Source organism: Panthera leo, chromosome B2 (assembly GCF_018350215.1).
Source record: "Panthera leo isolate Ple1 chromosome B2, P.leo_Ple1_pat1.1, whole genome shotgun sequence".
Classification (NCBI taxonomy): domain Eukaryota; kingdom Metazoa; phylum Chordata; class Mammalia; order Carnivora; family Felidae; genus Panthera; species Panthera leo.
This window is the reverse complement of record NC_056683.1, coordinates 138,446,610-138,734,967: the sequence shown is the minus strand read 5'-3', so window position 1 is coordinate 138,734,967 and position 288,358 is coordinate 138,446,610. Positions and strand designations below refer to the sequence as shown.

The 288,358-nt window shown below is 40.6% G+C and overlaps 1 protein-coding gene and 1 pseudogene across 1 annotated transcript; one reads left to right on the top strand and one right to left on the bottom strand.

The window, feature by feature from the left end:
* Positions 1-63,321: 63,321 nt before the first annotated feature.
* On the bottom strand, positions 63,322-222,239 carry SCAF8 (SR-related CTD associated factor 8). The gene is given in 25 exon segments (XM_042940135.1): positions 63,322-64,449; positions 83,118-83,312; positions 132,088-133,555; positions 134,553-134,771; positions 138,057-138,125; positions 140,740-140,884; positions 142,463-142,596; positions 144,934-145,090; positions 146,744-146,857; positions 149,380-149,480; positions 152,820-153,013; positions 154,455-154,567; positions 154,838-154,969; positions 161,908-162,025; positions 163,777-163,856; positions 164,938-165,114; positions 167,952-168,082; positions 169,146-169,299; positions 170,344-170,505; positions 183,186-183,230; positions 187,090-187,173; positions 215,378-215,407; positions 215,409-215,441; positions 221,638-221,721; positions 222,065-222,239. Coding segments are annotated over 23 exon segments (4,011 nt in total). The 5' UTR covers positions 222,146-222,239; the 3' UTR covers positions 63,322-64,449; positions 83,118-83,312; positions 132,088-132,101.
* On the top strand, positions 202,805-203,251 carry LOC122220520 (annotated as a pseudogene).
* Positions 222,240-288,358: the final 66,119 nt, after the last annotated feature.

Genomic DNA, 288,358 nt, shown 5'->3' with positions numbered 1-288,358 from the left:
GCTTTCCCTTGTGTAATTCCCTAATAAAAACAGGCAGCCTGTTTTAAACAAGCAGCCCTGAGAACCGGAGACGAAGCAAGAGCCCAGCCCGGGAGGCTGCTCTGCTTTTTTCCTCCCACCTCACCGCCTGGCTTTCTCCATCATCTGCAGACACGTACCCTTGCCAGCAAGGCCACAAGCGAATCTCTAAAGCCCTCCCGGTTCCTTTTGACTAGGCGGACCCGACGGGTCCCAGGTTTCAGAAAATGTCTTTGGAAAAGCACCGTTTTTGACAACAAGAGGATATTAGTCGTGTGCCTGGAGGCCTAACTCGACCTGCCCTGTGACGGAGAAATGCACCCACCTCGGGGACTGTTAGGAGCCGGCAGGGCTCCGGTTGCTGCCCGCTCACGCAGAAACCCGAGGGCATCCCGGGTTTACCCACTGGAGGAGGAAGTGGCTGAGAAATCCAGCTTCTTGTCCCGGGGATGCGGTACTAGAAACGAGCCGTCCCGAGACAAAGCCTCTGCTGTGTCACCGGCACCATCCCGGCGGCGAGCTGAGCAGCGGGGTGATGACCACAGAGGGGGGACCATTAGCCCAAACGCTACCAGCTCCGCCAAGAGTAAACGAGCGAGCAGGCGGTGTGTCCGAGGGCCACCCGAGCGGTCCACGGCCCCCGGGACCACCATCCCCATCTCTTCCCCCCGGAAAAGGTACATTTTGCTTCCATTTCCTTCCAGCCCAACACAGCTTCAGCAGTGCGAGGGCTGACTCGTGGAGGAAGACAGAAAACGAAGTGCGAGAGAACGAGTCCTTGCCACCTAACTCCCACCCCACCGAGGGCCGGCCCGTGCACACCCACCTTGCCCGTCCCCCCTCTTCCCTGCTCTTCCTCCCGCCTCGTGCCTCGGTCAGAGCATCCCTGTTTCCCACACTGCTGGGAGCCGCCCTGCACCTCTCCTGACCTCCACTCCCACAGCCACTGGGTCTCCAGCCTTCTTGTTACCCCTCCTGGTCTCCACCGTTCCTACCAGTTCTGCCCAGACACGCACCCCAAGTTCCTGGCAACCCTCTGACGCTTCGGGACCGGCGAAGTGGCCTGAGTCTGTGAACACCTCCCAGGGTTTGTCTGGGGGGGACCAACTCTGTACTTCTGCCGCATTATGACTATTCATTCCCTAACTGGAGAGTGGACCCGAGGGTGGGAGCACACCCTCATCGGTGAAATGGGACGACAATGTGACCCATCTCGCTAGGGGGTTACAAAATGCAAATGAAATAACTTATCTGAGGCACAGAGCTCAGGGCTTGGCACAGGATAAACATTCGATATGTGTTAGGTTGTCACCAGCCTGTGAATTTCCTCCCCCTAGGTTAGTATACAGCGAGGGTGTTGCTGTTCCTGGACCAGGACTCAGAACATCACAGCCCCTTCAGGGCTGCTCCCCACACGAGTGGGCAGTTTCCTCCGCGGAGCCGTGTCCCTCTCCTGCTGGGCACGTACATTTTGCAAAGCCCTGCTCAGTGATGGGGCTCAGGGCTTTGCCCCCCGCGGGGCAGGAGTCTCTTCCGTCTTTCCCTCTGTCACATTAGCTTCCTCCATTCGTTAACATAACGAGGTTCTGAAAAATCGCCTTCTCCCCTTTTCGCCTTTCTTCTGGGAGCTGCTCACGGATAACTCTTGCGGCCTCGTGTTCACCTTTATCTGAGGGAGGAGATAAGGAATATTGATAGAGCTCTTTAGAGATGGCACCTCTCACCTGGCCCTCTCTGCTTTCCAGAAGCCACATGGGTAGCAGAGGCTCCCCTTTATTAAAATTCCATGGCCTCTCCTTTCCTAGCCATACCATGCTGCATCAAGCCAGATGTGATTACACTAGGAAATGTCTATAAGGCACCAACCGTCATACATTTTCAAGGAAGGCGAATATCATCGACATACCTGTGTGTGTGCACATGTATGTATGTGTGTGTGTGTGTGTGTGTGTGTTCATTCATGCTCACAGCTTGGTGTAACACCTAACAGGCCCTACTGGAGACAGAATGTCTGGTTTAAATCCTGGCTCTAGTTCTTATACTAGTTCTGTGACCTTAGGAAATGACTTATCCCTCCAAACCTCAGTTTCCCCATGTGTAAATGGGGATAATGATAGCATGTACCAGATGGAATCCTATGGGGATTAAACGAGCTCATATCTGTAAAGCACACAGTAAGCACCATTTAAGTGTTATACAAGCTAAAAGCAATGACAGAATCCTCTTATCCTGATGCTTTCTTTTCAACATTTTTTCAAACATGAAAAATAAGTACTATGTGGCACAGTGTGGGCTGTGTCCAATGGAGGAGGTCTATACTGCTCTTTGATGGACGGATATCTGAATTCACATTAACAACACAGCCCTGTATCACTCTGTGGAACATAGATGATTTCAGCACAAAACCCGCACTGCATAAAGAAACTCAACTATATGCTACTCTAGGGGGAGAAAATTCGCAGACTGGTGATACACCTAACGTTTATTGAGCGTTCACTCTACGCCAAGCGCTGAGCTCAATGCTTTAAACAATTTATTTCATTTGCATCTTGTAACCGCCTATTGCAATAGGCAATATTATTGTCCCATTTCACAGATGAGGAGTAACCTGGGTCACTATAAGGATAAGCAACCTGCCCGTGGTTATAGACCTACTCACCAGCTGACCCCGAGTAGGTGGGGCTGATCACCAATTGTATGGGGGAAAGCTGGACTCTTCATTTTATTAATGAACTCCTTTCCATTTTGGAAATACGGTTCCAGATTTCCAAGGTAATTATCATCATTACCACATGGATGTTTATTGAATATTGGCTGAGCATTGTAATGACCGAGCCCTACCCTAGGTTGTGGCCTTCCGTGTTCCTTCCCCAATATCTCCTCTAGGTCCTGGGATGGAAGTGACACCATACACAACCCTGGCTGCTGCTAAGGGCTTAAGCTATGAACTTTCTCAAGGGACATCTGTGCTTTAATTGAAACACTGACGATGCCTTTGAGAAACCAAGGAATGATCATACACGATGCAATCTCGGACATTCCTATAAGCAACGAGGACAACTTAATTGAGGAGGACTCTCCCGAGCCCTTCCGTCGCTCCGACAGATCTTCCCTGAGAGTCCACATTTATATGAGAAAATATCACAACTGCACTGAGTCATTTAGATACTTCCCTTCCTGGCGGGACCTTGGCCTGAGTTCTTCCTTGCTGCAAAGTACACATGGTTGTAAACTGTACCTATTTCCTCAATCAGTGTCAGTTCTGACAAGCCAATTTAGACCAGCTTAGCGAAACAAGAGCCAGAAAAGCAAAGCCCCGGACCCTTGCCATATTGATACAGTTAAGGCAGTTGATAACAGGGTAGATAGAAACTCGGGAACTCCTATGCGGGGAGAGGCAGATCTGAACACTGTGGACACAGGGCCGCCTGGATCACCCTTGTAAGGAAAATAGAGGCTCAAATCCCGAGTTTAATATAAAATGTGAGGACCAATACAGAAATCCAATGGTCTTTCCTTCCCCATTATTGAACTCAGGTCGGTTCACCAGCCCACCCATTTCCAGTCAGTAGTTGCGTGAGTTTGTCAGGCTGCTGTAACAAGCGACCACAAACTGGGTGGCTTTAGACAACAGAAGGGTGTTCTCTTCCAGTTCTGGAGACGGGAAGTCTGAAATCAAGGTGTCAGCAGAGGCACCATCCCTGGTGAGGCTGTAGGGGAGAACCTGTCCCATGCCTTCCTCTGCCCTTCTGGTCGCTGCCTCCAACCGTGTTCCTTGGGTGGCAGACACCTCGCTGTGATCTCTGCCTCTCCCTTCCCATGGTGTTCTCCCTCTGGGTCTCTGTCTCTTTTCTTCTTCTTCTTTTTTAAGTTTTTTTAACGTTTTATTTATTTTTGGGAGCCAGAGACACGGAGCACAAACTGGAGAGGGGTGGAGAGAGAGGGAGACACAGAACCTGAAGCAGGCTCCAGGCTCCGAGCCGTCAGCACAGAGCCCGACGCGGGGCTCGAACCCACAAACCGTGAGATTGTGACCTGAGCTGAAGTCGGGCACTTAACCAACTGAGCCACCAAGGCACCCCCCTGACACTGCTGACCCCAGCAACACTGCTCTGGGATCTCCAAACCTTCTCTAGGTTATTTTATCCCCGTCCCCAGGGACAAGGGCACAACCCAGCACAGCCACCAGCTAAACTCTCTGACCCTCTCTGTACCCCGACTCCCCCTACCCTGTGCCTGAGCCCAGCACAAGTGTTTTTCCCCAGTCTCAGAGTAATAGGTGGTGGGGGTGGGGGTGGGGGCACTGCCCTTAGGATATCACACATGCTCCTCTGTTCTACAGTTTTCCTTTGAAGTGCCCCAAATGAACAACCTGGTTCCTAACTTTATGCTTCTAGAGATGGAAGAAGAGATTCTATTAGACCAACCCTTCTGAAGTGAAAAACTAGCAGTAAATCCAGATAAACTATTAAGCACACACAGTCATGTTTGGAGCCATTAAAGAACTTCCCAGACACTGAGGTCTAGGACCAAAATCTCTGAAAAAACGGAATTTTGGAGACAGGAGCTCAATTTTAGGCTTCTCTTGCTCCTGTAGGCATTTGCCAATCGCTAAGCTGCCAAGGCAGCCAGACGGAAGGTATCTGCAAGAATTGGGACCCATAAAAGTCTGGCATCCAGAAGACATATAGAACTCAGGCAAATCAATTAATAAAAAAAAAAAAAATCAGTCATTGCAATTAAAAAATGGGCAAAAGATTGGAACAGTTACTACACAAAAGAAGATACCCAAATAGCTCATAAACATGCAAAAAGATGCTATCCTTCAGTCATCAGGAAACTAAAAACTGAGACAACAAAGAAACCCCACAACATACCATCCAAATGGCTAAAACGAAAAAAGACGATAATCTCAAGTGTCGGCAAAGATGTGTATATGTCTCATACACTGCTGGTGGGAGTATAAATTCATACAATCACCTTGGAAAAGCTTTTAAGAAAATGGCTACAAAAATGAAGCAGATGTAGAATCTCTGACCCCATAATTCTGCCCCCTTGCATACATCGACAGAAATGCACTTAACTGTGCTCAGTGTAGGGATAAGAATGTTTCTAGCATCATTACTTGCATGTAATAGTCCAAAAAACACACAACCCACATGTCCCTCAACAGTAGAATGGATCAAGTGTCATATATTCCTATTATGGAATACTATATAGCATGGTAAATGAATCAACTTTTGTATGAAACTTACAACATAATGTTGAGAGAAAAAAAGCCAGACATACATTAATTGGTACCAGGTAGTTCCAGTTCTAGAAAGTTAAAAACAGGTGAAACTAATCTGTGGTGTAGGTGCAGGATAGTGGTTACCTCTGGGGACTGTGGAGGGAAGGGAGGTGTTCTAGAAGGGTCCTATTTGTCGAGCGGGACTGGGGCTACACAGGTGTGTTCATTTGGGCAAATCCACAAAGCTGTATGTTACAATCAGTGCATTTTTCTGCATAATATGTAATTTCAATAGAAATGTTAGTAAGACAAACATTTATCACACAGACTCTTGACACTGGAAGACGCTGAAAGTCTTGACACTATAGTTTTTAGTGCACGTGGTCTTTGTGTAAAATAGGATATAAACATCAAGACTGGAATTGCTTTTTGGATCTCATCACTGGACCTGTTCAGATCTGCCTGTTGGCAAGGCCTGTTCGTGGTCCTCACCTCCCAATGGAAGGTCTTGAGGTGAAATTCATAGATCACTCCACCTTCGTGAGCTTACCTCCAGATTTTGCCTGTTTTAATTTGGTATGAATTTTCTTTCATTCCTGCCAGAGTCAATCAACCAAGGACTCGTTCTACCCTGAAAAGCAAACTTGCTGTCACAGTGTTCTTCTGTCCAGCATGGAGGACACAAAGACACCAAGCTCTTTGCCAAGATCCCTCTGAATCCTTGAGACCAGGGGCCACTGCTCCCAGATCTGACCTCTGCAGCCACCCTGACCTTTCCTTATTTCCCTTTGTGCCACTCTGTTACCACGGAAAACTTCCCTGGTGTCCTCAGCTGCCTTTTAACACTGTACCCTGTCTTGGTGACAGGGACCGTAGACTGTGCCTTACACTCCTATTTATTTATTTATTTATTTATTTATTTATTTATAATATGAAATTTATTGTCAAATTGGTTTCCATACAACACCCAGTGCTCATCCCAACAGGTGCCCTCCTCCATACCCATCACCCACCCTCTCCTCCGTCCCACCTGCCATCAACCCTCAGTTTGTTCTCAGTTTTTAAGAGTCTCTTATGTTTTGGCTCCCTCCCTCGCTAACCTTTTTTTTTTTTCTTCCCCTCGCCCATGGTCTTCCGTCAAGTTTCTCAGGATCCACATAAGAGTGAAAACGTATGGTATCTGTCTTTCTCTGTATGGTTTATTTCACTTAGCATCACACTCTCCAGTTCCATCCACGTTGCTACAAAAGGCCATATCTCATTTTTTCTCATTGCCACGTAGTATTCCACTGTGTATATAAACCACAATTTCTTTATCCATGCGTCAGTTGATGGACATTTAGGCTCTTTCCATAATTTGGCTATTGTTGAGAGTGCCGCTATAAACATTAGGGTACAAGTGCCCCTATGCATCAGCACTCCCGTATCCCTTGGGTAAATTCCTAGCAGTGCTACTGCTGGGTCATAGGGTAGATCTAGTTTTAATTTTTTGAGGAACCTCCACACTGTCTTCCAGAGCGGCTGCACCACACTCCTTTTTAAATGCCACAGCCTTGGCATGGTCTCTTGAGCAAAGCTGTTGCTCAGAAGTATTTGCTATCAGATGGATAATAACGCTTTTTTCCATGCTGGCCTCCTGAGGGGCGAAGTTCAGGAAGGAAGAATAGGAACGTCCTGAGCTTAGTCTAATCCCTTTAATACACAAACCTGCCACACTCACGTGACTCAAGGATTCATTATACAAACCTGTCTGCGTGTCACACGTGGAGAAGTGGCAGAATGGGTGACGTTTTGGCCAAGCCGTAGTCCCGAAGCAGAAGGGGCACTGGGAGAAGGGCCTTGGGCTTCCAGAGCTCCTGCAACGGTGGGCCGAGAGCAGACACGCAGAATTCCTCCCTGATGAGGAAAGATCCTGGGTCAATTCTTGGTTCTACCCACGAGTCTCATTATTAATGACAAATGGTATTCATCGGTTGCCATAGCGTGCCAGGTATCATGCTATCTTTCTTTTTAAGTTTATTTATTTACAGGCACCTGGGTGGCTCAGTCGGTTGAGCGTCTAACTCGGCTCGGGTCACGATCTCACCGTCTGTGTGTTCGAGCCCCACATTGGGCTCTGTGCTGACAGCTCAGAGCCTGGAGCCTATTTCAGACTCTGTGCCTCCCTCTCTCTCTGCCTCTCTCTCTCTCTGAAAAATAAACATTAAAAAAAAATAAGTTTATTTATTTATTTTTGAGAGAGGGAGGGAGGGAGAGAGAGAATCCCAAGCAGGCTCCGCGCTGTCAGCACAGAGCCTGACTCGGGGCTGAAACCCACAAACCCATGAAATCAAGACCTGAGCCGAAATGAAGAGTCAGACGCTTAACCGAGCGAGCCGCTCAGGCGCCCCCGGCATCATGCTACCTTATTTAATCTTCAAATCAACACGAGGAGGTAGAAATTGTTACTTTGCTAAAGCCGAAACGGGAGAAATAAGTTGTCTGGGTTTTCATGGCTAGTAGAAGCAGGAAAGCCAGGATTCAAATCCAAGTTCCCTGTCCTCCAAAGCAAGGGCTGAGGAAAACACGAACACAGAGAACGAGTCAGTCGTGAAAGCAGCCTAGGATGTGACACGAGGTGCATATAAACAACTGTCTCACCAGACAGATTCTAAGTGCCACAGGAAGAGAACCCGCAAATGCAAGGATCATTTCTGGCTGTGGGAGGCTCCGTCAGGGGTCCTAAGGTGGGCGGGGAAATGTCATCTCCATGTTACAATATGATGAAAGACTGAATTCTCAAAGTGGTGGCCTTTCCTATAATCAGCTGGTGGGGCTGAGCCGAGCGCACATTTTCAGAATTCCTCCTTGAAGAGGAGGGATCTTGGATGTAGACATCCGTGGAATAGAATTGAAAAGCTAGAGCTGTGCCTCTAGGATGTCCCCTCCTGGCCACGCCTCCACCGGCTCTCTCGGCACCACGTGGAAGACCCTGAAAAGACCGCGGTGGGGGGCGCAGGGGCGGGGGGTGGGGGGGGGGCTGTAATAGGACGTGCCTGCTCTCCAAATGCCTCTCAGACCTTGGTATGTTCACGGCTTTTTATTGCAATAGGGACACCAGCTTATCTGTTTGCATTAGAAGCAAATTGAGAAAGACTGGTTTCATAAATGTTTGTGGGGTATATTAGTATCTGGAGAAAATAGTAACTTTCTTTTGAAACAAATAAATGACTTCACTGTCATTGTCATATGTTTGCTGTGATACAGCATTTGTGGAAGTTGCTACAAGTTACCGCCCAAAACTTCAGTGTTTACATTCAGCCTTTTGTATTTATATTTAGGCACTGTGGTTTACTTCCTTCGGCATACACCCCAGCACAGCTCTAGGTTGGGGCCCCGCATTTTAAAGCACGGGCTACAGATTCAGGGCTTCCTGAAGTCCCAAAATGGGGTAAATGGGGAAGGCGTGAGAAAGACTCCGAGTCAAGCCATGTTTTCCACTTATTGTGCAGAGCACTTTTTCTTGGAGATCTTCTAAGTTTCCAGTTCTTTCACTGAGGCTTTATTTGAAAGGCTGCCCCACGGGCTCCCAACTTGTGGGCTGAAACATTCTTCCACGGGAACACTGTCACAAAAATGGTGTGATATTAAGAGGCAGAAGCCATTCATCTCCCATTTGCTCAAAGAGTGTACATGTATTTATTCCTTCTTCATCAGCTAAGAAGCGTGTACTCTGTGCCTGCCAGGCACAGCCCAAGCCCCTGAAAATATGAAGACGTGGCTCCCACCTTAGAGGAAGTTCCAGACCATGATGAGTTAGGCTTATCCCACTTGAGGACATTTGGGGGCCAAGGAAGAAGGGGCAGCCAAACCTACTACTTAGCATGCCATCCTACAAGAGGAGAGTGAACAAGCCCAGCCTGGGGGATCGGAGTCACCTGTCCATCATCAGCCTGGTGGCTTTCTGACGGCCACAGTCTTAGCTCGATGCCCAAAGTGACACATCTCTATCTGAAGGCCTGTTTGAGTTGCCATCCGAAAGGACATGGGCATACTTTGTAAAACGTCAAAGCCTTCCGTCAGAGCCTGGATCAAAGGGAAAATACAAAACTGCGTTGCATTTCAGAGCTCAATCCTGCAATACAATCTCCAAGGCAATGTGGTCTTCGTGTTTTCGTACTTCATGCAGTTTGATCTTCTGGGTACTCCCACAAATATGTAGACATAATTTAAATGAGAGGGACAGATGTGGCTATTGATTCGGTGGCTGTGAAAGATGGTGACAAGGAAATTAGACATAAGGAGTAGAAAATAGTCCAGATAAAGGGCATGAACAAACAGCCTGCGTAGCTTCTCTGCTTGTGCCCCTGCTAAGGAAAAGTGGGAGCACGGCATGGGAGGCCATAGAAGTGCTGCTCAAAATAAATACACGGGGTCTATATGGGAAAGCTTCCCTCGCGTGTCCTCAGAGTCAACTATTAACTAAAGTAGATGCTTGTGTCATCAAGGTGAGGCAACACTGCAGACATTAAGATCACGAGCTGTGGAGGATTGTCTGCGTGGCTCAGTCAGTTAAGCGTTCGACTCTTGATTTCGGCTCAGGTCATGATCTCATCGTGAGATCGAGCCCCACGTCAGGCTTCTCGCTGAGCGTGAGCCTGCTTGGGATTCTCTCTCCCTCTTCCTCTCCCCCAAATAAATAAACATTAAAAAAAAAAAAAGATGATGCACTTTGGAGCAAATGGAGCTGACAGGAATGTTACTTCCATTACTTTCTAGCTGTTTGACCTAAGACAAATTCCTACAATTTCCTCTGGCTTCCTCAGTTTCTTCATGTGTAACGTGGGGACCATCTGGGGGACCAACGTGGGTGTTCAGTGCATTGGCCTGCCTGTGACTGGTGTATACATATATATGTATAATATATATAATTATATATATTATATACATAATATATATTTTTATATATTTAAAAATATATATTTATGTATATGTATATAAATATGTATACATAAATATATATAATATACATAAAATATATACTATATATAAATATATAATATATACATAAAATATGTGTTATATATAAATATGGAATATATACATAAAATATATATTATATAGGGGCGCCTGGGTGGCTCAGTCGGTTGAGCGTCCGACTTCAGCTCAGGTCACGATCTCACGGTCCGTGAGTTCGAGCCCCGCGTCGGGCTCTGGGCTGATGGCTCAGAGCCTGGAGCCTGCTTCTGATTCTGTGTCTCCCTCTCTCTCTGCCCCTCCCCCGTTCATGCTCTGTCTCTCTCTGTCTCAAAAATAAATAAACGTTAAAAAAAAAATTAAAAAAAATATATATATATATTATATATACATATAGAATATATACATAAAATATATATTATATATAAATATGGAATATATACATAAAATATATATTATATATAAATAGAATATATACATAAAATATATATTATATATATACATATAAAATGTTAAACATTAGTATTTAAATATCAGAATTTCCAAAAATATAATTGGTATTATATGTAATTTGTTTTATATATATGGAATTTTGAGAATCCCCAAAGGTTTTGGAGGAGGTGACTTTTCAGTATAAAAATGTAAAAAGCTGGCCCAAGCCAGCTTTTAAAAACTGCACTTCCTGGGGCCGCCTGTTGGAGGTGCTGCGTGTGTCCAGGGAAGTGCGAAGTGTTCATAAAAAGCAGATGCAGCCAGGCCTTAAATACTGGTCCCCCTCCCACACGACACATGTTTTTACACTTTCTCCAGCAGTGAGTGTAGTTTTAGTCTTTGGAAAAAGCTTCCTCAATTATATGAAATTAGTCATTTAGCACGTAGGAAGAATGCACCAGGAAAGAGCATTCAGGATTTCCATTTCACGAGACATTTCGGGAGAGGGCTGAAATCCGAGACGGGAAGGCTGTGTCACAAGGAGCGTGGAGGTGCCCCATCAGCAGGCCCTCCTGCTGTGTGCACCGTGGGTCCAGGCCTGGGAGCGGAGGGCCGTGTCGCATTCCAGCAGGGGCGTTCCTTCCCCACAGACACTGCGGGTTGCCTCGTGAAGCAAGTGTTGGTTCACATTTCTGCCAGCTTCTGGGGAAAATGCTTCTAGCTGCCCCAGGACAGGACACTCCCCCCCGCCCCCCACCACCTCATAGTTGCATGTGGGGGTCAGCTCACCATTGAACTCGTACTGCAGAACCCTGGGTCTTACTTTACGCACAAACAAGGAAGTAGAAACAATTTTTTCCTGAGTTGTTTTAACTCCGTAACCATGACAGAGGCGGCTCTCCGTGACGGGGAGATGTACGTGGGAGCGCAGAGGAATCTTTTTAAACTGAGGAAGAGGAAGGGCACAGAATGTCTGTCTCACAGCTGAGGGTGGGGAGCAAGCCTTCTAACGCTCATTCATGGGCCCTTCCTACAAAACAAGGGCAAGGTCTGTACATGTTTTTTTCTGTGGGGGGAAGAAAAAGTTTGCATAATTTACATGGTGACTCACCTGTAAACCTTAATTAAAAATCTGTTCAGGGGCACCTGGGTGGCTCAGTCGGTTAAGCATCGGTCTTCCGCTCAGGTCATGATCTCATGGTTCATGAGTTCGAGCCCGGAGTCGGGCTCTGTGCTGACAGTGTGGAGACTGTTTGGGATTCTCTGTCTCCCTCTCTCTCTCTGTCCCTTCCCTGCTTATACTCTCTCTCTCTCAAAATAAATAAAAATAAAACATAAAAAAAAAATCTGTTCAAATTGTGTGGAATTTACAATAGTTGAGTAAAACGACTTCATGGTAGAGTTCTCCGCTGAATATAAAATTGATCATAAATTGAAGATAAATCCAAATCTTTCCCCCCACTTATAAATCCAAGATATACAGAGAAGCTCATAAATTCAGGTAACCCCTTAGTTTAAAACATTTAAGTCATATCAACCGAGCAAGAATTTTGAAACACGCTAACCCTTTCATGAGTTTTTGTCATTAAAAACACTGCAATATAATTAGGAGGAAATTAATTTGAAATATCATTTTTGTTTTTTTATTTTTTTAAGTTTATTTATTTATTTGGAGAGAGAGAAAAAGAGGGAGAGTGGGGGAGGGGCAGACAGCGAGGGAGAGAGAGAGAGAGAGAGAATCCCAAGCAGGCTCTGCACTATCAGGTTAGAGCCCCATGCAGGGCTCAAACTCATGAACTGTGAGATCATGATCCCATCCAAAATCGGACGCTTAACCAACTGAGCCACTCAGAAGCCCCTGAAATACGATTTTTTTTCTTTTAATGTTCATTTATATTTGAGAGACAGAGAGTGTGTGTGTGTTGTGTGTGTGTGTGTATGTGAGGGGGGGGGGGGGGGCAGAGAGACGGAGACAGAATCCAAAGCAGGCTCCAGGCTGAGTTGTCAGCACAGAGCCTGATGCAGGGCTCGAACCTAAGAGCAGCGAAATCATGACCTGAGTCGAAATCGGTCACCCAATCAACTGAGCCACCCAGGTGCCCCTCTGCTGCAACATATTATTTTTAAAGGAGGTCTTATAGTCAAAATAGGTGAAGGGGATTAAAAGGTACAAACTTTCTGGGCACCTGGCTGGCTCAGTCAGTGGAGCATGGGACTCTTGATCTCGGGGTCATGAGTTAGAGGCCCCCTTTGGGTGTACTGTCAGCCTCTAAAAGTTATTTAGAAAAGCAGGAAATGAATCCATATAGACTTACTATCTGGAATATAGTAGGTGTTATAAAATAAACATAAGCATCTCTGTGGCAAGAAAGTCAAAAACTTTAAAAATTCTACCTGCCTTACTTTGTTCCCAGGGAATGTGATTATATGAGTGATGGGAAGGGCTAAAACATATGATACAGCTGTGGGTTTTGTCCGTTCACTCATGTGGATGACAGTGATATGTGACTGGGTCGGAATTGTCTTTCAAAAATTTAGGTTTGCAATTTAAGAAACTAGTCTTTTTTTTTTTTTCGTCTTAATGTTTTTAAAAATATTTCCTACATCATTCTTTCAGGAAGAAGAGCCTAGAATTGAAAATGGACTACTTTGGCCAAACTGTACCAATTTCAGTAGGGGGAAGGTCCTTTGAAGTCAAAATGTTTGTGCACTTTCATATCCTTAACACATGGCCCTGTCCTAGAACATACCAGACACTCCTAAGTGTTCAGTAAATGAATTAATACAAGAACGAATCTTAAAACGGTGAACTCAGTCACTAACAGAACAAAGAACATTATTCCACAGAAAGAAAAAGACAAGAGGAAATAATTAGAAATAAGTCTGAAGGCATAATTTCCCTAAGACTTGTTTCTGTTGTGCTAATCATCTATCTTCTTCCTCTCTGCCTTAATCTCCTGGCGGCCAATGTTCACGTAGAATGTAGGAAGGTCACGTGGACAGGAAGGGATAAAAGTATTGGCCACCACTGCACGTACCTGCTTAGTGTGTTCATGTTAACAAAAAAGGTGCCTAAAGATCCTTAGGTCTAAGCCCTCACTCTGCAAAGGAAGAAAGTGAGAAATCAGATGACGTGACAAAGGTCCTTGGCCCAACAAGCTGAACATAAGCAATATCATATCATGATTTATTGCTTTGGGCGGGGGATGGAAACTTATCACAGACCTGTCTGATATCAGCTCCCCACCCCAAACACTGGATTGGGTTTGTTTGGTTTGACCAATTGACTGCTTTTGCACTGGTTTTAATGAGAAAAGCTAGAAACTAATACTCTTAAATTTTACTCTGAACAAAAATGACTGGGGGAGTCCTTGCTGAAAATGCATATGTCTGATCCCAACTCCTGAGATTCTCATTCTGTTGGACCTGCAGGGAGGCTTAAAAAAATGGGAATTTTTACAAACACATGCAGTTGACTCAGATCCAAAACTGTGTGTCAGGCCACTGTCCCAAAGTGCCTTCTCCCAGCCAACAACTAAAGCAACGCGGTGGGCATCTCCACCAACTGATTTACGGAGCTATTGAAATGATGGATGATGTGTGGGAGTAACGTGTGTATCATGCTTTGAAGAATACTGCTATATCATCACCATTAGAGAGATATATTCAATTATATGTAATTATATGCTGGTGACGAGTGCGGCATTCAAAACTGGGAGAATCCCCAACAGGCTCCTCGGCGGTAGCTCAGAGCCCGATGCGGGGCTTGATCTCGCGAAACGTGAGATTATAACCTGAGCCAAAATCAAGACTCGGACACGTGACCGACTGAGCCACCCAGATACCCCCCAAAACCACTTATTTTTTCTTAAGTATTTGACACTTTGTGAAAGTCAAGCTCACTTAACACGATGGAGAGACCAAGAGGCACCACAAAGACTTCAGAAGATCCGTGAGGAAAGGAGCCAAGCCAGCCTAGTTCTTACCATGCCGTCCCTCGCACCCCACATTTGCTCTACACATAGTAGGTGCTCGATAAATACATGTTTATAGGGACGCCTGCGGGGGTCAGTCACTTAAGTGTCCGACCCTTGGTTTCGGCTCGGGTCATGATCTTAAGGTTTCGAGAGTTCGAGCCCCGCATCTGCCTCTGCCCTGGCAGCATGGAGCCGGCTTGGGATTCTCTCTCTCTCTCTCTCTCTCTCTCTCTCTCTCTCTGCCCCTCTCCTGTTAGCGCTGTCTCTGTCTCTCTCAAAATAAATAAATAAACTTTAGGATTTATATAGATGTTTATAAGTTAATCCAATACAAAGGAATATGAAATAGTATGAACACTTGGGTAACGCTTCCGTATATGCAAATACCACATACTTGAAATAAAATTAATTGATCCTCTTTTAGAAAACTGACTGCTGTTTTTAAGAAGGAGTAAATGGCACATCTGGGAGGAGATGGAAGGCAAGAAATCCAGTGCTTGAGGGGAAATTTAACCTTTCTTCCCAGGATCAGTCTGTGTTCCTGATTCCCTAAACTTTTCCATTACTCTAAGCCACAAGCTTCTGCGAGGCTCAGTGTATTTTAATTAAATCCCAGTGATGAACACAGACTTGCCAGACTTCAAGCCGGTTTTGTGCTTCAAAGCAGGAGTTAGAGAAAACAGTGAGGAGGGGAGAACATTTGCCCGTTGTTAGAGGTTCGCCATCACGCTCACGCAAAACAGAATCACAGAACAACGGGGTTAAGAATTCTCCTGAGTGCACCTAATGGCACTTCACGATAATCCTCACCCCCGCCTGCCAGGATTGGGGTGATTGTTCGTGATTTGCCTGTTTTGTGTTCACAAAGTAAAGCTCCGTCTGGGTGACTCAGGCTATGAAAATGCTTCGCTTGGCAGCCAGCGAGGGTATTCCCCACTCAGGCCTCAGCACCAGCCCGGGAGAAAGAAGGAGGCCAGCACAGTCAGCCACCCCCCACCCCCGGTGCTGTCTGTAATGGTCCCAGTGGCCCGTGCCAACAGCCACAGTGGAAGGTGGAGGCTGGACGAGAAAGTGTGACCTGAGCTAAACTCTTCTCAGAGGAGCAGCGTTTTAAAACTGGGTGGGCTTGACTGCGAGACCGTCTCTCCTTTTCCTTCCTTCTCTTTTTCTTTCTTTTCTTGTCTTTCCTTCCTTTCTCCCTTCCTCCCTTTCTTTCCTTTATTCCTTCCTTCCTCTTCTTTCTTTCTTGTTCTTTCTTGTTCTTTCTTTCTTTTCCTTTCTTTCTTTCTTTCTTTCTTGTTCTTTCTTTCTTTTTCTTTCTTTCTTTCTCTGTCTTCCTCCCTCCCTCCTTCCTCCCTCACTCCCCCCCTCCCTCCCTTCCTTCCTTTCATTCTTTTTCCATTCTTTTCTTTTTCCTTTGATCCCTCCCCTCTCCCAGCCCCCTTCTCTCTGTGGGTCCTGTCTTTCTCTGTGGGTTTCTCATGAAAAGAAAAGGATCAAAAGTCTCAAAGAAATATTCTGTGAACAGCTGTCGCGAACAGCACCGGCCCTTCCCCAAACCTGTCACTCTCACCAAATCAGCCCTCTGCTGTCAACGTGAGAGACCCAGGTGGCTACGATGAAAACGTATGAAAAAACACAGAGGAAATTCAGTAACTGATCCTTATAGGAGAGCGGCACGAACACTCTAATCTGCAAAATATCCCCTGCTGGGAGCCTGCATGGTCTGTGCAAGTCATGTGTGACACCCCAGTGCCACTGCATGATACCCAAAGGGGTTGGCAGGATACTCTTGGCTCAGGACATTGAACCATATTATACCTGAAATACACACTGCGAAATGATTTTTGGACTCCGAACACGATTATGACATTCACCCACTCTGCCAAGTTCATCAGGCAAATAAGGAAAGAAAATAGGTAGCTTAAATATTAACCAGTTCAGTTTTTTGGACAATCACCTCCTAAAACAGACCCAGAAACTAATTTTCAGCCTGTACACATTCACCTCACAAAGCAGGGTGGGTTTCAGCTAACAGATCTCGGAGGCCATCCATCCCAGCACTGACGGTCCCCGGGCACGCATTGGAAACTGGCTGGCTACGTTGCCAGCCAGAGGGCCGTAAAGCGAAAGTCCAGGAGGTAAGCTGATACCTTCATTTTAGTCCAGGTCAGCATATGCTGATGAGTTTTAAAGGGGGAATTCAAGAAGATTTGGAGATAGCTCCAGGCTTGCTTTTCAATGTTTCAAAGTCATTTTGCTCCTTGAGTGGCCATCATCTCAAATCATCCTCAGTGTCCCGGTGCTGCCATCTGTGAACAGGTGCACTGATTCGTGATAGGTAAATGCCAAGTGCTCAGCCCAGAAAATTGTCATCTGAATGATTTACGTGCGCGTCTTGAGCCCCATCAGGCACTAAAGAGACGGATGCTGTGCTAATACATCTCGCATTTGTCAACATTAATTTAAGGCACTCCGAGTTGGCAGCCAAAAGCATACTTCTCAACAAGCAGCCAACTTTTCTTCTATTAAATCTTTAGGAGAATACATTACCAACTTCTGGGAAATACCATTTGCAAGAAGCTGAGCTGGAGTAAATTGAGGAATGTAGTAGTGTTAAGTTGCCTGCCCCAAACACGTTCAGTCCACGGTACACATGTGACCAGCAAGTCAGATGGTGTCCTTGCCTCCAAGGCCTCCAAGATTGTCTCTGCCCAAGAACACCCACTGAGAAGGCTCAGGCTGCCCTGTGGATTTGCCGTTCTGGAAGGAGGACCAAGAAGCACTGCAGTGACAGAGGACAAGTTCAGAGTCTGTGTCCAGAGAAGAGAAGGACAGGAGATGGAGAAGAAACTCTGGGACCATGAGCTCTGGGAGCTCATGATCCAGCTGAAAAATACGATGGCACCCATGAAAGTACGACGAACACTGTTGAGCAGCAAATGTACCAAGAGACGAGACAGAGCTTTGGGGAGGGAGGGAGAACATTTTGGAGGGAGCAGGCAAGGTTGTGCAGAAACAAGCTAGAGGCCCAGGACCCGCAGAGGAGGAGAAAGGGGCCCAAGCGAGCCATCAGGAAGAATTATGGCTTGAAGCAAAAGTCATGGTGGGACATGTGGTGCCGTGAAGGTCAAGCTGGCATTTGGCCTGTCCTCTGGGCAACCCAGAGCACCAAAGTTTTCAGAGGAAGGGAGAAGAAACCAGTGTTTTATATAGGTTAATGCAGAGGCTGTATCAGAAGGCAGAGCAGAAGCCTGGTAGCGGACAGAGCCTTTAGGACATTGCGATCATCACCGTCCGTGGTTTCGAATGACCAATGTGTACTTCCAGGTATGCTTAAGGTAATCCACAAAGATGTTGGGAAGAAAATATTGGAATTTTTATGTGTATTTACTTTCAAAGTGCCCATATTTTTTAGCGTATATTTTACATATTTTAAATAGTTTAATAGAAAATGTGTGTGTTACCAACAAGACACGCATCCCTACCAAATTCACGTGCTGAGGCTCTAACCCCTAACATAACTGTATTTGAAGATAGGGCCTTCCGGAGGTAACTAAGGCTAAACAAGCTCATAAGGGTCGGGCCGTATTTAAATAGGACTAGCATCCTAATAGAAAGAGGAAGAGGCACCAGATCTTTCTCTCCTGTCTCCCTCTGCACCCCCAGCCCCCACCCCTCTCCTATGCATGCATGGAGAAGAGTCCCTGTGAGGACACAGTGAGAAGGTAGCGGCCTATAAGCCAGGAAGAGAGCTCTTGCCAGAAATCAAACCTCATGGCTCTTTGATCTTAGACTTCTGGCCTCGAAAACTGTGCAAAAATAAATTTCTGTTCGTTAAGCCACCTAGTCTGTGGCAATATCAGAAGACTAATACAGTGTATAATACATACGCAACCTAAAACCAGAAGTGTGAATTATATCTCAATCATTAAAAAAAAAAAAAAAAAAAAAAAACACTTTTAAAATCTGAGGTCGATATATGAACATGTTTTGTTAATGTGCACGATCAAAAGAGTTTGGGGGAAACGCCCTAGGTTTGGGGCCTGAGTTGAGGTGGCCATGAATGTTAAGAGCTACTTCAGAAGGAAAACAAAAACTCAGTGAGCCCCTTGGTGTAGAAAATGAAAAGAAGTGAAGTATGGATATAACCTTGCAGCTGTTCAGTCTGGGAGACAGGGAGAGCTACCCCATTCCTGTCAGAGACGGGGAGGCAAGACTTGATCCCACGAGGAGGGTCAGAGATGAGCCAGGACCACAAAGGCTGGTGGGATTCCTTGTGAAATGCCCTCAGAAGGAGGGAGAGAAATCGTCAGAGGGGCGAAAGGAAAATGGGAATTTCAGGGCCACAGAGGTCAAAGAAAGAAAGACTTTCGAGGAGGCGGATAGTTCTGGCAATAGCATCAGGGAGGTCAGGTGGAATGGCCTGAGAAGTGCCTTTTGGAATTGTCGGAAGTCATTGAAGACTTTTAGAAAGTGAATTCATTGGAGGAGAGAGAGTAGACCCTGGATGGTAGGGGTTTAAGGAGGGACAAATGCAGGGGCGCCTGGGTGGCTCAGTCGGTTAAGCGTCCAACTTCAGCTCAGGTCACAATCTCACAGTCCGTGGGTTCGAGCCCCGTGTCGGGCTCTGGGCTGATGGCTCAGAGCCTGAGCCTGCTTCCGATTCTGTGTCTCCCTCTCTCTCTGCCCCTCCCCCGTTCATGCTCTGTCTCTCTCTGTCTCAAAAATAAATAAACGTTAAAAAAAAAATTTAAAAAAAAAAAAAGGAGGGACAAATGCAGAGGAAATTAAGGCAGCAGGTAGTGTTTGGATTTCAACTAGGAAAATGTCAGTGCCAGAGTCAGAACCGTGGGGTAGGAGTTGGGGGGAGCCTCTAATGTGCAAGCTTTTCCCTTCACCTTGGACCTTGGAGGAATTCCCTATGACTAGTTAAACAGGGTTAAATGGTTAACAGGCTTGGGAAGTAGGACAGGGGGTGGGGTGGAGACACAACAATAAAGTGTTCGATCCTGTCCCAGAAGCTTCCAGAACCTTCCAGACGGCTCTGGTTCTGTGTTTCAGTTTATGCGTGTGACAGGCTATAAAGCAGCTCCAATTTTGTAAAGCCAGAAGGGATACACAGTTCTCAAATCTACACACTGATTAGAAGTCTGGAAATTTCTCCCCAATTCCACATGTTATTTGATAGTTTAACGTCGAAACAAAGATCTGACGTAAGTGGTGGGACCAAACGGTGAGAAGAGGTTGGAGTTCATTTGGGCATCAGTACCAAGGTCTCATCCACAAGCAGTCGGACACCCAGGAGACCGTCCATCTCAGTATTCTGGCTTTGCCTGGGTGGAAAAGTGTTCACTAGCCACACTTCACAGGTGTGCAAATAATTTCAAAGTCGCGCTTGAGAACTAACTGATGCTTATAAAAGTCTTTAAGATCCACAGATGAAAGTCGCTGTGTAAGTATAGAGTATTATCAGCTCATGAGGGAGCACCCTGAACAAATCAGAATCTTGCAGAAAATAAACTATACCCTGGGAATCAATTCGGTAATTTTGGAAGCCACATTAAACATTTTGGGTGAAAAGCAATAATCACTAATGACGTTTCAGTAGCCAATCTTTCCGCCTCTAGAGTTACCTTCCTAGTTCACATCCGTGGATGTGTGTGGACCTCATATGGAACACGGACATCTGTCTGGGAGAATCACTGATTCCCAGGGCTAGAGGGATCCCTTAGCCCAGCCTCCCCTTTGCTCATTAAGTCCCCTCTGTGATCCCCATTCCCACTTTCTTCTGTCTAAAGATAGTTTAAAAGCCCTTTTAACCACCCTTTGCATCTTTGCAAGCCCAGGCTCATTTTAGGCTTCTGCTGTTCTAAACATCTTCTCATGTCCATCACTGCTTACTCACCCTTCTCTTTCTGTATTTTTGCACATCCTTTTAAAATCAAATCCCACCGCTGAGGCCCCAGATTGTCTGCAATAATGACTGAAAACTATTCGTGCAAAAGTGTATACACCCACCCAGTGGTTTTTGGCACAGTGACTTGCCCAAACTTGACAAATGAAAGCTGACATGCCATAGGGTGGTGTGGCTCATAGGTTTCCTCAGAGGGTGGTGCAACTGGCCACTGAGTGTTAGGGGATGAGGGTCCTATTTAGATCCGTGAGCTCTGATATCACAGTATCAGTACCTGGCTTCGGCCATTGCTGAACTACTGGTACCAGAGCTCTACTGGTTTGAACAAGCTAATGATGGGACTCAGGGCTGGCTCCCCGTCCTGGGCTTAGCTCTCTCTTGTCCAGGTGGTCTAACGGACTTGCCAATGTCTTTGGTTCTAAAAGGAAGGGGCAGAGTGGGGAAGGCTCGGAATAACCTCTGGAAAAACAGATCCCAGTAGCATCTACATGAGGGATACCTCAGGCTGGAGCTCTGCCAGGGAGAGAAGACAGTGACAGAAGGAAAGCCAGGAGCCGTGAGGAATAAGGTCTCATGGAAATCTGTTTTGCCTAAGAGGAAGGGTGAAAGGGTACAGTGCAAAGACAAAAGAGAGAAACATTCAGAGATTACCTCTAGACAGTCTCTTCCCATCCTTGGGCTCTCTGTGCAAACATCCGGTGCATGTTTGAAGAGAGCTTTTATAAAGCCTTCAGTATGTATGTGCATGTTTGGGGGCAGAGGGTTGCAGGCAGGTATGTATACGTGTGCTTGTATGTGTGCGGGAACGTGTGTGTGTTTGTAAGGTAGGGCTGCCCATAGGACAGGGTGGGGTGGCACCTGTCTGTTTATTCTCCACTGGCTCAGATGTTCAGGTGAGGGGAAAAGTAGAGGTGGGGCTGGGGCGGGATGCAAAGACAGGGATCCTCCCCGAGGTGCACACTCTTGAAATCTCATTCAGGGTTCAAAGAGGTAGCAAAACGTGTGTGTGTCCCCTGTAATTTGACACACATGAAAATATATGCCCAACTGTTTACCTTCTAGAATTTTACAGTGCAACTTAGGAGGCTGAGCCTAATAACGCAGCAACAGAACATCGAATGTTTAAACTACAGTCTCTCAGGCATGGGAAGGTGGTTTATCTTGGATCCATGGGCAGCCATTAATGCAATGAGGAAGTAATAGAAGGAGGAGCCATCCAAAACAAAAGTTTCAAGGTCACAGAGAATTCTTCTTCTCATCCAAACACAACAGAGTCTCATGAATGCCAGACCATGAGTGTAGGCTGGGAAATTCCACAGAAATGAATTCTCTTGATGTGAGATCTTCTTACCGGAGCTTCAGGTCAGAGTTTTCACCCCAGATTTATCTGTGAGGGTCACACAGGAAGCAGCTGAGGGGTGCTCTTAAAATTAGAGCTTTTCACAAAAAAAGAGTGCAGAATTGACTATCAGTCTCACCTTCCCTGAAATCCATCCTTATTTATGCATTTGACAAAAGAGCTAATCTCTGAGAAGACCATTTTCATTTTAGCCCAGTATTGGATGTTGACATTCATATAAAAATTCAATAGAGGATTTACCAATAGCAATACGTTTTAAAAGAGCTCTTTCAAAAATAGAAATTCAGGCAAAGTGTAGCCCTCCCCCACCCCCCGAATAGTGACAAGAAAGCACACCCTTCCAATCTACCTCAAAAATCAACCTATTTCGGGGTAAAGTACTTACACTTTTCTATTAAAAAATGTTGAATAGTCTGGTTTCCCAAGAATCGTTTGGATCTGTTGCTAACAAAATGGCTCATGAAACTGATATGTTTACGGGTGCCTGGATGTCTCAGTCGGTTGATTGGCTGACTCTTGATTTTGGTTCAGTTCATGACCTCACGGTCGTGGGATGGAGCCCCGCATCAGGCTCCACGCTGGATGTGCAGCCTGCTTAAGATTCTCTTCCTCTATTTCTGCCCCTCTCCTTGGCTTGTGTGTGTGCACACATGCACTCTCTCTCTCTCTTTCCCCGCCTCTCTCAAATAAATAAATAAATAGATAAATAAATAAAAGTAAAAAAGAAACATCAATATGTTTCAAGTTGACAGAAAGTGACTATCTAAGTTATAGCATAGGATGCATCTATACTGATAACTCTTTTCTCTGGGTCCTCCTGGCACTTACTCTGCTTTGGACAATGCACCTATGTTATAATTAGAATTTTTGTGCCTGGCAACACTCTCTACCTCCAACCTCCCACCTCACTGTGAAGGTCTTGGAGGAGGGGGCCTACCTCCTTCATCCTTTGATCCCACTAGGGACCTAGGAGAGTGCCTGGAAGAAAGCAGGTATTCCGCAAACGTCTGGAGAAGGTTCTAGAAATACGTTCGATGCGGTAGGTTGGGATCAGGTTACATGGCGCTTTGGAATCCAGGCAGAAGGACCTGGACTTGGCTCTTGATTAGTCAGAAGGAGCCACTTAAGGTTTCTGAGCAGATAGGAAAATTGTACGTCAGTCCTGCAGTGGGGCACCAGAGCGGGAGTCTTGAGCAGAAGCTGTTGCCAGAGGTGACAAACATGGAGAATAGATGCAAATCTAAACTGTTGTGAGAGAGGAGCAGCGCTTGGTGACACTTTCAAGGGGCTGAAGGACACGAACATGTCAATGATGGCTGTAGTTACAAGACGAGATGGCTGTAAGAGATCTCTCCTGACAGACCCTGGGTGCAGGTGTGGGGGAAACCAAGTTGGTTGGTCACACTGAAACTGAAGAGACACCCCCCCCTGCCCCCCGCCAGCTGAAATGGCCAGAGAGCAATTTTAACTCAAAAGAGGAGTCAGGGCTAGAGATTCAAATCTGGAAATCACCCTTGTAGTGACTTCTCTGAGGAGAAATATATCACTAGAAGAACAGGAGGGAGTGACTGGGCAGGCCCCCAACCCAGCTGCTGGGGGCAGTAGAGAGGGTCCAGGCAAGGGAGAGGGTCCTGCCCAGGAGCCAAGGAAAGCAGGCAAGGCTGTTCGGGTGAGCGGAGGAAGAGCTTCCTGAAGAAGCAGGGGTGAGGGGTGGGGTAGTGGGACATCAACAGCAACAGCCTTGGAAGAAAGGAAAAGGAGAATGAGGCATGAGGAAAGACATGGCATTTTTTTTTTTTAAAGGAGGTCACTCATGGCGGGTTCAACACCAGCAGAGTAGTGGGAGCAGACGTCTTCACGTGTCACGGATATTGTGACGGTGCAGGGGTGGGAGGTGCTTTTATCTGGACATTTGTGTCCCCCCCACCACCAATTCATATGTTGAAATCCCACCCTCAAGGGGTATCTGGGTGGCTCAGTTGGTTAAGTGTGTAACTTCAGCTCAGATCATGATCTTGTGGTTCTTGAGTTCGAGCCCCACATTGGCATCTGTGCTGACAGCTCGGAGCCTGGAGCCTGCTTCGGATTCTGTGTCTCCCTCTCTCTCTGCCTCTCCCCCACTTGTGAGCACTCTCTCTCTCTCTCAAAAATAAAACATTTAAAAAAAGAAAGAAAGAAAGAAATCCTACCCTGAAGGCATTAGGAAGGAAGGCCACTGTGAGGCAATTGGGTCATAAGGGTGGAGCCCCCAGGACTAGGGTTAGTGCCCTTACAAGGGAGGCCCTGGAGAGCTAGGAGGCAGCTGTGTAGGGAACACTGAGAAGGCAACAGTGTGAGGAAGTGTGCTCTCACCAGACATGGAATCCGTGGTGCCATGAGCTTGGACTGAGCCTCTAGAACTGTGAGAAATAAAAGTGGGTTATTTACAAGCCTTTGAGTTTTTGGCATTTTTGTTACAGCAGCCCAAACGATGACAGGCTTTAAAGGAACCTAAAATAGGCTTAAGAGACTTTTAAGAGGCTCATACACTTAGAAGCATCTGGAATCAAAGCAGCAGTGATGGCTTCCCAGGCTGGTGATTCAGCTATGTAATGAGGAATAAGTGAAGAAACCCCTAAGATTTCATAAAATATATTTCTTTTTAAAATTATTATTTTAAAATTTTTATTTTAGAGAGAGAGAGAGAGAGAGAGCACAAGCCGGGAGAGAGAGAGAAAGAAATAGGGAGAGAGAATCTCAAGCAGGCTCCATGCTCAGTGAGGAACCCAATGCGGGGCTCGATCCCACGACCCTGGGATCATGACCTGAGCCAAAATCAAGAGTCAGACGCTCAACTGACTGAGCCACCCAGGCGCCCCTATTTTCATTCAGCTTCCTTCAGCCAAATGTTCTAAAATTCCCAGAAAATATGCATTGCCTACAAATCATTGCTGCAATTTTCATGGCACTCGTCTTCAAGGGGAAAATGCGCTGTTTCGCGGAACTTAGTCTTTAGCGTGGTGGACACTAACAAGGGACAACGCTTCCGTAGCTCTCACCAGGTCCTGCCACGGTCTCGAGTACTTCATATGCGCTGTTGCATCTAACACACCCACAAAGCCTGCAGTGTAGGGGTTTTTATGGCCCCCATTTGATAGAGAAGAGAAGTAGGGCAGGAGATGGAGTCTAACACAGTCAGTAGATGACAAAACCGGGTTTAGACCCTGGGGAGTGAGGCTCCGGGCACCGTGCCCTTCATTGCTGCACTATGCTGCCTCGACAGTGAGGGAGCCCTTGAAGGGCGCCCGTCTAGCAGGAGGAAGAGAAAAGGAAAAGTGTAATCGGGATGTGACGGGGTGAGTACAGGGCGGAGGTGTGTGCAGCAGCCGGGTACAGTGGGTCCCAGAAAGGCTGCCCTGAGGGGCTGACCCATGAGGGAGTCTTGCAAGGCAGGCAGGGGAAGAAGGGGCTAGAGATCACACCAGATAAAGGACAAGAGCCAAGGGTGAGGACGGGGTGTTAGAGACGAGGCTGGCAAGGGGATTGGGTCACAGAGCCCTTGAAAGCCAGGCTCAAAGGCTGGGTTTAATCCTGCAGGAGATGGGACCCATGCAGGGGCATTCTCAGGGGAGGGACGCGGCTGGACAAGCACCTTATCTTACAGGGAAGGAAGAGTAGGACACGGAGGTCAACACAATGGGCAAGACGAGCTAAGAGAAGACCACTGCCTGACATGAGCTTCTTGTTCCCTGTCCACGAGCATCCACGGCACAGCTCCTGAATTGTATGGAAGCTGAAGGCGTGTTCCTTTGAAAACAACAAAGGTAAGGGAGTCCCTTTTGACATTGGGTGGGGGGCGGGGGAGGGGGGAGCTTAGCTTTCAAGGTGAACCACTTATTATCTGATTTTCTTCTCCATCAGAACCTCCGTAGAGGGCAATGCCTAGAAAGAGCACATGCGAAGCTTCCGTATTATGGAGCTGGTGGCAGAGAACCGCCCTGATAACCTCTCCACACCGAGCATTTTATTTTTCCTAGATGTCTGAAAAATTCGTGAATTTAATGCCAAGGCAGTTACAGGGGTCCGACGCAGGTCAGGCGGTCCCAATCACCCCCTCTAACTTCAGGACCGCCTGCTCGTTAAGAACTTGTAAAGAAGCACAGGTACCAGCCGGTAGGAGATGGAATTCACTTACTGGCCTTCGTAAATTGAATCCAGACAGCCGAAGGCGAAAGACTTCGTATTCCGCTAGACTTTGAAACTCCGTTATCCTCTGAGCCATTCTGACCTAGAAGAAAGCAGCAAGTGGGTTGGTTAAATTACCCAGATGCGAATGATCAGTTCACACCGCATTAAACAAAAAGCTCACATTTCATGGACAAGCACAATTCGAAACAAACGACGGCGCTGATTCATGCAAGAGCTTGGTGTCGGAGGCTTAATTTCTACAGATAACAACCTGCCTCTTTGGCTCTCAGCTCAGTAAGACACCAGTTAGTGCTGCTACATGAGAGCAGCAAGAAAACTGTTAACAGACAGAAGAGGTTTCAGGCATCGTATTTGATTCAGACTTTGCCACCGAGATGTGTGTTTTCATTGGAATGTTATCTCCTCGATGGTTAATACATTCCAGCAAATGTAAAATGAAGGACTCCCAAGTTCATGGTTGAGGTCACAGAATTTTGAGGATGTGTGAGATTCTCCTTTCTGCGGATGAAGAAATGGTATCTCCCGAGCCCCACCACCAGTTTCTGGTGGAATCAAAAGTCACCACCTTTCTGTGACATCAGACTTAATTTAGGTGTTGTGGCTCTGAAATGTTGAGCCCTCATGGAGACTTTCAATTCACAAAACACTCTATAGTTCATGTTAAGTTTAAACTTACTATATAATCTTTTAAAACGTGGAAGCCATTTTCATTTTAGAAGTTCTAATGAGCTCATGTCTCTACTTTTCATGGAGAAATGAGTCCCAGGCCAGGGTACGACCAAAAGAACTCTCCCCCAAGACCTTCCTGTACTTTTAGACTGTTCTGGAAGAGCAATTTGGCCCTGACTCTATGGCAACTCAGAAAATTATAAAGCCCTTGGGCTGACTGAGACCTTAGGCTAATGGAGTTCAAACCCTCATTACACTTAAAAAACAAAATAAAACAAAAAACAAAAGCTGCAGTGCAATCAGATGGTGAACTGGAGGGAGAGCTAGTCTAGAAAACCACAAAGAAACGTATGTTCATTGAGCATCTGTTGGTGCAAAGCCCTGTGTTCTCGCCCTAAATACATGATCTCACTCAGTTCTTACAAATGCCCTGCAAGGTAGATAAGCATGGGCAGAAACACTCAGGCTGAGTTCTTCCCTCAACAAGTATTTACCTGAGCATCTGCTAGTGAAGGGCACCAAAGTATACCAAGTATACAAGAAGAAATAGACACTTTTTCTTTCCTGCGCCCAGTGAGGTCACAGTGTCTCAGAAATGGGGGAGAGGGAGTCAGATGCATTAATTAACCCAGTGTTGTTCAAACCCCAGCTCGTGACTCCTTAGACAACCATGAAAATTAATTTTGAATCTTGATGAGCATTAAAAATAAATGAATAAACAAATAAATAGAACAGAACAGAATGGAAAATATCAGCATGCATGAAGCGAAGGTGAGGAAACTCACATGGATAGATGTCTGCAGACCTGTATCAATCATACACATGTCTTTATGTATTGCGATGTCTAATATATTTTCTTTCGTGGGTCGTGGTGAAAAAGAGCGTGAAAGCTCTCGAGTTATCGAAAAAAGTGACAAGTTCACACGAAATGGTGACGGCAGAGGAGAGTCAGCAAGTTGTCTGCTGCAGATTAGCACCTGTCCCCAGAAGGAGCTGGGGACAATCTTGGTTTCTCTCCAAGCAGAAGTCTTATAAGGGTGGGATGCCCCAACTTAATAATGCTCAGCACTAGGACAAGCTTGGCAAGGACTGGTATGAAGTTTCAGGGACCAGAGAGGAAAACTAAGCAGGGGTCCCTTCTCCCACAATGTGGGGAAGAGGGTGGGTACCTCTGAAGCGGAGAGAAGGCACAATGATACTAGTTCTGTGTTTGCATGATGATGAAGCCAAGCTTGGGAAGAGGGAATTAAACCTCAAGAACGTGGAACCCACATCAAGCCCTGATTGCGAGACGTGTGGGAGCTTCTGGAAGGTCCACAAGCGCCAGCCAGATCTGGAATGAATTCCCACCATCCCACCGTCCAGAGAGGACAGAAGAGCCTCTAGAATCTGTGAGCTCAGGAGATGGGAATCCAGAGGAGGGGGTCCTTGTAGGTGACCTTACTCTCAAGATCAGTGCCCCCTTTGGGATGGCAGGTTACCTCCGTTATCAGGATATGACAGTTATTAAATTTTTTCTTCTTTTAATAAAGCTTCCTGCAGACATAATCTAAATACCACATTTATAATTTGAGGACTCGTGGCAATACGCTACAGGGCCACGTGGAGATACCTTCTCCACTTCATGCGTGAGGATTCAGGGCAAGAGAAATAAGGCTCTTCCTGCAGAAAAAGGTGAGTCTTTCATGTTGCAAGCCTCTCTGGTGGGGGTGGGGGGTGGGGTGGGTAGGTGGCCACGCAGCAAGACGTAGCTCAGGGGGGCAAACTCATTACGTTAGTCTGGTGACTTGGTTATTGCGTATTTATCTTTTTAACAAGCGATGATATGAGATGATGTCGAGCTTAATTATCATGTCTGCTATTTAACCCATATTTTTTCCTTGTACAGACATGATAATAATGACAAGAACTCAGTCCTATACAAAATAAACAGCCCCCCCAATATACAGACAATTAACAACTTAAATATTTTTGATTTGTCTTTCTCCACCCACCATGTGTGACAGCACCTTACAAAACACAGAGTCTTTCATAAGCTCCCCTTTGCTATAGGTGATGGCTAAGGAAAGAAAACTAGCATATGTTGAGAGCAGGAGAAATAGAGTATGAATGTTTTTAATGTTTACTTATTTATCTTAAGAGAGTAAGAGCGGGAGAGGGGCTGAGAGAGAGGGAGAGAGAGAGTCCCAAGCAGGCTCTACGTTCAGTGCAGAACCCCATGCGGAGCTCGATCTCAAGACCATGAGATCATGACCTGAGCGGGTAGCGAGAGTCGGACACTTAACCAACTGAGCCACCCAGGTGCCCCTAGGGTATGAGTTTTTATTCCATTAAGAAAAAGATAGTTCTCCCTCTCCGTCTCTGCCCCTCCCCCACTCACACTCTGTCTCTCTCTCTCTCTCAAAAATAAGTAAACATTAAAAAAATTTTTTTTTTAAAAGAGGGGGGCACCTGGGTGGCTCAGTTAAGCATTCAACTTCGGCTCAAGTCATGATCTCATGGCCCATGAGTTTGAGCCCCACGTCAGGCTCTGTGCTGACAGCTCAGAGCCCCGGAGCCTGCTTTGGGTTGTGTGCCTCCCTCTCTTTCTCTGCACCTCCCCCACTCATGCTCTGTCTGTCTCTCTCTCTCTCTTTCTCTCTCTCTCAAAAAGAAACACTAAAAACTTAAAAAAAATTCAATAGCTCATGTAAAAGTGCTTCATGAACTATATGGTATTCTGCAAGGATTGACCATTTTTTAATCATCATCCATGCTAATAAATTATTATCAAGTAAAAAATTAAAAGTATTAGTGGCCACAAGTCAACACAATTGTATTCGATGCTTCCTGAGTATGTTGTTTTTCACACATTTTTAATTGTAAACCAAGGTCTCGGATTTTGCTAACATTTTCAAGGGTCAACATTAATAATAAGGCCGAACGTTTAAGAAGTAATTGTTCTTCACAACAGAAGTACAGATTGACTTTGATTAGTAAACATTACCTTCACTGTACAGATAGAGAAACAGAGTGAATTATCTGCCAACAGAGCCCTTGCATTTTCACTTCTAACCTTGCTCCTAATCTGTATTATTTTAGGTATTTTTTTAATGTTTATTCACCTTTTGAGAGACAGAGACAGAGCGTGAGCAGGGGAGGGGCAGAGAGAGACGGAGACACAGAATCCGAAGCAGCTCCAGGCTCTGAGCTATCAGCACAAGAGCTGGATGCGGGACTGGAACCCATGAACCCCAAGATCATGACCTGAGCCGAAGTTGGACGCTCAACCGACTGAGCCACCCAGGCACCCTACCTTGCTACTGATCTTGTTTGTTGGTTTGCTGTTTCACACAGAGCCATAAGCTGGTTTCTAGTTCTTTTGTCCAGAACATAGATGATTGTACGTAATATAATGATTATATATAATAATCACATATATCACAGGGGCGCCCAAGTGGCCCAGTCGGTTAAGTGTCCAACTTCAACTCAGGTCACGATCTCACGGTTTGTGAGTTCCATCCCTGCTTCAGGCTCTGTGCTGAAACCTTGGAGCCTGGAGCCTGCTTCAGATTCTGTCTCCTCTCTTGGCCCCACCCCATTCACGCTCAGTGTGTGTGTGTGTGTGTGTGTGTGTGTGTGTTCCTCAAAAATAAAATACACATTAAAAAAAAGTCTTTTAATTGGGAACTAACAATACAATGATCAATTGCTTGTTATTTTCAGGTCTAGTAGGACAAAGAGAACAAAAATGAAAGCCCACGTTCCCGTTAGGTTTTAATCAAGCTCAGAGCAGCTCAGAATTTCCTCTCCTGATCAGAATAGTCCAGATAGACCCCAGGCAAATTCTACTCAAAAACCAGGGCCAGGAGTCCTGTTTACAGCAGAATTACCGGGGTCTGGGCTCCCAGCCAGCATGGCCAAGGCCTCAGCCTCTGCCCTACCTCCTGGCCTGGCCCCGTGGAGGAGAAAAGAAAGCACACAGCAGGGGACACAAGCCATGGTCACACGATTCCGTTCTCTGGAGTCTAACTTTGCTCCTGTTTCTGTAGCTGAATAAAATACTCTGCCCTTTTCCGTTTATTTGCACGGAGGGCTGTTTAACATAGGGCCACAAAGGGTGCGGGGGCGGGGAGCCACAACCATGTGGGCTGGAATGATTTCCAATCACAACAAACACGCCCAAAGAGGGAGGAAGATGGTAAGTGATAGATTTCCTTTCTAAAATTCTTTAAAATAAATGCATGGCCCTGGCGGAGGCAGCCTGACATGTTTCCACTAGATGAATAACCGTGGAGAAACACAAAGCTTTGCACACTACCTGCACTGTGCCCGGGGCCCCATTCCAGACCCCAGTTTGGCAACTGGGTCCCAAGGGCCCGAGTATCCGGAGACAGTCTACAATGCGAAGTGGCCCAGGGCGGGTTGGAAATTAACAAGGCTCCTTTCTCTTCCCTTGGCCCTTGGCCGTTTGACATCCAGCAACATGCTCCTCTCTGACACATTCTGCAAAGCCCCCTGCATCCTCCAGTGAGGTCTCGGGCCACGGAGAAATGCTGCGATGGTTTAGAAACGCAAGCCACAACAGGCCACAGCTGAGAGCGAGCCAAACCTACATTCTGGTCCATAGTCACATTTTGAAACTATTTCCCCTGAAGCATGTGAGCAAAATCCACACCAACTTTAAAGCCACATCTGATTGTTATGAAGGAACAGAAGGGATTGTATTTCCTTCGTCCGCTTCTGTGAATTCATCCCTTCTAATGGCGAGGTCCACGTGTCATCCCACATTGCCTGCTTTGAACAAGATGCAGAAACACTGAGCACAGTGGCACAGGACAGTCATACACCACGAAGCCTTAAAACATAACCACCAACAAAAAACTGAATTTTCCCGTTGCTGTCAGAATGGAGTACAAGAGCATAATCTCTCAAGTCCTTTAAAGGGAGAAAGACGTCTCTCATTTTCAACATGAAAAAATACCATCACCATCCCACCCACCCACCACACATCGGACACTAATGACCTGGCCACAGAAGGGCTCCCATCCAACGATTAAACTTTGCAATTCCATCAAATTCCTATCCTAGGCAGTTTATGTGTTCTTTAAAGCCAACAGTCTAGGAATATGTTGTGCTGAAACACAAGGGAGATATACAATAGCTTTACAGGGTGACCTATTGCTATTATTACTGTTGCCCCCTAGACTTCTGCAGTGCACAACCTGTGAGACCACACGTAGCTGCCCTGATTATACTTACAACATCTGAATATACTCTTTACTTGTATATTTGCATATTTTGTACATTATAAAAGTAATATTTATGTTACATACTCTATATAAATCTGTTCTATCACATATCCATGTAAATCCTATTGGTTAGGCAATTCTTATTCACTAAATTTTGTTATTCTAAACCAACATCAAGAAGCTAATTATGTTTAGTGCCTGAGTGTTAGATTCTTTCTCTTTTTAATCTTTGAGTAGAAATCTATTTGAAAGCCAAGCTTAGTTTCATTTGAGTCAACTGTGATCACTGATTTTCCCTCCTTCCCATTCCATTGGTCACGAAAATTGGAGCTGGATTCTAATTCTACCTTGTAAATCTCTCTCAGGTCACTACTCACTCAAGCCTTCTGATATCTTCTCCAGACCATTACGGTAGTTTTCTAACTGCCCTTCCAACTTCCAGCCTCTCACAAACGAGACAATCTGTCACATTATAGTGAGAACTACTTCCTCAAACACAGATGTTTAGATCACTCCTCTGTTTTAGAATACTTTATGGCTCTATATTCCCCAAGAGATGAAGTCCAAAGAAATCTCTGTAGTATATGACTAGGGTACAGTCTAATCAGCTCATTAGTCTGGGTTAAAATGACTTCCAATACCAACCAACATTCATTCATGCATTCATCCAATGAAAATCTTTTGGGTATTCTTAAAACACAGTGGGATGGAGGTGTTGTCTAATGCTATGGCAGTAATCATTTTGTACTATATTAACGTAGCAAATCAATACACCTTAAACTTACACATGTCGTATGTCAATTCGATCTCAATAAAGTTGGAAAAAATAAAGTTACAAATAAAGATGCCTTAAACAACACACACATGCCCACAGGGGAACTCAGAAGGACTGAGAGAAGCAGTGAGACCCATTCCCAGTCCTTGAGGGAGATGCCAACGTGGAAATTATAATTGACCACGGTGAGCGCAATTTTGCCCCAATCTGCTGTACCAACCTCGTACCCAGTGAACTCTCTCTCATCCATGTTTCCCGTATTCTAACCACGCTGAATTTTTTTTTTTTTTTTTTTTTTTTTGCTATTGAGAAATGTGCCAGGTTCTCTGATACCTACACGTCTTAATCTCTTTACTGTTTACTCTTCTTTATTTGGAACACCTTCCTGGAATCTCTGCCCTATGACTCTATTCACCCTTCCAGACTGCGTGCAGTATCCCCACCTCTGTAAGGCCTCCCTCCATACTCCTTGGCATAATTATTTAATGCTTCCGCACTAGGGCTGCCTATTGTTGATTTATCCCCCTCCCGTAACAAAGTCTCACATGGTGCTACATTCGTTTGTTTACGTGTCTGTGCTCTCTGCTACGCTGAGGGCAGCCCCTCTGTTTCAAGGAGCTGTGACTTTGCAAGCCCCTCTCCTACCACTCAGCACACGACGCAGAAGGCGGATGTTCTGCCAGGGAAAACCGGGCCCCCAGGGCCAGGCGCTGAAGCAGTCACCCCTCCTGTGCTGCCCCAGCCCCTGCTTTACTCGGTAAGCCTGTTTCCTCCCCGGCGTGGGGGCAAGGTGGTCTGCGTGAGGCTGAGGCCACCGCAGGTCCCAGAAGGCTGGAGGCTGGGGAGAAGCACGGGGAGAGGGTCCCCGCACTAGTAACAAAGTTGGCTCACTGGGCCACCCTGCACAGCCCAAGCCCCCTTGCGGCTAACTCCAGTCTCTTCCTTCTCTCGCGTTCCGTTCCGTAAACCAAGAATCTGGGTGCCTTGCATGTGGCTTCTGGAAGTGGTTTCCTTTGCCTGAAACCAACATGTTAAGGCTCCTGGGATAAATATGACAGAAGAAACGAGGACCTGTACCTGAAGTTGAGTACAAATGACTTCCTTCCTTCCTTCCTAAATGTAGAGAAACGAACTTGTCTGACGGTAGGTGTCATTTTTATCTCTCTAAATATGGTATTCCACAGTCCATTAAAAAAATCCATTTCAACTAAGTGAAATTAATGGGTCATTCATTTAGGCTTGATTTGTCCACAAAAGAGGGTAAGATGTGGAAGCTGTCCTCAAGAAGTTTCATAACGTCGTGGTGACATTTAGCTCATTGGTCGTTCTGCCATTTCCCCCAGACCAAGACATTTCAGTCCATGGACATTTATTTTGGAGGGGAACATAACTCCCTCTAGGCTAAAATTGGTGACTTTCCCAAGAAAAATTCTCAGGCCAGAGCCCAAGCAATAGAAAGACTAGAATGTGTGTGTCTGTAGGGTAGGGCATGTACATGAGTATTTTCACAAATACTCATAAAGAGAGGCAGGTGAACGTGGAGGGAGACGTTGGCCATTCAGATCAGCCGAGGGGCAGGGGTGGACGTTGCCTGCCTCGGCCAAAGGTAGCAGCAGTGGGGGCTGTGGCTTCCTCCCCAGTGACTGGGATTCCCCCAGCTCGTCGCCCTGTGACTGTGAAAGTTCCCAGCTTTCTCTGCTTCCTTTCCACAGAAAGGGGGGTGAAGAACCCTACCTGCCTGATCTAGCCCTCTGCCTGCTTCTTTTGCCCTTGACTTCCCAGTACCAGTACCCAGTACCACTGGCGAAGGCACAGGCCATGAGCCTGCCCCTTCTTTGAAAGGAGCTGCTGTGGGGGCGCCTGGGTGGCTCAGTCGGTTAAGCGTCCAACTTCAGCTCACGTCATGATCTTATGGTCCGTGGGTTCGAGCCCCACGTCGGGCTCTGTGCTGACAGCTCAGAGCCTGGAGGCTGCTTCTAATTCTGTGTCTCCCTCTCTCTCTGTTCCTCCCCCGCTCATGCTCTGTCTCTCTCTCTCCTTCAAAAATAAATAAAAACATAAAAAGAAAGAAAGAAAGAAAGAAAGAAAAAAAGAAAGAAAGAAGCTGCTGTGATCCTAAGACAGGCTTCAGAGACCCAGGTCATTCTACCCCTCAACACACGGGCTCTGGCTCTGCTCCCTCAGGGGCTCAAAGCAGGGCCCCTAGGGGCTCTGTTTAAAGGGCCTGTGATGTGGGCCAGGTTTTGTGTCCTGAAACCTCCAGGTAAACCTCAGGGAAGTGAGCTCAGCAAGCCAGCAGCCACCCTCATCTCCCGAAAGAGAAAGCTGGGATTCAGAGTGGCTTCCCCAAAAGACGTCCAGTAAGTGAAAGCCATAATAGTAAGTTATAGAGAAAACCAAAGACACGCGGTGAAGTTTGAGAAAAGCACATTCCAGAGCAGCGGTTTCCTCTCTGCCCGGCCCAGGCCAATCTGAGGCAAAACTGGCCTCCCTTTTCGTTTCTTTTCCCGAGTGAACTACACAGCATCATTATGCAGTTTGAATTCATCTTAATCCGTTATGTAAAATGAACTCCAGAGAAACAAGGAGCACAGACGAATAAAGTCCAGTTGGGAGGAAAAGGTTTCAAATCTACCGATCTGCTGTATGGAAAAACCCACAGCCTTGCAAAAAAACCAAAGGCAGTGTTTGCCCAGAGAGCAATTTCATCTTGCAGAGACGACCCTGTAGCTGGGCAGGAAGCCTGTGAGGAACAAGGTACAAGCATCAGCATAAATTTCAACTTCAAAAGGAGAATAATCCCCGTTCCTGTACATGCTCCCCTTCTAGATAAACAACTGGGTGCCCAGATTGAAGATGAGTCATGCCCATCCTCCCCGCCCCCCAAAACACACATTCCTCTCCTGTCCTCCGCAGGCATCTGCATGCATCCTAACCTAAACCAGGGCCACTTATAAAAGGGCTTGTGTTTAACTTTATTCTATTTAATTCCAGTGCTTTCTTCCAGCTACCCAATCTGTACATAATTAAAATCATATGGCAGCAAACGTTGACTGGTAAGAAAAGTTTTACCATATGTATACAATTGACTAGCTGTAGAATTTGGCGTGTCTGCAGTGATCCCATTAAGAGGGGCGGGCCCGGCTTACTTTGGAGTATACATTATATGCTTTGGATCAGTTCTGTTTTTCACTTCTCCTAATGCTGTCCGTGATGCTTAACCCTTTGTCAACAGCCCCTGGCTGGTGTTCTCGCGTCTCCACAGTGAGGATCACTGCCCCCTCCCAAGCTGTGTGCCTCATGGAGGAAGGCTCCTTTGAAAATTTTCCATTTTCAGAACCAAAATTAGCTTTCTCCGTCTTGACAGACAAAAGCTGAGCAGATACCATCAAAGCCTCCAGGATCAAGAGGAACGGAACAGAGAAATTGCAGATGGAATCGTGCCTCCAAATCCTGAAGGCGCTCTCCTCGAAACTTGAAAGAAGTAATTCGAGGACAAAAAGAGGAAGTGCTGTATGACTGCAGATAATAAAAACGTAAAACTTACATCCCAAGGGGTAGCAGATAGGATACACAAGGATTCAAGGAGGAGTTAGCACAGGTCAGGCTGACAGATCCACCTTTGAGGAACATTCCTCACATTCTGAGACTGACACAAAAGAGGGAAAACATAGCTTTCCACCTTATCACACTCCCTACGCCATCCACCTTCCCAGCCCAACAAAACAGCCCGGAGGCCTTTGTCAGAGGAAGAATTCTAGGTTGGGTGGGCCTCCATTTGACTTCCTAGGTCACTCTACTCAGACTTGCTATAATGCAGAGCTAATAGAGCTATAAAGTTGCAATTCTGCTTTAAGACATTCTCCAAGAGAGATTTCAGAATGAGTTGAAGTCTCCTTTAACCCTGTGACATGAAGAGACACATGGTCTTAATCTGTGGGTTTAAAATTGCTTTAGAGTTGCATCAATGAGACACATCCTCAAAAGAAGAATCGGGTCACTAACCCTCAAAAGTGAAAGGATGAGAGTCACGTAGAATAGGGGCTCCCAGGTTGGTGACCACGTGGGGGTGCGGGGAGAGCACGGGGCATGGCGTGGAACCTCGGGAATCCTTGCCCTCTCCCCACGCCTTGCCTTACGTATGTCTTCCTCCCGCTACGGATCCTGCCTGAAAAAATGAAGCCTGTACTACGGAGACCACTCCTGCTGTGAGAACCTGACCAGATGGAATGGAAGTCCGCAAATCTGAGTGACCTCTCCCCGGGAGACATTTTCATGAGACACGATAATGGGCTGGCTAGTTATTAATGATGGAATGAGCTTCTAGTCATGTGCCAGGATCTTTTGACTGTCGTGACTGTTTTTGCTATAAGGGATCCATGTTTGAAGTCCAGGGGGTGGACCGTGATATTGTGATTTGTAAGTGTTAGAAAAGAAGACCACAGGGAGAGGCGCCTGGGTGGCTCAGCATGATCTCACGGTTTGGGAGTTCGAGCCCCACTTTGGGGGCTGTCGGCACAGTGCGGAGCCTGCCTGGGAATCTCTGTCTCTCTCTCTCAAATAAATAAACTTTAAAAGGAAGGAAGGAAGGAAGGAAGGAAGGAAGGAAGGAAGGAAGGAAGGAAGGAAGGAAGGAAGAAAGGAAGGAAGGAAGAAAACCAGAGGCTAACATGGTGTCACTTAAGTCACGTCCACCAAACTGGGGCTTCCTGTCTGGCTCAATTGCAGTTTCAGCCTCCCCTAGAAATGTAGAATGAACTGGACAGTCAGGAATTTTCTGGTCCATACCAGTGAGGTAATCTGTCACATGGGCCCTCTTTATCCCTCAAAGGAAGATGAGGTCATCTGCACTATAAGACGCCCCCTGCTCTCCCCACTAAGGGAAGGTGACCTTGCCTAAAACAACCTTTTCTTTTGCTAATAACTTCTTTGCCCCACCCTCCTTCCCATAAAAAAAGCTTCCATTTTAAACAGCTCCTAGGAGGTCTTCTTTAGTTGCTAGATGAAATGCTGCCTAATTCGTGAATCATTTAATAAACCCAATTCGATCTTCAAATTAAAAAAAAAAAAAAAAAAGCAATGTAGGATAAAACTTCTTTCTAGCTGAATGCTTTACAACAAATCAGTTGTTAAACTTCTTTCAAAAAGGGCGCCTGGGCGGCTCAGTCGGTTGAGAGCCTGACCCTTGATTTCGGTTGGGGTCATGATCCCAGGGTTGTGGGCTCGAGACCTGAGCCTGGCTCTGTGCTAAGCCTGGAGCCTGCTTTGGATTCTCTCTCTCCCTCTCTCCCCATCCCTTCCCCCTGCTTGTACTCTCTTTCTCTCTCTCAAAATAAATTGAAATAAACTTAAAAAAAAAAAAAAAAACCAACCTTCTTTAAAAAGGGGCTTTCATCTGGGGCTAAAAGAAAAAAAGAAAAGAAAAAAAAAGGAACTTTGGGAAACAGCAGGTATTAGTTTGTCCTGGAGGCAGGAGTCAGCTGCTCTGAGGCTAAAGCCAAGGCAGGGGGACCCAGCAACCCCAGGAAAGGGAGTCAGAGAAAGAAATGTCCTTAATTCTTTCATCAAGTCAAGTTCCCAAACCAGATCTCAAATCCTGGTTCTCAGCACGGAATACCAAGCTATGGACCCTGAAGATTAGAAAAATGATCCTGAAGAATTCATCCCTTAAAACAGGAAGGTATTGAGAGGTGTTTAAAGACAGTCCTGAAGACAAAAATTTCAAATGTGCAGTTTGGGCACATGATAAATAATGGAAAACCTGATAGTTGACCAGTCAAGCGAAAGAGCAAATAAAAAAAAGAAAAGTAGGGGGTGGGGGGGCTCCCAGGTGACTCATCAGTAAGCGTCCAACTCTTGAGTTCAGTTCAGGTCATGATCTCACAGTGATGAGATCGAGCCCCGAGTTGGGCTCCTACTGGGCGTGGAGCCTGCTTACAATTCTCTCTCCCTCTGTTATGCTGAGTGAAATAAGTCAGGCAGAGAAAGACAGGTATCATGTGTTTTCACTCCTATGTGGAACTTGAGAAACTTAACAGAAGACCACGGGGGAAGGCAGGGGAAAAATAGCTTCAAACAGAGAGAGAGGCAAACCATAAGAGACTCTTGAATACAGAGAACAACTGCGGGTTGATGGGGAACGTGGGGGAGAGGGGAAAGTGGGTGATGGGCATCGAGGAAGGCACCTGTTGGGATGAGCACTGGGGGTTGTATGGAAGCAGTGAATCATGGGAATTTACTCCTGGAGTCAAGAGCATCCTGTATATACTGTATGTTAGCTAACTTGACAATAAATTATATCAAAAAAAAAAAAAAAGATTCTCTCTCTCCCTCTTCTTCTGACCCTCCCCTCCTTGCATGTACATTCTCTCTTGAAAAGAAAATGAAAAGGGGGAAGATGTTACAGTGGGAATAATAGCCTGAACTTAGGGAAAGGAAAAAACGGGTAACGAGAAGGCATAACTAGGTGCAGAGAAGGGCTCCAGATTGTAGCAAAGATTGCTAACTATCTGACATCTATGCTGCGGCCACCGAGCCCCTCGTCTGCGTGCTCCTCTCACCTGTAGCGTGTCCCCCTCACACACCTTCCAGAGGCAGAGAGGAAAGGACTAAACTTTTCAGTCTAGAGAGGAGGATACTGAGGCTCAGAAGAGACCCAGGGTCACAAAATTAGTAAGTGACCTCTCTGACTTGAGTTCTGTACTATATTTCCAATAAAGTGCCATGATTCTTGACTCATTAAACAATTTGAAGGAAAAAGATAAAAAAGAAAAGAAAAAAGAGGCTTTTCACCCATTTTCTACTTTCTTACGTCTATTAACAGAAAAATAAATGGGCTCCAAATGTCTGTTTCTTCTTTGGACGATGTAATTAAATCATTAGAAGAGAAACAACTCGTTTAGGTGATCAGATTATTTCTGAAATGATACCATAATTTCCCCCCTCTTCATTATCTAGGTGTTACGAAAAGTTTGGGGGAAACAGTAGGGCCTTTCAGGAGGCTAGAGTGAAAAGTCCTTCTGTTATGTTCTACTCCTTTCACTCAAGGCAAAATGGGAAAATGCCATATTCCACCTGGGGGACCAGCAAGGATTTAAGGGGCACACAAAGGCTTTCTTTGGCATCAGGTAGCGTTACGAACCTATCTGAGGAAACCAGAGGGAAAGAACAATAGATGCCAAATGTGTACAAAAGAAACAAATACTGCATTTATCACAATCTTGATTCTAAAACTAAAGAATTAGCTTGGGCACCCGAGTGTCTCAGGGCAAGGTAGGTTGAATGATGCCATAGATTAGCCTGAGTACTTAGTCTTATCTCTTTTCCATGAATTCGTCTCTAATGTTTTTCTGACTTTCTCTTGTTCTGGGTGAAATTTTACGTAATGTGTGTTAGTGGTCTACAGATAAAAGCCCACTGTGACTCACTCCCTGTTTGTTCAATACATTTTAAGACTTCTTCCCCTTGCCTGACAAAATATAATACTTTTTTTAATGTCTTATTTATTTTTTGAGAGAGAGCAATTGAAGCGGGGGAGGGACAGAGAGACTGGGGGACAGAGGATCTGAAGCAGGCTCCGCACTGACAGCAGTGAGCCCGATGTGGGGCTCGAACTCACGAACCGTGAGATCATGGCCTGAAGTCAGACACTCAACTGACTGAGCCACCCAGGTGCCCCTCTAATATTTTAATCTTGGATAGTTCCTCCCAAATCACCAAATATGCACAATTTCTTTAATTGGCTTCTTGGTTCAATGTAAACTTGTATGTCCTTATTTCCATCTATTTTGTAGAGCTGAATAATAGGAGATCTTCTACTTTCCAGCTCTAAGGGAATAAGGCTTAAATTGAACTAAGAAAACATTAACTCAGAAATAAGAATTACTTCCAGGCCAGTCCCGAGGGTCCAGTCTCCATAACCGCATGCACCTGAACTGATACAGAAGCGTAAGATGCTGTAATCTAAATAACTACTCTGTACTATCCTGATAGAGTATCCACAATTTTTTGAATCCATAATTTCTGCAGGCTGGGAAAACTGTTCAGCTGATCACTACAGGAAATTGAAAAATTCTCCTCTCAGGAGATGGCTAAGCTGAGAATTGGTAAGTGATGGGGGAGAAAGGGGACTGCCTAAAGCTGGGAGCAGAAGGCCACTCTTTGTGTGCAATAATCCCATTAAGCAGCTCTTCCAAAAACAGTCTGGTCTGGAAGTGAGTGGCTGTAAGACAATGGGTCTGTGATTTCAAGTGCCACTTAACTACACAGGTAAAAATCCAGTCTAAACTCAAGGGCTCATCGGCATAATCAAACACTGAACATGGAGGGTCCTCCAAGGACCCCCACTTCCCTGACAGCCTGGGTTCTAGTCGTTACAAAATCCTCCTTGGAGAAAGGGGCCTTGCCTTATTTGGGCAGAAGCAATTTACTCTGTTCACTAGAAACTCATCCTGTCTAGACTACGGGGTTGATCTCAAGTGTGGGAATGAAGAGGAAATCCTCTGCAATAAGTGAACTTAGGTTCACTCTCACAGCAATGATAATCAATCTGAAGACAACCTTTGTGTAACAGACGATGCTGAGACAGCTGCTTCTTCATTAGTCAAGAAAATTAAATAGAAACCTATCGTGAGTCGAGCATCCATTGGCTGACACGAATGGAAACGCTTTTTTGTCCAGCTGTTCTATCAGTTACTGACAGAAAGATGTTGCAATCCCCAATTACAATTGTGGGTTTATCACTCTCTTAAATTCTGTCAATGTTTTCTTCGTGTATTTTAAGCTCTATTACTAGGTATATACAGACTTATGATTCTGATATGTTCCTGGAAAATTGTCCCTTTTATCTCTGGTAAGATGTATCATTTTGAAGTCTATTATCTAGTATTAATATGGGCACTCCAGTTTTCTAAAGCACACTGTTCATAGGGCATACTTACTCCCTCTTTTTACCTTCAACCTACCTGTATTTATATTTATTTATTTTTTTTTAACGTTTATTTATTTTTGAGACAGCGAGAGACAGAGCATGAACAGGGGAGGGGCAGAGAGAGAGGGAGACACAGAATCTGAAACAGGCTCCAGGCTCTGAGCTGTCAGCACAGAGCCCGACGCGGGGCTCGAACTCACGGACCGTGAGATCACGACCTGAGCCGAAGTCGGACGCTTAACCGACTGAGCCACGCAGGCGCCCCACCTGTATTTATATTTAAAGACAGCGTATCATTGGCTCTTTCTTTTATTCCAGTATAACAATCTCTGCCTTTAAATTGGAGTATTTAGTCCATTTACATTTAATGTTAATTATTGATGTGGTTGGATTTAAATCTGCTACTCTGGTTTGTTTTCTATTTATCCCAACTGTTTGTTTTGTTTTTTTAATTCCTCTGTTCCTCCTGTCATACCTTTTACTGGAATAATTAAATATATATATTTTTAGAATTGCATTCTCATTTCCCTTCTGCCTTTTTAGCTGTGTCTCTGCATTTTCTTCAGAACAGCTAACATGATTTTTGTAAAGGTTAAAAACAAATGCCCTCACACCCCCTGCCTTGGGACACCAAATCAATCCATTAAATTATGTATTTGGATACTGAGCAGAACTGAGAATCCTGCCTCCCACCTCCTTTCTGTGTCCTCCCCAAAGTACTTAACAATAGAGAAGAGAAATTCTCCCTGCCTTCCTTTGAGCCGGTCTAGTACTGTGATTCTACATACTAAAAGAATTATACGAGCTTTTTCTTCAAGTTTTCCTTATAGTAATTTTTATAGACTCTAAGTCCCTGAATCTTCATGGCCTCCATCCAAAGAATTCAAATTCCTGCACTTCTATTTTGTTTCCTCATGCCTCTTCCACGAACTTCCTATAGGAATGCAATCCACTCTCTGAAAAAACAATATTTTTTATTGAGGTATAATTGACATACACTATTCTGTTTCATGTGTATAACATAATGATTCGATATTTATATACACCGTGAACTGATCTCCACAATAAGTCTAGTTACCATCTGTCACCATACAAAGTTAATACAGTATTACTGACTGTATTCCCCATTTGTACATTACGCCCTCGTGACTTATTTATTTTATAATTGGAAGCTTATACCTCTTGATCCTTTTCACCCCCTTTGGCGCCCCTCAATCCACCACTCTGTTCCCTGTGCCTCAGTCTGAAAATACGTTTAAAACCAAGTTCCAGGCCTGAGAGAACCAAATAAATCTAAGGCTTGCAAGGAGCTCCCTCTTGAGGTAGTTTTATCAACATGTTGAAAACCGTGTCTTCGTAAGGACTTGGTGGTGGCAGCTTTCAGAACTAATAAAATGAATCCAGAAGATACACTGGCTAAATTATCGATGCAAATACCTCCTTATCCAACTCCAATAATTCCAACGCCTAAGAGACGGGATAACCTCTAGCAGAAAAATAAACACAGTGCCTCACGAAATGCATTCCCTAGATATAAAATAACAGAAAGCTGGAAACACACTAAAAACCCCAAAGATAAATGTGATTCCAGAGTTCTGGTGCCCTGGTTAGTTTTAGATATTGTTCCTTATCGAGAAGAAAAGCAAGCTTTCTCCGAGAAAGAAGTGGTGGGTGTGGATTTGGGTGTGTCGAATGCTGGAGCTTCTGAGTCAGAGGGACCGGGGTTTGGACACGGACTCTGCTACTTTGAAGCAAAATGACTTTGGGGAAGTTTTTAAGTCCCCTTGAGCCATCTGTAAAATGGGGGAGATAGGGATTTACTCCAGAGGGAGTAAAGAGTACTAAGTCTGGGACGGGCCTACAGTACAGAGCCTAATGCACAGGAAGTGGGTGCGAATGCCACGTGATCCTACTACTACCTACATTTACAAGACTCTCAGACCATGTTTTGAAAAAGAAAAAAAATCACCAGGACGCTTCTTACATCCCTGATGACTGCACATTTTCTACTTTAGCTAAGATTTTTTTCCCTACATTTTTCACCATCATTTGGGACACACACCATTTGCCAAATGAAAACATTAGCGACCACAAGCTTCTTTAAGGTGCTGTGGCCTACGATGCTTGAACAAACTCACTTTGGGGGGAAGGGGCCGTTAAATCACGGGTATCGTGCTGGGTCTCCAGGGTAAGCTGTGGGGACGCTGGCTTCCTGACGGGACCGACACTGGAAGTGCGGAAGGAACATTCTCTATCTGGGATTCGTGCTGTTGCTCTAAATCACCTCTGACCTCAGCCTGGCATGGAGAGGTGACGTCTACTCTACTATAAACGCAGCCACCAGTGGGATATCGCTGGGAACTTCTTCGTCAGCTGCCAGTGCCCTCTTGGTGTGTGTGTGCTTGTTGACTTTTAGGTCTCCACCTCTGCCCACGCGTTCGAACAGCAAACAAAGCTGGGGAACTGGCAGGGAAGTCTGCACGATCTGAACGGTCCAGGAGACACAAGAAGGAAAAAGAGGCAGGGAGGTAATGATCTCGGTTTCCCACAGATGAAACAGTGGGAGCTGGGCGAACACCCAGGCAGGAGAGTGGAGATAATGATACAATGGTGACGGTGGAGGAAGACGGACGGGAAAAGCAAGAGTGAGGGGTGTCTGGAAGGCACAGGAGGACAGTGTGGAGACCGCTCTGCAAGCTGCTGGGGCCCTTCTGCAGGAGGCCCCATGGCCAGAGAGGGCTCGGGGCACCACTCGCCTGTGCAAACCGGGACACGGGGGCACATGGAGCCTTTCTGCCGGAACATTCTCCTAGAGCCCACATTCATTTAGAGACAGAGAAGAGGGGTGCCTGGTGGCTCAGTCGGTTAAGTGTCCGACTCTTGGTTTCGGCTCAGGTCACGATCTCCCGGTTCATGGGATTGAGCCCTGCGTCGGGCTCTGTGCTGACAGCACAGAGCCTGCTTGGGATTCTCTCTCTCCCTCGCTTTCTGCCCCTCCCGCCCCTCAAAATAAATAAATAAACTTAAAAAATAAAGACAGAGAGGAGCTGCAGAGTTAAGTGCTTTGATACAGCTATACCATGACTAGTCTATTAAAACAAACCTATATGTCAGACTAGAATGCAAAGGTCGCACACGTTTTATCATCACACAGGAAGGAGTCTTGTGATAAGACATTTCAGTGCTTGTGACCGACAACTGTTGTGCCCTCAGCCCCTGGAGGACGGGAGGGTGCATGGATGGGAACCGGTGAGACGTGCTGTCCTAAGGACATCAGGAGAATGCCCCCCACCCCGTATGGTTTTGAGAAACTTCTCTCAGCCTCGCCCTGTTGGCCATTCAAAGTGCCTCTGACACACAAGTCTTTATTTGGGGAACAGGTGTGTGCAGAGGATGTGCAGAACCTTCAGGAAGATTCCAGATACTGCCCCACGCAGGGGATCGTGACTCTCCTGATGCCCCTCGCTGTGGCAAGCCACCCACCCTCCTGCCTAACCTGGAACCCAGGCTTTAAAGGTGAAAGAATTCAGGGCAGGGAACCAGCTAGGGTGGGCCAGCGGACCCAGGGACAGGATGGACTTTCTTGGTAAGGACGAGCCGCGAGAAGGGACAACCTGTGTCCTTTCCCACCTTCCTCTTGGGGCCTAGGAAGGCCTGGGAAGGTCCCAAATGTGAAACAAAAGCCACGCATCATATTTCCCAGTGGCTTCACCCTGACATCTTTTCAGATCTTGATACGCCTTAGATGAAAAACTTAAAAGGGGAGAGTGATAAGCGGGAAGATTTTAAAATCAGGAACACATTACTTACAGCTTGCAACACTGGCCTTTGTGGCTGTGATATCTCAGCCAGCGTGAGCCACTTTCATTAGGATTGCTAGTGAACCTTGTGGAAATATGTGTGGTCTCATAAGAAGGGCTGATGGTGTGCATATGCAGGGGTGTGTGTGTGTGTGTGTGTGTGTGTGTGTGTGTGTTAAAAGGGGTAAATAGTCTGTAGTTAAAAAGCACCCACAGGGAAAACTCAAGTTCTGTTGTTTAAAAACAGTAATTTAAAATCAGTAATCACAGCTCACATCCCATGACATGGGTAAATGTGATTATCTCCATTTCTCTGGTGAGAAGACAGGTGCGAACTGGTTCCTGATGATGACGGTGACTCCAGGGAACTTATTCAGGTCAGATACCTGTTTAAAGTCGGTGGAAATCTACTTTGAGAGTAAAGATTTCAAGTGAAGTTCCACTTTCCAATTAGAAGTTTTAAAAAGCAAATATTTTATTTACTTTTTAAAATGGTATTTATTTATCTTGAGGGAGAGGGAGAGGGAGAGAGAATCCCAAGTAGGCTCTGTACCATCAGTGTGGAGCCCGATGTAGGGCTTGAACTCATGGAACCGTGAGCTCATGACCTGAGCCTGTCAAAACCAAGAGTCGGACGCTTAACCGACTCAGCCACTCACGGGCCCCTGAAAAGCAAGTGTTTTAAACTGAGTGTATATTTTGGTAGAGAAGGAATTTGGGATCGAAGAAAAACGTCTGGGCCCCAGCTCTCATTTGCTTATTAACTCAATGGCGTGTCCTCAGCACGTTGTGTCTGAGTGGCCCGACTGGCCCGGGCAATGCAGACGGGTTGGGGTGGAGGGGAGAGGGAGGGACCAGACAGAACAGCGAACAGAACAGCAGAAGCCTCCAGGAGCGGGCGGACTCCTCTCCTCCGGGGGACAGAGAACAGACAGTGCAGGGTGAAGGCAACCGCTTGCTGGCTTGCTGATGCCAGCGGTCACGGGCCTGAGGGCATCAGGACCCAGGCTGGGCACCGTGTTCAAATGCTGCCGGAGCCGTTGTGGTCAAGACTCAGAGATCTAGAAGCTTCCAGCCCGTGCCTTGAGCCTGGAGGACACACGAACCTTCCAGGGCTGACCAACCACCGTCTATGTCTCTCACCTGCAGGTTTTCAAGGATGGAAACCCACTCCATTCTTACAGAGATTTCTGGCTTTCCCTTGGTGACCCTGAGAGTGACCTGCAGGCCCCACTCCCATCCTCTCCTGTTCTGTCGGTTCTCTCCTGGCTTTTACAAGACATCTGGCCAGTTCCTAGTGAAACAACAGCTCCCATTTACTGAGTCATCGAGATGGCTCCAGCACTATGCCAATGGCTTTATCTAACAGACTCATTTGATTACTCCTTTACAAGAACTCCCATCTCTGCTCTTCCCCCCCCCACCTCCCCACCACCCCTGACCTGTGCACCTGCCTGCCAGTGTTCCTCATTCTCTCTTCCGCGGGCTCTTCACGACCCCGTACAACCACCACAGGGCCCATTTGCTCTGGTGACTACTTTCTCCGTCTAGGAAACGTCTGTCCCATTAGAAATCCCAGAGTGGTCGTTCACTGCCCCTCCCACCTTCTCATACCCCCACCCCAGTCCTGCTAAGGCTCTCTTCGAGAACATACACCCTCTTCTCTCATTTCTACTTCTCTCAACTTTCTGTAGCTCCCCCGACCAGGAGGGAGAGCCTCTGCTTCCATGCACCCACCCACGGTCCCCTCTTTTCTCTGCATGGTGCTCGGCGGCAGACGTGATGTAATTAGAATGATAACATTCTCCTACTTCACACCGGGCGGGAGCCACCCATCACACCTACAAGCAACACAGACTTCAGTCTCAGCTGGAATGTCTCTAGGGAGAGTTTTTCCTTGGCCACACTTTCTACTCTCTCTCACCACCGCCACCCCCAAATTCTCTTCTTCAGACTCTTGCTCTCATGGTTACATCTATTACAACTGAAAGTACGTCAGCCATTTCTTCGTGGCTTTCTCAGAACATACAGGGCATGCAGGTGGCTCACGCGTCAGAACGTATGTCCTGTGTGGGAAGGTGCTTGTATCCCCGCACTGCAGAAAGTACCGGTTGAAGGTTGAATAACAGACCCATCTGGTACTCGGACTTTCTTCCTGCCCCTTCATTCCACCCCACCTACCTGACTCAGGCTCTCAACTTTTCAGCTCTCTTCGTTTTAGTGGCACATTCCCACCAATAGCTTGCCTGCCAGTAGAATAAGACCACACATCCCACTGGAGACTTCAGTTCCTGGTTCCTTCCTCCAAGAACTGTAGCATCTAAAGCCTGAGGTGGAATTCACGGGCCACGTTTCTGTCTAGCCAAATCACCTTCAAGACGCAAGGCAAGTGATCAGCCATCTTGAAGCTGGAGGCCCCAGAATGATAAAGGGCTTCCAATGATTCATTGGGTTTGAACATTTTTTTTAAACCCACATCACATTCATGATTTCCTTTACCAGGCTGCCAAAATATATGGCACATCAGGAAGGAAAGGGGAGTTAGTCCTGGCTGGGCACTTGCCCCAAAACATGAACCTGCCCTGCTCCCTTTCACCCAGCTCCCAGCCTAGTCTGGCTCTGGGCAGGGGACCTAATACCTGCATGTGTTTACCTGTCCTTCTCTTAGTCTCTGTCTGGGTGACGCTGGTAGGTGGGTAGGAGGGTAGGTAGGTTGGACAGATATCGGGTTCAGCTTCATTGCGACCACTTAAACTAGCCATGATGTTGGGAGAGTTACCCTATCTTTCTAAATCCCATCACACAGATGAGAAAGAACACTTGTAGATCTATTGCGAAGATTGCAAAAATGTATTTAAAGTGCCTGCTGTGGTGTCCTGCATCTAGAAAGTACCCCCACAAATAAGGTGTGTTCCTTGTGTGTGTGTCACTAGCTGGGTGTGTGTGAGGGGCAGAGGAGGAGGGTACGTCCTTTCGTAGGAAAAGCCCCAATAGTGGTGACCTCCATCCTTGAGTCCTACTTCCGCAAGAGGCTGGTCTCTACTGAGTCCTTTTACCCTCAGTGGTCCCACGACCTCTTCCGGCTGGCAACGCGCTCTGTTTTCTCCCTCGGGGTGGTGGTGGGAGAATGATTTCAAAGTCACCAACCAGCCGGCATTTGGCCCAAGGAATTTTCATTCTGGTTTTCTGGGAACGTTATATAACCTTGTTGAGGCCATATAGATTTTTACCAGGGTCTTGAGAAGGATCAGCGTTCTCACGGAGTCAGGGTCCCCGGGAACTGGATGAGCACACCTCACCTGCCCTCTCCAGAGGTCACGGGAAAAATAGGGAAACGGAAATGAACAAAGCCAGGTTTGATTAGGGTGACCTCTCCAGAGCAGTTTGGCTCCTTAAAAATAATAGCATTAAATTGACGCGTGTATTTGTGCTCTGGAAATAGCACCCATCTTCCTCACACAGGTGTGCTGGTTATTTCGAGGGAAAGCATGCAGGAGAGGCAGAGAGAGAGAGAGAGAGAGAGAGAGAGAGAGAGAGAGAGAGAGAGAATCCCAAGCATGCTCCGCAATGTCAGTGTGGAGCCCGACACGGGGCTCAATCCCACGAACCAAGAGATCATGACCTGAGCTGAAATCAAGAGCCAAATGCGTAACTGCCTGAGCCACCCAGGCCCCCCAAGATGGTGGAACTTCTCACTTAAAGTTGTCAGGGGGCCGACACGTGGCCTGTGAATCAAGACAAGGTTGCAGTCCAGCGGCTGCTTACGTGGCCGACCCCGATGACGCCGACAGCTATGACGGACCGCCATTTATACCCCCTCTCCTCCCATTTCCAGGTCTCCCAACACCTCTGCATACCAGGATGGCTAGACACAAAAAGCAAATGTGCAACGAAAGCCAGCATTTTTTCTTGACATTGACTGAAAGCAAGGTTTTCAACCTTCTCGAAGGATTAGAAATAGCCGTGTTCTTCCTCAGTCCCCAACACGCTATCAGGCTTTGTTGAGTGAAAGAGGAGGGACTCTGCCTGTCCTGGGTCAGAGTCGTGGCTGCTCAGGTGCAGGATGTGGACGCTCCCGTCCTAAGTGACGTGTGGAAAATGGAATCACGCTGCGGGAATGATGGTGAGATAGAGAGAGATGCTGCCTTTGCTCAGCATTTTGTATAAACATCCTGGTCACTGGTTTATAGATGAGCAGCGGTTCTCTCCCCGTGCGTCAGAGCCTCGTCACAGTCTTGGTGACATACAGCTGTGGTCAACCTGGCTTGGATGCAAAGATCACGAGGGCCTTGTGGCTGGTGAGATACTAAGATATTCAGACACTGGCTTGAAGCAGCCACTCTGATTCTCTCAAGGCTGTCCTCAAGAGGCGGTCGGACCTGGCGTGTCGGGCAGTCAGGTCCCCCTCCCACCCTGGTCCTTGTACCACTAGGCAACATCGGTCTCCGTATGGCTGATGCCCGAGTTGGGCTCTGGGGCTTTTAATGTTTATTCATTTTTGAGAGAGAGAGAGAGACAGAGACAGAGACAGAGACAGAGCACGAGCAGGGGAGGGGAGAGAGAAAGAGAAGGAGACACAGAATCCGAAGCAGGCTCCAGGCTCTGAGCTGGCAGCACAGAGCCTGATGTGGGGCTCAGACCCACGAACTGTGAGATCCTGACCTGAGCTCAAGTTGGACGCTTACCTGACTGAGCCACCCAGACACCCTGGGGCTTTTAAAATCCTAACAATAAGGTACCCTGAGCTCCCACTCCACCCTTAATCTAAAGTCTCAAAAAGTTGCTTGTATGAAAGGGGAAATTTTAAATCCCTCAAAGGTGAGATTCATGTTGATGGTTCTGCCTCAAAGATTCCCAATCAGGCCAGTGGCCAGGGTGGAGGGACTGAAGGCTGTCACTCACCCCCCACCTCTGCCACACTATGTATTTTCATGAAATATGCCAGACCCTCCATGAGGGGCACATTTTACTATTGAAACCCAGAGCTACTCTTAAAAAAAAAAATTGTCCTTGATCATTTTAATGCTACTCTAATGATAACAAAAATGGGATTCGAAAGCAGCAATGAAGAATTTAGCGAAACAGAGTTGATAGAAAGAAATTCATTTCCTGAGATTTTGCTACGATATTTTCCTCTCCTGGAAAACTTGCTTCACTGGAGCCCTTTCCAGGTGAATTTCCGTCAGTGATTCATGTCTCCATCCGATCGATAGGTATTTAGCCCTCACTGGGGAGGGCATACAAGGATGGGGCTCCTAGTCTGACCTTGTGAGCACTTCAGGCTGTGCCGGGAAAGAGGCCCCAGACCGCCGGGGGGGGAATGAGCAACGCTGGGCCACGGACACCACCAGGACCGTGCACCCTCTGGGCACTGTCCTCACTACACCATCACTGCTGCACAATCCTGGCCACACTCGCTGGACGCCTTGTTTATCGGAGGCGCTGTGCCGACGGCTTCATATGCACCCACCTTCCTGATCTCCAATTTAGCCGTGTGAAAATGGGCTCAAGAAGGTTAAATCACGGGGCGCCTGGGTGGCTCAGTCGGTTAAGCATCCGACTTTGGCTCAGAGCACGATCTCAGGGTTCATGAGTTCGAGCCCCACTTCAGGCTCCAAGCTGATGGTGTGGAGCCTGTGTGAGATTCTCTCTCTCTCTCTCTCTCTCTCTCTCTGCCCCTCGCTCACTTGCACCCTCTGTGAAAAATTAAACTAAAAAAGAAGAAGCAGCCTAAACCACATGTTTGCGTCCCAGAGCTGGTCAGCGGTGGAGACAGAACAAAGCCCATCGGATGACTCGGTCAGGACTCCAACACACTTACGGACACACACACACAGGAGAGTCACAGCCCCCCCAAAAGTGCACGCCAATCACAATGAGGCCGCTCTGTCCAGCTCAGCCGAGCCTCCTGGCAAAGCAAAACTCTAAGCGATGCATTTAAGACGTCCCCGGGGCCCTGGGAAAGAACACCCACACCCCGTAAACCACGGAAACTCACGCGATGGTGTCACCCAACATGGGACTCAAGCCCACAACCTGGAGATCAAGAGTCCCATGCTCCACTGACTGAACCAGCCAGGCACCCCTCTCCTTTTTCTTTTTTTTCCTAATAGAGTGTGCACACATGTGTGTGCAAGCGAGGGGGGTCGGGGGGAGGGGAGGCAGAGAGGGAGAGAATCTTAAGCAGGCTCCACACTCTGCACAGAGCCCTTCTGATCTCTAATCGAGCTGATGTCACCTCGTCATCCGGGAGGTCTTCCCGGCCCTCCACGCACAAAGTACTGGCCGTGGCCTCCCCTGCCCCTTTCCCATTCCTCCCTTACCCTTCTCCCTTCTCTCTGTAGCACCTGTACCCACCCAGCGGATCACATCAACGCGCCTCTTCCCGCTAGATTAGAAGCCCTGCGAAATCAGGGACTTGGCTTTGTACACCATTACGTTTCGGGTACCAGATGGGGCCTGCCCTATAGGACATGCGATCTTGTAACTGAATCGGTAACATTTGTGGAACTCTTGAAATGAACAAAACGCCGCCCTCCAGGTGGGCGGCGGAGACAGAGGTAGAGGGCTCAGGCCACGAGTCCTACCACCCCCTGCGCGCACGCTGCCCCCTCGCCTGGGGCTCCGAGCTGCTCCCCGCTACGCGGCTCCCCGCCTCCCTGCCTTTGCTCTGGCGTTTCCTGCCCCCGAAATCCCAGACCACCCCTCTCCGTGGTCAAAGCACAGCTTGAACGGCAGCTCTTCGCGAATCCGGTTCCATCGCTCTCCCCCACCTTCAAGATCCTGACTCTTCCCCCCGCAGCACAGCCCTTTCTGGTTCCTCTAGTAAACCGTGACCTCGTCTTCCCTTGTAGAAGTGTTACGATGGCCCTCCCGACCATCTCCGGGGCAGGGCCTCTGTGCCTCCTTACCTAACCAAGTCACTTTTAAGTCTTGCCTTTTTTCTAGAAATAGCCAAGTTGTCAATTTGGCCTACGATTGAACAATATTTCTGTGGGCGGTTAGAGTCCAGACGCCAAGTCAAAAGCCAAATGGGCACTCCAAGGCTCCTGGCATTTACTTGAGCAACAGAGACCCTGACCTGCCAGGTGACATGAGTCATGGGCATATTTGGGACTAAATACCAGGCACTCTGTCACTAAACCAATATTCCCATGATCTCAGTACGCGCTGCCTGACAGGTAGGAGACCTGAAAACAATATGCTGTCCTCAAGATCTGAAGAGAAACAAAACAAAACAAAAAAACACCCGGCAAAGTCGAAATTAGTGTTTAATAAAATGCAAACAAAACATCTCGTCACCTTTTTTTTGGTTAGAATATGGCAGCCACAATCTTATCTGTCTGATAGGATATGAGCCGAGAGCCTTCAGAATAAAACTACGGGCTTCCAAAGTCTCGAAACAGCCACGAGGGCAGGAGCACACAGTGTGGCTGGAGTTCTGAAAGCCAGGGGTTGTATGGAAAGGAAGGCTGGAGAGCTCACCACAGGCCCGTGTGGGTCCAGCTCAGGGATCTGGGCTTTATTCTCAAGAGCAATGGGAACAGGGGTGTGGGTGTCTCCGTGCATGATGTGTATTTGCACAATGAGATTTTGCACGTTCTGGAAGGTTCCTTTGAGGTCTGGAAAGGAAACTGAAGGAGGCCTGAGAGGAAGGTATTGTAATAATTCAGGGGAGAGGGGACGGTCATTTGGATTAGCAAACACAATGAAAATAAGGAGGAGAGCACAGATTTAAAGATCTTTTGGTCTTTCCTAGGTACACTCCTTGGGCCTGAGCTTGGACCCTTACACGGAATTCTGTTTCACAGTCGACAGTGTCCTCGCACTGTTCAAGCGATACTCCAGAATATTTCATGTTCCCCTCGGGGCTGGAATGAAAACACTGGCAGACCCCAAGGGCAAAAGAGAAAATTCCATTAGGACATATTCAGGCTTGGGATTATAGTATGCAGTGGCTTGGATGGTGGCCCCCAATATACGTTCATGTCCTAACCTCTGAAACCTGTGAACGTGACCTTATTCTGGAAAAAGGCTCTTTGCAGATGTGCTTGCAGATTTCTAGACAGAATCACCCCGGGTTGTCTGGGTGGGCTCGAAGTCTAGTGACAAGTGTCCTTATGTGAGAAAGAAGGAAAAGAGACGCAGAGAAGAGGGGTGGCAGGGGAGGACAGCGGCAGCCCTGGGAAACTGCCACATGGAACAAGACAAGGACAGGATGCTCTGGGAGGTGCCCCAAACTCCCTTCCTCATCTGCGCTTATCCCTCACATACCAGAGGCCCCCCAGCATGAGGCTGGGCACCCGTGACCTGAGACCTGCTGTTCCCCTGTGCCAGGCTCCGCATGACCCTCTTCCTACCCATGGAGAGCTCGCTCTGTGGCCCTTTGAAGCAAAGCGGTTAGGGGAGGGAGCGCAGGGCCTTTGAATGGAGGAAGGGACCAGATCCTGTCTTGGGGAAGAGTTTGAGAGAAGGGCAGAAGGGGATTGGAGAGGTCAAGAGCACCCACAAAGCCCTAGATAAGCTTGAAGGAGATGCTTTCCAGGATCTGAAAAGGAATGTCCTTAACCTGTCCATCTCCCCAGTACCTTCTCCACCATCTCACCATGCTTCTAAAACCTGGGCATAAGGGATGGCCCCTCGATATTATCCTTGTTCTTGCTGGCTGGGGTGGGATGGTCTGTACTGGGGCTGCTGAGCGTGTTGTACAAGTTGCATACTGCACAAATGCACCTGTGAGGGGGTGAGCAGGAGCTGAACTCCAGCTGTGCTCCTCTTGCCATGCTGTGTGCCTTAGGAGCACAGAGGCTCCCTTCTGCAATATGCAGAGAGGCACAGGGTGTGCCAGCAGCAGCCCCTCCCTCTCTGGAGTCAGCCTGACCTTGGTCCCCAGCGCCAGACCCTCAATGGTCTCCTGTTGGTCTCCCGCAAGAGTAGCACCAAATTCTCTGCCCTCATGATGAAACTCTGTCCCCCAGAACAGTCTGTATCTCCTGCCTCCTTCCCGCCACGTCCTTTCCTGCCAAAGTCAGCCTCTTGTGCCCAACGCTGCCAGAGCAGCTGGGACAGTTTCTGATGGAGGAAACGCCCCAGTCCTGTCGAAATACTATTTCCCCTATTTCCCGGGTGCGGAAATTCCTCACACCCTCGGCACAAGAAAGCTGTGATATCATGCCAGGTCAATAGGCACGTAAAGCAACCAAATGCATATCAAAGACATTTTCTAGGCTTGCCACATGGGGGGGGGGGGGCTCTGCCAGAGCAGTTTCCCTAGAAAGTGTATTCTTAGCCATTTCGGAAAAACGCAGACTAGTCAGTCACCTTTACTCTATAAATGTCTGTACTTGTTAGAATCATGTATAATAAAAATGTGTTCTTTCTTTACTCGGGTCATTAAAAAACAAACCAAGAAAAGTTTGAGGTCCTACGACCCAGCAGCCGATGTGAAAGGAAAACAAAAGGCAGTCATTCAAGATCTCGTATTTTCATCTGAGACTTAGGACTTGAACGGTCAGGCGTGATTCCCTCCTTCCTAACAACACGAACTGTAATTTAAAGTCACACGATTTCACAGTGCAGAATGCCTTCAACCCAACAGGTGGGGTCTGTAAGACACGGAAGCTGCTTTCAAGCCTTCTGTCCCTTCTTCCTCAAAACTAGCCCACTAAGCAGGCACAGCTGTCCCTGTCTTACAGCTGGGACACTAAGGCTCAAGGAGGTGAAGGTTGAAGGCCAGTGTGCAGCAGAGCTGAGGCGTTCACTCCAGGTACGTTGGTTGACTCTGTAGCCTGAGCCGCTCAGCACCAGACCGTACCCTCTGCTGGGGAGAGCGGGGGTCCCTCCAAGCCTCTCCCATAAAGTGCTCTCCGTGCATCCCGCAAAGTCCTGCCGCTTACAGCTCAGCCACAAGGGAGCCTTGTGTCGTAACGTTTTCTCTTTCATTGTTAAGGGGCTGCTGGCGTGGTGAGGATTTAATAGGGACGGCTGTCGAATTCCTGTATCCCGCCCCGCCTCTGTTTGGCCAATGAGCCCACGCGAAAGCTAAATTACATAAAAGAAAACACAAACCACCCTTCTTCCTTTAGGTCTTTGCCTAATGGTCTAGACGATATTTGTGTGTCTCCACCCTCCCCCCACCCCCCCACCCCACGATTCATAAATTCAAAATCTCATCCCCAGTGTGATGCTATGTGGAAGCTTTTGGGAGGTGGTTAGCTTGTGAGGGCAGAGCCCTCACGAACGAGGTTAGCACCTTTATAAAAAGGGACTCCAGAGAGCTACCTGCCTGTCCCTTCCCCCCAGGGAGGAGGACGCAGGGGGAAGATGGTCCTTACCAGACCCCAAATCGGCCAGAGCCTTGATCTTGGAGTTCCCAGACTCCAGAGCTGGGAGAAAGACATGTCTGTGGTTTATTAGCCTCCCAGTTGATGGCGTTCTGTTATGGCAGGCTGAACTAAGACACCTACGTTCCACAACGAGTGGCCTGAATTCTTTTAGACCTGCCCACATTCCTGTTAGGAACCTGAGCCAGACTGATTCTTCCCTGCAAGTTAAAACGACGTGAATTTTCAGCAGCTACAGCAGTCTACCTCATTCCCAGCGCCTTCAGGGCACATGGAGTCCTCCGCTCAAGGGAAATGGGACCTGTGTCCTGCGTCCCGTCAGCACTGTCTGACTTGGGCTGGGATCCAGACTGGATTAGTTGAACCCAGGCTTAAACAGCCCCGACCCACCCTTGCTGCCTGAGACATGCAATGAAGCTGGGGGCCGGGGGCCGCAGCACGGAGTGGCCGCCTGAGCTCTATTCCGTTGTGCTCCTCACCGCCCTGCCCGGGGTGGGGGTGGGGGGGGGGGGCTTTCAAGCTTCCTTCCTCTGAGTTTCCTTAATAAAATTGGTTCTTAAGTATTGGAGGATTACCAAGCTCTTTGCAAATCTGATGCAAAGCTATGGCCCTTGCCAAAGAAACATTCCAATACGCCTAAGATCTTGCATAAAGTTCAGCGTGTGCACAGCTAGGAACCCCTGGGGTTCAGGTGCCATTCAGCTCTGACGCTCCGCCTTTCCAGGGTTCTGTCATGAGGGAAGGCACACCGTTAACCTCCGCTCTCCTCCCCCACGGAAGACACTTCCCCAGGGTCACAATAGGCAGAATGAGATAGACTTTCTCTCCTCCCCCAAGGTGTCTGCATGCAGGAATCACCTTCATCCCCAAAGGCATCGTGTTTGTGTTTTGTTTGTTTGTTTTGAGACAGAGAGCGAGTACAAGCGGGTGAGGGGCAGAGGGAGAGGAGAGGGAGACTCTTAAGCAGGGGCTCCTTCTCACACCCTTGGGATCATGACCTGAGCCGAAATCAAGAGTCAGACGCTCAACGGAGCCACGCGGGCACCCCAGTTCTTTTTTTAAATGAAGTTAGTTTTCACTTATTTCAGATGAATGCAAGGCAATAAAGAACAACTAGAGAAGAGAGACTCGTTAGACTAAAAATACAACCAGGTGTCAGACGCTAATGGGCAACGACCTAGGATAGGTAAGGAGTGGGAAGCCCGCGCGACAGCCCCACCTCTGTCCTTACGGATGTGCCTGGGGCCGTGGCCAGGAGCCATCAGCAAAAGTGCCATCAACTCACAGAGTCAAGCTGGCCTTTCAAAAGTGTCAACTTCCCAGATTTCCTCAGATTGATCTGCCAGGCAAATCCTGTTCCCAGAGCCCCGGGCAGACTCCCCCCATCCTGGGAAAACAGACGGACACAAAAGCCTTATCTCTGAGTATAAGGTTGTATCATTCTTTCCAACAGGCTAGCAATTGATGAACAATTCAGTTGTCGGGAGGGGAGAGCCTCCCGTGTGGCAGTGAGCCTGGCTGCCACTCCACTCCTCGTCACTTTCATTAAGCTGACGTCACTTGATCACCCGCAGTGTGTGTCCCAGTCTTGGGAATGATTAAACTTGATTCTACCCTGGGGATAAATAATGCCAGCCACCATTTCCTGTGCCAAGTGCATTCCATGCTCTGTCACGAATCAGTTAATGTACACGGTATTTTCACGACGCGGACCAGAAAGCTGTGGGCGTGATTATCTCTACTCTACAGATGAGGAAACCAGGGCTCATGGAGGTTAAAAAACTCACCCCCCTCACACAACGAACAGGAGGCAGAGCTAGGATTCAGGCATAGGCTTACCAAATCCTTCTTTCCTTTCCTCCAGCCCAGCAGCTCCCAGACTCAGTCTGCACATTAGGATCCTTCCACTTCGTCCCCCAGGGACCTTTTCACACTCCCAACGCCCAGGACATACCCAGAAATTGCAATCTTTAGGGAAGGGACACGGGCATCGGTATTGTTTTGAAGGTAGCCACGTGATTCCAATGTGCAAGCCAACTGGGGAACCAATGCGAAGGGTTTGGAAGCGTCTTCAGCTGCAAACGCTTCCCAAATAACCCAAGTGCAAATCAGGAGAAAGGAATGAAAAGGAAGCAAATTAAAGAATGAGCTAAGAGTGGCTGAAGAGACGTGCGTGAGTAGAGGAATCTGTTTTCTCCACGGGTAATGGAAGAAACTTGATGAGAAGTAACTTCCCTGACGCAAGAGTAGACAACTCAAATGGGTGGGGTTCTGGTTTCTAGCAACTTGGTGTTTTTTTGTTTTTTTTTTTTTTAATGTTTACTTATTTGAAAGAGAGAGAACGAGCAGGGAGGGGCGGGGAGGGGGGTCATGGTACAGAGGATTAAAGCGGGCTCCTAATGCGGGGCTCGAATCACGAACCATGAGATCATGAGCAGAGCTGAAGTCGGACGTTTAACCAACTGAGCCCCCCAGGCTCCCCAGCAACTCAGTTTTACGGGATGAACTGAAATACACTGAGCATAGCTCTCCTATTAAGTGGGGTTTCTCTCTGCCCCACTCTTGGGGGGAGAGTGACTGTTTAGTTGGTGTCTATTTATACTAGAAGCTGCTTTTTTATGCACCAGGGTCTGTGGCTGGCACTGCCCACACTCTCCAGACCAGTACCGTGAGCCTTCTGATGGCCCTTCTGTAACAGCAAAGCCTGGTAGGGTTATATCCAGAAGAGCATTTGTTTTAGTGCATTTATGCAACATATTCAAATTCCTTAAACACTGAAATTTGTTGAAGAAGCCTCAGTCCTCTACGATGCTAAGAAGAAGAGTTTATTGGGATGTTATCTTGTGGAACCTTAATTTGAAATGTTTGATGGCCAAGTATACTGAGGAATTACTGCTTTTAGTTGGACCGTAAGTAGAATTTTGGCCACATGGAGCATGACTGCCATGTCTTGGCTGAAGTCCAAGAAAGGATAATTAGCAAATGATTTAGTGGTGGTCACACACTTGCTTTAGTTCATACTTTGCTTTATTTTAAGTAACACGTATTGCCTGCAAGGGCCTAGTGTTCGTCACTGAATGGAAATGCTAGAATTTCCAAAGCTTATCACAAGTCTTATATTCCAGTTGGGTAAATTCCTGTACTTAGATCTGATGGATCTTTCTGCTTCAGATAAAAGATCTGAGCCAACGATGAATGAAATCCACAACTTACTGGTTTTCTATTCGTTTTGTTTCCCTCTTTTGTACTTAATGGCAATAGATCTCACCGCGATATAACTAGACCAAAAACATGAAGTCAACCCTACTTCTACGCATCTGTTTGCTGGGACAGGGATCTACCGAAACCAACCTTGTCGTTTGTGTGCTGCTAAGATGGACCCAGGAAATTCACACTCACTTCAGAGAAAATGTGGGCCAAGAATAACTTTCTAGGTATTTCTCCCCACTCTCTCATTATCATGTATCCTTTAGTTTCAGTAAGTGTAGTGTATTTTTTTTTTTTTTTTTTTGAGAGAGAGAGAGTCCATGACCGTGAACGGGGGAGGGGCAGAGAAAAAGGGAGAGAGAGAATCTTAAGCAGACTCCACGCCTCGCACAGAGTCCAACGCGGGGCTCCATCCCATAACCCTGGGATCATGACCTGAGCCAAAATCAAGAGTCAGATGCTTAACCAACTGAGCCAGCCAGGTGCCCCAAGTGTAGTTTTTCTAAAAAAAATTAAAGAGCTCTTCTAAGAAACTCTGAATTCTAGTGTTTTGATAGTACAAATGGCATCTGGTGTTCTATTTATAATTTTCCCAAGACTCTAAAGCCAAAATCATTGTGCTTGAGAGTAGTTTTTGTTTCCATCCACTTATATTTGGAACTTGTCACATCTCCTGTTGAATTTAATGCGACTTTCCTGGGTGGTGGTACTTGCTTCCTCGCTACTGTTTAGGGATCTAGAAGAAAAGAGGGGGTCCTGTTTGGAACCTGTGAGGAGGAAGGCCCACTGAGAACATATTTGTGAAATGTGGCCCCAAGGAATGTTGCTGCGAGGCCACCGGAATCGGGCAAGTCCTTGGAAATACTATACCTTTGAACAGGAGTGTTTGACTAATGTACGTGAATATAATCCTAAGATTCCGAAAACCAAATGAACAATAAACTTGTTACTGACTAGAAAACCGCAAAAAAATAAAAATAAAAAATAAAAACAAAAAAGGCCAAAAAACAGAAGCTGTTTTCCACACTGGAATGTTGAGCTAATAACCTAGTCATTTTTAGGGAAACATGTGGCGTCTATCTGCCCATGTGAGCCTCCTTTGCACTCGTATCCTAATATGTGACACACCCCTGTCGCTCCTTTTGAATATGCAGATCCTGATGATAAGCACAGACATCATTTTAATTCATCACCCCACCTCCGATCTCAACACAGCAGCCGGCATTTAGTAAGTCCTACATTAAGTATGTGTTGGGTGAATGAAGGAACATTGGTATTTGAAGACAGAAGTACAACATTCTGATAAAAAAGCCAGAAGCTGGGAAAGAGATGGGGCCTCAGTGGTGACCGGGCCTCCCACGCAGAGATGCGGGCCTCGACCTGGGGGCTGGTGATCACTCTCTGGGCGGGAAGCTCCCCAGCTCTTATCACAGAACCCCCGGCTGGCCTGTCCTTCCCCGTGGTCTCCCCAGCTGACCACGTCTTTGGAAGTTCTGCTTCTCTGTGACCTGAGTGCATTCTGGCCACTGTGCTATGGCCACCAGGCCCACGAAGTGTGTGCATGGACATATGCTTCCATCTACACAGGTGAAACAAAACTCTCAGAACATGGACATTTCTGGCAAAAAGGACTCCCTTTCCTTCATTAGCTTTTCTCCTTTGTCCATTAGTAATAAAAGAATGGGAATAATGTAATGAGAGTGAGTGAGGTGCCAATGGATGTCTGTTAGCTGGGGCTCTTTACTGAGCTTGCATGACATGGTGGGGGACGGGGAGTGGTGCTTTTAAATATTAATGCAACTCTTCACGAAGGGTCCTTTAAGACCATATAAAACAAGAATTTGGCTCAGTCTTCATAAGAAATTTTTAAAAAATCCTCTGAATAGGAATTCCTTCCATTCAATAGGCATCTTCCCCTCACCCACGATCGCCCAGGCAAAATTTATAAAAGGTGCATTCAAGTTCCTTCCCAACTGTGCATACTGACAATCTTAGCCGACTGAAAGCCACATTTATTTCCAGAAATATGGATCATTTGGTGGATTTTAAAATTGTATTAATATTGTACATAATATCTTCTTAGAAAATATATTTGAGCACAGTGTTGGAACTTGTATATTTTATACATATATATACATATATATACATATATATATACATCTATATATATGTGTGTGTGTGTGTATATATATATATATATATATATATATATATATATTCCTTTTATTTCCTTATTGCCCACGGCTAAAGTCTTTTTCTATGAGATTTTTGAAAATGCTTTGGGGGCTCCTGGGTGGCTCAGTCAGTTAGGCGTTTGACTTTGGCTCAGGTCACGATCTCATGGCTAGAGCCCCAACTGAGCTCTCTGCTGACAGCTCAGAGCCTGGATGGAGCCTGCTCCAGATTCTGTGTCTCCCTCTCTCTGCCCCTCCCCTGCTCATGCTCTCTCTCTCTCTCAAAAATTAATAAACATTAAAATTTTTTTAAAATGCTTCGAAAAAGATGTGTATCTGAGAAGAAACAAGAGAAGTAAACATAAGGTTTCTCATAGATACTAAAAGGTACAGTAAGTACCTATGAGACAATAAATAAGACCAAGTCTAAGCACTTCAGTAGGCTCCCCTCCTGGTAATCTTTAAGCAACCCTCTGAAAGCCCTGCTATAAAAACGATGTGATTTGATGACAGCCACAATAGTGTGGAATATTCCCCAATTTTAAAAATTGGATCAAGAAATAGTGGATTTAGGAAAATTACTAATAATGAACGGAAAGAGGCCTTCTTCTAAAGCATCACACTCACCCACTTTCTTAACTGCTTGTATTCTTAAATCATTTAAAACAAATTGCTTTTGATAAAAGTAATCATCTATGTGCAATTTCTGTGCAGAGACCATTCTGAAGCAGATGTTACGGGTTTTTTTCTCCCCCTCTGAAGAATTTATTAACCACAAAGGAACTGCTTGAAACCATCTTATTTGAATGAGATCTCGGTATTAGAATTCAAGGAAGAGGCCAGCGTTTACTTAGAAACCAAACAACTCATATCAACGATTCTTTCTAATTGTGTAAATACCAAATAGCTTCAGTCTGTCAAAGTCACCTGATACTATTTTAAAATCTAGCTCAAAAAAAAAAATTTTTTTTTTAAAGCTTTCCTTTGCTGCATGCAGAAGGAAGGGAAGGAGGGTGGAGTGTTAAATATTCACGCTGCTTCACAAAGAGAGCTTGTCCAGATGCTCAGGCAGAGGGTGGTGGAGGTTTTGGAAAAGGGAATTCATCCAGGGAACAAAAGCATGAACGTCTGCCCTTGTTAGGGTGCCTCTTGGGAGTTTAAAAAGATTGCCTTGATAGCACACCTCCAGCTAAGTGCTAAGACTGCGCGTGAACTTGGTTCTGAAGGAATGATCCTTATTTCTTAAGTTTGTTTGCTATCCTACTCTTTCTCCTCCCACCCCATCCTCAGAAAGGAACCCCAGAACCTTCTATTTATTTGTCTTTTTTCTCTACATTAAGAGTTCCAAAATCCCTTTGCTTATATATGCACTAGAATGTCCACACGAATCCCCGAATCCAGGCTGTTCCCTTTGTGGGGAGCAGGTGGGGTGGGGGCAGGGAGCCAGATATGTGGCGTATCTATCTGCCAGTTGTACCTTTGGCCACAGAAGAATGGAAGGAAAGGGATCTTTGCTTATTTCCATACCAAATTTAGTGCCAAGCAAGGTCTAAGCTTTCTGAATAGGCTCACGTGTTTGGATTTCTTTGGAGTTTAAAAATTTCTTACTAGAATATTGTGGAATACACAAAAATATACTCTAAAACACTGGGCAGGGAGTCAACCAAAATAGACGCGATCTAAAAGCCTATAGCTGTGGCTAAATTACCCACAGCCTTCTTCAATTTTCTACTTATTTACTGGAAAATATAATCAAAATATAATTCTATTATAATCAATGTAACAGAAAATATAGTACAGTCAGAATCTGAAGAAAGCAAACACGTAATATTCCTGGGGAGGAATAATCTCTAAGCCGTGTTGCAGAATGCATCATCAGAGAGAGCCTTGGCCCTCGTAAATAGCCCAGCCTTTCCAAAAAAGAACAAAGAGTGGTTGTGCAAGTCTAGAAATCGACAGCAGTTCGGTGTAAGAAACTGTGAAAGACCCAAACCACATATGCACCTCTCTCTCTAGACACAGGGTGATACAAAGGGCTTGGCTGCTGGGCAAAGAGGAACCACGAAAGATGCGCTGAGCCAGCTACAAGACAAAGTAAATGACTAACAACCAAAATCAGTTTCAATTTTTATTATGAACGTCCAAAGTAGACAGCATACTGTGAAAGTGTTAGGTTCTCACTGATTAAGTTTCAAGAGACCACAGACTACTGTATTCCAAGCACTTTAATTTGTGACAGAGCCAAAACAAACAAAAGAATGATAAAAAATATTCTTTTCGGTGTAAAGAGTGCTCTTATTTGAGTTGCTGTTGCTGTTGTTGTTTTTTTCCCTGCAGGTATTGTGAACACTGATCATTTCCAAAACGCAAATCCTGGTCTGGTACTTGCAGCAAACTTTGATAAGCTCTGCCTGAATAAGAAGCTAAGAAGAAATGTACTTATAAAGTATGTTTACAACACAATGTAATATGCCCATTCATTGTCATTTCCTTCTTCTCCCACTAGGCTTCTCTTCTACCACCTGGGTACCTGCTGTTTGTAATAACGGGTCACTGAAGGCTGGAATGAAATACCCAGAAGACTATATTGAACCCCGGATTTCCTCCAAGCTGCATTGTTCTTTCAATGAAAGCTTAAGACTTTCAACGTTTGAGACTGTCCGAGGAGACGACTAATAAGGGATTAAAGTCACCAGTCAAGAACTACAGTCTATGCGTGTCGTGTTCAAGGAAAAAAGCCATGGTTTGCTAAAGCTATGGTTCTAATAATCTGTAGTTCCAACACAATACGACTTTTCCCCCCGGCAGGGTTTCCTTGCAATCTGCCCTCTCCATCACTGGTTCTGGATCATGCTACAGCTGGAGTTGGTTGCCATTTATATATTCCAATCAATTCTGGTCCTGTGGAAGGTGCATATCTCTTACAGATGCAATATTGTTCATCTGAGTGCATCCTCAAAAAGAACAATTATGAACTGGAAACTCATAGAGTTTGTGTTTAAAATTTATAAAATTAAACCTGTTCCAACAGGTAATACAGGGAGGCATGCTTGCAACCCGTGGATTCAATCAGAAACAATGTCTGAGAGCACAGAGCCTTCTCAATAGGTAACGGCGGCTTCCTTTTAACGCTTCCTTAAACAAGATCCGATGTGATGCACATTAGAACTTTGAAGCACGTCTCATTTATTTCTACAAGGCCTGGGACACGGGAAGGTGCCAGAACGTCATTCATCATCTTGCCTGTTGACAAAAGGAACAATAACTGGTCATCACTGGTCAATGGAATAACTTTTCCTAGTTTTTTTTTTTTTTTCCAAGATAATTCCTAAAGAAGAGATGATGTCAATACAACAGCAAATGTTTCAATGTTTGATGAATTTCTGTGCTTTACAACGCCATGTCTTCTTCCAGGAGGGCAGGAAGAATGAGAGTGTGCAGTGTTCATCTCTCTCCTCGTGCTGGAATTGTTCAGGAGAGCCCCCTGTCCTGGAAGTGAGCACACCCAGGCTCCAGACGCGATTCCACCAGTAACTATGTCACCTAACCTTGCCGGGCCTTCCTTCCTTCACATATACCCAAGAAGACCTCAGTGGGTGAGTTCTAAAAAGAAGGCCAATCCAACCACATTATTGGGTTCATGCGGCCCTGCCTCCATAGCTCCATACAGACCACAACCAGGTATAACCTTTTCAGTCTGTGGCAACGGCTAGGCTTAAAAGAAGTCTCAAACTGTTAGTGTATGAAGTCAATTAAAACCGTAAGCGATAATGTGATTAAGCTAAGTGGGTATAAACTTCTGAAAGCACCCATTTCCCCATCTTTTGCTGTCTTAAGATCTAAGAAGTGTCTTTGGTGGGGGGGTATCTGCTGGTTTTCTTAAATTAAGAAATAACTGTGTAAAAGCTGAAAACCACATTAAAAAAGATAGCACAGACACCTGCTGTAAGAACATACTACATAGCCATAAAATTCAACTAGGTGGATGTGTTTAAGTAGCTGTAACTGGTAACTTTACCGAGGTACACGTTGCAGAGGTGGGACCTACACACAGGAAGTCTGACCCTAAAACTGATGCTTTCAACCACTATGCCAAATTACTTCACCATAGTTTGTTAAAATAATAATGAACTGGGGCTGGAAAGTTTAATGGAACTCTCACAGACGCCCTAGGTACAACCAGGAATTAGGTTAAATATTTGGAAACTTCAGGCAATTAGTTCCCATTAGTAACAAAATGATACATTTCAGTAATTGACAAACTATATTTAGTAATTACGATTTGATCTTTATGCCTCTGTGGCTGGTAAAACTTAGACGATGCCAAAACAACCATTTATTTATGTTATATTTACTTTTGAAGGCATCCTGGTTGTTACGTGTGCTAAGAAAAATGCGGAATAATTGTTTCATCTTTCTACTGTGTGTTTGGCAGAAGGGGAGACACAACTTTGTGAAATGTGTGAACGATCCACACAAAACAAAATAGGCACCAAGGTATCTATTGCTTCAGATTATTCTAAGTATTTTGCTAGTGTGTTCATCCTTCAAATGCTGACTTAAAAGCTACTCGAGAGAAAACGACAATGAAAATACGCTCATTTTGACTATCAGTAGCTACAGCACTAGAGGAACAGAGCCATTTCCTTCAATGTGGATAAGATTTGCCAGGTTGTAACAGGATAGGCTTGTCACAGAGCAAATCAGCAACTGTGTGGTAAAAGGCACCGAGACCACACCGGGGAATAAAACGAAAAAGACACAAATTTACTCAAATTGTAGGGCGGGGACATACCAGAATGATCTATCTAACACATGCACATACACACCAACACAGGCTCAATTTCTGTGTCTTTTGTTGCCAAGAAAGAGAAGTAAAGATTTCTGTCTTATCAAAAACATTTTAAATAAGCAAAAGAGGAAGAAAATTTACTATGGGATTCTGGCAAAAATTTCTATGCTGGTGGATTTCGGGGATGTGTATATCCTAAGTCCCTGACGGAATCGCTTCAGAGCATGTAAAATGATCCATCACCGAAGAGGATGGATAGTAAAAAGTAAACATCAAGTACTCATGCAAACAACAATTCAGAGGTGGAGATAATGGTCACAAGGCCTGTATTTGGAGACTGCTGCAGTTATCAAAGTGCCTTCACATTTATGAACCTTCTGGTTCTTATAAAGGGGGACCCAGCCTACACATGAAGCAGCTGAGATTTGAGGGCTTAGGCAGCTTGTCCAGCGTCACGTGGGAACGAGAGTGGCCGAGCCACTGAGTGGGAATGAAAACCGGGTCCTGATTCCCTGGCCAGTGCTCCATCTTTTCGACGAGCTGTCTCTGGCTAGCAACACTGCGTTATCAATGAATTCGTTATTTATTATTATTACTCATCTCTTCTGCCTAGTTTTGTTGCTGCCATGACCCCTCACATATTAAGTGCCTTATGAAGAAGCCCTAACCTTGCAAAGCAGATAGAACTGTCTCACCATGTAACAGAGGCTTGGACTGGGGTTTGGACAAATGCCTTGCCCAGGGTCACGTGGCAAAGAGCGGAGCTGGACATCAAAGCCACGGCGGCGGTAAGAGCTCCTGCTCTTTGCATTCACTGTGTGTGCCGTCTTGGCGTATTCTGGGTTCTGGACCACTAAGCCCAAGTGTGCATACGTGCTGTGCAGCTCCATCTTTAGCAGCATAAGCTGCTTCCTTCATCTAAAGCCTCGTCACAAAAAAAGACACCCAGCTGCCCTACAGGTCTGCCCCAGAGCAGACACTCCGCATGGGTAGCTTATCCCAAACTCCTTAAAGAGCCAGCGCACTCCTTGTTAGCAGCTGCCAATGTGCGTCACTGTCCCCCATAATAATGGCTATAATTTCACAGAAAAGAGTAGGAGGCCAAAACGCCCCCTTGTCAATGAGAACATGGCACAGAAGATGACTTTTAATTTAAAAAAAAAAATTTTTTTTTAACGTTTATTTATTTTTGAGACAGAGAGAGACAGAGCATGAATGGGGGAGGGGCAGAGAGAGAGGGACACACAGAATCGGAAGCAGGCTCCAGGCTCTGAGCTGTCAGCCCAGAGCCCGATGCAGGGCTCAAACTCACGGACTGTGAGATCGTGACCTGAGCTGAAGTCGGACGCTTAAGCCACTGAGCCACCCAGGCGCCCCTAATTTTTTAATGTTTATTTACTTTTGAGAGAGAGCGAGCATGAGCGGGGGAGGAGCAGAGAGAGAGGGAGACACAGAATCCGAAGCAGGCCCCAAGCTCCGAGCTGTCAGCACAGAGCCCGACGCGGGGCTCGAACGCATAGACTATGAGATCGTGACCTGAGCCGAAGTTGGACATTTAACTGACTGAGCCACCCAGGCGACTGATTTTTTTTTTTTTTTAAATAAATAAACTGAGACACAGCAGTGCCTGGAGATGAGAGTTAGTTAACAGTCGACGGCAACTGTAAAAGTTCTAGAACCAGTTTTCTGCAGCTCAAGTTGCCACTGATGATGTTCTTTGCTGCAACGTAATTTTGAAATGCAGTTATTCTTTTATAGAGCTGGTATAATAAAGGCAAATGGACTTAGAGGTGTCCCTATACAGATGTAACTCACTTGGGTCTGCTGGTTCTGGGTAATTTACACACGTGGCTCTCTCCATCTGTGCAAACAGCCCTGCAAATCAGACAGTTTCATGCATCCCACGCTGCAAACCAGAGAAATAAGGTTCAAGGAGGTTACCTGACCTCTTTAATTAATGAACTAATGAGACTATCTGGCCAAGACAACGCGGCTCCAGGGCGGCAGAAACAGACCTCAGGCTAAGCGTGCCTGACCCCAAGTATTTTATGCCTTTCCTTTCACAAGCTGCTGCACCCCAGGTACCTGAAGTGCCAGACATGCCAACGGCCACCCCACATTGTGACCCACGTGCGGGACTGCTGAGGAGGGGCCGGCGGTGACCAGGGCAGCAGGGGAAGCACACCTGCTTCCCAAATAGCTATATCCTTTCTTACTTGCAAAAACCCTGTTCTAGAAACAGGAGCCAGGCTTCCAGGTCAATTATAGGTGTCACAGAAGAGGGAAGGAGGAGGGACCAGGCAGAGTATCTCCACAGAGAGCCCACGACAGGCGAGGCAGCTGCATGCAGAAATAGAAATCAACCTAACTTTAATTCCATGGTAAAGGCTTCGTGGTCTATTTCACGTTTTACTCCCTTAAAGTAATTGTGTTCTGATTTCCAAATCAGCAGGCTGGAAATGGCTTTAAAGCCTGAAGAATCATTTCTAAATGACAGTTGAGAAAGAGAATCTACAGAGAGGCTCTGACCCCTTTTTAATGAATCTCCTTCATTTCTTCCCTGGCAGAATTGCCAGTGATCAGCAAAGTGACCGATCAGAATTCACTGCCTTCCTCTCCCCTGTTCGCTTACACAAGGAGGAGGTGTGAGATTATGAAGCCAGCCACAGAAAACCTGCCCAGAGTGTGATCTGTTCTGGCACGAATGCATTGGATTCATCACCAGTGGGCTAACTAAGGAGGTGATGGAGCGGTACCAAGAAAACTAGGTCCTTGCAAACAGACTTTCAGATCCAAGCCTCAGCCAGCCTGCCCTGCCTCGTCGAAAGGCAAGTGCCAGAGTTATTCAGGGATGCCAGACCCCAATCTGCCTCGTCCAGCTGATCCTTCTGGTCAGCCCATATGGGAGCAGGATGCCTGGCACAGATCGGAAAGTATCAGTGTGTGCAGACATGTTCTAACATCATTGGCTAATGTTTCATTGTTCTGTAGTTAAAAACCTACTTAAAATGTGTGGAGCAACGTCCCACGTCCCATTAGATTAGAACAGTATGAAGTCTAGTCTTTCCAAGTACGGAGTGTAAGAATAATTAAAATAACATAAAGGCAATTATGCCCTATTGGGGAAGTTTATTTCCACGATGGGGCATACCCAGGGCTCCTTTATTAAACTGAGATCACATCATGTCCACACATGTATTGTGCATAAAATCTTTGTGCATAGTTAATTCCAACACAACATAAATAACCACCATATTAGTGCTAAAACAGAACTTAGGAATTGCAGGGCACAAAATTCTCATCCTAAACATTCACAAACCGAAGCTCAGACGTCTCCCATTTGTCTAAGGGTACACAAAGATTGGGAGTCTAGAAGACACTCTGATCTCTTGTCCTCTAAAACGCTGTATGTCCTATGATGTCCCACACTCATTTCATTCAAATATCTCAGATAGAATATCCTGGAAAATTATGCCATTTGGCATGAATGATCAAAAAGTCCGAATGCATGGACTTTTCAATGATCCAAATATAACAGACTTCTGGACCATCACAGACAGAGCCGTTTCCACGGGTGGTGAAGTCCACTCTCACGTGAGCTGGTGGGATGGAGACACAGGGTGTGGCAGACCCTTCTAGCAAAGCTCATTTATGGAGAAGCAGTTCAGTACACTGTTTAAGGTACACTCTGGAACCCACCCATCAGGCTTGCATCTCTGATTCTGCTTCTTATGGGGGGGGGGGGGAGCAATTCTTGGGTTACTGTGAGTTTGCACACCTGTACAACAGGGATTAATCCCAGCACCAAGGCTAACTGTGGGGGTTTAGGGAGGGGCCATGTGGAAAGTGTCTGTCACAGAGGAGGCAGGAGGGATATGGATTCTTTCTCGGCCACCCATGTTCTCAGGGAGCCCTGGCGACACAGAGGAGAGCAGAGATGCTCCATCCATCGTTAGGTCACAGGAGCAACTCTGTGAATCCTTCTCAAGCGGCTAAGGCCCTGTCACCGGCCTCCCATGGTCCATATCCCTGGGAGAGGTCGGCTCCCATCATCATCTTCTCTCTCCTGTCCTTGCCTCTGAGCTCCTCTGTGACCGACTGAAAAAGTGAATGAAAGGCCCAGAGCCCCTCACCTTCCTCATGGATCAGGGCGTTAGTAATCCCACAGGCCACGCACTCTGGTCATTATGGAGTCAGGGTTCCTCCCTTCTTCACCCTCCCCCAACCATGAAACCACCCCCCTCCTCCCTCTTTACTTCTCAGCAGTCTCTCTCTCTCTCTCTCTCTCTCTCTCTCGGCCATTCCTGTTTGCAGGAGAGAACCACCCCAAGTAACTAGGAATCAGGGCACTTATATACATTTTTTTTTTTAAATTTCAAAGCCTTTGCCTTTGTTGAGATAAAAGGAAAACAAAGCATCCGTGTTAACATTTCACAGATGCCCTGGTAAGTCTGCACTTTGACACCCTGAGGCCTTGCACTTGGGTGGGGCGAGGAGATGAAAAAGAACAGAGAAAGAGGAAAAGAGCAAGTTATCAAAGGCACCATTCTAGAGCCTCAAGACTGACCAGAGCGTAGGCTCCATGCAAGCCAAGCCGAGATTTGGCTTTGCTGTTGTGTCAGGGCCCCTCCTGGCACAGGGCTTCTCAATGGCTCCTCAGGGAAGGGCAGGGGGAATGAAAGGGAATTCAACTGAATGCCATCCTGCAAGTCTGATGGTCTCCTGGCTACCCTTCAATCATCTAGACCTTCTGTAATAAAAAACAGCCCTGTGACACTCTTTCCTTTGGCAGTGAAATCACCTCAACCACACGGAGACCCCCAGGCTAGAGGCTGATGCTAAATGCTGATGACTTTTCCATGGGAGCTTGCTTTAGGCCAGCTCTCCTTCTAGCTTAAAGGTTAAAAGGTTCAACTTTGGGTTTCCAAGAACAGAGACTGTCATGTGACGCTCACATGATGCACTACCCTCGTTTTTCAATCTGGCCCATTCAAATGGTCAGTAGTGGGATGTATTCTTCCTCTCTCCCAGGCTGGAGCAAAACCTGTTAATATTCATTTAGTAAAGTTGAACCCATCAGATAACAGATTTTTAAAAATAATTTTAAAAGTTAACCTTAAAAGACTTCTAATATTTTTTAGAGGCATGCCAACTTTCATGCATAGAGTATACTCTAGAAACACAGGGCAGTAAGTAAATTTCATTTTTAGAGTACTGGGAAAAAACTGGTGTTTAAAGAAATCCTATTGGTTAACCTTCTTCAGAAGGCAAAGAAACCTTTTTGAAAAGTGAACAATCATCCTTTTTTTTCTTTTTTAATTTCAATTTTCATATATCCAGTTTGCTTAAAGCAAATTCAATCTGGTGTCCTCAGCTGTCGTCACAACTGAACTGGAGAGATTATATGGCCACCAAGTTGAACAGATGCTTTTTTCTTTTTTCTTTTTTTTTTTTTTAATAGCTGCAGAAACTAATTTGCAAACTGAATTCGCGGTGAAGAATTGACATGACTGTAGTCAAAGAAATGACAAGCCACTCGCTTTTCTTGGCTGCCATTAAATAGCCCCAGGAACAGTGACTCACACTGGAGTTCTCAGGACAGGATTATCCACGCACAGCCCTGTGGGACAGTGAGCCCTGAAGGAGCAAGGCCCCAGGGTTGGAGGGAAGGGACAGGTGGCCAGAAGTACCTTCAGGGACCCAGCCTGCCTCATCCACAGCCCCCTCCCCCGCCTTGGAGGACTCCACTGTGTCCGTATCAGCTCTTGACTTTATCTTATCTGTATATGCTTTATCTGTTTATCTAGAACACGTATTTAAAATCAGGAATTTGCTGCTTAAAAGAACCACGAGAAGGTTAAGTGAGTGAAATGGAAAGAAAAGAGAGAGAGAGAGAGAGAGAGAGAGAGAGAGAGACTGTTACTCTCCTTGCCCGCTTGGGCAGAACTAGTGAATGGGTTCACACGGTCTGGTTAGTTATCAGAACTGAGTGAATTTGCCTTCCTTTCTGTCTCTCTCAAGGGCACGTAAAATAACCAAGATGGTGCTAGGGCTCCACATCCACAGAACGAGCACCCTGCAGTGGTGGCAAATGCAACAGCCAAGGTCACCTTCACACCTACAGCGTAGTGAGGACACGACTTGGCCCCACGACTCCACGGTCAACAGCCATCAGCCTGGCTTTAACCGAGGCCCCCTCGGTACACCGAGTAGTAACTCTGAGGTCAGGGAGAAACAATATACTTGAACTGCATGTCTTTTTATTTTTTGGAGCAGAATAATAGTTTTCAAGAAGGCACAGCGTCTTATTTAATAAGCTCACAGAGAACTCCAAACATGACCCAAGTTAATGAGCCACTGATACTCTTTCTACAAACAGCACAATGTCAGGGAATATCCGTTCTGGGCAAATATGAAAGCAGAAAATCGAACAGGATATGGCTTTTTAAAAAAATATGGGCGGCTTTCTACGACCATATTCTCAGAAGCCTTGACCAGGATTTGGGATAAGAAAAACTCTTCATCTGCAGCGTTTGAGAGCTGATGTGTACAGCCTCTGTACCCCACACAGAATTCCCTCACGTGCTCACGAGGTGACGTGGCACAGAACATTCCAGGACACGTCCCACGTCCCACCCGCATTCCATCCAGCTGCCCAGAGTGGGAAGACCTTAGACACTAGTGAGCGACACTTCTCAGATGTTACCAGACCCCCGGATTACAAATCCCATTACAGTATGTCATTTCCCTCCTAAAACAGGTAGGCAACAATGAGCAGAAAAAGGCTGGCTGGAGACCCCGAAGGTGGCGGTCAACGGGGCCAACTCACCAGCAAAGTGACACATCCCTGCTCACTCGCCTTGCAGGGAAGGTTATTCACATCTGTGCCTTAGCAAAATGATAGATTGTTACATGCCACGAGTCAGCTTAGAATAGCTCCAAGCATCCATATCAGAGTCAGGAGTGCTATGGGACTCTAGCATGAGTTTATAGGTAGCTTCCTAGTTCCGAGCTATGAGATTCCACTGTGTCAGATGCACGAGTGCCGAACCGCTTGGCTAGAAGCGGGTTTGCCCGGTTCCTTACAGGACCCCCCGGCCTCTGGGATACAGTGTGGAAGCCACTGATCTAACATATACAACCTTTGTTTGGAAAGACTTGTTCTACAATGATTTTAAGCAGTATCAGTGAATCTGATGAACTCATGACCCCAAGGTCAAGAGCTGAACACTCTACAGACTGCGCCAGCCAGGCGCCCCTCCACTGTCTCTTTGTATCTTCAAAAGAAACTGCTACTTATTTTTCCAACCACCTGCCACTTAACACGGTCAAAAGCCTGTGTCCTCCCTGGCCTCTGGCGATTCCAAAGAAGCTTTTCCTGCCTCTTGGGACAACCTTGCGCTTAACTATTTATCCTTTTCCTTAAGTGACTGCTTGAGCTTATTAGCAAGCCTTAGCAAATCCTGGCAAGGGGACCACAGAGGGATTGCAAACTTATCACTGCAGTACGAAGTGGGGGGAATGAGGGCCTGACTTCCGCTCCTGACCTCCAAGCAGCCGTCATTAACCTCACTTCACAGAGGGGGACACCAGCTCCTAGAGGCTAAGTCACCCTCTCAGCTCGTACCATTCTTGCAAGGCAGAGCCTACATTTGAACCCGAAGTCTGTCCTTTTTTTGGTGATGTCTCCGCAACAGAGGACTGCATTGTATCCCCCAACAAGGGCTCCAGCTTGGTGCAGGCCGGGTGATAGGAAGCTTCTGCAAGGCTCCAAGATAAACCCGGTCTGACAAAGGGCTCTTCTGCATCGAGAACCCACTGTTGGGTTTAAGCTGCCAGCAAAAAGCATGCGAGCAAATCATCTCCAGAGAATCGAGTTGCCAAAAATGTTGTCAAAATGTCTGGCTTTCTTTCCCTCTGGAATTATGACAAGTCACACATCTTTTCACATTCTATAGCTCACTCTTTGGAACATCTCCCAGGATGCTTAATAGAGTGCCACGCTGGAGAAACTGTCCAAGGTTAACACAGTCGTGGCTGGACTTACACCAACATGCCACAAGGCAACAAGCGGACAGGGCACGGAGTCATGCCGCAGGGAAGGAGGCAACGCACGACTGGTAGTTATAAATTAAAGTAGGAGGACCCGGGTGACAGTGAGACGGGCATTCAATGTCACTCTTTTGTTTGCATTATATTAACTCGTCAGGGATGTCGAAAGTGTTGAAAACAGATACTTGACTACCAGCAAAGGAGCCGAATAAATAGTACGTCTACTCATTTATTTCTTATTTACTAAAAAGAAATGAAACTCAAGCTACAATTTAGAAGTGGTAGTATGTTAGGGTTTGTCTTTAGAAAAAAAAAAAATGTGTATCATGGCTCAGTTGGTTGGGCATCCGCCCGGCTGTTGATTTCAACTCAGGTCATGATCTCATGGTTCATGAGTTTGAGCCCCACCTGGGGTCCTCACTGGCAGCGTGGAGCTGGCTTGGGATTCTCTCTCTCCCTCTCTCTCTCTCTCTGCCCCTCCCCAACTCTCTTTCTCAAAAATAGATAAACATTTTAAAAAATGTATATCAATCCTCAATTATATCTCAAAGTAATAATTTAAAGATTACCTCAGTGGAGTGGAGCCTGACTGACTCAGTCAGTAGAGCACACGACTTGATCTCAGGGTCGTGAGTTTGAGCCCTATGTTGAGCGTAGAGATTATTTAAAAACATTTATTAAAAAAAATTATCTCAGTGGATATATGATATATTCTTTATTTTTGGTTTATTCCAAATATACCCAAATATATTTTTTATATTTCTTAAACTGCCTGGGCATTTTTTTTTTTTTTTTTACAGTTAAGTAACCAAACATTTGGTGGTGGATATAAAATAAAAAAAGATATTCTGGTGTCACCTCGCTTTATTGCTCTTCAGAGATACTGTGTTCTGTACAAACTGAAGGTTTGTGACAACCCTGTGTCAAGCAAGTCTATTAGTGCAAATTTTCCAAAAGCATTTGCTCACTTCCTGTGTTTGTGTCATATTGTGATACTTCTCACAATATTTCAAATTTTTTATTATTATATTTGTTATTGTGACCTATGATCAGTGATTATGACTTGCTGAAAGCTCAGATGATGGTTAGCATTTTTCAGCAATAAAGTATTTTTATTTTATTTATTTTAGACAGAGGATGTGTGCATGCGAACAGGGGAGGGGGTGGGGGGGGGGGGGGAGAGAGAGAGAGAATCTCAAGCAGGCTCCATGCTCAGTGCAGGGCCCAAAGCAAGGCTCGATCCCATGAACCTGGAATCATGACCTGAGTCAAAATCAAGAGTTGGACACTCGACCAACTGAGCCACCCAGGTGCCCCAGCAATGGAGTATTTTTAAATGAAGTATACATGGTTTTCAAAAAAGCATAATGCTATTTTGCACACTTTACACACTACAGTGCAGTATAAACATAACTTTTATATGCACTGGGAAACAAAAACTTACTTTGACTCACTTTATTGTGATATGTACTTTATTGTGGTGGCCAAACCCGTAATATCGCTGTGTTCTCAAAAAGCCTTTAACTACAACTACTTAAATGGCCCTCTGCATCAAGATGGGGTTAGATGGATTCCAATTTTGTTTTGTTACATGTAAAAATGAAACTGCCAACCGACTATTCATGATATCCATGCTGGGGGTGTGTTTCTAGTAGTGAGGTAAGTAAGCCCTTTACTCTGCTGTCTCTGTCTCTTTAGACAGGTCCTCTTGGGTCCGAGATACTTTTTCTCTTGCAAAGAAAGCAACACATCTCTGAAGTGAATAAAATCCACAACCCTCATCTTTTACCACTAAATTCTAGCCACTCGTCCTCAATCTCAGGGTCAGTCGGGAGTTAGCTGAGAGAAGCGTCTCAAGTAATTTCTTGGGTTTAGTTCCAATGATCAAGTGCAAATCTGCAAATTATTTCTTTTAAATAAGAAGTTGAAAGGATTCAAGGTTATCCCTGTCGCAGTCACTATCATTTATGTTCCGTGTTTTCTTGAGTGGGAGAAAGGGAGGATGAGTTAAGGGGGTTTCTTGTGTAAACAGCGTTCATCGCATCCATTTCAGTTGAACAAAGGTTCTGAGTGCACCGTGGCTCTAACCGGTGGGGCCACAGATTGAGGGCAAGGCTGACACTGGAGCTGATTTCTTTTAGGAAAACTGTAAAGAACACTGAAACATCCTAAACTCTGGCAAATCAATACACATCAGGGAACCAGGGGATAGGGTTGCCAAATATAGCAAATGAAAACACTGAAGAAATAACTTGTAGTGTAAGTATTCCCAAATATCGCATGGGACATAACTTACACTAAAATTCACTTGTTATGTATCTGAAATTTAATTGAGTTGGGTGTTCTGCATTTTATTCAGCGCCCTACCAGGGCGTCAACTGTGTGGGTACCTCAGGGACACTGAGCCAACATAACAGGTTGTGTTCATTTCCACAGCAACATGGTTAATCTAGAACTGAAGATGTTTTTCAGGATGTGTATCCTTACCTACTTATTCCTGACTATAAGAATGCTCCCTTTGCAAGTTCCCTCCTTTCTCTCCAGCGGGTAATTACTGTGAGCTTAACCACATGCCTGAGACGTTCCAGGAGCTGGGGACAAAGAGGTGGTAAAGCACTGCCTCTGTTCTGGGGCAGTTCACACGCCGGCAGAAAGAGAATTAAAGCAAGTGGACAGAAGTGTGCTATAAATGCACGCGGAGTAGGTGAAAGACGGTCCCAGAGGCTGAGGGTGGGCACTGCTTTAGACAAGGTGCTCTTCAAAGCTTTGTCTAAATTCAGACAGACGGAATGTGCGGGAATCTGAGGAGTGTGGAAATGTGACAGGGTATGCGTGTATGTGACAGAGAGAGAGGGAGAGAGAGACTGAGATTGAGAGAAAGGAGATGAGAATAAGAGGGGAAATGGTCACCCGACATTCTCAAAGCAAAGCACGGGTAGGAGCCACTCAGTGCCAACAACAAGGAGCCTTCAGGCGAACCCTGTAGCACAGGAAACCAGCGTCCTCAGTAAGGAAGCGGCCACCTCCTTTAAGAACACAGACCATCTCCAGAAAATCAACGTAACGCCGTTTACACACTGTGTTTAGAAAGGACACCTGCGACCAGGAAAACAGCTCCCTCTGTCCTACCAGCCTGTCCGAGAGGAGTCGGGAGGAATGTGTGTGTGGCCACCACCTGGACCCACATTCCCCGCTCAGAGCAACTAGCGGACTGGATTGTGGTCTCCACACGGGAAATAAAGCCCCCATGGCTCCTGAACCCTTCTTCTTTTCAAAAGGACAAGGGCAAAGATCTGCTCTTTGGTTGTGGTCACGGCAGCACTGACCGGAGCCAGGAACCTTGCCAGCATTTAACAGTTATAGTTAATGACACTGTGCCTTTGACTTAGCACCCAAAGTTCTGAGGAAGGACTTCCTTTTAGATCCACAACAATAAATACTTTGTTTTAGATATAAAGGTATATCAAAATATCTATCCTTAACAATCTACCTATCTGAAAGAAAAGCGTTGTTGTTTTTTTTTTTTAAGAATTAAGTAAAAACCCACAGCTCACTTTGACGTGTAGGAATGTGTGCTACTCTCTGGCATCCAGAAGGGTCGATATGCAAATTAGATTCTGCAGTTTCATTTCACCTGCTTCTACCTTTCATTTCAATCAGGTTCGACCCTGAAAGGTAATGATCAAATCAGGGAATGAACCAGGTTGAAACTGATGCCTTTTTCCTACAAGAGAACCCAAACTTTTTATTATTATTATTTTTAAAATTTGTAATGTTTAGTTTTTGAGAGAGAGACAGAGTGTGAGCAGGGGAGGGGCAGAGAGAGAGAGAGGGAGACACAGAATCCGAAGCAGGCTCCAGGCTCTGAGCCGTCAGCACAGAGCCCGACGCGGGGCTCGAACTCACAGACTGAGAGATCGTGACATGAGCCGAAGTCAGATGCTCAACTGACTGAGCCACCCAGGCGCCCCTCCCAGGAGTTTTTTAATAGGCTACTTGTCCATTTGAAATCGATGACCAGTAATTTCAGTAGGAAGTTATAGAGCACCTCCTAAGTGTCAGGCACTCACTGATGACCAAACAAGAAATCAATCCCAGAGGAAGAGAATCAGCCGTGGTCCTTCACTGCAGTCCTGAGCTGAAGTCGGACGCTTGGCCGCCTGAGCCACCCGGGTGCTCCTACTAAACTTTTTAATCTTGAATCACACACCCAAAAAAAGGAGACCATCTCAAATAGCCACATCTTCTATAGCAACAATTCAGAATTTGCACGTGATGCTTTGAGCAACCACAACCACACAGAAATATAGAATACCGAGTCAGAACCGCAGAATCTCAAGTCCAAAGGGGCTTACATGTCTCAGACCAATGCCCACTTGGAACCCTGAGTTGTCTCTCACCCCTGAAAGTGGCCTTTGTCCAGGGAGCCTCCCTAGGGGCTGGGCCTCTCCTGAGGCTGCCATTTCTTCTGGGTCACCTTTGAGGGCTAAGAAGCCTGAATCCATGCCCTCTGGTGTCACAAAGGAGAAGTCCAATCTTTCTACGCGCTTCACTTATTCTAAGCCAGTGGTCATAAAACCCTTCAAATATTCTCTAACGTGAGTATATGAATCCTCACCTGCCTTATACAGACTCCCCCAAATCTGGATCATTCTCCTAGGGACACATTTGAAACACGTCCCTTAAGGTATGGAAACTGGAACTGAATTCGAACCTTCAGATGGAGTGTGATCTGTGTGGAGCCGGCCAGCATGGTCAAGGATGACCACGCATCTCAGTGAGAACCAGATTCTGCTGCTGTAGACACCTGAGCCTTCTCCTTGGTGTCTGACAGCCGTGTGAGTCTGACTCTGTCTCTTCCTCACAGGTTACTTTTTTTTTTTCTTTAAGTTTTATTTATTTGTCTTTTTAGTAATCTCTACGCCCAACACGGGGCTCCAACTCACGACCTCGAGATCAAGACACGCACGCTCCACCGACTGAGCCTGCGCCCCCCCTCGCGGGTTACTATTAAGCAGCATCACTTTATCTCACACTTGCAACAAGTAAGTTTTCTGGACCCAGGGACAGAACTCACGCAACATTTTAGTCTTCTTTTCCACCTTCATATAACCCGTAGGTTTAATCGGCATGCAAGCTATCCATTTCCTCATTCAAATCAGTAGTAGGGAAATGGAAGAAGGCAAAGCTGAGGTTAGACATCTGTGTCCCATTTCCGCCTCTTTAGATCTGCAAGAGCACTCAGAATGTAGACATCGCTGCCACAGCACTGAAACCTCCTCTTGGAGACTTGTCCACGCTGGCCCCGCGTGCCAGCCTGTGACTCCTTGTTCCCGGCTGTCCTTGTCCCTTGCCCCCCTCATTTCATCTTGGTGCTTCTTCTTTATCCATTTGAGTTTGCTTTCCTCCCTGTGACCGAGGCTGTGGCTTTGTCTCTGCTTCACACTGTCAGGCAACGGCAGGTAGAGAGGGTTGCCCCCCCCCCCCCACCGACCCCGTGCTCTACTATGCGATCGGGGGCCACCCTTATGGTCCCGCCTGTAGGGCTGACACTGGTCCACTAGCCAGCATCTGGGGGGTGGGGGGGGAGACGAGCCAGTCGGCTGCACTGCCGTCCAGGCCTGATTTCTCCATCCTTTCCCTAAACAGATCTTTAGCAACTTTCTTAGAGACCTTCCTCGCATCCTGACACAGAGCATCTACAACATTTTTCATGGATCAATCAAATCACCCTAATATTTAAAAGCCGCAATCTTACTTCTGGCAGGAATTCTTCTCAGTGAACCTATGCCAGTTCTTTGGGACACAGAATTCCTTTTTAATAGCTGACAAACCTTTCAATTAACTCTTTTTAGCATCACGCTGGGAATGATGACAAGTCCACTGGCCTGTAGTTCTAGGAAACTACCTTCTTCTTTCCTTGAAAATCAAAACATCCGCCTAGCAAATTCCAAGCACAGGAATCCTTTCTTGCTTCCCACAATTTCTGGATTTTGCAGCAATTTTGAGATCAACCTATAAATTCTGGTTTGCAGCGATGTAATTTTTCAAGGCCTGGGTCACTGTGAGAATAACAGGGGTCTTCTCGTTGTCGTCTGATCTTCCTTAGATTTTTCCCTCTTATGTCGAGTGTTTGCTCTGTCTGCTAATGTAACGCCCCATGCCCCCTGCCCCCTGCCCCCTGCCCCATGCCGTGGCACTCTCCCTTCCTCACTGTTTTCACCCTGAGCAACATGTAGAAGACATTGGTGCCGTCTTCAGTATTTTACATAAGCTGCATCTCAAACCAACCTGTAGCCTCCTGGCTGGCTTCCTAGAGCGTTGCCCTACTTTTCCTGGCCACCTTGGACCGTGCATCTTTCCCCAGAACTGTCGTTTGCACAAAGACCTTGTTTCTTCTTCATCAGGACTAGGCGTCACTTTGCATATCATAGCTGGATTACATTATTGAGTTCATTAGCCCTCCCGTGTCCGCTTCCCTTTTTGAAACCCTACCTCCTGAATTTATCTCTGAGCCCTTTGAAATCTGTCTCCCCAAAACTGTCACAGTTCAAGCAGTAGGCCAGCCACACGTGCTCGATGCCAGTATTACGCACGGCCACATACTTAGGGTAACAGCTACCCGCTCACTTTACACAGTGTCTTTACCATAGATTCCCATCAGCGCCCAGGACAAACAGGCATCATTAGCCCCATTTTTGTGGAGAGATACAGAGAGATTAAGCCTGTGGCCCAAAGCGACCTGGTGAGCAAGTGGCAAAATAGGAAAAGCACAGCTCTGGGTGACACCAGGGCTCAGGTGTTTCCTCCAACCTACATGGTCTTTACTCTCTAGAAAGTTTTGCTTTTTTTTAAGAGGATGATTTAACTACTGCTTTTCCAATGTTTATAGCTACTATTTCATTCTTTTTTTCCAACTGCATTTTTTATTTTTATTTTTAGTTTATTAAGTGTTTACTTAGAGAGAGGGGGAGAGAGAGCATGAGTGGGCGAAGGGACAGAGAGGGAGGGAGAGAATCCCAAGCAGGCTTCACACTGTCAGCGTGGAGCCTGATGCAGGGCTCGATCTCACGAACCATGAGATCATGACCTGAGCCGAAATCAAGAGTTGGACACTTAACCGACTGAGCTACCCAGGCACCCCTGCATTTTTTATTGTGATCTCTCTCTCTATATATATTTTTTGAGGTACACTTGACATAAGATTATGTTAGTTTCAGTGAAATAGTAGTGAAAACCTTCTTTTTGCAAAGTTTTACCCTATATACTCATAAATTCTATATGGCAAATAAAAATCTTCTTTATTTTTAGGAATAAAAAATACGCCTTGGGGCACCTGAGTGGCTCAGTCGGTTTCACGTCCAACTCTTGATTTCAGCTCAGGCTGTGATCCCAGGGTTGTGGGATCAAGCCCCATGCTGGGCTCCATGCTGAGTGTGGAGCCTGCTTGGGATTCTCCCTCTCCCTCTGCCCCTCTCGCCCACTTGCATACCCTCTCTAAAAAACAAACAAACAAAAATGTCCAAATTTAGGACTAGGTGATTTTATTGTTTCCATACTTATCTCTATCTTATATTTTTTCCTACAGTATGCATTACTTGCATGACTTTTAAAATAGAAATAATAATAAAAATAGAATCCGTGTGTTCTGAGACACAATTTTATCTGCACAATGGGACAGATACTCTTTACTATTTAGCAAAAGTTAAAAATAATTACAAAAGGGAAGTTTTGCAAAGTTAAGGGGCTTCACGACTGGCATTTTATTATAAAAATAGGAGAAAAATACATTTGTTTATTTTTTTAAAGAGGCACCTGGTCAGCTGGACTGGGAGGGGGGTGTGGCAGGTCTGTATTAACTCAGGGCTCCGCTGTCTCCGCCACCGGGGAGTAAAAGCTAATGTCTCCCCCTGTGCTCCCATTTTGAGTTGACTGGAGCCGTGTCCAGGAGTGGAGTCTAACTAAAGGCCTTCTGTTTTCCTCCCCCACCCTATCTCACTTCTACCTGGGAGCAAATATGATTCATGTAGATGGGCACAGAGTGGGCCTGCTCCCATAGGCCTTAGTAAATTCGTTAACTAACGAATGTGATAATTGGGGAGTTCTCCTACATATTTTACCAACATCTATAGATTATTATGTGCATTGTACGAATCTCAAGTGCCGAAATTAGAAGCATGGTCTTAAAGGAACCTGGGCATTTCTTAGGCATGTTAAGGAACCTGTCCAAGGTTACACAGTTAATGACTAAAGAAGTCGAGGACTAAAATTTAAACTCTATTTTTTAAAAAAAACTTAATGTAAATTGTTTTTTAGATAAACTCCTGAGTTAATTTAAATAGCTAAATTCTAATCCGAGCAAATCTCAGTTTGGAAATCAGACGTCTATGGTATATAGTACAAAGAGGAACACTTTTTCTCAGTTGAACAGTTATGTAGATTTATATGCATATTTCATAGTTTTAAAAAATTACAAAGATCAATGGTTTGGTAGCTGGCTGAAATAATTCCATATTTTAAAAATCTGTAGGAGGCATCTGTTAGCAGTTTTGAGTTTCTACCGCAGACTAACAATTTGGTGATAGCAAGCTGTCTTCCAATTAATGTTCCAGAAAACATTTTATTTCAAGATTTTCAGGTCCAGAGCCAAGATTTCCTGGGATTCAGTTATATGAAGCATCGTAGTTTTTGCCTTTTATAAATTTTTCACATCTAGGGTTAATAAGCAGTGCGTCTTGAAGAAATGTCTCGACTTCCTAAAAAAGTTTAACCGAGACCTGCCTTTAATCTTTCCTATCCTAGTGGATAAAGTCAAAAAAACATTTAGAATCGCCATCACGTTATATTTGTATCATTCCTTTCTCAAAATTATACAATTTCCCGTGTGTGCATGTGTGTGTGTGTGTGTGTGTGTGTGTGTGTGTGTGTGTTCCCTTAGCAGACTCTACAAGCGTTCACCCTCCCAACGAGGTTCACTTGGTTTTCGGAGGCTCGTTTCCCCACACCCCCACAGGGTTCATTGTGTAAAATCACACCCTCTACCATCTTCAAAACGCAGGAGACTAACCTTCCTTATGAAGCCTTTCGGACGACTTCCTCTTAGCCGCCAGACCTGGGTCCACGGAGTCACATGCAACACACTGGGTACATATTTGGTTTCCATGCTTTCCTGCCTTCTGTTACTATTACGCTCGGAGCTTCTAAATGGAGGACGGCACTTAATTTCTCTAGCACCCAACACAGTGCCTGGCCACTCAATTATCTGTCGGGTGAACAAATAAAACAAGACCTAAAGCCAAACTGATGACCAATATGCGCTCATTCTTAATAGTTACAACTTTTCCTTTTTCTGTGCTATTTCAAATAATAATGCAGAAAATGTGAAAATCTATACTAATGCTTTTTTTTGTTTTCATCTGAAAACTGAAAAAAAAAAATAGTAGACAAAGTCTCATGTTCTGGCATTTACTGTCTGTCTTGTCCTATAGCTCCTGGTTTATAAACTGTCAGCTCTACGAGCCTATAAACTTTATGGATATGGGACTAGTATCTTATCCAACCCCCTATCAAGTATAAACCCACCGTAGTGTCAGCCACAGGCACCGGAAAATTATTTGGGGGAAATGCCTAGGAGGGAGGGCCAGCATGTGCTTACTCTCCTCAGATGGGAAAGAGAGAACAGAAGCAGATAAAGAGAATGTGTGTATATGCAAAAGGCTATTATCACTAGAATTAGCACAAGTACAAGCAGAGAAGTAAGGAGGAAATTGGGCACATAGTGTGCACATCAACCTCTTGGAAAGAAAAAACCAGGAAGTTTCCGTACATGCTGATCCAGGCAGGCCCCACACAGACCACCAGGGACAGCACAGAAGCTGTAGGGGAGAATGGGTGGGGAGACATTTTAGGTAACTGGTCACTTGGCCTCCAGGACAGCCAACAGTCAGATGTTTTATAGCTCTGAGAGTGTTAAACTTCTACTGTGTGAAGCCAAATGTATATGTATACACACATATATGTGCAGTTAAAAACTATAAATCTTGGGGCGCCTGGGTGGCTCAGTCGGTTAAGCGTCCGACTTCAGCTCAGGTCACGATCTCACAGTCTGTGAGTTCGAGCCCCGCATCGGGCTCTGGGCTGATGGCTCAGAGCCTGGATCCTGCTTCCGATTCTGTGTCTCCCTCTCTCTCTGCCCCTCCCCCGTTCATGCTCTGTCTCTCTCTGTCTCAAAAATAAATAAAAACGTTAAAAAAAATTAAAAAAAAAAAACTATAAATCTTTTTGTTGTTGTGTAACACCATCCACACCAGTACAGAATGGGCACTAGGTCAATTTCATTTTTTTTGAACTTCAGGCTGGGATGTGTATGTTGCCACCGTGGTAGAACTAGTGTCTCCTGACGTGCCTAAGAAATGTGGCAGGTAGGCACTATTTGCTGAATGAATGGTTTCTTACTAAGCCCTTAACACTTAGAATACTCTGGGATGGAGTGCCCGGGGTGGCTCCTCTGTAAGCATCTGGCTCTTGATTTCGGATCAGGTCACGATCTCATGGTCCTGAGATCAAGCCCCGCATCGGGCTCTGGGCTGAGCATGGAGCCTACTTGGGATTCTCTTTCTCCCTCTCTCTCTCTGCCCTTTCCCTACTCTCTTTCTCTATCAAAATAAATAAATAAATGAATGAATAAAATAAAATAAATATCTAAAACCTTGGTGATGATGGTCTCATTACAGGTGACATTGCCAATGGAACATTTATAGAGCATACGCTAGGACTGTCTCTAGAACAAGGTCTCTGCACATTTTTTATCCTCACATTTGGGGAAGACAGGTGTTAAGGCAGTTTCATGAATGAGAAGTGGGCTCAGGTGTGACAATGGTGTAAGGTAGGTATCAGAGGCCAGATCTGAACCCCAGTCTTCCAATGCTCTTTCCACTGTACCCCAGCTGCCAGTGAAAAGTCCAGACCCTGGGTGTGACATGTGTTACAGAAGAATGCCACTTCCCACCTTTGGTTGTTAGGAAACTCAGTGAAAATTATACATTACCTCCTTGCCCCAAACTAGAGCGATCAGAGCTAAAAAGTATAATTTGGAAAGCAGGCATAGAGAATACTAAGAATTCCCACAGACAACTCACCACCTCCTTCCCTCCCAAGTGACTATTTCCCTCCAGAAGAATACAAAGAGAAGACTTTCAGCTGACATTAGACAAATCGTAGCCTATGCTCCACTCATCCTTCAAGCCCCTAGCATCCAGGCTTTATTGTAGTGTGTGCTTACACTCTACCAGTGAGCCTTCCCGACGGCCACCCCATCTACCTATGCACTCTCGGCCAGATCCCACATCCCCTGGAGTCCTAGGAGTTACTGAGCCTGTCTCCCAACCTCACCCACCATCACCTGCCCTTTGTTCTGCCCTCTCATTATCTCCAACCTTGCTCCCTGTTCCTCTGGGCCCTGTCTGTGCATTCCACAAGGAAGGTGCAATATCATAAGAAGAAAGAAAGAAAGAAAGAAAGAAAGAAAGAAAGAAAGAAAGAAAGAAAGAAAGAAAGAAAAAGAGAGAAAGAAAGAAAAGGAAGAAAGAAAAGGAAAGAAAGAAAGAAAAAGAAAGAAGGAAAGAAAGAAAGAAAGAAAGAAAGAAAAGAAAAGAAGAAAGAAAGAAAAAGAAAGAAAAAGAAAAAAAGAAAAGAAAGAAAGAGAGGAAAGAAAGAGAAAGAAAGAAAGAAAAAGGAAAGAAAGGGAAAGAAAGAAGTAAAGGAAGGAAGGAAGGAAGGAAGGAAGGAAGGACTGAAGAAAGAGAGAAAATTTCCCACCCCAAACACAAACCTGTACAATCCTACCACTCTTTCCTTTCCACAGTCGAGTGGTGCTTCCAGTAAAGGGAGCAGGACATTTACTTAGTGCTCCCTTACACTTTGTAAATACAGCCACTGCTAAGTTTTAATGTATGTGTAAATATTCAACCTAATTGAGCACTTAGCACGATATGGGATGAATATTTTTAGCTAAGTATAATAAAGAGTGGTAATTTTAAATAAAGTTTCCTTGGGGAGTATAAGGAATGTTCAGGGCTTTCCAAAAAAGTGTCTTTCATAAACTGCTTACTGCCAAGTGTTCTCCCTGCTAAGGGGACGCTGGTCAGCTGTGCTGGAGAGTAATGGGGATCCTAAGAGCTGACTTTGGAAACAAGTCAGAACACGACCCACATCCATTTCCCATTTAGATTCTTGAAGAACCATCAAATCCAATATATATAAGATGCCTTCTGCTTGCTCCTCAGATAGGAAAACATACAACAGAATCAAACAAACTATAAGGCTGACATAAAACGAAAAATGAAATGTCTACCCAAAGAATTATAGTCTAGAGCAGTGTAAGACCTAAGGGGGAAAAAGTGATTGTTTCCTGATAGGGTTACTGAAGGTCAGAAGTGAACTTTTAGGGAAAATTAAAGTTTGCTATGGTATTTTTTCATCTTTCAAAGTAAAAACTAAGCTCCTTTCCTTTAACAGGTAATGTGGAATGTACCTGTCCCTGTCATCCACTGATCTCTCTAGAATATTCCATGGCTTTTCCTTATGGGCCAGAACCCTCATGTCCAAGGGCATCAGAGTGATTCTCTACCTCCTGTCCTCCCTCAAATCAGTGCCAGCTTGTGGCTTGACAATGCGGTGGGGATTGGGGCAGACACACTGTGAACAGGGAGAAAAAGTGGCTCCTGGAATGTTATTTAAAGAGATCTAAATCTATAGCATGTAGGAGCCTTTGGAAAAAAAATCTGAATAAAATAATAGTCATGAGTACTCAAGTACATACAAGGCACCGTGCTAAAACTACACATACATGATTTCATGCAATCCCCAAATGGCTCTCTGAGGAAGGTACTGTTCGTGGAATCCCTGTTCTGCATGAGGGAATCTGGGCATAGACAGTTCAGGTGCCTTCCCTGCCATCTCAACGCTGTTCTGTGGGAGACACTGGGTTTGAATGAGATCAACCTGAAAGGCTCATGTGCTTTTAACACAGGAAGAACTTCAAAGTGTTTTCAAATGGAGAACACAACTAAGCAGTGCACGTTCAGAAAGCCATTTGGTGTTGAGAGGAAAAATGATGGGACTCAATGTTCTACACATGCAGGAAAAAGTCAAGGCCATAGCCAACATCCCTCTTATACCTAAAATTAAAAAAACTGGTCCCTTGAAAATCAACCAGGAAAAAAAAAACAAGAAAGAAATAGAGGCTTCAGAGTTAAATATGGATTTGTGGTTGTGTGAACTAACTTGGAAAGAAAACAGACGACTTCTTGTCTACAATAAACATTAAATCTCAGTTGTCTACAATGTTGAGAAATGGGATATTCCACATAAGATAATTTTGTCAGGACTACAAATCTGCATGCGGAATGTAAGCCCAGTTCAGCGGCATATTTGGACACGGCAAAATGCAAGGCCTCTGGCTGGGTTTTGCTCTTCGTTAAGAGACTTCTACTGTTGCTCACAATGTGATGCTACTACCAGTTACTGCTTGCTGCTGTCTCCTGCCCACACTAGATGCCAGCCTCGTTGCGGGACTGTCTTGCTCAGGACAGCTCGTCAGCTTCATCTCTGTACTAACCGCGCACTAGAAAACCAGATGGCTAAGAATCTTAGAGAGGTGTCTGGTATCAACCTGAATCCATTCTACGGTCCATACATGGGTTTCATAAGAGACTTGTCCGCGTTCATATAGACCGGGAGTAAGCTGGACCCTCGTCTTTGTCCTTCAAGCCGCCTTTGAACGCATACGTTCTCTCCATTAACTCCCAGATGGCTTGATGCCCCCTACAACAAGACCCTGGGCCTGCTTGCTTGACCACATCCACCTTGACCAGCTGTCCCGGCCATGACCTGGCCTGCCCAAAGCTGTCGTGCTTGGCTTAGCCCTCCCGGTCCTATGTGTTCCTCCGAAACAGGCCTTGTCACAACTGCTCTGGCTGCTCAGGAGCCTCCGCTACCCACTTCCTGGTTTTTACTGGCTGTGTTTCAGAACAATGGGAGATCACGGATAAGTAATTCTAAATCAGTAAGGATTTCTTTTTTTAAAATTTTTTAATGTTTATTTATTTTGTAGAGAAAGAGAAAGAGCGTGAGCAGGGGAGGGACAGAGAGAGAGGGAGACACAGAATCTGAAGCAGGCTCCAGGCTCTGAGCTGTCAGCCCAGAGCCCGACGCAGGGCTCGAACCTAGGAACCGTGAGATCGTGACCTGAGCCCAATTCGGACACTCAATCGACTGAGCCACCCAGGTGCCCCAGTCAGGATTTCTTATAAGCACTGGACGATTTGAGTGGTTTGGGAACTAAATGACCAGTTTGCCGATTTAGTGGGGCACAAGCTCTTACAGGTGGTTCCTCACACAGAAACACTACCCTGAGTTTACGATCCCATAAAGTAGCAACGTTAGACTATGAGATTAGAGACTATGAGAATATGTTCGGAGTCTGCACATATTCACGCAGTCTGAACATACGCCAACATCTTTGGTTTACTAAGTAAAGTTTTATAGTGACCTGTTCATGTGGGTTGGACAGAGCCAGACTGGATAATTCCTGCCGGCTCTTTGAGGACACGGCCAGGTCTCTCACATTCACTGCTGTATCACCACTGCTCCCCCTGCCACCAGGCATATGGTAGGCACTCAACAAAAATCTGAGATAAATGTCTAACTCAAGGCTAAAAGTCATTCCAGGGCTTCAGCTCTGTGCCATCAATCTTCCTCAAACACATCAGCAAGTTGCTATTTCTGCCTTCCCCTTCACAGCTGGTAGATGAACCTGCCAAATTCTGACAACTTCCATTCTCCCTTCTAAGTCATTCAAACTTCGTGTGTTGTTGTATGACTTGTGACTATTACATTACATGCATCTGATTTCACAGTTAAAAGTATGAGGACCATATAATTTCTTGTCCATGGAAGGACATTTCAAGATCGAAAAGAAGCACTATTAATAATCACACTGAGACAAGAGACATAAACTAGGGATCTCTGGGGCAAACGGGGACATACGGTCATGCTCATTTTAAGTAGGGTGATAAAGAATCTCAGCTTAGCCAAAGTGAATTCTGACTACACATCCTGGACCGAAAACAGAGAAGACTGGTGCAATTTTGAGGACAAGTTAAATGGGACGAGGGCACAGCAGTGGCCTGTTCTATTTCAGATTATCCCAACAGAGGCACAAATGTTAAAGGTAGCAAGACTGGCAGTTCTAAGGGTACCTACTACAAGATGGCTTAAAAATAAAACAGGGGCACGTAGGTGGCTCAGTTGGTTAGGCAGTCAACTGCCGATTTCGGCTCAGGTAATGATCTCGTGGTTCGTGAGATTGAGCCCCGTGTTGGGCTCCACACGGACAGTGCGGAGCCTGCTTGGGATTCTCTCTCTCTCTCTCTCTCTCTCTCTGCCTCTCCCCTGCTCATGTGCTCCCTCTTTCTGTCTCTCAAAATAAATAAATATTAAAAAAAAAAGTAAGGGGCGCCTGGGTGGCTCAGTCGGTTAAGCGTCCGACTTCGGCTCAGGTCACGATCTCGCGGTATGTGAGTTCGAGCCCCTTGTCGGGCTCTGTGCTGACTGCTCAGAGCCTGGAGCCTGTTTCAGATTCTGTGTCTCCCTCTCTCTCTGACCCTCCCCCGTTCGTGCTCTGTCTCTCTCTGTCTCAAAAATAAATAAACGTTAAAAAAAAAATTAAAAAAAAAATAAATTAAAAAAAAAAAAACAATTTGCATTGGTTGGAAGCATAGTTTTTAGAGAATTAAATTACAAGATTCCCTCTTCCTCCAGTATAACTTTATACTTTTCTCAGTAACCAAGAAAGATTCCTAGGCCAGACCCTTTTAGCCAAAAAGTTCCCTGTATAGTACCCTCATTGGAGTTAAATTAACAGGAAGATTAAAAAGTCAGGAGAAGGAGACTCAACATTGTTAGCTACCATATAAAACTTGGAGTAGCAACACATTTTCCAAAATGTTTCTCTTTTCATACTCAGTGGGTCTATTCTTTCAGTCAGTCACAGCGGCTCTACAGGCAGGACTCTTACCTGAGGGAATAAATTCTAGCAAAACCTCAAGTTTTCATTTACTTTTTTTCCTCACTGATTTCAATTATAAAAGTGGGATTTCTCCTACTGGAAAAATACAGTGAAACAAGCAGAATATAAGGGATGACTTTGCTGGATAATTTGTATCTAATATTTATTTGGATGAACAAAGTTCTATTGTTATGCCACCGGGCATAGGAGGGAATTTACAGTATGTGCCCCAGAACAGAGATGTTAAGTGCTATGGTATTCAATAATAACACCTCAAGGGAAGTTTGAATACAGAGCCAATGCTATTTTATAACTCCTGCTTGTAAGAGCAAATTTTGGGGGCACCTGGGTGGCTCAGTCGGTTGAACATCCGACTTCGGCTTGGGACATCATCTCACAGTTCGTGAGTTCGAGCCCCGTGTCGGGCTCTGTGCTGACAGCTCAGAACCTGGAGCCTGCTTCAGATTCTGTGTCTCCTTCTCTCTCTGCCCCTTCCCCGCTCATGCTCTGTCTCTCAAAAATGAATAAATGTTAAAAAAAAAATTAAGAGCAAATTCTTAATGATAGGAAGTTCTGACTTCCGGGGACAAAATTTATCATTCTATCATATAAAAGTACCTGGAGATTCTGTCATACTTGTTTTGGGATACCAGAGTATTGGGGAAAAAACAGGTAAATGATGTAAAAGATGCTGATAAAAATATACATATGTACATTTCATTAATAAAAAATTAATAGATGATACCTTCATAGGTCTATTTTATCAGTGTCTCTTGCATTGTTTTCTCATGTTTATAGGTGTCCATGCATGAAGAGGTAGGTGGGTTTATGTGCTTTTTGAGAAAAAGCCGTTTATAAATGATTTTATTAATATTTCTAAACTGTTATTTTTGTTGTTCATTGAAATATTTTAGAACCTCAAATTTTCTGTTCCCACATTCCTTAACAATAAGGAGAGCATGTAAAATGAAATGAAGCAAAGATCTTTTTATTTCTCTGTTAAATATAATAAATATGAACACACTCCAATCAGGACATTTAATTTTCATTCAACAAATACTTACTGAGAACTAGGCATGGTCTGGCACATTGCTAAGCACCAGAGATAAAAATTTGCATGCTAGTGATATCTTAAAATTGGCTCAAGGGCATCGATAGCCATATGCATGATCGTTACTGACATAAGCATGAGAAGGAATTTCCACACGTGCCCTACTACCATTAATCTGCAAACTCTGTCTCCTGATCATTTCAGTCTTGAATTATTTATTATTACTTAATTCTACATAACAACCCACATATAAATGGGTTCTGCAAAACTGATATCAAATATCTATCTCAGCCAGGTCTCAAAAGTTAGCGAATTCAAATGTACAGCTGTAAATAGTTAACAGTATCAGTTTATACTGCAGGATGGATTGTGCTGAATTGATTGTATTGAATTTGAGTATCTCCTATGCTCCTTAGTCCAAAATGTTATTGAAAGATACTTAAAACTGGGACTGTTTCGTTGTTGTTCATTCACTTTATTCCTTACTTAAAAGATACTGAATGCAAAACGCCTTCAGCTTCAAATTTTAAAAAGATGTGGCTTTCTCATATATTTAAATTGGCTACTAAAATCCAAATGCAACTTTGAAAGCAGTTTCCCAAATGTCACATGCACCTGTCAAATACAGCTTACAAAAATGAGAAAGATGACAAAGACAAGCTTTTGCAGGACATGGCACACACATAAGCTCTCAGAAGCTTTCAAGTGGGTGAAGAGATAAAATTGGGGAGAAGTGGGCACACACAGAGGAAGCTGGTTGGGTGCGTGTGAATTTTAAATTCCTATAACTAAAATCTCCCTGCAAAGTCAATTAGGCCAAAATGTAATCTTTAATTACTAGAGACCGGAACATTGTCTAGACTAACAGAACTCACTGGGTAGGTACTAATCTTGTAATTGAATAGAACATGCCATTGCTTTAAGTCTGTCAAACTTCAATCGATGATCTGGAATAAAAATAGATCCTACATTTCATAGTCAACCAACTGTCATCTTTCTAAAATCTCTGCAGCTAAGAACACAGCAGAAGTGAAATCAGATGGAGAAGGTGGTGGTGATAGAGCTGAAAGAAAATAAAAATAACTTCCCACATAATTTGGTTGATAAAATATTTTTCAACAATGGATTCCATTCTTTCTCGATGTAGCTCATTTTAAAAACTGTGTGTGGCGAATAGATCAGTGCTGGGCACAGAGCAGCTTCTGTAGGCCCCTGTACGTCTTTCTCCAACTTGTCACATGGAAGGCGGACATGAGCTCATTCATCCCATGCTGAAAATCTACAGATGTGAGGAGGGGACCTAAAGATTTCTGAAGGGATCACAGCGCACTATTTTAATTAGGAAGATAAAACATTATTTTAGGCAAACAAAGTGAACAAACGCTAAATCTGAAAAGAAGAAGGACAGAGCTTGGCATCTGAATACGCAGCACAGGGTTCTGAAGAGAGGTTCACATCACAGAGAAGGAGGGAAGCTCTCAGCAATTCTCTGTCACTGAGTTGGCTACAAGTCACCTACATCCAAAACATGCAGAGTGGATGTTAGGAACACAGGATTTATCATCACACACCCTGGAGTGAAAGCCCACCTTTTATCCAAATTAGCTGTGTAACTTGGGCTAGAGCGTGTGTTTCATCTGTGAAGTGAAATATTTTTGCCTATTCTCACAGGGTTAGTAATTTACGTAAAGGGTCTAGTATATCAGGTGGTCAATACAGAATAATCATTACTATTATTCTATAATTACAGTGACGGCCACACGATGCTCAATAATGCCAACACTCCCCAATTCTGAGGATGAGGAGGAAGGAGACAGGAGAGCGAGACATCATTTCCAGGTTACCTACAGTAGTTCATGGAGACCAAGGCCACTGGTGAAACCCCTACACGTTCTAGGACATCAAGCCATCAGCCAATATCTTGGCTCTACTGTGATTCTAGGTTTCTCATTAATTACAGATGCAACGTAAAATACAGGATGCCCAGTTGAGTTTGAATTTCAGATATACTTATCCTAGAAAATCACTGTTTATCTGAAATTCGAATTCAACCAGATGTCTGATATTTTTATTTGTAGAAGCTGGTAACTCCAATTCTACTGCCTCTTTTCTCTTTACCTAGTTCACTTAAAGGGGGCCTGAGGAAATTCTGTTTTATCTTTAATTCCCAGAGACTGCGAATGTGGTTTCTAGAAGTGCAACAAACAGCACTATTCACTTACAAAAGTTTTTTTTAAGCTTCTCCAAACTTCCGAGGATTTTTTACCATGATGTCACCTGATACTTATTCTAAACAGCTGCTGGTATGTGCACTCCCACTTTACAGATGAGGCAACCAAGGCAGAGAGATGGGTGGTCATCACCCAGCAACTGCAGTTAACCTGTTCTTACTATAATCCTTTGCATATAATCAGATTCCATATATCTTCCCTCTACCAAGAGGATATGAAAAAGTTTTAATTTGGCAACCTAAGAGTCCATCGATAAGTGAATGGATAAAGAAGATGTGGTATATACATATGATGGAATATTACTTAGCCACAGGAAAAACAAGAAATCTGGGGCACTGGCTGGCTCAGTTGGTAGAGCATGTGACTCTTGATCTCAGGGTCATGAGTTGGAGCCCCATGGTAGGCATGGAGCCTACTTAGGAAAAAAAAAAAAAAAAGAAATCTTACCATTTGCGACAACATGGATGGACCTAGAGGGTCTTGTGCTAAGTGAAATAAGTCAGAGAAAAATAAATACCATATGATTTCATTTATATGTGGAATCTAATAAACAAACAAAACAAAACAAAATGGAAACAGGCTTAACGACACAGGAGACAAATTGTTGGTTATCAGAGGGGGCAGGGTTAGGGGGCGGGCAAAACAGGTTGAAGGGGATTAAGAGGTATAAATTCCAGTTATAAAATAAATCATAGTATTCAAAATCTATAAACTCAACACCCAAAAAACAAATAACCCAGTTAAGAAATGGGCAGAAGACATGAATAAACACTTTTCCAAAGAAGACGTCCAGATGGCCAGTGGACAAATGAAAAGATGCTCCACATCATTCATCATCAGGGAAATACAAATCAAAACCATGATGAGAAACCACTTTCACACCTGTCAGGATGGCTAACATTAACAACATAAGAGACAAGTATTGGTGGCGATGCGGAGAGAGGGGAACCTGCTTGCACTGTTGGTGAGAACGCAAACTGGTGCAGCCAATCTGGAGAACAGTATGGAGGCTCCTCAAGAAAGTAAAATTAGACCTATCCTACTACCCAGCAAATGCACTATTAGTTATTTACCCAAAGGATACAAAACTACAAATTCGAAGGGGTATGTGCACCCCAATGTTTATAGCAGCATTATCAACAATAGGCAAACTATGGAGAGAGCCCATAGAGAACTGATGAATGGATAAAGAAGATGTGGTGTGTGTGTGTGTGTGTGTGTGTGTGTGTGCGCGCGCGCGTATTAAATGGAGTATTACTCATCCATCAAAAAGAATGAAGTCTTGCCACCTGCAATGGTGTGGATGCCATTTGCAATGTGATGTATTATGCTAAGTGAAAAAAGTCAAAGACAAATACTATATGATTTCACTCATATGTGGAATTTAAGGAACAAAACAGATGAACATATGGGAAGGGGTAGGGAAGAGAAGAGAGGGAAACAAACCACAAGAGGCTCTTAATGACAGAGAACGAACTATGGGTTGATGGAGGTAGGTGGGTGGGGGATGGGCTAGATGGGTGATGGGTACTAAGGAGGGCACTTGTCATGAGCGCTGGGTGTTGTATGTAGGTGATGCGTCACTGAATTCTCCTCCTGAAACCAGTATTGCAATGTATGCTAACTAAAATTTAAATGAAAAAAAGGAAAGAAAAAAATAAAATAAGTAAATCACGGGGATGTACTGGACAGCACAAGGAATATAGTCAATAACATAATAACTGTATGGTGACAGATGGTAACTACACTTACTGTGGGGATCATTTCATAATCTTGAAGATAGATAATCACTATGTACACCTGAAACTAACAGGATATTGTATGTCAATTATACCGCAATTTAAAAAGTTTTATTGTGTATTACGGAACAAAGCACATTAAACATAGCTTTTCAAATTCCCCTCTCCTCCCCAGTTTGACATATTGGAGTTCTTATTCATGGATCATCTAATCTGTCAAGGGCCTTCCTGCTCTAATTTTTCTTGATCGATGACCCATAAACGTTGCTAAGTCCCAAGGCCAATTTTTTCAAGACTCTCAGACAGAATTTGTACCTCCAGACAGCCTCACAGCCTGCTATTCCTCCTATTTCATCGTGCAAGACAGATTCGACCATGCTAAAGGAGTGTGCAGTCCCATGGAGCTGGTCAGAGGCATCACAGCGGCTTGCACCTGAGCATGAAGCATCACACTCCAGGTTGTGTGCGGCTGCTGGAGAGCCGGTTCAGCGCATTATTACTCCCCAGTCACCCACGTCACTAGAGCCAGTTCTCCGAAGGCCGTTCTGGCTTCCCTCCGCACAAATCACCTTCTATTTCCTCCACAGACTTGTCTCTACCTCTGTCTTTTCAGACAGACTGAGAATGCATGAACTGTGAGCCGTAATAAACACTCTTACTGCTACGGCTCCAGTCTTTGCTGCAGCATTATTTCTTGAATGGTTGCCTTGTTCCTCTATACTTTCCTACATGTTTATGTACATAATAAACAAGATGGCAGAAGAGGGAAAGGGGGTGGGGGATGGGCGGAATGGGTGAAGAGAAAAGAGCATAAGGAATACAATATTATAATAGCCATGTGATGGGGGGGGTGCAGATGGTAGCTAAACTTGCGGTGAATGTAGCATAATGTAGAAACTTGTCAAATCACTAAATTACACACCTGAAACTAATGTAACATTGTATGTCAGCTATACTCTAAATAAATAAGATTGCAGAGACTGTAGCTTTCATTGGCTTTATAGCTAGTACATTACCATATACTGCACGTATCTTGTAAAATGTGTGCTTTTCTGAAAGTCAAGTCCTGCTAAAAAGAGAGCCTTTAAAGACACCTCGCCATTCCATTTCTCTCTGTATTTTTGGGACACTTTATCTTAACAGTGAATATTAACAAGTACAACCTGGTACTCCTGATGTCTGTAGTCCAAACACCCTTCTTTCTAGAATCAAGATAATAATGAAAATAATAATAGCTACCATGTGCTCGTCTTATTCTAAATGTCATGTTGCACAATTAAGTTCTAAGTCCTCTTAAACAGAGGAACTGAATAACTTGCCTGATGTCACATGACTAGGGACTCGCCCAATGTCAGAAGAAGAAACAGAGCAACCAAGTAACTTGCCCAATGTCACAGTTATGTTCTTCACCTATACATTATCCTAATGCCCTATTTATTTTATTATTATTAAGTCTATTTATTTATTTTGAGAGAGAGTGAGCAAATCCCAAGCAGGCTCTGCACTGTCAGCATGCTTGAACTTATAAACCTTGAGATCATGATTTGAGCTGAAATCAAGAGTTGGAGGCTTAACTGACTGAGCCATCCAGGCACCACCCCCCGCCATGCCCTAACTTAAAATAAAACTCTCTAATGTTTATTTATTTGAAAGAGAGCGAGCAAACAAGAGACGGGCAGAGAGAGAGGGAGACACAGAATCTGAAGCAGGCTCCAGGCTCTGAGCTGTCAGCACAGAGCCCGACACGGGGCTCAAACCCAAGAACTGTGAAATCATGAGCTGGGCTGAAGTCAGACGCTTAACTGACTGAGCCTCCCAGATACCCCTAAAACAAAACTCTTTAGCTAAAGTTTTACATGAAATATATACATCTGGGCAGAAGGGAGAGGGGTATAATGAAAAAAAAAAATACTGAAAAATGATCTAATTAGTATCCCTGGCTTTTTCCTAAACATCCATCACAGGATTATTGACATGTCTTGATTACAATGTCACTCTGAAAAACTAAAATCAGTTAGGAAACTGATGTTTTAACTCCAACAGTCTTATTAAACTTGTAAAATACATAGAAAACACTGAAAATTAATGGTAATTGTATCACATAAAAACAAAACCCTGGAACTGAAACTTAAGAAAAAGATCGTAATGTAGTCCAGCAAACGTTTCCTCTGTCTCCCAGCCATTGGGCCATCTGGATAAACTGAATTACTTCAACATTCTGAATTCACCACTCATAACAGATGCTAATATAACTGGGAGAAATGTACAGAAAGAAGGCCTGCCTCCTTCTCTGATGCTGACTTACAGAACAGCTAAAGTACAGTTACATAGAAGAAATAGCCAGCATCATACTGTACTATGTGATGTTCTATAGAGCAGGATATTTTGTGTGTGTGTGTGTGTGTGTGTGTGTGTGTGTGTGTGTACAGGAAAGGGATGTTCACGTACATGACTAGTTTAAAACTGTGGGTGGGAGGTTAGAATGGAAGAGAGCCAAAGCATAAGAGACTCTTAAAAACTGAGAACAAACTGAGGGTTGATGGGGGGGTGGGAGGGAGGGCAAGGTGGGTGATGGGTATTGAGGAGGGCACCTTTTGGGATGAGCACTGGGTGTTGTATGGAAACCAATTTGACAATAAATTTCATATACTGAAAAAAAATAAAAAATAATAAATAAAACTGTGGGTGGGATATAGGGGTATTAATAAGGCGTATTCTTTCAGGAAATAGCTGAGTAAACATTGTATTTAACACACTTCGCCTAAGAAGTACATGCCTCTTAATGCAGAAGACATTCTAGTTAATGGCCTTTTATCTATTTTAGGGAATCTCTCCAACCCTCCCCCCCCCTAAAAAAATGCCAAATGTTTATGAGACAACCCATTTGGGTAATAATCCCTCCTCCAAGTTCATGTATCTGTAATAAATTGGGGCAAGCTGGAACCAAATGTCTTAATATAATTGACTTATCTCACCTACCAAGAAGCAATGACTATGTGGGTAATTGCTTAGGGGCACAGATCTTAAAAGTATATAATGAAAATAAAATTTTAAAATATTTACTGGTCTTACATTTCAAGACCACGGTCATACCTATAAAATTGTGTCTATACATTGATGTGCCAAATGCTGTTTTCTCTCACTCAGAATTGGTATGTGGGTAATACATTTTTATTTATAGAATTTGAAAGTTAATAGATCTTTTATATAAATGGCCGGGTTTTAATTTTGTTGTTGTTTAAAAATTTTTAAGTGGGTTGAATGCAAATGCCTTATAAATTACCTAATGAATTTCTGATATGAAATGTTGTAACAAATTTAAATGTTACAGAGAAATTCTGTTAAGAAAAAAAAAACTCATGTCTTGTGATTTTCACTGAAACTAGGGCATTTATTTAAATGTAAAAAATGTGTCAATATGAGTAATTAAACACAGCAACAGAAATATGATTATATATTCCACAGGAAAAATTCCAGAGCAAAATATTAGATCAAAAGAAGGAAACTCATTGAATTAACATGAGAACAACTTTAAAGAAAAAAAATGAAGAAAGCTCAGATCATTAAAAGTGATACACCTAGCTGGTTTCTTGATACAGATGTCATTAATTGAGGGCTAGAGAAAACACAGAATACACTATTTTGATCCTCAGAGAGCAGTCAGGAACAGAACAGTCTAGGACTTCAGCTACCATATGCCAGCATGGGTTCTAGAAAAAGGAGTGTGTGTAACAATAGCAGCTTGAGTTTTTATTACATTCTAGGTACTATTCTAAGTACTTTCACATCTAGTAACTTAATTACTGCATACTGCAGATGCTATCAGCAACCCGATTTTACAGATGAGGAAACTGAGGTACAGAGGAGATAACTGTAAGCCAACCTCAGAACCAGGAAGTGGCAGAACCAGGACTCAAATCCAGGCAATCTCCCTCCAGGATCCGTGTTGTTAGCACTGCAGTCTACACTGAGCAGCGAGGACTAGGAAGCTAGCACTGGAGGACTGTGTAAAGGCATCAAGGGCAATATTCTCTTTCTGTAAATTAAGGCTCAATCACAGTGGTCTGTAGAAGTGTTCCTTGCCTCCCAACTGCTTGCTTCTTTCACAACGTTCCTTATCACCTTTACAATCACCTGAAAACTAACTTGGATCACACTGACAAGGATAGTTTAAAGCTTACAAATTTGCTTCGACTCTCTGGTCAGGGTGCCATTACAGGTTTACAACAAACAAATATATTTGTTTAGTTCTTGAACACCCCTCTGTTATTATTAGCAGATACCTCTATAGCAGTAACATCATAAAGCAGTATTCTCCTATGAAATTTTTTGCTGATGCACTCAGAGAATGAAACACTATGAAAGGCGGACACCATGATGCAAAGGGATAAGCAGTTTCAACAAGTCAAACTCCATACTACTAACTAGCAGAGGACTGTACTGAAAAGAATTCCTTTGGGACTATTTTGGATTAGCAACTTAAATGTTAGAATAATAGCTGCTGAATCTAATGAATATTAAAGTTCCTTCAAACACTGAGAGGCTATGATTTTTTGTGTGTGAAAACAAAATTTCTGGTGCTTTAGCTGATGCACCTAAGTATACTATGGGAAGATGTGCCATGACACTACTAAACATTAGGATATGTTCCCACTACGTGGAAAAATAGCAAGTGACTATTTCTTAGATGATGACGGGCAGGCCACTTTGTTAAGGTGGGGGAAGAATTCCCAGAAATACCAATCATGAATACTAGTTCTAGGACACATAACCAGCTCACCATCAGGAAACACTGGGTTTCCTTTCATAGGCGCACAGCGACCTCTACTGGTATAAATGTAGAACCCCCAAATGCAATTTTCTCCGTAAGTGAATTTTCAGAGGAACGAAGAATATCTAAAATATGGATTATATAAAATAAGATAAAAACAGAGATGGAGGCAAACCATAAGAAACTATTAGATACAGAGAACTGAGGGTTGATGGAAAGGAGGTGGGTGGGGGGATGGGCTAAATGGGTGATGGGCATTAAGGGCAGCACTTGTTGGGATGAGCACTGGCTCTTATATGTAAGTGATGAATCACTAAATTCTACTCCTGAAACCAAAAGTACACTATATGTTAACTAATTTGAATTTAAGTGAAAAAAATCTATTCTCTTGGAACCTTTAAAAAATCTTTTTTAATGTTTACTTTATTTTTGAGAGGCAGAGACAGGGCGTGAGTGGGGGAAGGGCAGAGAAAGAGGGGGACACAGAATCTGAAGCAGCCTCCAGGCTGAGCTGTCAGCACAGAGCCGACATGGGGCTTGAACCTATGAACTGAGCAGAGGTGGGACGGTTGACCGACTGAGTCACCCAGGTGCCCCATCTTTAAAAAATCTTTAACTGCAAAAAATTCCTTCCTCTACTAGTATTAAATATTCCAATTAAAATAGTCCACATATATAATATCATAGGATGGAAAGAACTTTAACAAAAAGAATGAAAAGAACTGGAAGGACTTTCATTTAAAAAATTAATCCTGCTGGTAATAGCAAGAATAAAGTATCATGGTATCAAAGCTGTTCTAAAAATAAAAAAAAAAAATCTTTTTGGAAATACTTCTAATATATATGCATGAAAGATTACCAAAGGTACCAATTGTAAAACAATAATTATATATTTAAAATTCTCAAATGCTTTGAAACTTTCAGTTGTCAAATATTATATGGCCCATTTTCTCATGAATATTTTGCTTTCTCGTTTTCAAAATAAGATGTAAAGCTGTGGTTGTTTTCCTTTTAAGTCTCAAAGGTTATCAGAAATAAAATTAATTGTAATAGGTTTATTAAGTTTATTAAATTTTCAATGGGTGAATTTTACCTACATGTGAAAAAATGTCAAATAATACTTGACCTCAAAGACAGCCCTCACATTATATATAATGCCTTATTACACAACAGACATGCACCTACAAGTATGACTGAAATAATGTACATGAGTTCAAAGGAAAGCATGAGTTTTAAAAAGCTAACAGGAATATTTCTGATTCTTGTAGGCTGAAATAATTTCTTTGAAATTTCATTTCCATAACTTTCCACTGCAGAAAATGAAGAGCTCAAAATGATACCTTTGTTTTTAAAAAAAAATTTTTAATGTTTATTTTTTTTGAGAGAGAGAGAGAGAGAGAGAGAGAAAGACAGAGTGTGAGCGGGAGAGGGGCAGAGAGAGGGAGACACAGACTCCAAAGCAGGCTCCGGGCTTTGAGCTCTGAGCACAGAGCCCAACATGGGGCTTGAACCCACGAACGGTGAGATCATGACCTGAGCCGAAGTCGGACGCTCAACCGACTGAGCCACCCAGGCGCCCCTTGAAATGATACTTTTTTTTTTTTTTTTTTTTTTTTTAAATTTTTTTTTTTCCAACGTTTTTTATTTATTTTTGGGACAGAGAGAGACAGAGCATGAACGGGGGAGGGGCAGAGAGAGAGAGGGAGACACAGAATCGGAAACAGGCTCCAGGCTCCGAGCCATCAGCCCAGCGCCTGACGCGGGGCTCAGAGCCTGACGCGGGGCTCGAACTCACGGACCGTGAGATCGTGACCTGGCTGAAGTCGGACGCTTAACCGACTGCGCCACCCAGGCGCCCCGAAATGATACTTTTAACTGATGAATAATCAAGCCAAATTTTATTCCAACTGTGGGGAAATAAAGCCTCTCTCATCTTGCTCATATTCTTTTTTTTTTCAACAAGCATAAGAAAAACAGCTGAGGATTAGTGAGTTAGCTGGGTTTTGCACAGAATATACACACAGATTAAATGTAGCGTTCAAGAAATATTTTACTGCTTAAGTAAGAGTAATGGATTAGAAAAAATGAAGACGTTTCTATTTAACTTTGAAAAACTAGGATTTAAAGTTTCTATATTTCCTTTTCGCCATTTCCATTTAATAATTTATCAGTCAATATTCGTGGCACGACATGTAAGCACCGCCAGGAACAAACAGGTAAATAAGGCACTATCCTCGCTTCTGAGGAATTAACAGCTAATATGGAAAATCGGATTGCTATTCAAATAATTAAACACTTGCTTTATTATTTTTTTAATGATTTTTTTTTTTAATTTATGTTGAGAGAGAGAATCCCAAGCAGGATCCACACTGTCAGCGCAAGCCTGATGTGGGGCTTGATCCCCCGACCCTGGGATCAGGACCTGAGCCAAAATCAAGAGTCAGATGCTTAACCACAAAGCCACCCAGGTGCTCCAAGAATAAATTTTAAATAGCTTATCTTTAATATGCAGATTTTCACTAAAAAGCTATCTAAGATTTCTTCACAACTCCCTACCCTCACCCCCCACAGCAACACCTGTAGCCACTTTTTGGACCAAGGCCTATCTATACTAACCCTTGTTAAAGCAATTTACCACCACATAACCCTCCTCCTATTCAACCAATCATATCAACAAAATATGCCCCAGAATCACATGCCGAAGGTACACACAGCTTTTAGCAAGAAAAGACAAAGTGAAAACCCATGAAGTCTATCACAGTCCTGCCTGAATGCTTCATACTCTCTCCTCTCAGCCTGCAGGAGGAGGCTTCACTCACAGCAGGATAACCTGACATTACAAAAGCAATTTTCTGAAAAACAGCTCTCATTCCCTGAAAGAATGAATGGCTTTTAAAATTATAAAGATTAAGTCAAGAAATTCTAGGTAAATACTGAAACCTCTAAAATAACATGTCCAAAAAAGCAATAACATCTGCCAAGACTGAGTATGAGAGAGAGAAACAGGAAACAAATGAAATATGCCTCAGTAGATTAGTTAACTAAATTATGGTTAACTAAACACTGCAATATTATGCAAGCATGAAAAACAATGATATGATTATATGCACTGGAAATCTCTAGAAAGGTCCATGGGAAAACAGTGGTTGCCTCTGCAGAAGAAGAACAGGCTGGCTGGCTAATTTTGAATTCTTTACTTTTACAACCTTTGGTGTTTGTTGAATTTTTCATGATGAACACGTATTATTTAAAAGGAGAAAAATAATCATGAAATAAATAACTATCTTGAATGACAACAAACAAACAAACAAACAGCTGCTCTATGAGGAGCAGTAAGAAAACAGGGGAATTACTAAGTCAGTGTGGAAGTTTTTCACAACAAAAAAATAAACAGGGGCACCTGGCTGGCTCAGTGGGTAGAGTGAGCAACCCTTGATCTCGGGATTATGAGTTTGAGTCCCACGTTGGGCGTGATTACTTAAAAATAAAGTCTTTAAAAAAAATAAATAAGTACCTTTGGAGTACCTATTTCTTTTTCTTCTTTTTTGGCCAAATGCATATTTTGATAAACTCATTTGTCAAAATAAACTAAATCAATTTTAAAAAATAAACAATGACTGAATTGGGTTAAGTGTCAGTACTCCTAAAAGGAAATAAACGTTCACACAAGAGTTCTACAGTGTGGGAGTGTTACGTTTTTATAAAATATTTTCTATCTCCACAGTTTTCCTCACAAATTGTCCTGTTTGCTTTGCTCCAAATGTTAACACTCCAAGAATTAACTCTGAGCAACACTCTGTTCTCCTTCCCCTGTGGAAGCTTCTGTTACACACATCTCAAAAGCATAAACGAAGTGATAACACAGGATGAACGATTTGTACAAGTCCTCAAGACACTCGGATAACAAATTCTGTGCTCAGGACAGAATGCTACACGGGGACCAAGAACACGGTAAAAACAGTTTTGAAAACAACCTCAATTCAAAAACACCAACACTGCTTTTAAAAGTGGATTAAGTTTTGGGGCTCAGTTGTTTAAGTGTCCGACTTCAGCTCAGGTCATGATCTCACAGTTCGTGAGTTCGAGCCCCACGTTGGGTTCTGTGCTGACAGCTCGGAGCCGGGAGCCTGCTCTGAGTTCTGTCTGTCTCTGCTCCTCCCCCACTCTCATTCTGTGTCTCTCTCTCAAAAATGAATAAACATTAAAAATAATTTTTTTAAGTGAATCAAGTTTTAAGGATCCACAATGCTATAACTGGCATTCTGGCAGATATTTTTTTTTTTCCCTGTAATCTCTGCACCCAATGTGGGGCCTGAACTCATGACCCCGAGTCAAGATTCGTATGCTCTACCAACTGAGTCAGCCAGGTGCCCTTACTTTTCTTTTTTACATTTTTAAAGAATTATAGGAAAAACAAAACAAAACAAAACAAAACACCCAAACAGTAAAAGCAACTATATGATCTGAGATTCCACAGTATAAAATTTCAATTTAGTAACTAGTATAGGTAGAGATCAACTGGAACAGAGCAATCGGGGGAGAAAACAAAGGCAGGGTGGAGTTGTGGCTGAAAACTACTTAATGCTCACTTGTCTGAAGGGTGAAGACAGAGGGTGAAGGAGGTCAGATGTGGAAGCTGAGGAATTCAATTTGGACTTGCGAACTGATCGTTTATTACTCATGCATTTCAGTTAGGGGTAGATTTTGCTCGGTATAAAAATGTGTGTTGTAGAAAGTGACAGTGCATGGGGTGGGATGGTTAACTTTAAATATCTGAAAGGTGCGAAGGATAGATGAATTTTAAAATGGACAGAGGAAGGCAGAAAAGACAGCAAGGAAAAAGTAAACACTTATTTCACAATTTCACCTGAGGCTGACAACGTATTTTCAGATTCAGTCTGTGTTCCCAAAGCACCTGTGTGTGTGTATACTCCTTATAAATTATATAGAAATCTACACATGTAAAGAAACCAAAAACAAGCCTTTCACTGAGTCCCGACTGACCTTAGAAAATATTTAATCTTATCAGCAGTGAGAATAATTTTACAACGCAGATGTTTTTGTGGCTGTTAATTATTATGAAGTCCATTCACTTGTCCATTTTCAAAGATGTATCATTAGGAGACCGAAACAGTAACATTCCGCATCTTCATCAAATGATTAGTAAAGCTGATGATGAAATGAGGACTCTACCCCTCATGACTATCCATCAGAATTAAAATCCTGTACCTATGAAATCATCTAGCAATGGCAAAATCCTACTGGAGATTGCCAAATGAGATGAATGTTAATAACTCTCTCCAAACTAAGTCCTTCAAAATTACATTTTTTGAAAAACTTTAAAGGAAAACTTACAGTATATCCCAAAGGGGATATATCTAGAACTACATAAGTAGTAAAATGAATTGACAATCCTGAAGGCATGAGGATTGTCCTTTGAAAGAGTTACAAATGTTTTATATGCAGCTAAAAGCTTTCACATTACTAAGTCCAAATTTAAATGGTGACATCTTTTCGGAGTTTCACAGCAGAGACTGCAGATCCTCTATTTTAATAACTAAAAGCACAGTGCAACGTTGTAGTAGATGTGAAATGATCTTTGGAGAACTATCTAGAAAAACTGAGTATTACTTTTTGCTATGGCTAATGGCTTTTTTACTCTGTAGTAATGCTGTGTTATGAGCATTTTATTTTTGACAATTATCAAAACTTCAAAATCTTTCTTTCTACTTGGAAACTTACTAATTAGGCTTTTTATGGAGAGACTATAACACCCACCTTGATGGAATCTAGTTAGCTACTTAATTCCTCATTTAAATAAACAACTAATTTGCAAACCAAAAGGCTCTACAGTCCACATCAAACTAACTATACTATATAGTTACATGAATAATGAATCTGTATTATGATGGAGTCTTAAAAACAGGACTACAAAATTCTTTGCCTTTAAGAAAAAAACATGTGTTTTGGGGTGCCTGGGTGGCTTAGTTGGTAAGCGCCTGACTCTTGATTCTGGTTCGTGAGACAGAAAGGTCCCACGATAGGCTCTGCACTGACAGTGTGGAGCGTGCTTGGGATACTGTGTCTCCCTCACTCTCTGTCCCTCCCTTGCTCACTCCCTCTCTCAAGAATAAATAAATTTAATTAAAAAAAAACTATGTCTTTAGGTTAATAGAAAACAATCCAAATTAAAAACTACATATACAGAAAAAAAAAGGTTAAAATCAGAAAAAAATCTGCCTTGTTAAGTGCTTTTCTTAGGAAAGAAGACAGAATGCACATTTGCGTCTTAGGTAGAGAACTAATCCACCCAAAATGCAAAGTGCATTATTGCTGCTTATAAGTATCTTCTAAAACAAATACAACTCTTGGGTTTTATAGGTTGGTTAGAAGATGGATAAACAAATTGCTTCCTTCCTATTGTGGCTCTTCTCATATTACAAACAAGAGGTTCTAGTTTCAGTTATAATTATCAGCATGGGCACATTAGACAGGGATATTTCAGTTTCAATGTTAACCAGGAAACGAGAATGAAAAGTAGCACGCTGTATCTTACAGTCATGGGGAATAAATATTTCTGGGTTCCATTCTTTACTCCACCTATCAGGAATATAAAGAAATCCATTTATCTGTTAAGTATTTAATTTGCTTATCAGTCAAGTAACAAAATGGTAATATTAACCAAAGGTCAATAAAGCTAAAGGGGAGCCAGGTGCAATAATAAAAAGGGAAACTCCAAGATCAAGTGTTTCTACCCAGCAATAAGTAAATTATACATAATAATATCCCTCTCATCGCCCCAAAACAGGCTACTTTCACTTGTCCAGCTTCTGAGTGTTCTAGAATTCCTATTTCAACTTTTTTTTTTTTTTAAAGCTTAGCTGCTAGAATTTAAAAATACCAGTTCAATGATCATTATAACACACTCTAAGGACAAGCCTAATAATTACAGGAATTTGAAAGGAGTAGCCCAACAGCAAAACAGGAATCCTTCAACTCCAGACACTGGTAATGTTGACATTATTATAGAAACGGAATTTGGGGCGCCTGCCTGGGTGGCTCAGTCAGTTAAGCGTCTGACTTCGGCTGAGGTCATGATTTCACGGTTCGTGATCTGGCTCTGCGCTTCACAGCTCGATTCATATCCTCTGTCCCCATCGCTCTCAGCCCCTCCCCCACTCATGCTTTCTCTCCCTCAAAAATAAACATTGAAAAAAAAAAGACATTTGATTTAATGAGATTTGACAGATTAAACACAACACAGGATGGGCTGCTTATGCAGTGTTAATGCCTTAAGGGGGGAACTGTTGACTTTACTAGGCATCAAGAAGTCGATTGCACTGTAAGAAAAAGGGCCACACTGGGCCCCAAAACATCAGACTACGTAATGTACGTTTGGCTTCCACCTGAGAATAAGATGCCATCTATAAGATGGTCTTCTGGGAAACATCCCACTAGGAAAAGACCTAATACACAGAAAATGGCATCTAAGAAGGCCACTTGCTAGAATAATTTCATAGAAAATTACAAATGCCTCAATCAGTGGTTCTCAAACTTTAGTATGGGTAATAAGTGACCCGACTTCTGGTTAAAGATGCACGTTTCCTCACCTCACAAAGCTTTTAGCTTTGCTCAGTCTTGGGAAGGGCTCAGTCTGCATTGTAAACAAACCTTTTGGGTATTCTAATTCAGGCTACCCTTGGCCCACACTTTGAGAAACACTTAATCTCACAAAGTGAGATACCCTTATAGGTGGTCCGTCCCGTAGCGTGATTCCACGGGGCGGGGGTGCGCCCTTTCCGTAAGGTTGGATTCCCTGCCATTTCATCATTAACCCCTAATGAGAATCTGACAAGAATAGCTTTGCTTACAAAAATCACTTATTAAAGTGAGTTTGAAAAGAAAAAAGATTATATCTAAAATCACTAACTGAAGGAATAACAACTAATTGTCTAGCATCTATTATGAGGATGGGGGCACTAAAGAGAGACATGAGAAGAAAAAGTGGAAAAAAATAAAAGGCAAAAGGAAGGTAACAACTTACTTAGAACAATTCTGCCTAGGACCAGTCTTACGTGTCACAGAAAAGCGTATGCTACCCACAAGGGTACTCTGAGCAACCCCATTAGTCTCTCCACTCACACTCTCCTATCCTACATAAAACCACCAGATTAATCTCTCCTGGAACACCAAATCATCAAATTAGTGGCTCCCTCACGGCCTGACGAAATGTGAACTTCTCAGCTCCTGATGCTTAAGAGTCTGTGTAATCCAGTGTCAAACTAACCAATCAAACCACATGTCACCTTATTCCTAACGTGACCTTGCCAGCTCCAGCCAGCTGGGTCTTATCATGGTTGACTCGTAGGCTTATACCTTTAACCCAGTTGGGTCAATATTCCTGCCTGGAATACCTCTCACTCCTTCTTCATCTTAAGGCAGTCCTTCAAGGACCATCCCAAATATCATTTCCACCGTAAGTGCAGTCACCACTTTGATTATCTGTAGCATTTCATTCACATCTTCACCAAATACTGACGCAGTGGACCACACTCTACCTTGTGTTTTACTACACTGCTCTTTATCGTATTCCACACCCTCCCTCCCCTCAATGACTTTCCAAGTTCCTTGAAGGCAATAACACTGAGAAAATTTCTTGCTATCTCCATCCCAACCTAGACTCACACTCAAAGCAAATGCTAGTCCTGTTGAAGTAGCTTGATAACAGCTACCACAATTTATGTTATTTATTAACAAATTCTATCCCAATGAGGACCTGTAAGTCAACTTATCGAACAAATATCTGAGTAAACATTTTACTTTTAATTTTTTTAATGTTTATTTATTTTTGAGAGAGAGAGAGAAAGACAGAGCGCAAGTGGGGGAGGGGGAGAGAGAGAGGGAGACACAGAATCCGAAGCAGCCTCCAGGCTTTGAGCTGTCAGCACAGAGCCTGACGCAGGCTCGAACCCACGAACTGTGAAATCATGACCTGAGCTGAAGTAGACTGTTTAACCAACTGAGCCACCCAGGCACCAGAGTAAACATTTTGCATTAATGCATCAAGTGCTATTACCAGGCACTAGGGCTACAACTTAGTAAATTGTCTTTGTCTGCAACTATTTCTCATGTTAAGTCCTTGAAACTATCGATTTTTTTTTTTTTTTCTGCTCCCAGCATTCATGAAGCTCTACAGTACCTCTTTATTACAGATTCGGAAACTTAGAGCTTTCTATTTGTGTGAGTTACTGACAACTGATACGGGAGCTGAAGTGAGAAGCTAACACCCCCCCCCCCACACACACACACACCAAAATCACTGAATCTTTTATTATGCTAACATTTCGAGATAAATTTAAGGTATGGAATTTATTTCCTGTGTGCCCTATTCAGCACCTGGTATATATAAACATGAAATGTTAGCTGTTAGTGATTTCAAAGCTCCAAACTGAATATATATATATATATATAATCTGCTATCTTTAAGGATTTGAATCTGTGATTATCTTCTTCTGAATTAATGAAAACAGACAAGACTAGAGCATGGCACACAGAGACTAATTCAGAATAAACAACTCTCTTTAGACTTCATGTTTGTTTAATTATTATATTTTAAATTGTGGTAAAATATACTGACATAAAACTTACCATTTTAATGGTACTTATGTTTATATTAAGAGGACTGTTGAAATGATATTGGAATACTGACTAAAACATGGAATCCTTTCCTACAAAAATACCGCTACAGTTAACATCTGCATTTGGAAAAACAGCTTTTTTGTATCATAAGCACTGCCAGTGATAAAATAATTAAAATAAGCTATCAATGCTTACACCACTTATAAGTATTTCAGGCAGTGAAATAAAATAATATTACACTACCGGGATTTTCAGCATTGTTTTCTTAACATTCACAAATGGTTCCTAACAGCAGTAGCAGCTAATCTTTACGGAGGGCTAATTATGTGCTAGGTTTATACGCATTGTTGGTTTTCGTTTTCTTACTGAGGAACAACTCACATAGCAAAACTTTCACCTTTTTCAAGTGTATGATTCAGCAGTTTGAAGCATTTTCACAGAGCCGCACAAGCAACACCACTATCTAATTTCAGAACATTTCATCACTCGAAAAGAAACCGTGTACCCGTCAGCAGTCACCCTCCATTTCCCCCTTCCCCTCAGCCCCTGGCAAGCACTACTCTACTTTCTGTCTCTATTGATTTGCCTCCTCTGGATACTTTATATAAATAAATCATACGATATGTGGTCTTCTGTGTCTGGCTTCTTTCCCTTAGCATAGTATTTTCCAGGCTGACCATATCGTAACATGTATTAGTACCTCACGTTACTTCTTTAAAAGTAATCTCTGCGCTCAACGTGGAGCTTAAATTTACAACCCTGAGATCAAGAGTTCCCTGCTCTGCTGATTGAGCCAGCCAGGCGCCCCAGTAGCTGTGTTACTTTTTAAGACCCCAAAGCAAATACTTGAGTTAGCTGTAATGATTGGCCATTTATATTTAAAAAAACCCTGAGCCTAACAGATGAAATAAGTGCCCTCTCTGAGTCACTTTGATCAAATTTATTTATTGCATTCCTATGAAGACGCACAAACTATAAATGCTAGGTGAATTATAGGCACACATTATATGAAGGAAAGATTAAAAAAAAAATACTGCTACCTAGGTCCATCACCGTAAGTGAAAGGCATGATCTAAGTTTTTTCTTGTGTGAAAATATAGCCAATGATCTCTACGGTGCTTTCAAACTCTAAATACAAGTTGTTTTTAAAAACTTGAGAGGATTATTCCCTTTCTATTCAACTCTGATCTGATCCCCAATCTTTAAGAATAATTATTATCTTATAGAGAATATGCCTTCAAATCATAAGCATGCAGTAAAAATCAGACAGGACATCTGATTTCTTTTTATTGCAAGAAGCCAGAAAATAAATAATGTCATTTAAGGGCTACAGAATTTTTTTTAAAAAAAAGGTCTGTCTGGGGGGATCCTGATAGGCACACAGGAGGATACTCGGGGGAAGAACAGTCAGGTTCTTGGCAAATTGATCTGGAATGTTAAGTATAACTGAACACTTCCACTCACTGTAAATTGGCCAACAGCAACACTGTGTAGAGAAGCTTTTTGGTCTTTTTACTTTTGTGGATTCATTCAAAGTTATCTGTCAGCACGTGTGTTCGTGTTTCCGCCCTCAGTAACAATGCAGCTGTAAAGGGTGGCTGTAGTATGAAGCCCCCTAACAGAACAGTCTGGAAAACACCAGGCTGAGTTGTTGAGAAAAAAAAAAAAAAAAAACAACAAATGGCAAGTATAAGATACGAAAGACTGAAGAAGAAGGGATTACAGCAGTCTGTCTCATTAGACATTGTTATCTGTAATCATGAAAAACATTTTAAAGATGGCTAAAAATGTTTTAACTTTCCTGAATTTTATTTGAAAACTCAAGATGTTTTAGCAAAACTCTTCAGGTGAGAATTAAAGGACAAAATTAAAAATTTATACTTATAAGAATCAAAATTGTTCAAGCATTTTAACTTTCTTTTTTTTTTTAGTAAGCTCTATGCCCAATGGGAGGCTTGAACTCATGACCCCGAGATCAAGAGTCCCTTGTTCTGCCGACTGAGCCAACCAGGCGCCCCACATTTTAACTCTTGAATGAAAAATAACAGAAGTTAATGGGCCTTTTTTTTAACATATATATAAAATTTTAAATTATGGCCATTTATCATAAAACGGCTAAGGTAAACACCCCACTTCCTGGGTCCTACACTGTCAGCAATCGCTGCTCTACATAGTGCTATGAAGTAGAACTGTTTGGAAGTGTTCCACAACTATGTCATCCAGTTTGGTAGCCACAAGCCACATGCAGCTGCTGAGCCTTCAAGTGTAGGTGGTGTGACCGAGAAAATGAATTTGTTTTAAGTAAACTCTTCTGCCCAACATGGGGCTTGAACTCACGACCTGAGATGAAGAGTCACATGCTCTTCTGACTGAGCCAGTCAGGCACCCCGCGAATTTTTAATTTTTAACAGTTAAATAGCCACATTTGCCCAAGGACTTTCTTACAGGACACTGCAGATGTTAAATGATGAGAGGCAATATCCTGTAAAAGGGCCACACCACTCACGTTCCGGAAACTTAAAAAAAAAAAAAAAATGGAAAGATAACTTGGGTTATATTGACATTGAGAGGGGAGTAATAAGAGAAAATAAACTTCCAAAGGCATCTAGATTTGACCTCCACGATTCTAGAGAGCCTCCCTCAAATCCATGCACGAGGGCTATGAATATAAAAAGAAAAGAAAAAAGGAAGTAAGGCAGAAGGCACAAAGCTAGAAGGAAGGATTCTCTACAGTGACACAGTAACCGCCACTGAGCAAACAGTTATTAAGCCATCAGTCTATTTTGGGTACTGCACAAAGCACCGGACGTGTATTTGCATTTAATCCTCAAAACAAGCCTTCCAGAAAGATATATTTACTTTTGTTTTATAGATAAGGATATTGAGACTTAGGGAGTTCATTTGCTGAAATACAAATGCAACTTGTAACCAAAATCTAACAACTAGTGTCCAGTGCATCCTGTATATCCTTCTGTTCCAGCTCTTAGCACATTATACTGGACTACAGTTTACTGGAGGTCTCCCATTTGGAAGGCAAGCTCCTCGAAGGCAAGGACTGTGTTCTGTCTGTCCCCTGCTATCTTTCCCATCACCTACTACCACCACCGATTTTATCTATCAAAGTACTAAATATACACATTCTTCAGTAAGTATTTGCTGAATTTTCTGTGAATTTGTTTGTCCATTATTCCGATGATACACCCATGTGGTAACACGCTTTCTCCAACTTTCACCCCTCGAGCATTTATATTTAGAGTTTCAGCATTTAAAATATTTAAACTTCTTTGAGGCACCCGGCTGGTTCAGTTCGTAAAGGCCTGCAACTCTCGATCTCGGGGCTGTGAATTTAAGCCCCATGTTGGGCACAGAGATTACTTAAAAAATAAAAAATGTAAATAAATAAATAAATACACTTCTTTAAACTGTTTCAAAGAATTTGACAAGAGACTTGGAACTTTAAATGTCTGATCAAAACATTTAACTTTGAGCTGTCATTTTTTTTCACACCCATTAACCAAAAAAATCAGATTTCTTGTATCTTTGGAAATTATGTTATAGAAATTTTAATAGTACAGTTGAAACCCTACATATTTAATACACAAAAGCTGTGCCATATAACAGCACTCACCATTATATGCTCATCTTAAAAGCACGGCTGGGTTATACTTCTATAGTAACTTTTCAATAACAAAGCCTTGACAGTTTCCAATTTCTATACCTCATTTTTCAATGACTTTTAAACCTTTCAAATAGTTTATTAAATTATATCCACTCCATATGGGCACAATGCCAGTATCTCCTGGTAAAGTGGGACCTCTGCCTCCAAATCAGAAAGGACTAAAAGAAGTCTATGCATTTGTCTCCTTAATCCAAATTCACAGTGCCTATAACGAGATTTAACGAAATTCCATTTTCAGACAGAATGAGAAATACACTCAAAGCTCTTGTTACAAACATTATCAGAGGTGGTGTCAAAACTCTTACATCGACCAAGAAGAAGCACTTCTAGTTAAAAAACGATCTCCCTTCCTTGTCAGAAATAAGTATCCCGCAGGGCTTCTGCTAACTGCTGTTTTATGAGAAATATAATTATGAAAGGACGTATTCTAATCTTCACAAACATCAAAAATATTGCGTGTATTCCAACTGAACATATTGAAAACCCACATTTGTTAGGGGAAAGAGAAATGAACTAGAGCCCTGTTTCTCAAATTTTATCATTCCTACAAATCACCAGAGGAGCTTTTAAAAATGCAGATCCTAGGGTGCCTGGGTGGCTCAGACGGTTGAGTGTTGACTCTTGATTATGGCTCAGGTCATGAGCCGTGGGTCGTGGGACTGAGCCCTGCATCAGGTGCCACGTTGAGCGTAAAACCTGCTTAAGATTCTCTCTTTCTCCCTCTGTCCCTCTCCCCGACTCATACTCTAAATTAAAAACAAAAACAAAAACAAAAACAAAAAAATGCAGATCCTGATTCAGTACATCTGAGATGGAGCCTGAGACTCTGAGTTTCTAACAAGCTTCCAAGTGTGAACTTGTTTGTAGTCTAAAGGCTTTATGTTGCTAAGAACAAATTTTTCCAGATCTCTGATTTTTTTTTTTTTTTGGCTCTAATTTCTTTTAATAATTATTCTTTCAAAAAATTAAAAATTCTTTTAAAAAAATTTTAATGTTTATTTATTTTTGAGAGAGACAGAGTGCGAGCAAGGGAGGGAGACACAGATTCTGAAGCAGGCTCCAAGCTCTGAGCTGTCAGCACAGAGCCCGACATGGGGCTTGAACCTACAAATCGTGAGATCATGACCTGACCTGAAGTCAGACGTTTAACCGACTGAGCCACCCAGGCACCCCAAATTATAAATTCTTTCAAGAAATTTTTACTAAATGTGTATTGATTCAGACACTTCACCAGGGGCACAAGTAAGATCTGATCTCAGCCTCTGAAGAGCAGACATGTCAACAAGTAATTGCACCATAACCACAAAGTTCTAATAATAAAGACATGCAGCATGAATGGCTACTTTTCCAGGGGAAAGGAGAAAAGGCCAAAGATGCCACTCTTGCCCTCAGTCCTGAAGATAAACAGGAGTCTGCACAGTAGAGAAGGGGAGGATCCCACTGCAGGCATGAGAAACTTCAAGACAAGCAGTCAAACACTCTGGAGGAGCTGCAAATTGTATCAAATCGATGAAACACAATGTTTATGGTAGAGACCAGATAAGGGCACGAGGGAAAGGTAAACAGATCATGGAGTCCAGCATGGCCGTGATGACTTTAAAAAGAACAATTTCAGTGGATTGGTGAGGTCAAAAGCAGACTACAGTGCACGGAGGAGTAGAAGGAACAAGAAATGGCAACAAATGAAACACCCTTTCCAAAGATCTTCCTGTAAAGAAATATGGAGGCCAGAAACCAGAAAAGAAGAAAAGGTCAAGGGCACACTTACTTTGTGTGAGAGACTTAAGCACATTAATAGGAAAACTTGGGGCAAGTGAAGAGGGAAAAGTTAAAAATACAGGAGGGAGGCAAGGAGTGACACGTACTCCTAAGACTACAGTAAGGTTTCTTAACCCCAGCACTTTTGCATTTGGAGAGAGCATTCTTTGTCATAGGGGGTGTTCTATGCATTGCAGGATATTTAACAGCATCCTTGCTCCTAATACTCACTGGACACCAACAGCATTCCCAACCTTATCCCAAATATGACAACCAAAAATGTCTCCAGACATTGCTAAATGTCACCTGGGGAAAAGAGGGCGGCAAAATCTTGCTGGTTGAGAACAAATGGTCCAGTGGCAGAGATCAGATAATTTTAAGTAAGCTTAGAGATACTGGGTGAAACAAGTGGTTCCCATCCATCAGCTGTACCACTAGAAAAGAGGAAGGTCCTCCGTTACGGGGAAAGAAGCATGTTTTGTGTTGAGTGGAAAAGTTTTGGAATCATTCGGCAGAGAATGGTAGAGGCATGTAACTAGGGAAAGCAATCTGTCTAAGAAATACTTTCTATTCTCCCAGGCTTCAAAAGCAGTGTGACTTCCCTTTATGAGCTCTCCAGAAAATAGTACACAAAAGGAACCTGAGCTTGAGGATTACACTGAAGGATCTTTAATAAAATATCTTAATAATTTAAGGAAATGAATAACCGTAAAAAGTATTCTCTTAAAAGAACCATCTTCTTTTTGGCCAGAACAAAAATTTACAGGTAAAAAATGATCTTTCTTCTGCCAAATATGCAATTTCTAAAAAAGATTTTATTTTTAAGTAATCACCCAACGTGGGGCTCAAACCCACAACCCCAAGATCAAGAGTCGCATGTTCTACCTACTGAGCCAGCCAGGTGCCCTCTGAATATGTGATTTTACCATAATTTTGTAAAGTCTCCAATAGGAAAGTTTCTGTATTTGTCCCAAATCCTACCCATTACAATCAACACTTTTCTTTAAGACACGAAAGTAAAATAACCTAGTATTTTAAATTAGTCATCATATTTGAAAAACTGTCATATTAACTTTCATATGCTGCTGGGTATTAGTCCACATTACATTTATGCTCAGTGTAGACAAAAAATTAATACCTGGGCCCCAAAAGCTTCACTGCTCTACACTATCAAAAGTGACTAGTTCAGGGGCACCTGGGTGGCTCGGTCACTTAAGCGTCCAACTTCGGCTCAGGTCATGAACTAATGGCTTGCGGTTCAAGCCCTGCATCGGCTGTCAGCCGGAGCCTAGAGCCTGCTTCAGATTCTGTATCTCCCTCTCTCTCTGCCCTTCCCCTGCTCATGCTCTGTCTGTCTCTCTCTCTCAAAAATACATAAACATTAAAAAAATTTTTTTAAAGTGACTAGTTCACAAAAGATTTTAACTAGCCATTTTAGATCATATTTTATCTTCCAAATAGAGTCTTTACAACTTGAAAATCTGATTTATGTTTTAGTAACATATTTATATTTATAATTTCCTGAAAATATCAAAAGGTTACTTGTTTAAGCAGTTGCCCTCATACAAAGGAAAAGAGACCACATGTGCAATATTTGTCAAAATTACCAAGAAAAGTGATCTGCAAAGAAATGTGTCTCATTTAAAAATCTTCTTAAAAACATCCTTTAAAAAACAAGGAAACTTGCCCCAGAAACTTTTTTCTTTTTCCTGGATCCATAAATTTACTGAAGCACCTTCATGTGTAGCTAATGGAACTGGATTTGCATTAAGCAGTTATCTTCCTCAAGAACCAAACACATCTCACACCAAAATATGTTAAAACAAAAGGCCCAGATATAATAGGCAACAATTCTCATCCGCACTAACTAAACTGCAAAACAAGAACATGTTCAAGAGAGCAACCACTAGAGAGAAACCAGTGTTGGTTGTAATCTCACTCTGATTAGCTTCATTCGCTAAACAGAATTCCTTTAGGCTTTGCAACCATCTGAAGTTAATATTAATACTGAGTAAGTGCTTTGGATATGTTATCCATTCTCTTCCAAAGAAAGAAAATTCAAGTTGGATTCACTTTCAGGTCTGCTGTATAGACTGATCAAAGGACGAAAAATTAAGCTGAAATTCCATATTTTAAAGACCACTGTGAACATCCTCCAAGTGTATCTCTGATTGCAATTTGATCTGTGCACTTAAGGCCTGTAATGTGATGATCTCTGATAGTGGGCATATTAGGAAAATCCCATGCACTTTATCCAAAACCTAACTACAAAATGATATCTAGGATTACAACCAAGCAAAAGAATTTACCTAAGGTAAACATGTTCATACAGCAATCAGGGTTATGTCTAAGGTTGTTAGGTTATGTCTCCATTCCTCCCAAAAGGAACAGAAATTGCATGTGCTTTGGAAACATGCAAAAAAGCATAAGAATTAAGAAAGGGAATATAAGTATAGTTAAAGGACAGTCTAGACATAATATAATTCAATTATAGTTTAGCAAATCTAAGGATTTCAATTATCTGGCTCAAGTCTTAAGCTACTCATAGAAAAACAAGTCTATGTATGGTTACACATTAAAAATCAAATTACTTCAAAGCCAACATTAGACAAATCAGATTTTACTAGACACTTCAATCAATTCAAGGTACAGAGTTCAGTCAAGTTCCAAAGTGGACAAATATCTGAAACGTTTATTTTTCTTGATATAAACAAAATGGATCCAATTTTTGAGGGTGCTCAACATCAAAGTCAGGCCATATGCATTGATTTCCATGATCACCCATAATCTTAAAATATTTTATACTAAGAACTTGGACTATATAAACACGAAAGCTTAATGTTACACTTCACCTTTTCATTTCAAAAAGAAATCTAGGTTATTTCGGTGCTAAACAATTCCTGCTCTTTTCTTAAATAATCTTAGCATCGGCCTCTCACTCGTTTTATTTTCTCTGGGAAATAATGCAAATATATTAATCCTAATTCCATTCTCTGAGTTCTTTTCAATTCTGTTTCCTTCTCAAACCTCCTCCTCTAATCTAATTCAACAAAAATAATTGTCCCCTTAACTTTTTTAAAAAAATAAAAATTTATTTTAATATCTGAAACAAAAATTAACTGGGTTCAAAAGTCATGCCATAGCATGTTTCCAGTAACTGAAAGCCATTTTACTGACAAGGTTAAAGCCAACCTAAAACAAATGGCAAAAGATGTAATTATTCCATTTAACATCTTCATTAAGGATTTTTTGCCCTAAAATAAGGTAAAAATAAGCTAAAATAAGGCCAAAATATAACCAGGGCATTAGGACACCCATGAAATTAAAAGTTAATAAAGTTAAAAAGTTAATAAGTAACTTTATATTCCTAGTTTTGTTTGAAAAATACTTGGAAGAATTCAGAACAAAACACTTAATTCACTAACTTATGCAAGATTAGACTGCATCTCAAAGCCAGTGAAGGCAAAGACAGGATATTATCGTTACAGTGTTAATGTCAAGTAACATCATGTAATGTCACCTTAAGAAGCAAAAACCTGTACCCTGTACCTTGAGAGAATGACACCAGAATAACTGCTTTAAAAAGGCATACAATTAACCCCTTAACTTTTGGTAACTTCCTTCAGGACCAGGAAGAAGTTTCAGATCTAACGCTAACAACGGACTCGCAGCGACTGTTGGAGCAGCAATGTGGAAAATCTGGGACTCAGCAGGAAGGAGTCTGTCGGTAGGAAGGAGCTTAATGGTATCTGTCATAGTTGTGGGAGTAAAAGTTTATGTGTCTATCCATCGGGGGGAAGGAAATGTTGGTACGCCTTCTATATTTTTTACTCTGGCTCTAGATAAAAAACAAACCCAAATGCTGTAGCATAAAAAGATAACAAATTCCATTACTCATCAATTACAATGTTAACTTTCCCCAGCCTCCGGGTTCTTTCTACTGTGCAAGTTACAGTTAAAAATAACGTGAGTCCCTCACCTATGGCTTCAAAGATTTTTTTAAATTGTAGACGAAAGCTGTAAGATCAGAAAGATATGGGAAAGCCAGAAGCAAGAGTGCTAGCTAAGCTTCAGAGGTTCTGTTACAGAAGTAAATTCCAGATTACGTTATGCTTAGCAAGCATAAGGGTGTATGAATAATTACGGTGGCACAAAGGCATTGGGAATGCCATGAATACGCCATGAGTGCTCATTTACTAGAGGGCTCAAGGGTGTGTATCTGGCTGTCTGAGCAGGAGCACCCGAGGGGTTTTCTTTCCTGGGCTAAATTCCAAAACCAGAGAAATGTCTGGGTTTTTTGCTTTTTAATCACCATCCCAAGAGGTCTACTGCTTGGCATTTCAAATATGTACTTGTGATACATGATGAGCCAAACATGCCATATTTATTCCTATGAATCAATGCTAGGTACACCGGCTCAATACAACGAAGTACTCTGCTTTGAATTTATCAGTTTGATAAAAAGGAGTTTAGAGTAGTGGTTCATCAATTAGGACATCCAAGAATATGTCCATACAGGAAAAGAGAAGAGAGAAAAAGAAAAGGGCTCTGAGCTGGAACAGAAAGCATCTGGTCAAAGGCTGACAGGGCCACTCCCCCACCCCTGTCGCAGTCACTCTCACCGCCGCACCCCTCTGGCTCCTCTCTCAAGTCCTGTTCAGCCTCAGCTGACTTTTGGCAGCTTTGGACTCAGCTGGTCCAAGAAAAAAGCTGAAGCAAATCCACAAAGTGACCCAGAGTACTGATGGCATTAAGAGCACTGGATAGTAAACGAGTATTATTAGGCTATCGTCAATTAGAAGATGAGTAACTAAAAAATGATTTAAAGCTAGTACTTTAGCCAGCTGTCAGAAATATTACTGCTTTATGTCTTTAAAATTGTATTTAAGTAATCTCTATACTCAACATGGGGCCTGAACTCATGACCCTGAAATCAAGACTCATGTGCTCTTCTGACTGAGCCAGCCAGGTGCCCCAATATTACTGCTTTAAAGACTATATATAAAGGTGGCTCTTGCTCACCTTCATTCTCTGAGAATATATTTAGTACTGGGTACCCATTTAGTATTAATTTCTGGTTACTGGAGCACTTAAAGAAGACTGAGCTGGCCCGGATAAGACAATAAGAATTTAAAGATCTAATTCCTAAAGCAGTACAAGTTTGGTAAGCAGATGTGAGACTCAAATCTAAAGACAAGACACTGATTTTAAGTTGTCTGATTCCTGAGAGAACAGTCAAGTGCCATTACAAAAAGATCAAAAGAAAATTTACGTTTGCTGAAGATTCTTTGAGGAGAAGGTATCTGATATATGCATGTGTATATGAGTGTGCACACACATATTTCCAACTATGAGTTGTATTTGATCAGAAACTCTTTGAAATGTTAAATTAAAAAGGTAAACAGCCAAGACAGAAACAAAAGTAAAGTCAGACTATTCACTGAACAATAGCAAAAATATTTACCAAGAAAAATCAACCTGGCTTAACTACTTCCTGTCAGAGTAAGTGCTCTATGTAAGGTGTGCCCGAGTAGATAATTTGAGGACAAACACAACAGTAAAGGCCAAACCCAACAAAAGGCCTTGCTCTGTAATCACTTTCTTTTTCCCACCAGACAAAAAGACACTTAGAGCTACAAAAAGGAGTGGAGAGCTGTCCAAATTGCTAAGAACAAAGGGAAAATTAACAAGTATTCCTTTGGAAAAACTGAGACAATTACACCTCAAAGGACTTAATGACTAATCACAAAGTGCCAGCCTCCTTTAATTCTCTGAACCTAGATATCACCATTGTTTTCAAGACCTGGTCACACCATTTCCATACTCTTAAAATCCTTTCCATCTGATGTTTAGTGGCTTAGAAAGAATCAGGGCCATACCCTTGTCTATAACCCTTAGATAGCTAGAGGCTCATGAGATCTAAAGGCTAGTTATCCCTATAGTTTCTCAGGTGAATCCTCCCATCAAAATTTTCTCTTCATCCACGAGTATTTCCACATTCCCTAGCTTTACTATTAGTTAAATACAATTGTTTTTGCAGTGAGGGAAGCCATTTTTTCACCCTTTGAAAACCAATAGTAATTTAGAAATCAACCTTAGTCTGGCACTGATTAAAATGTGAACTGATTTCTACCTGCCCAGAATATAGAAGTTGTATTACAGAGAAAACTTGAAATACACAGCTTAAAAGAAAATAAAGGCTTTGAATTGTGAATTTGGCAGCAGGTATACTACGTATTTCGACTCTTCCACATAAAGACTAAAGCTACAGCTGTATCTTTAGTCCAACAAATAAACTTAAAATGACCAAGGTGGCAAAGAAAGGTAAGAGCTTTAACATGTTAAGGGATTGCCCCATTCCAAAATTAGCTTTCTGTATCAAGGTAACAATTAAATTTTACGTTATCCCGAAAGAGTCTAGCTGTTATTTTTGTAAAGCTATGATTTAAAAATTACTGCTTCACATTTAAAAGTACAGATAACTAGTTACTGTTGCATTTTGTGATTGCTAATGGCGTCAAGAATCCTATGTATCTTCTTAAACTGGCTACTATGAGTGACTAGAGATTTCAGAATTGGCAGTAGTTAAGTAACTTTACTCCTCTCCTCCAACAGATAATCTCTTGGATCTCAAATTTTATTTGACAGACTTATTTTGGGATTAAATGTTTTTCAAACTCTTAGTATCAAATAAGGAGATCTAATAACAAACTGGAAAATCATTTTTCTAACTGTGGTTTCCCATTCAATGGACTGAGTCAGACACGATTTAAGGAAGTATTTAGTTTATTTCAGTGATTAACAACATTTTTAGCATGAATATATTCATAGGAGTGTAAATCGTTTCTTCATTTCTAATTAGCCTTTCTCAAGTCTCATGAAAAATGTATACTCTTAAAACTCGAATTCCTGCTTTATTGAATAAAAAAATGAGGAATGCTCTATTTTTAACCACTGAATTACTACTATCTGGATATATTTAAGCAATTAACAAAAGGAAGGAGACTTTTTAAAAATTTTATTTTAGAGAGAAAGCATGAACTGGGGAGAGGGACGGGGGGGGGGGGGGGGGGGGGGCGGAGTGGGGGAGAGAGAATCCCAGGCAGGCTCCGTGTTCAGTGTAGAGGCTGATACAGGGCTCGATCCCATGACTCTGCGATCATGACGTGAGCCAAAATCAAGAGTCAGACACTCAACCAACTGAGCCACCCAGGTGCCCCAGGAAGGAAGCTTTTTAACTGTTCTTCCTGTTATTAGACCACAGCCACCTCTTCATGACAGGCAAGCCACTTGGGCCAACAGGATGCTTGCCACTAGCCTAAAGCACCAGACAAATAAACTTGAGGAGTTGAAGCTTTGGAGGTTAAAAAAAAAAAGTCTCAAAAGGCCTATAAAGCTCCAAGAACCACACAAAACTCCCCTATCCTCTCTTTCCTCATTTTGAATATTCAAATCTGTACAAATAATCCCTTAATTATTTGCAACCAATACAACACTACTTTGCATGTCCCTAAGTCTCTACTGGCCATTATCCACAATTACAATAGTGAACACCTATGTAATATGACATGCCAGGCAGTGTTTTAAGTGCTTTGGTGTTCTTCAAACAAAAACAAGAAGAACTGTCCGAATTTCTATGAAGTCACAGGGGCCTTTGTTAAGACACCTATTTAGTAAAGACCTATATATTCATGTAACTTTGACTTCAGTTGATACAAAGTTCTTTTTACTTGATCAAATACAAATTGTGCTAATTCTACCAAAAGAAATAGAGAAATGTATTAAGGTTGTAACACTAAATAAAAATAGCAAATAAATTGGTTATTTATTTGGCAAATAATAAAACTAATTTCTGATAAACCACTGAAATGGCAAAGTGATAGTCCTATCACTTAAGGTAAATTTTTAATGAGTAGACAAAAAAGAAAATGCTAAACTATTTAAAACAAACAGAAGTGAAACGGAAAGACACATAGCAATTTTCAGGGTAGCTATATTTAATAAAGTTTTTAAAAAACCTCCACTTTTTAAAGTCAATTTTTTTAATGCAAGAATAATTTGCAGTAAAAAGATTCTTTGCTATATAATACTAATAGTACAGCATCTTCTTTCCAAATTCTTTTAATTCAATTATTACTAAAGAAATTAACTTTTATACTATGGGCATTACAAATTCATCTAAAAAGCTAGGCAGTGCTACTGCGTTTTAACGGCTTGCAATTCTTGTACTAGAGATTTGACCGTTGTAATACCCAAAGTAATTTAAAAATAGAATTCAATAAAGATGTGTTTTGTCACTCTAAAATGTGACTACCTTTCCCACTGTGTGTGTTTTAAATTTTTCAAGGTCTGTTTACTTAGATCTTCAATAGTTACAGAATTCAGTCCTAGGCTGTTACGACTTGTGTCCTCCAAAAATATATGTTGAAGTCTTAACTCCCAGTACCTCAGAATGTGACCTTATTTGGAAATAGGGTCACTGTAGATGTAATTAGCTAAGATGAGGCCATACTGGGGTAGGGTGGGCTCCTGATCCAACAGAACTGATGTCCTTATAAGAGGAGAATTTAGACACACACAGACACACACAGAGATGATGTGAAGACACGAGATGGAAGACGGCCCATCATCTGACAACAGAGGCAGAGACTGAGGTGCATCTCCAAGTCAAGAACACCAAGGACTGCTTAAAACTCCCAGAAGTTATGAAGCGGAAAGGAAGGATTCTCCTCCGGAGCCTTCAGAGAGAGGCATGGCTCTGCCAGCACCTTGATTTCAGACTTCTCACCTCTGGAACTGTGAGGGACTAAGTTTCTGTTGTTCCAAGACCCCCGATGTTTGGCAATGTTGTTATAGCAGGAAACTAATTACACAGGTCATCAATTAAAATCTACCTTTCCAAAACAGCATCTTTTAAAGTAAAGCATAGCTTCAGAGTCAGCAAAACCTGGCATCAAACACCTGTGCAAATTAAATCCGTTTAACCCTGGACTTGAATTTGCTTCTTCATTTGTAAAAAAGAGGTAACAATCCTACCAAACAGTGTATTTCTGAAGATAAATTATGTACAGTGTTCACAACACAGAGGTCAAAAATGTTAAGCCTCTCCGTACCCAAGCCCTTCTCTCCCTGCAGTGAGAATGTATTTTAACTTGTGGTCATTTGGCTAACAATTCATAAAGTAGTATGATAAAAACAAAGGGCTATAGTTAAAATATTATTAAGTAAATTTTTAAAAATGTCCTAACGTAAGCCCTGATAGTTTAACTACTTAGCAATCTCTAAATCCTTATCCTGGGTATGACCACACTATATAAGATGTGATGCTTTTCAGAACTTACGGAGATGGTAAATGCTACCCTCTCCTATTTAAAAGGTCCAAACTAATTTCAGTCATCACAAAAAGATCAATTCTGAAACAGTTTTATCCCTTATACTTTCAAAGGTTAATTTTACTCATCACAAGTCTTCTGATTTACTAACATTCTTATTAATATGCAAACTGACCAAAGTTCAGTAATAAACATAAGACTCCTGTTACTAAAAACTCATTGTTCAAATGCAGAACTTTTTATTTCATGTAATAATCATAAGTAAAATAATAATTACCTTTGACAAGATTAGTAGAAATAGAAATCTCACAAATATAATAAGCATGTTCCCCTGACATGCAAATTAGCCAGTAATATGGCCACAATGTTTAAAGTCATCTGTCCAAAGACTTGGGAAAAGGTGATCAAAGGCCAGCACCAGAACATGCTATGAATTAAAACTTAAATGAATCTAAGTTTCGTGATTTGAACAGAAGACTTGAAGAGAAAGAAAACCTAGAATCAGATTATATATTTGAGAAAAGTAAAATGACTGCAAATTATCCACTGCTATCAAAGACAACAGAGCTGGGCTCTAAAACTGCCTGATTTCAAGTGGTGAATAAAGACCAATACTGAATGCTTACTATGTGTAAAGACAACCTGACATATTTCACTTAATTCAAGCCATGGAATATTCTTAATACAGGAGCTTTATACACAAGAAAACGGATTACTAAGTTTTGTCAATACATAGAGTGTATAAATGCCAAATTTTGACAGGAGCTCCTACAGCCACAATCTAAAATATAAACTTGCAAGCAACCATTGGCTCCGCTTTACATATATTTAAACATTTTAAAAGATAAATAAGTTTTGATATTTTATTTGTGGGAAAGTTGCAGTAAAAAAAAAATCTTACTTAGTATCAGTGCAATACAAACTTGCCTCCAAAATAGCATGTTATTGGGGCACCTGGGTGGCTCAGTCGGTTAAGCATCTGACTTTGGCTCAGGTCATGAACTTGTGGTTCATCCGTTCAAGCCCTGCATAGGGCTCTGTCCTGACAGCTCAGAGCCTGGAGCCTGCTTCGGATTCTGTGTCTCCCTCTCTCTCCGCCCCTCCCCTTCTTGTGCTCTGTCTCTGTCTCTCTCAAAAATAAATAAAACATTAAAAACAAACAAAAACAAAAACAAAAACCTCAAAATACCATCTTAAGAAAGTTAACCATATTATATCATAGCATAACCTTAAGAAAAACCCAAACCCTGAAAACAGAATCTAAGAAAATGCAGCTGGAGTGATTATTTAGCTATAGGAAAAGGAGAGAGTCCCACAGGTACTTGTAATAAGGAAAATACAAATTCAGTTTAGTGTTTAAATGAAGCCTTATCCTAGAAGGAGAAGACTGGCTGTTCAAGTTTATGTCTGCCTGCACAAATTTATTTGCCTTTCATCTTTTTATTGTTTTATTTGCCTTTTAAAGAGAAGAGGAGCTAACAGTTGGTGAGCCTCTGCCATGTATGTCTCGAACCTTAGCAGGTGCTACACGCTCATTTTTCAAAATGATAAACCTGGGTTTCAATCTTTCCTCAAGTATTTACAAGTTGGGTGACCCTGGGAAATAAATCTGTGACAGGCTTGTTAGCAAAATAGGTATTAAAATACAAGATTGTCATGAGTCTTATACAGGTAATAAAATTATCCCAGTTCTTGTCACATAGTACACGTCTATTAAGTACTAGCTAACATCACCAATGACCATTTTAAAAATGTAACCGTGCAGATTAGTTATTAAGAAATGATGCTTGGAGGCACAGTAACTTGTCTAAAAGACATATATATCTAGCAAATGTTAGAAATAGTTTTGAAAACCTAATGGCATGGAAATCTGTGGTCTCTTAAAAAGTTCCAATGTTGTTAGTCTTTCCTTTTGTTCCTCTGGCTTCCTCAAGTGGTCTTTTACAGAGGAGAAAATTTATTTCATATACTCAAGGTGTTTAAACACTAGAAATGACCCTAGAAACCGCTAAGCCAAGGGGCAGCAAACTGCTTTCAATACAATTATATCCAACTGATAGTCCTTGCTTGGAATAAAGGGTCAAAAAGGAGGCTGGAGTGCTATGATGACGCTTTTTACATTTTTTTTTTTAATGCTTATTTATTTTTGAGAGAGAGGGAGAGAGACAGAGGGAGAGAGGGGGAGACACAGAATCCGAAGCAGGCTCCAGGCTCTGAACTGTCAAGCACAGAGCCCGACGCAGGGCTCAAACTTATGAACTGCAAGGTCATGACCTGAGCAGAAGTCAGACACTTAACCAACTAAGCCACCCAGGTGCCCCGAGAAGGATTGGAGAATTCGGAGAAAGGCAGAAAAGTAGGACAAAATAGTGATAGCTCCCATGGAGTGTGGAGAGGGCCAAACAACACAGGTCAACCAAGTGCAACATATCTGCCATTGCTATGCCAGAGTAACGCGCTCATTAGACTCTACTTCTCATGAATTCAGGGCTCAAAGCCACAAGTTGTAAGTTTACTCTCTACCATCTAGTGAGCTCTGTGCATAAGAGTTCCCTCCTCCACTTCCTTCACTATAGGTCATCCTGTGGTAGGGTCCCCTCCCTAAAAAATGAAGAAACAAAACCCAAAAAACAAAAACCCTCAAGGCAACCTGGCTACACAGGAACATAACCTCGCTCACGACCTTGTAACATGAGACCACTGAATCAGACTGCATGTTTGTGTGTTACCATATATGGAAAACAAAGAAGTCAAAAATGCATAAAAGACTATGCCACATGGCGTTCGGGGCTCAGTTCTTAGGGTACGAACACAACGGAGCCATGCTGGCTGGCATGAATAAAGTTGCTTCCTGGAAAGAAAAGCCTTGGTGTCATGACTGTGTGAGAATCCTGCTACAATCCTACTATCCGATGCACCTACCGCTTCTATGATGTAAACTTAGTCCATTAGCACAATTCTACCCCTTGATCTACTGTTACAGTTTACAAGTTACTCAGATTATTTGTTCTATAGCATGATTAGAACAGGGCAGAGTAATTCTAAGTGTACATACAGAATGAAAAGAGAACCCCAAAACAGGAGAGAATTAAGTAGAGGGGAAGAAAAATGTCTCAGCAAAGCTCATGCAAAATAAACCACCGATCTGCGTTAGTTTCTGACATGCAACCACATCTAAGTAATCCTACTAGAAATATTACTAGTCCTTGATAAATTTGACACTCACAATCTTGTCCCAAAGGGTCCCTTTCCATAATCAAAGCATTTAAATCAAGTAAATTTTTCTTTGAGGTATCCTATAATTAAGTCTCAATTGAGTCAAAAACACTTCCTATAAAACCATGTCAAGATGTTTCCTTCCATGCCTTTCTTCCCTTAATTCATCTTTTAGATTGATTCTTAATGCTTTAATGAGTTTAGAACTGTGATAATGACTTCTCTATTTTTTATTCATACTCCAATGCCAACTGCCACAAGTATATACTTTATTGAAACATTAAAAATAATTTTTATATTACCAAAGTATTTTACTTAAAATTTTTTTGAAGAATCTCAAGTGCATGGCATATTAAGTATTTACATGTTTTAATCTATTTGAAGTGGTAGTTTGTGGGGGTCTAAAAAGCATACATATACACCGAGGGAAGAGAGAGAGAGAGAGAGAGAGAGAGAGAGAGAGAGAGAGAGAGAGAGAGTGTGTGTGTGTGTGTGTGTGTGTGTGTGTGTGTGTGTGTGTGTAAAAATATGTATCTTCCTAGGGGATTCTGTATTTGTAAGTCTGTGGTGACATCCCCCCACCTCCTATTTCCACAGGTGATTCTGTTGTATATTTCTTGTCTGAGAACCACAGAGACAGAGTATTTCTAATTGTTTTCAATATGTACATCCCTATTTAAAGTATACACCCCCCTAAAGAAAACAATCTGGGCCGTTAATTTTGAATTCTAATTCCAGAAAGTTTTGCTAAACCAAGGTGTCTTGTATTTAAATCTCCCATTAAAAAGTAGTAACCTTTATTTCTTTTGAAGTGGAAAATTAAAATTTTAGTGCTTAAAAAACTTAAGTTATAGTTTTATAAAACCACAGCATCCTCAATTAAGGAAACATTTATAATTCTCTGCCACACTGCAGTATTTATTGTATTTACAAATATTTAGTTTTTAATTTTGCCTATCTTAAAAATGAATAGAAAGATACTTGCTTCTCCTCTTCTACATTATGTAAAACATTTAAAGAGAAAAATTTTAATGTTTCCTTTCTCTGAAAGTTAAAAGCCCTTAAAACATTTTATTAATATAGCACCCCATAAAGTAATAATAAAGGCACATAAGGTATAACAAAATTATTTTTAATTGGATATTAAAATTTACTTTTTCTTTAAAGTTGTGCCCATTTGAAATATATACAATGACAAAAAAAACATCAAAATGTTCTTTAAATCACTCAATGAATAAGGGATTATATATATATCTATATAAAGTTCATAATGAATACCGCATTTCTTTGATTCTAAGACACCATTAGATTTGACATTTCCGAAATAGGATGGGTCTCATAATCACTGGCATGTCATGCTGGAAACAGTTTTTATTCCTGAACGATGCTTCTTACAATAAATGGCACCTTAGATCTGATGAACAATGGTGTTTATAAAAAAAATACTTTTTCAAACTGAAAGATGTAAGTTTTTCTTTTTGAGTGTAATAAAACTGACCCACCCCAAAACAACCTTAAACGTGTGGCTCCATAAACTATAATCTTTTATATGAGTGAAAATGGCCAATACATTTAACGAGACCACTAAATTATCAGGACAAAAGAAACTCTGGTAAGAATGTAATAGCTTAAATAATGAACAAATGTTATCAATTAAATATTATATAAAGTCATTTCCAGAGTTTTAAACAAATAATTTTATACTATTCCACCTTCCAATGCTAAACATTTCCCATCCTACATACTGAAATAAATTTAGCATTCCACCTACAATGTGCTGCAGATGACTGCTGTGCTGTAAAACAAGTTTCTAACTGCAATATAAATGATCAAACTGCACTGTATGTATTTATGCTATAAACAGAAGCCAATGTTTAACGAAATGTTTAAAGGCAAAAAAAACATTTAGAAAGCATCTACTAAAACTGTAGTCTATTATACTGAGAGTCATATTGTTCTCTAACACATCACAAATCAAGACACTATTGATTTGGTGGCTCATGTAGATACTGCCTGCAGCACTTCGAACAACTGTACTCAAGTGGTCAGGTCACTCCTTGCTATTTCTACTGGCTAGTATTCTAGTGACAGCACTGGGATCAAACGCATCAAAAACACGATAGGTTCTACGTCAAACTTAATCAAAGACAATTAATTTCTCTCCATCATTCAAAAAACTGGTGAACGTAAATACAAACTTCGGAAATGCAGTATAAGGATGAGTAATATCCTTTCACTTAAATACTATACTACAAAATAAGGACAAAGTGAGAACGAGTAGACATAAATTTTTCTCGACCTATTTTAAGAGTGTCACACACTCCCAAGATAGGTTTCTAGATACACTACTGACAACTGATTAGGTTAACTGTCACCACCAGAATCTTCAAACCAGTGCGATGCTTCTACATATTTTGTTTTCAAGTTTACACATGAAGGCCCAGCAGTGATTAAAAACTTGGGATCAAAAGTCACTGAAAAGTCTACATTTTTTATTGCTACTTAATCCAAGTGAATATCACTTAATTTTAATAATGGTAAATACAACTAAAGTAGTTTGAAATCCCAGTCAATATAATTTCCTTAAGGACAAGGCTAATCATTCCTGAACGTTAATACTTTGCACCACTGTCACAGTTTTTCCTGTTACCCTAAGGAAAAGATCTGAAACCAACTCAAATTGCTGGACTATATTGAATTACCTTAAAAATAAACACCAAATTTCCACGCTTACCCACTTTTTCACATAACAAAAGTAATAATGTACTATTTCTGTTCAGAACCTTTAAGAAGAAATGACTTGATTTTTGGCCAGGAACCAACCTTAAAGCTCTTACAGCTGTTTAGATTATCAAGAGGTAAGCCAAACCAATCCAATTTTAAATTTACATTTAAATCCAACTTTAGAGGGCTGGTGTGTTCTATCCTTATTTTAGGCAGGCTTGACAAATGTAGCTTAAGAATTTTAGAGAAATAGAGCAAATGATGAGTGGCTGGGAATGCATAGGAAACAAAAGGACTATTCATAGGACCAAATAAAAGCCTTCATTAGGAATGAAAAAAAAAAACACCAATGGTTTTTAATATATGTATATATATGTAAAACCCAAAGGAGAAACAAATAGCAAATAAATGAAAATTAAAAGCAAAAATAAATAAATAAATAGGAAACCAATCCCCAATTTTTCTGCTACTCAGTTTACCTTGGAGGCTAATCTGAACAGTGTTACCCGCAGCCTACAGAACACATGATGGACACTTTGTTCCTGAAATATAATGTTTTTAAATCCATCAACACCTCTATATATTCTGTGCAATTAAGAAATTCACCTCAGGCAAGTGACCAAGAAGTACTTTAGTACTAGCACTATCTATGCAGAATAGCAAATATAATGTGAAACAAAGCAATGCAAGCATTTATGTGAATTCTGGCTCCATGCTAACTCTGGCTTCATGCCTAACTATGTTAAAAAAGAATTGCCAAACTGTCAATGCATTTCTTTACAATATTTCTTATTTTACCTTCATAAAGGCTAAGAGTTTTGACTATGAGCATTGTCAATTAGCCAAATTTCTCTAATTTTCTATCCGATTTTAAAGAATATTTTATAATCTAAACTATCAACTATTTTTCTCTGTATGTACATGAAGACAGACATACAGAGAAACAGAAAAATCTACATAGGATTTACACAATAAATATATACAGATATTACATACATACTAATGAGACTGCATGATTTTTATATCAAAGTACATGTTTTTCCACCACACAGTTCTTCATTGTTATCAAGAGTAATAAAAAAACTTCTGCAACAACTAAGCACATGCTGCTAATGATCCAACGTTTTAAGAATTTGTAGATTAAAAAAATACAATTCCTAGAACACTGTTATCAAACAAATAAGTTTTATTGGCATCTAAAAACAAAATTCACCCAACATTGAAACGTACTTTAATATTTATGTTGTTTTCTTTTTTTTTTTTTTTTTTTCTTTTTTACTCACTGCAGTATGAGGAACAAATCACAAACACTTACTTTGGAGAAACAGAGACCATAGTGTAGATTTTACAAAATCACTTTTTAAAATCTCTGTATTGTGCTCCTCAAATATCTAGAGCCAGTCTTTGCATAAAATATCACAGCTTTGTCTATTACTTTAAAATTCTGCAGCAGCCTAAAGATATGGATAAGATATACCACCACTTGCTATTTTGAAATATATCTATTACCATATCCAACCTAATGGTAGTATCTAAAAAAATTCTTTCTTCCATAGGAAGTCTCTGACAAGCTGTTATTCATTTCCTTGAAGTTAAAAGAATCTGGGGGCAACATTTATATTTTATCAGAAAAATAAAAAAATGTTTACCTACCATGTTCATATTAAGAACAATGTCTATACAAGTCAGTTGTACAATTATTTTAAGAGAAAGGTGAACATGAACATCAGATTAACTTAATTCTGGCAGACAAAAGTGAACAACTATGGTCCAGTCAGCCATTAATCTATTACAGAGAGATGACAACTTTACAAAAGGTATCTTTTACCTACTGAGTGATGATTATGTCCCCTCAGTTTCTGTGCTTTCTACCACTGGTTCACTTTCTATATCAGCAACTGTGTCACTCTTCTCCTTGTTTATTTCACTTGAAGATGTCAGTTTTTCATAAAGTTCAGGATCATTCTGTACTGGTAAAGGCGGTGGTTGGGCATGTCTCTCAGTATTTTCACCATTAACCTGAGGCACGTTATCACCTTTTCGTTGAGAAGTGGCCCCTTCAAAAAAATCAAAAACCCGAGCATGAGGAGGGGGGACCCAGGTGTTTTGAATTCTATCTCGTCCAAGACGGTTTCCATTAATTTCTCTGCAGAAATCAAAATCTCTGTCATCCCTATCCCTTTGCCTCTCCCAGGGTCTTCTGCGATCATCAAAATCTCTGTGAACTTCTTGTCCAAATCCTCTGTTCCAAGGACCACTTCTAGGATCAAATCGATAATTTCCAGACCGAAATCGACCTCTTTCTTCATGTAAGCCTTTTGGACCACCATAGACAGGCAGAACCCGATGTTCTCTCTCATCAAAATCTCTGTGCCCCCAGGGCTTCTCTGGATTAAAGCCAAAGTGGTCTCTTCGACCAAGATGATCTATGCCTGGCCTCACAAGATTCTCTCTAATATCGACAGGAGGTCTTCCAAAATGATCCCTACCATCTAACGGAGGCCTTCCAGGACCTTCTCTTGGATCTATAGGCCGTCCAACCACATCCCTAACATCCACCGGGGGAGGTCTACTAATGCTTTCCCTGGCTTCCATGGGAGGAAACCGGTAATCTCTATCTCCTTCCTGTTGAATGTTATCATTCCCGAGTGGTATCCTTTTCTCTGGATTAGTAACATTGTCTACACTTTGTCTTCCAGGAACCAGAAAAGGTCTTTCTGGCTGACTAAAAATATCTCCTGGAGGAAACGGACCACGGGGTGGTGGATGAAGAGCTGAATCAAGTACCGACGGGGGAGGGATTCCCCGCTGGGGTGGGATTCCAGGCTGTATTAAAGGGAATCTTGGTCCAGGTGTCTGTGGTATTAGTCCCGGACGAATGTCTAACATTGGCATTGCAGGCATCCTTTGACCAGGGAGATTTAAAGGGGGTAAGTTTTGAGGCCCGGCTGGTGGCTGTGTTCCCAAAAGTCCAGCAGTGTTCGGAACATTTGGTGGCTGTACTCCTATTAGTCCCGAATTATTAGGAATATTTGGGGGTAGCACTCCCAAAAGTCCAGAACTACTTGACACAGTTGGTGGCTGTAGTCCCAAAATTCCAGAGTTATTTAGAATATTTGGTGGCTGGGGTCCAATAATCCCAGCACTACTGGAAACATTAGATGGCCGGACTCCAATAATTTCAGAATTACTCGACACATTTGGTCTTTGGACTCCCAAAATTCCAGAATTGCTTGTCACATTTGGTGGCTGTCCTCCTAAAATTGCAGAGCCACTTGAAATATCATTTGGAATCACTAAAACAGAAAAAGGAAAAATAACACACATAAAAATCATTCATGTAAAAGGAAACTATATTTATAGTTACTAATGCTTTAATTTCCCAGTAGTTAGCCTAGAGTTAGCTGCTTATATCCCCCACAATCAAGATGCACTAGATACTAAACAAAACTTAAAGCTAAAATTACTACTATGCATAGTGAAATTTATATATTAAGACATAAGTGGGGTGTTACCTAAGATCTTTACATAAAACATTTAAAGGTGGGTTTTGTTTTTTTTTTAATGTTTGTTTATTTTTGAGAGACAGAGAGAGAGAGCATGAGTGGGAGAGGGGCAGAAAGAGAAAGGGAGACACAGAACCTGAAGCAGGCTCCAGGCTCTGAGCTGTCAGCACAGAGACCGACGTGGGGCTCGAACTCACGAGCAGTGAGATCTTGACCTGAGCGGAAGTCAGACGCTCAACCGACTGAGCCACCCAGGCGCCCCAAAACATTTAAAGTTTAATAAAAATGTCAGGTATTGTAGTAATTCTCCACCTTTAACAAAAGTCTTTCTAAAGCACAAACAAATTTTAATATACTAACAGTGCTGCCATAAAAGAGGACTGGCTACTTTGAAATATCATACTTCTCTTTTAGACCTGGCTGAAAAATGCCGGAAGAAGTAAGTTATTTATACCTAAGCTTTGCTTGTTCTAATCTTTCTCTAAGGATACATATTCTGTGAAACTGTATTTTGATAACAACACATTGATGCAGTCCCAATAGGCCAAAAAAAAAGGGAAGGGAAAGGTCTTAAAGGTGCCAAAATCTACACTATCCTGAACAGAATGCCAGCTTTTTCTAACAGAAATTTTAGGAGATAGTGATCTCTTTTGAAACATTGCAACACTTCAATACTGGTGCACTGAACTGGGTACAAATGTGCAAGGCATCTCAGAATTAAACACCAATGTAGAGGAGTAGTGCTTATGATTTAATTTTGTATTTCTGGGGAATCTGTTTGTTTTACCTGATCTGGTGTTTTCAGCAGAAGGAATCTGGTGGTCTATAAGATGAGGTACTTTTTCTTCAGGCTCTGCTTGTTTAGTTGGAGGATTAAAAACATTTCCAGCTGGCAGAGCAGAAGTAGCAAGATTGCTGGCAACAGAACCACCCGGTAAAACAAGACTACCAAATCCAACATCTTTCACGGTTTCTGGAGTCATGGATAATGGCGGCTGCACTAAGGCTGTTTAAAGAGCGAGAAAATATATTTCAGATTTAATTAGGCAAGCAAATCATGTGTTAAGTTAAAATATTAACTATGACCAACACTGCCCTTGCCAAAGTTTTCAATGACTTCCTCTCCTCTCTCCCCAGTTTGGTAAGACTACTCAGTTACTGTGACATACTGAATTCTCTTCTGGTCCCTCTATTTTATTTATAATGAAAACTAACTTCTCACAGCTTGTCTGTTTCATTTTGTGGCATCTCTTTATTACCTAGCACTTATATAATAATTGATGCTCAAAATGACAAATCAGTCATCATGAAGAGGCTAAGTTACATTTAGAAAGTTTTACTTTTTTTTAATCAGGGAAAACAATTTTTGGAAATATTTTAAAGTGTTTAGTAAAATATGGACCAGTACTTAAGAAGTAATACAAAAAAAATCATAATTTCCAAGAATGTCAGTACATGAATTCTGAATATACAGAAATAATTCATGCAGAATGACAAATACACACAACAATACGAATCTGCTCAAACCCCCTGAAATTATAATGTACTAACGCCCTTACATTCTCTACTTTTATCAGATGAGGTTAGAAACCCATCACATAAGCGGTAATGTGGACTACAAATAAAAAGGTATGAACATTCTATGTTTTAAAAATTTTTTTCCAAAAAAATTTTTTAATGTTTATTTTTATTTTTAGAGAGAGAGAGAGAGAGACACACATCCACACTAAGGGCAAGTGGGGGAGGGGGGGAGGGAGGGAGGGAGGGAGAGAGAGAGAGAGAGAGAGAGAAACAGACAGAAGGAGACACAGAATCAGAAGCAGGCTTCAGGCTCTGGGCTATTAGCACAGAGCCCGACAGCGGGGGCGGGTTGGGGGGGGCTCGAACCCATGAACCATGAGATCATGACCTGAGCTGAAGTTGGACACTCAACCGACTTAGCCACCCCAGAGCCCCTATGAACATTCCATTTTATTTTCATTTTTTTTTTAATTTTTTTTTTTTAACGTTTATTTATTTTTGAGACTGAGAGAGACAGAGCATGAATGGGGGAGGGTCAGAGAGAGAGGGAGACACAGAATCTGAAACAGGCTCCAGGCTCTGAGCCATCAGCACAGAGCCTGACGTGGGGCTTGAACTCACGAACCGCGAGATCATGACCTGAGCCGAAGTCGGACGCTGAACCGAATGAGCCACCCAGGAGCCCCAACATTCCATTTTAAAGAATGAGTAGAAAACTCTGTTAAGTGTATAGGTCATTTATATCTTTAAAAAAACCAGAACTAGAGGAATATAAAATCACAACTAAGCCATCAGAATTTTTAGTCCAATTTATGTCACAACACCATTACATCATTTATTTGGGAATTTTAAGAACTGTTTTATCCTCACATTTTGACTCTAGCTTATCTGGACAAACTGCTAGCACGTAAGAGAGCTATAAAATAGCAACAAAATCACCTGCAATCATGTGTAGGAATTATGAGAATTAAACAGTACAGTGTGAACAATGAGGACAGTACCTGGTACATGGCTATATTTCTCCTTCTCCATTAAACTGATCCCCGATTTTCTAAAATGAATAAGCTAAGGAAATGACTGGGGGAGGTAAGCTCTAGGATGAGTCTCTGAATGCTGAATTCAAAAACGGCTTTTAAATACTTGTCTAATTTTTTGAAAATATAAACGATGCTTCCTAATTAACCAACAATAAATAAAAAAGAAGGATCCTAATCCTGTTTGAACACTAAAGGAGAGAAAAGAAGTTATAAATATAAGGGAAGTGGGTTACAGGTAAGTTCTCTATCCTATAAACTCTCTTTACAATAAAATCCTTTGAACCAGTAATGGGCCAGAAAGCTAAGAAGTTCCCCAAAACTCATGTAGTCGTCTCAAAAGGATAAAGAGGCAACATGAAAGGTCTCTTACTCACTAAAGATAAAACAAATTGAACTTCAAAATGAAAAATGAGTGCAACTGCTCTAAAGTAAAAGTCTATTAATCCACAAACATTACAGAAACTGGAGGAGAAAGAAGTGAAAGGGAAAGGTAGAGAAAGAGAAGAAGTAAGAGAAAGCCTCTTCTCCCCACTTCAGTCACTGGATATTACTGGAAATGCCCACAGAACTAAACTTGTGCTGAAAAATGGCACTTAGGGGCAAGAATTTAGCATCTACCACAGTTCTCCCATACAACTGTACCTCAAGATAAGTTACTACTACCAGCTGGTAAGAGAAAGATTTCTTTAGTAAAAAATTCTAGGTAAGAAATGTAGAAAACTTACAAAATTCAAAAGATTACCACTTTGCAAACAATGGAAAGTAGATTAAAAAGCAGTAATAATCAGTGGATGAAAAGATCAGATGAATATTGGAAGGGATTTTAATGACCAGGTTCCATTTTCTGAATGCTCTGATCCATCTTAAAATCATTAGAAGTGGGATAAGAAGAAACTGAATGGCAAAAAAACAAAAACAAAAAAAGAAATTGCACGACTCCTGATGTGATATAATATCAAGTCTATATAACACTCCACCAGGTAAATACTGTTGCGAAAAATGTTGGAGCAGATCCTTGGCAAACCTTTGGTGCTAAAAAACTTCCTATGTACAGAAAAATCCAGAAGATGCAGGAACAAATTCAATACCACAAAGAAGGAAAAATCAAATCCACTGTTTGGGATCTTACATAGAGAAGTGAAGTGTTTCTTCAGCAAATCAAGATTAAAAAAGAAAGGAAGGTCTAAGCAGGACTCCTCTAGACTGAGATATTTAATACACAAAACAAAATCACACAAATGTGATCTGGGGCCTCTTCTCTGAATTTCAACTAAAACAAACCAGTTATAAATGACATTTTGAGACAACAGAGCAAATCTGAATATGGAATGACTATCATATAATAATGTTAGTTTTTGGAAATCATTTAGCAAAAAAAAAGTATTTTTCTAAAACCTTTCATAATAGGGGTGGCCTGGGTGACTCAGTTGGTTGGCTAAATGTCCAACTCTTGGTTTCAGCTCAGCTGATAATCTCAGCCCACATGGGGCTCTGTGCTGACAGTGTGGAGCCTGTTTGGGATTCTCTTTCTCCCTTTCTCTTTGCCCCCCATCTGCTTGTGCACACTCTTTCTCTCTCTCTGGAAGTAAATAAATGAACTTTTGAAAAACTATGCTTTATTAAAATAAATAAAAAATTAAAACTTTCATAAAAAAATTTATAATTCACAAGAATGAGAACCAACAGGTTAACACTACCATGAATAAAGAAAAGTCTCAAAGTAGGAAACTCACATGTTGGTACTACTGGCGGAATAGCAGGTGGCGGTACAACAGGTGGTGGAACTGGAGGTGGCATGAAACCTACAAGGGAAAAAAAGACCAGGAATAAAAGAAGACTTAACTTCTTTTAACTCAAAGATTTCAACAGCTATACATGAAATTCTACATTCTTAAAACAGCTTTCCACTACTATGACCTTTTATTTGTGAATATATTTTCCATTTAAAAAATCACTTTTATAAACACTGTCTTACATTTGATTCTTAATAAGCTAGGAACAGAAATTCTTATCACTATCACTTCCTATTTGCTCAGTTGTGGAAGTCCTATGGCACTCTCTATGATGCTGTAAAATCAAAATTAACATAAGCCAGACAACCTGTTTTGTATTTTAGAATAACTACATGGGAAATTAAATACTGTATTTCCTTTTTTTTTTTTTTTAATTTTTTTTTAACGTTTATTTATTTTTGAGACAGAGAGAGACAGAGCATGAATGGGGGAGGGTCAGAGAGAGGGAGACACAGAATCTAAAACAGGCTCCAGGCTCTGAGCTGTCAGCACAGAGCCCAATGCGGGGCTCGAACTCACGGACCACGAGATCATGACCTGAGCCGAAGTCGGCCGCTTAACCGACTGAGCCACCCAGGCGCCCCTAAATATTGTATTTCAAGCTGCTGATAATACTATATGCAATAATGTTATTTGTAAAATGTGCTGCTGTATTTCTTTGCTATATATGTTGTTTATCTGCTAGATCAAATTATTCTAATAACCTTGGATGTTACTATATTATGCTTTGAGCATTGAAATAAATCTTCAACTTAAGTATTGACTTTTACTAAGTTTAAATGTCAAATGATCAAACAATAAATCTGTTTCCTTGCATTGTTAAAATATAGTACTGCCAGCGGCACCTGGGTGGCTCAGTTGGTTAAGCGTCCGGCTTCGGCTCAGGTCATGATCTCGCCATTTGTGAGTTTGAGCCCCATGTCGGACTGTGTACTGACATGACAGCTCAGAGCCTGGGGCCTATTGTCTTCTCTCTCTGCCCCTCCCCTGCTTGCACTCTGTCTCTCTCTCTCTCAAAAATAAATAAACATCCCAAAAGATTTTTTAAAAAATACAGAGCTACCATTAAATTCAATTAAAAAAACAGTGGCTAAAGGGGTGCCTGGGTGGCTCAGTTAGCTAGTGTCTGACTCTTGTTTTCAGTTCAGGTGATCTGATTCATGGCTCAGGAGATTAAGCTCCATATCAGGCCCTGCGCTGACAGCGCAGAGCCCGCTTGAGATTCCCAATCTCTCTCTCTCTGTGCCCCTCCCCTGCTCTTGAGCATGCTCTCTCAAATTCAATAAACATTAAAAAAAAAAAAGTGGCTAAAAATACTGTGACTATCAACAAATAAATGCTAGACAATGATACTACAAAGTCTATGTGATGATATGAGTTAATCATTGAAAATTATCTTCTGAAAAAAAAAATTTTTTTTTTAAAACAAATTTTTTAATGTTTATTTTTGACAGAGACAGAGCACAAGAGGGGGAGGGACAGAGAGAGAGGGAGACACAGAATCTGAAGCAGGCTCCAGGCTCTGAGCTGTCAGGACAGAGCCCAATGCGAGGGCTCGAACCCACAAACTGTAAGATCATGACCTGAGCCGAAGTTGGATGCTTAACCAAATGAGCCACCCAGCTGCCCCTGAAAAAAAGTTTTAATTCAGATTTCAAATACAGAAAATAACTGACAAGAGTAATCTTCCAATCTTTAAAATATAAAAAGATAAAATACTTATAAAACCTGCACTAATTTCAAATTATGTATTTAATTATAATGTGAAAATTTTATGTTACATAGCAAATAAATTACAACCATTCTCAGACAATGAATTTATTTTTGGCCTTGTTGACAGTTTTAGGAATTCTGTACAATGGCTAAGAACTTAAATTATAGAAATCAAAGTACTTCTTTTCTTACAATATGCAAATCCATGAAGTTCAAAGAAAGATAAAAACAGCTTTTTGAAAAATAATATATATCATTTGATCCTTTGTGCTTTCCTCTCATTCTTCTAACCTCCCATGGGCTAATACTAAAAACTCTATCTCTAAGCTATACAAGCTATTATTTATATTTAACTGACGAGTGTCAAGTAATCTATAGTTTCTAAACTAGAAATGTTGATTCAACAAACTTTTATCAAAGATTAGGTGAAAAAAAGTATTACAAATTCAATTAGCATTTTAAGATACATTATCATTTCTAATGTCAAAATGAAAACCTAATGATTTTTAGGAATAACAATCTATATACATTAATACATACTTCCTGATGTATGAGTGGTAACTATAGACAATTCTGATACAAAAAATTCAACATAAACTTTAAATTATTTTAAGAGTACTTCAATGCTTTTAAAGGATTCCATTTTTTTCTCATCTGTGCTTCTTAAAGTGTGGTCCTCCAACCACGTGCATCACCTGGAACTTGTTAGAAAGGCAAGTGTCTTGTCCCACCTCAGACTTGGGGAAGCAAAAGGAGGCCAGGCCCAGGACTCTACTTTAACATGCTCTCTGAGGGACCCCTACGTATGCTAAGGCTTGAGAACTGATGCTCTGTATAGCATTTTAACCTGGAAAAATAACAATTTAAATGATATTCTAAGGAGAGTACACATAAGATGAAAAGTCCTTACCAGGAGGTGGTTGTGAAGGGTTAAAACTCGCTCGCAGAAAAGGAGGTGGAGGGATTGGACTGAATCCAGGAGGAGGAACCGGCATGGAGACCGGAAATGCTGGTGGAACTAAACTAACTGTAGGCACAGCTGGCGCCACTGGAATCTTTTGTGAATAGAAAATAAAAAGCCCATAAATTATTTTATCCATCTGCAATGAATACATCTCGGAACAACTAGAAGTAACTTATTTCTATTTCTTTCTAAGGAGGTAACAAAAACCACTGTATTAAGTCGTCTTGTTATTTTCCTTTTTGTACACTTGTAAGTGACCCTAACTTAAAGTAACAGCAAGGCAGTATTGTCAACAGATAGTATACATAGAGGCTGAAATCTATTTTACATTCAAGTGATGTACAGAAATGGGCACCGACCTGAAGAGTGAATATCGTGATCAGTTTTCAGCTGCCATCCCCCACTAAGTTTATAATACCTACATACGGTAAGCAACCTAACCATTAGGAAACCTGTCAGTAACAGTTTCAAAATGGCTTGAATTTCTCTTAAGTTAATTTTCTACCCCTATCATAAATATTTTATACTCATCCTAGGTACAATAATTCGCAAATATTTACTTGTACCATGGGTGTACCCCTTTCCTAATTTCACATTTCTCAGTGGTCTATTCAACATCTCAACTTCGTTGTCTGAAAGACTCCAAACTTCACAGGCATAAAACTGAACTCATCGTCCTGCCCCTTCTCAGATAATGATAACTTCATCTTTCCAATTGTGCAAACCAAAACCTTGCCTCTTCTCTTTCTCACAACTCCAATCTAATCATGCCATGAAGTCCCACTCAACACACCATCACTATACCCCGATTATCTGAGCACTTCTGATTCCCTGCACTACCAACAGTCCACGAGTCACCATCTGCTCTCATCTCAATTGCTCCAACGGTCTCTTCACTGGTCTCCCTGCTTTTACTAATGCCCACTAGTCTATTCTCAAAATAATAGCCAGTACAATCCTTTAAAACCAGATCTTTTAAAACCTTTAAAGCCAGATGAAGTCACTCCTTTCTTCAAAATTCTGCAACAGCGCCCCATCTCAGAGCGAAAACCAAAGTCCTATCAGAGATCGCACTCCCGCTAAGCTGCCTCTCATTCACTCCACTCTAGCCCACTTACTATTCTTGGAAAGCACCAAGCACACTCCTGGCCTAGAGCCTTTCACTGGCTGTTCCTTTTGCCTGGAATGCTCTTCCTCAGGTACCCACATGGTTAATTCCCTCAGCAACTGTTGCCACATTCTCAATTAAATCTACTCTGACCACTTAAAATGATAAGCACCTGTCCAGGTACTCCTGACAATCCTTATACTCTCTCCCTTTTCCTTCTATAATATCTCACAAACCCACTCATCTTGCATTTTCTGTCTCTCCTACTGAAAACCAAAGCTGCATAAAGGCAGGGACTTGTGTGCTTTTTCCTCACTGATGTATCCTTATCCTGGGTGCCTAGAACAGTGAATGTCATAGAAGCAGGCAACAGCATGCCATAAATGAACATTTAAATATACAGGCCACCATTTCTAAAAAAAATTTCTTTTCCAAAAACTGTTGGGACTAAACTGCTTTTTATTTTGGACAATTTCTTCCAAGTTTTATAAAGTAAATACATGAGTAAAAACAGACATGTAAGACAACACATTAATAATAACAGAAACATCCAGCACTAACCTGTAACATAGCAACAGGTGGAGGAAAAACCTCTGCCTGGGTTGTGACCACTGTCTCCTTTTCAACTGGAGTTGGGCTCTGAGTTGTCTGGACCGTCTCTTTAACAGGTTCTGAGCTTTTCACAGTTTCCCACTCTAAACAAAATATTTGAAATTGATTCCTCTGTGTAGGTGCAAAATTTTCATTTTATTTCTGTGTATACATTTACTTCATCTCTAAGTCCTCCATGTACCTTGACACATCTTTAAGATGCGTCCACAACTATAAGGGCCAACCTAGGTTTTGCCCAGATAAATCTGATGAGAACACCAAGGAATCCAAAGCAGCATGACACAAGACACAAACGAAAGACACTAAAATATTTAGTCTAGAGAGACCACTTAGAAAGGACATAATAGACACAGACCTCAAAGACTATCTGATATAAGAGGAACCAATCTTATTCTATATTGTGTCACAAGATACAAGGGGAGACCAACAAGGAAGGTATTATTAACCCAATAAGAAAAATCTTTCAGGGGTGCCTGGGTGGCTCAGCTGGTTAAGCATCTGACTTCGGCACAGGTCATGATCTCACGGTTCGTGGGTTTGAGCCCCGCGTCGGGCTCTGTGCCGACAGCTCAGAGCCCGGAGCCTGCTTTGGATTCTGTCTCTCCCTCTCTCTCTCTACCCCTCCCCTGCTCATGCTCTGTCTTTCGAAAATAAATAAATGTTAAAAAAAAATTAAGGAAAATCTTTCTAAAAATATAGTTGCGCAAAAATAAAGCAAAGCAGCTCTCATCATTCCTCCAATGGTTCTCCATCTCCTTCAGAGTAAAGATCAAAGTCATTATGATGACTAATAAGACTTTATATGACTGCGTCTCTCTGTGCACCTGTCCAACTTCACCTCCTACTCATCTGTCACTAACTTTGCTCAAACCATGCTGGTGTCTTATAATTTTTGAAGAGACTCTGCACTTACTGTTCCCTCTGTATAGAATGCATTCTCTCCAGAGAGCTCCACATCTTACTCCTTCAAACAGCACTCTCTCCATTAGATCTTCCTCAACTATGTAAAACTGCATTGCTCCACACCAACACTGTCTATATCTCCCTCCCTGTTCCCTGCTTTTTCTTCTTAGAACTTATCAACATGGAAATACTATATAGTTTACCTATTTTATTGTATGTTTCTTTTCACTAGAACATGGGTTGGCAAACTTTCCCTATAGTATTTTAGACTTTGTGGGCCATACGTTCTCTGTTGCAACTACTCAGCTGCTGTTGAAAAAAAAGTCATATAAAGGAAGTAAATGTAAGTGAGCGCAGCTGTATTTCAATAAAATTTTACAGAATAGCCGGCCAGCAGGATTTGACCTATGGCCTACAGGCTGTCATCCCCTGTACTACAATGTGCATGCAATCAGAGGAAGGATTTTTGTCTGTCTCACTACTATAATCTCAGTTCCTAAAATCACGGTTGGCACACAATAGAAACTAAAATATTTACTCAATGAATGAATGTTTTGGAGGAATATCCATCAAGAAAAAAAAAAAAAAAAAAAGACTGACAAGAAGAAAACACTGAAAAAGCGTTTAGAAAATATGTGCATTGGCCTGAAAATGAAAATACCCTGAAAATTAGCTTATTTTGGTAAAAGAGCTAAGACGTGAACAAATAAAAGCTACATATACCACATTTTAATTACTTTCTCAAGTATCCATTTTAAGATTTCTTACTGGTTACAGATGATAATCATTTTGTGGATTTATAACTGGTATTTTTAAAAATAAAAACAGGGGCGCCTGGGTGGCGCAGTCGGTTAAGCGTCCGACTTCAGCCAGGTCACGATCTCGCTGTCCGTGAGTTCGAGCCCCACGTCAGGCTCTGGGCTGATGGCTCGGAGCCTGGAGCCTGTTTCCGATTCTGTGTCTCCCTCTCTCTCTGACCCTCCCCCGTTCATGCTCTGTCTCTCTCTGTCCCAAAAATAAATAAAAAACGTTGAAAAAAAAAAATTAAAAATAAAAACACAAATTGAAAAAAAACAGGCGAGATGATCATTTAGTTATAAGCATCCTAGAATTACATACATCAGAACTACAGCTCTTTAAACATTCTATTTCTGTCATTCTCAACATGGATACTAATCAAAATAATCTAGGAAGTTTTTCAAAGAAACATCTTAAGTCCCCAGTTCTTATTTAAATGCAAGGAATTGAAATATTTAGTTTCTAAAAGAGCAAATTTAAAAGACATACAAGAAAAATACTACATTTATAGATTTCTAAAACACAATACTCAGACACTTATGAAATAAGACCTATTAAGCATATACATTGGAAAAGGCAGTGTTTCCATTTTCTTTTCCTTCTGGGGAGGGCAGTATTCAGGAAATACACACAGTTCCCTTATGATCCAAACTCTAATCAATTACAACCTTTTAAGCACACTTTTTGTTAAACAATAAAACTACCCTTAATGTTCTTACCAGTATTTACAGTTTCCTGGTCAATCATGCCTCCTTCTGCAAAACCTTCCAAGTCATCCACTTTAACTTTTTCCCATGGTATGTATGTAACTCCAAGATCCACATCCCAAAATTGTTTATATTCTGTTTTTACACCTTTGTTTAAAGCCCAAGCAATCTATCAGGAATGAAGAGAGAAAAAAAGAAAGCTCAGGTATATTGTAAAAACAAGGTAAAATGTTCAAAATTGTATGTAAACTATGTGAATAAAACTAGTTGGAGAGCAAAGCCTCACTGGATGCTAGAAAAATAATAGTAGCCAAAGTTTTTCCATATATGTCCTGTTTTTTGTTTGTTTTTAAAATAAAGCCTACACTAGAAAGCAATGGTATTTCTAACGTGGGATTTATTCCACTTCTTACTAACACTTTAAAAAATCACATTTCCAGGGGCGCCTGGGTGGCTTGGTCGGTTAAGCGTCTGAATTCGGCTCAGGTCATGATCTCACAGTCCATGAGTTCGAGCCCCGCATCGGGCTCTGTGCTGACAGCTTGGAGCCTGGAGCCTGTTTCGGATTCTATGTCTCCCTCTCTCTCTGCCCCTCCCCTGTTCATGCTCTGTCTCTCTCTGTCTCAAAAATAAATAAACGTTAAAAAAAATTTTTTTTAAATAAAAAAAAATAAATAAAATTAAAAAAATAAAAATCACATTTCCAGAAACAATCAAATCTACTTTTCACCATAAAAATGTCAACCTACATTAGCAATAATTAGAATAGTTAGAATAATTTAAATAAAATCTTGGTAGTCCAGGAAAGGAGACAATTTAGTTTACATAAAGAAACTCACTGCCATGAAATGACAAAGCATGGGCATAATAACCCTGAAAGTAGATATCTTAAAGTTTTTAACTCAGTTGCAGAACCTGATGGAATAAATTATCTCCAAGTAGCAGAAATAAAATGTTAGTCACAGAAAAATACACAGTAAACAGTTTAAAGGCAGAGGGAAACAAAACATGTAAGTCCTTCACAGTGGCCTTTGATGTATAACACAAGATGTGAAAAAGGAGAAAATAATAATGTAATTAAGAAGTATGATTAGGAAGCACTGGGAGGAAGAAGTGAATGAAAGATAAACTTGTTGGGGCGCCTGGCTGGCTCAGTCGGTGGAGTGTGTAACTCTTGATGTTAGGGTTGTAGGCTTGAGTCCCATGTTGGGTGTGGAGATTACTTTAGATGTGGAGGGTATTTAAAAATAAAATCTTGGAGGGAGGGAGGGGAGGGAGGGAGGGAGGGAGGGAGGAAGGCAGGCAGGCAGGCAGGCTTATAAAAATGAAAAAGTTCTGGGGCGCCTGGGTGGCTCAGTCAGTTGGGCGGCTGACTTCGGCTCGGGTCATGATCTCGCAGTCCCTGAGTTCGAGCCCCGCGTTGGGCTCTGTGCTGACAGCTCAGAGCCTGGAGCCTGTTTCACATTCTGTGTCTCCCTCTCTCTGACCCTCCCCCGTTCATACTCTGTCTCTGTCTCAAAAATAAATAAACGTTAAAAAAAAATAAAATAAAAAATAAAAAATGAAAAAGTTCTGTTCCTAAAATGGTGCCCTGGGTGACTAAGAGAACTGCAAGTGTGATTTCAAAGAATCACTGGACTAAAAGTTTTAGTCATTGTTTTACCTATATCCAATTCGATAACCCAACAACACTGAAATAATAAAGTTTCCTAGAGGTTTTCCCGTAACATTAAAAAATGAAGATGGATCAAATATGTAATTCTAATATACATTCTAATAATCCAATAAAACAAGAGCATGGGTCTCTCCTCTCCAATCTTACCTTAATGACCTTGGACCCAATTTTATATGATCCAGAACTAAGTTTCTGAAGAGCCCGGAAAGCATCTTGTCGGTGAACCATGCAGACATATGCACAGCCCCTGGGAGGAATCATCTATTAAGAAAAATTTTTTCTTTAGATAAGGTGTAAGTAAGGCAATTCATTCTGGCATTATTTTATGGTTTTAATGAAACAAATCATTACTAATACTGAATGGTTTTCCCTTCTCTTCCTTTGGCTGTTTACTGGTACAATCCATGTACAACCAATTATTTAGTTTAAAAAAAATTCAAAACTTATTTGGGTTGCACTCTAAGCCATAACATAAGCAAAATCTTGATTATCACATGTCAATTAAAGTTTTTCTAATGCACAATAAAGAAATTTTTAAAAATGTAAAAAGATATGGATACACCACCAGGTAAAAAGAAAGTAATATTGTAGGGCCAACATATTTGAAAGCACAGAATTTATTTATAGTACTTCAATTTTTCCACGTGTTATACCTAGTAATGTGAGAAAGATTTTTGTTTAGGGAAGTATCTTGTCCTTAATATAAAATCTATAATCTACAAAAAATGATAAAACTAAAGTTTTCAATTGTATAAAACTTCATTTTGTCCAACTGTTTCTGGATAAAGGCTTTACCAGAATAAGAAAATAGCCTTAAGTGTTTACACTTTCACTCAGAGTTCACTTCAAGCTACTTTCCAAACTTCAATCCCAAACTTCTCAAAAGAGAAGTCTATCTAACCCCTTACCTACTTCTTCATCTTTTACAATATAGATCCAACACTTTTATCAATGCACTGAAAAATTTTCTTCAACTTCACTAAGTGATAAATCTAACAGACTTTCTACTCAGTTCTCAAACTCTCTCAAAACCAAGTGAAAGGTTTATAAATTTTTCACCAAATTTTCAAATCCTGGATTTTATCACTAGCCATTCAATATATTCCAGTTCACAAAATAACTCGGTGCCTACTGTTTATAAGCAGTATGCTCTTTAAAGGTAATACAGGGGCGCCCTGGGTGGCTCAGCAGGTTAAGCATCCAAGTTTTGCTCAGGTCATAATTTCTCAGTTCGTGGGTTTGAGTCCCATGTTGGGCTCTGTGTTGACAGCTCAGAGCCTGGAGCCTGCTTTGGATTCTGTGTCTCCATTTCTTTCTGACCCTCCCCCGCTCACACGCGAGCGCTCGCTCTCTCTCTCTCTCTTCAAAAATAAATAAAAATGTTAAAAAAAAAAAAAAAAGGCAATAAAGAAGAGGGGAAGAGACAAGGCAAACTAATGCCCAAATGACTGTGGAACAAGAAAGACTACAAATGTCGCAAGTATTATGACAATCCAAATGCTACTTGGATTCACGATCTATTCAGAGCAATGATTCCTGACTCTGCATTAGAATCACCTGTTTAAGCTGGGACACCATGATAAGAACCTAAAGACACTGATCCTGCACATCCCTATTTTTTCAAATGTCAATACATTTCTGATATCTCAGCTAAGAGAAAATCAGAAACAAAATCAGAGGCTATATGATCAAGGAAGGGCTATAACAGTCATGTTTTGACAGGTGAAATTTAAAAAGACAAAAGATTAAGAAACGCCTATAACATTCTCATGGTGTAGAAAGAGGAATATGAAACTCCGAAGTTGAAACATCAATCAATCATCTATTTATTGTCTGTGCAACTCAGGCGAATCACTTAGATTCCTCACTGGTAAAATAACAACATGGGAATTACTTAACCAGCTTCTTGTGAGATTCCAAACAGATCATATATAGTCGAAAGTAGTATATGAAATGGTCAATTCATATGAAGAGTGCTGTTATTAATGTGGAAAAGTCAAATTCGGCCATTTAAAAAATGTTGGGATCTAAGACTAGAAAGGAAAATCAGCCAATTTCCTGGTAAATAATGATAAAAGGTCCAAACAGACATAAAAGTAGAACAGTGAATAAAATCAGAGGGCTAATGAATCAGAAAGCTCCTTAAACAAGCAAATAAATATAAAACATTCCACTACTTAGTTTTAGCCCCAGGGAAACACAACAGACCTCCAGGAAGAAGCAAATACTCAAAGAAGGGAGACAGGGTGGGGCCAAAGCACTGCAAGAATCGAGTTGAGGAGTGAGTTATGGTCAAGTTACTGGAGATGCAGTGGCCACACAGATTTTCTTGCCTCAGAGGGAGATGGGGAAAGGGGAGTGGACTGGCAAAATATTGGGTCCCCAAGTCCAACTGTGTCTCCAATACTAGCTATGTGCTCATGTGCAGGTGATTACAATTCTGGGACTCAGTTTCCTCATTTTCATTATATAAAAAAAGAAAAGGAATTAAACTAGGTCACACATAGGGTTCCTGCTAACCCAAACATCTGATGACTTTAGGAACCAAGTGCTATACTGCTATAAAACCCCTAAGAATATTTTGTTAGAATTCCACTACATAGGCAAAATTAATTGAGGTAAACAAAGCAGCAGAAATAAACACGAAATGATTAAAGTCAAATAATCTTTGTAAAGATGTGCAATATTAAAAAGGACACTATTTGGCTAATTACGAACCAAAGTGAGTCTTTGTATGCGTGAAAATCCTCTATATAAACTACTGTATAAGAAGTAATACTTACATTAATGGATTCAATTTGTCCAAACTCTTCAAACAGATTGGTTAAATCTTGCTGGGTTGCCTTCTTATCCACCTGACCAACCCATAAAGTAGTACTACATACTGTCAAGACATAAAAGAGACAAACGTTCTAAATCACACAGACACAGTTACTTCTTGCAAGCAGCTGAGGAAAAAGCACTAAGAACAATAATTTAAGATGGATATTTAAAACTTAAGTGACATTTTTATCTGCTACACTTAAAATGCACTAAAATCCCAGGTATCCATTCACATCTATTATGAATCAACCTCTTGTGTGTTACCTGTTCTCAAGCTTGGCTGTACACTTCAATCACCTGTGGATACCTGGGTCTCACTCTAAAAGATGAAGGGCTATGGGGTATGACAGATGGGTATTGGGAGTTTTAAAATTCTGTAGGTAATTCTAATGTGCAACAAAGTCACAAAAACACTTCACTGCAATCCTAGCTGTGTACCTTTAATCTTTCTCTGCTGGAATGATTAAGTGGATGTTTCTTTCTAATCAACAGTTGAATTTGAAGATGGCGCCTTATCCTTAAGGAAACAATTTGCATGGAGATATAAAAGGGAAAAGGCTGAATTAGAACCTGTTATCATGAAAAACTTAGAAGATACTTTAGGGGAAACCACTTCACTTTAAGAAACAAAGCTACACATGGGACATCTTACCTACTTTAAGCTGTACGGTTCACGCGTCCATGAACATTTTCTTTTCCTGAAGACACTTACTTGTAAAACGTTAACAACAGCTGATGTGTTTGTGGAGTTTCAATAAATTTAGGTTAAACCAATGTCATTTTTAAACATGAAGTTTCCAGCTTTTTGATGCTTTTTTAATCTATTACAGGGCAGGCCTACAGCAGGTTTTACTCTATAGCTAATTTCAGTGCCGCCCTAAGAGATGACCATTGCAAGATCTCTACTGAACGAAGGTTTTCAACCAGGTCTCTTTATTACAGTTTATTCGAACTCAAATGTTCTCCACACCAGTGTCAGCTTTAGGAATCGTTCAGCTAACAGACTCCCTGGTAGCATTTTTTCCCTTACATACTCTCACCCTATACACACATAATATTCAACAAAAGTCTCCAGGAGCAATATGTTAGTTTTATTCTATTTCTGTAACAAAATATCACAAGCTTAGTAGCTTAAAACACAAAAATGCATTCTCTTACAGTTCTGGCAGTCTAAAATGTGTCAACAAGCCTGCATTCTTTCTGAAGACTCTAGGGAAGAATTTGCTAGCTTCTACAAGCTGTCTGCATTCCTTGGCTCAATGACTCCAACTTCCATCGTCAAAGCCAACAGTTGAGCATTTACCTATCTTCATCTTTCTCCTTCCCTCTTCACATCACCTTTTCTGACTCTCTTATTTCCTTCCTAAAAGGACCCCTGGATTACACAGAAGGGTCCTTCTGGATAACCCGAGTTAATCTTCTTACCCCAAGATCCTGATTAATCAGATCTGCAAAGTCCCTTTTACCACGTGGATCTGGATCTGGATGTGAGTATCTTTGGAGGACCATTATTCAGCCTACCACAAACCCTTAGGAAATTTCTGGACCTCTTTCACTGAAGAGTTCCCACCTCTTCATTATTCTGTCTACCACATCACAGCTGCTTTAACTTAATCTCCCTGACATATTTTCCATGTTTCCTCTGTTTCAAGGTAGTCTCTCTACAAATTTTTCCCACAGACAACTTTTTTTTTTTTTTAAATCGAAAAAGCAATAATCAATCTCCCTCATCCCAGGAGGAGAGGACATAGATTCCTAGAACATTACTGTTTGTTGATGTTTCATATCCACTGAACTAGTCACAAATACGCTTGTGTTCTAAGAATCAATGGTAGGGAAATACTATCTTAAGTGTTTAAAATGTGCTGGGCCACATGAAATTGAGATTGCTTCAGGGTAAAGAGAGTTTTCAGGTAAAAAAATGAGGGACATATTTTTCACTGTATTTTCCTTTTTTTTTTTTTTTTTAATGTTTATTTTTGAGAGACAGAGAAAGAGAGAGAGCAGGGGAGGGGCAGAGAGAGGGAGACACAGAATCCGAAGCAAGCTCTAGGCTCTGAGCTGTCAACCCGACGTGGGGCTCGAACTGTCAAACTGTGAGATCATGACCTGAGCTGGAGTCGGACCCTTAACCGACTGAGCCACCCAGGTGCCCCTACTTTTCACTGTATTTTCTTATGTACTTTCTGAATCTTCTTACTGTGTTTTACCCATAAAAAAACAAACAAACAAACAAAAAAACCCCCCACCATAACAGTAAATAAACTCCATGGTCACTAACTATGTAAATGGTAGCAGCTGTAATATGACAGGTAAAGTGAGGAACTAAATGAAAGAGACTGAATGTAAAAGCCCTATCCTAAAACTGGTGATTCTGAATGTCCTAACAGTAATCACAGGAGGAGGCACAACAGAGATTTTGTGGTCACACCTTTGATGGTATTTCTTTATCAGACAGCACTAAAATGTTTGAATTTGGTTTCTCACCCTGAAGTGACAAACAGAAACTTTTAGAGTTAGGAATATCGACATGATTAAATTAATACCTCACTTTTTGTAATCACGTAAGATTCTGGCAAGATCAGCTTGCTCAAACTGCCAGAACTTAATAAGATGGATGCTGCCTTTAATTATAAGCCTAGATTTCCAGGATGCTCCAGGATAAGTTATACCAATTATTTACCTCATGGCAAAGAATTTATTTGGAAACCTCGAGAAATCAGACAACCAGATCAGTGTTCAGCTGATTCTCTGATGTTAAGAGAATGATAATTTATTCCATTTCATGTACTTTGCCCCTCTGCAGTCTGTTTGTTCACCTTAGAAATCATAACTCACTAGGAATCTTCAGGAAGAATCTGGCACTAATTACTACTCACATGCCCACCAAGTGAACTCTCCCTCAAACTCTCACAATCACCAAATTTGTTATAATTATACATTACAGATTAATACATAAAGGAGGGAAAGTTTGTACAATGGGAATCTCTCCCTCAGAGCTGATCCAGTAAGTTTATAATTAGCATTAAAATTTACATGATTCTTTCAATAATTACTCCCCAGACCTGGTGGTCATACTTGGTTACAACACTATGAATAGAAATCACAGTGTCCAAGTAATAGACAGTAGGCCGAATCCACTTTATATATCATTAAAGTTCTAAATTTTCTAACTTGCGTTAAAAAAAAAAAAAAAGAATTCTCAGTGATATGTTTCAGTAGAACCTGCTCTTCCTTTTCTTTCCTACTCTCTCATGTTACAAAAACCAAGGATAAAATTATTCATTTACCAAACGACTTTCTGGTTTCTTAAGAAGTCTAAAAATACAGTTAACTTTACCAGTTGATTATTTTCTTAATATTTGTTGAAACCAAAGCTTTGTAAAAGCATGTCACTTACCACTTAATGTTTTAGATCTAATTGGAGGTAATCCCTTCTTCTGTCGTTCTTTCTCCCTTTCTCTTGCTCTCCTTTCACTTGAGTATGAACGTGATGATTTCCTCTTTCTTTCTCTTGAGCGTGAGCGTGATCGCTTTCTGTGTTTACGCTTTCGAGAACCAGATCGCGACCGAGACCTTCGTTTCCTTGGCGATCTACCAAAAAAAAATCTTACTTTACTTCTAATGACAGTATTATTCTTCTATCAAATTTCTCACTTCTAGGTAAGAACAAAATACACACACACACAAGGATATCTTATATTTAGCTACCTCTTAAAAAATGTTTAAGTATAGTGAAGTAAACAGGCATTTTCTCAAATCTATGTACTGCTCAGGCCCACACTAGTAATAGATGTTTGTTTGCAATGATTCTTACTGAGACCGGGAAGAAAAGAATGAGACTCCACTAAGGGCCTTACTTTCCTTAGTCTCTTCCAACTCATTTTTCAAACAAAAGTTAAGAATAGGGATAAAAATCTGAAGAAATAAAAAGATTCCTTAGGTGAGTAAGATGTTACACTTTTAAAATAAGAGAAGAGAGAATGTTTCCAACAGACCATTAGCTATTCAAGAATTCTGCTTTTAAGTTTTTAACTTCTCAAATTTCAAGGTGCTTGACTTTAGAATATAAGGTGATACTGAAACACTGTTTCTTTTTTTCCTATCAACCATAGCCACTGCACTGCTTCAAAATGTTGAATAAGGAGATATTATTAAGACAAAGTGTCTGCTAAGATTTCAGCTCTAACACTGTCATTGCTTTAGCAAGATTATTCAATGACTGAGATGGGTCTAGAGAAGGGTGAACTGACAGGTTCTCGTTTATAAGAGGTAAATACAAATAACTTCTTGAAACATATAAGAAATGACTGAAAAAGTTGTCAAAGATACTGCCCCTCTTCCAGCATATACTGTTCAGATTCCCAGGGGTATTAATGTGCAAAAAATAGGGTATATTATATTGGAAACCAATGACTTTAAGTTTTAAGACAATATGTAGTAAAAACAATGTACATGTACATGAGAATTAACAGGTTAAGGAATCTTCAACTCAAATCTGAATAAGCATGTACATTAATGAGTCTCAGCTATGTTGAAAAGCCCACAAAAGAAACTCACAAAGAAAAATTATATATTTTACAATTTGATACTATGTTTAATGTTTACAAAGATAATTCTTATAGCTTTATTTTTATGATCATTTTTGGTATTATTATAAGATGAAACAAAATATAAGGATTATAATGGAATTTCTAATACTGTTCCTCTATAGTTTGATTTAACAGTTTTCAGAGGCAATAATATCCTAAGCTGGGTGTCATCATAATATTACTAACTAAAATCAGGTATAATCCAAAATCCCATTCTTATGATATGGCTGCAATTAATGTATATTATTCAAATAAATGGCAACAGATATATCTGATTAAAAAGAGAAAAAAGTATTTTTCTGTTTTTGATATTCTAATTACTTCTTTCTGAGAGAATATAAGATGTCACTCTAAGAAATACATTTCCTTTAATATTGATACAAGGAAATAGAGCCAACTTTTAAAAGTTCACACACAGCTATTCTTAAGTATTATTGTAGAACCTTGAACGAGATCGTGAATGTGTTCTTGATCTTGAGCGAACAGCCACTTTTTTTGCTTCTTGTTCGAAGATCTCCTCTTCCACTCCATCTTGCCCTTCATCTATATCCATGTCCTTGAAAGTCAAAAGAAGGGCAAACAAAATGCCTGATTGAAATTTCAGTATATATTGACAATTCTGCCTTACAAAATATTCACCATAGTAGCATCAATGCCTAATAGTAAAATGGTTAGTGTGGAGCTTAAGTGTGAGAAGTAATACTTAGGACAGTACCATTATTTTACATAAAAATATTTCACATACAATAAAAATTATTACATTTTATAATATTTTTCTCTAATTAATTAAAAAAATTTTTGACCCAGAGAAATGTTTACTTTTTACCTGTTGCTGAATATCTATAGAATCATCCAAATTTGCTTCAGGTTCGAGGAAATGCTGTTGACTGCTCCCTTGTGATGGTGATGCTGAATGTTCTGATCCAAATGTTCCTTCCTGACTATCCTGAGGGGTTGCCTATTGAGAATGGATACAAACACACAAACATTAGGAAAGTACGCATATTGTTACAAAAGAATTTAGACATGCACATATCACAATTAAAGTTTTAAAAAGGAGCCCAACACATATAGAAATCCCATGTTAATCAACCTAAAATTACAGTTTTGTAGAAATCCAAGTTTACTTAAGAGCATGGGACATCTCCATAAATGAGTGAAAAGAATATATTAGAATGGAATGGTAAGAGCAAGTAGGTCTTCAAATTTTTAAACTGTGGAAAAATATAAACATTATACTTTCAAAAATAAAGGGATTATATCATGAATGATATATAATGCCACTAAGTTAAATGAATCCAGAATTTCAATGGCAATTAGCATTTTTATAAAATGCTATAAATTAAAATGCTGTAATACTTTTAATATTAAAATATTGTATATTAAGGAACAAAGTCATATATTACATGTATAAAGGCAAAGCAAAGCTCAAATACCATTATCAAATTAACTGATCTTGTAAAACAGTTCCTAACTTGGGCCTTCCTCAACCTCCATCTCTAGAAATTTGCAAAATAATATTAAGAATTACTCTGATATATAAAACATTTCTGAAACTAATAAAAGTTAGGCAATGAAGACTAATTAAAGGAACACTTTAATTTGAACACTTCTTACCCCCCCTTTTTTTGCTGGGACTAGATTTACAGCAACATGATATAGCGACACTGCTTATGTGATATTTATTAGTATGAACCTGATTCAGGAATTACATATACTATGCAGTTAACCAAATATGAGGAAACTAATTATGAAAACGTCTCCCTACATAAACTTTCCTAAAACATCTTCACAGGTGTTGAAGATCAGTAAAAACAGTTCCTGGCAGTACACAAGCTGGGAGTTACTGTAATAATTAACAGAGAAGAGCAACTCAAAAAGTCTGTTCCCTTGCTATAGACTCTGTGATTGTGAACAAGTTACTTGAATTGTGAACTTCAGTCCCATCTATAAGAGGAATACCAGCATAGTGACTACGTTATAAATTTCAAAGTTGCTCAGAGACTAGATCTTAACTATTCCTACCACAAAAAGAAATGATAGTTTTATGACATGACAGAGGTGTCAGCTAATTGGGATACATAAATCTATCAAATCATGATGTTGTAGACCTTAAACTTACATAGTTATATGTCAATTATATCTTAATAATATTTTTTATGTTTATTTATTTTTGAGAGAAAGAGAGACAGAGCATGAGCAGGGGAGGAGCAGAGAGAGAGGGAGACACAGAATCCAAAGCAGGCTCCAGGCTGAGCTGTGAGCACAGAGCCTGATGCAGGGCTTAAACCCACGAAACGCGAGATCTTGACCTGAGCTGAAGTCAGATGCTTAACTAAGTGAGCCAACCAGGCACACCCTGAGTAACGTTTAAAAAAAAAAAAAAAAAAAAAAAATCTTACTCTAATGACATTTAATCTGAAAGAAAAAAAAAAAAAAACATAAAAATTAAGAGCCAAAAAGAGCATTTAAAGAACCGTTCCAAGTCTCTTATTTTACGAAGGAACCAGTTCTATATGGATAACTAATGTTTTCAAGATTGAGAAATAAAGCTGAAGTTGGAATTAGAAGACTTCTGTGAAACACCTACCACATACCACAGTACTGGCCAAAATGTCAGTAAGCAAGCATATTCTTCCAGAACAAATCAAACAAAAACCTTTTAAGCACAGTCCTGGCTTAGGTCTTTACAACAGTATACTAACAATAGAATTTTTCACACAGCAAGGAATAATCAATTCCATCCTGAGTCTTCTATTTGGTCCTGATTCAGTACGCATATTTTCTTCACATCAGATTTTTCTTACTTCTCCATTTATCTTAAGCTTTGTATCCACCCACCCTTGTTTTTCACCCCATTTTTCTATTTAATGCTTAATTCTTGGTATAACCACCAAGATCCACCACAACTAATTTTAGTTTTTGAGTTGCTTTTTTTAGTTTTACCCATTTGGAAAGACTGTGATTTCATGACCTTTATTCTTTCTTAAAGGTCTTGTGAAGAATGAAGAGAAAATTTACATTAAAAATTCAACTAAAATTCATCCTATTATCTTGCAATTAGCAGCATTAAGTCCACTAGATCCTTTTTTATATCTAAGATATATTTTGGGATCTTAGAGGTCTTATATTCCTATATATATTGAAACATTTTGCTATTTCATCATCCTAAGAATTATTCTATTATAATTCATCAATTGTTCCCAATTATTTCAAGAAAGACTAAAATAGGGGCACCTAGGTGGCTCAGTAAGTTAAGTATCTGACTCTTGATTTCGGCTCAACTCATGATCTCACAGTCATGAGATCGACCATGCAGGGCATGGATCCTGCTGAAGATTCTCTCTGCCCTTCGTCCACTCGTGCTCTCTCTCGCTTTCTCTCTCAAAAAAAAAAAAAAAAAAAGACTAAAATAATACACAAAAGCAAAAGCAAATTAACTGTCAAGAAGGGTAATTCAACAGTGCAATAAAATCATCATCATCCAGTTTTACTGTGTTACTAAAAATACTGTATATTTCAAGGTATAAATAAAAACGGAGACACTATCTCTGTAGTCTGCTTTTAAGCTCTCCTTGGAACACGGTTGAATATTTAGATTTTTCCATTTCTGTACATAATGGCAAAGAGGAGAAAAGTGATAGAGGAACATAGTTCATAATTATTACACAAAATAAAGATGAATACAAAGAAAGAGCAGCATTCTAGATTCCAATGATGATGGTGAAATTTAATATCTAAGTGAAATATGAGACTATGAGTTTTCAGACGACCACATCCTAAATGTACTTCTCAAACTCCAAAACTAATGGCAGAAAAATGTGTCTCTAAGAACAAAACTAGGGTCTTTTCATCTACTTAGTCACATAACTAGAAGAACTTTATCTTGCACCATTGTGCAACAAGCACCTGGACTGTTCTATTTTGCTAAAAGAACGTGTGACACTTTTTTAGGTGTATTTATCTTGAGAGAGAGCAGGGGAGGGGTGAAGAGAGAGAGAGGGAGGGAGAGACAGAATTCCAAGCAGGCTCCTTGATGTCAGTGCAGAACCTGAAGTGGGGCTTAATCCCACAAACCTGAGATCACGACCTCAGCAGAAATCAAGAGTAGGATGCTTAACCTAGTCACCCAGGCGCCCCAAGAACATGGGACATTTGAATTTAATTGGTGGCATTTCAATTACATATATTAAAATTACTCATCAAGTTTTCTTCCCTATCTCTTTTAGCCTCACTTCTGTAAATTATCTATAAGATGATGCCAAGTATATTTAAAAAGGATCCATTGGACCCAGGTGGCAAATGACTGTTTTTCTGATATACTGGTATACATCTTTAGTATACGTCCTGGTATACATCTCTACTTGCTTCAATGATGTCCTCATGTAAAGCATCAATACTAAAAAAATAGAAGAGGATTAATGGCAGCCAGTAGAGACTTCTTTCGAGGTTGGATTAACACTCATTAAATGTCACATTTTGAGGGATGCCTGGATGGCTCCATGGGTTAAGCGTCCAACTGCTGATTTCGACTCAAGTTATGATCTCATGGTTTGTGGAATCGAGCCCTGTGTTGATCAGCTGTCAGTGTGGAAAGTGCTTGGGATTCTCTCCTTTCTTTCTGTCCCTCCCCTCACTTTTGCAGACACTCTCTCTCTAGATAAACATTAAAAATAAATAAAAATAAAAACTTAAGTGTCACATTTTAATCAGTTATAGATCCCCATTCCTCCACTTTTTTCTGTATAAGTGACAGGAAAGACTTCATCAAAGGCTTTACTGAAATCCCCATATGCTATGCTATAATCCTACAACCTCAGGACCATGAAATGCAATTTATGTGAGCCAAGACATCAACTCAAGGCTCTTAATACTATCACCCATCTTAGGTTTCATGTTCAATTTACTTTGTCCATATATTCTCCTATATAAAAAATTACTGAATCAAAGTAAGTTACATAATGACAGCTCTTCATTAAGTTGTTGAATCTTCCATAATTGTTTTATTCCTAACATTCTTCTAAAAGCCCTTTTTGTTGGTCATACTATTTTCATTGTCAGCATTTCATTTTGAGCTATAGCTGTCCTGACATCTTCTGAATATCCTGATAAAACAATTACCAATATCATGATCTACAACTTACTCAAGACAACAGCAATCATTCCCCTTCTGACATGACTATCACTCCCTTCACAATTCGGTCACTCCCTGGAAGGGCTCTGTTTTCAGTGGTTTTCTCTTGTTAGGGACACGAGATCTCAACCTGCATGCAGGTGTGGTCAGGGCTGCAACGAATGGGGTGGCACCAGCAATCCTACTCTTTTCTCTGAGACATAAAAACTTTTAGGCCGCCAGAATGAGCTCACTGGTGAACAAAATGCTTCCTTTTTCTGCACATGTCACCCTATCTTAAACACACTAAGGCAACTGGTTTGCCAATTACACACTTTATTAAATTGAATGGCTACTCTGTTGATACACTTTCTGATTCTAAATTTGCCATAGGATTTGAACATTATCCACCTGATATATTAGAAAAGTTGCTTTTATTCCACTACTCCCTTTCTTTAACACTCATTTTTGAACAACAGAAGCTTTTAAGAACATCTACTTCTTTCAAAAGGATCTTATTACTGGGATGCCTGGGTGGCTCAGTTGGTTGAGTGTTGGACTTCGGGCTCAGGTCATGTTCTTGCGGTTTGTGAGTTCGAGCCCTGCATCAGGCTCTGTACTGACAGCTCAGAGCCTGGAGACTGCTTTGGATTCTGTGTCTCCCTCTCTCTGCCCCTCCCCTGTTCACGCTCTCTCCCCCCAAAATAAACAAACATTAAAAAAAAAAATGTAAAAAAAGGATATTACTGTATCCTTTAAATCTGTGGAGGAAAACAAATAAATAAAATTGTGGAGATAATGTATAGGATAATTAAGAGACCAGAGTTCTGTTTTTCTTTAGTTGGTGAGATTCTTCAGACAGAATAGCCCTCTCTCAAGTTTCTAGTAATTTTCACTTCAATAATTTGGGTGCTAATTTTAAAAGTACTACCTTCATTTTACTGCTTCTGTTAAACCTCCTAAAATGAAACTAGATCTAAGACAATCAAAACTGTCACATTTATAGCTGGACAAATCTGTTGTTTGGATAAACTTTTCCTTCACTATTAACCCGTCTCTTTGACAGCTCTGTGATTTTTTATTATATCACTGACAACCTGTTTTTTTTCCATTGATTTACAACTTGTGCTTTTCTTTAAACAACATCCAAATGTTCTGCATTGTACTCTACCTTTAAGTCTCTGAATGCTCAGGGAGACCTATCTGCCTGACATAAAATACTGCAGAATTCCATTCTCATAACTCCAGGTGTAAGTTCCAACCTAGCAAATACCATTAATGTCCATTTTATGTTTACTGTTTGCATGAAAAAGACAAGTGCAGATCCCAGCAGTGTCTCAAATGTTTGCCATACCTTTAATCTAAAATAACTCTTCCCTTTGGGGCACCTGGTGGTTTAGTCAGTTAAGCATCCAACTTCGGCTCAGGTCATGATCTCACAGTTCACGGGTTCGAGCCCTGCGTTGAGCACTGTGCTGACACCTCAGAGCCTGGAGCCTGCTTCAGATTCTGTGTCTTCCTCTCTCTGCCCCTGCCCTGCTCGTGCTTAGTCTCCCTCTCAAAAATATATAAACATTAAAAAAAAATTTTTTTTTAAGGAACTCTTTTGTCTTCATTTCTACTATCCTTCACTTGCACCTCTACCATCACAGGAACTAGAATTCTTCCCTGTGTTCATACAGATGTATGTGCTCCATTAGAGAAGAGAATACTTGAGGCCAGATGCTTTTTTGTTCATCTCATATATATCATTTGTCTAACAATGTATCACTCGTATTTTAAAAATGTTTATACTATTATTTTAGTGCCAAAAAGTTTTAATTCTTTTTTAATGTTTGTTTATTTCTGAGACAGAGACAGAGCATGAGTGGGGGAGGGGCAGAGAGAGAGGGAGGCACAGAATCTGAAGCAGGCTCCAGGCTCCAAGCTGTCAGCACAGAGCGCGACGCTGGGCTCGAACTCACAAACCGTGAGATCATGACCTGAGCCAAAGTTGGTCACTCAACCGACTGAGCTACCCAGGCGCCCCCAAAACGTTTAGATACTAGGAAAAAGTGTGATTGGGTGGCGGGGGGGGGGGGGGGGGGGAGTGAATTGAAAACAGTCTTATTTAAACAGTTTATATCTGTATTTCTCTATATAGAGCAAAAATAGGCTTTGTAATGGATTAACCCTGCCTTTGCCACTTTATCAATTCTAAGATACGATTCCTCTTCATATATTATCCCTGTAATTTATAGGATTCTTGTAACTCCATGGGATGTTGTACTTTTGAAGTGATTAAAAATTCTTAGCCATACATAAAATAATGATGCATCTTAGGACTAATGATATATGATATTAGATGTATATTTTTGCAATGGATGTTTCATTTCACTAAGGTACAACTTTCTGTACTGTACAATGGGCATCAAAAATCTATCTCACAGCATTAAATGTTATCATGCCTCACAAACCTCCTGCCACACGATAATAGCCTAATTAAAAATAGCAATCTATTTTGCCATCATCACCATCAACAGAAGCAAAATCATCATGACCTTGTTTGGGAATTGAGCGGAGAGGAAAGCATGTGAAGTTTCAAGTTGTAATACGAGAACACCACCTCGAGTGTACCGAGCACATGCATATATCCAGAACACATTCTGGTAACAAAAAATATAAAGGTTCTGAAAAGGCTGATCTTGTAATAAAGTTGAAGAAAAACCACCATCCTTGAGAAACAACATTTTACAGAATACAGGCAGCAATAACTCTAAAGACCACAAGATGGAGATATAAACCTTTTGAGGCTGTTGCTGTTCCAGGAGCTGCTGTCTGAGATGTTCAAGGTTTTGCTGCTGTAGTTGTTCTGCTATCTGATGAAAAATTGAATTGTTCACAGATTCTGAAACATGAGAACTAGAAGAAAAAAATAAATGGAAATACATTTTAAAAGCCAGTAAAGATAATATGAAAATAAGTGAATATTCAACTCCCCCAATGCCAATTAAATGAAACATACTCTACTATAATGTTTACTTTTGAAATATTAAGAGAAAATGGAATACCTCAGAACATTAATATGTTAAAATAGAAAGATCCTCTCCAATAGTCTTTCAATAGATGGATAACATGTTAAAGATACTCTGATGGAAGATCTGTTATTATGGTCTCAAGCTATTAAATGCATATAAATTAGTATTTTTTACATTAGAGCATTTTAAGAAAATCTCAATGAAAACACATAAAAACAGTTAAAAGTATTTAAACATCGTCACTTTAACTCCTTCTCTAACTATAAGATAGCGGGAGAAATGGTCTATCAATCAGTACATGTGAAATCTACAATTGTAATTGACCATAAACTTTATAAAACTAATCTGCTTTCTTTAGAAAAGTATTCAAATTATTAGGTATGTTAACAGAAACAGTATTTAGGTAAGAGGAAATAATAATTTAACTATACTCTGGGAAATTCACACCTGGAATACACCTGGAATTCTGGGTGCCACAAGGTAAGACATGAACAAAAAAGAGGGCATCCCAAAAGGGGCAATCAGGATGGTGAGAAGTCTTGAAACAGTTGAAAAAAAGTGTACTTCATCTGGAGCAAATAAACCTAAGGGGAAGAATGATACCTAACTTCAAATATTGAAAGGCTATGTCTCAAAAGATAATGGAGCAAATTTGTTTCCTTGCTTCAGAATGCCAAACGGATCAGTGTGTGTTAAGTAAATCATACAAGACTCAGTAACAAGAAATTATTTAACTTCTCATCATATAAGGCATAAAAATAAAACATTACAAAACACCTTATCAGAACCATTAAAGGAGATTCTTACATTGTTCAGGACACTGATCTAACATGATCTTAAATATTTCTCCTCTAACTTTATAATTCACAATCTAAAACATTAGTTTTTAATTTTTCAAGTAGAATATCTTTACCAAAAGGATATATTTGTATTTTTATGTATATAAATGTTTTTTAAAAATGTTATCCCAATATATAAAATTAATAACCTCTGCTCAAAACAAGATTCCCAGAGGTGTTCTCCCCATTCATCACCCCTCCTCCAAACCCCCAACTTCTACACCCCCACTCTCCAACATCCTCTTCCCCACTGGTCTTTTCTCAAACCCACAAGAACCTAGGGCTGCACAGAACTGTTTGAGAAAAATAAAAAACACTAATCTAAATAAAAATATACAATCCATATCTTTAAAAAAAAAAATGAAGTCCCTACAGTCCTAATCCTTACTCCTGCTTAGTCAGAAACACTCCCAGAATCTGGCAGACTTCCTAGAAGTAGTCATTGACATTAGAAGCAAGCTTCTTTCCTATTATTTAAAATATTCTTACAACTGAATTAAATAACATAAAGCCTAATACAGACAGAAAATATCACAACTAGATTTATCAACATCTATCAATTTCCCTGTAAGAATTTTGATATATCCCAAATATTTGCAAAGATCTGAGAGTCCAAATAATAGAGGGAGGCAACAAGACAACAACCCCACCATCTTTCTGTAGTGTGAGTGCTCAACAACCTGAAATTATATCCCAACTTATTCACAGTACACTTGGTGGTTCAGGAGGCAATGTCCCATCCAATGTTTATCACAGTAATGGGAAAAGTTTATAGTTATAAAGAAAGAATTCTTACAGTTGAGAAGCTGAAATTTCCTTTTTGGGTTCTTCACTATGCTCAGAATCTTCCCCAAAATCAAACCTATCCATCAACTTCTAAGTGGCGGGGAGGCGGGGGGAGGAAAAAAAAAAAGAGAAAGACAAATTAAAAAGTGCTTCTTCACATGAAAATATGTTACTAATGCTATTCTGAATGTCAGTAACATCCCATTAATTTACCTGTACCATTTAATACAAAAATGTTTTATATAATCTTATGTTATGCTATAACAAAGCATTTAACTGAGTGGATCTTTATTTTAAAGTACTCTGACATACACTGCCTTATGTAATAAAACAAATCACAACACACGGAATAAATACTGATGCTTTATAAAAGACTGGGATTAAAATATTTAAGTGGCTTCCCAATGAGAATAAAGCTTGATTGAAAAACATCTGCAACTATAATCAATGGATTTATTCCTAGTACATTTCTCCTCTTAGGATGCTCTATTATCTTTTACATGACCGATTTAAAGGTTTTTTTATGTGGTTTAGCTATTTATTTTCAGACTAAGGTGCTAGCTAAAAAAGTCTAATAACAAAACAAATCAACATTTGTTTTCCTTAAAAAATACAGCAGCAGAAGCACAAATAATATGGGTAATACTTCCAAGGTATCTTAATAGTCCCATAATTAACAAGACTATTGAGGCTAACACACAATAAATTACACATGAATGATTTTCAACTTTAAAACCACTATTCTTTATAGTCAGGCCTCGATTTATCATAATATTACAGCATATTGACAACTTGTAGAGAAGTGCTCTTTTGAATTTCCACATTTTGAACAATTATAATTTTAGCAAGTTAAAATTTTACAACATAGAACATGAAAATTAGTGTATTTGTAACATCCATAAAAGAAATTCAAAAATTCAGAAAATTATCATTTGCCTCAACGGTGAAAAAACAATTTTACCAACTAGTTAACTTCAGTGAAAAGAGAACATTCTAAAAGTGGAGTTCTTTCGGAAGCCTAAACTTTTTGTAAAATTCATAATGTCTTATACAGTCCAATGCATATTGTAATAGTTCTATAATAAAACGTAGTCTACAGACTTAGAATCCACACGATAGCATATACAATGGAACACTTCCTACAGAACAGATCTGATAACGTAATCTCTACCTTGTTGAAAGACACCCCCTGTTCTAAGGGGTTCAGGGTGTTGGCCGCTGCAGCTGCCGCCGTCAGCTGGGCCGTGAGAGCTTGCAACTGCACAACCAGCCCAGCATCCAGGGCCTGCAGGATAGAAGGCTGAGGCTTCTGCTGCTGGAGCTGTAAAGTTTGTATCAACTGCTGAAGCTGGAAGGGAAAAAAGGAAAAGTCATTACCAACACATGCTGAGTTTTATTTGCAAGAATACCCACCTAAAACTTTCAGTCAATAAAATTCTACATCCTACAGTCTTTGGAAAAATAAAAATTTATATGAACTCAAAACAACAATTAAAAAAAAAAAAGATTTAAAAAAAATCCTTAATAGGTCTTCTGTGCTTCTGGGAAGTCTTGAACTTTAAGCCTAATAAAGTGGTCATATCAGAACAGGTAAAGAACTTGTCAGACACAGACTGATTTTTTTTTTTTTTCATTAAGCTTTTCATTCCTTCTTCAATAAACTCCTTCATCTCTGTAAAAGAACAAGTGACAACTGCTTCTGCTATCTTTCAGATTTCTCATCAGATAACACATCTCCTGAAAGCAGAAAAAGTAAGAAATCTGTCCCCTGGAGCAGTCTCGAAGTAAGGAAATTAAAGGTGAATAGTGCCAACAACTATTGAAAGCAAATCCCTGTTCCTCCTATTCCCTCATCCTTTGAAAAAGCAGAAACAACAGTTAAGGTCCTGAAGATATTTCATAGTTAGATAAACCCTACGTACATCTTACAAGTAATTAATACTTTCCTAATCAAGATCTAAACCTGGGTTGAATCTGAAAATTATCACTTCAGAATAGAAACAATGAATGTGTACTGTTTAAGTGAAGATCAATTTACAGTGGGAGAAGGTACAAAAGCCTTCCAAGACGAAAGTAAGTAATTTCAGGCCTATCTAAAAACAGCAACATAAGAAACAATCTAGAGTCATCTGGCTATCAAATAAACAACTACTACGAGCTACTAATGGGAGAGCAAAGAAAGTAATACAAAAATATATGACAGCTGAGTTACTGCTCCAGAACACACAGGACGGAGGGAGGGAGGGGGAAGGAGGATGAAAGGCAGTGAGAGGAGGAAGGGTGGGGCGGGGGCAGGGAGGGGGGGAGTGAAGGGGGTTAATATCATATCTTCCGGTTTACACATCTCTTTTGACATCCCCATTTTTCCACACAGCACTGTTACTGTTTCAGTCAGGTTCAAAGCACCGCAGCACCCTACTTTTCCCTCTACTCAGACTTCATATTCTACCGATTACTGTGTCTTCTTTACTTTCTTTGTACTATTTCATCTGGAAATTCTTTGTACTATTTCTTCTGGAAAAATCACTTCTCCTGCCAAAATTATTTATTTGAATAGGTGTCTTTTAAATGAGAACATTTTCTTTATGAATTATTTTCAAAATATCATTAGCACAAAATAAAATAATTTGATAATTTTATCTAACACCCAATTCAGTTTCCCCATTCGTTTTTACACGTTTAAAACTCTAGAATAGTCCCTTTTTTCTCAGACTGTCCTTTTAGAGTCTACTACTCTATTTTCACATATTCATTACTTCCTTTCCTTTATCACTGTTACCAATACTTGCTATCTCTAGGCTTCTTTCCCCCCTCATCCATTAAAGTACCATTCAGATCAAGTGACTTCAACGTAAAAATCTGTGGCAATTCCACACTGCTAAGCCCTTTCTTTTTCAGCCTACCATTTCTGTCTTTTGAAACCCATGTCCCACATTTAGGTCTACCATTTCAGATTTGTCATCGTTAACTTATATACACAGGCCATCTGATCCTCCAGACGTCTCAACTCTAAAAGATCTTTTGTGTACCCAGCATTGTTATGCTCTATACACTCACCATTCACTCATTCTACAACAATGTACTGACCATCTGCTACCTAAATACTGGAGATACAGGAGTGAACAAAACAACAAAAAACTCCTCGTCCTTCTGTATGTATGTCCTTCATACATTCCAGTGGGAAGAGACAGAGAATGAACAAAATAAGTAAATTATATAATGTAATACAAGATAGATTATATAATGTAATAGAAAAGGGGCGCCTGGGTGGCTCAGTCAGTTAGGCATCCGGCTCTTGATTTCAGTTCAGGTCATGATCTCCTGGTTTGTGGGATCGAGTCCCGTACTGGTCTCTGCACTGACAGTGTGGAGCCTGCCTGGGATTCTCTCTCTCCATGCCCACCCCCTGCTTGCACACATGCTCTCTCTCAAAATAAGTTAAAATAAACTTTAAAAAAAAAAAAAAGAAAGAAAGAAGGCAGGCAGGTGATAGGAAAAAGAAGTATGGGGGTGAAAGAATGTGCAGTTAAGAATGTGCAGTTTTAAATCACTTTTTAAAAGACTTAGTGAGGTGACATTTAAACAAAAACTTACAGGTGGCTGAAATCTTATGAATATCTGGAAAAAGAGTTTGGGGGATTTTATTGCACAGATCATAATAAATTTGGTTTTTAAAGGACAGGTTAAAAAAAAAAAAAAGGAGATGCTAAGAATGAGCTATCTTCAAATCCTACCATGACTAGTTCCATTTCAAAGTCTCATTTCAAATGCCACTCCTCAAAAACACCTTCTCTTGGCTACCCTCCCTAACTCTGACCCCTTCTCCAAAACCTAGTCCCTCTAAAAATTCACTCTTTTCACTTATGTGTCACTATCTAAATAAAGCTTTATACTTAAGAAAGACATCTTTCCCAAGACAGAAGACCTCCCTGTCTTGTCAGCGGAGTAACAACAGCATCTAATAATGCTTGGCAAAAACTAGGTGCTAAATCAATATTTTAGCGTAAAATGCATTTTTTATAGAACAGCACATATAACGATGTTTTACTAAATTTAAAACAAAGGCAAGCTACCGAGTACTAGTGTGATCTCATTTTTACAAAATAAGAGAACACATATTATTTAGGTGGTACATTATGAAAATGAGCTCTAAATCACTGTTCATGTAACAAAAAAAATGCTCACCTGTTGGCCTTGAGGACTTTGTAAGATCTGAGCTACAGCGGCAAGTGTATCTGTATTTGTTATCTGAGATACCCATGGATCGGGCAGACCCTGGACAACATTGGCTGGAGTAACAGGTGTCACAGGCGTTCCTTTTAAAAAAGACATACCCACCCAAACAAATATGTAAAGTAAATAAATAAGACTTGGAAAGGTAGAGAGATTTGCTTTGTCACTTTTATAAAATATATACAAACTTAAATAAATGTTTTTATTTTATTGTATAATTACAGAATTAGGTAGGTTGAAAAAAAAATACCAAAAGGATCTGTCCATACTTGTCCTCATTAACTAAGCTACTACTTTAAAGGAGCCTACAATGCTTAGAAGTCATTAAAAATCTTACTACAGAAGAAGATTCAATGACAGGAGGAAATATTCAAAATATAATTTTAAAAAATATAAAACAGTATGTATAATATAAAGCTATTTTTGTTTAAAATGGATGTATATGAGGACACCTTGGTGGCTCAGTTAAAATGTCCAACTCTTGGTTTCGGCTCAGGTCATGATCTCATAGACCATATTGGGCTCTGTGCTGACAGCACAGAGCCTGCTTGAGATTCTCTCTCTCCCTCTCTCTCTTTGCTCCTCCCCTGGTTGCTCTAAGTAAATAAACTTAAAAAAAAAAAACAAACAAGGATGTATAGGTGTATAGACACAGACACACACAACAAAAACTAAATATAAACCAAATGTTAATACTTAAATTATTATAAATTTTAAATGTCATTTAAATATACTTCAAAAAACAGGATTTTCAGATTATTACGAAAGTATTCTTGGCTCCATTAAATAATTTTTTCAGGGTTCCTTATAAATAGTAAGTTCCCCTACTAGACTGTGAATATTGAGGTGATTTACATGCAAGTTTAAAAGACTACAGGCAGCCTAAACCAGGAAAAAAACCTAAGTGACAAACCAATTTCCCAACATTCATTATATTTGTTACTAGGGATTTAAAACATTTTTAGAAAAGAATTACACACAAATATAAAATCTGAGTTTATTTTTCCTTCAAATTACATTTCCTTTCAGTTATCTAATGCTAGATAAATTCTCCTGCACTGTCAAACAGTTATTTTACGTATGAATAATCACCTGAAAAACAGGAGTAGAATATTCAGAGAACAAATCTCTAAGGAAGGAACATACCTGGGGTGTTGCTCATAGCAGCAGTAGTACTGGCCAAAACAGGTGTGACAACCGGGGGAGGAATCCCTGCTGCCATATCCAGAAGAGGCTGAATAATCTCACTCTTAAACACATTATTTTTCTGCCATAAGTTTAATACTCTCACTATTTTACTCTAGAGGTAAAAAGAAAAATGACATTTTAATTTTTTGCTTTCAGAGCCTTAGCACAGTCATTTCAGAGACTATTTGAGCAGCGGATGGGAAGGACGGATTAAAATACTTCTATAGTCCTTTCCACCTCTGAAATCATGTTTCTGTAATTTTGCATCTGCTTAACACACTTGGAAAAAAAGGTTCATCTGGATAGATATACGAGACAAATGAAAGCTACATTTAGCGAAAGGCAAGAATGGCAACTAGGTTCCAGCTTCTATGTGAGGTCTGAGGAGATCGCTGGTTAGGGCTGGCTGGAGACTGCGTTCAGGCTGCTGAGGTGATCAGGATTCATCTCAGCACCAAAGCTGTATTTACAGGTCATTTTAACTTTATTTTTTAAACAAATAACGAACTTCAGGACAAAGTCCTTATCTTACATGACTTTTTAAAACTTTAATAGTGCAATCAACCTATCAGAAGAGATTACTAAATTTCCAAATCAGCATCCAAAATAAGTAAAATTCTAACATCTTTGGACACACATAAACTTTTTTATTCTCTGTCAGGTTCCAAAGCCTTCTTTTTATGTGGTATGGAATATTTATTCACTCAGACTGGCAGGCAGCAGTGTGGTTTCTGGCACTGGTGAAACTCCACCATAACAAAATAAATGCAGTTATTTTCTATCAACTGCTTGGCAGACCCACGTTTCATAGACACTTAATAGGTGCATATCAGCTCAGGTCAAATATCAAAACACTGAATTAGTTTTGTGTGCAAATAAATAAGCTTTCAGTGTATTTCCAAAAGCTTATTATAGCCAGTTTAACACCAACCAACTGCTTCAATAAGTTAAAAATTAGCAAAATCATCTACATCTCTCCACTTTCAGAAGATTCTAAGAATCTCAGAACATGGATAGTGTAATAACTAAATATTCAAATTCAAAATTACTTAAAGGGTAACAAAATCATAAATTAAGATAATCCAGAGTCTCATTAAGACCAAAAGGTAATGTAATGACTTAAAAAAAAAAAAAAAAAAAAAAAAAAAAAGCATACCTTATCATCCCCAGGGCAACGATATAAATTCTGGAAAGTACTAATGATGTTATTACTAAATCTGGGTGCAAACACATCCTTTTCTTGACCAAACTGATGTCGAGATTGTCGTACAATAGAGTCAATAACATAAAGTCCAGGTACCTTGTATTCTGGTTTACACTGATAGAAAAAAGAAGAGTAGGAAGGGAAGGAATAATGAGAAGGAAGGTAACCTTCATTATAAATCCTATACAAGTACAGAAACAATGCTTATGTAGACATAACGAATATTCAGACACTGACTATTCCACGCCATCTGTCTCTAGAATAGCATCTTAAACAATCTACTTTGGCTACTCCAGACACCCAGTTCAACTGCCAATCACCTAAGTTTTGTAATAGTACTGCATAACTAGCTTGGATGACAAATAAAAGAATAAATAAGGCACTGCTACAAGAAAATTTTTTTTCTTTAATGATTTTGAAAAGCCACAAGGAAGGAAGCAGCAAATTTAGGAAAGAGCTCTAGAAAAAAGCATGGCCAACATGTATTAAACTTCATCTGAAATGTGTAACAAAGGGGTTTCTGTACTAAGGAAGGAACAAATAACAAGACAAACTATAACACTGTATATACACCGACCCTAAAGTCTCAAAAGTTTTCTCAACTACCACACCTGTAAGAAAGATAAGAAACTACCATTGTGATTACAAGAATCTATCCTATAAAAATATTTTTAAGCTACTCCACTGATAAATGTTTCTCAACATTCTTATCCACCACCCAAATTGAGGAATATAATATAAGCCTCCTACTTTCTTGCCAGAAGCTCTTCTAGCCTATCTGGTCAAGTGAGCACAATGAAGACTCCTTTTACTATTAAGCTTACTGCTCCTGGTTTGTCCCTATATCCAGAAGCATAAGAAAACCTGCTTCTCAAGCATATGTTACTTAACATGGAATCATGGCTGCAAGGTTCAACTTTCGGGTGTAATTAGGTAAGTCACCTAAAGTAACTTCCTGGCAATCATATATGGCACTAAAGTACAATTACATTCTTGAAAAATCCTTGGAAACTCAAGTACCTCAATCCACCCCCAACACACACGCACGCGCACACGCACACGCACACACACATTTCTAATGGCATTATCAGTGGAGGCAATGAGCGATTCCATTCTGCAAAAAGACAAGATGATGCTTCATTTGTTCCTTCAAATACTCTTTTTTTTTAAGTTTATTGATTTTGAGAGAGACAGTGTGAGTAGGGGAGGGGCAAGAGGGAGGGAGAGAGGGAGGGGGAGAGAGAGAGAGAGAGAATATCCCAAGCAGGCTCCACACCATCAGTGCACAGCCCAAGAGCTGGACGCTTAACCGACTGAGCCACCCAGGCACCCCCTTTCAAATACTCTTCAAGAACATTATCCTCAAAGTCTTATTTACTCAAGAAAATGAGGAGTCCTTTAGCACCAATTCACAGTATCTATTGCAACATTCTGACTGTTAAGAACTTGAAATATTTCATAGAAGGGCAATAATGTTGGTGTTTGGATAATGAAGTTTTAAGTTGAACCTACCTAAAGGTTGAAAGTTAAGGTTTTTGAAAGTCTGAAATAGTTTTCCCTCAAGTTCCAAAAACATTGAGCATTATTTGTCCTTGAGCTCATGTATCTGTCCAAGGCTATTTTCCTGATTACTATACATTCAAAGAAACAGAAACCTAACCAAGCAAAAAATGTATTTTAGTAAAGAGAAAAAAAAATTTTAATTTAATGAAAAGCAGGATATTCATTTTGTTAAAATGTATCTATTCCCTAATGCCACAAATATAGATAAGTGATTAACAATTATTTATTAAGTATTTTATTGGCATTTTAATTTTCCTAAAAACAAAATAATCTGAAATATTTCATATAAATAACTACCCTGAGAGTAAGACTGAACAGAATTTAGAAGTTGCTCATAAGAACTTCAGAAATTAATACTGAATGCTAAGTAATGAATGTACTAAATTTTTAAGAAATGCATCTTTTTCTTTGATTTGTACAAACACTCAGATTACAAACTCACAACACAGAAGAATCATGAGTATATAAGATAATAAATGGACCTTTATGGCCTACTGTGAAGATTCCAAAGCTTCAAAAATATATTAGCAGTTTAGTAATAAGCTGTAAGGCCTAAGGGAAAAAAACATTTCTTCATCCACAGGATCTTTAGATATACTATACATTAAAATGTGGGACAGATTTTCCTTCACTTATAGATTAGGTACTATTAGTCACATAAAATGACAAAAAAAAAAAATTCTTAAGTATGACCTCATGCTTTAAAATAACTTAATAATTGGTAAACTTAGCTAAGTCAGCAACTAGAAACCTAAGGAAAAATTAAAAACAAAAATGTGAAATGTTTTTTCAATTTTCTCTTCAAGTTCCAGTACTAAAAATGCAGTAATTCTTAAGGCTTTCCACTGGTATGAGAAATTTTTACTCTTTAAATAATAAGCATAAACTTATGTCACATTGAGTTTTCAGTTATAACATCTTCAAACTACATTCTAGTAATTTCTAATTTTTTGTGCTTCAGAAATAGCCCTTTTTAAAGGGAGAGAAAGGCAGTAACACAGGGAGAATGCATCTTTGAACATATTTTGTGATTTTCATTCTAATGTTATCTAAGCTATTATGTGAATACCATCAAAGTCAGGGTTTTTTGACAAAAATACTCTCTAGGTTCCTTGGACCACATACTTTGCAATATATGGACTATTAAATAATCTAATGATTCATTAGACTGAGACTGCAATCAAGATGGCAGAGCAGCATGGAGACTCTCAGCTTGTCTCCTCCCTGAAACGCAGCTAGATCAGCACTATGTAACACATAGCATTTATATAACAATTCTATTATTAGAATTTGTGCTGCCATTTTCAGCTATTAAAAGTTAACATTAGGAGCGCTTGTGTGGCTCACTCAGTTAAGTGTCCAAATTCAGCTCAGGTCATGATCTCACAGTCTGTGAGTTCGAGCCCCATGTTGGGCTCTGTGCTGACAGCTCAGAGCCTGGAGCCTGCTTCAGATTCTGTGTCTCCCTCTCTCTCTGCCCCTCCCCTGCTTATGTTCTGTCTCTATCTCAAAAATAAATAAAACATTAAAAAAAAATCAAAAAGTTAACATTAAAGGAAACAAAGCTAGAATGGTAAAACCAGGAGCACGTGGGTGTACTTGCAAAGCACTGAAGGATGCTGACAAAAGCATGTAGTAAAGGGCTGTTCCCAGGACACGGCCATACCTGACACTACATGAGTTCTCAAAGTGAATACCAGAGAAAAATCCTCTCCTGTTTCTGGCAGAAGGGGGAGAAAAGGAACCATTTTGAGATAGCCAGCAGCATTCTGTTCTTAAGAAGGTATGCGCTCAGGAGAATCTATTTAACCAGAGCCTCAATGACCTGGAGGAAGAATACCCAACTCCAGTCTACTATAGCCATCCTGTCCTGCCTAAGAAGGATTAAGAAAAACTAAGAAGCATGTGTTAAGTCCATGATCCAGAGATACAGGCTCTATAAAAAACCTACAACTAACATCATACGCACTGGTGAAAAACTAAAAGTTTTCCCACTAAGACCAAGTATGGATGACAACAAGGTATGGATGCCCCTCTCACCAATGCTTTTCAATATCATATTGGAAGTCCTAGCTAATGCAATAAGACAATAAAAGGAAATAAAAGCTACAAAGATTGGGAAGGAAGGTTCAACAAATACTAAACGTATATAATTGAGCCTACAAGATCTTTACTGCTATGAACCAATCTACATATTACTTAAGGAAACAACATTTAATTACATAACTTAAATTGGAAACACAAAATAAGTGTAAAGAATAAGTGGTATCTTCTTTTAGATGGTAAACACACTACTTTTCTGTCATTTTTGAGACTTCTGATGATTCAAGTTTTCCCAAAGTGTGCAACCTCAGAAGTTCCAAGAAGTCTGAACTAGAATTTAGAATCACGATAATAGGAATACTAGCTGGGGTTGAAAAAAAACAAAGAATTCTTTTCTGCAGAGATAAAAGAAGTAAAATCTAGTCCAAATGAAATTAAAAATGTTATGACTGAGATGCAATATCAAATGGACACAACAGTAAGGATGGATGAAGCAGAGCAGCAAAGCAGTGATCTAGAAGATAAAATTATGGAGAATAATGAAGCAGAAGAAGAGGGAAACAAAGACAAAAGAGCATGATACAAGACTTAGAGAACTCAGTGACTTTTTAAAAAGGAATAGTATCTGAACCACAGGAGTCCCAGAGATGAAGAGAGAGAAAAAAGGGCAGAAGGTTTATGTGAGCAAATTATAGAAGAAAACTTTCCTAGTCTGGGAAAGGACACAGACATGAAAATCCAAGAAGCACAGAGAAATCCCATCAGATTCAACAAAAACCGACCATCACCAAGGCATATCATAGTCAAATTCACAAAATACACAGACAAGGAAAGAATTGTGAGAGCAGCAAGGGAAAAAAAAGTCCTTAACATTTAAGGGAAGCCAAATCAGGTTCGCAGCAGACCTATCCACATACACTTGGCAGACCAAAAGGAGCAGCAGGATATATTCAATGTGCTGAATCAGAAAGAATTCTTAATCCAGCAAGGCTGTCATTCAAAATAGAAGAGATAAGGAGTTTCCCAGACAGACAAAAACTACAGAGTTCATGACAACTGAATCAGGCCTACAAGAAATCTTTTTTTTTTTTTTTTTAATTTTTTAACATTTATTTATTTTTGAGAAAGACAGAGAAACAGAGTGCAAGCTGGGGAGGGGAAGAGAGAGGGAGACACAGAATCTGAAGCAAGCTCCAGGCTCTGAGCTGTCAGCACAGAGCCCAATGCAGGGCTTGAACTCACAAACCATGAGATCATGACCTGAGCTGAAGTTGGGACGCTTAACTGACTGAACCAGCCAGGCGCCTCAGGTTGCAAGAAATTTTAAGGGGGATTCTTTGAGTGGAGAAAACACAAACAGAATAAAAAAGACCCAAAGCAACAAAGACTAGAAAGGACCAGAGAACAACACCAAGTCTACAAGGCAACAAAATTCAACTAAAGTCATATCTTTCAGTATTCACTCTTAATGTCAATGGACTAAACACTCCAATCAAAAGACAAAGGGTATCAAAATGAATAAGAAAACAAGACCCATCTATATACTACTTACAAGAGACCCATTTAATACCTAAAGATACCTGCATATTGAAATTAAGGGATCTATCATGCTAATGGTCATCAAAAGAAAGCTGGAGTAACTATACTTATATCAGATGAACTAGAGTTTAAAATAAAGACTGTAACAAGAGATGAAGAGAGCATTATATCATAATTAAGGGGTCTATCCACCAAGAACACCTAACAATTGTAAACATTTATGCCCCCAATGTGAAAGAACCCAAATACATAAATCAATTATCAAAAACATAAAGAAACTCACTGACAATAATACCATAGTAGTAGGAGGCTTCAATACCCCACTTATAGCAATGGACAGATCATCTAAGCAGAAAATCAACAAGTAAACAATGGCTTTGAAGCACACACTGGACCAGATGGACTCAACAGATATATCCAGAACATTTCATCCTAAAGTAGAATACACATTTTTCTTGAGTGCACATGGAACATTCTCCAGAACAGATCACATACTGGGACACAAATCAGCCCTCAACAAGTACAAAAAGATGGGAGATCATACACTGCATATTTTCAGACGACAACGCTATGAAACTCGAAATCAACCACAAGAAAAAATTTGGAAACACCATGAATACTTCAAGATTAAAGAACACCATAGTGAAGAATGAATGGTTTAATCAAGAAATTAAACAGGAAATTTTTAATTTTTTTTTTCTCTTAACGTTTATTTATTTTTGAGACAGAGAAACAAAGCATAAACTGGGGAGGGTTAGAGAGAGAGGGAGACACAAAATCTGAAACAGGCTCCAGGATCCGAGCTGTCAGCACAGAGCCCGACGCGGGGCTCGAACTCACGGACTGTGAGATCATGACCTGAGCTGAAGTCGGACGCTCAACCAACTGAGCCACCCGGGCACCCCAAGGAAATTTAAAAATATACAGAAGCCAATGAAAATGAAAACACAACAGCCCAAAACCTCTGGAAGGCAGCAAAGGCAGTCATAAGAGGCAAGTATATAGCAATCCAGACCTTCCTAAAGAAGAAAGGTCTCAAATACACAACCTAAACCCACACCTAAAAGAGCTGGAAAAAGAACAGCAAATAAAGCCCAAAACCAGCAGAAGAAAGAAAATAATAGATTAGGGCAGAAATCAATGATACTGAAATTAAAATAACAGTAGAACAGATCAATGAAACCAGGAGCTGGTTCTTTGAAAGAATTAACAAAATTGATAAACACCTACCCAGACTTATCAAAAAGAAAAAAAGAAAGAACCCAAATAAAAACCATGAATGAAAGAAGAGAGATCACAACCAACATCGCAGAAATACAAACAATACGAGAATATTAAGAGCAATTATATGCCAACAAATTGTGTAATCTGGAAGAAACTGACAAATTTCTAGAAACATATAAAACTACCAAAACTGAAACAGGAAGAAATAGAAAATTTGAACATACCCATAACCCGTAAAGAAATTGAATCAGTAATCAAAAGCCTCCCAACAAACAAGAGTCCAGGACTGGATAGCTTTCCAGGGGAATTCTACCAAACATTTAAAGAAGAGTTAGCACCTATTCTTTTGAAGCTGTCCCAAAAAACAGAAATGGAAGGAAAACTTCCAAACTCATTTTACGAGACCAGCATTACCTTGATTCCAAAACCAGACAAAGACTGCACTAAAATGGAGAACCACAGACCAATATCCCTGATGAACACAGAAGCAAAAATTCTCAATAAGATACAAGCAAACCGAATCCAACAATACATTAAAGAATTACTCACCGCAATCAAGTAGGATTTATTCCTAGGATAGAGGGCTGGTTCAATATGCACAAATCAAACAATGTGATACATCACACTAATCAAAGAAAGAATAAGAACCATGTGATCCTCTCAATAGATGCAGAGAAAGCACTTGACAAAATACAGCAACCTTTCTTGATTAAAACCCTCAAGAAAGTAGGGATAGAAGGAGCATACCTCAAGATCATAAATGGCATATACGAAAGACCTATCGCTAAGAACATCCTCAATGGGGAAAAACTGAGAGTGTTCCTTCCTCCTAAGGTCAGGAACATGACAAGGATGTCCACTCTCACCACTGTTATTCAATATAATGTTGGAAGTCCTAGCCTTAGCAATCAGAAAACACAAAGAAAAGGTATCCAAATCGACAAGAAGGAAATCAAACTTCTATTCTTCACAGACGACATGATACTCTTTGTGGAAAACACAAAAGACTCTACCAAAAAATTGCTAGAACTGATACATGAATTCAGCAAAGTCTCAGGATATAAAATCAATGTACAGAAATCGGTTGCATTTCTATACACCAATAATGAAGCAGAAAAAAATCAAGGGGTCGATCCCATTGACAATGACACCAAAAACCATAAAATATCTACGCATAAACCTAACCAAGAGGTAAAAAATCTATACACTGAAAATTATAGAAAAGCTTATGAAAGAAATTGAAGAAGACAACAACAACAAAAAGGAAAAATATTCCATGCTTACAAACTGGAAGAACAAATATTGTTAAAATGTCGATACTACCCAATGCAGTCTACATATTCAACGCAATCTCTATCAAAATAACACCAGCATTCTTCACAGAGCTAGAATAAACAATCCGAAAATTTGTATGGAACCAGAAAAGACCCTGAATAGCCAAAGCAATCCTGAAAAAGAAAACCAAAGCTGGAGGCATCACAATTCTGGACTTCAAGCTGTATTACAAAGCTGTAATCATCAAGACAGTATGGTACTGGCACAAAAACAGACACATAGATCAATGGAACATAATAGAGAACCCAGAAATGGACCCACAAACATATGGCCAACTAATCTTTGACAAAGCAGGAAAGAGTATCCAATGGAAAAAAAGACAGTCTCTTCAGTAAATGGTACTGGGAAAACTGGGCAGCAACATGCGGAAGAATGAACCTGGAACACTTTCTTATACCATACACAAAAATAAACTCAAAATGGATGAAAGACCTAAACGTAAGACGGGAAGCCATCAAAATCCTAGAGGAGAAGGGGCGCCTGGGTGGCTCAGTCGGTTAAGCAGCTGACTTCGGCTCAGGTCATGATCTCGCAGTCCGTGAGTTCGAGCCCCGCGTCGGGCTCTGTGCTGATAGCTCAGAGCCTGGAGCCTGTTTCAGATTCTGTGTCTCCCTCTCTTTGACCCTCCCCCGTTCATGCTCTGTCTCTCTCTGTCTCAAAAATAAATAAACATTAAAAAAAATTTAAAAAAAAAAAAAAAATCCTAGAGGAGAAAACTGGCAACAACAACCTTTTAACACTAGCCACAGCAACTTCTTACTTGACATATCTTCAGAGGCAAGGGAAAGTAAAAATGAACTATTGGGACTTCAAGATAAAATGCTTCTACACAGCGAAGGAAACAATCAGCAAAACTAAAAGGCATCTGACCAAATGGAAGAAAATATCTGCAAATGATTTATCAGATAAAGGGTTAGTGCACTAAAGAATACATAATACACGATTCCATTTACGCAAAAGTAAAACACAGGTTAAACAGCATTGTTTAAGAATTAAGACTTATAGAGTAATACTGTAAGGCCAAACAAGGACATGACTAACATAAAATTCAGACTATGTTCACTTAAAGGGATATGATCAAGAAGAGACACTTGGGGACTTTAGTCAAAGCTCTATTTCTTGAACTGAGTGGTAGTTACACAGGTAACTTTAAAAAATTTAGCTTTACATGTTTTCTGCACTTTTCTGTAAACGTGTTAAAATGTCATATTAAAAAAGAAACATTTATATAAACATCCTCAAGTTCTTAAATAAAAAACAATAGGCAAAACATTAACAAAGACTGATAAGCTCGAGATATATTTGAAACGTACATATAAGGTGTATGGGAAAAAGAATGGATCTAAAATATCCTGGGGCAAAGGAATTTTAGTAACAAGTACACAAGGACAGTGAGAATCTAAAAATTTGTTTTCAAACATTCTCTGGCCAAGTGCCCAAATCTTTGTGTAACCCACACCTGAGGCCAGAGGCCAGAGTAAACTTTCAAGTAGTATTTCTAGCCTATGGAATACCATCATATATTATTGATTTATCTTTTCATTTATTACTATCTCTCATTAATCTATAAATCCTTCACAGCTAAAACCTAGACTCACAGGTAACACATTATCAAACTATTGCCAGACTTCTCCTTTCCTTGCACTGTCTATGGTGGGTGAAGGGACAGTACAGAGAAGCTAATATGTGGTGTTCTGGAGTTGGAGGGTACCCAAAATTACAAGTTTAATATCATTAATTCATACTTCAAATTTTTCTTAGATCTCTCATTTGACTATATACATCGACAAATGGACCTTCTCATAAATTTGTTAAAATAGTACTTCTGACTATAAGCAATACTCTAATTCAGTGGTTTTACAAACTGGGTTCCATAGAACAAAGTATCTATGCAATGGCCTCAAGGGCTATGGGGCAGAAAACAAAACTAGTGAAGTGGGCTTCTGGTTCCCTACCACAACCACTACTGCTACATTTTTACTTAAGTTTTATCTGTCTCCCACCCCCAATACTAAACTTCAAGTAAGAATAGGAAGGAGGGGCACCTGGGGTGGCTCAGTTGGTTAAGCAACCGACTTCAGCTCAGATCTCGCAGTTCATGGGTTTGAGCCCCATGTGAGGCTCTGTGCAGACAGCTCAGAGCCTGGAGCCTGCTTCAGATTCTGTGTCCCCCTCTATCTCTCTGCCCCTCCCTGTCTCACGCTCTCTCGCTCTCACTCTCTCTCTCACTCAAAAATAAACATTAAAAAAATTTATTTTAAATGAACAGGATGAAAAAAAGTTTTCCTCTAGTATTAAAAAATTATATGCAATCTGGAACCTCACCAAAACTAAAAAATCTTTGTTCTGTTCTGCAAAACACCTGCGTGTTAAGAGAATGAAAAGACAAGTTACCAACTAGGAAAAAAATATTTACAAACCATAATACTGACAAAGGACTTACATCTAGAATATTGTTAAGAACTCTGAAAACCCAATGGTAAAAAAACATCCAATTAGAAAATGGGCAAAAGACACGAAAAGATATTTCACTGAAAATGCCAAGTAATAAGCATGTGAAAGTATGTTCAATGTCATGAGCCACTAGCTAAATGCAAATGAAACCACAATGAGACACTACTATACACTTATCAGAATAGCTAAAATAAAAAAAAATTGTGGTAACACCAAATGACGGCAAGAATGTGGAAACTGGATGGATCATACATTGTTGGTGGGACTATAAAATGGTACAGCCATTCTAGAAAACAGAAGCAATTTCTTATAAAATGAAACATGCACTTACTTTCCCAGAGAAATGAAAACTTACATTCACACAAAAATCCATAGACAAATGTTCCTAGCAGCTTTATTAATAACAGCCCCCCCCAAATGGAAACGACTCACATGATGGGGTAGACACACTGGGGTACATGCGTAGTACCATGGAATGTTACTCAAAATGAAAAGAAGGGGGAAAAAAATGAAAAAGAAGGAACCATTAGACATGAGCTCTATTTGGATGGATCTTAATAAAATTATAATGAGCAAAACAAGCCAATTTCAAAGGGTACATTTACATAACATTCTTGAAATTGCAAAATTAGAGAGAGAGAACAGATTAATGACCCCCAGGAGTTAGGAGTTAGGAGTTAGGGGTGGCTACTGGTGTAGCTACCCTGGAAAACAGTACAGAGGTTCCTCAAAAAGCTAAAAATAGAACTACCCTACAACTCAGCTATTACTAGGTATTTACCCAAAGGATACAAAATACTGATTTGAAGGGGTACGTGCACTCTGATGTTTACAGCAGCATTATTAACAATAGCCAAATTATGGAAAGAGCCCAAATGTCCATCAACTGATGAAAGGATAAAGAAATGTGGTGTGTACACACACACACACACACACACACACACACACACACACACAGGAATATTACTCAGCCATCAAAAAGAATGAGATCTTGCCATCTGCAACAACATGGATGGAGCTAGAGTATATTATGCTAACTGAAATAAGTCAGAGAAAGACAAATACCATATGATTTCACTCATATGTGGAATTTAAGAAACAAAACAGATGAACACATGGGGGGTGGAAAATAGAGACAGGGAAACAAACCATAAGAGACTCTTAACGACAGAGAACAAACCAAGGGTTGCTAGACGGGAGGTGGGCTGGGGATAGGCTAAATGGGTGATGGGTATTAAGGAGGGCACTTGTGATAAACACCAGGTTTTACATGTAAATGATAAATCAATAAATTCTACTATTACACTATATGTTAACTAACAAGAATTTAAATAAAAGTTAAAAAAAAAAGATCCCTAGCTAAATCCTACGCACAAAAAGGTTTAAGATGCACTGTTTTATACATCTGGAATGTCTTTTTAAGTTCATCTATTTATCGATTTTTAGTAATCCTGACACCCAATGTGGGGCTCAAACTCATGACTCCAAGATCAAGAGTTGCATGCTCTTCTTCCAACTGAGCCAGCCAGGTGCCCCAACATTTGAAAATGCTTTAAAAAAAACTTTTAAAAGCTTTAGAACAGGGGTATTTTTCAAATCACCAACGTTTTTATTTTATACTGTGATTTGCCTAAAACACACGGCACACTTATTATTTTATTTTACCTTGTGTCTTAGCCTCACTTCACTAGTTCTGCATCTCAAAATATGTCTTACTAATACCGTTAGTATTGAGAAACCAAGACATTAGATAAAAGCTGAATCACATAAAGGTTAGCTGATTTACTCAAGGTTACCTACCTAGTTTAGTGACACAGTCACCTCACTTTGATTCACATATCCTTCTCTCGGTCAACTATTTTTAAGAAACACTGCTACCTTGCTGAATCCTTAATGCCATATACCACTGATTCTCAAACTGGTTGTGGTTACATCTAGGCACATGGACATGGGCAGAGTACAAAACCTAAATTCAATTACAGTAAAGTACAAACATAATACCATTTTTAAAATTTTAAGCACTATGTACTCCTGTCCCAAACTGTGGCATGAATAGGGCACTGATCACCAAGACTGTGCTTATAAAAAGCACTACTACATGTGTGTAAGACAGCTGTTTTCAACTTCATCTCCCTCTGCTTACCCTGGAAAATGGAATTTCAAGTCTACGTAATAAGATGTTGAGATGTATAATGTCCTAATGGATGAGACAAAATGAATTAGCAGAAGAGAAGTAGCTGGTAGGCAATGTCTTCTCCACACCTTATCTAAAAGTCTTGCTATCTAAGCATTCTGCTTAAAATGACCAGCAAGAATTTCCTGAAAAGCTATAAAAAGCAACAAATTTGGAATGCTATTTAAAATCAATCATATGCACACCATTTTTTTCAAGTGACATGATGCTCACTATGGCACTGCAAATTGACAATAACATCTACCTGAATAAAAGCTATTGTTTTTAGAAGCATACAAAAAGCACTACCATTTTATTTATTAATTAGAAAATAAGTGAAATCACTTTTAATAGCCCATCAAAACAATTTAAACTTGAGTATCTGATTTAAAAGAGTAGAGCACAAGGCATTAATCTAGAATTACAGTACATTTAGTGTATATATGGAAAATTATATACTTACTTTCTGAATGAATTTCTCAACACTCTGTACCACGTGTTTATAGAACTGAAAGAAAAAACATGAAGTGTACTTTTAAAATCTGTTCAATTACATTCAAATTTTCCTGTTACACGTAGGTTTAACATAGTTTCAAAGGTTTATCTAAACAATACTTTTTAATCATGAATTTTGAGACAAACATGTCACTCCCATTCATAAGCATGTAACTATGACATCTAATTAGTAAAGAATTCTTGACATACATATATACATACATACATGCATGGTCAGTACAAGTGACCCTTGAACACAGGTTTGAACTGTGTGGGTCCACTTACACGCTGATTTTTCTCAATAAATAGAGTACTGTAAGTGTATTTTATCTTATGATTTTCTTAATAATTATCCTATTTTCCCTAGCTTACTCAATTGTAAGAATATAGTATATAGTACATATACTGTATTTAATCAACTATTTATGTTACCAGTTAGGCTTCAGGTCAACAGTAACCTATCAGTAGTTAAGTTTTGAGGGAGTCCAATGTTATACACAGATTCTCGATGCGTGGGGGGATCAGCACCCCACCCCCCATGATGTTGAATTGCCAATTTATGTATCCAAAGTGTGTTAAGAGATACAAAAGAATTCAATCACGGTCCTTATAAAACCATACTTTCCCAAGTGGTTATGTTGACAGCAAAGTACTGGTAATAAGCACACAGGCAAAGGTATATTCTTACTTTCATGGAAGGGAAAGACCTCCTACAGTATCTTTAAATCAGGGTAATATATTTTAGTTTATGGCAATTGCATATTAGCATATTTGTTTAAAGAACTTCAATTGTGCTTCTATTTATACTTTCACCTCAGGAATTCTATTTTTAAGGGCCATCCTCTGGCCCTTAAGAGACACAAGAACATTCCTCTGAACTGCATCATGAAATCCAATATTTATAAAATAAAAAATAAAGGAAAACCTCATTACTAACAGTCATCAAATCAAAATATCCAAATTTAAGTTTGGCTAAAATTTTCATACTATAAAGGAACAGTTTACTCACAAGTTTAAGTTGCTTAAGCAAAAAAAAGGAAAACAACTACTTAAAAGTTAGTTAAGCACTACTTAAGCATTTAAAATTAACATACAAAATATTGATTACATACTGAATCATTGTTATTAAATAATAATTCTTCTGGAAAACATCTTGACAATGCTTCCTGCTTCTAGCCATTTTACTACATGTAATTCTGAGTAAAACTGCTTACTAAATTTTAATTCAAAGTTTATCAATTCACATAGGCCTTCTTCCCTAGTAGGTTCATCTGTGAGATTTTTCTGACAGTGTGCAATGTTAACTGCCCATCAAAATAATCATGCCTCTAAACACTGATTAAAAAAAAGAAAACAACTTACCTCAGTATGAACCACAGTATCATTTAAATCTGATTTAAAAGGCAGTTCAAATCTCAATTTATGTTATGTACTAAATGCAGTTTAAAATAATACAGTACTGCGAAACAACTGGTCTGAACTCTTAAAAAATGTCAATGACATAAAAAACAAAACAAAAAAAGCTGGGTCAGGCTGAGTGACAGGACAAATAAATGTAATGCACGATCTTACTGGATCCTGAAATTTCTTGCATGTGATCAGTGCACTACATAATTACTTAGGAAATGTCTTTGTTCTTAGGAGAGTCAAAATCAAATATTTAGGGATTTAAGTGTTATTATGAATGAAATCTGAAACTCAAACAATTCAGCCAAAAAATGTGTTTGTGTGTGCAGAAACAAACCAAATGTAGCAAAATATAACAATTGGCAAATCTAATAGAAGACTCTGCGTTGCTCATTATATTTTGCAACATCGATGTTGAATTTTCAAAATTAAAAAATTTAAAGCAATAACAATAAATCAAAATAGTATAGTATATCAATAGTTAGGTTCTTGATTAAGAGAAACTTGGATTCAAATCTAGCTGTATTTATGCTGACTATTGCAAATTAATTTCTCTTAGGTCCTTCCTACACCTGAAAAATAGAAATAATGTTGACGCCAATACTTACAGAGTATTTTAATTAAAAAGTATTCTCAGAGGGAAGGGGGTGGAGGGATGGGCAAAATAGGTGAAGGGAAGTGGGAGACAGGCTTCCAGTTGTGGCTTAAATAGGTTATCAAAAGGTACAGCATCGGGAATATAATTAATGATACTGTAATAGCAACGTATGGTGACAGATGACAGTTACTCGTGTTGAGCACAGGATAAGGAATAGAGACACTGTATCACAAAGCTATAAACCCGAAATGAGTACATTATGTGTCAACTATACTTTATTGAAAACAATTTTTAAAAAGTATTCTTGCTCAACTTACATAAAATACATCAATTATTTTCACAGAATAAAAATGGTAATAATATACATGTTTGTACACTCTCCAGATCATGATCATAAAAATCAGATCACAATGTAAAATAGGATAAAGAAAGTCCCAAGAAACTAAATATTCTATACTAAGCCTATCAGATATCCTGAAAAATCACTTTTTTGGAAGAATTCTCTTGGCTAAGTGCTTACTGGTCACTGTCCTTATCGCTTATCACCTCTTTGATTTTCCACATATAAACAGGGATTTTAACTATAATGATGTAAGAAATTAACTGTACATCTGAAAACTAAGCTATGGCCATCAGAACACTGAAAAATCAACTATGTGAATTTTTTCCTAGTGGCAATTCTCTCTGTAAATAGGAATTTGTTAAATCTAATAGATAATGCGGTTATTCAGAGACAACTTATTCAAATAATTGGTGCTTCTGGTTATGGCTGATGTTCTTATTTATAGTAGGAAAACATATCACCAAATATCCACAGGTTGAAACCTACTTAATTAAAAATAAGCACTCATTCATTCTCAATTTTAACAGCTTACTAAAGCAGGGAGTCTTAACTTTGGGGACAAGAACCTCTTAGAAAGAGGTGTTTGGTTGAACTTCAAAAGGTCCTTAAGGCCAAGAAATTTTATGCAAAATTTTGTGCATCTGTATATTTCTCTACAGAAAGTCCAACCTTTCTCTGAGATTTTCAGAATATCCATGAGTCAACACAGATTGGCTCAAAACCACTGTATCAGAGCAATGGCGAAATGCCTATGGCCTCTACCCCCAGTTCAAATGTCCTATAAACAATAAGGCTCAATTATTTTTCATAATGTCTCATTTTCAAATATAAAGAATTAAAAAAAACATTAATTTTCATTTAGAAACCTTTTACCAAGATTCTGTAAAGTCAGTGTGACAAACAGCAGCATAAACACATTCTCCACAATGTGGCCCTATCTTAAATCTTGCTTATGAAAAGTAAAGAAAAATGATAGCTTCAAGTTCATGGAAGAACATTTATCAAAATGTTAAATGTTTAGCTCTAGGTAGGCGAGCTAGCAGGTGATAACCAGATTTTCATTTTTGTGTTTTTCCCCAAGAACATTTATTAACTCTGTAAAGAGGAAGAAAATACACAGTTGACCCTGAAACAACATGAGAGTTAGAAGCAACCGACTGATTGCACAGTCGAAAATCTGCACAGAACTGTGACTCCCTCAAAATTAAGTACTACTGACCAGAAGCCTTACCAATAACAAAATGTTAACACATATTTTCTGTATGTATCATATACCATATTCTTACAACAAAGTAAGCTGGAGAAAAGGATATGTAATTAGGAAACTCCTAAGGAAGAAAAAAAAAATCCACAGTACCTGCACTGTACCTATGAACAAAAAAAAAATTCACATGTAAGAGGACTGTGCAGTTCAAATCTGTGATGTTCAATGGTCAACTATATAATCTTTAACAATTATTCCTCCTCTAAAATATTAGTATAGTATTTTCTTCTGAAAACTCAAGTGTAAAATTTATTACTCACCTTAATAGCTTTGATGGCAGCCTTAGTAATTTGGGTCATTTTGGCTTTAGAAATGGGTGGTTTATAGTCATTCAGGGAATACAACTGACAAAAAAAAAAAGGAAAAAAAGAACAAATTTTAAATACAGCAAAACTAATGGTCTCTAAGCAATTACAGAAAGTTACCAAACATTTCCATTTTTATAGTCTCAATACAATCAAAGTGCTGGTTTCTTTTAAAAATCAAGTTCAACAACATTAGCCATCAGAGAAATGCAAACCAAAACCACAATGAGGGGGCACCTGGGTGGCTCAGTCAGTTAAGCATCTGACTCTTGAGTTCAGCTCAGGTCATGATCTCAGGCACGGTTTGTGGGATCAAGCCCTGTGTGGGGCTTTGTACAGAACAGGACAGAGCCTGCTTGGGATTCTCTCTCCCTCTCCCTCTGCCCCTCCCCTGCTCCGGCTTGCTGTCTCTCTCTCTCTCTCTCTCTCTCAAAATAAAATAAACATTAAAAAACAAAAACAAAAACAAAAACCCACAATGAGTTACCACTTCACATTTACTTGATTATAATCAAAAAGACAGATAATCACAAGAGTGAGCAAGGATGTGCAGAAACTGGAAAGCTTATACAATGCTAGTGGGAATGTAAAATGGGGCAGCAGCTTTGGAAAATGGCTTGGTGGTTCCTCAAAAAGTGAAACATAGTAATACATAATATGACACAGCATTTCCACTCCCAGGTATATACCCAAAAGAACTGAAAATAATGTTCACATAAAAACTGTACACAAATGGTCATTACAACATTACTCATAAAAAAGTGATGTAAAAAAGTGGAAAACCACCCAATGTCCATCAACTGATGAATGAACATAATATGTTAAAACCATTCAGAATATTAGCCATCAAAAAAGGAATGATACATGCTACATAATAGATGAACCTTGAAAACATTATACTCAGTTAAAAAAACTATATTAAAAAGACCAGATATTACAAGATTCCATTGATATGATATGTTCAGAAAAATCATATCTACTGGTGACTGCCTACAACTGGGGGAATTTGGAAGAAATGATATGTTACTACTAATGTGTACAACATTTCTTTTGGGTAGTAATAAAAATATTCTAAAATTGATTGTGGTAATGTTGTACAGTCATACTAAATGCCACTGAATTATACACTTCAAATTGGTTAACTGTATGGTATATAAATTATATCTCAAAACTTTTTAGAAATCAAAGGATTTAAGGTTTAGCAGTAATCCCCCACACCAAAAAAAAATAATTTTGTTTTGAAATTTCTCATATAAGCAAAGGATATAAAACTGCTTAGAGAGAAAATCAGTTAAAGGTGGGAAAATCAGGGGGCACCTGAGCGGCACAGTAGGCTTAGCGTCCGACTTTGGCTCAGATCATGACCTCATAGTATGTGATTTCGAATCCTGCATCAGGCTCTGAACTGATGGTGCAGAGCCTGCCTGGGATTCTCCCTCCCTCTCCCGCAATTGCTCTCACTCTGTCTCATAGTAAATAAATAATTTTTTTTAAAAAAAAGGTGGGAAAAATCAGGCAGTGAACAAATAACTAAGCTTAAATGAATACTGATTAAAATTTACATTGTACTCAGTGATGCTAAGATTTTAACTATAATGCTACAAGATTATTAATTTCAAGTCTGAAAACTAAGCTTTGGCCATTTGAATACAGCCAAAATAAATCTGAACAGACTTTAAAAGTAACTTAAACAGAATGTTAGTCAACTGGCAATTTAGGGAGTCCTCCACAGGTTTTGCTTCATCTATCAATGAATTCTACTGATTTTTACCCAGTTTCCCCCATATTTGTCTCCTCTTCCTACTCCTACCACCATCACAACCACAGCTCAAATCACTTTCATCTCTCACACAGACAACACCTCTAAATGGATGTGCACGCCTATCTTTTCAAAAACTAATCTGATCAGTTGACTAATACCCCTTAAAAGGTCAATGACTTCCCATGCTTTGAATAAACACATGGTTCAATTCCTGTCTACCTTTCCAGTCTCATTTCGCCCCATGCTCCCATCCTGAGCCCTTTGCTCTAGGCACAATGGTCTTTTTTTTCAGTTTCCTGCCACAGAGCCTTTAAAATGGACCCATTCCCTCTCTTTGGAATACTCCTCACCATGGCCTCCTTGCTGGTTAATGTGCAGTCATACATCTTAGTTTAAGCAACACCCAATGAGGAATCAGCCAGATCAATACTTCCCCTTTCGTGCTCTTACTGTACGTCATTCGGCTCTGAAGCACTCATCATAGCACTCTGACATTTATTTATTGATCATTTAACTAATACTTGATTTTTAAAAGAACTGTCACAAATGACAGTAACACCAAGGACAAAGAACGTAAGTTCCTTTAATACAGTTTACGTTAATACGACATTAATGGTACAAGGGCTGTTCAAGCTGAAATCAATTGTGCGGCACACAAATATCCTTCCGTTGAAGTGCCCACCTGTTGATGACACTGCCACCCATTAGGGTCAAGATCCCATCAGATGATTTAAATTACCTCTGTCAAATTTACAGGAAATTTTTTAAAATATTTATTTATTTTTGAGAGAGAGAGAGAGAGAGAGAGAGAGAGAGCGCGCGCGCGAGCGAGCACAGTAGCGGAGGAGCAGAGAGAGAGGGGAAGACAGAGAATCTGAAGCAGGCTCCAGGCTCCAAGCAGTCAATGCTGAGCCCGACGCAGGGCTGGAACTCATGAACCGTGAGACCGTGACCTGAGATGAAGTCAGTCGTTTAACCGACTGAGCTGCCCAGGTGCCCCTCACAGGGAATTTTAATATATTTCTGTCTTCAATTCTTACCCGTATGCCAGTCTACTCACCAGGTACAAAATAACATCAACACATTCTACGGTGCTTACACCAAGCTGTATATAAAAAGTAAAGGTCAATTTCCCAGAATTTCTCATAGGCTCTGGCTGCTGCCTGTCTGAGACCCACTCTTGCCTTCTCTTACAAGAGAGTAAGCTCAAAAATAGAAACTGTGTCTTTTTTGTTTAGATTTTTTCCTTGTCTCCAAACTGTACCTTCAGTATCTTCAAAAAATAAATATTTGTAAAGAATAAATTAAAATGAATATACATAAGACACAACATTGTACAAGCTTTGCACAGAAAGACCTGGATAGAAATTCCAACTATGTCACCTTATTACAAGTTGCTAAAGCTCTGAAGTTTCATTTTCTCATTCACAAAGTAGAAACTCATTTCACAGAAACATCACATATAATAAAGCTTTTAGAACATATTAAAGTTACTCAACAAGGCTAGCCATTATTAAAATTAAAATCCTTCTCTCTGGTAGGTATTCTCCATCTAAATGAACAATATGAAGGGATCCATCAAACATCTATTCACTCCAATACTTGCAAGTCCATTCTAAAATAACTTCTATTACTAGGGAGATGAAAACGCATCAGGTTTATGCGTTGACTATAGATTGCATGTAGCAAAGTTGACTATACATTGCGTGTAGCAAAGCCCCAAGTCTCAATCAAGTATTCGTCCATATCACAGCACACCAAAGCTTCGTTTGTTCTCTTTGTGTGTGTTGAGGGCTGGAGGGTGAGTTAGGGGACATGCAATTTAGACCTATAAAACATTTTTAAAAGGCATCTTTCACCAGACATCTCCTCCCCCTTTTTAAATGCAGCTACTGCAGAAATTTAAGGCAGTGCTCAGAGAAATACTGATAATAAAGTACTTTTCCAAGGCTCACTTAATATATACACTTCCAGCTAACCATTATTCTGGATTCTCTAAAATCTCATTTCTTTATTAAATCTCATCATCAGAATATGGACACAGATCATTTCATTTAATTCCCCACCATATGCCTTTACTAAACTGTAAGTACACTGTGTTTTACCAATCTGTTAAAGAAATTATCTTTAACCCCCCAAAAAATCCCTTATGCAAGAATTCCCAAAGTATTTTCTCCTTGAATACAGAAACAGGATAATGATTCAGCTAGTTTTCATGTGCTTACTTTTTTAATCAAAAAAAAAAAAAAAAATTAATGTTTCTCCCATCCTGTGGCTTGGCTTCTAAGTGAGCCTGCTGATGTTTCTTCTACTTGTCTGAACATAAATCTCAAATGTCTATTAACATCTACTTCTGTGCTATATTTAACTATTAGTTTTACTGGATCTAAAAATAAAATGTATTTTCATGGGTGTCTAATTTTGATAAGCTGCTTCAAAGTTCCTTTGAAGTAGGTGGAGTATAAATTTATACATTTAATGAACTAATGTGAACTAAGCACATGACTTCAGAGACAGCTTGTCATTATCCACTCTTCCTTCTATTCAACTTCTATCTCAATTTAAGTGTTCTATATATTTCACTGTTGTCAATTCTCTCAACATCAAACTCAATCCTCTAGGACCTGCATTAAAGACTATTTGTTGAGAATTGTACGATTATCACTACAACATTCAGTATTTTAGCAAAAGAAAATAGTGATGAAATACACTGTCAGACCATTCAAAGCTTTTAAAAAACTTCTATAAATAATCCAATGTATATCAAGAGAGTATATTTAATCTTTAAATCTACAGGATATGACATAATGTGTGACAGACAGTAATAAACCTGTAATACCCAACTGATAACTTAATTCTGCTACAATATTGCCATTAGGAAGTGCCAAGCTTCATTTCAATCCTCATTCTAATCAGAAATACCAATCCCTCACCAAAAATTGGGAATGTTATTCTCCCGGTATTCTCAACATGTGATCTGGTTTTAGATTGGAAAATGTTGGAGAAGAATGAAAGTTTACTCTGGGACTTTTTTTTTCCCATTTGCCTGATGATTCCCACCACTATGCTTGGGTCAGAAGATCGGGGCTGCATGCACTCTAAGCTTGGGATCTCTAGATATCCAGTTTTCTCATGTATATGTTTTAATCCTACACATCAATTTTTTGGGGTCTGGCTGGCTCCCTGCTATAGTGTTTTCTAAAGTCTAAAGTGGCTGCTGATTCCTGTTAGTTTGTTCCATCAAACTATTCCCTTTGTTAAGACTATTTTAACTTTTCTAGGGCTACTGATACCTGCTGTGTCTGAAAACCAAGCTTCTTCCCCTCGAATGCTATGTTCTAATGTTATTTAATCTCATGTGACAATCCTTTATTTATACAAACTCTCCGTATCTGTCTGACCTCTGGCTGAAATGAAGTCCCAGTCTTGACCTGTCCTTTCCTTTGGCTACTCAAGACTTATTTACACAAAGACATTAAACAATAGCCTGGATTTCAGTCTAATTAATTCCTTCCTTATGTTTCACTCCCTTCAGGAACTTGTAGGCACATCAAATGTATTTTTTAGATATGAAAACAACAACTAATCAAATCAGTTTCTAATGACTTTAATCAAGTTTTGAGAAATTTTTTACCTACACTGAGATATGTGAGTTGTTGCTGGCTGCTTTATTTAGAATAAAGATCTTTAAAGTTGCTAGCTGTCAACTACTGATTAGGCCAAGGAATAGTCACCACAGTAAGTATTTTACACTTTTAAGACTACATGGTCTCTTATCACACTACTCAGCTCTACCCCTGTTGCAAGAAAGCAACCGAGGACCAATTCACACATGAATGGGCAGGGTATGTTCCAAGAGAAGTTACCTACAAAAGCAGGCCAACTCTGAACTTGGGCAATGTTTCTCAATCCTAGAACTGTGCACTTTTTTTTCCTTTTAGATAAACACTGCAATCTCATGTCTCTGGAAAGCATATTCATGTCCTCCTTGATCCACCCTCTTCCACACGCTGAGTGTGACTCATCACCCAAAACTTAACAAAATGTTGTACTTCATGCTGTTATTTTAAGGGAACTCACTTCAAAAACTTCAGTGCCTTTCCCAATTTGAGCATAGGTATTACATGAATTCTATCATTACCTTGGAAGAGCCCAAAAAAGAACTTAACTGACCACCCAGGAGAACAATCAAATTTAGGTAAAATCTTGCTCATTTACAGGTTAATTGTTAAACCTTCAAGGGTGTGGCTCCATGATCAATGGAATTAACCCACTATGTAAACCTAAAATAACTAAAACAGTGATCAATCCAATCCATCTTTCCCAACAATGGTCCTTTACTGCCTTGATAGTACTAGTTAGAATCCCTCAAATCTCCAAAATCAGAAAATCAGAAATTGTGGAACAAACACAATCCTGATACTTTAAATTCAAGACAGCAAGCTGACTACAGACATTTTTCTCCTCTTCCTCCTATTAGGAGGACAATAAAGGAATACAATTTTAAACAGGTGGAAAAATAACAAAAAAAACAAAACCTCACAATGAAAACAGAATAGGAAGGGGAGTATAATCAGCAAACAAGATGTCACAAATTTACAAAAACTGGAAATATTATTAAGGGGATTAGTAACTGAGGACATAAAGAGGAAACCACAAGCCACAGTACACACAGAAGATACACCCAGAGGAAAATAATTTGTCCTGCCTAATTCCAGAGTCCCACCACGCAAAATTGAGGTATTAAAGACAGCAAGAGCAACACAAGTGAACTAATGCCTCATCTATTCTTGCAAAAAGTCAATAACATCTAAAATCGACTATTCAAGGAACAGTATTACAAAAATACTGCTTAGATACATGAACGTAATCAGCAAAGGAACTAAAGTATTAAGAACTAAAACATTTTTCTCTTTGGAGGATCCAGCGTAAGGTGAGAAGGATGAGCTTCAAATAAAATTTCTTTTGTCCTTAAAAAAATTACACGCCTATGTTACTTTGAAAAATATAATAATCATATCTTAGTGCAATCTTGTTTTAACTATACTTGCCACAATGGCCCTCCACAGTATCTCTCCCCTCAAAATTCTTATGTTGAATCCCCAACCACGAATGTGACTGTATTTGAAAATAGAGCCTACATGGTGGTAAAGTGACATGAGATTGTAAGAGTGTAAAGTTACAAGAGATCATAAGACTGACTCAACAGGACTAGTGTCATTAGAAGAGACACCAAAGATCTAGCTCTCTCACATGGCCGTGTGAGGGGGCCACATGACTACTAGGACCTGAGGTAGCTGGTAGGAACTGAGAGCAACACCCCAGCCCATAGCTAGCGAACTAACCAGACCTCAACCCTATAACAGCAAGGAACTGTATTCAGTCAGCAACCTAAATGAAGCTGGAAGAGGAACCCATGTCTTGAATGAGAGCATCCAGCCTAGATGACTCCTAGATTTCTGCCTGGTGAGCCCATCAGCAAAGGCAGCAAACTGGTGCTTGGGTCATGACCCATGGAATTTGTAAAATAAATCTGTGGTCCTTTAAGCCACAAGCTAAATTTGTGGCAATGTGTTACACACCAACAGAAAACTTACACAGTTAAAAAAGCTGTAAATGATTTTTCTTCGTTATATCTTGACTGTATAGATTTTTTTAACTTTTGCAAAATATTTTTGTGAAAGTTATTTTTATAATTCAAAGTCAAAATTAAAATGAAAAAAAATTTCCTAAATAACTTGAAACATAAAAAAAATAGAAATTCAGTGTTTTGCATATAGGAATAAAAAAAGTAAGTAAGAGACTTGTTTCACTGATAGTCACTTTAAAGAGATTATTCTCCAACTGTAATACCTGAGAAGGAATACTTTACTAAAAGGTTTACTTCAACTACATCCAAAATTTGTCACTCCCTAATATACAAGTTCTCCTCTCCTATATAGCAGGGTCTTCCAAATTATTTTTTGATTTGAGATAAATATTAGATACAATGAAATATTAGATACAATAAGCATGTATTGAAGTAACATAAAATCAGTTGCACTTGACATAGCAGAATGTGACCAGAAAGTAACAACAGAATTAACAGTAGCAGATTCAACACTAAGAAAATGCAACACTAAAAGCATGTTCTAAAAGAATAATGAAACCAACAGTGACTTTATACTCAAATTTTTATTTTTTTACATTTATTCATTTTTGAGAGAGAGAGAGAAACAGCACAAGTGAGGGAGGGGCAGAGAGAGAGGGGGAGACAAAGAATCTGAAGCAGGCCCCAGGCTCTGAGCTGTCAGCACAGAGCTCGACGCAGGGCTCAAACTCATGGACCACGAGATTGTGACCTGACCTGAAGTCTGACACTTAACTGACTGAGCCACCCAGGCGCCCCAGATTTTTTTTTTTTTTTTAATGTTTTTTATTTTTGTGAGAGGATGTGAGCAGGGGAGTGGCAGACAGAGAGGGGGACAAAGAATCTGAAGCAGGCTCCAGGTTCTGAGCTGTCAGCACAGAGGCCAACGCGGGGCTCAAACTCACAGACCGCAAATTCTGAGCCACCCAGCTGCCCCTACCTCAGATTTTTTAAAGTATATTTCTTTGTAACAAATGTTTGAATGAAAACTATACGTAAGCTTGGGTTATTTCCATTGAAGTAGAAATATTCTTGAACAATCAGAACTTTTTAGAGCAAAAGATATGTTACAGATATTCTGCCAGGCGCCCCAGATCAAGCTTTTAACAAAGGCACAGCTCCTGATTTTAAACTAATAATGTGCCAGTATAAAAATGTCCAATGTTTTGAGGTGACTGGATGGCTCCGTCGGTTAAGCATCTGACTTCAGCTTAGGTCATGATCTCACGGTTTGTGAGTTCAAGCCTCGAGTTGGGCTCTGTGCTGATAGCTCCGAACCTGGAGCCTGCTTCGGATTCTTTGTCTCCCTCTCCCTCTCTCTCTCTGTTCCTCCCTCACTTGCTTTCTCTCTGTCAAAAATAAATATTTTAAAAAACTTTTTAAAAATTTCCAATGTTTCAAGTGCATCTTTGAAATAAATAAACCATATGTAATTGAAACATCACAGCACATAAAATCTAAAATGTTATAAATCTAAAAATCAATGAGGAAAATTAAGAAATAATCTTTTCCTTTAAAATATAACCTTAAAGGCTTTTAGGCTTTAAAACCTTTTCTGTGATTATATTTTAGTACAGAAAAATTGGAAAATATTTTTAAAAGCCCAAAGATGACAGAAAATGCAAATTCTCTATAATCCAACAATTCATCACTCAATCCAAAAATACTCATTAGTGCCAGGCACTATGGATCCAATAGAAGAGACTGACAACATTTCTGTCCTCATGGAACAGACAGCATGCTTCTGGAGACAGGTAATATTCTAACAAACAGTCTGCAAAGTATAATTAAGTATACAATGAAAGTAATTATTATTTAGTGAAGGGTATGCAAAACTATACCTCTGTCAGGATCTCAAATCCAGAACCTCTTTGAAAAAAAAAAAAGTGGGGCACTTGGGTGACTCAGTAGGTTGAGCATCTGACTTTTGATTTTGGCTCAGGTCATGATCGTAGGGTCCTGGGATCAAGTCCTGAATCAGTCTCTGCACTGAGCATGGAGCCTACTTAAGATTCCCTCTTTCTCTCGCTGTCCTCTCTCTCTCCCTTCTCTCACCCCATCTGCCCCTCTCCCCAGCTCACGTATGCTCTCTTCTAAAATAAAAAACAGAAAATACAGAAGTATAAAATATTATCGGGAAAAATGATGCCTATTTTCTTAAAATTATAAATGTGAAGTATGCAAACATCTGTCTAGTAAGATCAAACCTACACACTACGCTTTTGGTGAGGCGGTGGGTGGCTTAGTCAGTTGAGAGTCCAACTCAGCAGCTCGCTACTGTTAGCCTGTCAGTGCAGAGCCTGCTTCAGATCCTCTGTCACTCCTTCTCTGCCCCTTCCTCATATGCACTCTATCAAAAATAAGTATTTTTTAAAAAGCCAGAATTTGATATGTATAAGTGCTAACATAATTATTATGACAAACATATATGTTTACATGCTTTGTAACTAATTATGCTTTCCTATGGGCTAAAGTATTTTCACATAAATAATTAACCTTGTATATTACCAAGGAGAACATTCTATTTCTCAACCATGGCAGGGGTCTAAGATTAATAGTATAGTTTTGAACACTCTTATAAAAAGGAAGCCATTTATCTTAGAATCTAACTTACAGTTTAAAACTGTGTTAGTGGGGGTGCCTGGGGGGACAGTCAGTTAAGCATCTGACTTCGGCCCAGGTCATGATCTCAGAGCTCGCTGAGTTCAAACCCTGCATCGGGCTCTGTGCTGACAGCTCAGGGCCTGGAGCCTGCTTCAGATTCTGTGTCTCCCTCTCACTCTGCCCCTCCCCTGCTCATGCGCTCTCTCTCTGAAAAATAAATACACTAAAAAATTTTTTTTTAATAAATAAAACTGTGTTAGTAACAAAGAAAAACTATAATCAACTCTCCTCCAAAAAACTACTACTTAAAAAACTAAATTTAGACAACAAAAACTTATTTGCGTAGTCCCTTAATTCAATACAAAAATTTACATATCCTTCCCAAATTCTTGGGATAAAGTGGATAAAACAATACTCTTGGGGTGCCTGAGTGACTCTTGATTTTAGTTCAGGTAATGATCTCACATTTGTGATATTGAGCCCGGAGTCAGGCTCCATGCACAATGTGGGCTTATTCTCTCACTCTCTCCCTCTGCCCCTCCCCTGCTCGCACTCACGCTCGCTCGCTCGCTCTCTCTCTCTCTCTCTCTCTCTCTCAAAACAACGACAAAAACCTCTTAAAGTGGTATACCAGAGTGGCAGTGAGCCAAGATGGAGCAAGCCAATACAGCCTCTCTCCCCCCACTGAGTACAACTAAAAATGCCAGACTAAACACACAAAGGCAACCTGAGGCTACCTGAGGACTGAGAAGTAGAAACAACAGGAAGCTGACCAGAAACTGGAGTAGAATAACCGGTGATGGCAGGGGAAGGGACTGAGGTAAATTTCATATTGCTTTATGTTGTAAATAATTGTATTATGTACAGGCTTCGATCCCCGAGAGTAGGCAGAATCACTGCAGCCAATGCTAGAGGCAGAAACACTAGAGGAAACCCCTCGTGTCCAGCCTGAACACCAGGTAAAAGGCCTCTTCCATGCTGCTGAGCTGGACATCAGGAGCAATCTTCTTTTCTTCCCCCCTCCCATTTCCCCCTGGGCCCCGCGATGGGTTGGAGAGAAGCAACTGTTGCCAGCACCTAAAAACCCCCCAAAGAATAGCAACTTCCAGATAGAGGAACTAGGAAAAGGGGCTTTATTATCCAAAATCCCCATTTTTTTCTCTCACCACTTCATCTCTGAAGGCTCAACACGGAGAGAAACCTGATTTTTTGGCCAGAGAACAGAGAAAAGGATGCCCTGGGATCTAGAGAGAGTATGGGAATTGTACAGAGATCTGAGGAGGATCCTCTAATTCTGTGCAGGAACTTAAAAGTCTTGGGCTCACTCTGGAATTGTGTTTGCGTGAAACAGGCCCAAAACAAACCCAGCAAAGGCTCTGAGAACAAAAATCTGTATAAACCACGAACTCCTGAGTGGCACATGCTTTGAGTACACCTAAACAGCAAAACGCAAAATGCTTGTAAGATGGAACTGACGTCAAAACCACTACAAAAAGGGAAGACAGAAATTGCATCCTGAACCTAACCAAGCTGAATGCCTGCTAAAGAAAACAAATCAACATTCTTAAGATGATTTTAACAAAGTCCTACAATATAATACTGAAAATGTCCAGTATACAAGCCAAACTTCCTGGACATACAAACACACACACACACACACACACACACACCAGGAAAACGCTCAAGTGAAAGGATAATCAACAGATGCCAACCACAGGAAGATGCTGTTGGAATTATCAAACTTTAAAGAAATCATAATCATCTCCAATAAGGCAAAGGAGCAAATTCTTGAAATAAACGCAAAAACAGAAGTTTTCATCAAGGAAAGAAAAACTACAAAAAAGAACCAACTGAAAATTTGAAAATTTTAGAACTGAAAACTAATGTCTGGAAGGAAAAGGTAGTATGGTGCTAAATACAAGAGCTACAAAACGTTTATGAGTGACTTCATATATTTTAAGAAGCAAAAAGTCAGAATCATGGAATTTTTACATTTTTTTAAATGTGTATTTTTTTTGAGAGAGCAAGCGTGCACAAAAGTGGGGCAGGGGAAGAGGGGGGCGGGGGGAGGGCAGAGGATCCAAAGAGGGCTCTGTGCTGACAGCAGACAGCCTGATGTGGGGCTCGAACTCACGAACCGCGAGATCATGACCTGAGCCAAAGTCAGACACTTAACCAACTGAGCCACCCAGGCGCCCCCACATCAACATTTTATATAACAGTTAAAAAATGTTCAAGAATAAAAATTTAGTAAGGTATTCTAAGAGACAGAAAGCTAACATACATACATTATTAACATGGAAATATGGAAACACCTAATATATTACATGACAAATATAAAATATCTGTAATAACTAGTTTTATAAATGTAAGAATTAAATGTAAAAATAAGAAAAACATTCAGAAAAATGTGTTATAACAACTGAATATAATTTATTAGGCACACATAATTTTCTTACAATTAAACAAAAGTCCTACCACACATTCCTTTTTCTATTTCATGCATTTCTTTTACTTTTTTTCAAACCATAATTTAATTAATCAACTAGATGAAAACTTTTTCATGGTAATTATAGCCCAATTAAAATAAAACAGAATAAAATAGAAAATAATGAAGTACACACTGACTACTCTTGGGTGAGACTTGTGTCCTGTTATATTTACATATGTGACTATTGGCTCATGACACATATTAAATTGCTTCTTTTTTTTTAATTTGAGAGAGAGCAAGAGAGAGAGAGAGACAGCGCACGAGCAGGAGAGAGGAGCAGAGGGAGAATATCTTAAGCAGGCTCCATGCTCAGTGTGGAGCCTGACATTGGGCTTGATCCCACGACCCTGGGATCATGACCTGAGCTGAAATCACGAGTTGGACACTCAACCAACTGAGCCACCCAGGTACCCCCACAAATTATATTTCTTATTGTGGGTTGTAAAAATTTGAGACACTGTTCTAGCTAGCCCACAGTCATAAGTAGAAGGTAATACTAAAATTAATTATAAGGAAAGTAAAACATGATTAAATTCTCTCTGGATAATTCTTGCCAAAGGCTGAGTCTAAAGTGCAATCTGTTTTATTTTTTTAAAGACAGCAAATACCTAGAAATGTAAAAGACATAGTGGTACAAAACTCAGACTTTTTCCTAGTTGTAATCAGTAAAATGGGAAAAGGGAGTTAACTTTCATATCTTAAATCACACTGTGCCACTAGTGATGTATATATCCTCCTGCAACCGTTATACACCCTGCTTATGACCTTCACAGCAATCTTATCACAAGGGTAAATTTATTTGGTCATAATTTGTTCTCTGTTTAGTCTGTCTGTCTGTCTGTCTCTATCTACCTACCTACCTGGCTATCCATCTTTCCATTCATCCACCCACTTTGGAAAGCACTGACCTCACATATTGTAAACCTTCAATAAACAGGAACCAATATCAGTATCTTTTATTTCATATCCTCCACAATGTCTAAAATAGTTCCTTGAACGTATCAGGTATCCACATATATGCATATTCAACTTTGATCAAGCAGCTTACTGGGTTCCAACGGTAATCAAGTAACCAAATACAAATCGGCAAAAATTTATCAGGCTTCTTCATATTTAAATTCACTCAAATGAAACAGATCTATTTTGCTCAAAGAAGTGGAATATGAAAACCACAGGTAAAGATATACATTTATTTTCCCCCCCTGAACTTCAATCTTTCCAGCCTTGGGCACCTGGGTGGCTCAAGTCTGTTAAGCATCCATTCTTGGTTTCGGCTCAGGTCATGATCTCATGGTTTGTTGAGTTTAAGCCCCATGTCAGGCTCTATGCTGACAGTGTGGAGCCTGCTTCCGATTCTCTGTCTCCCTCTCTCTCTGCCCCTCCCCTGCTTGCTCGCTCTCTCTCTCAAAAATAAACATTAAAAAAAAAAAAATCTTTGCAGCCTTTTATTTATAATTCTATGCCAATATTCATGAAAATAAGAAATTATTTCAAAGCAGAAGAATGCTTCACTCTGAAATAATCCCCAATATCATTTACAATATTGTATAATAATCATTCTTCTATACAATTTTCAAATTGACTTTCAGAGTTAATCATCACCACTCAATATTCTTACTCAGATCAATAAAGTCTTATTATCAAGGTGTTATCAACTAAAAACAAAGAACTGAGAAATACCAAGCCAAATTCAACCAATTAATAGGTCAAAGCCAAACAATGATTTAAATATAATTAAACCAACAGTCACTAACTAGATCTGCAGATATGCACAATATTAAGCCCTTAAGAAACCAAAAAAAAAAAAAAAAAACCAACAACAAGAACAACAACAACAAAAACCTTGAAGAACTTCACCTCAAATATGTAACAATCTACTGACATAGAAGGGGAGGTCAGTGACATACCATTACTATGATATAGCAGATTCTTAGCATTCTGAAATTCACCATGGTCAGCTAATTATCCCTAATGTCTTTAAAATGTAATCACGGGTAATTCTGTGAAGACACTAATTTGAGGTGTGTATATTAAAAAACTGATGTATGGGAAAACAATTTACTTAACTATTAGTGGCTGAGGATCTTTGTTTCTCTTCTCTCAAATTCTCATTTGCATTTAACAGAGGAATAATATACTAAAGTGGTATTTAAAATTTGGGGGACCCATGAGAAACTGAAGATTTTGCCTCATGAAAACAAAACACATGGCATAATTTAATGCCAGGATAAAAAATGCTACATTCAAACAAATGAAATGTATATGCATTTGCTAACAGAGAAAAGGTTTAATAAAGAAAACGGAAGTGAAATGCGCTGACTGGAAAAAGAGAGCATTTCTGTTAACAGCTGTGATTCTGCTTCCACACTATTTACATTCATAACACACTCATCAATAAATCTCTCTTTACAAATAGCAATTTTCAAGAAGGATTGGAGAAGAGGGCTATTTCCTAATGGGAATTCATTAGAATATCAATAGAATGCTGTGCTTTCCTACTGGAGAATCAGAGTACCAAAACAATAAGACACATAGATAAGAATATATAATGCATACCTTCATATATTACTATAATGTTCCCATTTCATAGTGTTGTGTATATACGATGTATATGATAAGCACACTTCTACATTTACTTATAAATATCTTACTCATTTCTAAAATATAGTCTTATAAAAAGCCTGAAACCCATAGCTAAGAAGTCTGCACAGTTGAACGCAAAGGTAATATGAAATGTGTTTAAAAGTATAAAGCAATTCAAGCAAAACAGTGGTCTGAAAAGATTAATGTAGTAAAAATTAATCTAATAATATAAAAAGACTTAGTTCTACAGTATGACCTAGAGAGAACAGAGAATAGTAAATTAAAAGCCAACTCAAAACTAACTATAACAAACCAAAGGGGGGACATAATGAGGACCTGGACTAAAGTATCAACATTTTATTTTTATTATTTAATACTAAGAATAAAAAGGAAGGATGCAGAACACATTTTTAAAAATAACTCATTGGATTTTATGACTGAGAAGATATAAATGAAAGAGGCAACTAGGAAAATTCCAAGTTCTCAAGTCTGGGTATTTGGGAGTATGATTTTACTACTGACATAAAGAGGAAGTCTAGGTTCAGGCTAGAGCATCCGGGGAGGACGGAAGACTAGACTGTAGGAAAAGCAAATAAAAGCCATGTTTTGAAAACCTGCATCAGAGCTGTTCCATCACTTTGTAAGACAGGAATCTGAAATAGCTAGCAGCTTCGTTCTTGAAACATCTCTTAATCGTATGCAGTTACCTGGGCAAGAGGGTCAGAACCCTGTCATGAGACAGGTGGAAAAGAAAAACCCAGTCACAATATTTTCTCTAACAATGAATAAGATGTGGCAATCAGGGGAAAGTGAAACATACCAGATGGGTGATGTCAGTCACAAGACAACATAACACAGAATATTAGTATTCCCATCAGGCCTCAGAGATGTGGCATATTAGAATGTGAAAAGGGGGTCCTGTATCTATGCAGAAGGGAAAGTAGACTACGTTGAACACACAGACAAAAATAATGTGAGGCAAAAAGCAACAACAATCACAGCTGATAACACTGTATCTCTGAGTGACCAGAACAAAGATAAGGCATAAAGTCGCAGATTTTTCTTTGGCCAGTGTTTGGTACAGGCTCATTTCCAAATATGTATAGTCTTTCCAGTTCCTAAGGACAAGAATTAAAATATTCTTTTATATAAAATGAGAAGAAAAAAAGAGAAAGTCTAAAAGAAGTTTGTGGAAGGAATACAAGTTTAGATTCAAGTGATAACAATATAATTTCACGTGCACATGGATACAAAATAACTAAAAAAACATGAGACTGAATCCCAGAAGAGAAAAGCAAAAATACAAGTCATTCCTGAAGAGATAACAGTTAAAGAAATAAAGAATAAATACCAAAGACTAAGTATCAGAGAGAGAATAAGAACAAGAGCCTACCAGGCCTTCGGGTGAAATGATTCCAGAAATATGAGCAACAAATATACAGAATTAAAACAAGGGACAGGCAGTAGCATGATGAAGAAGAAAGATAGTAATAATGACTTTTCATACACTTTGTCAATTATTAAGTACTATCATAAAGGCTGTATCGCTTTTATCTTCAGAATGACACATTAATATTGTTCTCATTTTATAGATGGATAAATTTAGGGTAAGTAACCTAACGCAATTCAAATTGGTAGTAAGCTACAGAACCATGTCCCAAACCCAGTTCTTCTGCCTACCCAGACGCTCGGTTTCCAAACACCCAACAAAACAGCCCACCAGCTAGCAGCCAACTGAACATACACAAGTGAGCCACTGAGTAAGACGGTAGATGCTTGTGGAGACACTGCCATTGAGTAGCATCAACCTAACTAATAACCAAGAAGACTCTGATCAAAAGACATCAGATTATGAAGCTTATGCATCTACTGACCAAGTAACAGCTAAACAAATTTCACTTCAATATGAATTTTAAGCAATCGTCAAATAAGGTTTAACAATCTTCCAACCTTTAACAAGCAAGCTCACTCTCTAAAGGATTTAGTCAGGGGCACCTGGGTGGCTCAGCTGGTTAAGCATCCAACTCTTGATTTTGGTTCAGGTCACAATTTCATGGTTCATGAATTCCAGCCCCTCACTGGGCTCTGCACTGACATCACAGAGCCTCCTTGGAATTCTCTCTCCCCCTCTCTCAGCCCCTCCTCTGCTCATGTGCGTGCTCTATCTCAAAATAAATAAATATTAAAAATAAATGTGCAGTTGATATATACAAAATGTGATCTCATTATATTAATTAGCATTGAAAAGTAGCAGTATCATTGGGTGCCCAGGCGGCTCAGTTGACTGAATGTCCAACTTCAGCTCACGTCATGATCTCATGGTTCATGGGTTCAGGCCCCGCGTTGGGCTCTGTGCTGACAGCTCAGAGCCTGGAACCTGCTTCAGATTCTGTGTCTCCCTCTCTCTCTGCCCCTCCCCTGCTTGCACTCTCTCTCTCAAAAATAAAATAAAACATTAAAAAAATAGTATTATTATTAAGATAGACTAACTCACAAAAGCTAAGAAACGTAGTATTTTGGGTTTGAGGGATATTATAAATGTAACATGGTAATTCCAAATGAAAAATTCCAAATATTGAAAGATCTCATTCACTGCACACTATCCACCTACTGCTCTCTTAAGAAATGACCACTATTAAAAGACTGGTAGATTGCCTTCCAGAATTTTCTATACGCACCTATGTACATACACAAATACTGTAAGTGTGTATATATGTATCTGTGTAAAATAAATACTTTATACATTCTAGTGCAAAATTATACTCCTAATAACTTTAAAATAGATTTTCTTGGGGTCGTCTCAGTGGCTCAATCAGTTAAGCATCCAACTTCAGCTCAGGTCATGATCTCACAGTTCGTGAGACGGAGTTCTGCATGGGCCTCTGCACTGACAGTGTGGAGCCTGGAGCCTGCTTCCAATTCTGTGTCTCCCTTTCTCTCTGCCCCTCCCTTGCGCGCGCGCTCTCTCTCTCTCTCTCTCTCTCTCTCTCTGAAATAATCACTTAAAAAAATTTTAAAAACATAATATTAGAACTTGTATTTATTTAATGTTTATTTTTGAGAGAGAGCAAGCTAGGGAGGGGCAGAGAGAGAATCCCAAGCAGGCTCTGTGCGGTCAGCATGGAGCCCAACACAGGGCTCAATCCCTCAACCATGGGATCATGACCTGAGCCAAAATCAAGAGTCAGACGCTTAACCGAGCGAGCTAACCAGGTGTCCCTAGAACTTGTATTAACTTCGCAAATACTGAAAAAATAATTTTACTATTTTACTTAAACGAGCTTTTCTAAACATTCTAAAACAAGCCAATATTTTAAATATTTAAACAAATTCTTAGAGGTGGTCAAGGAAGGCATCATTATCTTTATTTTTGAAATAAGTAAACTGAAGCCAAGAAAAATTAATTAGAAAACTTGTTCATCAGGGTTAATATTAAAGAAATCCTAAAGGTTATCTTGTGTAACCCCATTTTATAAATGATACAACAACTATCTCTTCCCTTGTCAACTACAATCACATCCTACTGTGACAGTAACCACAGTGACCCTGCAGCCTTGCTTTAAAATACCTGAACCAGAAGCCTTGTAAAAACAGCAGTCCCAGAAAATCTAAAGGTAGTTACAAAGTAGCCACCACTATTAAAATGTGAACATTAGGAAGATGCTAAGGATACAGGCTTACAGAGTAATTGTACTCCTTTCCCACAAAGAAGGTGTAAGATACGTGAGCTTTGACCCAATGGCTTTTTCACTTTTCTGGAGAGGGATGAATTGCTAGAAAACTGCTGGCTAGAGGGGTGTTACTGTGTGGTACTTCTCTGCCAAGGTATGCATATTTTCCTATGGCACCTTATCTTATGGGCAGGAGAGCAGCAGTATAACATAATAGTTCATTCCTTATCCTGACCCAGGGGCAGCATGAAATGATAATAATCAACTAAAATACCCTATTTCCACTCCTCTACATCCAACACACACACACATTAAGTACTACCAAAATCTCACTAAACAAATACACGCTGAAAAAATAAGAAGGCTAAAATGAGTCACAAGAGCAGAAATTCTAATTTGGTTGCTGACTATGTGTCTTTGATACTAAGTAAGTTTCATCGTCTCTCGGTCTTGATTATTCATCCATAAAATGAGTTTGTTAAGTGATACACATCTTTGTTTGTTTGTTAAGTGATATACATCTTTCAGGTCTAAAATCTGTAATTTCTGGAAATCAAGTCTAAGCACGGAAGTAAACAAGAAACCCAATCATAGAACCACACACTTCAGTTATGCCTATAGCTACAAATGTGTCACATGACTGTAATGGTCTCTGAGTACCCTAAAGTCAAAGGAAACAAATGATTCTCCATGGGAGAAACCAAAATCCATAAATATAAACAAACATACACATATATAAAAGTAACTCTTTAGTTTAAATTTTCCCTGAGATCCAAACAATCCAACTTTGTTTAATTTCAGTTCCCTATGTCTTTTGTGAAACATTGAAATGAAATGATATGAGTTTTATATCCTTTAATTTTAGAAGTACTAATAATAATGAAATGGCCAAAAAAAAAAAAAATGAGAAAGAATAATTCATTTTTAAATCCTCTTCAAAACAGATCCCCACAAACCATATTAGCTGAAATTTCTCAGATAAATAACGGGTTCTATATTTCTAATGATGTAGTCTTTACCTTTACAATTTCACGTTCACAATTGGTTATTACAGACATAGTTAAATAAGATAAAGAATGATGTGGCTAACAGGAGCTAATAAAATGCTGAATGATATGAGTAAGCTCAATGTTAAGAAATTCTAATAAAAACCTTAAAGAAAATTAAATCAATCTTACTCACAGATCTCTCCATATACAACTTATATTTCAATTGCACAGAAGAAAAGCAATTGCATCATAAGCAGAGTTTAAAATCAAGCATCCTATGCATACAGAGTTGCTTTTAAATGTCTCATATTCACAAATACAATATAACAGAATGGATCGAAGTCTTATCTTAAAAAAAATAAATTAAAAAACTGAAGAACATAAAGATTCCACAAGATTTTGCCTTAAGCCTGCTTCTCTTTTCTGTATCATCTCCCTAGAAAACTCTCAAAATTACTACTGTATTCAGCAAAATAGTAAAAGTAACTTTTGGTGGTTGAGATATGGGTAGTATTTCAGTCCTTCCATAGTAAAGATCTTCCTTTTATTCCAGGTTATTAAAAACGATCTCCCTTCAACCCAACCCACCAAATTATCTTTCTCAAGTTTTTAGCTCCTCCTGATCTGCCCCTCTTAGTGATTGATACCATACCCCTTTATTTACTTTGTCACTTAGCTAAAGCCCTGGCACCACCCTTGTCCTCATATCTAGCTCCTTATTATTATGAAATTTCTCTTGCATTCATCCCTTTTTCTTCTCCCTATTATCACTCTAGTTGAACCCCTCATCTTCTCTATACTAATTTAGCCTCCCTTCTAATCTCATCCCTCCATTGTCCTGCCCTGTTTCAAAGATACTACTCATTTTTCTGAAACACAATTTCAAAACCCTTCAGAATCTCCAATCCTCTTTGATTAAAAATGAGGTCTTACATACAGTGTACAAAGGCCCTTCATCAGAACATCCCTGGCCCATTTTCCATCATCTACCCAACCCCATCCCCTACCTAAAGCTTCTATTTTCTTGAAAATCATCTATCCTTTGCATCACATAACATCTCCTCTCTCATTCTGTATACATCATGACATACACAATAAAGAGCTTACACACAGTTTACACATGCTGTATCACTACTTTCTGTAACATAATATTCATTACACTACCTACTTGTAGTAATCTACTACTACTTTGTAGTAATCCATTCCCATTCTCACCCCTATTGGAATATGAATTGAGAAACAGAACACAGGTATCTAAGTTTTAAGGCTGATAACCACTCTGCAGAATACAATGCCTGATAGCCGGCACATATGCATAAAAAATAAAGCTCAAACAACCAGCAACTACTTCTTTGCAGCATTCTTTCCAACCACTAGTTCCTATTACATGAAAACCTTCATCAGCTATAATTACATTGTAGCAACTGGAAAATTCTAAGTAAAATAGAATGAAAAAATGGTCTAACGATCTTGAAGGACTTGTAAATAAAGAAGTTCTCACAGAATTATCTCGAATCATTAATTATTACAGCTGTAACAGGCCTAAGGCATCTTAATCCTTTGATTATGCAAATGAGTTAAAAAACTGGGAAATTCTGTACAAGGAATGATGTGGTATCTCTGGCCAACTCCTTTAAAATGTCAATACCCTTCAGCTAAGTTGGTTACAACCCTTGTTCCTACAATTGCCACAAAAGCAGAGACAGGCCTATAAAAAAGGTTTTGAGTTCTCCTGACAGAAATAGAAACAAGAATTTGGAAAATTTTGCTCAATAAGAGTAATTACCATAATATTTTTCTTGGTGTAAAAACTTCAAGGTGTTAATAATCCTTACAAGAGCAGTTACTCATACCTCAATAAAGTTTTTAAAAAGGGCACTTACTGGTTAATTAAATGCTTGTAGAAAAACTACTCAAAGGTAAAAATCCTTTTACAACAAACTTACAACATTGTAAAAACTCGCTGTGATGAGTTTTATTCAGTATTTAGCCAGGGACTAGATAGGTAACCTGCACATAGCTCTGGAGCTTTTATTAGATAAATAAATACTCACACTATCAGGACATGTTCTCCCTATTTCAAGAAAACTACATTTAGCAACTTCAGACAGTATTTTAAAACAATTTTTTTTAATGTTTATTTTTTTTAAGAGACAGAGAGACAGAGTTTGAGTGGGGAAGGGGCAGAGAGAGAGAGGAAGATATAGAATCCAAAGCAGGCTCCCTCCAGGCTCTGAGCTGTCAGCACAGAGCCTGATGCGGGGCTCGAACCCACCAGCTGTGAGAACATAACCTGAGCCAAAGTCGGACACTTAACCAACTGAGCCACCTGCACGCCCCAGATGGTATTTTTAAGAATCATTCCATTATCATTCATTCGTTAAAGCCTTAAAGACTAATGTATCTGAATAATATTTTTTAAAGATTCTATAACAGGGGCGCCTGGGCAGCTCAGTAGATTGAGCATCCGATTTCAGCTCAGGTCATGATCTCATGTTCATGGGTTCGAGCCCCAAGCTGGGCTCTGCCCTGACAGCTCAGGGCCTGGAGCCAGCTTCTCCCCCCCTCCCCCCCTCTCTGCCCCTCCCCCGCACACATTCTGTCTCTCTCCCTCTCTCTCAAAAATAAACATTAAAAAAAATTTTTTTTAAATTAAGATTATACAACACACATATATTTATCACTAAATTAAGTCTGGGTTCTTTGTCCCAATTAATGAGGCTTAGCTTGTCATCTTCTAGTGAGTTAGTATAGCTATAACCTGAAAGCATCAGGACTAAGAATCATTTTCAAATAAAAAAATCACACTTCACACACACACAAAAGTAGTATTAGTAGATGGGAAGCAATGAGCCAAGCTTTTTAAAGTGCCCCTTTTGCTGCATTTTTAATCCAGTTTTCAAGAAAATGCTCACTCTGCAATTAATATGAAAATAATTTTTTTATTTTTGTAAGTATTTCTTTTTAAGTTTATTTACTTTGGGGGAGAAAGACAGAGACAGCATGAGCAGGGGAGGGGCGGGGAGAGAGGGAGAGAGAAAATCCAAGCAGGCTCTGTGCTGGCAGCCGAGAGCTCAAACACACGAACCATGAGATCATGACCTAAGCTGAAACCAAAAGTCAGACACTTAACTGACTGAGCCACCCCAGGCACCCCTGAAAACAATTAATAGATAAATGTCACTAAATGAAAAAAACAAAAAACATGAATTTTATAAAACTGTGAAAACATCCACACACAAAACTGAATGTAAACTTGACGAGGGCAGATTTTTTTTTTTTTTTTGGCGGGGGGTAGGGTTGTGTTTTGTTGTGGAGTCTGTTTTGTACACTATTAAATCTCTAGAGCCTAGAATAGCATCTACACTTGGTGTAAGTGCTCAAAAATTTTAAATAAATTATTTTCACTAAGGCAGCTTTTTAAGTTGTTTGTTCCTATTGCTGATGTCCAAATAAGCCTATTATAAAGCCACAAGGAATATATCTTCCTGCTCAATTATAATTATTATAAGTAGCATACTATTAATCAAGTTCTCAGGTTTCAAAGTTTCCAGTAGGAGCCAGCAAGGTTATGGCCTATGGCCTATTTTTGTAGGCCCTCAAGCCAAGAACATTTTCATATTTTAAAAGAATTGTGAAAGACCAACAAGAATATGTGAAAGAGGGGCACCTGATGGCTCAGTCGGTAAATGTGCAACTTCAGCTTGGATCATGATTTCACGGTTCATGGGTTGGAGCCCCCTATCAGGCTCTGTGCTGACAGCTCAGAGCTTGGAACCTGCTTCGGATTCTGTGTCTCCTCTCTCTGCCCCTCCCCTGCTCTCTCTCTCTCTCTCTCTCTCTCTCTCATAAATAAATATCAAAAAAAATTGTTCTAAAGAATATGTAAAAGATGGGCACCTGGGTGGCTCAGTCAGTTAAGCGTCTGATTGGATTTCGACTCAGGTCATGGTCTCACGGGTTCATGAGTTCAGGCCCCATGTCTAGCTTTGCACTGACAGCATGGAGCCTGCTTGGGGATTCTCCTCCTTTCCCTCTCTCTCTACCCCTCCCCCACACTCACGCACTCTCTCTCAAAATAAGTTAAAAAAAAAAAAAATCTGTGAAAGAGACCTCAAGTGGCTAACACAACCTAAAAATATTTACTATCTGGTCCTCTAGAGAAAGAGTTTACTGGTCCTTGTGGATGGAGATTCCACTCACAAGAGAATGAAAGTTTTTTGAATACACACTTCTTTCACCTATGAATCTACAATATTAGAAACACATCTTTCACCTAAAACCTTCTCTACATCTAAACTTCTGAATTCTGGCTTTTTGATTTGAAAAATGTTAAGAAACATTTTTAAACCACAACATAAATGGTTACAAATGCTGAAACTAATAAAAAGGGAAGAATAAAGTTAATTTGGGTTTAATGTCTTCCACACTAAAGGAATAAAATACCAAAAATGGACAAAGGAAGAAAAAAACCAAAATGGAATACAAAAAAACCCAATCTAATTATACTTCAAATGAATAGCAGAACCACATTAAGGGGAAAAAATTAACCAAGCCATGTTTAAACATAGCATTTTGACTATATACCCTCAGGTAAAAAAAAAAAAAAAAAAAAAGAAAAGAAAAGAAAAAAGAGAACTATAAACAAATATTAAATGCTCATTAATACGTTTGTTTTCAGAGACATATGGTTTAGCAATTCTGAAACTACTTTCTGTGTGTTTTAGGTTTGATCAAATATGTAAATACACTGTGGGTAACAGAAACTAGTTTTCTTGCTGTCAGAGAAAGTAATTACAGAATTGGAAAGGGGAAAAGCTAGAATGAACCCTACAGTTGTTGGACTGGAAATGGAGGTTATCAGGGTGAATCCATGGCTTTTTAGATAGGCAGACAGTTAAAAACCAAAAATTTATGTGTATATATGTTTATGTACATATGTATACATGTATACATGTATACATATATGCAGTATTGTTATATATTATATACATATGTATATAATATATATAATTTCTAGATTAATCCACTAATAAATATCCACAAGAAGAAACTAGAATTCCTTGGAGGAATGGCTGATTCCAAGGCTGGGGTGGGAATATCTTATTATGTAAGAAAGAGAATTCTCAATACATAACGACCACACATCAAAAGGACACAAAAGACAGCTTGAAATAGCTCTGACTGGTCAAAACTGAGACACTCTCCATCAAAAAACCCCAATGATTAAAAAAAAAAAAAAAAAAAATCCACGAGTTCATACTGATATGCATACATATACATAAACACATTAAGGGGGAAGAAGGAAAAGCTCTTACAGAATGCTAATAATAAAGAAATGATAGACTTAGAAAATCACCTTTTGGCATTAGTACTGATTCAAGGCAAGAATTAAACAGATGCTTAAACAAATGGGTTAACGTTCGATAAGCAACAAGGTATGTGCTTAGTTTCAAAATACCTCCCCATAAGATACTTGTTACAAAGGGATAAATAGTATCTTTACAACAGAGAAACCTTGGGAGGGGGGAGGGGAGTTAACATTCCTATTAATGGGATAAATAGACACCATGTGCTTTCTGAGAACACAATATCATTTCTGCAGAATGCGAAAAATGTGTAAGCTTAACCTAATCATTAAGCAACAGAAGAAAACTCAAACTGAGAAAATTCTAAAAATAACTGGCCTATTATCATTCAATACAATCAAAGGTCATAAAAGACAAAGAGTTATAACCAACTGTTTCAGGGTAAAGGATACTGAAGAAACAAGATGAATGAATTCAAGGTGTGGAGTAGCATTTACTCTTTCCGTTATTAAGGACATTACTGATATAATTAATAAAATCTGATCAAGATCTGCAAACAACTGCATTATATCAAGGTTAATTTCCTGATGTTGATTCCTATACTATGGCTATGTAAAAGAATGTCACTGCTTGTAGAAAACAGCCACTTAAAAGTAAAATGAATTGCATTTCCTATCAAAATGCCTGAAAAAGTTTGTGTGTTTTCATGTGCATGTGAAGAGGGAGTGAACAAAACAGCAAAAATGGTTCATTAACATAATTAGGTAGAGAAGTCAAGATGAAGTGTACATAAAATCCTTCATTCTTGTAACTTTTCTGTAAATCTGAAGTTGTCAAAATAAAGTTCAAAAGTGGGAAAAGGCTAATTTATACTTGGACATTACGACAGTAAAAAGGAATTGTGAAAAACTGAGTGATAGTTCTTTACACAAGGGTAAGAACATATCTCAAGCAAAGGTTGAAACCTGGGTCTGTCTCTTCCAGTTTCAGCTCTAATACTTACAAAGTCACATTTTGTTGGTAAAACCACAACGGTGGCCTCAGTTTTCTAGTTGGTAAAAGGAGAGTAGCACCTATCCTTTTCTCAAAAGCTTATCCTAAACTTCCACTGAAACTTGATGGTTGGGGTCAAGAGGGTCAGAGCACACTATATACTGTAAAGTGGCTCACTTTTAACAATGGTAAACAAAAGTATTTCAAAAAGACCTAAGCCACACATCTTTCATCACAGCAAACAGCTGTTGCAGAAAGTAGGTATCTGCTATATATTTTGGTTTATAAAAATTTTCACTTACTCAACATTCTTTTTACCCATATACTTCAAATATTTCAATAAATTCAAACACCCCAATCTATTTATTTTTTTACCATAAAACTTTACAGTGTAAAAATCTTACTAAATTTTAAAAAGCCATGAACTAGGATTTGGTCAACTTATTTTTTTAAGTAAAATATAACTGACATAGAACACTATTAGTTTCAGATGTACCAGTAAACCTTTTAGGGACTGTGACCCAGTATAAAAAGATCTTTATATCATTTCCAAAATTCTATATACCAAGACGTAAGATACACAATCCAAAGTGTTTCATCTTTCACTGACAAGCTACTCAAATTAGCCCTAAGGAATCCAATCAAATTCAAAGAATAAGCATTTATAAGAAAGAGAACCCGATTTTTTCATGTACTTAAGCAAAAGTTTGCTTTAAAAATAAAAATACTTATTAACTTATTCTCCAAATTCATAAAGGTTTCGTCACCACTTAAGACAAGTTTTTAATCATTTGCATGTGGAGACAAATACTTCAGTGACAAAGGGAAACATTCCTACAGCTGTTATGCAATAGTTACGATTTCAAAATAAAAACTGATTTCTATAAACACATGATACAAAATTTGGTATAAAATAAAACTTAATGTAGCTCATCTTGTTTTCCCACTATTGAAACATAAGACCATGTTCTTGTTGAAAGAAGTCTACTTACTCATGTCTATTTTGAATAACAGATGAGCATTCTAGACTCTTTAAGGCAAAATGCTGAGAGGAGCAACCAGAAGTGAGAAGGGCTGCGGCTAGCCAGTCCCCAAAGTGCAGAGCCCCAGCGTCGGGCCTGCCCGCACAGCCTCACCAGCTCTGCACCACCTCACTCAGGCACATAAGGCGGATCGAGGCAGGGGAGGATTAAAAGAACATCAGCTCCAAAAAGGGTATGCTTCCTGCTTGTCTTGTTTACCACTGTGTCCCAGCAGACAGAAAAGTGTCTGGTACATGGGTAAGCACTTTATTGGCTAAATGAAAGAATAAAATCCTAGGTCTTTCAAATCAACCTACATAAATTATATTAAGTTGTGGAATTACTGTAAAAACAAATTTGGCACACATTAACTTCATAGCCATAACTGTGTTTAAGACACGTTAACAAATATTCTCTATTCTCCATTCCGACCAAATGTGGTAAGGTCAAAGTTACCGAGACACTTCCTGACCTATAGTAGACGACACAATGCATTTACATATCCTTCCCTGAGTTTAAAATATGGTGTGTAAGAAATTCTTGTAAAACCAGATCAGAAGACCAAATGCATAAAATTAAAAACCAAAGCACAAATGCATCGTTTATCATCAAACTTGAGATAGAATTAACTTACATAAGAATTTACAGGCTACAGAAAAATTTCTTTTCAGCATTTATTTCTCATATCAGTAGCTCTACCAAAATCTGCTCCTTCATAATTAGAAAACCAAAAATTTGATGTAGTCTTTTTGTTTCTCCAACCCTGCAGTATATCTGTCAATGATCTATCATCTTATAGTTTGAAGAACTTCCTCAAAATATAAGATGTATTTTATTTCCAACCACCAAATTAACAGGTTTGCAATTTATTCACATTAAATAGGTAATGTTATATTCCTTTTGCATTACAGTAAAGTTATGTGGAGCAGAATGTAAGTAAATGCAGCAAGAGTATATATGATTTATGCTCACTATTAAGCACAATAACTTTTTTTTCCACTTAACCTATTTTTTGTGAAGAAATTCAACTATTCCCTAGATGTTCTCTTTAAGATTACTAACATATTCGAAGTGACAAAATTTATTCCACTTCCCAAGTATGGCCCATATAATCAAGACATCATTTCACTTCCAATTTAAACCTAGTATTTTCCAAAGGGCCTGCCTTATGTGCGTTATAATCATCTTACTATGCTTCTTGTGTCCATGCTGCTGGAAAAAGCAGTCTGTACAAGCAGGAGTAGAGGCACAATCCTGAGAGAGAGGAGTAGAGAAAGATGTTGAGAAAACAAAACCAGATAAAATGAGCTCATTCGAGTTCAGGAGCTCAGCCAGTGTTCAAGGTCAAGGTTGATTACATTTTCTCATACCATTTTGAGTTAGAAGTTGTCCAATAACAGCAAAACTGGCCCTAGAAAGAGATATCTGAAATTCCATGTGCGACTAGTAATATCATCACTAATTCTAAGCCAACTATACTTCTAAAAAAAGAAGCAAGCGATCATAAAATATGACTATTTAGGAATCTGGGGAATACAGATGTCCCCTAAATGTCAACCAAAGTTACTATAACAAACTCAGTGCTAGCCTAAATAAAATGATAGAGCTATTTCAATCTTGCCAAAAAAATGCTTACATTTAATCTTGAACAATTAAGACTATAACACTCCCAAGCATGTTCTCAAAAAGCATTATTATCAATCTCCATTATCCTTGTTTTCTAAATTTTCAAAATAATATAAGGAAAAACCCCACAACTTTTATCATACATTGCTTTAAAATGAAAAACAGTAAAGCAAAAAAAGGTTTGGAAATAGCATAATCAAAAAATGAAGCTTAATCTAACTAGAACCTTCAAATGGAATAGTCCCCTCCCAATGATCTCTCCTTAGTAAACTGAACATTACAAACAGATCAGAGTTTCAATTAAAAAATTTCTACCCCCACATTAATTTTATATTTAATCAAAGAATCTTCTAACAGGAAACCTAAATATCTCAAATCAATCATTTTCTTTACATAGGAGAAAACCAAATGTCCAGAAATGTTAACTACCTTGATCCAGGTCATTCAGTCCATAGAATACCACTCATTCATTCATTCAAGAAGTATTTATTTGACACACACTATGTATTAAGGTACTGTGCTATGTACTGAGGATATGAGGCAATGAAAATATATGGTCACTGTCCTCATGAAACTTATCGTCTGGTAGGAAAAACTATTATTATATTACTTACAGTAATCACTAAGAGTGAAAGTACAGTTTTCTAAGATCATGTAATGGGAATTAAATCAGTGATTCTCAACCAAGGTCTATTTTGTTCCCCAAGGGGCATTTGATAATGTGCAGACATTTCTGGTTGTCACAATAGTGGCACCTTGTGGGTAGAGGCCAGGATCCCTGCCAAACTTCATATAACGCACAGAACAGCTCCTCACAACAAATAATTATCCAGCCCAAAACATCAATAGTACTGAGGGTGAAAAACCCTAATCTAAACCACTGGAGCAGGGAGGCGTTAGTGAAGGGTTCCTCCCTTTATAACACTAAGTATGCCTATCTTTAAGAGAGTTTCACAGCATGGAAACAAAAAAGATGGCTTGATTGATACAATTAACCAGAGTACTCACTAGAAAGTTAAAACAGGAAAGGAAAGGATTAAAACAGGAAAGGAAAGGAAATAGGAGACAGATTCCCTGGTAGGTGAAAATGAAACAGAAATGCAATGTCTTCTGGTCGCTTCACATAAAATTCCTTTCCTGAACCACAGACAAAAGAAAAATACACAAATAAAAACAAAATTCACACGTTTTTATTTATTACTCCCTCTACCTTTTCCACTGTTCACCATCCCATGTCTACTACTAGATACTGGTGGGAAGATTATAAAAAGTCCTATAGTTGGACAAATGAACACTATGGAAACAAAACTGGAAATGAAATAAAACAGAGATGGGACTTCACTTTCAGTGTGAAAGACAAGACACAGAAGAGGAAAATGTCCTAGGTGTTAACGTGACTCTTAAAAGTCTACATCTGCTAATCTTGACTAACTGAAGGATCCTAAGGACAAAACACACCAAGAATTTAGGCATCCTAAAGATGATAAAAGGTACTAGAACCATTTCAGAATTTATGAACCAAGGCAAATCCAAAATTTGCATTGTGGTAATTTACTGGACACATCTCAAATCTACATATCTGGTTCTTTATTATCCCACTCAGCCTTTTCTGAGCAGCAAGAGAAATGGATCATGATAGAAAAAACAACTATAGTAATTCAACAAGCTATACAAAGAATCTAGGGGGAAAAAACTGATCACTAACTGGTATTTGATTATGTTAAAGTATTAATGTTAACTTGTTGAAGTATAATAAGTCCTTAAAAATTTAAAGAATCCAACACACAAGTAAAATTCATTTCCTCTAATTACTTTGTCTAAGTATAGCCAGTGCATAACAGATGCTTATATTTTCCATGTATTACTTTAAGAGCTCCTTGATCATGGGGGCGCCTGGGTGGCTCAGTCCATTAAGCGTCTGACTTCAGCTCAGGTCATGATCTCACGGCTGGTGGGTTGGATCCCCGCATCAGGCTCTGTGCTGACAGCTCAGAGCCTGGAGCCTGCTTCGGATTCTGTGTCTCCCTCTCGCTCTCTGCCCCTTCCCCACTCACACTCTGTCTCTCCGTCTCTTAAAAAAATAAACATTAAAATAAATAAAAAAATTATTTGAAAAAAGAGTTCCTTTATCATGAAAGTGCCCTCTCCAATTAAGTTATGATTTTCTGAGGAAAGAGTTATGCATTGCTAGTCTTTTTCATCTTTTCAAAAACAAAGTAATAACCCTACCACAATGACCACCATTCAGTGGCATTCTTAGGGACAGCTCACATAAAACTGCCGCATTCCAGTAATCAGCTGTGGTCCTAAAATAGTTAACAGAATTTAAGCAGACCAACGAGTCCCCTTTCACTGAAGTGAGAACTCTAAACCACCGTAACAAGGGTATGACACCATCTCGGAGCAGCTACAACTACAATACTTGTAATGGTAATAATTCTCTCAGTTAACTGCCCAGGTCAAGCACTGACTCTTAGGGAATCTTATATTCCAATGTGGACAAACTTTCTTTCATCATTTCAGAACTGACATTACTGCTCCTGGGATTAACTCATCACAATGATGACGCTTATCTGTAAATGACGGCTTTCTCACAAAACTAGCACAGTGGGCACTTAAATATCAGTTCTTAGACCTCAATCTCATTGAACTCAAGATAACTAAGGAATTTACCACATAAAGGATCTTCTGACAGTGATTTTGAACACAGGGAAGGAGAGGGCACAGACTCCCTTTGACAGATTATGGTGGGTAAGGGTGGGGGCAGCAGCACCTGTTGACCATGATTCAGAAACACGATGCATAAGGCATGAATTTTCAGACTGAAACTCATCCATGGTTTGTAAATTAAAAATCTATATTCTTAACTTGGGTTGGCTGGCTGGCTCAATCGATAGAGCATGTGACTCTAGATCTCAGGGTTGTGATGTCAAGCCCCACGTTGGATGTAGAGATTACTTAAAAATAAAATCTTAAAAAAAAAAATCAATATTCTTAACTTTCAAATCTCTGGTACTGTATGTCCCTATTTTCAAGCCAATGCTGGAAGGGGGTCAATATTAAAAAACCTGAGAACTGGGGTGCCTGGGTGGCTCAGTCAGCTGAGGGTCCAACTGTTGGTTTCAGCTCAGGCCGTATCTCACAGTTTGTGAAATCGAGCTCCTCACGTTGGGCTCTGTGCCGACGGCATGGAGCCTGCTTGGGATTCTCTCTCCCTCTCTCTCTGCTCCTCTCCAGCTCTCCCACACATGCTCTCTCTCTCTCAAAATAAATAAACTTAAAAAAATAATAATAACCTGAGAATTAGCAAGCCATAAAACCTAAGCATATTTTAAATCAGGCTTTAAAAGCCAAATTCACTATAAGTAAACATTCTAAAACATCCTTTTCTCCTAATACTATAACTCAAGATTCTTTTTTTATTTTTACCCTTTACGATACATGATTTAATGGAAAATATTCATTACTGAACTATTTCCCATGACTATATGCTTGCTTGTAACAAAATTACTACAACAGCAAGCATTACATTCGCAGAAACTATATTCAAAATCAGAAAAAAAGATTATGTATTTTGTGTTTAAAACAAAAAGTATATTCCTCTGAATCTTTTTTGACAGTACTTCCCTCCCCCAACACTCTATGACTCCATATTGCTATTTTTAAGCTAACTCCACATTCAAACATGGTGAAGTTTGAGCAGATTAGTAAATAAAAGTTGAAAGATTTTCTAACTTCTTTGAAATCCATAGGGAGAAAGGGGAGCGCGCTACGTACACTAAAATGGAACTACTACTGCCAATTTCAAATTCCTGTAAAGACTAGATGAGAAAACAGGTTAAATATACAGCTAGCCATGTAAATATTAGGCCCCCTATCCTTAATGGCAATACTAAATTGAAAAACTGATATACCATTTCTATTCCACTGTGCTCTATTGTGACAACCATAGTGTAGTTAGCACCTTTACTCTATCACATGAGGGATCCTATTCAAAATTTTGTGGGGAGGGCGGGTGCTGCAGTGAGGGAAGATATATATTAGGAAACCCCTAGACAAACAGAAGAAACACCCATCAAAAAGGGGTGAGGTAGGAGCACCTGGCTGGCTCAGTCAGAAAGGCATGTGACTCTTGATCTCCGAGCTGGGAGTTCTAGCCCCACGTTGGATGCAGAGATTACTAAAAAAATAAACTTAGAAAAAAAAAAAAAAAGTGTGGGTGGGGGTAAGTCAAATCACTGCACTGGAAATAAGAGAAAGGCTTTTTTTAAAAAATATGTAATTCTTAAAACTTTAACATTCCATAGTGCTGTAACACAGTATGTAGCAAATAAAAAGGCTACATAGAGCTGTTTTCTTTCCCGCACAGCTGAGAAACTATTAGCAATAAATTGGAACATACAGTACCAATATTTTTTCTTTTAGATTTTAAGCACTACATAGTATTGCTGAAAAAACCAAATTTTGTAGTTATTAGCTGTCAATTCATAAATAAAATGGAAAAAAGATTTCCAAGTCTACCGCTCTGTTTATTAAATGGTTAAAAAAGAGAAAGAAAATCCAATACCAAAAAAGAAAATCCTTTATAAAAAAAAAAAAAAAAAGTTTGTTTTCATCTGTGTCATTGCTGTGTACTGTAATATGGAGAGCCCAACTCACACGAATGTTATCTAACTTTTATTTAGCCTCTTTGCTAAGCTTCCCAAATGCCAATTCTTAAAAAAAAGAAAAGGAAGAAGAAATAAAAGAAAAAAAAATGTAAGACAGTTTTAAAAAAAGCATTATCCTCTTCATATTATCAACAGTAACATGTCTGGTATTTTAAAAGGTGAATATTTAAGATTTTGTTAATGACACTATTGAATAGAGTACCAGCACTTCCGCATCAGAAGTTCATAAAATTCATGCGACTTTAGTTAACATCACATTAAAATTCTTTCCAAGACAGATAAGGATAATTCTGGCTATGTAGATAGGTGCTCGTTATGTTTAATGTTTGCATTAAGATCTATTTACGTCGGAGTTTAAAAAAAAAAATAACGTACTTTATTAAAACCTGTCTCCTTTCAGACTAGTGAATTCAATTAAATAGTGAAAACTGGACGCCTGCTTTAAAATCCAGTGTTAGATTTGACATTATGAATGAGCCCGTGGGAAAGGCTTCCCCAACATCTTCCCTCTCCTGAAGCACAGACCTCTGCCTACCATTTGTGTCTTTATGCCCTAATGATGAGAGGAGGGACAAGTAACAATCCTGCGTCCCCATCAACCATTCTCTTAGCGTTAAGTCCCTAGCTGGCAGGTTACCTAGCCAACAGTATCTCAAATATAAACAGTACGTACAACGTGACCATAGATCATCACCCCTGTTAGGTTCCCTTCCTGTACTACCCTCATCGGTGCCTGCCTCATTAAGGACCCCGGGGAAGTCTGGGCAGCGACGTCCGCCGTGCAGTTAACATCCCGCAAGCCCACGAAAGAGGTGGGCGGGCCAGGCCTCGGCGGAACTGACCCCGAGAGACCAGCCAGGAGCCTCCGGGGGAGGGCCCAACGGGGCCTTCCCTCCAACCCCTAAGCCACTCAATAGGGCGCCGGAGACACCGGAACCTCCCTCCGCCCCGGGGCGGCCCTCCCCCAGCCCTCCCCTCGGACTCGGGGGAGGGGCGCGGGGCAGAGAAACACCCCTCCCCCTCCTCCCCGACACAGCTAGGCCGCCACTCGCCCCACCCTGGGAAATCCTGCAGGCCCGCACCCACCCGGCTCACGCGGGCCTCGTCCCGGTGGGAGGTATGGGTAGGAGGGGAAGCTAGACTGCAATACCAACCTCGCTATTGAAGGTTTTCACAGCCTCCATGTTGTCGGTGCGGAGGCCCCGAGCCCGGCGGCGGAAGAGGCGGCGGCCACTGCACTGGGTGGGAAGAGCGAGACGCGGGCGGCGGCGCCGCCGCGAGGAGGGGCGCCGGCGGGAGACCCGGCCGCTGCGACCCTGGGGCCGAAGCGGAAGGGCAAGCACTGGCAGGGAAAGACTCCCTCAGGGGCAGCGAGGCTCCGGCATGGCCGCTAGGGCGGGCGGAGCGCCGGTCTGGGGAACACAGGCGCTGCCGGGGCGGGTCGGCAGCGGGCGGGGGAGGGGCTGGGCCGCGGCGCCTTCTCTTCTCAGCCCCGCTCGGTCTCGGTCCTCCGCCCTCTAGCCCCGTCCCCTACACTCCCCACCCCCTCCTTCTTCTTCCTTCGTCAGACTCCTGTTTCACCTCCCCGCCGCTCGGGCCGCAGGAACCAGCAGCGCACAGCGAAGACGGAGGAGGAAGCGCTGGCAGCAGCGGCTGCGGCATCCAATATGGCGGACGCGAGTCGGGCCGCGCAGCTCGGAGATCCGCGGCGCCGGCCAGCGCGCCCCCTGGTGACTGGACCGCGCGGGCCCGAGCGGCCGCGCGGAAACCAACGAGCCAGCTCGGGCCAGAGCGTCGCCGCCCGGAGGTCCCGCTCCGCTCGGCCCGGGGCGGCCAGCTCCTCGCCCCCTCCTCGCGCCTTGCGGACGCGGGAGCGAGCGCTGCGGCGGCGTGGGGCGCCGCGGCCCGCCCTTGGAGGGCCCTGCAAAGCGTTTCTCTGAGAAATGCCAAAGTGTCCCCGTAACACGACAAGTTTGGGAAATAATGTCCACGTTTCGGTTGTTTGCATGTGGATTGGCCCCTTTACGTGAGATGCTGGGTTCACGTGCCTTTGAGAACTTCACTGGACAGTGGCCTAAAGGTTAACAGCCAAGAAAAAAGTTCCTAGTCATTCATTTATTTAGTAACGATGAGTCCATGCATTTTAATAGCGTCTCGAGGAAATGTGAGAAACAAAAGCCTCGGATCCGGATGGGGGCAGGGGGACGAGGGAAGCACGCACACAGCCAGCAAGCAGCTCCGAGCAGGAAATGCACGCTGCATAAAATCCAGGGGGACTGGTGCACAGACAATGAGAGCATTTGTCTGTGCGGCGGGAAGCGGGTCCCAGATGCACGAGATTTGTATAGGTGAAAGGGAAACTCATTTTTAATGGCAGATGAATTATTTTAAAGGAATTTTGCCCTTGGTTGTTTGGAGTTGAAACGGTGAATACAATATTCGTGATGAAAAGGGAGATGCTGCTAGCAAAATGCCTGCTCTCACTTTGTGCAATGTAAAATAACCAATACCAAATTAAAAGCAAAATTTATTGAAATTAAAAGTTAGGGGTGTACCACCGAACCCCAAACGCTGCAGTCCTCTTGCTGAGAGTCTTTTTTTCAGCAGTCACCTCCCAAGTTCACTCAAAGGAACGGGAGGAAAATGGCAGGATTTTATGCTGGGGGATTGTTGGTCTCAAGGTACTTTGGTAAGAGCTGAGCCCAGAGCCTATGAAACGGAGAGGCATGCCCTTCTTGATTCCCTAGGGTCTAGGTCTACTCATTAACAACTTTAACATGGGGGCTGGCTACTTAAAAGGTAAAAAGGGCAACTTTTTCATCAGTAAGAGCTTATATTTCTATCTTCAAAACCTCAAATGTGGTCACAAAGTGCTCCATGTCCTTTGGCCTCCAATCCTCATAGGCCTGGCGCTTATGATCTCTTGGCCAACAATTGTTATAGCCTCCTAACTGGTCCCCTGCTTGTCGTCCTAAAATTCATTCTCCAAACTAGCCAGAAGGACTTTTTTTTTTTTTTTTTAACACAACTCAGATGAGGTCACTTCCTTGCTTAAATCCCTTTAGAATTTTCCTATTGCTCTTCAGATATTGTCATAACCTTTTACCAGGGCCTGAAGGCCCTGCCTCCCAGGGCTCATGCTACTCTGCCTTCCTATCTCCACTCTGTCCACCCTGGCCTCCTTTCTGTTCCTGGGCAACACTAAGCATTTTCCTACCTAGAACACTTGTATGTGTCCCTTCCCTCTGGGATGCTGATGCCGGGATTCTTTTCATAGTTGACTCATCCTGTCCTAGAGGTGAGGTCTCTCCTAATCAGTCCATCTAAAGTAAAAGTAGTGTGCTAAATTTGCACAGTTACCCTACTCAGTTCTATTCAGACCAGATTCTAAAGCTCAACATCCACTGCTTTGGCCTGTCGGGGATTATTTATTCAGTCATTCATTAATGAACGTTGACTGAATTACCTAGGCCTGAGAGAGTAAAATGCAATACAGGCTAAAGAATAAAGCCAGTTGTTAATATGTTACATGGCTTGATTTTATAAAGCTTCCACGCCGGAAAGATAGCAAAGGGCATACTTTGATCAAGAGAAGGAAAAGAAGAGGGAAAAAGTAGAGGACAGCCTGAGCACTGAGATGAGAAGGAAGTAAAGCAAGAGGAAAAGTAGAGAAAGATCAGAGGAGCTACAGGGAGTCTGGAGGAGGCCCAGTGCAACAACTAAGTACGATGTTTTGCACAACCACGCATACCTCTACAATGTGAACATGGCAATACCCATATCTATAGTGTATGTACGTGTGTGTATTAGTTAGGGTTCCAATTCCCAGTATGACAAAACAAACCAATCTAAGTTAACTTCAGCATACAAGAATTCACTATTAGGATGTGGGTAGGTTTTGTCCTTGATTCCAAAGTCAGGAATGCAGATGGGCCTAAGAAACCAGAATACAGAAACCCTAAACAGCACCCTAATCTCTGCTTACCTGCTTTCATTTTCTTTCTGTTACTTTATCCAAATCTGTTTTACTAGTGAGATAGGACTTATGTTCCTGGCTTTATAGTTCTAAACACCTAGAGGACTTGACTGAACACTTTCCCGCTTTCAAATTCCAAGGGAAGGAGATGGAATTTAATTGATCCAACTTGGATTAGGTGACCATCACCCAAAAACTTAAGGCCATTAATTCATATTTTGAAGAAGAATGATAGGGGAAATAGTAGGCAGAAGTATTCCTGCCCCTGGAAGAGATATGCCCATTATAAACGATGAAACTCACGTTTTAGAGTTTGTGACATTCTCTTCTGAATGTGGTATCATGGGCCTGTCCCTTCGGATTTAGTCATTTCTGGGAATAACTCATAGGCTCCAATTCGCCGAAAGGTCAGAGTCTAGAGCAGCACTCACCACAGAACTTTCTGGGATCATGGGAATGTTCTACATCTGTGTCACCCAAGTCAGTAGCACTAGCTCTATGTGACTATTATGTACTGGAAATGTGGCTCGTGCAACTGAGGGAAAGAATTTTTATTTTTTATTTCACTCTAACTGATTCAAGTTTAAATGTGTGCTAGTGACGACCAGATTGGAAAGCAGAGGTCTAGCTAGAGAGGACTTGCTCCTGTGGATAGGGCACTTCCTAGGTACAAGGGAATAGTTGTGAGATGACACGAAGCAAAAATCAACTTAATTATCAGCTATCAGAAGTAACAATATGTGTATATAAGGGGTTTCTTTAATGTTTATTTTTGAGAGAGACAGAGCGTGAGTGGGGGAGGGGCAGAGAGAGGGAGACACAGAATCCAAAGCAGGCTCCAGGCTCTGAGCTGTCAGCACAGAGCCCGATGTGGGGCTCGAACTTGGGAATGGTGAGATCCTGACCTAGGACGAAGTCAGATGCTTAACCAACTGAGCCACCCAGGTGCTCCCATATATGAGTTTTTGTTTTTGCTTTTGTTTTTAACTGGGACAAAAACCTGGAGCATTGTTTAAACCAAAACTCATTCCCATCCAATGGGGGGGGGGGGGGATGAAAACTTGAGGATCCTTCGAAAACATTCTGGAATGGCTTGGGAAATAAAGGTATAGAAAACAAATGGGATATTATACAGTCAATAGAAATGATTAGACTTGGGGAATGGCATGGTGGTTCCTCAAAAATTAAACATAGAATTACCGTATCATCCACCAAGTCCACGAATGGGTAAATGTCCGAAAGAATGGAAAGAAGGGACTTGAACAGATATTTTTACACCCATGTTCATAGCAGCACTATTCACAATAACTAAAAGGTGGCAACAGCCCAAGCATCCATTGATTGATGAATGGATAAGTAAAATGTGGTATATTCACATATAATGGAGTATTATTTAACTTGAAAATGGGAGGGATTTCTGACACCACAACATGCATGAACCTTGAAGACATTATGCAGAGTGAAGTAAATAAGACACAATGAGACAAATATCACATGATTCCACTCATATAAGGTACCTAGAATAGTCAGATTCATGGAGACTGAGTAGATCTTGGTTGCCAGGGGAAGGCAGGAATGGGGAGTATAGAGTTCATCTGGGGATGATGAAAAAGTTCTGGAGATGGATGGTGATGATGGTTGCACAACAATGTGAATGTACCTAGTGCTACAGAAATGTACATTTTAAAATACTTAAAATGATAAATTTTATGTCAGGCATATTTAACCACAGTAATTTTTTAAATGGTTAGAATAAGAAATATGGGAAATGCATTTGATAGACTACTAAGTACACAGGAGTAAGATAAACTGTTAATGTATTTCAGCTGTAAAAATACATATGCAAAAAGTGAAAAACTATATTTGAAAAGTATTTTAGTGTGCCGGGATTGTGAGGTGTTTTTTTTTTTTTTTAAGATTTTATTTTTAAGTAATCTCTACACCCAGTGTGGGGTTCCAACTAAACCCCAAGATCAAGAGTCACATGCTCTACCAACTGAGCCAGCCAGGCACCCCTTTACAATAATTCAATCTTTTTGTATCTCATTTTTTTTTAATGGGCACGCTATAATTCACCAAACTTGATACTGAAACCAAGTGGTATAAGAGGGTCATAAGATACTGAAGATACAAAGTAAACATTTTGCTTTCACCAGCTTAAATTAAGTAGCAATTTTGAGTTTGGTAGGTGTGTTCCATTGTCTGTTAAAGGGTGGCTCTTCAAATGGCTGAAGGTAAAACAGAACATATCATCACCAGTAGTAGCAGTAGTCAAAGACCAAGGAAGACTTCTACATTTCCAGGCTCCATAGTGTAACTATCGATTTAAACTGAACGTTTCCCCTTACAACGAATAAACCAGCAGATTCACGTCTTTGCCCTCACAATGAATCTTTCCTTACTTCTAACACACACACTCCTGATCCAAATTATTTGCTTGGCCTACAAACACAACCTTCACTTGTTGCCCCCAGACTTTCCGAGGGAACACTACTGCAGGTTGCCTGTGAGAAGGGGGTATTTTGCCCACCTTAGAGTTTTATGCCACTGCTGTGAAATGAAAGAGCCTGTGATGACTACACAAATTTATGTTCATTTCACGTCATTGAGGAAGGGACCAAATTATTTTGCTGTTATAGAGAAGGCTCAGGTTGTGATAAAAGAGGTTATATTGCCCAAAAGGCATTGACTTATGTCCCTAGACATGGTCGAACATTCTGCTACAAACACCTGTTTTTTTTTTTAAGTGTTTCTTTTTATTTATTTATTTTTTTAAATGTTTTTTTTTTTTAATTTATTTTTGAGACAGAGAGAGACAGAGCATGAACAGCAGAGGGGCAGAGAGAGAGGGAGACACAGAATCCAAAGCAGGCTCCAGGCTCTGAGCTGTCAGCACAGAGCCCGACGTGGGGCTCGAACTCACGGACCTCGAGATCACGACCTGAGCTGAAGTCGGACGCTTAACCGACTGAGCCACCCAGGCGCCCAAACACCTGTTTTAAGAAGGTACAATGATGGGTGGCGTCAAGGTGGCCCTTGAAATGAGGCCTCATGGGGTTTCAATAAATTGCGATCACTGTGTTTCTCATATGTTGATAAATTAGTAAGTTAACTTAATATATGCAGAGTAGATCAGTGCCTCATAGACAAATTAAAGATAATCAAACACACTGGAGTCTGATATACACTGCTAGAATGCAAATGAGTTAATTTACCATTTTTTATGTCTTTTTTTTTTTTTTTTTTTTTTTTTTTGCACAGAGGGGGAGAATGCACAAGAAGGAGAGAGGGGGAGAGAGAGAGAGAGAGAGAGAGAGAGAGAGAGTCTTAAGCAGGCTCCAATCTCAATGTAGAGCCTAATGCAGGGCTCGATCTCATGACCATGAGATCATGACCTGAGCTGAAATCAAGAGTCAGATGCTTAACCAACTGAGCCACGCAGGTGTCCCTACTATATCACTTTTAAGTGACTAGAATTCCCCTACTATTCAAGACAAAGTTTTTCCTATCAAGATGCCTGGGAAACAAATAATCTGAAGGTTACTTTGAATCAGTAAATGCCAAAAAGGAACTTTAGTGACTAGAACTTCTATATCCTTCTCCACAACATATACCCAAGCTTTAGTGTTCCTTTTTCCTAGACTGTACTGAATAAACACTGCAAACATCTCTAGTATCTCTTTTGTTTTTAGGCTGACATCTCTTGGCTAAATTTTTTTTTAAGTTTATTTATTTTGAAAGAGACAGACACAGCGTGAGCAGGGGAGGGGCAGAGAAAGAGGGAGAGAGAAAGAATCCCAAGCAGGCTCCACACTGTCAGCACAGAGCCCAATGTAGGTCTTGAACTCATGAAACCATGAGATCATGACCTGAGCCAAAACTGAGAGTCAGAAGCTTAACCAACTAAGTCACTCAGGCACCCCTTTTGGCTAAATTTAATGCCTATAGTAAGACTAGCAGAATCACGGTCTTCTGAAGACCTAACTCTATCCGTTCTATATTAATTTTATAGATTTTAATACAAATGTGAAGGTTCTCAAGGTGTTTTTTTTTTTAATCAGTTTTGAATGATGCTATGGGCTGAATTGTGTCTCCCAAAAGACATATGTTGAAGTCCAAATGCACAAGTACTTCAGAATGGAACCGAATTTGGAGATAGGGTACTTCCCCTGCCAGCTTGCATTCATTTATTTACTTATCTACCTATCTATCTATTTTAAAATAAGCTCCATGCTAGGGGTGCCTGGGTGGCTCAGTAGGTTAAGTGTCTGATTCTTGACTTCAGCTCAGGTCATGATCTCCTGGTTTGTGAGTTCAAGCCCCACATTAGGCTCTGTGTTGATAGTGTGGAGCCTGTCCCTCCCCTCTCCCTCTCTCTCTGCCTCTCTCCTGCTTGCTCTCTCTCTCCCTCTCTCTCTGCCTCTCTCCTGCTTACTCTCTATCTCTCTCTCTCAAAATAAATGAAAACAAACTTAAAAAAACAAACATAAAAAATAATAAAATGGGCTCCATGCCCAATATGAGGCTTGAACTCACAACCCCAAGATTAAGAGTCGCATGCAGAGCCAGCCAGGTGCCCCTCCCCCTGCCAACTTTTTTGAGGTATGACTGAACAATAAAAATTGTATGTATTTAAGGTATACAATATGATATTTAGATATTATACATTGTGAAGTGATTAGCACAATAAAACTAATTAACATATCCATTACCTTACATAGTTACCACTTGTGTGTGTGTGTGTGTGTGTGTGTGTGTGTTAAGAACACTTGAGATTTACTCTTACCAAATTTCTTTTTTTTTTCTGTTTATTTATTTAATTATCTATCTATCTATCCATCTATCTATTTAAGTAAACCCTACATCCAACATGGAACTCAAACTCATGAGCCAGACCAAGAGTCACATGCTCTTCTGACTGAGCCCGCCAGGACCCCCTCTTAGCAAATTTCAAATATACTTTATATTATTATTAACTGTAGTCATCATGCTGTACATAAGGCTTCTAGAACTTATTCATCTTATAATTGAAAGTTTGTACCCTTTGGTCAATACTTACCCCCTTGCTCCCCAATCTCTGGAAACCACCATTCTCTCCGTTACTATGAATTCAACTTTATTCTATTATTTTTAAAGTTTTATTAATTTAAGTAATTGCTACACCCTACATGAGGCTCAAACTCACGCCCCCAAGATCAAGAGTTGCACGTTCCTCCAACTGAGTCAGCCAAGCATTCCTGCTATGAGCTCAACTTTCTTTTAGATTCCACCTGTAAGGGAGATGATGCCATATTTGTCTTTGTATGCCTGGCTTATTTCATTTAGCATAATGTCCTCTAGGTTCATCCATGTGGTCACAAAGGGCAAGATTTCCTTCTTTCTCATGGCTGAATAAAATTTCATATACGTATATACATATATATGTATATACCACATCTTCCTTATCCATTTTCTGTCAACAGACACTCAGTTTGTTTCCATATCTTGGCCACTCTGAATAATGCTGCAATGAACACAGAAGTGTAGCTATTTCTTCTAGACAGTGATTTTATGTCCTTAGAACATGTACACAGAAGTAGAATTCCTGCATCATACGGTAGTTCCTTCTTAGTTTTCTGAGGAATCTCCATACTATTTTCCATAGTGCCTACACCAATTAACATTCCCACCAACAACGCACCAGGGTTCCCTTTTCTCCACATCCCCACCAACGCTTTTTATGTTTTGTCTTTTTGGTAGTAGTCGATCTTACCAGTGTGAGGTGGTATCTCACTGAGGTTTGATTTGTATTTCCTTCATGACTAGTGACACTGAGCATCTTCTGAGTCTTCTTTGGGAAAATGTCTATTTAGTCCTCTGCCCATTTTTTAATCATATTATTTGCTTTTTTGACATTTAGTTGTGTAAGTTCTTTACATATTTTCGATATTCACCTTTAATCAGATGAATGATTTGCAAGTATCTTCTCCCATTCAATAGGCTGCCTTTTTGTTTTGTTGATTTCCTTCACCATGCAAAAACTTTTTAGTTTGAGGTAATCCTACTTGTTTATTTTAGCTTTTGTTGCCCTTGCTTGAAGATACTGGTGCAAAGAATATATTGCTAAGACCAATGTCTGTTTTCTTCTAGGAGTTTGATGGTTTCAGGTCTTGCCTTCAAGTCTTTAATCCATTTTGAATTTAAATGGAATTTGGGGTGTTTGGATGGCTCAATGGGTTAAGTTTCCCACTCTTGATCTCAGCTCAGGTCTTGATCTCAGGGCTGTGAGTTCAAGCCCCATGTTGGGCTCCGCATTGGGCATGAAGGCTACTTTAAATAGATAGGTAGATAGATAGATAGATAGATAGATAGATAGATAGATAGATATAGAATCTAATCAGGGAGGGCTTCATAGAGGCAGAACACATTGGTGCATAGTTTAGGATCTCCAGGCTTAGCTCCTTAGTCCTTTAGCCCCTTAATTTCCTTCAGACAGTTGACAATTTAAAATGATGAATTTCAGGGGTGCCTGGGTGGCTCAGTTGATTAAGCGTCCAACTTTGGCTCAGGTCATGATCTCACGGTTCGTTGGTTTGAGCCCCACGTCAGGCTCTGGGCTGGAGCCTGGAGCCTGCTTCAGATTCTGTGTCTCCCTCTCTCTCTGCCCCTCCCCTGCTCATGCTCTGTCTCTCTCTACCTCAAAAATAAATAAAACATTAAAAATTTTAAAAATAAAAAAATAAATATGATGAATTTCATTGTCAAAATAAAATGATGAATTTTAGCAGAATGGCAGATCAGATTCCCTATACACTTTTGTTGCATAACAACTAGTAATGATGGTTAAAATGCTTAAATTTTCTTTTCAAGTGCATCGCTGAAATGATATAAAGTAATTGGCATAAAATAAGCTGTTCTCAGATGCCAAGAAATAAGATAGTATTTAAATGCCAGTCCCTGATGTTACTAAGGTTTGATTTTGATCTCTATTCAAGATATGTACACAGGACTTGAGATGACCACATTATGGAGTCTTATAAGAGAACCTTGAATAATGCTTAAATGTCAAGGGCAACATCATCAGTGAAGTGGTTGAAGATGTAAAGGGAGGGGAAAAACACAAACACAAACTTACCCAAAGATGAGGGTGGGGAGGGACAGGCAGGGGCAGCAGAAAAATTTGCCTGGATCAACACTGGAGCAGAGGAAAGACAGGGAAAATTTTCCCTGAGAATTTACAGCCTTCGTGCATGTTTTTGGTTCCATTCATAATACCTGGGTGATGTATAAAACTTCAAGCAAATTATTTCAAGTTGGTACTAGGTTGACATTCCTCCAGGCAACTGAGAAAATAACTGCAAATTCTTTCTGGAGGAAAGCAACTTCAACCTACCCTACAAAGAAATCTGGCAAGTGAAGATCTGTTGAAAATAAAATTATAATTGAACAAATAAACAAAACAGAAAAACAAAGCATCAGGAGTAACAGGAACAGAAACGTAAGAGTGGAATCAGACCAACATGAAGTTTAGATGATGGTGTCGACAGATTTGGAATGCAAACTTTTTCATAGGTTTCCTGGAATATGATGGATTAGGTGATTCAGACCAGTCCCGTTACTGTAAATTACAAACGCTATCTACAACTAAAAAATACAAGAAGCTTTGAAAGTACTGAAAACAAGGCAAAACCTAAATAAAGTGAGAACCAGAGAGGACGGTGAAATTGTTTTTGTCTTGAGGGCATTTTCCATTCATTCCAGACAAACTTAAACTTGGGGTTTTGATAGCCTCCTGAGGTAAAAGGGACAGAAGTCAAAGCCTAGGGCCACTCGGGTTGGGAAATCTAACTGGAGGCTCTCTTCACATTAAGCTGGACCCCAAAGGGTTTTAATCCAGGATTCGGGGGAAATAGAAGTCAACTCACTTCTCTTCCTCATCCAGGGGACTATGAGAAAACTTTCCTTGTCTAATGGAGCAAGAAGAGAGGGAAATACTAAAAAGCACCGGCCTTTATTTGGAGTTGTGCTTCAAGAGTACATTCCCTGAAGCCCTCAGTGTAGTTCACAGTGTTTCTGGGCCAACAGTGCCCCTAGACAACTAGAGGTAAATACGAGTTCTCTCTGGAAGATTGCTCCTTCATCTAAGGCTTTAAGGAAGCCCTACAAGTATATTCCCAAGATTAATGAAAGTGTTCGTTTTCTGTAGCTCCTGGGACAGATTACCACAAACTTAGTGGCTGAAAACCACACAAACTTACTATCTTATCGTTCTGAGTGTCAGGAGTCAATAGCGGGTCTCACTGGGCTAAAATGAGGTGTCAGCAGGGCTGCATTTCCTCTGGCTGGAGACTCTATGGGCAGCATCCAGCTCCTTGTCCACCCCCGGCCCCTAGATGCTGCCCCCATTCATTGGCTGCTGGCTCCTTCTTCCATCTCCAAAGCCAGCAAGGGCAATTCCAGTCTTTCCCATCAAGTCTCTGTCATCGCTTGCCTTACACACCTTCCCTTCCATCTCCTCCCTCCTTCCTTCACTGCTGAGGACCCCACTGAACATGCTGGGTCCTGCTTACTACAAGATAATCTCCCTCGATCAAGACCCTCCATTTAACTCTAGCTGCAAAGTCCCTTCTGCCACGAAAGGTAATATATCCATGTAGATTAGGATGTGGACATCTTGGAGAGGGGACATTACTTGGCCTCCCAAAATAAGGATCACACAGTCAAAAATAATTAAAGTCACAAGGAAACAGTATATCATTAATGAGAGTCTGCAGGAAGGGCAAACAAAACCTATATACATCATGAACAAGCTGGGTTCGTCTCAGGAATGTAGACTTACTTTAACATTAAATAATTCATTAATATAGGGATGCCTGGATGCTCAGTGGGTTGAGCGTCCGACTTTGGCTCAGGTCACGATTTCATGTTCTGTGAGTTGAAGCCCCACCTCTGGCTCTCTGCTCTGAGTGCAGAGCCCGCTTCAGATCCTCTCTCTCCCTCTCTCTCTACCCCTCCCTTGCTTATCCCCCCCCCCAAAATAAATAAATTAATTTAAAAAATTTATTAACATAATCCACATATTAAGTGATTAAAGGAGAAAAAGTATATTATTTCAGTAAATACAAAAAACACATCTGATGCGATTTAGTATAATTTTTAAAAATAAAAGCACTATTAATTTCCAGTGGCTGCTGTAACAATTTACCACAAATTTGGTGGCTTAAACCAACAGAAACTTATTCTCTTACAGTTCTGAAATCTAGAAGTAAAAAAATCAAGGTTTTGACAGGGCCAAGATCATCTCAGAGGCACTAAGGGAGAATCTGTTCCTGGCCTTTCCCAGCTTCTGCTGTGTTCCTTGACTCGCAGCTACATCTCTCCAGTCTCTGTCTTCACCTGGCCGTCCCCTCTATGTCTGTCTGTGTAAAACCTCCCTCTGCCTTCCTCATATAAGGAACCATGTAATTATATTTAGACCCCACCCTGCATAGAGTAGACTCCTCTCAAGGTTCTTCATTTAATACTATCTTTTGCCAGGGGGGTCTGGCGGTTAAGAGTCTGACTTCGGCTCAGGTCATGATCTCCCAGTTCGTGGCCTCAAGCCCCCCATCAGGCTCTGTGCTGACAGCTCAGAGCCTGGAGCCTGCTTCGGATTCTGTGTCTCCCTCTCTCTGTCCCTCCCCTGCTCACACTCTGTCTCTGTGTCTCTCTCTCTCAAAAATAAACATTAAAAAATTTAAAAAAAATAACATCTTTTTCCATACAAATGAGTTTTCACTCTTGGATTGTATAAGGTAATATGTCAGGTTCCAGGGATTAGGAAGAAAACATAACTTTGGGAGGGGGCACTTTTTTCAGTTTACCATAAAAACAATCCACAAACTAATTATAAAGACAACTTTCTTAACTTGTATTTCAATCAGGCTTTGAAAAATAGATGCTAAATAGACTTATTGGGTGATCATTTCACAAGTATACAGTATATGAATACAGAATCATTATGTTGTATACCTGGAACTAATATAATGTTATATGTCAATTATATCGCAATATATAAATAAGAAATAAAAAAAAGAGGGGCGCCTGAGTGGCTCAGTCAGTTAAGCCTCTGACTTGGGCTCTGGTCATGATCTCACGTCCGTGGATTCCAGCCCCCCATCAGGCTCTGTGCTGACAGCTCAGAGCCTGAAGCCTGCTTCAGATTCTGTGTCTCCCTCTTTCTATGTCTCTCCTCCACTCACACTCTGTCTTTCTCTCTCTCTCAAAAAGAAATAAAACATAAAAAAATTTAAAAAAAGAAATAATAAACAGCCACAGCAAATATCAAATGTTGCTTTTAAAATCAAGAATAGGGGCGCCTGGGTGGCTCAGTAGGTTGAGCGTCTGACTTCGGCTCAGGTCATGATCTCACATTTCATGAGTTCAAGTCCCACATCGGACTCTGTGCTGACAGCTCAGAGCCTGGAGCCTGCTTCGGATTCTGTGTCTCCCCCTCTTTCTGCCCCTCCCCTGCTTGCACTCTCTCTCTCTCTCTCAAAAAATGAAGAAATGTTAAAAAAATTTTTTTAAATAAGGAATAAAAAAAGATGCCCATTATTACCACTTCGAGTCTATATTATCTTGGAAGCTCAAAGCAAAGTAGCAAAAGAAAGAAAAAAAATTCTAAGAATTGAAAAGAAAAATGCAAAAAATATTATATTGACATAATTATCTATATAGAAAGCTTAAAAAACCTCCAGATCTAAATTATGGAATTAATAACAGTTCAAGACATTTACATGTCTGTATTCCCTCATATGGAATTTATATTAGAAAATGTAATCAATTATAAAAATAGATACCATGTTAAATAGCAACCAAAACAGTAGAGGGTGTTGTTCTTCCTGTTACAGTGGAATACTGGTAGCACCCTTTACCTTTCACATCGACAACCAAAAAATGTGCAAATTGTACACAACAACTGCTTTCAGACATCGGACAATAGACCCAGAAGCATATCAAAATATTCTCCCAATGAGACCTCTACTTTCTGCCTGGCGGCTCTTTCATGACCACAGTTCAGGGAGGGGAAACGCCAACAAAGCATGGAAATCTTGCTGAGTTGAAGAGACAGAGATCAGATTCTGGAAAGATGGCACAATTCACAGAACAGAGTCCTTTAGAGAAAGAAGTAAGCTATGTGGAGAAAGGACTCCAGAAATTGGCAGAGAGGTCATCTTAAGTTTTGGCTAAATTCAGAACAGCACATGCACAGGCAACAACAACACAAAGCCAGGCAACGAAAAGCACTTGGGAGCTGAGAGCTAAACAAGACCCAGAACTAGGAGGCATTTGAATTCTCATCAGCCAGAGTGGAGAACCTTATGATTCCCTGGAAAGCGCTACATGTATGTACGTATGCACACACGCATGCACACACACTGATGTGTATGTCAAAACAACACAAGAACCAACTGAAAGAGTTCCTAGTGACCAAAGCAGAAACAATGTGAAGCAAATAAAGCAGTATTGAATTAAAATCAAATAAGAATGATGAGCACATCCGTGGAATGAAGACTCAATGTGGTTAAGATGGCAGTTGTTCTCAAAGTGAGTTAAAGGTTCAAGGCAATTTAAAAGAAAAGTAGAGGGGCACCTGGGTGGCTCAGTCGGTTAAGCGTCCGACTTCGGCTCAGGTCACGATCTCACGGTCCGTGAGTTTGAGCCCCGCGTCGGGCTCTGGGCTGATGGCTCAGAGCTTGGAGCCTGCTTCTGATTCTGTGTCTCCCTCTCTCTCTCTGCCCCTCCCCTGTTCATGCTCTGTCTCTCTCTGTCTCAAAAATAAATAAACGTTAAAAAAAATTAAAAAATAAATAAATAAATAAAAGAAAAGTAGATTCCCCTAGGAATCTACAGGCTGATTCCACATTTTCTATGAAAATGCAAAGGATGTAGAGTGCCTAAAACAATTTTAAACAAAACTGGGAGGGTTTATGCTGCCTAATCTAAAAAAGTATTATAAGGCTACAGCCTCAGGACAATGTAGGAATGGAGTATAGATAAACTCACATATCAAAAAAGGAGAATATAAAATCCATCAATCCCTCCCTCCATCCATCCATATTTCCACACAGATATAGGTTATTAATTTTCAACAAAGTGCCAAAGTAATTCATAGACCTTTCTTTTTTTAAAAAATTTTTAACGTTTATTTATTTTTCAGAGATGGAGACACAGAGCAGGGGAGGGGAAGAGAGAGAGGGAGACAGACTCCAAAGCAGGCACCAGGCTCCACGCTGTCAGCACAGAGCCTGACACGGGGCTCAGACTCACAAAGCCCAAGATCATGACCTGAGCCGAAGCTGGACGCTTAACCGACTGAGCCACCCAGATGCCCCCATAGTCTTTTCAATACATAGTAATAGAGAAAAAGGCAATCTGTACAGAAAAATAAGAATATGCTTCAATCCTTGCAGCACACTCTAGAGGAAGATTAAGAAGAGGAGGAACAGTACATGGAGGGCAGATGGGTTGGTGGGGAAGTTACGGGGCTCACAGCCATGGCTATTTCTGGTTAATTTTCCAGTTTCATTGTTTCCTGATTCCCTTTTCACAGTTTCAGTTCCTGGAATACAGTAATCTATGGTTTGATGCTAGACATTGCCATTCTATTTCATTTTACTGGGATGCTGTCTACACGGTTGCATCTCATCTTTATTTGGGCAACTATTCATTTTTCCTTTATTTTCCTTTCGATTCACTGGTTACATACAATATTTATAATATATGAAAGACATAAAAATTAAAAAAAAAATTAACGTTTTTATTTTTTTTTAATTTTTGAGACAGAGAGAGACAGAGCATGAACGGGGGAGGGTCAGAGAGAGAGGGAGACACAGAATCTGAAACAGGCTCCAGGCTCCGAGCTGTCAGCACAGAGCCCGACGCGGGGCTCGAACTCACAGACCGTGAGATCATGACCTGAGCCGAAGTCGGATGCTTAACCGACTGAGCCACCCAGGGGCCCCCATAAAAATTTAAAAGTGAACACCTATATAACCCACTCTGAAAGAGATTCCTAAGACCAAGCGATTCATTTTGGTACTAGCTAGGAGTACTCACAGACTCAGAGTCCAGTAATGCTTGCGGTATGATTCATTACAGTGAAAGGATACAAAGCAATATCGCCAAAAGGAAAAGGCACAAGGAAATCAGGTGCAAGCTTCCAAGAGTCCTGTCCCAGGGGAGTCACATGAGATGTGTTTCATTCTCCCAGCAGTGAGTTGTGACATGTGTTGTTGCCTATCATGAAATGTTGCCTATCAGGGAAGCATATTAGATGCTCAGTGCCCAGGGTTTTTACTGGGAGCTGGACATATAGGCTCCAAGACTTGTGAAAAAATAGCAGGTGTTTGGTATAAATTACATTGTTTGTCGTTAGGCACAGCGAAACATGCTTATCGGCCAATGGTGGGAACTCTCCCAAGATGAAATCCAAGCTCCCAGACACAAGCCAAGGTCTAAACTTGCAAGCAGGTCTTTCTAAGGAGAATGAGTCTCAGACGTGCTGTTAATGTATTCTACCCCCCACTTCCTGTCTATCCCCATCCCAAATCCCATCACCCTTCATCCCAAACACTTCCCCCTCGTTCACCAAGTAACCACCACATTAGATGTGCATTTATTATCCTCTTGCTTTTTCTGTAGATTTATTAAATATGTATATATTGCTATACAATTTGTTTTTGGTTTTGCAATGTTTTGAACTTCATATAAGTGGAATAATACACTTTTCAAGTTCTCAATATAACGCTTATGAGATTCATCCATGTTGACACCTGTGTATCTAGTGTGTGATGTGTGTATACACACCTACTTTGTTTAAACTTTATTATATGAATGTAGGTATTGTGTGTCGAAATATACATACACACATTTGTTGAGGATAGAATACAATCTTCAACTTGATAAAGCATTATTTTAAAATTTGCTTATGGATACATTATTTATATTAATGGAAACTCAAATTCCATTAATAAAGTAACGGACGATTAAACTATAACACAAAAGATAGTTTAAAGATAATACTTTACTCAGTCGAATGTTGTATTTTATCTTCAACAAACAGGAATAGGAAGGGATGAACATGAATGTGGATAAACTTGTCTGTTCATGTGTCTAGTCCATAGTTTCTAGTTACCATAGGTTTATACTGTTTCAATATCTGATAGTGTCAGTTCCCCTAATTAATAGTCTTACTTTTTCAAATTTCTGGACAATTCTAACTCATCTAAATATCCTTTTTGGAATTTAGAAACGTACTACATAGTGGTACTAAAAAAATTACTTCTAGGGACTCTCATTAAATTTACATATTGCTTTGAATTTGACTTTATTTTTTCCCAGGTGGGAAACTTGTCCCAAATTCATTCACTGAAATGTTTATATTTTCCCCAATGATATGAGAAACAACCTGTCTTGTACATTAAGTTCCCACATATTGTCTCTGTTTTGTTAATTAATATGCCTGTCTAATACTGTTTTAATACTTTAGGCTTTTATAATATATTTTATTCTAGGGTACGATTGGTTCTACCTTATTGCTCTTTTATTTCAGAGATTTCCTGTCTATTATTTCTTTTGCCATATGAAACTTTAGAATCCACTTGCCTACTCTTGTACATATCCCTAGATATTTTTATTGGGATCCTCCTAATTTATAGATAAATTATGGACATCTTTTTGATGTTGAGTCATCTATGGAGAGATAAATAATAATCAAAATAAACAAACTAAATGTATGATATGTCATTTGATGATAACTGCTAAAGAAAGCAGGGAAAGAGGCTGGAAGGTGGGGGTGGAGGTTACTATTTTGAACAGGAGACACTCACTGGTATTTTAGTGTAGACCCCGACAAGGTGAAGGAGGGAGTCATGCTCCAGACAGAGGGAGTGGCAAGTTCAAAGGCCCCCAAGCGTTGACCTTTGCGAGGGGCACAAATAGCTCATCCACAGTAACAGGAGAACATGAACACACAGAGCTGCCAGCTGAGATGCATTTTGATGGGTAGATGGGTGGCTGGCTGGTATAGACAGGCTCCTGTTTTCTTAGTGAAAATAGGAAGCTGCGTAGAGCGAGGATTTGGAAGGCAGTGTAAGAGGAGAACGGGATGATGGCATTACGGGCAGAGAGCATTAAGGGCCTATTCAAGAACAGTGCCTGGGAATTCAAAGTGAGAACCAGCAACATGTTTGTGCATCTTGCTCTAGCCATACTGAGCCGTGCGGGGAGAGGCACACAGCACTTCCTTGGGCTGCGATTTAACCAAGCAGGAACCACAGAGAAACAGAAGGAAAGAAAGAGAAAGACGAGCCAATTGAGGAGGACACATTTTGGGGATGATGATGGTAACTGTGAACTTTTAGCTGGAAATGGAGAGAAATGTGCACAGGAGGGGGGCTGGCTGCACCCCTCGCTTCTGTAAAACATGCATGAGTCACTTAACTCTGTTAAGTATGGAATGCTTGTCTATGTCTTGAGCATATCAAAAGAAATTAAGGTAGAGCATTAACCAAAAAAATTAACACTTAGCAAAAAAGAGAAACATTTACCATTTCTCGTTAAACGTGTCCCTGGGTCTCTTAAATCAGAATACCAGAATTATTTGGTAAAATTTAGTGTAAAACTAGCTTTTCAGAGATTAGCCTTCAAACTGTAAATCAGCAAAGAAACCACTTAATTCTTTTAACTGATTAAAAGGAACTAATTACTAGTATTCTTACAAACCTGAACAGTTTTAGGTCTCCAGAAATTATCATGTAGCCAAGAATGCAGCCGTGGTTAAAGACTCTCTTATTAAACTTCAACATCAATCATAACAGGAATGGAAGGAATCATTGAAATTCACAGAAAATGGGGAAAGTTTAGCTAACAGTTAAGATAATTGTTCTATCAGAAGCCCAAGCCTCTTCAATTTTGGTTATCCCAGAATAACAAATCTGATTAATCACCATTTTCTATTCTCTTTTTTCCATTGCCGAGGCTGTGAGAAGTCAAATGGGAGGCTACAAGACATATTGTAGGCCTTGCTGAAATCAAAGCCACAATTTATAGAGCACTGATCAGTTCTCTGGAAATAGCTGAGTTGACTTTTTTCATTTATAACTTAATAAAGCATCAAACCTGTATTTCCTTCCTCCTCACTCATATTTCATAAAATCTCGAAGTTGAAAAGAATATGAGCATATGCCAATGCTTAATGCCTATGTGAATTTTTTTTGATGATTTTCTTTTTTTTTAATGTTTATTTATTTTTGAGAGAGAGAGGGAGAGAGACACAGCACAAATGGGGGAGGGGCAGAGAGAGGGAGACACAGAATCCACAGCAGACTCCAGGCTCTGAGCTGTCAGCACAGAGCCCGACGCAGGGCTTGAACTCACGAACTGTGAGATCATGTCCTGAGCTGAAGTTGGACACTTAACCAACTGAGCCATCCAGGCACCCCTCCACTTTTTTTTTTTTTAAGTTTATTTATTTTGAGAGAGATAGAGCATGAGCAGAGGAGGGACAGAGAGAGAAGGAAAGAGAGAGAGAGAGAGAAGGAGAGAGAGAGAATCCCAAGCAGGCTCCATGCTGTCAGCGCAGAGCCTGATGTGGGGCTTGATCCCATGGGCCAGGAGATCATGACCTGAGCCAAAATCAAGAGGTGGTCACTTAATCAACTGAGTCACCCAGGTGCCCCTCTCCACTTCTTTTAGTTATTCTTCCTGTGATCATTTCATCAGCCAAAACACTGTCTTCAGATCTGCTTCAAAGGTTTTGGGATCAAGACCACCCTTGGGCTCTGCACTGTGTATGGAGCCTGCTTGGGATTTTCTCTCTCTCTCTCTGTCTCTCTCTTTCTGTCTCTCTGCTCCTCTCCCCTCAAAATAAATAAATAAACATTTTTTAAAAAAGGATAAGTTTGCTCCCAAATAATGGCTCCCCAAACTGAATACAATACCACGAATAAGGACTGCCTGATGCAGAGAGAACCAAACCTATTAATGGCCCTATGCTACTTCTATCTGTATGACTTAAAATTCCATTTGCTATTTTTAGCATCTATATCACATCACATTTGCTGCTTGTAAGCTATACTCCTGTGTGGTTAGTTTCTTGGACAAAGTCCCGGATGTTATACTTGCCTATATTAAACTTTGTTCTTTTAGATTAAATCCATCATTGCAACCTACCACCACCTTTTAAAAAATTCTGTTTCTATCAAATCTCTTATAGCCTTCTACTTTTACCTCATTTGAAGATTTCATCAGCATACTCTCAATGTCATTATACCAATTGCTATAAAAACAGTCTGGTTACTAAGGTCTCGGCTCTTCACCGGTAAAGCCCTCTCCCAGCTTGAAACAAACAGCACTCTTTCAATCTTTTCAGATTATTCCATTGAATACAAATCCACCCACATCACATCATCTTGTCTACAAAAGCATCATGCAATGCTGATACATTCTTGGGTGGCTGTGCTCAAGATGCGGCTCAACTATAGCCTGGGGGTGGGGGGGGGCGGGGGGCGGGTAGCAGTGTAGTTGGGAGACCACAGAACCTACTGGAAAAAGACTACAGTGCAAAGTGGGACTGAAAATACAGAAGAATTGTTCCAATCGACTCCTTACTTCCCTACCTCACCCACCAGAGAGGCTGCATCACAAAAAAGAAAAATCCGATTCCTAAGGAAGGTATTTGAAGACGTAAGTTTTCCAAGGGGAGTCCTGAGTTTGGCTCCTTGGCGGCTGATGATGAAATAAAGTGTGCTCAACATGTCTCTCTCACATACAATGGCTTCCCATTTAGGGAAACACGCTTATTATTCTCATGCAGCAGAAGGAGAAACCTATAGCAAGTGCATGAAATAGCCCACCACATCTTTTATCCTTAAATATAAAGAAACTACCAAGGATCAACAGATATATAAGAAAAAGAAAAGCAAAAGGAAAGAGCTAGACCAAGATACACCAGCCCCCCACCAGCCAAATCCCAGAGGAAACAGATAACTCATGAAACAGGAGAGAGCTTGAAATAAGACTAATTAGTTTCAAGAAAATATTATATATATATGAAACAGAATAAAATACTTTGAAAAAGAAATGGTATAAGAAAGGGCTATCAGCAACAAAAAAAATATGAATGTCACAATGAGAATATTTCAATAGAGATGGAGGATGACAGTGGGAGAAAAACCCACAATACCCCTCAAACTTAAATGTACGTAAGAATCACCTGGGGATTTCATTAAAATGCAAAGACTAATTCAGTAGTTTTGAGGTGAGACCTGAAGTTCTACATTTATTTAAGTTTATTTATTTTGAGAGAGACAGAGAGAGAGAGCAGGGGAGGGGCAGAGAGAGAGGGAGACACAGAATCTGAAGCAGACTCCAGGCTCTGAGCTGTCAGCACAGAACCCGACACAGAGGCCGAACTCACGAACCATAAGATCATGACCTGAGCTGAAGTCAGAAGGTTAACCGACTGAGCCACCCAGGTTCCCCTCTAACTCAGTAGTTCTGAGGTGAGGCCTGAAGTTCTACATTTTACTTTTAAGTTTACTTATTTATTTTGAGAGAGAGGGAGAGAGAGAATCCCAAGCAGGCTCTACATTGTCAGGGCAGAGCCCAATGTGGGCTCAAATTCATGATCTGTGAGATCCTGACCTGAGCTGAAATCAAGAACTGAGGCTTAACAGACTGAGCCACTCGGGCACCCCTGAATTTCTACTTTTCTGATGAGCTCCCAGGTGAGGCCAGCACTGCTGGGCTATGCACACACTTTGAATAGAAAAACCATACATAGAGAAGAAAAAAGTCAGTCCAAAATTATAAAACAGAAAATAGGCGAGAAAGACAATCAAGGAAAACCAACATCTGCAAACTAATTGGAGTCTCAATAAGAGAAAATATTGCCAAATAAATAATAGAAGAAAACTTCTAGAATTGGAAAGAGATTATTCAAGTTTCCAGATTAAAAAGGCTCACAAGGTGCTGCATAGAATGACTTTTAAATATATATATATATATATATATATTTATTTTGGTGGGGGGGGGGGTGTGGTGGAGACCACAAGCAGAGGAGGGGCAGAGAAAGGAGGACAGAGGATCTGAGGGAGGCTCTGTGCTGACAGGCTGACATCAGTGAGCCTGATGTGGAGCTTGAACTCACAAGCAAGGAGATTGTGACCTGAGCCAAAGTCAGATACTCAAGGCGCCCCTGGAATGAGCCATCCAGGCGCCCCTAGAATGACTTTAAAAAGACCTAGCTAGGCATAGTCACACATAATTTCAGAACATTATAATAAAAGTAAAGCTCATAAAAACCTCCAGAGAATAATAATTAGGAAAACTACAAAAGAACTTGGAAGAGGCAAGTATAAAAGTTGCCTTAGATGCATTGGATGCCAGCCGACAATGTCTGAAATTCTTAACGTAAAAACGTAGGACTTGAATTTTTTTTAGACCCAGGTGTTCTTGATCATTCAAGTTAGGGCAGAATAATGATGCAACCAAGATGTGGTAGATACTGAAGGTTGGTTGATCCATTTCTATTCCCGACCTCCTTCCCCCCTGCCTGCCTCTCCAACAGAGGCTGGTGAATCCCAATACCTGTTTACAAGCTTTGTACAGCAACTGTACATGGTTGCCATGAGACACAGGTCTGGAGAGCAAGAGGTAGGCAAAAGCCTGCTGAGGGCGTTTTGGGGAATTTTTGTTCAGGTTCTGTGTCTGCTTCAGAAAATTTGTTATTGATTATACAGCTATCTATGTGAATTTATTAATCATGTTACTTACAGCATCTGTAACTTCACTTGTTCTTAGGATGCTTTATCAATAAATTTTGGTGACCATCCTTTAAAATTTCCAGCTACATCTGTCTATCTATCTCCTGGAATTCTACTGGTTGCTGCTTTCTCTCTCTTTAAGTCATTATAAACTGTATCTTGATTATTTTGTTAGTCTTAATGCTCCATTTTCCTTTGGAGCTGAAGGTAATAAATGTTACCAGTGTGGCCGAGCAGATGACTATGTAACTAGAGGGCAAGGAACTAGACTTCTCTCTAAGGAAAATTAAAGCCCTGAAAGGCAAATAAATCTTCCTTCCTCCTACTTTTGGTCATGTAATAAAGGTGTTTATTGCTCAAAAAATTATATTTTGCCATATTAAAATTAGTCTCCTGGCGTTTATTTTGTTTCATTATTATTCCACATGTATCTGTATCCATCCCTTTATCTGCAAACTTTTTGCATATTTTTATCTTACAGGCAGTTTGTTGTATTTTGCTTTCTTATCCAGTTTTAGGATTCTTTTGCTTTCTGTTTTTAATTTATTTACATTAGTTAAATGTAATAACATTTTAGAATTTTATACCATCTCATTTCATATTTCCTACTTATTTCTCTTTTCTGTTTTTTATTGAATAGATCCAGATTTTGAGAGGGGGTGTCAGACTGAAAGATATTTATGATATTCTAATTTTTTTAGGTGGTTGCCACTAAATTATTAAGATCATTACTTGGTTATTTTTCTCTGTCAATTTCTTTTCTTTTCAAGGGTTTTTAATTAATTAGTTAATTAATTAATTAATTTTAATGTTTCTTTATTTTTGAAGGAGAGAGATACAGAGCATGAGCAGGGAGGGGCAGAGAGAGAGAGAGGGAGACACAGAATCCAAAGCAGGCTCCAGGCTCTGAGTTGTCAGCACAGAGCCTGATGCAGGGCTCGAACTCACAAACCACGAGATCATGACCCAGTCTAAAGTTGGACACTTTAACTGACTGAGCCACCCAGGCGCCCCAAGGGGGGTTTTATTTTGAATTCGAGTAACTGCAGATAGGAAGCCAGATTGGGGGTGAGGGCAGGCTGGGAAAAATAATGGCTGCCTCCTTACTGGCAGAACAGGGAGAGAAGGTGGTCCCTACACCCTCCCCAGTCAACACAGGAGTGCCGTTCCTCACTCTGCTGCAGCATGCTAGGGGCAGGGCCCCACCTTCCTTGGGATTGGGGTGGTCCCTACCCCCACCTGCTTTGCCCCAAGCCCCTTCCCCTAAGAGCATCTTGGAGGAGGGAAATGTGGGCAGAATAGGAGGAGGTGATGAGGTTGAACATTGGGCACTGGTCACAGCAGCAATGATGGATGTCAAAGAATGGAAACATTGAACAAAAACAACACAACTGTCCAGAAGTAGTTTGTGAACAGAGGAAAGATGGAACCAGAACCTTGCAGGGTGGGGAGGCACAGAAGGGTGGCGGAGGGCAAGGCTACCTCCTTGTTATTAGCGGGGAGGGGAAAGGGGAACTTGAGGCCTAAGGTGAAAGTGGCTGGGTTGGGCAGTGGTTCCAGCCCAGCTCAGGTGGCTGCCACAGGGAACCTGGGCTTCCTGGATCTCAGCCGGATATAAGGTGTTGCATTTCCACCACTGCAATCGATTCCAGGGTGGAAGTGAGGTGGGCCAGAGCCCATTTAGAGAGGGTGGTGGGCTGCAGCCCCTCCTGCCTCCCTTCCTGTGTCCCAGAAGGGGCTGTCCGACCTAGAACAAGGACTAGGGAAGGAAGAAAAGTGAGCGTGGGTCACATCTGGGAGGCACAGGTTGGTTGGGGCATTTGGGGGCCCCGTTGACCACACCTGCTGCTGCTGCCAGTGCCTTGGAGGGGGGCAGATCAGGATGAGATGGGGCTTGGGCCCCTTTTAAGGCCAGGGGAGCTCTCCCAGGCCCCTTAGTGGGAAGCCAGAGGAAAGAGTGGAGAAGCAGAAGGGACCTCCTCACCCCCAAACCCAGAGCCCAGTCACCTGTGTTCCCACCGCAGAGTGTGGGACGCAGCAGGAGCAGAGAGCGGCAGGTAGGAAGTCAGCTTTGCCCGGGAGGGCAAGTGTGTGGGTGAGAGGGGTCGCTGGTAACCGAGACCAAAGGAAACTCGCTCCCCACTCGGGGAGCCTCGGGGGGGGGGGGGCCTGCGGGCGGCTCGTGTGCGGTGGAGGGTGTTGGTGAGGGCGCAGGTGGGCGGCGGGGACGCGCGGGCTTGGGGGAAGGGGCAAGTGGGAGCCGAGCCGAGCCGGCCAGTCCCAGGAGGAAACTGCGCCTCGGTGAAGGAGCTGGGAGCGCGTTGGTCACTGCTCCTCCCCCTCCTCCTCCGAGGACACTGCCAGATGCCCTCTTCTTCCTAATCCGGATTTTTTTTTTTTTTTTTTTTTTTTTTGGTCTGCCTCCTTGGTTTCCTCTCTGGAGTTGTGGGAGTTTTCCAGTCTCGGCAGTGCCCTTGCTTTTTTTGCTCCCCTTCGGTCCGCCCGAGGTCTCTAGGTGCTGGCACCTGGCCGGGTCCCCGACTCCCTACCAGCGTCGTCTGGGGACTCACCGGAGGCCGTTTGCGCAGCCTGCCCCGCCCCCGCTTCTCCGTGCTTGGAGGTCAAGGGCTGGCTGGAGTCACAGCTCAGCTCGCTTACCTTCCCTTCGCTCCGGAGCAGGTGGAGGAGCGATGGGCCTGCGGGGCGCGCCCCGGGCCGCCGGACGCGCGGTGCTGGGCGCTGAGCACGCGCCGCCTCCACCGCCGCGGAAGGTGCAAACGGCCTGAAATAGCCCGGGGCTCCCACTTAGAGGACTTTTCAATTCCTTGAGCTTATAAACATCTCTGTCTTCTAGCATACTTGATCTCCCTTTTATCATCCCATTTCTTCCCACGACAGGCCACCCCCCTGCCCTCACTATGATATTTACAATTTATGTCCTGGATGAACTTTTTTGTTCCTTTACTTTCTCTTTTTTTAAAAAAATTTAGGTGTTTATTCACTTGTGGGGGAGGGGGCTAAATGGGGGGAGGGGCAGAGAGAGAGAGGGAGTCACAGAATCCCAAGCAGGCTCCAGGCTCTGAGCTGTCAGCACAGCGCCCAACGTGGGGCTTGACCTCACAGACCGCGAGATCATGACCTGAGCCCAAGTCGGATGCTTGGTCGACTGAGCCACCCAGGCGCCCCTGTTCCTTTCTCTTTTATACCATAGAACATATCGCTAAGTCGCATCCATGTATCTTATGTTACTCTTATTTTTTTTTCTTGTTGAAATATTTCTTCCAAGATTGCCTTCAGAGAGATTTGTGTGACAAAGTTCTTGAGGCCTTCTAGACCCTTCTATATCCAAGGCAGTTTAGTTGAATACAAAATTCTACGTTTGAAGTTCATCTCTTTTGATACTTTTGAAAATATTTGACCATCGTCTTTTCTACATTCAATGTTGTTTTTGAGAAGTTTCCTATTCATCTGCTGCTTGTTCTTTTGTGGGTATTTTGCTCTCTTTCTGTGTACTTTTATTTATTTTTTTTATTTTTATTTTTTAACGTTTATTCATTTTTGAGAGACAGAGCATGAGCGGGGAAGGGGCAGAGAGAGAGGGAGACACAGAATTTGAAGCAGGCTCCAGGCTCTGAGCTGCCAGCACAGAGCCCGATGCGGGGCTCGAACTCAGGAACTGCGAGATCATGACCTGACCCGAAGTTGGTCCCTCAACCGACTTGAGCCACCCAGGCACCCCACTTTCTGTGTACTTTTAGAATTTTCTCTCTTTGATGTTTACAGTAAACGTGTTATCCTGTTTGACAGTTTAGAACCCTTCCCATCTTAGATTTTTCAGCCTTTATCAATTCTGGAAAATTTCTCAGTCATTAAATCTTTACAATTAAAGAATTATAATTCCTCCTTCTAGATCTCCTATTACATGAATGTTGACAGTTTTACTTGATAACATTTAAAACTTTTTTCTAACTTTTATTTCTAACTGAAGTCTTCTGAATGACTTCTTGTCTTCTGGATAGGGTACCAAAGTTCAGGCCTTTCTGGTTTTAGAACTGACAGTGAAACTCTTCACTTAGCAAAACACCATGGTTGGTCACTCTGCTTCCAGATAAGATGAGCTGCACCCATTTTTGTGACTTAATGATGCATATTGAGTTCCTGATTTAAACTGTTGCTTTTCATGGCCTGCATATCTATTTGGGTCTTCTTTGCTACTGTTCTTACTTTGTGGTGCTAAAATCCTTTGTTCTTTCTTTGAGAGAGGCTTATTTTGAAACAGTAATCTATATATTCCATGAGTTCTACTGTAAGGGGTAATTTTTTTTTAATGTTTATTTACTTTGAGAGAGAGAGAGAGAGAGCAGGAGACAAGCAGAGAGAGAAGGAGAAATAGAATACCCAAGTAGCCTCCTCACTGTCAGCACAGAGCCCGGTGTGGGGCTTGATCTCATGAACCCTGAGATCATGACCCGAGTCGAAATTAAAAGTTGGACGCTTAACCAACTGAGCCATCTAGGTGCCCCTGAGTGGTAATGTTTTCGTAAATTGCTTTTGTGTCTTCCTCCCCAATGTTTGATGTAGTCTGGGACTGTGGTCCAGAGTAATGAACAGAAGCCTAAGTTCTGCTTCCTAACCTTCTGGGTTAGTTTAAGGTATAGTGTGTGTGTGTGTGTGTGTGTGTGTGTGTGTGTGTGTGTGCGCGCGCGCGCTCACCTGCATGTAGGTGTACGTGTGTGACTATATCTCAGGATGAAGAGCCCCTGATGTCATAGTCTATACCTGACTACTCCCTCTTGCCCCCTCCCCGCCTCTCCCTGACCAAGGCAAGAATGTCCTAAGGAACTCTCCTTGTATCTCTGCCCTGACACTGCTCACTGCTCTTTTCAGGAGTATTTCTCACCTGGATCATAACCCCATACGCCATGGATGTGTGGGAGTGCTAGCTTAGGGTAGGGAGGAAATAGGAGAGAAGCTCAAAGGCCACAGGGTGGCCGCTACTGGCTTTGAACTTCTCCCCTCAAATGGCTGCCACTGTACTGTCATCCAACCGACCCGGCCACTGCAATGTTTCCATTCCTTCCTTGCCTTGTAGAGTGAGGATGTGGGCAAGAAAGTTCTAGGACAATGTAGTGGAGAGAACAGAGCGCAAGTCAAATTCTTCCCCCAGGTATTCTCTGAGCAGCTCCCCAGCCTGTTTCTGCCCAAAACTGCTGTTGCCTCTCAAACTGTATCCTGACTGCTTCCTGCCTCCCAAGGGTTTCTCCACAGTTTTACTGTAGTTTTTCAGACCATTGCGATTCTTTCCTCCTTCCAAGGCATCTTCTGGGTTGGGCTTGGGAAAATGAAGGAGTTTGCCATTTTTTTTCTGGCTCTGGAAGGTTGGCCTATACAATGAGAGTCTCTTTATGGTCCAGTACAGAAGATTTTAAGATATTTCAAAGACAGTTATAATTTTCTGTTATAGAGTACTTGCACCTTTAAATTCATCTGTAGGCCTTTTTCAGGTCTCCTTTTTACTTATCCCCTTGTTTATTTTTCACCTATCACATATCAGGGAGGAAGGCAGTTAAATTCTCCCAACATTACTGGGGCACCTGGGTGGCTCAATCGGTTAAGCGTCTGACTTCAGCTCAGGTCATGATCTCGTGGTTCATTAGTTTGAGCCCCACGTCAGGCTCTGTTGCTGACAGCTCAGAGACTGGAGTCTGCTTCAGGGATTCTCTGTCTCCCTCTCTCTCCCGCTCACTCTCTCTCTCAAAAATGAACATTAAAAAAATTCTCCCAACATTATTGCATGTGCTAGTCTTTTCAGTATTTCAAACCATTTTGCTGTGCAGATAGGTAGACACTATGCCTTTTGGTTCAATGCTTCTTAATAAAGCTTCATGAGAGTTATAATTTATTGTGAAATATACATTTGCTGGTACAAAATTTCTTATTTTTTCTTCAGGTCTGTATTTCATGGTATATTAAATTAATAATATAATTTAATAATGTATCAATTTAGAGAAGAATTCTCACTTTTGGATGCCCCTGTTTTGAGAGTACCTTGTTTGATGCTAATGTAGTAGTAAAAAGTTTATCTCTTCATTTGACTAAAGTTTTTTTCCAATATCCTTTGACTTTTAATAATTTTATGTCATTTCATCTTTTTAAATGTTTATTTATTTGAGAGAGAGAGAGAGTGTGTGAGTGGGGAAGGGACAGAGAGAGAAAGAGAGAGAGAGAGAGAGAGATAATTCCAAGCAGGCTCCACACTGTTAATGTTGAGTCCAACATGGGGCTTGATCTCACCAGCTGTGAGATCATGACCCGAGCCAAAATCAAGAGTCAGATGCTTAACTGGCTGAGCCACCCAGGAGCCCCTGTCATTTCATCTTATGTGTTGACTGATAAATAGTATATAGTTAGAAGACAGCTTATGGCCTAACATAACTTTTTTTTAACATGGGAATTTTACCCAGATATACTTATTAAAATAAAAGATTTACTATACTGTCCCTTTGTCATTCTGTTCTGTTTCCTGTAACGTTGCTCTGTATCTCTGCTGTATCTTCTCTAAGGTTTAGGGAGGCAGTTGGATAGAGCTTGAATACTATTGAGCTTCTGCTGTGGAATCAGGTAGATCTGGCTTTCAATCCCGTTCTACAAATCATTTACTCTGTTGACTTTATGTGTGTCACATACTCTAAGCTGTAACTTCCTCACTGGCAAAAATGGGGTAACAATAGTTCCTGCTTCCTAAAGCAATTATGGAGTCTTAAAAAAGTTGATGCATGTCAAGAACTTTGAATAGTGCCTTGCAAACAGTTCATGGTCAATTTTTAAGCTGTTATTATTGGGGCGCCTGGGTGGCTCAGTCGGTTAAGCGGCCGACTTCGGCTCAGGTCATGATCTCGCGGTCCGTGAGTTCGAGCCCCGCGTCAGGCTCTGTGCTGACAGCTCAGAGCCTGGAGCCTGTTTCAGATTCTGTGTCTCCCTCTCTCTGACCCTCCCCCGTTCATGCTCTGTCTCTCTCTGTCTCAAAAATAAATAAATGTTAAAAAAAAAATTTAAGCTGTTATTATTGAAATATTACTGTATTATGTTTTGAAATTTACTCATATTGACCATTAACTTTTTCAAAAGCAGTCTTTTGTCTAGACTTTTTGTAATAGTCAGCATCAACAGTGACACAAAATCTTTACTTCCCCTCATTTCTGGCAAGCTCTTTTAGTATAAGTTGTTCTATCTCCTCTCCTGTCCCTCCTTCCTCCTTTTTTTGATTTTTCTACCATAATCTTAAATTAATTCAGATGCATTTCAAGTTAATTTTAATATTATCTAATCTCATTTTGAGAGGAATCTTTAACATTTGCTTTGTTTTACAATGAGTTTAAAGTTTGTATTTTCATGTATTTTAAGTTGTTTCAATTCTCACCACTCATTACTGAACTCTTAAATCGGCTTCATCTGGGCATGAAGCAAAAAAACAAAAACAAAAAACAAAAAACACACTTTAAGCTTTACTGAAATATGAGGGCAGATGTGGCTATAGGCTACGAACAGAGGGATTTGGTATAGCTTTGTGTGTCTCATGTGCATTCTCTTTGACCCCAGGTAATGAGAAGCAAAATTAGGAATTTCCCCTTACCTGCCCTGGGCTACTTTTATACCCTTACCATAGAAGAGGAGAGCTCACTGGCTACAGTGCCGATTTTATTTGTGATCTCTGGCAAAGGATTCCAAGTAATTTCAATTATAGATGCTATAGTTTCCTTTTTAAATTATTTTTCTTGTAGAGAGAGAGTGCACATAAGTGGGGGAGAATGGCAGAGGGGCAGAGGGAGAGAGAGAGAGAGAGAGAGAGAGAGAGAGAGAGAGAGAGAATCTTAAGCAGATTCCAAGTTCAGTGCAGAGGCCAGTATGGGGCTCGATCCCAGGACCCTGGGATCATGATCTGAGCTGAAAAGCCGAACGTTCAACCAATTGAGCCACCCAGGCGCCCCATGGATGCCATAATTTCTGACCCACCGTACCTGAAATCTCAGGGGCAAAGTTCTTGAGGCCCGTCATAGGGTTCATGTAATGATCTGCATGGTCCTAGCATTGAAAAACTACTTATGTGCCATATGTGCCCCCACTGCATTTACTTAAAAATACCCCCTAAGCTATAAAATAGATATTAGAAAATCCAACACAAATTTGGCATTTCTCATAGTTACTTTCATGTTTTAAGAACATAAAGATTTCAAAACCAAGTCTCATGTTTTGATGGCCCTGTTTTCAGAGCAGGCTCAATGCATGCTTAGTTAGCCTATTGGGTTATTTAGCACAGGTCACATTTCCCCCTCAAAATCCAATGGGCTAGAGTGGCAAAAAAATCAAATGCCTAAAGGACAGGAGGTAACATGAAATGACTGAAGCCATTATGTGTAAGATCATAAAGATGTTGGGGGCTGTGGCAACCATAAGAAGACACCCTTTCTAAGAGGGTCAGGGGCTATTTGGGTCCAGTCAATTGTTGCCAACAACTAATATAGACTAATTAATACCGATTTTGTAATAGAAGCTCAAAATGCAAATTTTACATGAATGCTTCCCACATTAATTCCGACAACTACGTAGAAACTGTGTGGTAGTTACACATTTTATTTATTTGTAGTATACTTTGTGGGTCAGTAAGACATCAAGCTAAATGTAGGCTGATGGGCACCATTTTGTGACCTCTCATATAGCTTTCATGTCTTCTGACACATAGCATCGAAGACAAGAATAAATTTCCGGGGTGCCTGGGTGGTTCAGTTGGTTAAGTGTCCAATTCCTGGTTTCAGCTCAGGTCATGATCTCACGGTTTCGTGAGTTTGAGCCCCTCATCAAGCCCTGTGTCAAGCCCTGCATCTGGCTCTGCATTGCCAGCATGGAGTCTACTTGGGATTCTATCTCTCCCTCTCTCTGCCCTCCGCTGCTCATGCTGTCTGTCTCTCTCAAAATAAATAATAAACTATATATTTATATATAATATAATAAATAAATAATAAACTGTATACATATACACACATATGTATGTGTATATATATACATACATACGTGTGTGTGTGTGTGTGTGTGTGTGTATATATATATATATATATATATATATATATATATATATGAATAAATTTCCCATCAGTTGGGAATGGGGTTTGTGAAAAGAGATTTCATTTGATTTAAAGAAGATGGAAAATTTTGCTAATTTCTTACAGGTTGGAATGTGTGATACAATAACTCATAACACAACTAATGGTTTGGAATCTGACTGTGCCTCTTACTAGGAGTTCAAAAGTTCTGCAGTGAAATATATGACATATACCAATCATTACCCCAGAGACCAAGCCTCCAGTCAGAATGTAATTAAGCATACTTCTAAATTTAAATCCTTTTCAGGGGTGCCTGGGTGGCTCAGTCAGTTAAGTGTCTGACTTTGGCTCAGGTCATGATCTCATGGTTTGTGAGTTCAAGCCTCGTGATGGGCTTTGAGCTGACAGCTCAGAGCCTGAAGCCTGCTTCAGATTCTGTGTCTCCCTCTGCCCCTCCCCTTCTTGTGCTCTCTCAAAAATAAATATACATTAACAAAATAAATTTAAATCTTTTTTAGTAATCATCATTATGTATACCAGTTGATTCCTCTCTGTTCTGATAAATGCATTACCATTAAACCACTTTCCTTAACTATTCTCTATATTTCAAGATCTGGCTACCAATCAATATGGCTTTAATTTTTTTTTTCCCTCTCAGTCTTTTAAGTATATTTTGGATGGAACAAAATTGTTTTTCATCTCACTTACAGAGTAGTTTTCTAACAACTACATAGAACATTTTAATTGCAAATGCAGTGAACTCCAAATAGCTAGGCAAATTAGCATAAATACAGAACTGAAAGCTGTTAGGATAGTCCTAAATTAAGTCAGGCTACAAGAAGAAATTTTAGGGAACAAAAAAAAATTAAGCACAGGCAACTCACAGACTCGATGCTGTGGTACTTAACGCTGTGCATTCTTCCCACTTAGCACAGGGTATGCACATAATTTGGGTGTTCGGTGTATACTTGTTAAATGAACGAATGAATAAGTAGGCTATGTCTCCTGGCTTTCCCCACACATTTACCCTAAATGCCTCTGCAGGATTGCTATTGCTAAAAAGCTGATTTCATCATGTGAATCTTCAGCTCAAAAATACCTTTGCATTGTCTACAAAGCAAACATTTTCCTGGCCCAAATAAAATCTTGCTTTACTTTTAATTCTTGCTCCTTCTAAAATAACTCTTCCTGCCCCAGCCAAGCACATCGTTTAGCACACTTCTTAAAACACACACATACAGCCTTCGTCCACCGCTGAAACCTAATTACACCTCTCTGTCCTGGTAAGGTTAGCCTGTTGCTCATTTCCCTAGTGAAATACTCCTTGGGCACACCACCTTAGTTTGCTTTTACTTTCATCTTAGTAATAATCAACACCTGGCACCTGTGAATGCAGATTCCTTGGCTCCTCCCCACATCTAATTAACAAATTCTAGAGGAGGAGGCTGGGGATCTCCTCCAGGGGCACTTTTGATAGAAAAGTATAGGAGACTGCCACATTGCACCCCTTTTTGGTCATGTAGTCATTGGTAGCCTTTTACCGTTACCTGTTGCCTCTGTATTTCTCCTCGGTAAAATAGTGTGCTCCTGATGTGCAGGGACGATGTTTATATTTATTGTATTCACTACTCCATGCCTAATGTGATGCTGGGAGTATATGATTGACAAATTCCATCTATATAAATGGATCATCTGATAAAAATTTTGCCTACGCAAACTTTGTACAAAATGTGATTTGGAACATTGGTCCCTAATAGAAGTATTTGTGAGGAAGAAACATTTCTAGTTGAAAATGTTCCTTTTTGTTTGGTTGAGAAAGGAATAGAAAAAAACTATTACACATCTTCAACGTTAAAAGTGAAAAGGGGGCATATGGGATTGTTTAGAAGTAAACTCTGGGTAAGTGCTTGCTCATCAAAGATTCTATATTTAAACACTGATGTTGGAACGAATTCACAAATAGACAATATTCCATGAATATTTAAGTAAGCCAGAAATGTGAAGTGAAAGAGTGAGGCCCACGAAATTGGAACCAAACATCTTCAACTCCATGATCAATTCTGATTTTTTTAAAAATAAGTTAGTCTTTGGGACGCTGATTTGATACTAATGTGTGTTCTTCAGTTTGAGCTCTAAAATGAGTAATTCATTTTATTTCAAAAGTCTTTACTGTTGGGTGTCTTTTAGTGAATTTGTTAACCTTCAAAATCCATACATTCCTTGGATAAGATCATGAGAAAAGAGAGGTTACTTCAGGTTTCTTAAAGTGTGAAAGGTGTATTTTCCAACTTGAAACTCCTATTTTTCTAACTCAAAATTGGATAAATGAGGTTTTCTGTTCAAATCCTCTCCATTCCATCGATCAAATTGAAATGCTAAAATACACGGCTATTTAGAGGTTTACAGGAACATATCCATGACTGTCTGATAAAGGATGGGTGTGTGAGAAGTTAGTTTTAGCTTTAACATATGTTCTCAGGGAATGAGAAAATGCCATTTCAAGAGGGAGAAAACCTGACCTGACCAAAGTAATTTGTTAGAAGAAGTTAAGAGACCATCTAATGAGATTTTAAGGGAGTTTGGCTTAAAAGGAAATGCCAGTTTCTGTACTATTTTCAAAGTATTTTTGCATTTGATAACTTTCTTTATGCTTTTGTGACAGTAATGGTCCATGTAACACTGATTTGCATTTGCTGTATGTGGTGCCAACTTAGAATTCTTCTCTCGTTACGCTTCATGCTCCGGAAATATCAAAACACTTGTCAGTCTCCGAGTGTACCATGCTCTCTGAACACTTTGTGTTTCTCAAATGCTGTTTGGAATGCCTTTCCCAGATCACACACTGCAGACTCCTAACCTTCTAAGTGTGGACTGAAACATCATTGCTTCCACGACAATCCCCCTGTCTTGAGACAAATTTAGAAGCTCCTTCCTCCTCAGTCCCATGGAGTCTCCTGGGGCCCGTGTATCTATTACCTTGCCATTTCACCATGAGGCTGTAAGCAATTTCAGGTCCAGAATGTGAGGCCTGTTTATTTGTTTTGTTTTGTCTCATTCTTTTTGATGCCTGGAGCAGTTGTCTTTTGCCTTATAGTAAGAAGTCGCCAATAAATATATTGCAAATGAGTAGAAACTAGACAATCAATAGTGAGCAATAAATCCTCTAGTAACTGAGGGCCTCTATTACATTTTTCATATTAAAAAAAAAAACCCTCTTAAATCTTTTAAAACTGATTTTTCCTGGGTGTGTCCTCATAAGATTGAAAACCAGTGAGGCCACATTGAAGGAGTGGTGGGACAATTTGTCTTCTTTGTAATGCTGATTTTCTGAGCAGTTCCCCAGTGTCTTTGTGGGTCCCCCTCCTTAAGGCAGTACTCTCCTTTCATTTTTAAATATTCTCTACGAAAAATCAGAAAAAGTTCAGATACTAGTCATTTGTGCTTGTTACATGATAGTACATAATTTACTAAGTCCCAATACGTTACCTTAATTATGTGTAAATAATGTAGTTTAATTCATTTATTTGGGGAACAAAGTTCCTTTTTAATCTTCAAGTTAATTTTGAGACTGCTGGTTCAAAGTGGTGAATTGAGGGGCGCCTGGGTGGCTCAGTCGGTTGAGTGTCCGACTTCGTCTCAGGTCAGGATCTCATTGTTCGGTTCATGAGTTCCAACCCCACGTTGGGCTCTGTGCTGACAGCTGCTCAGTTGCCTACTTCAGACTCTGTGTCTCCCTCTCTCTCTGCCCCTCCCCCACTCATGCTCTGTCTCTCTCTCTCTTAAAAAGTAAACATTAAAAAAATTATAAAAAAAATTCAAAGTGGTGAATTGAGCTCATGCTTTTTTACCTTTCCCTCTTGAATCCCTATCAAAACTTACAATAATGAAAAGAAAGAGTGCCTGGCTGGCTCAGTTGGTAGAGCATGTGACTCTTGATCTCAGGGTCATGAGTTCAAACCCACATTGGGCATAGAGCCTACTTTAAAAATACATAAATAAATTAAGTAAATAATAAAAAATTTAAAGACCAATAATAAAAAATATATACATAGTCATCACAACAAAGAAAAGAAATACGGGTAAGAATTTTAACTTGTTTGGAAAAGATGAAAAACAGAGGAAACAACCAATAAAACAGACTAGGTGACCTATTACTTAGAAACTATGTGTAACAGATGCTGCTAAAGAAAGAGCCCTCTGCTGTGCAGTATTTTGGGGACACTCAAAATTTGTAGAAACCAGGCACAGTGGAGGACACTAAAAACACAGAAATTAATGAGAGGATAATGGAGGGCCTTTTTTCTTCTAAATGCATTAAATAAAGTGGACAAAATCTGGAGAATTCGAATGAAGTCTGGGCAAAACCATGGCAGCTTTGGCATTCTGGCATATGGGGGGCTACTCTCTGTACATGCATTTTTTTTTTTTTTTTTTTTTTTTGGAGAGAGTGCAAGTGGGGGAGGGGCAGAGAGCGAGGGGGACAGAGGATCTGAGGTGAGCACTGTGCTGACAACAACGAGTTCGATGTGGGGCTTAAACTCATGAACTGTGAGATCATGACCTGAGTTGAAGTTGGACGCTCAACTGACTGAGCCCCCCAGGCGCCCTGCCCTGTACATGACTTCTAAAGCAATGCCTGCTAGTTGAGAAACTCGTTCACAGATACAGAGCTTCCAATCTGTTGTTCTGATTCTTTAGTCATAAATACGACAGTAAAACCTTCCTTTGTGAGCATAATTTGTTCTGGAAACATGCTTGTAATCCAAAGCAAACTTGTATATCAACGCGAATTTCCCCTAAGAAAGAATGGAAACTCAGATGATTCATTCCACGACCCAAAATTATTCATATAAAAATGATTACAATACTGTAATGTAATACAAAATAATAAATAAAATATAAAACATAAAGAAAAATAAATGAACCCGCACTTACCTCTGAAAACCTTCCTGGCTGGTGTGAGGGAGACAAGAGAGAGGAGGGTCGTTGTGTAGGATGACTTTCACGATCACTAGCAGAATCATTGCTATCTATTGGCTCAATGGGATCTTTTTCTTTTTGTGCAGCTTTGACAAGGAACCTGTCCAATGACATTTGCTTGCCTCCTTTTGAGGATTTCTTGGAAATGTGACATTGCGTTGTCGTTAAATAGATTCATCGCTCACACTGCTACAGCCTTATTCAGGTGGTGCTTTTCTACAAAATTTTGCACTATTTCTCACATTTTACACATCTCCCTAATCTCATTTGAAGTGAGGGATTCCTCCACCTTTTTCTCCTCCTCCTCTGCAGACGTGATGCAGATGTAGACTTCTTTTAAAATCTTGCAATTTCAGCCACTCGCATGCCTCGTTCGTACTTCTCCATGATTTCCTTCTTAACTTGCACTGTAATCATCTCCTTACCGCCTTTCTTTTCAACGTTTTTCTGCACGGGGGCCATCATATACACTCACACGGATGTTGACTACAGTACAGTATTAATAAACTTTCGTCATACACTGTATTTAATGTAACTGGCAATAAGGCAGCAGAGGAAAGGGTCTATATCTGCAGGCAGCCTGACCTAGAATGAAGCAAAGCATTCCTAAGCTTACTCTGGTATGGAAAAGCAAAGGACTATCCATAGGGACTTTGAAGTGATAAAAAATACCCTAGTGCCAGTTGTGGGCACCTTCCAATGTTCTGAACCATCGCTGATTTCTGCCAAACACCACAGCCTGAGACCGAGCACCCGAGCATGGGAGACGATCACCCACAATCCCACAGGGAGAGAGAGAGAGAGAGAGAGAGAGAGAGAAACCATTGGCTCAGTTGTGATCATGTGACATTCGGCATCACTTACTACTCGTGTTGCAAGACATCGCTCATTTATCAAGTTAAAATTTATCAGAAATGTTTGCTGCTCTTGGGGAACACTTGCAGAACAAGTTATTCGCAAACCAAGGTTTTACTGTATGATGAAAACATCATGAAATTAATGAGGAAGAACAAAATAGCAAGCAGGAAAACTGACCTGAGAGTAAACAGATGATTCAGGCAACAGAAGAGAACATAATTTTGTTTTTCTCTAAATAGTAGCCTCTTCCAAACTCTTTGTTTGGAACACAGGAGAAGGAGACTCTGCAAAGGGAATGCTCAGAGAAGGAGAAAGAGATTTTCTTTACCAAAATGTTATGGAATATCTGGGGCGCGGTGGGGGGGATGGGAAGCTGAAGAGAGATCTCAGGAAGTTGAGCCAAAGGAGATGGAAAAATAAAGCTGGAATCAGAGAGTATCATTTCAGGGGGTCAACGGCAGGTGAGTCATTTGTCATTATGCGGTTGTGCAGTTCACAACTTAAAACAGCCAAACGAGACGGATCTGGGGAGAGAGAAGAGAAATAACAGAGAAGAGGAAAGGAGAATTTTCCAGAGCTGCAAGATGCGCATCTTTAGATGTGAATACCAGAAACTTGAGGCTAAAGTAAGATTATTTTCATTTCCATTTTCAGCCAACGTGTTTTGCTTCCCAAATGTAAAAGCCTGAACATACATATGAGGGTGTGAAGAAACATGAACTACAAGACACGGTTGTGGAAGTGTAAACTGGAATAATTACTTTGAAGAGCATTTTGTCAGTACTAGTAAACGGGTGCCTGGGTGGCTCAGTTGGTTGAACGTCCGATTTGGGCTCAGATCATGATCTCATGGTTCGTGGGTTCGAGCCCCACGTTGGGCTCTGTGCCGACAGCTCAGAGCCTGGAGCCTGCCTTGAATTCCGTGTCTCCCTCCCTCTCTCTCTGCCCTCCCCCCAACATGTTCTCTCTCTCTCTCTCCCTCTCTCTCTCAGAAATAAATAAATTTAAAGAAAACTATCTAGTAAAACTGAAGCACACAGACTATGACTCAGTAATTCCACTTATGGATATATTCTCTGAAGAAACCAGGACCTTTTCTTAAAGAAACATAAATAAGATTATACCTTGCAACAGTGTTTATAATTGAAAAACAGATTATTGTATAATAGTTAAAACTATTACGTATCAACATGGGTAACTCTCAACACCATTATGTTGAGGAAAAAAAAGAAAAGAAAAAGCAGGTTACAAAGTGATATATTCAGAAGATACTATTTTAGCATATTTAACAATCTAAATGATACTATATATATTTTTGAGAATAAAAATAGAAAAAAAAATTCCAGAGATGAAAAAAAAAAAAAAGCAAAGAAACAATCCAGGTTATCCAGAAAGAACATGAATCAGACTGGCATAGGCTTTTAACAGCAATATTGAGTATTACAAAATATAGGGTGATACATTAAGAATTCTGAAGCTGTATGATTTTATGGCTTTATGGAGTTTTATTGAAGTAGAATTTACATATAATAAAACTCACCCATATTAAGTGAAAATGCCAATGATTTTTAGTAAACCTATAAAGTTGTGAAGGTATGCCCAAAATCCAGTTCTAGAACATTTCCATCACTTCAAAAAGATTTCCCCAAATCACAGTCGATTCTCAGTCACACTCCAGCTCCACATAAGCACTAATTAGCTTCTCTCCCCATAGATTTGCCTTTTCTATACATTTTATATAAATAGAATCATACAATGTATACTCTTTTGCATCTGGTTTCTTTCTCTTAGCTTAATGCGTTTGAAGGTTACCCATATTGTAGCAAGTATCAGAAACAAGTTTCTGTTTATACTTAACTTTTAAAGAAACTTCCAAACTGTTTTCCAAAGTTTCTGTATCATTTAACATTTTCACCAGCTATGTAGAAAGGTTTCGGCTTTTCCACATCCTCACCAACACTTGTTATTGTGTCTTTTTTATTAGAGTCAAGTAAAGTAGCATTTCATTGTGGTTTTAATTGTATTTCCCTAATGACTAATGAGGTTGAGTATTTTCACTTACTTATTAACCATTCATATAGCTTCTTTGATAAAATGCTTAACAAAATGATTGGCCCATTTTAAAAATTGGGTTGTCTTTTTATTATTGAGTTGTAAGTGTCTTTTATATATTATGGACACTACTCCCTTAGCAGATACATGAGGTAAAACGAGTTAACATAAATAAATGAGCTATTATATATATTTTTTCTAAACAGATTTTTTTTTTTAACGTTTTTATTTTATTTTTGAGACAGAGAGAGACAGAGCATGAATGGGGGAGAGTCAGAGAGAGGGAGACACAGAATTGAAACAGGCTCCGGGCTCTGAGCTGCTAGCACAGGGGCCCGATGCGGGGCTCGAACTCACAGACCGCGAGATCGTGACCTGAGCCGAAGTCGGCGCTCAACCGACTGAGCCACCCAGGCGCCCCCAGATTTTTTTTTTTTTAAAGTTCATTTACTTATTTCGAGAGAGAGGACGAGTCGGGGAGAGGGACAGAGAGAGAGGGAGAGAGAGAATCCCAAGCAGGCTCTGCACTGTCAGCATAGAACCCCTTGGAGGGCTCGATCTCAAAAGCTGTGAAATCATGACCTGAGCTGAAATAAAGAGTCAGACATGTAACCTACTGAGCCACCCAGGCACCCCTTGCCATTATATTTAAGAACGCTGCAAAACCAAGTCATGAAGGTTTTTCCCTATGTATTCTTCCAGAGTTTTATAGCTGTAGCTCTTATATGTAACTGTTTGATCTACTTAGAGTTAATTTTTATGTATGCTGTGAGATAAGAATCTAAATTTATCTTTTAGGACCTGGCAATTGTTCAAGCTAAGGTTCAAGCTAATTATTCAAGCTAACGATAATTGTTCAATCATTTGCTAAGAAGACTGTATTGTGCGTTACATTGTGCTTCCTGATCCCTGCCCACCCAACTCATATGTTGCCATCTTAACCCCCAGTACCTCAGAATGTGGCTGTATTCAATGGTCATTGAAGATGTCATTAGTTAAGATGAGGTCATCCTGAAATAGGGTGAACCCTTGACCCACTGCAACTGGTGTCCTTCTAACAAGAGGAAATTTGGACGCAGACACGCACACAAGGAGACACCATGTAAAGATGAAGACAAGGATTGGAGTGATGCTTCTACAAGCCAAAGAACCCAAAGATTGTCCTTAAATCCCCAGAAGCTAAGCAAGAGGCATGGGACAATTCCTCCCTCATGGCCTCAGAAGGAGCTGACCCTGATGACGTCTTGATTTTAGACTTCCAGCCTCTAGAACTGTGAGAAAAGGAGTATCTGTTGGTGAAGCCACCCACTCTGTGATATTTTGTTACAGTGGCCCTAGCAAACGGATGCAGACTGGCCGTCCGATTTTTAACCTAAAATTCTAATCTTAGCCCAAACTTAATCAAGGGAAAAGGTTGAGAGTTTTGTTTGTTTGTTTGTTTGTTTTGACATTCAAAGACTCAGAAAGTTTATGTGCAGTACACCATTTCTTAGGAAGTTACTTTAGGGTATACTATAGTAGGGGTACCTGGGTGGCTCAGTCAGTTGAGCGTCCGACTTTGGCTCGGGTCATGATCTCGCGGTTTGTGAGTTAGGGCCCCGCGTCGGGCTCAGAGCCTGGAGCCTGCTTCGGATTCTGTGCCTCGCTCTCTCTCTGCTCCTCCCCCACTCACACTCTGTCTCTCTCTCAAAAATAAATAAACATTAAAAAAAATAAAGATAGGGTATACTGTAGTAAAATGAGGAAGAAACTAAGAAGAAGAAGAAATGTGATCTAGAAAGTGTGGAGCTAGAAGAAGAGAAAGAAAAGAAGACCCAGCCGTGTAGCGGGTCCATAGAGCAGTTGATCTGGATGATAGCAGGAGTATGGAGGGCCTCAGGAGGGATCCCAGAGATTTGTTTGTGCTTTTGTTGCTGGGAACATGCGGCTTTATTTATTTACTTATTTTATTTATTTATTTTGAGAGAGAGAGAGAGAGAGAACACAAGCAGGGGTGGGACAGAGAGAGGGAGAGAATTTCAAGAAGGGTCCCTGTTGTCACAACTCATGAACCATGAGAATATGACCTGAGCCAAAATCAAGGGTTGGATGCTTAACCCACTAAGCCACCCAGGCACCCCAGAAAAATGGAGCTTTACGCTAAAGATGTCAATAAACCCACAGGGAACTTGTATTCATTTTCTAGGGCTGTCGTAATAACAAAGTACCAGAGACTGAGTGGTTTAAGTAAAAAAAATTTTTTTCTTACAGTTCTGGAGGTTTGAAGCCTAAAATCAAGGCATCAGCTGAGTTGATTTCTTTTGAAAGCCCCTCTTTAGCTTGTAGACGGTCTTGTGTGCGTGTCTGTGTCCCAGTCTCTTCTTCTTATAGGGACATTGGTTATATTGGACTAGAGCCCATCCATATTACCTCATTTTACCTTAATTAGCTCTTTAAAGTCCTTATTTTCAAATCGTCACATTCTTTTTTTTTTTTTTTAATTGTTTTTAATGTTTATTTTTGAGACAGAGACAGACAGAGCATGAACAGGGGAGGGTCAGAGAGAGAGGGAGACATAGAATCTGAAGCAGGCTCCAGGCTCTGAGCTGTCAGCACAGAGTCCAATGCGGGGCTCGAACTCACGAACCGTGAGATCATGACCTGAGCTGAAGCCGGACGCTCAACCAACTGAGCCACCCAGGCACCCTCAAATAGTCACATTGTTAAGAAGGGAGTAGGATGGGAGTAGGGGACACAATTCAACCCATAACCAAATTGAAGAAAACAGTACAGATCCAGTGGTCTAGTTTTTCAGCCATCTTTCTTTTCCTTTTTTTAAAGTCTATTTATTTTTGAGGTGGGGGGGAAGGAAGGGGAGAGAGAAAGGGAGACAGAGAATCTCAAGCAGACTCCAAGCTGTCAGCACAGAGCCTGACATGGGGCTCAGACTCACAAACTGTGAGATCATTGCCTGAGTTGACACCAAGAGTCAGACGCTTAACCAAATGAGCCACCCAGGCACCCCTCAGTTGTCTCTCTTCACAGCAAGAAACACTGAAATTTTCCCTCCTCCTCCAAGTATGGCAGTGATTATTTACATGGTGGGGATGACAGGTGGCAGGCAAGTTTCTCCCGGATTTCTCTCCCAGAGGGACTCCACCTCACAAGAGCGGGTTCGGGCTTCCCATGTTCCAGTTAATTGTGAATACAGATCTTTCAGTTTACTCCTACAAGTCTGTTGATATTCCCTGTGGTATAGTATTGGCATCAATGGAACTCAGTTGGGAGATTAAATCAGTTGATTTCAGCATCAAGGCAACGACAGAAGTGTGAGCCCCATGTGGGATGGGATATGTGTGCCGTCTCTAAAGGAACAGCCTCTTCTCACATCACCCAACTTTTGCAACATGAGTATGCTGGCCCACTGGTGTATGTCTATTTTCAGTGGAAAGTTGGAAATCTGGACTTTTATGTAGGGTTTTCCCAATTCTTTTTTTTTTTTTTTTTTTTAATTTTTTTTTTCAACGTTTTTTATTTATTTTTGGGACAGAGAGAGACAGAGCATGAACGGGGGAGGGGCAGAGAGAGAGGGAGACACAGAATCGGAAACAGGCTCCAGGCTCCGAGCCATCAGCCCAGAGCCTGACGCGGGGCTCGAACTCACGGGCCGCGAGATCGTGACCTGGCTGAAGTCGGACGCTTAACCGACTGCGCCACCCAGGCGCCCCGGGTTTTCCCAATTCTAAATGTGATCGGCACATTCAAATTCAAAACACCGCAGAACCGATGCCTTCTGAGCCAAACTAAACATTTCTACAGGTGGAATTTGACTAGTGCGTAGTCTTGGCACGGACTCCACCTAGCCCTCGCCTAAACACCTCGTACCTATTTCATCATTGGCAGTTCTGTTCTACAAAGTCCATTCAGGCACGGGGCCACTGCTTTATTGAAGCACCATGGGAGGGCAGGTTTGGCCAAGGTCACAACACTAGTTAAGGTCACAAAGCTAGTTGGTAGGAAAGTTGGCCTAGAAGGTGGGTCTTCTGACTCCTTGGTCACTGCTTTTGCCAACACATTCTATTATTTTCTGGTTGACTTCTGGTAGATTGACCTAGAGTTATTCCCTAACCTTTTCTTTCTCCTTTAATCATTCAATTTGTATCAGCATCTGGCCTTTTTGTGAGTTTAGATTCCTCTGAGACTGTGTACGATCAGTCTAGCGGACAGTCTTACATGGCCCTGAAATGAAAACTTCTTGATTTTCAACCCGATAAATCACAGAGATTTCATGAAACTTCTGGTCTCTTTGACAACCTCATTCTCAATGATAACTGGTGGGAAAATTATAGTGATTGATTAAGAACTGGTTATTCAAGGCGCCTGGTGGCTCAGTCAGTTGAACGTCTGACTTCGGCTCAGGCCATGATCTCACGGTTTGTGAGTTTGAACCCCACCATCTGGCTCTCTGTTATCAGTGCAGAGTCCACTTTGGATCCTCTGTGTCCCCCTCTCTCTGTCCCTCCCTGCTCACTTTCACGCTCAAAAATAAATAAACATTAAATTTTAAAAAAAAAAAATAAAAGAAAGAACTGACTATTCAAAATGTTACTTTATTATTAGGCTATTAAAATGTGATTACTTAAAAAGAAAATTTCTTTTTTTTTATTAAAAATGTTTATTTGTTTCTGAGAGAGAGAGAGAGAGTTCAAGAGTGAGCAGGGGAGGAGCAGAGAGAGAGAGGGGGGTCCCAAGGATACAAAGTGGGCTCTGTGCTGACAGCAGAGGATACAATATGGGGCTGGAACTCACAAACCATGAGATTGTGACCTGAGGCAAAGTCGGATGCTCAACCTACTGAGCCACCTAGACACCCCCAAAAAGAAAATTTCTTGGTTAGAATCTAATTGAGAAAAAGAAAGTCACATGAATGCATCATATTTCCTTTTTGAAACATAAAACATTTTGTTTAAGTAAAACTTCAGCTCTTGCCATGAGAAGAAAATAAAGCTATTTCAGATGACACCTAGAAATTTACAGATTGTTATAAATATACAACTTGCATTTATTAAGTGTAATGTGTGCTGGGGTGCCTGGGTGGCTCAGTTGGTTAGGCGACCGGCTTTGGCTCAGATCATGATCTCTCGGTTCGTGGTTTTGAGCCCCATGTTGTGCTCTGTGCTGATAGCTCAGAGCCTGGAACCTCTTTGGATTCTGTCTCTCTCTCTCTCAAAAATAAATATACATTAAAAAAAATTTTTAAAGTGTAATGTGTGCTTACTATTGTATAAACAAATTCTCTTTTTTTCTAATTTTTTAAAATGTTTATTTTTGAGAGAGAGAGACACAGAGCACAAGCAGGGGAGGGGCAGAGAGAGAGAGGAAGGCACAGAATCTGAAGCAGGCTCCAGGCTCTGAGCTGCTATCACAGAGCCTGATGCAGGGCTCGAACCCATGAGATCATGACCTGAGCCGAAGTCAGACGCTTAACCGACTGAGCCACCCTGGAGCCCCAGTATATAAGCAAATTCGCAAATTCTTAATGACTTATATTCTTCTGTAAAAGACTAGGTAAAATACAATTCTGTCTCATTTTGATGCAAGACATTAAATTATAGTAATTCAAAATATTTTCAGTAAGACATGCCCCATGAATATCTTTGGTCAACAGTTTTGGAAAATTGATCTTAAAGTTGTATGCACTGTATCAGGTTGCTCATTTGGCAAGAAGTTCTAGGGTCATTTTAACTTAACCTTTGCATGTACCCTCACCTTTACAGCCCTTAGTTTGTCAGGGCTATGACTATTTGAACCTCATCTATAAGCTCATAACACTATCTTTAGGACTAATGCCATCCCTAAGTAGGATATATTAAAGCGTATTAGACAATCTGTCTAGAATTCAGCAGAACCTTCCTTATCTCGCTAATAGTCCAGCTTTGCCCTTATCTCCAGTTCTAATATTTAGGCATTTATCTTTTCTCTCATATGTATTTTTTTTCTATAACACATAGTATGACATAGTAGACATTCATGAAAAAAAGTGCTCAATTATCTCAAAGTGAACACAATTACCACCACCTGGGTAAGAAATAGAACATTAACAATGCCTCAGAAGCCCTGTGTTCCCTGCCCTGTCTGCTACCCTCTTCCCAAAGTTGACACTAGTCTGCCTTCTAATGCCTGGTTTGGAACTAGTATCATACGGTATGTATTCGTTCATGACTGGCTTCTTAACGCTCTACATTGTGTTTATGAGATCCAAGAAAGTTACATATAGCAGGAATTTGTTCTTTTTCATTGTATAAAATGCCATTGTACAAATGTACCGTGATTTATTTTGCTTATCTACTAATGTTGCACGTTTCATCCTACATTTTTGCTCTTGTGAGTAATGCTGTTCTGGACATTCTTGTACATATCTTTTAGAGTACAGATGCATGCACTTCTGTTGAGTATACATGTAGAAGTCAAGCTGTGGGGTCATAGAGTATTTGTATATGCTCAATGTTAGTAGGTGATGCCAACATTTTCCAACTTGCACCCACTTACGCTCACAGTGTAGGCGATTTCTCATTTGTTCTTAGCCTCACCAAAGATGTGTCTTTTATATTTTATTTCTTGGGAATGTTGTGCTCTCTCATTGCCATTATAATTTGTATTGCCCCAGTGATCGATGAATTTGGGTCCCTTTTCAAATGTGTGTTGGCAATTAAATTATTCTCTTATAAAGTGTTGATTCAAGTCTCTCGTCCACTATGTGGCAATGAGAAAGAATGAAATATGGCCCTTTGTAGCAACGTGGACGGAACTGGAGAGTGTGATGCTAAGTGAAATAAGCCATACAGAGAAAAACAGATACCATATGTGTTCACTCTTATGTGGATCCTGAGAAACTTAACAGGAACCCATGGAGGAGTGGAAGGAAAAAAAAAAAAGAGAGAGGTTAGAGTGAGAGAGAGCCAAAGCATAAGAGACTCTTAAAAACTGAGAACAAACTGAGGGTGGATGGGGGCGGGGGGGAGGGTGGGTGATGGTTATTGAGGAGGGCACCTTTTGGGATGAGCACTGGGTGTTGTATGGAAACCAATTTGACAATAAATTTCATATATTTAAAAAGAAAGAAAGAAAGAAAAAGTTGCTCGTCCATTTTTCTATTAAATTCTCTGTTTTTACTAATTTGTAGGAGTTCTATATATATAATGGATAGAAATATTGAGTCAATTATATTGGTTGCAAATATCCTTTCCTACTTTTTGGTTTGCCTTTTCATGGCAAATGAAAACACCATCCTAATGGCGTTTTGCTGAAAAGCAGAAAGTTAATGAATCTTAATTTTTCTGTCACTTTCTTTATTGAGACTGCTTTTCATTTCCTTTTAAAGAAAGATTTTCCTATCCCAAGGTTTGAATTTTTTCCTATGCTATCTTCTAGAAGCTTTATTGCTTTATTTGTCATAGAACTATAATCAATCTGGAATTAATTTTTGTGATGTGAGGTATGGACAAGTTATATATATTTTTTCTGTATGGCTATCTAAGTGACCTAGCACCATTTATTGGGAAGATTGAGCTTTCCCGGTTGCTGCCTCTGTGTGTGTGTGTGCATGTGCGTGTGTGTGTGTGTGTGTGTGTGTGTGTGTGTGTGTGTGTGTTTAAAGACTACTATTGTATGTGCAAATGTTTTCTTGAAAGATGCTCTGCGACTTGATCATTATAACCGACCACGAGTAGACGCAAACACATTTGAAGTTTTATTTTTAAATTACAATGAGTTATATTTCATAACCTGAGAAAAAAAAGCTGAGAATAAAAGGAGGCAGATAGGGTTAAAGAAGCCAGAAATGGGAGGAGAAGGAAACACATATAAGAGATTCCAGCAATGAGGAATTGAGTCAGAGCCCTCACAAATCTGTTCTAAGAAAATTAAAAAGGAGAATATATGGTCTACATGAAAGCCTAGGTCATGGTGGCAGGAAGAATTTTCCAAGTTTGAACTCACCCATATCTCAAAAGTGGTGGGGTGCGTGGCAGTAATTTAAGTACAGTTTAAATGTGAGACTGAACGAAGAATCCATAGGTCTCTAGAAGAGACTGGATGGAGGCTTCCCCTAGTTGTGAATTACTGAAGGAAGTGAGTTTAACAATACGTAATGAGATGGGAATGCAAGCTGGTGCAGCCACTCTGGAAAACAGTATGGAGGTTCCTCAAAAAACTAAAAATAGAACTACCCTACGACCCAGCAATTGCACTACTAGGCATTTATCCACGGGATACAGGTGTGCTGTTTCGAAGGGACACATGCGCCCCCATGTTTATAGCAGCACTATCGACAATAGCCAAAGTATGGAAAGAGCCCAAATGTCCACCGATGGATGAATGGATTAAGAAGATGTGGTATATATATACAATGGAGTATTACTAGGAAATCAAAAAGAATGAAATCTTGCCATTTGCAACTACATGGATGGAACTGGAGGGTATCATGCTAAGTGAAATTAGTCAGTCAGACCAATTAGTCAGAGAAAGACAAAAATCAGATGATGTCACTCATATGAGGACTTTAAGAGACAAAACAGATGAACATAAGGGAAGGAAGCAAAAATAATATAAAAACAGGGAGGGGGACGAAACATAAGAGACTCTTAAATATGGAGAACAAACTAGGTAGGGTTCCTGGAGGGGTAGTGGGAGGGGGGATGGGCTAAATGGGTAAAGGGCACTAAGGAATCTACTCCTGAAATCATTGTTGCACCATATGCTAACTAATTTGGATGTAAATTAAAAAGAATAAAAAATAAGACAAGTTAATAAAAAAAACAATACACAATGAGGGTGGTTTAGGTTTGAACAAAATGATTCATTGTTGAGTAATTGTACTATGCTCTCTCTTACCTCCTGTGCAATTCCTCCCTTAAGAACTAAGGAGAAACTGTTACTATCAGAGACTTAAAGATTCCAGAAGCTTACACTTGGGAAGAAAACACAAAGACACTGAAGAGGGAGAGTACCAAGAGCTTCCCTTGATGCTTTTCAGTTTCAGAAAGGGAAGTTTCCGTTTCTGCCTGTGGCTGGTGATCACGTAGAGACAAGGAAGAAGTTGGCGAAAAGGCACACATAGGAATGGGTCAGGGAGGTGGTACTGGGCTCAGAGTTGAGGGTGAGAGAGCTCTGGCTTTTATTTCATCGCAGACAACAGCCGTTATCATGTGAAAGACCTATTTCAGTTTATTAGGAGTAATCTTTTACTCAGGGCATTTACAGCCATCTGATTTACTCAAGATTATTTGGTGGCATATATGTGACTGGCTATTACTAGAGATTTAAGGTTGGGGGGGGGGGAGAAAAAACTATGGCTTTTGGTGTTCCTACTGAAAAGGTGTTTCCAGGCTCATAATAAATGGTACTTGACTTGAGATGCTCTAAAATATTCTCAGTGTTAAGCCAGGGAAACTGCAGTGTAAGCATAAAGTACTAAACACATGATCTCAGGCTGCTCAGGCTCCGAGTTAATAGTTGAACCATTTTGTATGTGAATTATTGGAACGATGAGCCACTTGAGAGCTTGTATCATGTATGCAATCTGATCTCTGGAGTATCCAGTACAGTGGTCTGGGTATATGGGACTTAATAAAGGCTTTTTGATTGATTGCAACTAAAATCTTCAGGAAAATTCTGTAATGTTCACTGGAGCCGAGCTATACTGAATTGAAGATAGTCGGGTGAAAGAACACTAAAAAATAACAAAGTGCTGGAAAATGTTGTCTCCTCTGTGGTTACAATAATCATCGCAAAGCAGACCCACAAAGAAGAGGACCTAATAACAGCTTCTCATTTCAACAGTCCAGATCTGTATGTTTTCAGTTTGTACAACTCCCAGAGCCTAGCCTTTTTTGAAGTAATGTAAAAATCCCCCTAGGATCCCACATAGCTCTAAAAACCTCTAAATTCTAGAGAGAAAACTCCTGCTTACTTTTTCAGCTCCTGAAATCCACATCCTTTATCTTTCCGTCATCTTCGATGGTTCAGCATTATCCTGTCAAACCAGTTTCTGTGTTACTAGCCACCGTGCCTCTTGGTGAAGTACTTCAGCTTCTTGGGAGCACTGCCAATCCTGTTGTAAGGAGCAGGAAATGACCAGAAAATAGTTTTTCGAGAGTGGACAGTATCACTAATACGTCGAAGATATTTTCTCAGTCCTTCCAAATGAGGGTTTAACCTCTCCTTATACTTGTTGATATTCTATCACTAGGAATTCTGGGTCTCCATGAAAAACTTGGCTGCTGACCAGTGTTCTTCTACCATCCCTTATCCCCCAAATGTCGTTGATGTACGCGGGTAAGCTGTCTACTCTGGGGTACGTGCATGTAATTCTGGGAAACAGTTATACCTAAAGCCATCTTTAGATCTTAGAAAGTGCTTTGAAGATTTGCTTTGATTTTATGACCTGTTGGATCTTCTCACATCAGTTCAGTACAACAAATATAATTGAATTCTCCCATATGTGTGACATTAACCCAAATGCTGAGGATACAAAGATAAGTATTTCCTTTGTCAAAGGGGTAAACATCTGATGCGACGGCCGTCAACTCTAGAGCATTCACCTCACTTGGGGAGCCTTAAAACTTATTAATACATGGGAAGCCACATCTAGAATCTTCTAAAATAGGTCTTGGGTGGGTCCTGGGCATCAAAATTTTAAAAAACTCCCCAGGTGATCTTAACATACAGTACAGAACAACCAATCTAATAGGTGAGCTAGTAAAAGTTAACATTTATTAAGGACAGCTTTATGCGAGGCATTATTCTGTTCTCATATTTTATATTATTTAGTTATTCTAATAACCCAGTAAGATAAACGTATCATTACCTCCATTTTTTAAAGAGAATGGCTCCATTGATTTATTATTATTATTTGTAATATTTGTTTATTTTTGAGAGAGAGAGAGACAGAGCGTGAGCATAGCAGGGGCCGAGGGAGAGGGTGACACAGAATCTGAAGCAGGTTCCAGGCTCAGAGCTGTCAGCACAGAGCCCGACGCAGGGCTCGAACCCACAGACCACAAGATCATGACCTGAGCTGAAGTCTGATGCTTAACCGACTGAGCCACCCAGGTGCCCCTATTTATTATTTTTTTTAGGTAAGCTTTATATCCAACATGGGGCTTGAACTCACAACCTCAAGATTAAGAGTCACATGCTTTAGGCTGAGCCAGTCAGGCACCCCTAGTTACCTCCATTTTATGGATAAGGAAATGATTCAGGGTAAAGCTTAATGACATATCTAAGGCCACACAGTTAGTATGTGGGAGAATGAAAAACGAATGCCACGATCTGCTCTGGAGCCTGTGTTTCTGCATGTACTGCCTCGAGTTACCTGCCTGACAGTCATTTAACTTGATAAGCTTTTTAGTGGTGCCAGTTTGTAAAATGTACTGAGAGAAGAGAGCTCAGAGTTGTTGATTCTGACCATGATTGAGGAGGCTGGAGAATATTTTACAGTGAAGGAACTATCTGAACTTAACCTTAAATGATGAATAGGATTTATAAGCAGAGAAGACAGTTGAAACAGAAGAGACGTTCTCTGCAAAGGCATTCAAAATTTATGCATGGAATATTTCAGAAATATGTTCTGTCTTTTGAGTTGGGTTCTGCAGTCACTTTAAACCCGTCTTTGAATGATCTATCCTCAGTATCCCAGCCTACCTAAAAAGTATTCTTTTCCTCAGTGCTTTTAACACTCATTTTATATTTCAAGATATAAAGATCTATTTTAACATATTTAAACATCTTGAACCAAAATGAATAAGAGTACAAGTAGAAGCACTTGGGCGTTGTATTGGTCAGGTCACTGAAGCGCATGACTTTTGTTCTCAGTATGCTTCTCAACACTCTTCACAGTGTTGATAAAGTGGGGTATGTTCTACCATAGCTAAAATAGCATCTTCCTAACTGGAACTATAAGTTATCATTATTTCAGCTGAGTCATAATGATAAAAATGTTTATTTTTATTTATATTTATAAAAGTATTTATAAATACTTTATAATACAATATATATACTTTATATACTATATATATACAATATGTAATATATAGTATTACTATATAATACTTTATAAATACAAAAATGTTAATTTCCATACTCATCCTTATTAGATAGCCTTTTGCTCTTGGAATGTTGTATTTATGAAATGGGTGATAAATGGAACTGGATGATATACACCAGATTCTGAGGCTGAGAGACCTCCATGAAGGTTTCGTATAGGCTGCATCTGTCTGTGAAGTGATAGATTAATACTGCTTTCCTGATAAATCAAAGTCCCAGAAGTAAGGCATGGGTAGGCCTGCCCTAGGCATGCTGACAGCATAAAAACTAGAATTCTGAAGTAACTAAATCATGCAGCAATAAATTCCTAAGGTAATACAGTGTATCCTTGCGGGGGCTGATGTGGCCTCCAAGGCCTAACGTGGTATAAATGACTGTGAACTTGTGTTCTGGGTTCCTCTGACATAGCCAAGTCCTCACTGAAGGCTGTATCGATCAACTCTATTACCACTAAACTTGGTGTTATGGACTGAATTGTGTCTGCCTTCCCCTGCCCCAATTCACATGTGGAAGCCTTAACCCCCAGTGTGACGGGTATTCAGAGATAGGGCTTTTGGGAGATAATTAGGTTTAGGTGAGTTCATGAGTGTGGGGCCCTCTTGATGGGATTATTGCCCTTGAAAGAAGAGACACCAGAGAGCTTGTTTTCTTTCTCTCTGCCATGTGAGAAAACATTGAGAAGGTGGTTGTCTGCAAGCTAGGTAGAGAGTCCTTACCAGGGAGCCAATGAGCCTGCACCTTGAACTTGGATTCCCAGCTACAAGAACTGTGAGAAATGAATTCTGTGGTTCATTTTTATTTTTATCTATCTATCTATCTATCTATCTATCCATCTATCTATCTATCATGTTTATTTATTACTGAGAGAGAGACAGAGCACAAACCGAGGTGGGGCAGAGATAGAGACACAGAATCAGAAGCAGGCTCCAGGCTCTGAGCTGTCAGCATGGAATCCAAGGCAGGGCTCAAATTCATGAAATGTGAGATCATGACCTGAACTGAAGTAGGATACTTAACCAACTGAGCCACCCAGGCGTCCCTGAATTCTGTGGTTTAAAAAGCCCCCCAGTCTGGACGCCTCAGTGGCTCAGTCAGTTAAGTGTCTGACTTTGGCTCAGGTCATGATCTTAGATTCATGAGTTTGAGCCCCACATCAGGCTCTGTGCTAACAGTGTGACGCCTGCTTAGGATTCTCTCTCTCCCTCTCTCTCTCTGCCCCTCCCCCACTCTCTCTCGCGTGCACTCTCTCTCTCTAAAAATAAATAAATAAACTTTAAAATAAATAAATAAATAAATAAATACCCCTCAGTCTTTGGGATTTGGTTATGGCAGCTCGAGCTCCAGCAGGCTAAGACCCTTGAGAGCACCTTGATGAGGAACAATGGAAGCATGGAAAGCTGTGTGCACTCATTTGTATCCCTAATCCTAGGCGTGGCATGTTTTTTGGTAAGAGCTGTTGAGAAGACAACTTTGAACCCAGTCTGAGTTGTCATTCCTGTCAATTAACCCTCTTGTTTTTCCCTGTTACCTTGTTATGTCAAGCAAGATATCTTATTTTGTTTTCTTTTCCTAGAAGATAAGTGAATTGTGTATGAATATTAGGTAGACTGTCTTGACAACCAAACAGCTTTATATTTTAAATTTTATTAAAATAACAAACTTAGCATAACCTGCCTTGACAGAATGAGATGCTTATTTTCATGAAGTGTAACTGTTTAGCTAAGAATCAACTTCAGGATCCACGGGTTTCTAGTGACATCTGCTGGACACATGAATGGCAGCCATCATTTGTTGCCCAATTCTGCCTTCCTGTGCAGTAAGACCAACCAGACTCCAGAGTTAGGACAGTGACCTCTAGCGAACAAGCCTTAGAAAGTTTCTTTTTATTTGAATTTGTAAAAGCTCAGAATGCCATTTAGACAGTTTACAATTACAGGAAAGAAAGGTAAGAGTGTAAGTATTGAGAACACTCAAACTCATCGATGATGTTGAATTCTTTTCCCTGTGAAGAGAAATCTTCTATATGTAATAGAATTATATTTGGATGACTATATAGCCTGTTTTATGGATTTTCCATTTTGCTCTCATGTATCATTTTATACCAAAAAGCTATCTAGTATAGTAGCTTAGAGCATAGGCTCTGGAGTCAGAGCCAGGATTAAAACACAGGCTTTGTCAATTACTAAATTTTTGCCTTGAGCAGGTTACTTAACTTTCCCATGCCTCAGTTTCCTTGGCTTGAAACGGAGATAATTGTACCTACATCATAGAGTAGTATAATGCAAAGTATCAAGTATACAAAGTGTCATACCTGATACAAAGTAAAACATGAAATTAGCTGCTTTTATTAAAAGAGGATAAATAAAATCCTTGTAATTTCTATCATTCTTGGATCAGATTAGTCTCTTGGCCTTCTTTTTGTTGGTAGTAAGCTGCAGACAAATGACTCATCCCAAGGATAGGGGAGGCATTCAACAGAAGGGAAGATACAAATTTGTGCCCATGGCCTCATAAAATCTGGATGGAGAATCCATGGAGACAAAGATATTCTAGTGGTATGATGTGGGTGGTTGTGGCTACTGTAGGAAGTGCAATTTTTGTGAGCTGATATATAGTCACAAGGATGGCATTGGATTATCTCCATAGGGTGGGGGTCGGGGCGGAGTAGGAAGCTCAATGATAAAATGGCATGGAGTCATTGGGTACTAGAGAGGGCTGGAGAGGCCTTCAGGTCTGCTGAGCTTGGTCCTTGGATTGGACGTATGCTCTGTAGGTCCTCAGATATTGCCATTGTCCTCCCTGAGCCATCGGCAAGAATTATATACAGGGTATGCACAGAGAACAAGATCTCAGGCAAGCCAGTGTTGGAGAGGAAGGCACAGATACAGAAGCTGGGCACAGAACTTGACGAACGCTTACAGAGTTAACATTTCTGCAAAACTTCTGGAGCTGCAGTTAGGGCTTTGGTAGAGCAAGCGGTGGTGGAGAGTCAATTGCCTTAGTTCTCTGATGGGAATAAATTTTCCAGCCAGGGAAGTCAAATCAGAGTTGGGATTTTGTGGAGGGATTTTTAAATTCCTTTTTACTTTTAATTTTTTAATCAAAGTAATACAGGCAAAAATTTAAAGACTAAAATAGTGGGGCACCTGGGTGGCTCAGTCAGTTGAACATCGGACTCTTGGTTTCAGCTCAAGTCATGATCTCCTGGTTCGTGGGTTCAAGCCCTGTGTAGGGCTCCGCGCTGACAGTGTGGGGGTCTGCTTGGGATTCTCACTCTCTGTCTCTCTCTGTCTCTCTCTATCAAAATAAATAAACTTTAAAAAAGCTTAAGAAAACAAATAAAAACTAGTCTATGCTTAGACTAATAAAAACTATAGTCCTTCTGATGTTGTTCTAAAGATAACCAGTTTTAAGCCTTTTCGCTTTTTTTACTCCCTTGGTTACCTTCACAGGTCTGAATAATATACTAAACTCACTATTCATAAATATATCTATTTAAGAAAATATTGACTGACTTTCTGCTCTGATCCATTAGCTTTCAGTTCACCATTTTAGTGTCTTGCTAGTGGGTGTAGACTGGCAGTCTATATTTGGCCTACACACTGTTCGAAAAAAAAAGTTTGAACCAAAATGTAAAGGATCAAATATAATTATAACATAAAAATATAGATTTTCCTGCTTCTCTTAAAAAATAATCAAATATTCAAAACTGGGTTTGCATTCTTTTACGAAACAGTTGGCGTGAGCTGAGTCATGACTGCCCGTCACTCCGATTTCCAGCTTCCCCCAGATTCTAGCACTCGTATCGGTCTTTAGTACTGAGGCTGGATATGTATTGCCATTTAACATCACTGTCCCTGTTTTTCTTCTGATAGCAGTAAGCTATTTCTTCAACCCCATATGGGAAAATTAAAAACTGACCACGCAGGCCAAATAATCTTTCTTATCTCAGCCCTGTTTTACTCATTTGCTTTAGTTGTCTGCCTCTACTTGCACATGTATTTGGGACTGTTGACTGCTCTATCCTTACAGTGTTAAATAAGCAATACACTAGAAACAGTATATGAAAATGGGATGCGTCTTGTCTTCATTTTGACTGAACTTCTAATAGGATATATACCATGACAGATATGAAGCAAACTCCCAAATGCAGAACTATAAAGGAAGTAGTCAAGAACCAGTTTATTGACTCTTGAGCTTTTCTTTACCTGCTACACTTCAAGAATATGTTGCGGTGTAGATGGAGAGAGCGCTTTATCTGAGAAAGATTTTTTTGGAGAAGATTCTGTTGGGACCCTCATCCGCATATCCCAGCAACGGGGGTTGGGGCAGAGATCACCTATTTCACTGCCTCAAAGCGAGCATGAGGGGACTTTACGTGGACCAAATGAGATGTCCAATATGTGCCCCTGTGATTTGGGATACAAAGCAGACTGGGGTCTAATTCGCATTGGAGGAAATCTGGAGGACAAAAAAGGTGATACTGTTGGCCACTGAGCAGCTTAGATGGTAGAATGCAAGGAAGCTGCTATTGCAAGTGGGGAATAACTGAACCCCTGTTCAGTGGCCAGTCCAAAGGGGTGTGAATATTTCCAACGGACAGAATGGGGACCACACAGGAAAGTGTGGGATGCTCCGGAGCCATATGAAGTCCTGCAGAAGGATGGTGTGATGCAGACAGCCAGCATCCTTTTCAGTGAATGGCTGGAGAACCAAGTGGGGGGGGGGGGGGAGAGGCCAACTGAAAGGGATGCATCACCCCTGTCACAGGTACTTCGGCCAGAGGAACCCAGTAGGTAAGCCTCTGCCAGTGCTCATGGCAGAAAGACAATTTTAGACATCTGGGACAGTCTTTAATCCTAACTTACAGTGTTATCGATTTAAGTAAGCAATCCCCCTGCCCCCGTTTCCCTCCTCTCTGTGCTCCAACCCCGGAGAGGTGAGAAGCACTAGCTTGGAGAAGAAAAGCAGCCGGAGAAAGACCACACATCCCTTTCCTTCTGCAACACTCAGCCCACGACGAGACTAACAAGTGGAGAGAAGATCTGAGGTTCAGTCAATTGAAATTTTTGATTATTTTGAGGGCTGGATTTTATCTCATTTTTAAAGTTTATTTATTTATTTTGAGGGGGGAGGGGCAGAAGAGAGGGAGAGAGAGAATCCTAAGCAGGCTCCAAGCTATCAGCACAGAGCCTAAACTGTGAGATTGTGACCCGAGCCGACATCAAGAGTTGCATGCTTAACCAACTGAGCCACCTAGGTGCCTTGAGGCCTGGATTTTAGATTTCTGACTTAAGATTCTGCAGTTTGAAGTAACAGAGGTACATCTATTACCTGGCAGTTAACAGAAAATCATGGGATCTGGCCAAGAAGATTAATAATATCTTCTGATTATGTTCTTAATGTTGGTGGAATTTTATCCAGCGGAATGGAGAGGGGAGCATCCCTGGCTGCATCTGTGAGGATCAATGGAAAAGTAAAATAAAGCTGTATTTTGGTCATGTCCCATGAGTTGTGCTGGTTAGAATATTGATACTTATATCTTTATTTCTAGAACCATCACAGACCACTTCACAAGATAGGGCTGTTAGTACCTTTATTCTTCTCTTCAATAAGCTTCTCAGTCTCTCAACTGCTGCCACCTGCATTTAACTCCTGAAATGTCAACGTTAAAAACATAACTTCTAAAGCCATTACTATGTCTTCAATGCTTCATCATGCTTTATTTAATACATAGATTTCTGATTTCAGTTAGAAGGATATAGCTTGTAGCATACCAATGCTCCCATCAAGAAAACCTGAAAAAGCTCAGTGCCAAAAACATGTTTGAAGGCATCTGAGTCAATATGGACTTGAGGTACCAGTATATTGGAGAGAAAGACATGTTACTGAGAAGGAGCTTCCCATTCTGCCTGAAGTTTGATACCTCGGGGCACTTGCCAGTTCTGGGCATGGGGACCGAGACTGAAAAGTTGGGTAGAAGGTGAAGGCTAAGAAGAATCAGAACCGGTCAAAAGTCAGCAATCTTGCAAGGCTGAGGCGGTGAACATTGGAGTGTGGGGGCTGTCAAGACAGCCAAGACTTGAGGGGACAAAATCTTGGAAAGAAAAAGGGAGTACAGAGAATTTAACCCAACACTTGGCTAGTTTTCTCCTTGAGGCATTTGCTGATTCTTTTTTTAAATGTTTATTTGTTTATGTTGAGAGAGAGCACAGGGGAAGGGCAGAGAGAGAGAGGGAGAGAGAGAATCCCAAGCAGGCTCCACACCATCAGTGTAGAGCCTGACTTGGGGCCTGATCCCACGAACCGCGAGACCACGACCTGAGCCAAAATCAAGACTCAGATACTCAACCGACTGAGCCGCCCAGGCACCCCTCATTTACTGATTCCTAAGCTGAAAAGAGAAACTGAGCAGAAAGTGGTTGAAAAGCCAGGTGGGAGTCTTTGGTAGCCTCACAGTGCCAGATAAGAAGATAAAAATTGAAGCCATGGAGGAAGTGCTCTAGTAAACGCCCCAGGCTTTGTTTGGAGAGCTAAAGTCTAGGAGTGCGTACAACTAAGAGAAAAGTCAGACCGTGAAGAGACTGTAGGGCAGCTTCAAATCTAAATGCACTGTGTATTGGGGTTTCCTGCACCCACATCTGTCACCTGCCAGAGAATAGGGTGAATCCTCTCTGATAGAAGATAACATCACCCAGAGCCTCTGCGATTTTTCATATATAATGCCTACTATTTGATGAAAAGTTACTACTTGTTTCAAGAAACAGGATTAAGAGAGAGAATAGACCTGCAAATGACTCAAATGTCAGTTACCAGACACAGACTTTAAACAGATTATGTAGATTTTCCCTGTCTTCATGAAATAATTTTGGTAAGGCTTATTTTGCTGGAATTTCATCCATTTTTATCAAAATTCTCAACATCATGGGCATGGGGCTATTAATAATATCTTCTGATTATGTTCTTAATGTTGGTGGAATCTGTAGTTACGTCTTCCTTACATTCTTTGTACTGGTCATTTGTGCCTTCTTTTTATTCCCCCTTAACAGTTTTCCCAAGTGTTTCTCACTTTTCTTAATCTTTCCAAAACACAACCTTTTGTTTCTCTTGATTCTCTATTATATATTACTTATTAGCCTTTTGTCTTTATTATTAACTTTCTTTTACTTTTTGTAGATTTTTTTGTTCTTTTTCTAGTTTCTTGAGATAGATGTTCAGCTCATTGCCTTTCAACTTAATTTCTGTCTTCTCTATTTCTTTCTTTATTTTTTATTTTAGAGACAGAGAGAGAGAGCACAAGCAGGGGAGAGGGGGAGAGAAAGAGAGAGAGAGAGAGAGAGAGAGAGAGAGAGAGAGAGAATCTTCAGCAGGCTCCCGACATAGGGCTTTGCCTGGATCATGGCCTGAGCTGAAATTAAGTCAGACGTTCAACCGACTGAACCATCCAGGCACCCCCTCCACCTAATCCCTTTCTGATATAATAAAGACTATAAGTGTTGCCTTAAATGCTAAACATTTTTGATACATATTTTGATATGTTTTTATTATCACACAGTTACAAATACTTTCTAATTTCCTTTTTGATTTCTTTTTTGAGTCATAGGTTATTCGGAAGCATATTTATTACTTTTCAATAGATGGTTAACTTTTACATATGGTTTGTTATTAACTTTCATCTTAATGTCATTTCGGTCAGAGAATATAGTCTGTATGACTTCAGCCTTCTGGAATACAAACTTGCTTTAGGGCTAGATTTTTGACCTTCTTTTTTTTCTGGTAAATATTTTATATGTGCTAGGTGATTTGTTGCTTAGACCCCCACATACTTGCCGTACTACCAGGTTTAGTGGGTTTCATTGATAGGCTTTGCTGTGGTGCTCTCTTCAGCAGCACATCCACTAAAATTGGAACAATATAAAGAAACGCAGCACAGCCCCTGCACATGCTAACGTGTGAAGCGTTCCATATTAAAAACAAACAAAGCAAACAAAGATGGCCTTTCCTATGAAGAACTTGCAAGTCTGGGAAGTGTTGTGTGATCCCTCTGTGACATTGCTTTCTTGTCAGTACAGCATGGTGGCCTGACTCCGTAGTCTACAAACACCCCTTCATAATCTCTGCTGTATTATTCTAATTTTTCATGAACCTATATGTATTCATATGGTTAAAAAAAGATTAAAAAATTAATAAATCCACTAATGTTCATTGAAGCACCGTTCACAATAGCCCAAATTTCCTTCTTCTTATAAGACACCAGTCATCCAGCATGGCCTCATTTTAAATTGATTATATCTGCAAAGACCCTATTTCTAAATAAGGTCACCTACTTCTAACTAAGGTACTTTGGGTTAGGACTTCAACATCTTTTTTTGGGGGGGGGGGTGGGAAATGTAATTCAATCCATAACAGGGACAGTGATACTCTATGTTCACATACAGGAGTCCAAACAAAGGGCGAAATTCCCTCCAAAATGCAGAGCAAGCAGTAAATGCCCTCAAAGCCTCTCACACAAATGGCCTGCGATTTAAGGTCCACCCTCAAACTCTTATCCCAGACTAACAACAATCAAATTATTTTTGCCTAACCTTTGCTTCTACCTCCCTTCCATATAAATGGACAGTCAGTGGCCATTTAACTCCCTTCAGATTGTCTTCCAATTTCCACACTACTCTCTTTTATTCTCTCTTCAGCATCTTTATTAGTTTGGCTCTTCACATGATGTGTAGAAGGTTATCAATAAAGCAATACATTAAAATTGTTACTGAAACCCTAACATTTTCCTTTAAACTATCCTGAGTAGAAATAATCCTGGGTGGGTAGTATAATTTTCACAGAATTGGGAAAACACCTTTCTATCTTTGATTACTTCCTTCACTTTCTCCCATTTCCTTGATATCTGAAATTGATTTGAGAGGTAATAAATCTTATTTTGCAGTTAGAGAAAAGGCTAGTGCCCTTGGGAGGAGTAGCACATTGTTTGAGTTTATTCTGTGTGTAAGTGATGGATAGGACATCCTGTCCCAAGAATGGGGTTGATGGAGTGAGAAGCAAATACCACCAGCTGGAAGTCTAAAATGAGAAGAAAAGGTCATGCAAAATACAGCATTCTTTCTTGATAAAAACCCTCAAGAAAGTAGGGATAGAAGGATCATACCTCGAGATCATAAAAGCCATATATGAATGACCCAACGCTAATATCATCCTCAATGGGGAAAAACTGACAGCTCTCCCCCTAAGGTCAGGAACAAGACAGGGATGTCCACTCTCGCCACTGTTATCCAACATAGTATTGGAAGTCTTAGCCTCTGCAATCAGACAACACAAAGAAATAAAAGGCATCCAAATCGGCCAGGAGGAGGTCAAACTTTCACTCTTCGCAGATGACGTGATACTCTGTATGGAAAACCCAGGATTCCACCTGGGTGCTAGAATTGATTCATGAATTCAGCAAAGTTGCAGGATATAAAATCAATGCACAGAAATTGGTTGCATTCCTATACACCAACAATGGTTGCATTCCTATACACCAACAGGTGCACAAAAAAACATAAAATACCTAGGAATAAATGTAACCAAAGAGGTGAAAAATCTATATGCTGAAAACTATAGAAAGCTTATGGAAGAAATTGAAGAAGACACAAAAAAATGGAAAAAGATTCCATGCTCCTGGATAGGAAGAACAAATATGGTTAAAATGTCAATACTACCCAAAGCAATCTACATATTCAATGCAATCCTTATCAAAATAACACCAGAATTCTTCACAGAGCTAGAACAAATAATCCTAAATTTTTATGGAACCAGAAGACACCCCGAATAGCCAAAGCAATCTTGAAAAAGAAAACTAAAGCAGGAGGAATCACAATCCCAGACTTCAAGCTATACCACAAAGCTGTAACCATCAAGACAGTATGGTACTGGCACAAGAACAGACACTCAGATAAACGGAACAGAATAGAGAACCCAGAAATGGACCCACAAATGTATGGCCAACTAATCTTTGCCAAAGCAGGAAACAATATCCAATGGAATACAGACGTCTCTTCAGCAAGTGGTGCTGGGAAAACTGGACAGCGACATGCAGATGAATGAACCTGGACCACTTTCTTACACCAGACACAAAAATAAACTCAAAATGGATGAAAGGCCTAAATGTAAGACAGGAAGCCATCAAAATCCTCAAGGAGAAAGCAGGCAAAAACCTCTTTGATCTTGGCCGCAGCAACTTCTTACTCAACACGTCTCCGGAGGCAAGGGAAACAAAAGCAAAAATGAACTACTGGGACCTCATCAAAATAAAAAGCTTCTGAACAGCAAAGGAAACAATCAGCAAAACTAAAAGGCAACTGACAGGATGGGAGAAGATATTTGCAAATAACATCAGATAAAGGGTTAGTATCCAAAATCTATAAAGAACTTCTCAAACTCAACACCCAAAAAACAAATAATCCCGTGAAGAAACGTGCAAAAGACATGAATGGACACTTCTCCAAAGAAGACATCCAGATAGCCAACCAACACATGAAGAAATGCTCCACATCATTCATCATCAGGCAAATACAAATCAAAACCACAATGAGATACCACCTGACACCTGTCAGAATGGCTAACATTAACAACTCAGGCAACAACAGATGTTGGCGAGGATGCAGAGAAAGCGGATCTCTTTTGCACTGTTGGTGGCAATGCAAGCTGGTGCAGCCACTCTGGAAAACAGTATGGAGGTTCCTCAAAAAAACCTAAAAACAGAACTACCCTACGACCCAGCAATTGCACTACTAGGCATTTATCCATGGGATATAGGTGTGCTGTTGTGAAGGGACACATGCAGTCCCATGTTTAAAGCAGCACTATCAACAATAGCCAAAGTATGGAAAGAGCCCAAATGTCCATCGATGGATGAATGGATAAAGAAGATGTGGCATATATATACAATGGAGTATTACTTGGCAATCAAAAAGAATGAAATCTTGCCATTTGCAACTATGTGGATGGAACTGGAGGGTATTATGCTAAGTGAAATTAGTCAGAGAAAGACAAAAATCATATGACCTCACTCATATAAGGACTTTAAGAGACAAAACAGATGAACATAAGGGAAGGGAAACAAAAATAATAAAAAACCAGGGAGGGGGACAAAACAGAAGAGACTCATAAATCTAGAGAACAAACTGAGAGTTACTGGAGGGGTAGTGGGAGGGGGGATGGGCTAAATGGGTAAAGGGTACAAAATATAAAATTTCCCTATTAAAAGATTTATCCTTCCCCATTATTATTCAGTCACTTAAAATTCTTCACATTGTGAAAGGAATTCAAATCTACTTCTAAAGATATGCACAATTTAGCAAGATGAACTAAAAATAAGTACAAACAATGAGACAAATGAAAAATGTAGGCAGAAAAATAAGGCAGGGCTGGGGATGTCCACCCACAACGTCCAGGCCATGTCCATGTGTGATGCACACACTATGCCACCTGCTTCTATCTACTTGACAGACAGAGGTCCCAAGTGTTCTGATAGCTAATGTGGAAAAGAAGCATGTGCCCACCAGTAAGATTTGTGGTGAACTAGAATCTCAGAGGATGGGACTCACGTGTTTTTAAAAATAGTTTTCATGTTGTTCTGATGTGTGTTCTTCATGCCTCAAATTCTTGGGGCGCTTGGGTGGCTTAGTCAGTTAAGCATCTGACTTCAGCTCAGAGCATGACCTCGTGTTTTGTGGGTTTGAGACCCACATCGGGCTCTGTGCTGACAGCTCAGAGCCTGGAGCCTGCTTCGGATTCTGTGTCCCCCTCTCTCTGCCTCTCCCCTGCTCGCACTCTATTTCTGTCTCTCTCTCTCTCTCTCAAAAATAAACATTAAAAAAAAAAAAAAAACTCAAGTTCTTAAAGGTTTATGCTTTCTCTTTCTCCTACCCATCAGTGTCTTGTCTTTCAGTCATTCCCACATTGGTGTAGAGACATCATTAAGTACATTCTAGATAAAGTACAGGAAAAGCATTTTGAGTAGAATAAAATGTTGTAGGAAATTGCTTTCTTCAAGAGCCATTAGGTGATTAAAGTAATATAAAGGGAAATTTTTTTTGAGAATACAGGATACAATAATATTATTTCCCCTACATCTAAGAGTTAAATAATTTAAAATTAAAAAGTTTAATATACATAATAGAGGCGTCTATGAATTTTAATGGTGAAGTAATGAAATAATTCTTTAATATCGCAAAGTAATTTATTAATTATTTAGGACAAATCTCAGTGAAGTTATTCTGACTTGCATGATTTAGGTATGCTAATTTGGTGACTTGAATTTCATAATTGCTTAAGGAAGCCTGCTGTTTCCTTCCCAAGACTATATGCATTTGCTGGTGCTCTCAAAATATAACATTTTTAAAGAAAATGAGATAAGACATGTGTATTCTTTCTCTCTGTGTGGTGTCTGTGCATACAATTTCTGAGTGTTCCTGAATGTGAGGTGTGCATTGATTTTCATGCATTGATTCACATGAATAGGAATGCATTTGAAATTATAGCAAATGTTTTTGGCTGCTGTCTCTGATGTTACTATAACTGAAATAGTTCAAAAGCACAAAAGGTGATGTCAGGCATTTATGTAAAATTTACTAGTGCTGTTTATAAAGGTACCTTGTGTATTATTGCTTTGTTCATGCACTTTATAGGAAATCCTGTCATCCTGTCATTTCCTTCCATAGTTCAGCTCTTTGTCCCTTTGTCCCCCCATTTCAGCTTAATGTCCCTTAAGCCACATGGTGGGAAGGGGGTGTGGACCTCGGTTAAGTCTCACTGGCTCTTCTAAACGATAGCTTCACTCAATCATATGTAAGAAAGATGTGGGCCGAATTTCACATCTATTATTTTGCTATGTCCAAAATGTAAGGCATCATCCATAGACAATCTCCCAAAGAAAAGATTTTATACACTGAGTCACAAATGTCTCCACCCACCCATTGTTAGTCTGACTTTTCCCTAGTTACCAAATCTAATTTTATCCCTTATGTGATAATGGCCATTTATGCAGAAATTTTCTGAATAGATCTTGAAAAAAGGCCTCCCTTAAGAAATTTTTAAAAAGCTTCTACTCGTCAGCAGAGTTCTATTTGTCCCCACTTCCTGTCAGCAACCTGTAGAGGTGGTCATACTTCAGACTTGGCTATCTCACGGATCTGTTCCAACGTGCAAGATCCGGAGCTCTTAAGTCCTCTCTTTGATCACAGCTTCATTTATAAAACCCAAGTGGTAGGAGGCAGGACTGGAAAGACTGTGCTGTGGAATCAAATATACCCCAAAATCTGGAGACTTCAAGGCAACAAAAGTTTTACTTCTCACTTGTGGGCCTAGTCTGATGCTGGTGACACAGCTCTCTTCCAAGTGGAGAGTCAAGGACACATATATTCTATACAAATGAGTGGCTTCAGTGTGTTTCACATCCACTCTTTGGGAAACAATTCTGCATTTTCTCGGAGAAAAGGACAACAGGAGAGGAAGAAGAAAATCCAAATGTTTCTGGGTAATTATTTGAAACCACAGCTGGCAGCCTTTCAAGAGGTTGGGAATGGCTCACTCCAGAGAAGGTCTATTCCTTGAAGCTTCTTAAAAATAAACAACCCTGAGGAATAAGCTTACATTGATTTTATTTATGTCAGGCTTAGAGCTGTGTTAATGACGGTCACTTAAACATGAATTGGCACATGGATTCATCTTGTCGGATAATAAACTACATAGCAGTGAAGAGTTTTATGGTCCAAAGCTCTTTCAAACCTCAGTTCCCACCCTCACCACAACCCTGTGAAGTAAGTGGCAGGCTCGTTTTAATCTCTGTTTTACAGATAAGGAAGCTGAGGCTCAGAGAGGTAAGTGAGTTATATAAAGTTAACGGTTTCTAAGTGGGAGCATTGGGATTAGGGTTGACCTCTTTAGCTTCTACAGCTTGATCTTTTTCCTTACATTCATCTCACTACGTGGATTCACTGCTAGAGCAGAGATAGAACTTGGGAAAAGGTGCATATTCTTTTGTCATCATACACAGGCAACCAGAGGAATGGAGGGCATACAGCCTGACTTTTTTTTTTTTTTTTGTAATCAGAATTAGGCCCCCAGGCATGGGATGGAGGGGAGCAGATGATTCATCCTGTCTTTGTCATTCATGTTCAGGTAGGTATGCATTCCAACCCTGTGTCCCCACTTGCAAAATTATGTCATTTCTCTTACATCTCTTTAATCTAATAGAGAATTAAGGGTGGTTTTTTTTTTTTTGGTGATATTGACACTTCCTACCTGTGAACGTGGTTTGCCTTTGTTTTCAATCTTTCTTTTCATCTTTTATAGTGTTTTAAGAGTTTCTTCATGTAGGTCTTGCGCATTTCATCATTAATTCCTAAGTATTTTATTTTTATTTGTTATTTTAATGGGACTACTTATTCCATGATAGCTTCTGAAGGGTTGTTGTTTGTATGTATCAATTCTATTGATTTCTGCATATTAATTTTTGTACCTAGTCAGCTTATTGCTTTCTCTTATTTTAAATAGCTTTATAGTTGATTCACTCAGGTTTTATGGGTCAAGAATTATATAATCTTCAAATAGTGATAATTTTAAAGGGCTTACTATGTTTTCCTCTTGTGTAATTGGACCGTTTAGTACCTCCAGTACTGTGTTAAATAATTATTGTGGTAAAGGACACCCTTGTCCTTTTCCTGTTTTTAATGGAAATGTTTTTAGTGTTTTTTCTATTAGGGTAAATCTTGGCTTTGGTGTTGAGCTAGAAATAGTATTATGTTAGAGAAGCATTCATATAGTCACATTCATTTCCTATTTTATTATAGTTATGTGTTTTGACCAGATGGCACATGTCAGTACATGAACTCCTAAGATCACTTTGATGAGACATTGGATCTGGTCTGTGTAATGGAATACAGATTAAAAAAAAAAAAAAATGAGGTGCAAGATCATGTCCTGAGCCAAAGTCGGATGTTCAACTGACTGAGCCACCCAGACGACCCAATGGAATACAGATTTTTAA